This window comes from Cyrtonyx montezumae, unplaced genomic scaffold, assembly GCF_038088225.1.
Source record: "Cyrtonyx montezumae isolate F1298 unplaced genomic scaffold, pur_monq_1.0 scaffold_8, whole genome shotgun sequence".
Lineage (NCBI taxonomy): Eukaryota > Metazoa > Chordata > Aves > Galliformes > Odontophoridae > Cyrtonyx > Cyrtonyx montezumae.
In genome coordinates this window covers 20,645,226-20,887,582 of record NW_027072089.1, presented here as the reverse complement: position 1 = coordinate 20,887,582, position 242,357 = coordinate 20,645,226, and the positions used below count along the sequence as shown (strand labels likewise).

Below are 242,357 nucleotides of genomic sequence, written 5' to 3'. Positions count from 1 at the left end.
ACAGCTCTGAGCCTTGGTGTGAAAACGCAGTGTTGCAACCCTCCAGAGCATTGCTTTTCCATAACTTGTGGTTCAGGAAGCTTGATTTCGATGCCTGGTTTGTCCAAGAAAATATACAGCAAGTGTCCCTCCTCTTGTCACGTCCTCTGGCCCTGGGATCTCTGTGGCTGCAGCAGAACAGCTCTGCTTGAGAGCGGGAAGGGGGAGCGGGGCTGCCGACATGTGCATTTCATTTCCTCCTGGTGACCAGGCGCTGGGTTCAGCCGTGTGGGTGGGATGTGGAGGAGCTGTAACCCAACCCTGCCAGCGTCAAAGATTCTCTGCAGTGCTTTCTTCTCAAGTGAGTTGTATATTTTTGCTTTAAAAACAAACAACTGATAAAACTTGGGCTCAACGTGGCTCGAAATGGAAACATGGTCTCCCAACCTGACCCCTGTGAAAGAGTTTCACATGTGCATCAGATGTGCAGAATGGTCTCTGGTGTGGGTGGAAATACTGAGAAACCCTCTGTGTGTCTGCAGTGTCTGAGCTTAGTTTCTAGTGAGGGACTGGGAAGGAGGCAGGAGCCACGTGGAGCCACGGACGTTAATTTGGGGTGAACGGTAAGAAGGCAGGAAGAGAAACCATCCTGACAGCACGCGCTTTCTGCTGGAAGTTACAAGGCTTTTTGTTTTCTTGAGTTGCTGCCGTCACACTGAATTTGTTCACAGAGAATCTGTAGGCAGGAGAGTGGGCAGATGTTGGTGTCATAGCTGGAGAGGCTCTCGTTTGCACACAGCTACCCCAGCCACAGGTCCGTGCTGCCTGCTGCCGGCCTTGCCAGCCTCAGCTCCTGCTGGCTACAGGCTGCTAGCATTCACAGATCTACAGCAAAAAAAAGGGACACAGGATCTGCAGGGGTGACCCCGTGCACCTTCTGCTGTCCCCAGGAGGTTCTGTGAGGGCAATGAGAGGAAAAAGCAGGGGTGTGGGCTGCGCTTGGGATGGGCTTGGTCATCTGTACTGTGTGCAGTTTTGGTGCCACAGTATAAACAGAATCGTCAATGCCAAACTATTAGAGAGTGTCCAAAGGAGGGCGACACAGATGGGGAAGGGTCTGGAGGGGCAAGGTGTGTGAGGAGTGGCTGAGGCCTCCTCTTTGTGCAGCCCAGAGCAGCGGAGCTGAGCCTGATGGCGGCCGCAGCTCCTCACAGGGAATGGAGGGGCTCTTTATTATGCCTGGGAGATGTCAAGCTTTCACATTTGTTATCAAATGTGTTTATGGCATAGCCTGCAGAGCTGCTGAGTTTTTTAATTCACGTTGCAGCTTAAAAACTGCCCCAGTTGAGCTGGAGCTGAGACTCGCTCTCATGGCTGCAGGTCAGGTCCAATGAGCTCCTCCAGTCTGGCAGCTCAGCCCTGCCTGCAGTGAGAGGAAGTAGGAATGCTTATGAAAAACTTCCATAAAAACATTACAAAATCCGTAATAGTGTGTTTAAGATAAACAGGCCCAAAGTTCTCTGCAGGGGGTGACTTCAATTCATTTATATTTCTTCTGGGGCATTATGCAATTATTTTTTTCCCATGGATCTTTTGTTGATTTTTTGAATGCAGAGGAAGCTTCAGATATTTTCTCTTCTTTTTTTTTTTTAATTCTAAAATGAACCAAGCACTGACGTATAAGGAACAAAAATTCCACCAGGCACAGCAGTTATTTGAAGCTTATCTGGTGGTGGGAAATGAAGCTCTGTGGAGAAAAATGTTGGTGTCCCAGTTATCCACCCACCTCGTGCAGCTCTGCGTGGTCCCGGACTCACAATGGGTGTCCATTTTCTTCAAGTGCTGTGGTGGAACTGGAGCTTTCTGTAAATACTGGAGCTCTCCAGAGGATACCAAAGAGAAATGGGAATAGACTTACTTCTGATGTTTTTGTGTCATAACCCATAATACTAACACTCATCTCCCTCCTACACCCCTTTCTAAATATAGCAGCAGGGGAGAAGTCAACAACCATCATGCTAAATAGTACTGAAAGAATGTAAAACAGTCTAAAGTTCAGTTTTCATCATTCCTCCCTATAATTTTCATTACCACAGAACTAACCAAAGGAATCTCTCGTCAAAGAAAGAGAAGTGGAGCATGTGTTCCTCCTAGACCAGCCCACAGTGCCAGCTGAGTTACTGCTGACTGAGGAAAACATCTTCTTGGGAAGGCAGAGCTTTTGGGACTGTCTCAGATTGCTGATGGTACAGTTTGACTTCTGTTTAGACTAAAAATCTCAAATGAAGGGCTCTGCTTCTAGGAAAGGGGCTGCGGTATTTGTGCTGTTGATGCAAGACGAACAGCGCCAGAAAATCTGTTGTCTGAGCAGCATACATGGAGTAAAGTCTTCCCCAAGGATCACAGTCAGTTTAAATTGTTGATTATGACTAAAGCAGCAGCAAGAAACCTTGCTTTAAAACATTTTGCCTTGTTTTTGCACGTACTGCTATTTTCCTGAAGAAAATTAATTGTCATTGGCTTGTAAACAAAAAGACTTATTAGCATGTCACTACATATAATTTTGCAGTAGATTTTGCCTTTCTGCTATTTGGATGCACACAGTGTTTACATATCTAAGCTATTCCATAGATAAATTTACATTCTTATAGTCTAGTTTTTCCTTTCTTCTATGTTAAAAATGTTAAATAAACATTTAACAGCTGACTGAATGTATAGGTGCTGTTTCAACCTGCTTTTTGATGGAAGTTGATATTTTATTGATATCTCAGTTGATATTTTGAGTGACTGAAGGAGCTGGAGCTGTTTAGTCTGGGGAAGAGGAGGCTGAGGGGAGACCTTATTGCTCTCTTCAAACACCTGAAAGGTGATTGGAGCAAGAGCAGGGTTGGTCTCTTCTCACTGGTGACAGGATGAGAGGAAATGGGCTCAAGTTGTGCCAGGGGAGGTTTAGGTTAGATATAAAGAAAAAATTGTTTACAGAAAGGGTTGTTAAGCACTGGAATAGGTTTCCCAGGGAGATGGTTGAGTCACCATCCCTGAACGTGTTTAAAATCCGTTTGGATGTGGTGCTCAGGGACATGATTTAGTGGCAGGTTGTTAGAGTAGTATGGTTAGGTCGTGGTTGGACTTGATGATCTGGAAGGTCTTTTCCAACCTGAGTAATTCCATGATTCATTAAGAGCACATATATGAAATAAATCAGAAAAAAAGTTCAGCAAAAACATTTTGGCTTCCAAGTACCTGTTTTTATTCAAAGTAACTTATTTATTAGGTAAAAGCATTTTGCCAAGTGAGTTGAACTGAATAATTCCATTCATGTTTTTTTAAGACTTTAAACCAATGGGTCTCATCACAAGCTTTGATTTTTGTTTTGTGTAGGGTTGGAATCACAGAATCACAGAACTGTAGGGGTTGGAAGGGACTTCCAGAAATAGAGTCCAAACCCCTGCCAAAGCAGCTCCCTAGCCCAGGTTGCACAGGTAGGTGTCCAGGAGGGTCTGGAACGTCTCCAGATAAGGAAACCCTACAACCTTTCTGGGCAGCCTGTGCCAGTGCTCCATCACCCTCACACATCCTCATCCTCACATTTGTGTGGAACTTCCCATGCTTCAGTTTGTGGCCATTTCCCCTCGTCCTATCGCAACACACTGCTCAGAAGAGTCCGGCCTTTTCCCTTTTTCTCCTGCTCCTTACATATTTATAGACGTGGATCAGATCTCCTCTGAATCTTCTTTTGGATGAACAGACCCAGGTCTCTCAGCCTTTCCTCATGAGGGAGGTGTTCCACACCTTTTATCATCTTTGTATCCCTCTGCTGGACTCTCTCCAGGTGATCCCTGTCTTTTTTGTATGGGGGAGCCCAGGTACAGGAGAACTGGGCACAGTACTCCAGGTGAGGCCTCACCAGGGCAGAGTAGAGGGGGAGGATCACCTCCCTTGACCTGCTGGCCACGCTCTTTTTAACGCATCCCAGGATCCCATTGGCCCTCTTGGCCACCAGGGCACACTGCTGGCTCATGGCCAACCTGTCATCCACCAGGACACCCAGGTCCCTCTCCTCAGAGCTCCTCTCCAGCAGCTCACCCCCCAACCTGTACCACTGCATGCGGTTATTCCTCTCAAGGTGCAACACTCTACCCTTGCTCTTGTTAAACCTCAAGAGCACAAACATTCCTGCTTTTTTGCATTCTAAGTGGTTTAATCAAAAATGCCTGAAAATGAAAGAAAGAAAGAAAAAAAAGAGAGAATTTTATACCTTCAGAATAGCTATCAGACAGTCTATGGCTTTCTTTTATCTTCTCTAAAAGTGGCTACAGATGCTCAGCTATGTGATATCTCCCAGTTCATGGTTTGAGTTTTGTAACAGTTCTCACAGTAGAAATCATCATTTTTCTCTCCACCAGTCTGCTTTTTACAACACATTCAACCACAGAAAGCTAAGTTGATTTTTACATCAACCTTTCATGATGTGAAAAAAAACCCACACAACTCCATAGAATTGTTCTCTTCTGATTTTCTAGATTCTAAGCTGTACTCTACCAGTTCTTTAAAAAGTCATATAATCTTTTACATGAGCTCTTAGTATTTTTCTGCATGTGTATCCAGTCTTTCACACTGTGATCAGTCAGACATTTGGAAATTTATAGATATTTACCAAAGGGAACCAGAAGTGGACAAACTTTTCCATTGTACTCTGCAGATAAATGCCACAAATGTAGGTTTTTTTTTTTAATTTTTGTTTTTAATATATATATAGTGGCACATTTACTCCCTTGCAGAATCTTTGAATGTGAGTGATTAATGTTTTATTATCTCTGGTTGACTTCACTTGCCAGTTCAAAGTCTTGCAGCTAAACTTAGTATAACATGTAAGTAAAAGCTGGGACTCAGTGCCTCCTTGAACAGAGAAGGGAGTTTTATCTGATTGCATTCTTAACCCATCAAAAATAACAAAACCAAAATCCTAATGCTTTCAGGCATGTTAAGATGGTAAAACAGATTTTGGCACTCAGTTTCTGTCCATGTGTCTCCTATTTGCTACTTCAGGAATGCTCCATCTCATAGTACTATAGCTGACCTAGAGGAATTGGGTCCAGAGGAGGGCCATGAAGATGATCAGAGGGATGGAGCACCTCTCTCATAAAGAAAGGTTGAGGGAACTGGGCTTGTTTAGCTTGGAGAAGAGAAGGTCCCGAGGAGACCTCATTGTGTCCTCTCAGGACTTGAAGGGAGCTTACAGGCAGGAGGGGACCAACTTTTTACACAATCTGATAGTGATAGGAAAAAGGGGAATAGCTTTAAAATAAAAGAGGGAAGATTTAGGTTAGATGTTAGGAATAAATTCTTCACTCAAAAGGCAGTGAAGTGTTGGCACAGGCTGCTCAGAGAGACTGTAGATGCCCCATCCATGGAGGCGTTCAAGGCCAGGCTGGAAGGGGCCCTTGGCAGCCTGGTCTGGTGGGTGGCAGCTCTTCAAACAACCGAGGTTGGAGTTTGATGACCTTTAAAGTCCCTTCCAACCTAATCCATTCTATGATTCTATGAAGTCAGTCCTCTGCTAGGTCTTCCAGTTGCCTCTGTTAGATGATTATTTTATTGGTTCATCCATTATGAAGGCAATCTGTAGCAGATCTGTAGTTCAGCTCAGTTCAACCCAGTCTCAAGCCCAGGAAGGAACTGTTTTCATGCAGGGCAGTGGGGTTGCAATGGACAACCTCTGAACTTGGGCTCACTGTTACTGTTAATCACTGTTATTATTAATGTGTTAAGAATAATAGATAATTTTGGTACATGACCAGATAGAGGATTCCATATAAAGTCCATATATCCAGAAAGATGTATTTTATTTGAATTCTTAGAAAGTATATATGGTTTTAAAGTCATTTAGGATAAGTACATGTTGAAGAATTTGAACATGGATTTCATAATCATGAAAGTATTGAGATGAGGATTGATACATAGCTATAGTGGAGAGAGTTGCTGTGAAAGTGCTTATAATTAAATTCTTTCATCATAAGAAAGTTATTTAGAGCAGTATTATTTAGTGTATATTTAATGCCAATATGTGATAATTGATGTTAGTTATCTATATGCCTTTTATTTCTTGAAGACACAGGAGTGAAAAATTTGTGAATACAGGTGAAAGAGCTGCTACTTGAAGATTGGACATCCCCAGGAATGGGCAGGGCAGACTTCTTGAATCTCTGGTTTTACATCAGCTGCCCTTCCTCTGCTCCCTATCAATGGCAGCACAGGTCACACAGCTTGTGAGGAGATTCCAGTCAGAACACATTCAGGCAGTGCTTGACAAAAACCTCTCTGTGGTATGTCCAAGGTGTTGTCACTGCTATCTTCTAGTAATCTGCAGGAAAGCTTTCACTGCCAGACTATATCTGACTAGCAAGTTCTACTGCCAGAACTTTCATTAGGTCATGAGATACTGATATTTTTATGTCCCTGGAGCATGTGTGTTCATCATTGCTTTTTTGAGGTGCTGCATGCCCCCACGGCAAGAGGCTGTAAGAGCAAAAAAAAAAAAAGCTGTTGCACACTGGGTAAGAACCCAGGGCTTGGAGATGCCAACACAGCTACATTCTTGGAACAGGTACAGAGTTGCATGCTGCTCTTAGCTATACATTGCCTTGTGTTACTCAGAGATGAAATTTCACTTAAGGAAGAGAAGCTGAATTTTCTTGGCTTACATCAAATTAGTTTGAAAACACATAGAAACTCAGGGCAACTAATGCAGACTTCTGACAGTAAACGAGTACAGCACTGCAGACAAAGCAAGCATGCCCTACCAACCTACTGCTTTCAGATGTTCTGTTCTCTGCCTATGAACTTCTTGAGACATGAACAAAAACAGACTCTGACAATGTAGCAGAAAAGCCCGCAAAACTGCACAGAAAGATAGATGCCACAAGGTGCTTGCTGTCTGTCTTTCATAGTGTCTCTACCTTTTTCTCCACTATACACACTATGAGGGTGTATTAATTTGCTGCCTGGCTGCATGAATGGAAAGACACACAAGTCAAGGTCAAACCTGAACACTCTTTTCCAGGAAGGCCTGAAAAGCAGCCCTTCTTGGGAACTTCAGAATATTTCTTTTCAGCTCCTTTAACTGAAAAAGAAGAGGAAATAAAAGCTCGAGTCTACATTAATTAGCAGTCCATACTTACCCGACTATAGCAGAAAGCCATAGAGAAAAGTTGAAATGAACAAAAAACTTCCTAGTAGTACTGAAACACAGCGTGAACCCAAAGGAGACTTTCGGGGGACAAAGTTAAAATAAATAAATAAATTAATTAATTAAATAAAGAGGAAAATATTTCAGTAAAGTAAACAAATGTCACAAAATGAAAGTTGAGAGCATGCTTCTGAACAAGGGGTACTGGCATATCAGTAATTCCTTCAGGCCGATAGAATGTGTTCCCACTTCAAACATCTTTTGTGTCTGTACCTGTGCTGGCAGCCTTTCAAAGAAATCTCACACTTTTTTCCCTCCCCCTCCCGACTTTGCATAATAATTAGCATGTGAACATGCTTGTGATTTCTTCTTATTATTTTAATACAGCCGCATTGTAGAGCCTTCAGTGAAGTTCCCAATGTTACTGAAGGAGCCCTAGCTCCAGAAGGTATGTAGCATAAACAGACTGGTAAAACAAAGCACACATAGTATGATCCCTACTCCATGCAGGAAAAAGCATGGTACCAAGCAAATGTCACTTCAGAAGAGATTCAAGATCTTTTCAGCCAGTGCCCAGTGTCTAACAGCAGACTGCACCAGCTGCTTCATACACTGTGTAATAGAAGGAAAAAAATCCTGCAGTAAGAAGCATCATGTCCTCGCATTAGATTTCAACCTCGTTTTGAGAAGTTAGATACAGGTTTATTCCCTGAAGCACAGTTACAATCACATAATTCTGATTATTTTTGACATTCACACACACACACACACACACACACACATATATACAATCTCTTTCTTGAATATTAAATTAGTTCTTTGCTCTGACACAGTTTCTACAGCAGCCCTCTCAAGATACATCCACACGGGTGACTTCAAGCACCTGAATAGTCTTAATGAGTTCAAATGCATGCAAGATAGATCACACAGGTGACTTTGGGGACAGGGGCTACAGTTTTGCCCAGCATGGTTTACAAAGTCTGGGAAACTGAACATAGGTCTCTCCAGCTCCAGCCTCTCCCTGATTTAAAATTACAATCTCTAGGAGGGATGAACAGTAATCTGAAAGTCCTAAAGCTGCAAAGGAAAGGAAAACAAAATTAAGCATTTAGTGAATAATGCAAAATATGAGAAAATAATGTAAGAGATGGGCGTGATGGAAATACCTTTCCTGAGGCTAAGTGAGTATTGATGTATTTCAAACCCATAAACATATTTGTGCATGTTCCTGGATGAAAAGGAGCAGGGTGGAGTTCTAGGTTGTGTTATTACGTCTCTTTACACGTTCTTATTTATTGCTTCACAAGCAAAGACAGAAGCAGACATGAGTAGCGTGTTCCTCTTCTCCCTCTGATCTGGGATTAGTGACAGACATGTCAAGATTTCTCCATCCTTCTGACTATTTGATGATAGGGAAAAAAGATGTCTCATTATCACTCATCCGTCTAACTCCTTGGCTTTGGAAGCATTATTAAAGGGAGCTAATTCAAGAAGAAATAATTGGAAATCAGGTTTGGGAAGTAATTTAATGGGAAGAGGGGGAAATGAAGAGAGAAGGAATCAGTCACAGGGAACCAACCTAGATTCTAAATTCAAATTCAAGTGTAATTTTACTTTAGCTACTTCTTGCAGATCTGTCCTCCATCCTGGCAAGGGGGAATGACCTTAAACTGAGACAGGGGAGGTTTAGGTTAGATATTAGGAGGAAGTTTTTCATACAGAGGGTGGTGACACACTGAAACAAACAGGTTGCCCAAGGAGGTTGTGGATACCCCATCCCTTGAGGCATTCAAAACCAGGCTGGATGTGGCTCTGGGCAGCCTGGTCTAGTGACTGGCAACCCTGCACATAGCAGGGGGCTTGAAAATAGATGATTATTGTGGTCCTTTTCAACCCAGGCCATTCTATGATTAATTCTATGATTCTCATTCTCCTTGGAAGCTAAAAGGAGACTCATGCATTGGTGGTTGTTTCAGAAGTCATGGGGGCAACAGCCAACCTTTGAGAGTGAAATATTTTCTTTCAGGTTGTACAGCCACTCATAATCTACAGCCACTCACTTACAACATGTGTATGATTTCTGTACAGAGTCCCTGCCTCTGACACAGCCTACGAGGGAGGGTATGTGAAGAATATACAGAATACACGGGGAAGAGAAAGGAGGGTAGGCTGATCTCTAACAGTTTGTTAGCAGTTCCAATTCAACATTTATTTTCTTCAGTGGCACAGGGCTCTCAAGGACTGTGGCAGTTTGAGTGAAAGCAGTACTGCATCCCACTGAAGAACTCCGTGACCTGTGAAGGAGAGGACACCGCAAGAACGTGCTATCTAGATCGCCCACTGAAAGGCACAGGTGAAGAAACACAAGTGCCTCAGCTCACATCAACGGAGGGGAGAGCCGGGCCCCCAAGGGACAGCCATTATGCGGCACCGCCTCTTTCGCATCCTTCCCCAAGGTACACGCTGGTGAAGCTCATTAGCACTGCAGTCTTTTCACTTAGGGAGAATATGAATATTGGAACACCGCGTTGAATTTTAGAGGGAAATTCTTCACTGTCTTCCTGATAGAACAGCTTTTGGGGACTGCCCCAAGGGCTTTGATCCTAAAACACTTACCTGTTAGCACTAGAGCAGTCCCATTGACTTAAATGGAACTAATCAAGTGCTCAAATTCAAGTGTTTGCAGATTAAGACCTGCGTTTGTATTTTCAGATCTTATCTACAGAAGAAATTGCACCCATTTACCCGAGTGCTTTTATAAACACGCCTTTATTTAAATGAACGCGAATGGGGCCGCCATTCGCAGAGCGGCACGGAGCCCACTGACAGCTCCCAGCCGCCAGTCACTACGGTGCCAAACATCCGCTGAGGGCGGGCAGAGGAGCTACACTCGTCTCGGCGGGGCCGGGGCACGCAGCTCCGGCCGAAAGGCACGGTCGGCCCCGCGCTGCAGCCCGGCCCCCTTCCTCGCCCGCCCCGCGGCTGCTTCCCCTCCTCCTGCCCGCGGCAGTCCCACTGCAGGCGCCGCTGGGGCCGCTCGGGGAAGGTGCGTGTTTGCTCCCCTCCTTCTCTTCCTCCTCGTCGCAGGGAGCCGAGCGGGGAGGGACGGGAGGCCGAGGGAAAAGCTTTGCCCGGGCTCCTCGGCCTGGCTGGGGGAAGGAAGGCCGCCATCACGAGGCCTTGTCCGGGCGCTGCCTTGTGCCCTCCTCTAGCTGGGCTCCCCCGAAATGGCGCCCTGCATTCCCCGTGCTGGGTCAGAGCCCTGAGCCCGGCCCTTCCTTGTCGGGAGGACAGATGGCTGTGTGCTGGTGGCTCCCGCCTCCTTCCCCTCGGAGGAAATTAAGAAATGCGTCGATGTTGAGTTGTAGTTGGTCACAGCCACGTGCTTCAGGGATGTATGGTCGGTCCAAGGTGAGGCATGGCTGCTCAGGGCTGTCCTAGAAACAGCTGGGTCTGCGAGAACGCTGCTATGTTGAAAAACATCACCCTGCACAAAACTCACAGATATCAGACAGTAAATCGCATACTTGGTTATGCTTTACGTTAACGTTATGATGAAGAAATCCAAGCATGGAAAATGGCATAGTGCTTCTGAGTACTAAGTTCTAGTAGCTACTGCCATTTAGGTTTGCTTTGGCAGGGCCTCTTTCTTCAAAGACTGCTTTTTTTCCAAGTTGATGTAAAAGAGGAAAGTATGAAAGAGAAGGAGTTTTATATGCATATATAAAATTATATACATACTTCATAGAACTGCTAAATATATGAAAGAAAAATGAGATAAAAAAAAATCAACCCTGAGTTCTGCAAGCTGAAACAGGTTTTATTTAAGGAAGTATTAGATGTGGAGGAGCTTTTCAGTCTGGTGGCTGTACCTGACAAGTTACAAGTCTACTCTTGAGTAATACTGAAGAGAAAGTTCAAAATACGCGTGTTGGATTTATGTTTAATTGATGATGGCTTGCCTCTGCCTTCAAGCTACAGCATCTTGGGACCTGACTTTTCCAGGTGCTGAAAGAGTACCCAGAAGGCTGCTCAGGAAGGGCCATGCACATTCGCCAGCTGGAATCCTGATTTTGTGGTTTTGTAGTTTAAAAAAAGTTGCCTGCCTGGTTTTCATTCAGTTCAAAATTAGATTAATTTTTACTGTTTCTGGAAACTGTTGCACATCTGGTTGCCTTTTTGTATTGAAGCACGATAAGAGTGTATTAATCTGTTGATGAGAGGGGAGTGCGTGGGTGTTTTCTGCTAGAGAGCAATCCTTGCTATGACTGGAGAACAGATTCCCTGCGTGGGAATGAAAGGGCTGTTTACATCTATGTCTTTGTTTAGAATGTACCTTTTCTTGCCTGAGACAGTAAGGTTTAAGCCAGGATGACAGAGGTTAGCCTTGGTTTTGCTTTAGTTACTTTTACGCAAGGACAAAAGCTTTTGTTAAAAGTCATTTTCCTGCTTGTCTTCTGTCACTCCTTAGAACACCTTCCAGTCTTTTCTGATGTTCCTTCTGTTAGATTATTATTTTGAATAAGTTCTACAATGCATCTTTCCCCAAAGAAACCTTGCAAAGCCTACTGTATCTGTGAGAAGGTCTGAAGTCGTTTCCTTGTAAACTTTGACTCATTTCTTCAGATGCATCTGCTCTATCTTAAATAGCATGTTTGAGTTGTGCTGTACAATCAGCGTTGCTTTACTCAGCTTCAGACTTTTAGATGAAGTCTGTACAGATAAACTTGGATCAGAGCTTCTGCAGCTTTTCAGCTTCATACTAAGCCTTTGTCTTACTCGATCTTGTTTCTTGACGTTTAAAATACATATAATTCTTTTGAACAGCAGAACAATAAGATACTAAATCAGATAAGAAGAGATTGCAAATCTGGGCTGAGGAAGAACAACCTGGCATTGACCTCTGTTGGGAGACATCTGTCAGTAAAAGCTCATATAAATTCTTTTTTGTTTTATGACATGGTTTTGAAAATGCCTGCATGTCTATAACACCAGATCGGGAAAGGAAACGACTTATCGCAGCCTCTTATGGTTGATACAATTGCATAAACTCATAATGCTCATGGGATTCATTTATCTATCCCTGCTATAACGTATAAACTTTCTTGTTTTAAGATTGAAAACTTCATCTTGTCATTTATTCCTTCCTTTCCAGTTGTGGGAGGATGAAAATGAAGGATGGCAGTACATCTAAAAGATAGCAGCTGCAGGGGTGAAATATTTTGCTTTAAAAAGTACTTTGAGTGTAGAAATGTACAAAACGATTACAATCTTGAAGTTCTGCAGTTCTTTCTGTTCTGTCTGGACAGGAAATATTATCTGTCAAAAACTGCACTGTGGTAATCTTTCACGTTTTTGTTACCAAATGTCTGCAATAATCTCAAGGTACTGAAATAAATGTATATTCTTTCTTCGTTTGACCCCTCAGTCACTTACATTTTTCACTCTGATGGCAGTAGTGAATTGTTGCTCTGATTTGTAGTCTAAATGCCAATTACTTGGTTAAGTCAGAAGTTCTGACAGTCTGTGGAGAATGCTGTACTCTTTGTTGTTTTGGTTTTACAGTAGAAGACAAAACTGTATGTCAGCTTGAGAAAAATGTTAAACTCATTAGCCTGTAGTTTTAAAAATGGTATGATACTTTGGGTATTGTGTTCTTACAGGAGGAATGATTTTATTATTTTTATTTTTTGTGAGACTGAGAGAATGTAGCAGTATTGTTTGTTTTGTTTTAAATGGTGAGTATTGAGACACTCAGCTCATTTGGATTTCTTATTTCTGTTCTGATATGAAGAATAGTAATACTCTCTTAGAGTCATTTAAATCTGGTTAACATAGATCTATTTGAAGAATTTTCTTCACAGTGAGCATGAGAGAGAAAAGTGAAAATCCCTTTAGTATTGTTGCTGCCAAATAGGGATTTGGTTGAAGTATTCAGTGAGCAGGTATTTGGATGAAAAAATATCTCTTCAGAAGCTGTTTCTCTTTAGTACACGATGCTGTGGAAAAAGATCTGCAACCTTAAAACCTGACTGCAAAAGAAAAGAAAAATTGTAGTCGAATTTATCTCAATTCTTAACGTGCCAAGATGAATTCTAAATCGAGGTGCTGTATGCAATAGTGAGAAAAAGATAATCTCAGGTAACATATCGTAGACGTTTCTTATGTTATAGGGAATACAGACGAAGCAGAACTGTATTTAACTTGCTCAGCTGACCATCCTGAGGCATTTGCAACTGGTTCAGGATTTGCCCAAACCTATTTTGTGACCCCACTGATTTAGCTTTTGTGTCTTGTGAAGCCCATTTTAGTATCAGTTCAAGAAAACAGTTTTCGTTTTTAGTCTATTCGATTTGTCTTTTTATTTCTTCTTTTTATTTTAAAATTTTTCAGTTGCTGGTTACGATGTCTGATCTTTTACTCAAATGTAGCAGTAGTACGTCTCCTGCTGCAACATTATGTATGAAAGGGAATGAGATCACTCCTCCCTCATTTTTCTAGCTTTCATCTGTGACTTGTATGTTGATATCCTGTGTCTTTAATTTCTGTATTACTTTTTTTTTCAGATGAGGCACTTGACTAAATTTACATAAGACAAGTGAGTTGAAAGTAATTTGGTGTTTCAAGTAGCCCTACAAAAGGCACTTACGTAATATTGTGAGCGTGCCAATGGACATTTGAGAAAACAGTGTGCTTTTTTGAGGCTTTAAAATGAGATCTGAGGCTGTAGACTCAGTTGGGAGAGTTTGCACTTTTTTTTTTTTAATCCATAGCTGTTGAAAACTAAAGCATAAATATGATTTATCTGAAATGGTTTTCCTTTCTACTCTCCACAGGTTTTGAGGTTAGCATTGCTGATCGTGTCGATTCTTGTTGTTCTGAATGATAGGGCTTACCCTCTAGGACTCTCTGTAGTTGTGCTCTCCCATACAAAACCTGATTGTCCTTCCATGGAAGACTGCAAAAACACTTCTTGGAATTCTAGTCTGTTGAAATTCTTTGTTGCTTTGGAAGCAAAAGGTACCTAACTTGTTTCAGGTTGAGCATACAGTGCAGTGGGCTGTTAATGTTTCCTGTTACAACAACCAGCTAAGGCAGAAAAATGTATCACTAACCTCAGGTAATGTATTCAGCACTGGGAAAAATTGTAGAGAGCAGACAGTTTCTACCTTCTTGACACATTGTGAGATACCCTACAAGGAGAAGTCAACTCGATTTTAATTACTAGTTGAGTTGGGTTGTCTTGAAATAGTTGTTATGTAAAGAGTTATAGGGGGTGCTCAGAAGTAAATAAATAAGGTCTCTTGAGCAGGCAGGAAGAGTTCTGTGCATCTGCTCTGAGTTACTGCCTTGTCAAATCCAGCTGCAGCTGGATTTGAGCTTCCACCTCAGCAGCCATCCGTCCCTTTGCCCAAGGCTCTTCAATAGCAGAGGTGATGGGAGGAGCAGTTTTCAGGATGCTTTTCAGGATGTCTGTGCTGCCACAGTCCAACCTTGCTTTGAGTAGGACATCCTCATTTTCTCTTTGACAGTAACCTACTGGTGCTAATGCTAGTGATTAATTTGTGGAAACAGGAATGAATGTGTTTTTCACTGGATTGGTTCCCAGAACCAACTTGCTGCCTGACCACATGGGCAGTGTTCTGGTCTGAGTGAAAGGCAGATTGGAGGGCATAGCCACTGTAGCTATGACCTATATGGACTTAATCCATGACTGACCCAAACTTTTGTTGCGTAGTCCATTGGCTGTTAAAATACACCTGTGTTGATTTTAATACTCATTACTACCAACCTGAGATCTCTGATCCATGTTTTGTTTTGGGCTTACCTGTTACGACTAAAGGGAAAACTGACTGAAGGGTGGTGATGAACAGAAATCACTCCGTGGCCTTTTGTTTTCTGTTAGCAGCTCTCTCATTGCTCATAGGTCTAAGTTTTTGGCTCAGAATATTGCTTTTGAGTAAAGATAATCCTATTGACACAACAGCAGTGAGTTCATAAGCGAGCAAGACTTCATGCTTTCTGTAGAATGGGAATTTTGGCACAGCTGGAAATCCTGATGTATTTTTTTCTTCCACGTCATGCTCTCCTGTCTAATGTTATTTGTACTTTAACAGTCTGTGAAAATTGCATTATGGTTTAAGCTTTTAAGCTTTTAAGGTTTAAGCTGAAAAAAGTTAATGTGTGCTTTAAGCTTTATTTGAAGAGATATCTGTTACCAATGGTGATACATCCCATGTTTCTTTGATCTAAATCATATGGCAAATTTTATTTAAAGTAGGAGGATAAAAAGCAAACATACAAAGTGAGGCCTGTTTTGGTGACCCTGATCTGAAGTCAGAAGATGAACCCAACAGCTAAAATCCATTTGGGCTGTATATATGTGTCTATGAAGCATATCTGGATTTTATATGCTCATTTGTTTTTCTGAAACCAGAGCCATTTTCTGGGATTATGGTGCAGCCTTCCCAGCAGCCTTAGCACTGAGTTATACCCCACACTCTTGTCAGACTCACTGCCACGCTTTTGCAGGTCTCAAATGTTCACAATGTCAGGGAAGTTATTGTGGGGGCAGAAACAGGCATTTCATTTTCTAAATGTTGTCTATTCACACGCTGCTTTATTTCCTGTGATGTTTCCTCATTATGGTAGTGCTAGAAGATGTGGCACATCTCTTTAGCTTCTCACTGGCTGGTTGGTTTTAGAGTTAAATGTATTTAGATGTTTTCTGAAAAGCTAGAACGTGCAGCCTGGTCAGCAGTATGAAAACAGGAGTGGGAGCATGGGAAAGTTCCTCCTTTGAAGAATGTTACATAAAAATAACTATTGTGAGCTTATCACTATGTGAACTGTTTCTAAAAAAAAAAAAAAAAATATGCATACTGGATAAATAATAATAATTAGAGTATGCATCTTGTACAACCATCCAAAATTAACTAAATAAAGCATGCTGTCTAATGTCTCCTGTCCTGGCAGAGAAGTGGCGTAGAAAGGATGAAAGCTGGCTAATACTAGCCTTGCTCTTGGAAAACATTTTCAGCTATGGTGAGGGAACAGCTGGCACAGAGAGTCGCTGGAACTGTGAGTGGAGGTCTGTGTGAGCTCAGCTGCTCTTCTGAAAGCAGGAGTTAGGAGTAGGAAGAGCTTTAATCTGTGAATGAAATAGGAAAGGCCATTTAAGAAATGCAGGCTTTTTGCTGACTTTCCTACTCTCCAGATGGACCTAAGTATGCTGTGTTCAACAAGTAGAGCTGTGGTAAGCATGAAGTAAGGGTTGTAGGGTTAGTGCTGACCTGTGCAAGTGGATAACTGGGAAGTTGCTGGAGAGCAGGATTGATCCCTGCTTCATTGACCAGAGTTCTGCAGAGGCCCTGGCCTGGCTTCCGGATGGTTTAAAAGAACATTCTGAGGAGTGATCCTCATAGGAAATCATCCAAGTATGGGCAAATGTGGTGAGATGGTCCTCCTGAATGGAATGCTGCTTTATCTGAAAAGAAAAAACATGTTTTTCTTTTTTGTCCACTTCTGAGTGAAAGTTCAGTTGTAATTTTATGCAAACCCCACCTGATAATTGTCTCTGTTTGTGAGCTAATACACGTGATAAAATGTGAACCACAATATATGCAACTAATTCTTAAGTGATAACTTATATATCCTCCAGTATCAGTTTCATTTTAATTGGCACTTACATTTTACTTCATGAAGTAGTTTGCGTCATCTGTATTCGCTGAAGGAGCACCAATGTGAGTTTCCTTATTGATGCTGTGCATAAAGCCCTCAAATTTTGTATGTGTGTGACAGGGCAGGTGGGTGGTTTTGAAGACCACCGTTTTTTAAAATTCATATAATTATAGAATTATAATCATAGAATGTCCTGAGATGAGAGAATCATCAAGTCCAACTCCCTACTCCTCACAGGACCACTCAGCATTCAAACCCAGTGTTTGAGAGCAGTGTCCATGCCCACCGCCCTCTGGTGCAGACCCTGTCCCTAACCCCCACCCACCCCTCCCCAACACAGCTCCATGCCATTCCCTCGGGCCCTGTCACTGTGAGGAGCTGCAGCCGCCATCAGGCCTCCCCTCAGCTCCTCTGCTCTGGGCTGCACACACCCAGCAGCCTCAGCCACTCCTTGTATGTCTTCTGATTAATTAATCCTGATGTCCCTATGTGCTTCCTGAGCTCAGGTGCCTTTGTTTACCTGTGCCTACTGTATCAATAGCAGCAGTGGGAACTTTCTCTAAAATGACCAGTTTAAGAACTTCTTTGGAGTTTGGGAGATGACAGATGATAGTTTTGCATTGCACCATCTGACAGATGCAGCAGTATTTGAGGCTTAGGAGGAAAGCTTTAGCTGTTTTGTATCCTCCTGTTCTTTTTTGGCATTGTTGAATCTCTAAGTATTATTGGTCAGGTGTGGTATTGAAGTCATGTCAGTGCAAAGACAGAGAGATGTCTTGACATAATATTTGCAGAAGGAGTGTTGATTACATTCTGCCTTGAATAGTGTTGCAGATGCTATGAAGTGTGTGCCAGGTGCTGTAAAATGTGTGCCAAAAAATGTCATGTATGTATACCTACTCAGCTCCAGTTTGCCAAAATCAGTTTTCTCCCTAGACATGATGCTGAAGTACAGTATTAGCTTTTGTACAGTCATGTTCAAGGAGCTGAGTCAAACAGAGGGTACCACAGATAGTCAGACAGCTAGAACAAAGCACCCCTGAGTATTTTAGAGAATGGATCTCCTTTTTCTAATACCACGAAATTCAAATAACTGTGTTGAGAAAAAGCAGTTTCATGGTTCACTAAACCACTTTCCTTCTCACAAATATTTCTTGCCATTTTGGAAAGCCGTTTCTGGTGTAGCTCATAAATAAGTTTTTGCATTGGAGCTTTTTTCACTTATTCTGTAGCTGCTGTTATATTTGTGCATACATGTTCTGCAATACCTCTGCAGATGCATCTGTGCAAGATCAAGACATTTATTTTTGCTTGAAGAGTTACTCGTATTAACAACATTGTCTGAAATATATTACAATACAGCAATTCTGTGACTTTTGGTCTTCTTGTAAGAACTTTATTGATGAGAATTTGAAAAGAAAGCAAACAAGCAAAAAAATATTTCCTGTAACTGATGGTTTCGAGTCTCTTTGAAAATGCTGTTGAGGGGCAATGGCTAATGATCTTGAACTTGAAAACTATATGCATAATTTACATTTAATGTTAGAGATAATAATTATATAGTGTCTTAATAAAAAGCAGATGTGTTTTCTATTAAGTGATACTGTTAGTCTGATGCTACCATAGTCAAATATTTTAATTTAAGTGCATGAATGGTACGTCTGTGTACTGAGAAATAAATACAACCCTCTAAAAGATGCTTTAGACAATCTTAAATCCACTTTGAACATCTGCTCAGGTTTATGCTGTTACTTTTGGCTGCTTTGTATGGAAGTTTTCTCTGTTTTTGGTCTTCTGCTTAGGATGTTAATTCATTAGATGGTATTAAAGTATTAAGAAACGGGTGTTCATTCAGGTGTCAGTTGTTGTTTGCGTCCCAACACTGTGGTCCTCTCTTTCCCATCAAAAAACAGAGGACCTATGACATGCTGCAGCTAGAAGTTACAAGATGTTTGTTTGAGTATTAAATATTCAAAAATTAACTTCTTGATTTTGCATTGATGTACTTTCATGTGAAAATTTTATGCATCTAGCCTTCCCAGTCTCTATTTTTCCATCTTAAGATTTTGACTCCACAGAAAATTTTGGACACTTAAAGTAACATTTTCTAACCTGCAGCAGCTCAGTAACAGCTCAGTGTAAACTGTTTCTGCACATCACCTCCATGCGGAATCCTCTGAGTCACCGCATAAGAATTCTGGATAGAAACATGCAGCTGTGTTAGTGTGAATAAAGTAAATGGAGAACACACTTTGTGAAATACTTAACACCAGCAGACTGGATACTTTAATTGTTCAGCAAGGACAAGTGCAAGGTGCTGCATGTGGGTGGGACAGCCCCAGGTATTTATTTATACAGACTGGGGGAAGAACTCCTGGAGAGCAGCCCTGTGGAAAAGGACTTGGGGGTCCTGGTGGATGAGAAGCTGGACATGAGTCAGCAGTGTGGGCTTGCAGCCTGGAGGGACAACTAAATCCAGGGCTGCATTTAAAAAGGGGAGGCTAGCAGGGAGAGGGATATGATTGTCCCCCTCTATTCAGCTCTTGTGAGGCCCCATCTGGAGTACTGTGTCCAGCCCTGGGGCCCCCAGCACAAGAAGGACCCAGAGCTCTTCAAATGGGATCAGAGGACTGGAGCAGCGCTCCTATGAGGAAAGGTTGAGAGAACTGGGCTTGTTTAGCTTGGAGAAGAGAAGGCTTTGGGGAGAATTCATTGTGGCCTTCCAGTACTTTGAAGGGAGCATATAAACAGGAGAGGGAACAACTGTTTACATGGGTTGATAGTGATAGGACAAGGGGGAACGGTTTTAAACTAAGACAGGGGAGATTCAGGTTAGTTGTTTGGAGGAATTTTTTCACTCAGAGGGTGGTGATGCACTGGAACAGGTTGCCCAAGGAGGTTGTGGATGCCCCATCCCTGGAGGCATTCAAGGCAAGGCTGGGTGTGGCTCTGGGCAGCCTGCTCTAGTAGTTGGCAACCCTGCCCATGGCAGGGGGGGTTGAAACTACATGATCATTGAGGTCTTTTTCAACCCAGGCCATTCTATGATTCTATGAGAAAGTTTTTGCGATGCTCAATCAGAAGTCTTAAATACATCTTTAAAAAAATCAGTTTGGGAAGTAGAATTTCTTGACTCAGAAAAACAGGAATTGCCACAGTGAGACTTGCTTGTGTCGGCATTTGTCACTGTTCTCTCTCTGTGACAGGTGTATGTACTCCGTGCTATATTCTTTTTATTTTGTTTTGACTTTGATTTCCTGTTGACTCTTTGTAATATGACCGTATGCCTCACTGCAGAAAGCTTTTGATGGCTCTTCTTTGTGGGGTCAGCAGAGGGAGATTGAATGGCCTTGCAAATTGAAATGTATTTTGTGGTGTTACTGAGTTGGAGATGTCACTTTTGGTTTCCTCCCCTTCCAATTACTTATGCATTTTGTCTGTTTGTTCTCAGTTTTCAATGGTGTGCTTACCTCAGAAGTATATGTGGTGGCACTGTGGACCTGATCCAAACTGGGCCTGCTCACTGCCTCTTGAAAACATTTATAGTAATAGTTTAGTTAACTATTACTGACTTAATATATATATATATATATATATATACTTAATAGTAACTGACTTTTTTTTTTTTTTTCCTGCAGTAGCAAAATTGTTGAATTACTTCTTGACTCTTAAATGGCAGTGAAAAATAATTAAATGTTAAATCTGGAATCAGAACCTCCTCGTGCCTAGCAGCTGTACTGATAAAAGTAGGCAAATGTGTGCTGTGCTGGGGAGTAGTTCTGGCTAGGAAATGGTACTGACACTTTCCTGAGCTCTAGCTTTGCAAATGGATTTCTCAAAATTGGCTGAATTAGCTTTGTGTCAAACTCTTTGAGTAAAGAATATTCATTTTGTTTACAGTCTTTTCTTGTTTCTTTCACTTAGACATTTTAACCTTTTTTTTTTCTTTCTACACTACTTTGGCATGGTGGCCCCAGCTGTACTTCGCCATGGAGCAATAGCAATTTATTTGTGATGCTAATACATTGAAATACAGTATGATATTTGAGCGCTAGTATTATGTCCTAGTGAACATGACAAGATCATGAACAATGTACTTCATAGCATGCCTCATTTAAATTAATGTATTTTCCCACTCTTAATATGAAGAAATTAATGTATGCATCCATAGCAGGAGCAATGTTTGATGCTATGCCCTTCCATATAGTTGTATTTACAAATTCACTCTTGTTACTCTGGAAGAAGAAGGCCTGGTGGGCATATCTTGCAATAAGGAGATAGAGGACTAGGGTATCAGCTTTTTAGCAAGTCTAGCAGTGTGTTCATCATATTTGTATGCTTCACAAAACCCCTTGAATGCTGTTACTATGAGAATATGATGAAGACAATTTTTCTTGTGACTAAAGAGAGACTGTGTAAAGAACAAGGATATTCAGATAAGTTACAGTTATTTTAATCAGGAAATTTTATTTATTAATATTATTTCAGCATAATCAGCAATGCTGACCAGTAATATCTTTTGACTTAATTGGGAATTGTGATGCTAAGTGCGTCTATAAAATAGGACCGTAGGTGGATGGAGTGAAGCTGCTAAAGTGATTGAATGCTTTAGAAAACATTTATATTTCTACTCTTTCTTTAAAACATTTAATAATGTGTATAATTTATTGTCTTAAAATGAAACATTTTATTCCGATGCTTTGTATATAGAGGAAAGTTACATATAGAAAAGCTAAGAGTGCAATGTACGTGGTTACAAAACCAGAGTGATACATGATGAATGTAATTGAGATTATCAGCTGGCATAACTCTCAGCAAGGCCAGATAGGTCACTTCTTCTGAAAACTTGATCTGACACACTCTGCCAATTTTACCAGTTTTAGTTTTGGCAAAATAAAATAAAATAAAATAAAACTCACAACCAACCTAGCCCATCAAGCTTTGTTGTAGTCAGCTTTAAAACTCTGACATGTAAAGCACACTCGTGTTCGGCTGGGCTGGTGTGGTGCTGGATTGCTGCTGGGAGCAGAGGCATGTGCTCAGGTGTGCCAGCTGCGTGGCTTTTTGATGGCTTTTGGCTTCTTCAGGGCTTGGGGGCCAGCTTGCAGCAGTGACTGATAGACTTGTTGCTGTTGCAACTGGAGCCAAACAACCTTCTTTAACTTCCATCCATCAGCTTTAGCAGGTAATGCTGTCCAGTGATGTGGACCAGTCACACCTGTTTTAGGCTTTGCCCTGATGTAGGGTTAGTTGTCCTGGTATGTGTTGCATCTTTTGGTCTAATGCAATCTGCTTGAATTTTATTAAAATTCAGAAGGAAAATATTCAGTGTTAGAATTGCAGGAATAATTTAACTGTAAATAAAGGATGTGAGATGTCTTGCTAAAGGCAAAAAGTTCAATCTGAACATGTCTTTTTGTTCTAAAGGCATTCACAATCAAGAAGTGTTCTCTAAATTAATAAGAGGCCACTATGTTTTTGTCTTAGAAGGGATGTACATGAGTGTATTTTTTTTTCATCCTTCTGTGTCTGAAGACAACCTCTCTTGTTTTGTACATTACAACAGTACTTAGAGTTTGGAAGATGGTTTATGTTCCTCAAAAGTTGAGCATCAAAGTATCTCTGTTTTGTTACATTTTGATTTGTTTGTCCAGCATCATCTCTCTCCACTCCATTGTCATTCAGTGCCATCAGCTGATGTTGGCTGCATGCTTTGGCATTCAGTGTAGGTGGTATGAACAACATGGTGCATTTCTTTATTGTTGTTTTCTACCTGTCTTCCTTCAATTGTTTCTGTTCTGTTCTGTTACTTTTGTCTAAAAACCCCACTGAATCCTTGTCTTTTGCCTCTGAAATGATACTCTCTCTTTTGAGAACTGTATTTTAAATACTTGTTAAGCATCAGCTGCTGCATGACGTATAGGTGTTGTGCCTGTGTTCATGTCTTAAAAAAAATTGTCTTGGCTGCCACAGCTTCATGGGGAAGTTGCAGAATGGTTTCTGTAGCTTCACAGATAGGGAACTGCTGTGGGTTATGGTGTGGCCACAAACTGAAGTTCTGCACAAATGTGTGTGGGAACTTCTTCCCAGCGCAGTGACGGAGCAGTGGCACAGCTGCACAGAGAGGTGGTGGAGTCTCCTTCTCTGGAGATGTTCCAGACCCGCCTGGACGCCTACCTGTGCAACCTGGGCTAGGGAGCTGCTTTGGCAGGGGGTTGGACTCCATGATCTCTGGAGGTCCCTTCCAGCCCCTACAGTTCTGTGATTCTGTGTGATCCTTCAAGATTGCTATCTTCCTCTTGAACAGCATCTCCTGAGTAGGCTTATAGCAAGGTACCTGTTGCTATTCTGAGGCTTGGAGGTGTGGGGAGAGTTAAATGCAGTTCCTTTCCACTTCCTTCCTGTGTTAAGCTGTAGTAATTCCTGCACAGAGTGTAAATAGAGCATAAGTGTTTTCTTTTGCTGGATGAGGAGCTGCAGTTGTGGTATCACTAAGTGCATTTGGGCTTTCTCTGTTTTGATCTTTATCTCTCTTTTAAACTTCCTGTTGTGATGTGAAGTCAGTATCACTACCTGGTTATACATCCTTATAAACTGTGAGGTCATACTTAACTCTTCAAGGATTTTGGATATATCTTAAATTACAGGAATGACAATGGTTCTTCTGAAGCCAGTAGGTTCATAGGTTCATAAGGTTGGAAAGGACCTACAAGATCATCTAGTCCAACCATCCTCCTATCACCATCCCTACCCACTGAACTACTAAATCAAATCCCTTAGCACCTCATCTAAATGCTTCTTGAACAGCGCTAGGGATGGTGCCTCAACCACCTCCCTAGGCAGGCCATTCCAGTGCCTGACCACTCTTTCAGAGAAAAAATGTTTCCTCAAGTCTAATCTAAATCTTCCCCGGCGCAACTTCTGGCCATTCCCTCTCGTCCAGTAAAAGTAGAACAGCTCAGGATTTGATGTTTACTCTGGAGTTTTAGACTTTGAGGTCAAATATGCTAAGATTTGGTATTGTATACAAAGTCCTGTATCCATACTGTGTTTTACACTCTTCCTTTCCTTAGCTTTAGACATAAAAAGCTTATTTTAAGGACTTTGTAACACGAATGATAATTTTGACTGTGTGTTTCCAAAGCCAAGATTTTTAACTGATTTGGAATGAAGTGTTCTCTCAGATGAGGAGTCTTAACAACTCTGGAAGAGCGGTCTGAGAAATGTCTGCTTTCCTGCTTTACTCTTCAAGATTATAAAGCATTTTTGTTTTCTTTTTCCCTTATCTTTCTAAGTGTTGGAAGAACTCTGTGATTTTATTTCTAGGCAGAAATCTCCTCCTCACTTTGCAAGCCCACCTAACCTTCTAGCCATTCTACTCCACAGCTGTCACAACAAACTTTCTTTCAGATGCTCTTAACTGTATCAGACATCACTGTGCAGCATGTGAGTTTGTTACCCTGGGGCTTTTCAGTCTATTCTAATGTTATCAAACTCACTGTGTGATTTCAAGCTTTCCTACATTCCTTGGAGGAAAATCAAATGGTACATGGTTAGGAAACCGATAGATACTTTACAGATTTAGCAGACAGTTAGAAATGACGTGGCTAATATCCTTAATTTATTGTTTTTTTTTCTTCCCCTCATTTCCCATAACCATGACTCTTGTGAAGTCTTTGCATCCTTTTGTCTCTGTTTTCAACTGGGATTTTGGGAAAACTTTGCCACGCTGAAGCAGAAGCATTGCTTTCCTTCCCTCTGCCCCTCTTTCAGTCATCTGATTGTTGGAGATACAATTCTCAGCAGATACTTTTTATTTTAATCTTTTCTGCCACAATTTTTCATTTGTTACATTTAAGTAATTTGTATTGTAATGATTGTGATGGTTATAACAAAGGTTATCTGTTTACAGATCAGGTGGGCTAAGGTTGTTCTATATAATGGTACCAGAAAAGATGAAGTTCCCAATGATCTTGCCCTTTAATATCAAAGAGAATAGTTAACTGTGGACAACAGACAGTATGTTCAAGCATCTTTAAAGTAGCTGCTTAGCTACTATTAAATGTATTTATTACACTGTCTGCACAAAGAAGGTAACATGCTGTGCATTTTATTCTCTTATAGTACTCATGGGAGCTGGAAAATACTTCTTCCTGCCTTTCCTGCCTCTACCTTTTCTCCCCTATTTTTTTTTTAATACTTTCAGCTTGTGTTTATGGGTCCATTTCATTTTCTGAATAACAGATCTAGGCTGGAGGAGGTATCTTCAGCTGTTGTAGTTCAAACCCACCTGCTTACAGAGTATCAGCTGCAGCACATTGCCCAGGCCACCTGTGCTCAGTGAGATTTTGAGTATCTCCACATACAGAGACATAACAGCCCCTTTGGGCAACCTGTTCCAGTGCTTGACCATCCTCACTATATAGAAGCATTTTCTTATGTTTAGATGGAATTTCCTGCCTTTCAATTTGTACCTCTTCTGACACTGGCACCACTGGGAAGAGCCTGGCTCCATCCTCCTCGCACTTCTCAATTCAGGCATTTAGAGAGTTTGCCTTCTTTAAGATCCTGTCTGCCCATTTCTGTCTTCACTCAGAGTGGCAGCACAACTCTTTCTCACATCAGACTTCCTAAATTTGTATCACCTTGACCCTACAAAGTCAGCACACTGTCCAAGCTTCCAGATCATTAATGAAGATTTTTAAGAGTGTTGGTCCAAATACTGGCTCCTAAGGGCCTCCACTAATTACTGGCCATTAAGTAAACTTTGTACCAATAATTATATACCTCTGAGCTTGTCTCTTCTGTCCATTTTCAACCACTGCAGTGCCTGCTTATCCAGCCCGTACTTCATCAGTTCCATAAGCAGATTCTCCTCCAATGAGGGCATTTCTTCCTTGCTCCAGACTTTCCCATTGAAACATATCTCTTATTTTCTATATTGTCTAGGAGCTGGAAGTCTGTATAACCCTCTTGGCTGGAGCCTTGAGCCCTTCTGAAGTCTCTGGAAAGACCCAGTTCATCTGCCATAAACATGCAGCGTCCAGACTGTGAATGACTGTTGATTCTGCTCAAAATGTCAGGAGGAGCAGTGGTGCTTCCTACTTCTTGCTTAATTTACCAGCATTCAGGAATCCTTTTTAAGAAGGGTTTGCAGAGACTGTGACAACAAATGTACTCTTCCCTCTGAATTAGCAGAGGTGTGATTGCTGTATTGCTGTCCAAGAGAGTATGGCATTACTTTACCCAGCAAGAAATGATTTGGCTGGATTTTGCTGCACTATTCAAGGAGGGAAGGATCTTTATGGTTCTATCCTTGTGTCTTTGCTCAAGATTTGAAATTGGTTACATGCTCTGCCACCGGGCAGTGGGAGGTAGTGAAATACTACTGGCTGCATCCTCAAAGGCTGTGGACAGATCTGTTCTCAGTGTTCAGTGGGAAATTCAGGGAAGAAGTGTGGCTCTGAAATGCATATCCTCTGGAGCAGTCTCTGGAGCAAGGATGCTGCTGGTTTTGAATGAGGGAAGAAAGAGCAAAAAAAACCCCAACAACAAAACAAACATTTCTTAGTTAAGGAGAATGTGATAACTGTGGTTTCATTTCTCCACTGAAAAAAATGCATCAAGTTGGTAGCTGGGGGCTCTTTGAGGTCTTAAGTTGTAATTAAAATTTCCCGTCTTTTCCTTTCAACAACTTAAGTGCATCAGTGTTGTCTGGTAGATTTTCAAGCCCTTAAACAAACAAAAGCCCAAATCTTATGTTTTAAAATGGTCTTACTCTACTTGTCAAGAATTTGCTTTATGTCAGAAATCAGATTGCCTTCCTTGCTCCCTTGTGAATGATGAGCCTAGCAAAAATCAAGGGATGAGCATGGTCGCCCTGAGAAAATTGCTGATGTCTCTAGCAGAAGATATCTGTGAATGTGTAATTAACTAGTCCAAAGGGAAGAAGCGTGGGGAAAGTACAGAGCTTAGCAATAAAAATTCTGTGTACTATAACCACAAATAAACAGTAGCTCAGACTGTAACAGGCTTTTTAGAGTTCTCTGTCAGTATCCTGAGATAACCCCAGAGTCTTCTGCTCCTGCTTTTGTCAGACCTTTGCCTTGTGTCTTAGAGTGAGAGAGGAGATCTTTGTGGTGGATTTATTGTTCACAGATGAAATCACAGGTAATTTCTGTTCTTTCGGGTAAACGGCATTCACTGTCGGGAATGTTTTACTGCCGTGGTCTCAAGTTTAGGAGACATTTGAATAGTTAAAGAGAACAGTTTAATATTCATCCATTTCTCAAGTTGCTGTTGAACTTGCTCTTTATGAGAGACCCTCAAAGGCCTATGATAGGAGAGCTGGTGGTTTGCATTGATTAGCCTATAAGCTGGGCTTCACGACTCCAAGGAATTTGTCTTTTTGTTTTATTTTTTTCTCCTCTGGTGATTTATGAGTTCTGGAAATGTGATTTAATCCTTTCCTTCTTTCAGTGTTTTCATTCTACAAAACTGTCTTATTGCACCAGCTGGCATTTAAGATGGTGTCTTATAATGTATCCCTGGTGGGTCTTCCACCCTCCCTGGAAGCTGGTCAGACAGCTCTCAGAAAGATGCTGTGGGTAGGCTGCCTCTTCCATTGCCAATCTGTGCTTCTAAGTGTCTGTATGCTAATACATACAGTGTGGGGAATAAACTCAAGGAATTAGAGAACTGTGAGCATATGTGGGCCTCTGGTCCTGTTGAGATCACGGAGAAGACTGGAATGCTGCAGTGGATGGATATAAACTCTTCAGGTTTTTTTTCTACCAGATGGACCTCCAGAGATCCCTCCCAACCTGACCATTCTGTGATATGCACTTTCTTGACTTCCCAGAGGTTATGCTTCAAAATTTTGGGAGGATATATAGGAAGGATGAGCATTTAGCTTCCACTCTCAGCACAGCTAGGCTCTTTAGTGCAGTTGATAATGCTGTTCTCCTAGAATGCTCTGTCATGGGAAAGCTTCTTTGAAAAAGTAAGGTGAAAAAAAAAAAGACCAAACCAGAAGGGGAAATTGTGCAAACTACCAAATCTAGGTTTCAATTTCCTAGATTGTTGTTTTCCTTAACGTTTCTTGAATGAGGGAAAGTCAGAGAAATAGTTCCTGAAACTTACAATAAGCCAGAGATTTCTAGATGGAAACATAAATACACTGAAGCTAATAGAGGACAGGAGAGGAAATGAGACAAGACATCTATTAGATGTGATGTCAGCATTCATTGTATGTTGAGATACCTGCATTGTTTCAGAGGCTTCCTTATTTATTTTTAGCAAATGCTGGAAAATAATCCAGAGTGAAGGTGGTAAGAAAATGAGTTCAGCTATTTGTGTTTCATTGTAACAAGTGTAGATGGAAAAGTAATTTCTTAGCTTATCTCATTCAGAGTGAAGCCAGCAAAAGATTTCAATAAAGTTGTGTTATACACTTCCAGGGATACACAACTGCTGTAACCTCACTTCTGCTCCCTCAGGTTCTGGTTTGCTCTGTGGCTTTTGGTAGTAGGAATTAATTCAGACATTCTCTGTAATCATTGTTCTCTGGTGGTCAAAGTAGATAAATATTCTGGTCCCTTCTGACAGTTTGTTTTACAAAGTTACTTGGCTGTTGTGAAACTTGCCTCTTCCACAAAATGGTGAGAATTTGTACCCTGAAGTTAAAGGTCCTGATGTGTGCAATGCTCTAAAAATTAACCATTTTCTTTTTGTATGTGACAGTATCATACGTGGATGCACTACATGCAAATACATGTATACATACTTCTGCACTCACAGCTTTCCACCTTTGTACTGGCTCTCTGTATGCCCATAACATTATGAACCAAACCCACTAAGCAAGTGTATTACTGTAATTTGTCAGTGGTTATAAAATGAAGAGTATAACTCTTCAAGAAGTACTAAATAAATACAAATAGACATAACTTGGAAATGTAATGATAAAACCTTTGGGTTATACTTTTGCTGTACAGATCTGCTTTACCTGTATTTTATCCGTATGATCTAACTAATTAGTTATTTGTTGTTCATAGAGAACATCTTTTGTAGAATAGGTTGATGTTAGTTTTACTATATTTTGGGGGCAAATTTCACTTGTTTTGAAAAAACAGACAGGCAGTGTGTCCTTGAATGTCCGTGAGAATGGCAAGAGTGCTGGATCGAGATGTTTTTGGCCTGCTAGCAACTGTCACATCACTATTTTTTAAGTTGCTTCATAGCTGCAGGGATAGGCTGATTTAATAGCCTTGTTTTTTAATGCTCGTTTGTAGGTATTTAGTGTTGAAGACAAATATTTATCATTCATATTTCAGCCTAATTTAATTTCAAAGGAAAATGAAGCAATTCCATTTCCTTTTGCATATATCAGTGAGGACCTTCCTATTTTTCATTTGTATACTCATGCTTTCTGTTCTACAAAAGAGCTTTGCAACTACTCCAGCTGATTTCAGAGGCTTCTTTGTAAGTTCAATTAACAGTATATAGACAACACATCTTTTTTTACAGTGTCGAACATTTTAAAGAAGTCTTAAAAATGAAAACTTTTGAAGATCAAAGAGAAACACTGTGAGGTTAAAGCAGCTTACTTTTGTACTTAGCTGAGAATCAACGCCTCTGGCACTACACCTCTCTGCTGTGCTGCTCCTTAACTGATAAACCTGTTAATAAAACATTGGTTTCTCTGGTAATCGCGAGTTTATGCAGCTAAGAAGTTAATACTTTCTTTGTGGACTTGTTGGACCCGAGTTGCTCTGACGTATTTCTAGCACGAGAGAAAGTGCCTTCCTGATTATGAAGATGGAGATTAAGAAGCCGTTTTATTCATGAATGGTTTAAGAAATATTTTTGTCCAGATGTTTTGTGTGAAGACTTGAATTCAGCTCTTCTGGCAAGTCTTGCTTCTGGCAGAAAGGAGTCATGGAACTCCTATTGGATGGGAACAGCTCAGGGTTTTTGTTCAGTGAAGGATAGGATTGTTTAAAGCGATGCTGCATTCCACAAGCATTTCTGAAGACCACAACAAAGACTGTGTCCAGTTGTCTAATTATCTTTTTCATTTGCTTTCAATAATTGTGTCTTCAAGCTGATTTTACTTTCCTGACAGTTCTGATCAAAGCATTTTCATGATAAACTGATTACTTTTCATTGTGGTTTGTCTGCCAATCCAAATAACAAGAGAGACTATTGCTGATAAGTGTAATTTTGTATATTCTTTTTCTCTCTTCCAACAGGCCATCTGTGGAGAAGAAAAGAGAAAGAATGAAATACCTATTCTTAATATTTTTCATGAATTTATTGCCACAATATGCTGGCAAATCTTTGAGCAGAGATGGCAATTACCCAAAAACATTTGAAGACATTAGAAATGAGATAGCTGACTATTACGATATTGCTAAAGCTATTATTGATCTTGCTGTATATGGAAAAGCTCAGAACAGATCTTATGACAGATTAGCTGTTTTTGCTGATACCATAGGACCTAGACTAAGTGGTTCAAAAAATCTAGATGCAGCCATCAAGTATATGTACAGTGCCCTGCTGAAAGATGGGCTGGAAAATGTGCACCTGGAGCCTGTGAAAGTGCCTCACTGGGAAAGAGGAGAAGAGCTTGCGATGATGCTGGAACCGAGGAATCACAGCATTGCCGTTTTGGGACTTGGGAGCAGTGTTGCAACTCCTCCAGAAGGTAATGCTTGTTTTCTAATGCCAAACTGTATTGTACCTCCAGCAATGTTTTCTCTCAGTGGAAGAACTAAAGTTTAATTCCTGTTAGCATTGTTCTGCAAGACAAGATGCTAATTTACCAGTACTTCCATGCCTGATGTGGTTGTGGTGCAGTTTGATTTTCTTCAGTTTGATTGAATGGAGCTGTAAAATTCCAACTGATGCCTGACCCTTATACCCATATCTTTTTCTTTAACACAAGAACTTGTTGGCTAACATTCTGCTTCTCCTCTGAGGATGGTGGGTGACCTTGACCTTGTGATCTGGGCTTATCTGGCCATTCCTTTTTTGGGGGGGAGGGGAAGGATGGTGGGGGCAGAGAAAACACTTCAATGTGGGGTGCTGAGCCTTACAACTGATTGCTGCTCTTCTTTACATACTTTGCCCTGACAAGCTCTGTGCTCCACTCTGGCAAGAAAAAAAAAATGTCAGAAAGAGGAGGAGAATCTCGTGCTGAGATTGCAAAGTGTCAGCCCCTTGCTAAACAAGGCAACTGGTGTCTGTTTGCCTTCCTTCATCCCACTTCCTCCTTCTCCTTTCCACTTGCTGTCTCAGGCTTGCGTGGATGTGTTTTTGGCATGTGCTGCTGAAAGGTGTGTTGTCTTTTAGCCGATCATACATAATACGCTACTTAGGAACAAGAATGATCTTTAGGGCTCAGCAAAAAGCAGTTTTTTTCAGCCCTCAGACATTATCTTGCTTGCTAATGAACCAACTTGTAAGATTGTCTTTTAGTACATGTGAGTGTGGGTCTTTCCCAGGATTGCTGTGTAGAACCTTCTGTGGCTGTTCTGCATAAATTACAGTAGACTTATTCCTAGTCAGCTTCAAATGATATAATGCTCCTTTATAAGAAAATAAATTTAGCACATAAAAGATAGCATTATATTCATAATTTTCTTATAAATTGTCCATTTTTTTCTGATAGCAAGCTTTCTGCTTGAAATGAAACAAATTATGCATATAAGCTGTTTTGTTTAGGAAACAATGCGTAGCCCTACAAAATATGACAAAATGAAATGGGGACATTTAAGATATGTTTGGAGTAAATCTTACTCGTTCTGAGAAAGTGCTGCTGTAAGTTTTGTTGGTGAGATTTATGCCTTACCGAGGTAAATGTGCCTAAAATGCAAAACAACTGAAACCATTAATATCTGTGTATCTTATGTCTGAGGCTCAGTGTTTTTATAGAATATTTACAGCAGAGGTTAAACCTACAGCTTACTTGATATCCTCTTCATTCCTATTCCAGGCTTCCTCAAAAGCAGGCTAAAATTAAAATGGTGTTTTGGCGTTAGGCAAGTGTTACTGAACGTGTAAAGAGAACCTGCAGTTTAATCTTGGTGAACGTTTTCGCATTCTGGGAAGTCTCCTTGCTGCTGCCCTCCCTCAGCTGTGCATTCACTTGCACTTGCCTGGGTTTGCACTTTTTTTTGTTTCATTTTTTCCGTTTAGAAAGATGCAAAATCTATACATTTTAACAGTGCTATAGTGGCTAACGGGATCCTTCATTCTTTGTTTTTAAGCATCTTGTTGTTCTAATGATTGAAGGTTATGTTAATTCAGTGCGGGTTTCTACTGTCGGATGCTAGAAATACAGCATAATCTCTCTTCCTCACCTTTTTACTTTCCTTCAAGATCAGCCATGTTTCTGAAGAGATGTACATATTGGTGTGAGAAAGCTGCATGGCAGTCAACTCTCTCCCAAAGAGCAGACAACTTCTTACGTGTGGTGGAGTCCCCTGGCAGAAATTACTTATTTTTCACTTCAAATCTGCCCTATTGTTCATGGCTCTTCAGGTTTCTTCTGTCCTTGTCTCGCTGTGTGTGAGCTGTAGCAGGTTGCCATACCCACAGGATTGCCAGCCCTGGTGAGCCCTCGGCTCCTGCTCTGGGGACTGAGTGGCCACAAACTGACAGGAAGGCCAAAGGAAGCCTCTGGCCTCCATGGCTGAGAGCTGGGAGGTGTGCTGCTCAGAAGGGCCCTAAAACACACCTCATCTTAAATATGGAGTGAAGATCATGTATGTAGCTTTTTAAAACCACTGCTTCATTGCTTCTGAGGAGTTTATTGCAGGGAGGTGATCATCCCCCTGTACTCAGCTCTGGTGCGGCCGCACCTCAAGTACTGTGTTCAGTTTTGGGCCCCTCACTACAAGAAGGACATTGAGGCCCTGGAGCGTGTTCAGAGAAGGGCAACAAAACTGGTGAGGGGTCTGGAGCACAAGTCTTATGAGGAGCGGCTGAGGGAGCTGGGACTGTTTAGTCTGGAGAAGAGGAGGCTCAGAGGAGACCTTATTGCACTCTACCACTTCCTGAAGGGGGGTTGTGGTGAGGAGGGGGTGGGCCTCTTCTCCCTGATAAATAATGACAGGACGAGAGGGAATGGCCACAAGTTGCGCCGGGGAAGATTTAGATTAGACCTGAGGAAACATTTTTTCTCTGAAAGAGTGGTCAGGCACTGGAATGGCCTGCCTAGGGAGGTGGTTGAGGCACCATCCCTAGCGCTGTTCAAGAAGCGTTTAGATGAGGTGCTAAGGGATTTGATTTAGTAGTTGGGTAGGGATGGTGTTAGGAGGATGGTTGGACTAGATGATCTTGTAGGTCCTTTCCAACCTAATGAACCTATGAACCCATGAACCCCAATATCCTTCTGCTTCAACCAGCGATTGTCACTCTGCCCTGTTCTTGAGAAACAGAGATAGGCGGTTGCCATAGAGTGCATTTAAAATATTTGAACCATTTCCCTCAGTCAGGGAATATCTGATTTCTCTTGTTTTAGCCAAGAATCTGTGGGAACGTGAGTCATCTTGTAATCAAAATAGTGCAACTTGATACAAGAACTTTAGTGCTGATTCTGCTGGCATAGCACTGCTGTTGCTGCACTGAGTGAGATCATGCAGATCAGCCACATGTGGTTGTGCCAGAGGGATGCTGAGCATTGGCTGTAAGATAGCAGCTCTGTGGGTCTGGCCATTAGTGCCTGTGCTCTGTGGACAGGACAGGTAATCCCAAAGGTGTTAGGGGTTAGCTTAGTGGTGGTTGTGTGTTTAAATCCCTGTATTCCCATGGGGGTATGTTTCAAACACCTCAATTTACAAAGTGCTGTCTGTAAAGCCTTGACAGAGCCCTTCCTTGGCACTGCTTATCCCTGCTGATGTCCAGAGGACAGCACTGCTGAACTCTTGTCAGAGTCAATGTGAAGGCAAGAGGGGGTTACTCCCCTTGCTCAATGGTAGGCATGAGAGGCTGTTTCTTGCTTTTGCATCCTCTCAGGCATGTTCTGTATTCCTCGTGTTCCATTATGTGCCACCAGTCATGAGAGTTGATGAGCTAAGAAAGTAAGAAACATTGGCAGAAGGATTAAAAGCAGCTGCTCTTCATGAGTGTTGAATGTTTCATGTTGGACTCCACAGTCCCTGTGTGCCCATCAAGCTCTTCCTGGAGCTCTGCTCCCAGGGCTAGCAGTGTGAAGGGCTCTTTATTGAAATGACAGTACCGTAACAGTGGTTAGAAACCTGGATTTGGATGCTGGAAAGAGAGAGTTCATTTTCCCTTCTGTCAATGGAAATTCAAACCCATCTTTCCTAAGAGTGACCAAATAACCAGAGCACGTGCTACATTTGCTCACTTTCCATTTGAGTGTATGCTGCAAATACATGGAAAAAAATCCACAGTATTTGGGGAAAGAATCAGGAAGCCCTCAGCAGTAGTAGTATTTTAGCCTTGGACTTTGAGCCAGTGTTGACTCTGGATAAAAGGAGTGTTTTACTTCCTGCCGGTCTTCTATCTAACCCAGGCCTTTGGGACTAAAAGCCATACGGGACGTAGACAGAACTTTTCCCATTTCTTGGATTTGCCTGGATTTGTCCACTTTGGCCCAGATATGAGTTTGGCACCAAGCTGCTTGGCTCACTGGAGGCTGAGACAGTTCTGATGATGTGCAGGAGGCTTCTCGGTACCTTGTAATCTCGTAGATAAAATGCATGTATCTTCTGTATCTTCTTTTTCAGGACTGGGCATTGTGCCAAGATGTCAAATTTCCAGATTCAGACTGATTTGTACAACAAAAAGGGCAGGGCAGGAATGATTAGAATTTTTATTTAAGAGAAAACAAAACAAAACACAAAAAACACCTCTGTTCCCTTTTAATGTATCCCAAGATTTGAAGTTGTTGGGTCAAAAAGGAAGTTTTTTCCTCCTTTGATCTTGTTACAGTGAGGGAGTAACTTCTGTGCTTGTCATACAGTTGGGGAGAAGAGAAACATGAAATGCAGAGTGACCTGGATTTCTAGAAGTCAGCATAGACTGAAAATGGTTACCACCTCAGTGAAACGTATTCCTAGGTTACAAACGGGATTAAATGTTAGAAAATGCTCAGTTTAGGGGGCTGAGAAACTGGAGGTTTACCATATTTAGTCAATGTCCTTGTCTCATTTCCAGTGTTTCAGCATTGGCAAAACATGCAGATATATAGAGAGAGGTTGTGTTGATTTCTGGTAGTGCTGATTATATCCCCAGAATTTTGAGGAAAACAAATATAACTGTTGCTTTGAGGATCCCATAATTGAGGAAAAATGGTAGTTTAGCAGATGCTTGATCATAAAGTATCAAATAAATCATATTTTTTTTCATGTGTTTTGAATTGCACTTTATTTTTCCTGTTGGTTGTCTGACCCTGACATTTAATTTTAAAGAAATACTGACAAGGAGAATAAACCCCAGAATGCATCCTGCCCTAAGTGCCTCCCCTAGAAAGGAATGTCCTCTGGTTTCTCTGTACTGTTTGTAGCAGTGAAACTGAAATTATGTGAATGTAAAAATGATGTATTGGCAGACTTTTTCCTAGTTTATTTGTTGGGAGTTGTGGGATTTTTTGTTTAACTATCAACAACATTTGGTCCAGTCCTGCTCTTACAGAAAATAGTGGGAGTTTTGTCACTTACAAAATAAGAATTTAATTCCAGAATGCTATTTATAAAACAGGGATGATAATGTGTCCTGAAGCTGTTGAAGGAGTGTATAGTTGCTTTAGGCTCAGTCTTTTTAAGCCAGGGGTGCTGCTGAAAGTAGTCATCTGACCTCAGTCCTGTCTGATGTATTTTCTCCTAATGCTGACCTTCTGGTTTCAGTTCTCAGTGGTGAAATGGATTAGGAAACTCAAGTGGATTAACAGAAGGCTGGTGAAAAAGGTGTTTCTAATGTGTGGCAGAGAAATTAGGTGACCACTGATCTCCAAGGAGAAGGAATGGGCTTGAGTACCCATTCTGATCAAGGGTTTGGTGATGTGAGCAAGAGTCTGAAGCTTGAGAGAAAGGTGCAAGACGAAGCTCTCCTACCTTCTGTGGATCCCTGCTTTTCAGTGCATAGGGTGCAATTGATTCATGTTTGGAGACCATGAGACTAAGTTGTGGATGCCTGGATTGCTTTAGTCATTTCTTAGAACAAGACTGTGATAATAATGCTGCTGTTTTTCTTGGAATGTAAAAGCTTTTATTCATTAAGGACTTTTGGTTCTGTGGTGTTCAGTGGCTTGGCATCTGGGACAGAAGTTAGACTGGTGGCATTTTGAAGATTTAGAGGATGTGAGATGGAACAGGATGTGAGATTTATCTCTGTGGTTTGGGGTGAAGATGCTGTCTGGAAAGGATGTGGGTTCTAGTCCCTGGTGTAATGGATATGCACATCAACTGTACAGAATAGTAGCAGCAGAGAAATTACTCGTCAGATCATGACTCTTTACGGTGTCACTGAACTTAAGGTGCTTTCCTGGCAACTGGGAAGCTCAGGCTGAAGCTCCTACTTCACACTAATGGTGTGTGGTTTTCTGAATGCTTGGGAGATGTGTGCACAGTGAGGTGCTGCCACTTCACTCCCAAGGAGCAGCCTGCCATGACTGGCATCTCTCTTATAATGGAAGGGTTGCTCTCAGTGCTTCTTGCTGACTTGGACATGGGCATGTTCAGCAGCTGGTCTTTCTGGGTCCTGTTTTCTGATGCCTGACTCTGTAGGATGCATAGCAAGCTCATGTCCTTTTTAGGGCTGTCCTGGGAGCATCAGCTGCAGTGCTGCTGAAACAGCACTTTGTGCATCCACTGCCTTTCTCTGCTGGCTCTCAGGGCATCGTGCTGGGCATCAAATGCAGCCTTCTTGCTGCAGGATTTACTACTGCACAGTAGGCTACATGTTACTGAAACCAAGCTGCTGTGGTAAGGTCCAGTACTTGCTGGAAATTGTAGACATAGTTGTTGAAAACATAACTATTATATACTGTTTATTTTTCTCCCTGTCTTCTTAAAGGACTGAGTAATACATTTAGTCTCTGTGCTGTGCAAAAGAACTGAAGAGCCTCATCCTTTTGGATAATCTCCTATGTAATTTTAGTTTTGTGAAGTAATTCTATTTTGTGCTCCACCGAGTTGGTGAGATCACATTTTCCAAAAGCATATTCATATTTTACAAAGTAATATTTCCCGATAATACCACTCTTCTTCATTTCATAATTTTAGTTAAAATATTTGCTCTTTTCTTCGTATTATAATTGTTTTCAACACATTGGTATGTGGTGTTAGAGCAAAGATGTTGCTTGGAGTCAAAAGTATTTTAAGTTTTCAGTCAGTGCTAATAGCTTTTGAGAGAGGGAGGAATGTGATGATGTGAATCTTTCATTTACTTTAGTCAGACCCCAAACCTTAGTTTGATGAGTGGACCTAGAATTTGGGTTTGTTTTTCTGAAAATCTTGCTGAATTCTCTGGAACCTTTGGGGCAGGCTGAGCTACTTCCTGGAGCAAGCTCAAAAGCAACGTTCCTACAAAAATATATACAAATGTGATGGGTGCTAGCTCTTATTCATAGCTTACAATTTACAGAATTGCATATACTAGTTAATTTTTCATTGAAAGCTGTTCCATTGGAAAGCGTTTGGCACAGGCCCCCTTGCTAAGTGATAACTTTGTGTAATCCTTTCCTTTTCCCATGAATCCAAGAAAGTCTTCTCCTGTACATTCAATATGACGAGCTTAAGTACACTGTGCATTGAGTGACTCTGCAGAATAGTTTCACTTTTGTTTACTTTAGAAAATGCACCAAAAAAAGCAGAGGTCTTTGCCCTTCTCCTTCTGTGCCCTGGCAAATGTGCACAAAAGAGAAAAAGAGTTCTTTCTTCTCCTAAAGCACAAAACAAACTGGTCTGGAGCAGGGTCGTATTGTGGTTGATGTGGCATGAATTCAGGAAGAAAAAAGACCTCAGACCTTAAAATAAAGGTCAAACCTTGAAGAGTTAAGATGTAGTTGAGGGGAAAAATGTTTTCTGGGCTGATTTTAGAGGATGCTAACCCTTGATAGTATATCTTGGCAAGTCCCTTACCCTGTTTATTTTTAAACACTAAATTTGCCTTTTCACTCTTCTACCAAAAATCTTCTGACCCAATGATTTCCCCTCCAGCTCTGGAAGTATAACTCGAATCATCTAGTCACAAAAGCTTGAGAGTTCTACCTTATAATAGGTATAATCAGCCTGGAATTCAACATACCTTGCAGCAGGTTCCTGGTTCCTTCAGCAGTTTTGTGAGTGGATTGTAGTGGAAATGGAGAAATCTGAGAAAATTAAAAAAGAAAGTAATATCGGCATTAGTTGAGTGATCAGCAGGTGTACTACATGGTAAGAATAAACGGGATGCAAATGATGCTTCTTTCTGACTTAGCTAAATTCTTTTTTTTAATACAGCATCTGATAGTAACTAACTGGGTCAAATTTGTATACATTTAAGAACTGTAGGATGGTAATAATTTAAAACTGAGGAAGGCTGGATTCCCAAATCTCAGAAATTGGTGATGCTTGATGAGTTAAAATCTTGCCATGTCTTGCCCCGGTGTGGCCAAGAATGTCAACAGTATTCTATATGAAGTTTCCATTGAACTGTTCTGTTAGGAATTCATAAGTTCTTAAAACGTGATGATAGGGTGGATTTACCTTTTCTCTTGCTCTTCTTTGAAACCTGTTACTAACACAGACAGATGCATAACTCCAGGTACTAAAATTTCTTAACTATTTGGTGCATTTAATCTTGAAGAGAATAAGTTGCCCTTTGAACTAATCTAATTCTAGCATCATTGCTGGCAGGTAAGCAGGTGCTGGGAGATGGACTGTTCATGCCAAGAAGTGAGGCTTCTGACGTATGGCAGCAGTACAGACGGCTGAGTTATGGGTGCTTTTTTAAAATACATATTATTGGACTTTCTGTAGCTAATGAAGAGTAACTGTAATCCATCTCACCTTCCTCCTGCCTGTGAAAAGTTTCAGACCTTGCTAATGCATGCAGTGCCATTTATTTCGATTGGCAGTGTGACCAACGCTGTGGCCTAGCCAAGCGTTCAGATAGAAACATACACTTCTGTGTACAGAAGACTGTAGTACTTCAGTTCATTGCTTGTTCCTGTCATTAACATTTTTCCTGTACCTCAGTTCTCAGAAATGGCATAGTGCAGTTTACTGCTTAATACGAGAAATGAAAGCTGTAGCACTGTGCAGATTCTTCTGCTCACTGGCCAACCCAACAAATATGATCTTTCACATGGTGAGAACCAAGCTGTCAGCCAGATTTGTTGTGTTCAGAATTCTGTCTTCTAAACTTCACGCAGTTTGCTTAGCTAATTCCCAAATGTTTTTCATCTCTTGGGCTGTGCAGGTTATAGTCTCTGTATTTTGCCTAAGTAAGAAGGCAGTTCAGCTCCCTCCTTAAACAGGTTTTCTGAATGCTTCTGTTCAATACCACACAGCTAAGCTCTGCATCAGGTAAATACAGTAATAAGGAAGGAATAGAAGAGCATTAGAGATGAGGAACAGAGCTGTGGGGCACTGGAGTGGTGGGAGATGCAAGGAGAAGAGTTTGGTTGGTTTGGTTGGTTTGGTTAAAGGCTTGGTGAGGTGAGACACTTCTCTTTTTCAAAGGGACCAATTCGTTCTCCTTTAAGGGAAACTGATGGGCTTTTTGTTTCATTTCTGCCTTTTCACTGGAAGTCTTAGGGGGTTTTATGTGTGTGTTCATGTATTTATTTAAACATTGTACTTGTCGCTGAGGCTGAAATGGAATCAAATGGGGCTAAAATACAAATGAGACATTGAGTCAGAAGTTATACCAGCGAACATTTTGTTATGGAATGCTCAGTAATTGATGCTTTACATATAACGTGCAGGCATTTAAGTTAAATTTGCAGAAAGAACCTTTGTTTTATTTTGTCAAAGGATATTTAGCTGCTTTGGGAACAAGCAGCAATGCAATGTCTGTCCTCTCAGTGCAGTGCTGCATGACCCAAGTGGAACATTGGGATGAGCAGCTCAGCTGCAACAAGAGCTGGTATAAATCACAGATTGCAGCATCAACCTACTGAGGCCTTGAATTTTCTTGTGGAAAATGAGATTTTGCAGGTAGCTGGCTCTATTTCCAGTGGCAGTTCCATCTGCAGAACGATTCTGTCAGAGGGATGCCCCTTAGTAGGCACTGGGACGTCCAGTTCAGTAGAAACAGATGGTGGAGTCTGTTAGCACTCTTACCTCCTTGCCAACAACAGCGAGGTAGAATTTGAAGCTGATTCTCTGCTATGGTTTTTGGTGCCTCTTTTTGTAAAGCTAAGAATCTAAATAGTTATTTGGTTAAATTTTTTTACAGCTCTCATGCTAGGTTAGTCCTGTAGCTAAAATCCACTAGCATTTCCTGCAGCAGTTGGTGTCTCGTGCACTCTTAAGAAAGAAGACTTTTTGTGTGAGTTTCTGTAACGTTTTGAAGTATACTATAATTTGATCTTGAAGAAGCCATGAGCCTGGATATAGATACTAGGAAAGGTGATGTTCATGTATTTTTCTCTGTCCTTTTCATGTATTACAGTTCTAAATAAAAGGCTAAAAACTCTGTCAAACTTATACAAAAAAAAAATACTTTCAAGGAGAAACATTTATTTTTTCAAATCTGATAGTTCGACAAATCCTTACTAGACATTTGTGTTTAAATTTTCACTGATTTATTTTTTGGCTATTAGGTGAAATGTGCAAGACTAAAATTCCAGGCATCCATGCTATATTTGGAAGAAAAGTCTTAGCCCACCTTGCTATCTCTGTAATCAGTCAGCAAAATCAGATTTTAAACACAGTGATAATTTTAATGAATTAGTTTTTAAATGGCATGAAATAGAGCTCCCTAATTAATGTTCTGACAAGATAGAAGCATTCTCTAGCTTTGGAAAAAGCTAATTATCTATGAATTCCTTTTTTTTTTTTTAACTGAACAAGATAATGTAGCTATTTAAAATTATTACAAATATTAAAAACAAACAAGTGGGTGGGATGTAATTTAGCATGTGTTAATAGTTTTCCAGAAGTACCTGCCTGTGTTCCTGTATTACAGCTGGGAAACATGGGCTCCTGGGAAAATTCCCAGAAAACTTCAGTAGAGCTGTGGTATTCTTCTGAATTACATATGAAGTTTTTTTTTTTTAGTCATGCTGCAACATTTTTTTTAAACTGTAATGCTTTAGTTTCTTTTCATTTATGGATTTAATAATTTTGTGTTTTAGTCTATAAATATATGCTTTCATGTGTCTGATGTTAAGCTAAGTTGGTTGGCAACGTAGCAAAACAATTCTGTCTTTCTTATTAATCCCATAGGCAGCTTTTGCAAATGTTTTTATTCTGTTAAAGATTGCAATGAGGCATTAAAGCACATTTAGAGGACAGAATTCCCTCCATGTCTCCCTCATGCCCTTCAAGTGTGGTACTGTGTGTTCTTAGTTCAGGATGCTGTTAGAGCTATTTAGTACCCATCCCAGTGAAGCTTTTTACGTATTCTTCCTTTGCTAGTAAGAAATTGTGTCTGATTTCTTGTATTCTGTACAACCCATGTTTTTCTGTCTTTTAAAACTGGCTTTTGGAGAGTTGTAAGAAAACTGTAAAATCACTGTAATGCTTTCTTTCAGGAATTACAGCGGAAGTCATAGTGGTAGCCTCTTTTGATGAATTGCACAGAAGAGCTCAAGAGGCCAAGGGGAAGATTGTTGTCTACAACCAACCTTTCATCAGTTATGGGGAAACTGTGCGGTACAGATCTCTGGGAGCAGTGGAAGCTGCTAAGGTTGGAGCAGTGGCATCCCTCATTAGATCAATTGCTTCTTTTTCTATTGCTAGGTAAACATTTTTTTATTTCCTCCCCGCATCTCACGTTTCAGCTTTTACTTTGCATATATCATTTCTGGGTGGGCATTTTTGTTTTCTACAACTTAAATGTTGCCAGTTATGAGTGGGTGTTCAGTTTTGAAACTACTGGCTGCACAATATTCTTTTCCCCTGTGCTTTGTCATTCTTTCAAAATGTTTTCATTTTTTTGTTACTGATCCAAATTGTGTGATTTTTAAAGAACTTCCTGTATTCTCAAGGCTACTATGAATATTCTGAAGTAATCAGAATCAAATGTCTGTGGTGACAACATGTGAGTGATAGCTGTATATTTGACTGGAGTGTATGTGCATAGTTTTTACTGTATTGGTAATTTTCCCAGCACTAGGCTGACATGTACTAGATGAAACAGTAGTCTGCTTCAAACACCATTAATTCAGAGCACTTCAGAAGTAAGATTGGTAATTCTTACTCTGTTCTTTAAATGTTATAGGCTGAAACCATGTTTCCTTGTATTTTTAGATGTCTTAGTACGTTACCTACTTATCACATAGTTTTACTTCTGAAATAAGCCTTTTGTTTTGTTTTCTGATTGGTAAGAGAATTCCTTTTTTATCTGAAGATTTTTTCTGACTCTGGAAACTTATACTTAAAATTCTCACTTGTGCTGAAGAACACAAGTTGAGGCACAGAGATAAAATAAAGAGTCCAGCCATCAGGTACACACTGTTATTAACATAGCATTTTTAAAATGTGACACAGTTATTGGTGAGCTTAATGCCTGCAGTGGGCTTTGTTCAACAGCCTGCAGGCTGAGATGAGAGATCACATAGGCTCAGAGCTGAACTGAGGCCTGTGGATGATGCAGAAACGTCTCCCTGCCCACCCTCTGGAACTTGAGCTACAGGCTGAGCAGGAACCTGTGTGGTGGAAGGCAGCTGCGTACTTAAAGCCATGTCAGAGGGAAAGCTTAACTGTCTGGCAACAAAACCCCTTACATGAGGTGGCACTGAAGAGATGCATGGGTACTGGTGGATGACAAACTGTCCGTGAGCCAGCACTGTGGCCTTGCAGCCCAGAAAACCAACTGTATCCTGGGCTGCATCAAATGATGGTGGCCAGCAGGGTGGGAGAGGTGATTCTGCCACTCTACTCTGTGAGGTGAGGCCTCAGCTGGAGTACTGTGTCCAAATGTGGAGTCCTCGGTGCAGTATGAGACTTGGGCCTGTTGGAGCACATCGAGAGGAGGGGCACAAAAATGATCCAAGGAATGGAACATCTCTCCTATAAGGGCAGGCTGAGAGAGCTGGGGCTGATCAGCTGGAGAAGAGAAGGCTCTGGGGAGTCCTGATAGCAGCCTTCCAGTATCTAAAGGGTGGCTGGAAGAAGGAAGGGACAGACTCTTTAGCAGGGTCTGTTAGTATGGGACAAGATGAAATGATTTTGAAGTAGAAGAGGGAGTATTTAAGGAAAAAGGTTTTTATGGTAGGGATAGTGAAGCATTTTAACAGTTGCCTGGAGATGTGGATGCTCCATTCACGAAGACATTCAAACTCTGGCTGGACAGGACTCTGAGCAACCTGCTCTATCTGTAGGTGTCCCTCTTTGTTGCAGGGGAGATGGATCAGATGACTTTGAAGGGTCCCTTGCAACTCAATTCTAAGACTCTTAAAATTCTAAGGTGCTGCATTTTGTAATACTGTTATGTTTGGCCTACGTGTGTTCAGAGTACTGCAGGCTATTTGTTGCCACCAACAGCTGCCTGTTAGGTCTTTACCTGAAGATTCATCATTGTTTGTAGCTAACCTGACCCTTGAGTGTGTGCCACACTGGAGACATGTCCTGTTGGAGTAATGGCACGGTTTCTTTTTTATGTCTCTTCCTTGGTTTTGTTGCTATAAAAGTGAAGGAGAAGTTCTTCTCACTGGGAAGTGAGAAGTGGTGTAGCATTGTGTCTTTCTCGTGGCTGAGACCAGCATTTGAAAGCACTCTTGAGTCCACCATTGGAGTCATAAAGCAAGAGGTCACATCTGAGCAGTATGAGAGTTGTGCAAACCTCATCATTTGAGATGCTTCAGAAAGTTTGAAAAATGAAGTAATGCTGACTAATTGAATTGGATCATGTGCTAAGCTGTTGGTGTTGTTGCTTGATAACATTTTTATATGCTTCATATGCCCCTAAAGAAGCTGACATTACCTACTTAAATTGCTTTCTTGAAAATACAGTATTTTCAGTTCAGCTACTGTCCAAACTATATTAGTGCTCCACAAATGTCACAGTTTACAATATATTTTCTAGTACTAATAATGCTCTAATAAACCTAATACTGTTGAACAGAGAGCAGAATATATTTCAAAAGACACTTTTATGAACAAAAAGTATCTTTTGAAAATAGTCTTATTTGTTATCGTCAGAGAACATTGTAATTATGACCTGTTGATTGTCTGAAAACCAGAAGATGATCTGAGCTCTGATCTTTCCAGTCCTTTTTTCTGGCACCCTGCAGGGGTATTAATTTGAAAGCTACTTTTTGCATCTTCTGTTTGCCAAACTGTTTCAGGAAGTATATTCTAAAATGTAACGGAAATTTTAGAGATGAGAAACAGTGGCAGAGGCTCAAGGTAGTAAAGCCTGTTTATGAGATCTGAAGACTGCATTACAGTTATTTCAGAATTGAATGAGAAGATAGAAGTAGTTGCCAAATGTGAGTTTGTTTAGAAGCATTGAATACTTAATCTATGCTGTGAGCTGAGGTGTCAAAAGCAATTTCAAATTTAGATGCTGCCAATAAGCACTTTTTTCATGAAATGTACTTTCTGTCCCTTCTACACTTACCTTCTCTTAGGGATTTCTTTTAGTGAGGGAGGAGGAATTGGTTAATCTACTTTTCCCTGTAATAAGAGTGGTATTCAGGCCTGGTCTGTCACTTCTGCCACACAGTGATGCACAGATCTGTGTGCCGTGTCTGTCAGGAGGCATATTGCTGCAGGCAGTATGGATTCTCCTGCATCTCCTCCTCCTGTGTTTTCTTCTGTTCTCTATTTGTGTCCCCTTGTCAGTGTTCAGCTGTGCTGTGGACTTGGCTGGAATATGCTGCTTCTCCTCCGCCAGTGTCTGGGGCTCTGCTTGCTGGAGCTGCTTTTTGGAATGATTGACTGCAAATGCTGCATTGCTGGAGAGAACAGCAAGTTAGAAGGGTGAGAGATGAAAGGTAGAGAGCTGATGAAAGGCTTCTTAGTATTGCAAAAGAAAGTCCTGCAGTCTTCCAGTTTGTACACTACTACTCTCTTGACCAGAACCTTCTCTTTGGAGTGCCCCTTGTCCACATGAGTACCTATATATGAGTAACTGATAATGGTTTTATGGCAATTTTCCAAAGCAAGCATATTAGAAGAAAGTGTCCCCGTAATACTGTCACAGTTTCCTCAGGTCACTGAAGGGCACAACTTCACAGTTTTCCATCAGCTATATCAGTGTGCTTTTTAGTGTGTGTATTTTATTTTATTTTATTTTTACAGACTGCAACCTATCTTGAGCAGGGCCTTTTGTCACTCTATTTGCAGTAGATTAAGCTGGCTAAAACAATGAAAACCCCTTCATGGTGTGATTTCTAGGTGATCTTCCAACGTGAACAATATTGGTAGGTTAAAAACAAGTACAGTCTAGTAAATTAGCATCTTAGGCTTATTAAGGCAGGTTATTAAAGTTTACTGACAGGATGGAATTGGTAACATCCCAGAGTGAATGAAATCAGTGTTCTCTTACTTGGCAGCTCACTGACTGTTCCTTGGTCCAGAGCTGGCAAGCAGCTACCATGCTGTCAAGGGCAAAAACTGTGGATCCTGAAGGGAACCTTTGAGCAGAAGTAATGTGGGCAGCATATTTTTCTTTAAGGCATGGTACTATAGCTGTGAAGGGCATAAAACTGCTTAGAGTCTCGGGCACACTGAGTCTGAATGAGAGCAGGAAGGAATGAACTTAAACATTGCTTTGTTTCGGTTAGTGCTGCTGCCATTTCATCACTGATAGTGATTTGTTGTCAAGTTTCAAGGGCTGAATTGGGTTAGGGTTAGGACAAAATGCTAATTGACTAGGAAATAAAATCGCCTACGGCCTGTTAGGAGAGGAGGGTAGTTACATGGCTTGTGTTACCATGTTGTCCAGTTGTTCTGTCATGTTAGGAGAGATCTTGAAATTGTCAATGTTTTGTGTTAGAATTGAATGGTTCTCTTGCTGCTTCATAGGTATCATGTTACCAATGAGTTCTGATACTTAAGAGAAAGACATAGCAACAAGTGAGTAATTTTGCTTGTCCTCCTTGCAAATGTTATGTTTATGACAACCTTTTTCCCAGTAGCAAATTCCAAAGTGTTGTTAATTTGGTGGTGAAAACACTAAAATCTACATGTCAGGAGTAACAGAACCAGAACTACTTTTAATGATCCTTCTGAAATAACACATATTATTGTAACTAATCAACAGTATCCATAGTATTTGGCTTCTTGCAGAAACCAGGATGTTGACTTTTTTGTCTTTAGTAGCTTGACTGTACTGTGATTAATGGTCTTGTACAAATTACCATGTGTAATATGTACATTTGCTGTTGTGTGCAATGAACTGATGAGTGTTTCTCACTTTGTGGTGGACATTATAGCAAAAATACTCAGTTTACAAAGCAGGGTTAGAAAATGTGATTGTGATAAGGTAGCCATGACCCTACTCTTTTACTTCCTAGCTGTAAGTTTTTAGAATGCCTTATAAGCAAGGCAGTAGGTATCTGTTTGCTGTTAAAGCACTCTATTACATTTGTCCTGTGCCCAATATGCTGGTATCAATCTGAAACTGTAACAACATCTTTCTGTTCCTTGAGAGCCACAGATTAGATAATGTCATAACGCTGTAACTTTCTCTTCTTTTTCCCATTTTTTTTTACCACACTTGTTTTATCTGCTTTGGCCGTATATGGTAACATATACCATTTGTGTATATACATTGTACCCTCAAAAATGTATCTGGCATTTTCATTTCCTCTTCCGCTTTTCTTTTCGTTCTTCACTGCTTTGTAAACAATTTGTTCCCTTCTTGATCTCTCTGGCAACACCAGTGTCATTTCTTGGCTCTCATGTGCTGGCACAGTGACTTTTTACCACATCACCTCTTCCTAATGCTAATGCTTGGTCTGCTGCCCTTGGTTCCAGATGTGAAGCTTCCTTGTTTTGTGGAAGGTTTCTGCGTCTAAGGAAAGTAAGGGTTTCGTGGAGACATTCAACTTCTACTTTTTTGTCAAGTTTTCTGAAGTCTGGAATAGCACAGGAGTTTTGATAGGATTTCTTCTGCTTGTATTTGAGGGTAATTTGTTTGTTTGTTTTTTAGCAAGGAGTTGCATTTGGCCTTTGAAATGGGTGTTTTCATTCAAGTGTTATACCCTCTGATTATGATAGGTGTCCCAGAGGCTCCTTTCCCTCCTGTTCTGCACCTCCTTCCACCACGTGTGCCAGTAAATTTAATTTTGCTGCCATCTTAGGAGTCTTTCTTTACTGCTGTGTTGAAACAAAATTGAATTTCAGCTAGTAAGCACTCCAGAGAAGCAATGGGCTATAGCCTGTACATTAGCAGTTCTTTATTAATCAGGGAGTCAGCTTGACATAAGTCCATCCTATTCATGAGCTCTAGGAGAGTCCCTCAGCAACCTTCCATCTCTGTGTATGAATCTAGCTGAGCAGACCTGTATTCTCTTCTTTGTATAAGACTCTGTGACACAGTCAAGCAGGTAAGATATGTCACTGTGCCCTACAAGGCTGCCTCTCTTCTGTGTTAAATGGCCTGGGTCACCAGCTATTAGTACATTTCCAAAAGCTAACCTGCATCATAAAGTAATTTCAGCAGCTCTGCAGCTAACTACTCCTTGATTGCTACCTTTTAATTTTTCTTTTAGGTATTTAATAAAGCAATTTCTGTGAACAGATAAATCTATGTTCACACTAAGTAGGAGTTAGGTTTGCCACCACTTTCTTCAGTAACACCGTCTGTTGAAGCATGAGACTGGCCATCCTTATTTCCTTTAATTAAAAAAATAGATTTTCTTGGGCATTTGAATTTAACTAATTTTTTTTGTTGTATCTGATACCCATTGAAAGGAAAATAATGGAATTGTTTTATATATACAAAATGAAATAGGATTTTGGTATGATTTGTTCTTGTAAGTTTTTCCTTCACTTTCCAACACTCATAAACCCTTCTTTTGCCCTGAGATAGCATCCTGGTATCTGCATGATCTAGGCTGTAGAAGATATGCAGCCTCTGTGGTGTATCTGGTTGCCTTCAGGGATGGGATTTGCTGATGCCTGCAGGATGCATGACTGGAGAGCAGCTGGCATGTACATTCCCTGGCAAAGTGCATAGGCTTCGTGTACATGGAACATCAGAACCTTGGGTGCTCTTGAGGTTTGTTTTCCCTTTCTTAGTGCTGTGTATGTTCAGGAAGCTGCAGTTATTCTAGCTTTTGGCTTGTTAGCAGATATGGTATATGAGTTAATTTCCTATGGTTTTGCTCAGTCCTCTCAATTTTATTTTGGCCTTGGGCTTAAAGTCATTAAGGGATGGGATTAAACTGGCCTTGGGCTCTCAAGTCAGTAGGTGTGGGATATATTTCAATTCATCTGTATGCCTGCTTTCCTCTTAATTTGGTCAATGAAATACTCTTGTATCTTGTTCACTTGGGATTAGAAAAAGTATTTTATTTGTTGTTTGATCTTCATCCCCTTCTGATTGCTAATCAAATTTACCCTTTCCTTATTTTAAAATGATTTTTCCCCCTGACTGTTTAATAATAATAAAAAAGCACAGTTAAAGCTTTATTACTTTAGGTGCAACAACAGAGACAGAGCATGTGTTAGCAGTTGGGCCATGCAGTGTACGCTGATGGTGTGCATCTTCTGGCTTAGTTTCACTAGAATGGAATCCAGAACTTGCACTCCAGGTGGATCACTTCAAAAGCTCAGTCTCTATTTGCACTGAAAGGCTGTGGTGATGTACCTTGTGAGACCCCCAAAACAGACACGTAGTCTGCATGATATTTTAAATCGTTTGTGGAATAGCAGTCAGGCGTATCTTGTGTGATAGAAGAATCACTTCACAGGTACAAGTTGTTGCTTGTGATTGTCAAATCTAAGAGACATGAACTGAATCCATGTTTTCTGTATGTCACAGAAAATGAACTTAGGGATCATTAGGAAAGCTGGGGAGAGACTTTCTATAAGGGCTTGTAGCAGCAGTACAAGGGGGAGTGGCTTTAAACTGGAAGAGGGTTGATTTAGACTAAATATCAGGAAGCAATTCTTTACTGTGAGGGTGGTGAGACACTGGCACAGGTGTTGTAGTAGGCATGGACGAGGCACTGGGATGTGACGCGACAGGACCTCCCCTGCTCTGAAACTGATGTGCTACGTACTGCTTAGGGGGCTTAGACAATGCTGGTTATGTATATAATGAACTGTAGTGCCTCATTAAATGCCATTTTGCCATTTTCTACATCACCATACTGGTGTCTGTTTGGCTGTGGCCCTAGTGTGGGAGATCACTCGCCCCCGGCGGTCTGACCTTCAAGAACAGTGACTACACACAGGTTGCCCAGTGAGGCTGTGGATGCCCCCTCCCTAGAAGCATTGAAGGCCAGGCTGGATGTGGGGCTATGACAGCCTGCTCTAGAGGGAGGTGTCCCTGCCTATAGCAGGGGGGTGGAACTAGGTGATCTTAAGGGTCCCTTCCAGCCCAAACCGTTCTATGGTTCCATGATCATCACTGCCTGTCAGCTACGTGTGGCAGCTTGATGCTGATGAGTATATGAAATCAAACATTATTGTTGAAAACTTTTTGATGGAATGGTGGAACTGGATTTCCTTTTTGTCAAGGAAAAACACGGAGAAAGATCTGTTTTAAAGGGAGAAACTCACTGACTTAAGTTTCCAGAAGTAATGTTTTCCAAAGGATGTCTGGGACACGAGACATTTGTTTGAGTGTAAAAGCAAACTATTTCTGTAATCCTTGAGTGAAAAAAATAACCCACTAAATTTACCTTTTTTCCATTTCATTTAATGGTCCTCAGCTGGTATCTAGGATTTTTCTTGTCCACTTGCAATGCTCTGTAATTTGGCTACTGGTGATCCAATTGTGCTTCTAGGGAGCTAGCAGTTGTCAGAAAGGCTGAATATAAAGACTTTTCATGTATTATTTATGGATCTGAAGCCTTCATTTATTTTACTCTATAAACTTTCTTTGCTCATTACCATATTGTGGTAACAGAGAACCTGTTGTTACTATTGCCTCGTTCTGGTTTTCAGATGGCTTTTCTCCTCTCTAGCAGGTGAGTTTTATGCTTACAGGGGTAAAGTGGTGGCTGTGGATCATAGAATTATAGAATCTTTTGAGTTGGAAGGGACTCTTAAAGGCCATCTGGTCCAAGCCCCTGCAATGGATAGGAGCACCTACAGCTTGGCCCTTCCAGCCTGACATTGGATGTCTCCAAGGATGAGGCAGCCATTATCTCTCTTCATAACCTGTTCTAGCGCTTCACTATCCTTACTGTAAAAACTGTTTTCCTTATATTCAGTTTAAAACATTCCTCTTTTAGTTTGAGACCATTCCCTCTTGTCCCATCACAACAGACCCTACTTTGGGGGAAAGGGTTTCAAACTAAAAGAGTTATTTTCTTTCACTCGAGGGGGAGGGAATGCAGTCTTTGTCAAGGTTGTTTAGAACTGATCTCTGAGGGAACTGGAAAACTAATCAGCCTGGTTCTCCCCTGCCTGATGTTCTACACGCACTCTTTTGATGCTGTAGAACTGCTTTAAAAAGCCTTCTTGTAAGTAGGCAGCACCTTCTAGCCACTTTGTTCAGGCTTGAGGAGTGTGCAGGACATGAAGGCAGCAGGAAGCTGAGCAGTAGCTGTGGAGGTGTAGTAATTCTGCATTGTGAAGGAAGAAGCAGGAAGCAGTGCTGTCTATGAACACTTAGCACTTAACAGCAGTGCAGCTGCAAAAACTGTTCGTAGGAAACCTTACAGGGAGAGGTTGTTCTTGAACAATATCCTATGGTAAAAGGGTACAGCAATATTTTCTTTTGTTCTCCTCAGTGACCAGAAAACAAAGATAAAGTGCTCATTTGCAGTGTAGTAAGGGGAAATAAGAGCATACCATGTTTTGTAAGTCTCTACTGAGCTTGTGAAAGATTCTAGTGATGTTCATAGCACTGTGTTGTCTTGCTCCCCTTAGAGATATGAGCTGGCAGAGTACTGTGGGATTTATTTTCTTGCCCTGCACTTAGGGGCTTTCCCTACAAGATGTCTCAATATGTTGCTGACTGACAGTTCATTAATTTTTACTTTGCTTCTTGTGTTCCCTGAGGGCCAATGTGCCAGACTACATCCTGCAGTGCAAGCTTTCTGCTCGTTTTTGGGCAAACCCTGGTTGACAGCCAGATAACTTGCATATCTATAAGAGAAATGGAGCCCTTTTCTAATAGTCTACAGTCAATAAGATGTAAAAAAACCAGTTTCATTCTGCCTTTGCATTCATTGCTGGTTCATGTATATAAAGATGTTGACCTTATAAAACTGCCACGTCTTGAGTTTCTTGTACTGAACTGTAAGGAGTTACAGCTGTGCTTGCTGAGAATCAGGCACTGGGAATTTTAGCACTTTTCTGTGATTTCCTGTTAATTTAACCCTAATCACTTCTGGCATTCTTCAGTACTGTTGTCCTCTTCTGTGTCTCTGTGAATATCTGTGCCTATGAAAACCCCATTAACAAGTTCAGAACTGCCTAGCATCATCATGGTGTCTTGTTCCATCAGTTACAGATCCTGTTTTAATGCTCTTGTGTTATTTGAGTTTCCTGATTAAACTGACAAGCATCTCACGAGTATGTGAAGTCCATAAATATAGAGGACAAAGGGAAAACCTGACAACAAAACTGCAGATAAAGATTTCTGAAAGGGATCTGAGTAATACAGCACCAGCAAATTATTTTCACAAGAGGTGTGTCTATTTCTCAGCTGCTGATAAGAAGTGAGAAACTTGTAGAATGTCATTTCATTTTGCTATAATCCTCCATGTTTTTTTCCGTGGAAGTGTAGCACTGAGAATTTCATCTGGAGAGGTTATCTCCAGAGCTTGTGAGCATGTGACTCTGGACAACTGGAAGAGCAATACCAGAACGTGTCAGAATAGTGCATTATTGGTGTTTGGGGTACAAGGAGCTGTGAGTTGAACTTGGTGATTCTCATGGGTTGCTTCCAACTCAGGATATTCTGTAATTCTATGATTATAATACTCACCATTTAAAAAATAAATAATAATTAAAAAAAAGGTATTGACAGTAGGGACTGTACTCCTTGACATATACTGGCATTACTCTAGTAATTTCAAGATATACTGCAACTCAGGTTTTTTTTTTAATTAATTTTGATCTGAAACAGTTTGTATTTGTGATCTACTGTATAGATTTGCCTGCATATCCAGTTTTATTATTTTCATGTCCTGATTTTTCAGTCTGTGCTGTCCATTAAGTGTCGTTTCCATTTCCTATACTGCTCATTCTTTTTCATGATCTTTTTGGTATTGTTCTTGACATATGGGTCTTATTAAAAAAAATCACCTACAGGTTGCTGAATGGTTTTATTATGTGGGCATTAATGTTTAATGTGCGAAACATGCTGGATGTACTGTAGGACATCTGTAGTATTCTTGTCAAGGTTTACTGCTAATTTCTGGAAGTGAAAACAAGTTTGTGTAAGGACTGACTGGTTTTATTTGTTCTAAAACCTGTTTGATGTTTACAACAAAATGCTTTATTCCAGTATGTAGCTTTTTATTTATGACCTGTAACACAAACAAGCAAACAAACATAGGTGCCACTTGGTGAATACACCTAAGGTGGTATTCCACCATTAATATCCATAATCTCTCTGCTTTATGCACCAGGCACGCAGAGGATTTGGAAGCACTGTTTCCTCATTTTATATTGCCTTGTTTTCTTAAATGTGGGCAGATATATTGTTTGCTCCAACATATCATGATTTCTCTTTACAAGAATGGTTGCATTGTTTTCCAGTGGTAGGAGACCTCTGGTTTTCCTAGTCTTCTACTTCCTATAGTTGTGCTTGTAACTTTCCAGTACGGTAGGATATTTCTGTGTTATTTCATTAAATGCAATCTTCACGGTCTCACCCGGCTGCATTAGCTCTAGGATGAGGTATGTTCAGGCATTTAGGTGGGATCAGCTAGGCCTGTTTGTGTAATGCAACTAGAGATTTTTGGTGCAGAAATTTTGACTTGTGTTCTTAGGGAGTCAGTCACTAATTCCATGATTATTGCTTAGAATTATTTTCTAAATGTATCCTGATGTTGATAGCCAGCAGTAACACTGGGCTCTTCCTTGTAGGAGTAATGCTTTTTGCCTCCTATGTGTAGCCATTATGATTACTCTAATCCTTTTCTCCAGCTTTGCTTTCCTTTTCAAATCCAGTCAGTCACGTGAGCCTCTCTCATCATGTCTATCTTGCTGCATCAAATACTAATTCTTTGATCTTCCTGCAGGGTAAGGAAAAATGGTGAAGATCCTTCTCCATCTGGTTTATTAAATAAGCAGTGCTAACTCCTGTCTCTGCTCTGCCAGTGATGCCAGCTTTGATTACTTGCCTCTTGTCTTAAGGCACCTTATACTTTCCCTCATGCTGTTTCTATACTTAGGAGGATGGTGCAAACAGAAAGCTGTAACACTGCTCTCTTCCAACATTCCTTTTTAAACCTGACTTTTGGCTTGGTATTACAGATCATACCCACATGTAATTGCCTGGGTAGGTGAATAAGGTCTGTGACTTCTGCTAAACTGCTTCACCAATACCTTGCTTTTCTAGTCACTCTCAGCAGTAGTTATGCATTGGCTGAATGTTGCAAACACTCTGTGGAGCACAGAGGTATTGTCTTTGATGTGTTTCTGTTCACTGTTAAACACAGTTGAACTTCGACTACAATTTCTGTTCTTTTTTATCCTGATCACAAAAAGAGAACAGTTATTCTAAGAATAGGAAACAAAGGGATCCATGCAATTTTTGGTGTACTGTTTTTATATGGACTTCATTACATTAGTGCTCTGATGCCTACGAAGTCAAATGTATCTCAAGAAAAAAATATTGAAACCATTGTACTGTTTAGCTTTGGAAAATCCAGACTGATTCTAGACTTTTGTGCACTGCACAACAAAAGATGTGTGAGGGAGAATAATGACATGAATTGATTAAAAACAGGGATTCTGAAGTTCCATTCATCGCTCTGCCCTTGTGTTCCCCTGGGATCCTGAGTAGCTCACTGCTGTTTTTTTCTTTCCCTGTTTAAAAAGAGAAGTAATATTTTTGGGACACCAGTATAGTGTACCATGTGTGCATTGTTTGCTGAAAAGAGACAGTGTTAGAAGTTGATTCTTCTAAACTTTGATCAGGTTGATGATAATAGATTACGCTGTAATTTTCCTGTACCAAAACCAGTAGTAGCTGTATTGGGTGGCTAATTCTGATCAATAATCCACTATATAACCATTGCTTTATGTTATGTAGTAAAATGTGTGTGATTATTAACATCTGCTGGATTGAGAATCCTGGTTGCCTTAACTGAGATCTGCTGGAAGGGTCTGGCAGGAGGCAAATGACGGAGAATACATACATTATTTTGAAATATCACATTTTTAAATCTTTACATTCAAAAATCTTTGGTTGACTGTAGCACAGAGTATTTGGATTTTGAATTTAATTCAGTAGCAAGTCTCCATGAGATTCTTGATGCTTCTGGAAACAGTGTGAAGGTGCTGGAATTTCATAGAAGTACAGGGTTTTTCTTAGTAGCAGATCTTTATCATCAAGGAGAACGTTAAGGTTAGAAATTAGGTCTTGGGATTGAAATGTGATTGTGGCAGAGGTCTGGGGCTGAGAAGAAGGATGCTTACAGTAGGAATGTAAGGGAGGCTTTAATAGTTGTTCAATAACCTCTGTATTGCTTGCTCCTTTTCAGAGTGTAGACTGTGGTATTTCTTAGAGGAGGGTCTGTGTCACTCTTCCTGGAGCCTTCAAAGAACAAAACAACTCTTAGAGCTCCCAATTTCAGGCTCTGAGAAGGCTGTAATGGATCCTGGGAAGGCATGGGGGTGCCAGGAAGAGTTTGAAAGGACCAGGAGCTTGAGTATATGCTTCTTATCTCCAGAGAAGGGTGTTAGAGGGAACTAAGTTTGTGCTTGAGCAGGGATTCAGCACTGTCCAGATGTTGCCAGCACCTGGAATCTAATATCCTGATCTGCTGAGTTCAGCTGAGAGATCATCAGAGACCGAACGTAACTCCACAAAACTATTTGTTTGTCTTTTTTTCTCTTTGCTTAGTTTATAATGTTGAAAATTGAGGAAAACAGAAGTTGTATGCTGCAGTACCAGAGAGAATTCTGATATTTCAGTGTTGCCAGAAATGTGATGTGAATAGGCATACCCACGAGAAAACTTAGCAGAGCTACTTAGAATAATAAGTGCAGCTGCACTTTATGATTTTAGAAACATAAATGTTTTTCAGTACCTAAAATTAGGCTTCAATCATATAAAACTTTGTGTGGTACTTCTCAGCAACACTCAGTGATGGATTCTTTAACCCTTTCCCGTATAGAGCAGTACATTTTATTCCACTGATATTTTGGTGTTACTTACTGTTAGACTTGAGAGTTAGGAAAAAGGTAACAGAGTCCAGGCAAGTGGGAAAAGCTGACAAGTAGTTGAAGAACATCATTGCAGAGCATCAGAGATGTTCAGATAACGCTTTTCCTTAAGATTTTCTATAGAAAGGAGAATGCCATTTGTTCGTCTGAGAGTCTTCCACATAAGGGGTCTAAATTGAAGTAGCTAATTAGTCATATATTTGATATATATATTTCATATATATATATTTTTTTTTAAGACAGCAATTTGATATGTTGAGGTCAGTGTCAGCTCACTGTGTGATGTCCTTGCCTGTGTATCTGTTTAAGCAGAAGGTACAATGTAGAAGGAGGTTGCTGTTTCTTTTAGATCTGTTTATGAAATTTATGGTCTTGGTGTTAATCACTAAAGATCATTGTCATAGTTTTCCTGCATAGTGTTCTTTAGGCACCAAAAGTCACTCCTATTTGATCTTTCAGTGTCAGGAAGAAAATTCCCTGTTCTTATTCTGTCATTGTTCTGCAGTGCTGCAGAAGGTGGGCTTCTGTCTTTTTGTATCCCGAGCTTTGAGGCCATACTTGATGTGCAGTGTGTGTATGTGTGTGAGTGCAGCTGACTTGCTGAATGCTCTCCCTCTTGGAGGCTGCCTGAACAGGAGAGTAGCACCCAGAGCAGGTGGTGAGGAGGAAGCCCATGGTCCTCCTGCACAGCCCTATTCTGGAGCTGTTGGAGGGAGAGATGCTGTGCTGTCTCATTTCATTTGGTCTTGAAATCTTGTAATGTTCCTAAATCCAAATTGCTTTCTCCACCACTCTTTTGACACATATGCTTCTATCTCTTCATTAAGATCCAGAAGTGTGTATTTAAGTTTACTTAGGGGCTGTTAAATTCATGATTATTGTAGTACCTTCCAACCAAAGCCTCCAGCCTGCTACCTTTTATAAAAAAAAAGTTTTCCTCAGCAACATGGATAAACGAATAAACTGGAAAGAAAATGGCATCATTTCAGGCAGTTTTTCTTACAACAGAGACTCTGGTAGGCACTTCTAATTGGATTCTAAAACGAGCCATAAAATGTAAGAGCAGGGTGGAGTGCAATCTTTCCCTTTCAGCAGATAGTGAAGGAATCAGCATATCTCCACAATTAAACAGAAAGAGAACAAATCTTCAAATAATAAGCAAAACAGCGTGAATAAATAGAATATATTACAGAGCACAATAAACTTGGTATCCAAAACAAAATAGGAAGAGAGGAAATATTGCCAATTGACCGCTATTTCTTTTCTTTTCTTTTCTTTTTTTTTTTTTTTTGAGGAAGGAAAATGTCTTGAGTTCTTAAGACTTAACTGTTTTATTAGGAAACCCCTACGTTCGTTTCCTTGTGGCTGCCACTGTGTTCTGTGAATTTTTCCTGCACACTCCCAAGGACACCAGCAGCACAAAAGGAACCCAAAGTGTAGCAGTCATTCTCCCCAGTATGGTTTGCCCTGGAAAGATTCTGTTCAGCCCAACACTCTGTTTACCAGGCATAGCACTAATTGCAGGGAGGGGAGCTGTTCAGAGGAAATATAGACCTGCTGGGAGATTTTCTGTTTCATCTGATTTAGATTACAAAGCTCATGGGAGAATGTGCAGCAGTCAACAAATACAACTGGGGAAAGAGTGCTCGTGCTTGGCATGACATTTTGCCATGCTGCTCAATATGTAGTCCTAATTTTGTGGAGTTGTAGCATTTTAGTAAGCTTTAAAAATATGTTCTGTTGCTAAATGGAACTTTTCTGCTTAGTGGGTGCCAAATCTGAGACTGAAAAATTCAGACTGTATCTAACTCTGAAGTGAAAAGCAGATTGGTGTGTGTTTTGAAAATAAAAACATAATGTTCTATTGGAGAGTGATTTTGTCAGGTTAATGTACACTGCTAGATAATGTATCCTGAACACTCAAAAATTTGCATTTTGTTTAACATTTTGTGAATATCTTTGTATGATATGTGAACTGAATGGGCAAACATAGAGATCAGGTGATGCTGAAATATCTGCTTTCATGTGGAGTTACTGAAATCTCTTCCTGTAGGGGAAAAATAGGTGTGATATCTTTTCAGGTTCTTTTTTTTTTTTGGGGGGGGGAGGGTTTTTTTGGTTTTTTTTTTACTAATTTTTTGTTTTTCTTTTGCCCTCAGCTGTTCTTTTTTTTATTTTTTTCCACTCAAACACAGTATGTATTGGATTTTATTCCTTGTTAACAAATGTTCAGTACTCTATAGCAATGAAATCTATGGGAGTAGGAAAAGCATTAGTGTAGTGAAGATGTTTCAGAGATTCAGCTTTCTTCAGAAAATAAAAGAGGCTCAATGAGTGTCTTGTGGTAGCTTTTGGTTTCTTTTGCTTTGCTCACTGCTTGAGGCTACATCCACTCAGGTCCGTTGCTGTTTCTTCTCATATTCTTTAAACCTTTTCAATTAGTTGGTTTTTAAAGATTTATTTTTTTATTTTTTTAAATTAATTGTCATGAAAGCTCTACTGATTTTCTGTGAACGCCCATAAACAGCAAAAAAGATCACTAGATTTTTCAATTTCCTCTCTTCTGTTTCACTCCTGACCTTTAATTCCACGTGATGATAGTATTTAAGTTATCATGTCTAGTTTTGCACTGTTAAAAGTTCTCTCCTTTGTCTATCTAGATGGTTGCCTTTGGTGCTCAGATGCTCTTCTTTCTCCTGCTGTTTCAGGGCTGTTGGCCCTCTGTCATTCACATTCCTATCTTGTGTGTTTTTCTGGACTTCCCTTGCATCCCTGCTGACCCTAAAGCCTTACTTTTTAAACTGTAAAAGTGTATTTCCCTGAGGCCTTGTGTTGCAGCACCAATCTGTTGTAGAGAGAGGCTATCCTTAAATATATTTCTGTTTAAGATAGGCTTCTATTTCAGTCTTAGGGACAACAGTGCCCAGAGAGTGTACTACTCTGAAGGGTGTGAGGTGTAGAGAAGGAAGAAAGAAAAGCACCATCCACTCCTTCATTTTTGAATTTTGGATTTTCTCCTGACTCCCCTCTATTCTCCTCATCAATCACTTGATGAAAAGGAAGAATTTTCATGGTGAGTTAGACCAAGACTGGTATCCTTCCTTCCTAACCTTTTTTTTCAGTTCTCTGAAAGCTGTTGGCTGCATGCTGCCCTTTACCCACCATCCTCTCTCTGAAGGGTGAGGTGCCTGCCCTTCCCATGCCCTAACGCTTTACATTCCACGCTGGAGGAAGGTAAAGCTCCAGTGTCACTTGGTGTATATGCCTGGGAATGGGACACCATTACCTTCTCTGTTACTCACTGTCTGCAATGAGGCAGAGACTTGGACACACTGATGTGGTAATTGGTCCTTTCCTGAAAGCTGTGATGTCACTTCACGCCTGTTTGTGGATGAGCATTTTAACATGAGTATTCATTACTGACAGTAATGAACGGTGAAGAACTTATGAAGGCCAAAAAAGTATTTTGGACAGCTGGTCGACTACAGTTTGCTTATGTATTGCTGGCCATGTGAGTGCTCCTACATTCTCTGCTTTCCAAATAAAGAAAATGTGTTTTCTTTTGTGTTTGGATTTATTTACATCCTTCCTGTAGGTATAAAATACAGCATCTATTAGCAGGGAGCTTTTTTAATCTGTCCTGTTACTCACTAGATTCTGGTAATTGTGAGGTCACTGAAGATAAAATATGGATTCTGCTCAAGGCTGAGAAGCCAGGAGTTCAACAAAAAAATAAAAAGGAATCCCTGAAGCCAGAAGTCTTGCAGCTGCTGGCAATTAGGATTGTTGCTGGTGTTCCCTCCAGGAGCCCTCTGCTAGCATACCTATGGTAATGTGCAGCAGGCAGCTGTAGTCCCACAAGGCAAGGATGTTAACACAGCAGGAAAGAGGTTGGTTGTTCTTGTTGAATACAAGAAGGCCAAACAGGTGCGTGGCTTAAACGGTTCCCTCAAGGTATTGTCAGCTGCTGGAGGCTCCATCTAATGCCTGCAGGATGCAGAAAGCGTCTCACAGCAGAAGAGCAGCTGATGCAAACCTCCACTTCATACTGAAGTTCGGGGAGGCCAGTGCAAGCTGTTCCCCTTTCCCAGCAGTCTTACAGTCTGGGAATGAAACTCAGTGGATTTGCTCCATTTGATCATTTTTTCATTAACAGTTGCTTTCTGCTTCTCGTTTGACAAAGCGTATCTAATCTGTGCTATTTTTTAAAAAGTATGTGGTTGTCATAGAATTCTCTGGGTGCATGTGGTGCTGGATGTTAAAATGAAATACAAACGTACACGTTAGTTGCATTCTGTAGCCTAGCAGATATGTAATTATGTCAAAGCTATTATGCTTATTTGGTAAAGCCTAATTTTAATGAATGCCTAGCACTGATTAGATGCAGTTTTCCAAATGTTTTAAATGGAGCCCATATGGTTACAGACTGATGCTGTAGTCTTTTTCAGAAGGAGTTTTCTCTGGTAAGACCAAACATCTCTGGAGTCTCTTGCACACTTTGTTACACTTTCAGCAGATGCTACACCAATTAAAGGTTGGTACAAGTAATCTGGAAGAGACTGCATAACTAGCTTGCCTGACAGCAGGCAGCTATATTATCTTTTATAATTGTACAAGATTATATGATTACTTCATAGTTTCTCAGAACTTTCTGTGTGTATTTGTGTTTTGTTTTCAGTTTAATAGCCTCGCTATTATTTCAGCTTGCTGTAAATCAACAAATGAAATCCTACAAAGCCAACATAAAAAGTGAATAAAGCAAGAGAATCTCGGGACAAATGACGATAGAAACAAAAAATTAGGCTTAATTTATTTCCTTTATATTTTGCCAAGTGACTGTAAATGGGTAGTAGTCTCAATTTTATTTTTGAAGACCTAATTCTGAGATTATGATTACATTTGACATTTTGGTTTATTCTGTTATGAGTTAGGACATCTTGGCCTCTCTGTCCAGATAACAATGAGAATCTTGAACCAATGTACACAATGTGTGCATGTGCCCAAGAACAAGTTTTGTTTTGTAAGGACTCTGCTGCTGTGTAGGTCACCCGTGGTGCTGGAAAAATTTACTCAAGTAGATTTTCACGTTTGCTATACTGCTACTGGTGAAGAGAGGGGACCTGGACAAGCTTGAAAAGTGTGCCCACATGAACCTATTGTGAGATTCTACTATGCCCTGGTGAGGCTTCACCTAGAATGTCGTGTCCAGTTCTGAGCTCCCTGGAACAAAAAAGTCAGGGATCTCTTTGAATGAGTCCGGCGGAGGGACACAAAGATGATAAAGGGCCTCAAGCATCTCCCCTATGAGGGAAGGCTGAGTTACCTGGGTCTGTTCAGCCATAAAAAAAAAACAAACAAACAACAAGACTCAGAGGTGATAGAGGTGATCTTACTAATGTTAATAAATATCTCAAGCATGGGAGTCGAAGGGACATGGCCAACCTCTTTTCAGGGCTGTGTGGGGACAGGACAAGGGGAGACTGCCATAAACTGAGGCATAGAAAGCTCCACACCAATATGTGAATGAACTTACTTCACAGTGAGGGTGATGGAGCAGTGGCACAGCTGCACAGAGAGGTGGTGGAGTCTCCTCCTCTGGAGACGTTCCAGACCCGCCTGGACGCCTACCTGTGCAACCTGGGCTAGGGAGCTGCTTTGGCAGGGGGTTGGACTCAATGGTCTCTAGAGGTCCCTTCCAGTCCCTTCAATTCTGTGATTTAACAATCACAGAATCACAGAATTGTAGGGGTTGGAACAATACCAAGTGCAAGGTGTTGCATTTGGGTCACAGTGATCCTAGATATGTGAGAGCAGCCCAGTGGAGAAGGGCTTGTGTGTTCTCGTGGATGAAAAGCTTGATGTGAGCTAACAGTGTGTGCATACAGCCTGGAAGACCAACAGTATCTTGAGCTGCATCAAAAAGAAGTGTCCAGTCGGGAGAGGGAGGTGGTTGTCTTCTGCTCTGTCCCTGTGAGGCCTCATCTGGAGTACTGTGTACTGATGTTGGGACCCCGGCATAAGAAAGATGTGGAGCTGTTGGTGCAGCTCCAGAGAAGGTGACAAGAATGGTAAGAGGGCTGGAGCACCCCTCCTGTGAAGAAATGGTGAGAGAACTGGGTTTGTTCAGCCTAGGAGAAAAGCAGCCTCTGAGACCTCATAGCAGCTTTAATAAAATGGAAGAGAGGAAATCTAGGCTAGATACTGGGAGAAAATTCTTTACTCAGAGGGTACTGAGACACTGGCACAGGCTGCCTAAAGAGATTGTGGATGCCCCATCTCTGGAGGTGTTCAAGGGCAGGTTGTATGGGACCCTGGCCAGTCTGATGTGGTGAGTGGCAGGGCAATTGGAACTAGGTGATCTAAAGTCCCTTTCATTTTATTAATAAGTTAAGGCTATGATCTTACTATGATTAATAGTAGTTAAACTAGAAATTAATATAGTTGTAGTACAAGTCAAGAAAGTATTTTAATTTTTAAGTCAATAATAAAACAATTATTCAGTTTACATGTGGTTAGAATAATGAATGTTGCCTGGGTCCTGAAGAAAATATATTGTATGTATGTAACTGGAGATTCACAATGCGTTAGTGTAAGGGGATAAACTGAAGTTACTCAGACAACCTAGATTTTCTATTTCACAACCCAGGGTTAGGGTGAAGAATTGTGCAGTGGGATGTGTGTATAGATGTGATGGCTGAAATAGATCTTTGTAATCTTTCACACTGATTTTTTTTTCTTTTCTTCTCTTTTGGAATCGTGTTAGATTTCTTGAAAAACCATGCTTACTTGTACCTTTAGGATACTGTTAAATTTGCCTGAGGCTTCAACCTGAGATGTGTTTTCTATTAGAGCGTCCAGTTTAGCTTGGAGCACTGTTTCTTAGGTTTATTTGTCCTTGGGCATTTTAGCTTACCCTGGAGATAAGGGTTGGTAGTCAAGGAATGAAGTAATGAACCATGCAAGGTCAGCTAACACAGTAAAAATAGTTCGAACATATCTGACACCAGCAGCACATCCCTTCATCATCAGCTTTTAGTGACTCCACATTTGATTACTTTATTTGGAAGACAGACTAATTAACTAACAGCCTCTTGACTGTTTTTATCCTTCCTTTGCACTTTTCTGTAAGATGCAAAACACGTTTTTTTCATACTCGTTTCTTGACATGCGCTTTCAAGAGAGAATATTTTATTTGTTAGAGCCTCTACTGTTTTTTGTACTGTGATACTTCTTAAATTCCATTAAATCCTTATTCCAAGATGTGAAATCTTAAGTGCTTATCAGAAGGAAAACCCAAAAGCCTTAATAATCTGAGTCTTGTCAGAAGTTGAATATGAATGTCAAGACTGAATGATGATGAGTTTCTATTAACATTAATAGATTTATAAAAAATGAATCTAGCTCAATGTGTTCATAAGTAGTTGTAAAAAAATGGTTTAAATATGGATGTAAGGTAATCCTGTAGAACTAAAATCTGGAGAACAGGTGCTTTTGTTAGAAAATAATAAAGATTTGACCCACTTTCCGTTACTGAACACCAAACTGTGGTATCAGAGTATAGGCAGGTCAAATATGACACGGTATGATGACCGTTAGAGTTTTGCTGGATGAAATCATTTTCAGGAATGTGTCATTCTGAAGCACCAGAAGCTGACATCACCCCTGAGTGTGAGCAGGAAGCACTGAAGGTGCTGGTTCATTACCTCCAAGTAGAAACCTGACCTGCAGATCAAGAGAGGTGACTGTCTCTCTACTCTGCTCTCATGAGACCTCATCTGGAAAACTGCTTCCAGTTCTGTGGCCTGCAATGCAAGAAGGACATGAAACTGTTGGAGTGGGACCAGAGGAGGGTCACAAAGATGATCAGAGGTCTGGAGCACTTCCCAGTGGGAGGTGGTGGAGTCACCGACCCTGGAGGTATTTAAAGAACGCTTAGGCATTGTGTTGAGGCACACAGTTTAGAGAGAATTGTTGGTGATAGGTGAACGGTTGAACTGGATGATCTTGTAGGTCTTTTCCAACCTTGGTAATTCTATGGTTCTTTGACAGGCTGAGGGAGCTAGGGCTTTTTAGCCTAAAGAAGAGAAGGCTCTGGGGGGACCTTATAGCAGCCTTCCAGTACCTGAAGGGGACCCATAGAAAAGTTGAGCAGGAGCTTTTTTTAAAGGCATGAACTTACAGTACAAGGGAAAATAGTTTAAAGTGGAAGAGAGTAGATTTAGACTAGATATTAGGAAGAAATTCTTTACTGTAAGGGTGATGAGACACTGGCACAGGCTGCCCAGTGAGGTTGTAGATGCCCCTTCCTTGGAGGTTTCAAGGCCAGGCTGGATGGGACTGTGACAACCTGGTCTAGAAGGAGGTGTCCCTGCCTATAGCAGGGGGTGGGATCTCGATGTTCTCAAAGGTCCTTTCCAACCCAAACTATTCTGTGGTTCTATGAAGAGCAAGTGTTCCAAAGACCAGTCAGGTTGGCTTTGTGATCCCTCTTTTGAGCTGATTCTCTATGATGCTTTTCTTCCTGTTGTTTTTGAGAGTCCAAGAATGGAAGGTTCACGTCTGATTATTCAGTAAAATCCTTTTTCTTTGGAAAGAATATGCATAAAGTCATTTTTGTTCAAACACAGTAAAAGAAATCTTCCTTGTCCATAGCTACAAAACTTCCTTCTCCTGAACTGCTTTCTCTTCGCTCTCTTCTGAGCCAAACTCAGGAGGGCTTTCGTCCATCTTCATCTTTTTACATGCACAGCCTTATTCTTCTGATTTGTTTAGCTAGTTCTTGCTTAGGTCTCACCATGTGGTCAGCAGCTGCTAGGTGTTTTGATTATCTCTGCATAAAAGGGACTTACTTTACACGGCTTAGCATTTTTTAAGTATCCTCTTTGACTCCTTATTACACAATTTCTTGTGAAGATATACTGAACGCATGGTGTGTATTGCATACATGTAAACTTTAATCAGGTGTATCCCAATATTCTCAGTGTCTGCCATGGATATTTCTTAGTATCAGTCAGTGAGTTGACCTTGTAGCACCAGGAACGTGCCGTATGGTGGTGCTGCATTGAGCTTCATAGTGCTAACTCTTGATGTTCTTCCTTTTTGTCTGTCTAGTCACTTGGGCATTCATTCATTGCCTTGCAATCCTGATATCTTTTGAGCAGTGACTGACTGCCTATGGCAAAATGTCATGATTTGGGTACTTGAGTTTACCATAGTAAGCTTGGTAAAGTAGTAACTAGAGTATAAAGAAGACAAGACTACCAGGTGTCTTCTGGGTTTAATTATGGTACTGGCTAGGTAAGCACAGTACCTGTAAATGGTCGTTCATTTCAGGTGTGTTAACATGCATGCATCTTGCTGCATTGTCAGGAGCCTTATTCACAGTTAGAGTAGAGTGTTGGGACTGAGCATCCAAAAGAAATGTGATTGCTACTTACACGGGAGAAACAAATATGATTTTAGGGATCTCTTTTGTTGAGCATCTGGGAAGTAATAAGAGGAATGAAATCAATACAGGTGGTGATAAAACCTGAATTATCACTGCTCAGCAGTTCCACAGCATGTTAGTACTAAGCCATAATCTTGCCAGAAGATGCAGGTGAATGGGGCTCATTTAACTGTTTCTGCACAGCTGTAGAAGTGTAGGGTTTTTGGACAATTAATACATGAAATGATGATACTGTTGGTAGGTTTTTTTTGTTTTTGTTTGTTTGTTTGTTTCTTCAGTATATTGCTTGTTTTATGTTTTTTGGAAAGTCTCCTGCTTAGCATTCTGACTATATCCCCAAACACTCAAATGAATACTGAACATGTGCAGCAAACTCTTGTAGTTTAAAAATGGGGGTGAGGGACTGTTACATGGGAAAAGGGAAAGAACAAATCTGTAAGATCTGAACTTGTAAGCCTACATGAGTGCATCCAGCTTGGCAAGGGTTCTACAGCACAAGGATTCTCCCTGCCTGGGGTTTGTCTGGAGTATGGGGAAGCTCTGTTGTTTCAAGGGGAGCTACTGGGCACCTCACCTGCATGGCCTTTCCAGCAGGGAGCAATGACTTCTTAAATTGTTGCCGCCTAATGAATGGATCTGTCCACACTGTGAAGCAACTTCCATGGAAGCTCTGTAAATGATTTTTAGTATTTATTTTCAAATGCTTTTATATATCTAGTCTGCTGGTTGTGTGATGGACTATGATACATCCTACTGTTGTTGAGATGAGAGGGATTTACTCTAAAGAGCTGTATCTGAATAATCTCTCCATTTTGTCTAATCTATATTCCTAGGAAGTGGACCTCTCCACACATCTTCAGGAATATCTCAGATTATTTTTCCAAATTAGAAGACTTAAAAACCAGATTTTTTATTTGTTTGAAAGTGTATAAATACGTGTCTACTGCTGTAAGTGGGCTTACGGGTAAAGATTTTCATGTACAGGATGCAGCCCTGGGCAAGCACTTATGTATGTCTGCTGGAGAGAACGTGGACAAGATGATTTCAGAGTGCCAACCTCAGCTGTTCTGTGATTGACACATGTTGAAAATTTAATAGCTGTTTTGAGGAATGTCTGTAATCTGGCCTCAAAGCTTCAACTTTTGGCCACAACATCAGGCAACCCTACAGGCTTGGGGAGGAGTGGCTGGAAAGCTGTCTGATGGAAAGGGACCTTGGTGTACTGAAGGACAGTCGGTTGAATATGAGCCAGCAGTGTGCCCAGGTAGCCAAGAAGACCAGTGGCATCCTGGCTTGTATCAGGATGGTGTGGTGAGTGGGACTAAGGAAGTAATCCTCCCCCTGTACTTGGCATTGGTGAGACCTCACCTTGAGTACTGTATACATTTTTGGCCTCTCAGTACAGAAAGGACAGTGAGGTACTGGAGGAGCTGCAAGGAGGCAACAAGACTGTGAAGGGCTTGGAGAATATGCCCTATGAGGAGACACTGAAGGAGCTGGGCTGTTTAGTCTGGAGAAAAGGAGGCTGAGGGGAGACATTATTGCTCTCTTCCAATATCTGAAAGTTGCTTACAGCAGGAGTGGGATTGGTTTATTATCACTGGTGACAGGTGACAGGATGAGGGGAAATGTCCTTAAGTTGTACCAGCGTGAGTTTAGGTTGGATATCAGGAAACACTTCTTTACAGAAAGGGTTTTTAAGCACTGGAATAGGCTTCCCAGGGAAGTGGTTGAGTCACCATCTCTGTATGAGTTTAAAAATGGTTTGGATGTGGTGCTCAGGGACATGATTTAGTGGCAGGTTGTTAAGAGTTAGGTCGTATGGTTAGGTCGTGTTTGAACTTGATTATCTTTAAGGTCTTTTATATTCTAAGTGATTCTATGATTCTGACTTCAGCCCTTCTTTATAGGGTAACATGTAGGTAAAAAAAATGGTTTAGTTTTAGAGAGTTTTATTGGAAACTTCATTCATGGGCATTTCACTAATAAAGTCATTATTTAGTAACTGAGATGAATAGTATATTCATGAGTTTTGAGGAAGATTTTACATGACTGAAAATTTTATGTGTGTTGGAAATGCCTCTCTTGAGCAGTGTCTGAAGCACAAGAATTACGAAGTAGACCTAAAATGAAGGGAGATGAATCTGGTGGGAGATAAACCAGTATTATTTCAGCATAAAATCTCAGTGCAGAGGTTAGCCAGTACTGAAGAGCAGCTCATGCAGAGTTTTGCCCTAATATTTCACTGTGTAGTTCTAAGCTTACTTTGAGATTTAGGACATGTAATTGTATAACAGTCAGTTTCCTGTCAGTACTGTGATATCAAAATGTTTTTGAATGTGTCCATTGGATCTGTTCTCGTTGTAGTCTCTGAAGCAGGTGGTGTTGATACTACTTAATGAGTGGGAAATAAAGGAAATGACTGTTTTAATATCAGGAGTATTTTCAAACTTGAGCATACATCTAGTTCCCAGTTTGTCTTTTGTTTCTGCATGTAGTTTTTCTGCAGATCTGATCCAAAGATCTCAACCAAGGCATCAGAAAATAAGATAAATAATGACCTAATTAGGAAAAAAAAAAGTTGAATGAACTTGTTAAGGAACTTGTCTGTTAACTTTCAGCAATCTGTGATGCCTGATGTGGAGTCATTCACTTCAGGTTGCACAGAAGCTTCTGGAAGGGGAATATGTGCAGTGTGTAATCATGAACCATCTGCAGCTTTCTGTGAGGAAACAGAGAGCAATACTAGCAGAACTGTGGCTACCTAGTGCTGTCTTAGTGAAAGAAAATACGTAACTGTAGGATTAACAGTTTTTATGTATGTTTTTTTAAATTCATCTCTACAAAGTATAAATTTCCATAAGTGAACTGCAGCCTTTAATGGTGCATATTTTTCTTCGTTTTTGCATAATTTGGTTAAAGTTCACTTTTTTTTTTTTTGATCAACAGGTGGTAGCTGAAGTCTCAAGTGTATTGAGAATGAGTAAATGTGCACTTAGTTCATGGTTTCATTGTCTTTCTGAAGTCTCTCTTATTAATTAATTAATTAATTTATTAAAATATCATCTATCAAAATAGATGTGATTTTGACAGCCATTCTGATGTTGAAGTAGGTGAAGTAGTGAATTTTATTTTTGTTACTTGTCACAGGAAAAAAAGATGCACTTACTGACTTTTCATTGTTTTTCTTCCTGATGAAGCAGCAAAATGTGGTAGCAGAGGATTTACTATTGTAATGTCAAAGCACCTAAATTGTGCTGACACAGAATAACTTCCCAGGAATGATGACAGTCAGATATACTGATTAGTATAAAACTGCTTGAGGTATTATCTAGAAAGATTTATTCCAATATAACTAATGTATTCCTTTTGACAGTGTGCTGGGGATGGCAGTGGAAGTGTTCTTTTTAATAATTCTATAATGGTGATAATAACTTACAAGCTAAGTTGTTAATGCTGTCTTATTTTTAATTTCCTGTAGCCCACATACTGGCTGGCAGAACTATCAGTCTGGCGTACCCCAGATTCCCACTGCTTGCATCTCTGTGGAAGATGCTGAAATGATGTCACGGATGTCTTCTCGAGGCACTAAGATTGTTGTGTTCTTAAAGATGGGAGCCAGGACCTATCCAGACTCTGTTTCTTTTAACACAGTGGCAGAAATAGTTGGAAGCAAGTACCCGGAGCAGGTGAGTGAGAGTATACAAAAATAAACTTATTTTGTTCTTTAAAATGTGAAGAAAATCCCAAAGAATATCCATTAGATACCCTTCAGATAGAAGTTCCATAGCTTTGGCTTTTGATGTCTCAAATCCTCAGTATTAGCACAAATATTCAGTTTCAAAAACTTGATCACTGGGTGAGGAGAAATTGACCGTTGTGGTTGTATGATGTACATACCATTATCTGTGAGTTTAGGTTAGTAATGTGTACTGAGCTAAAGACAGTGCCTGAATTTATAAAGTAATTTAAGTACATGTCATCCAAAGAGGTAGGAACGTGCTAATAAGTTATCTTTCCTGAGTTACGTTTGGTGGATTTCAAAATCATGGCATTTCAACCTGGATTATAAAATGTCCAAATATATCCTTTGAATATGTTTTCAAACATACTCTTTGCTATCCTGCTCTGTGTCTTTAACTAAAGAAATGGACTGTGATCTCTTCTTACCCCCAAAAAGCTCAGGTTTTTGAAACACCGGATAAAGACTCATTTACAAACCCCCTGCTGATGTTAATGGGAGTGGTAGTGTACACACTTTGAAAAAGTAACCAAGAAACAGAAAAATAAAACCAGTGAATGTTTAGGTTTTTTAGTACTCAGTTCCTGGAAGCTTAATAGATGCTTCACTACGCTAATTCGACTTTGTTATCCAGAAAAATCTAACTATTCAGGCAATAAAATACATCGCAGACCCAAATTCTTGCAGTGCCTTTTATGCCAGAGTGTTTGGAAATGCATTACAAGTGCAGTGGAAGAGAAAGGTGCTGTTTCCCCTGGGCCAGAATTTCGGTTTGAGGTTTGAACTGAAACAAATGCAAATCTGGATCTCTGAACTCGGGATGAGAAATCAGCAGCGGGTGGTATAGCTGTGACAGAGGTCTGAAGCCATACATTTAAATTAGGCTGAAGCCTGTGAAATGTAACCAATCGCAGACACTGCTGCTAATTATAAGTTAAAAAGCTGGAACAGAATTGAAAATGAGGGTCACTGTGGAATACAGATGAAGTCTGGTGACACAGTTCTAGATGTAACTATGTTAGGAATGCCTGTACTTGTCTGTGTATTTACTAAAATTTAATATTCTAACTGGTTTATATGTAATAATCCTTCATAATAAATAATTCATTCTTCCTCTGAGGTTTTTTAGCATGTTTGTTAAAAGTAATCACCAAGACTGAAACCATAATTGTCTAAAAGCTCTTATCTGTTGCATGAAGTGTTGGTTATTATTTGACCATCAATCACCCTTGCAGCATGTTCAGTTCAGAGCCTCCTTTTGAAGTCATTTTTCCATGTGAGTTCACACATGTAGCAATGGAGGAGGAAAAAAAAAAGTAAAATTAGAAAATAGAGTAGTTGAAATACTTTTGGCATGTTTTCCTCCAAGTGCTTTGTTTTCTTTTTTTGCAAGGAGTGTTTGATGTCGTGATAATTGATAGAATTGTTGAACTCACAAACCTGTAGTTAGGCTCCTATGCTTAACTTTAATACATTTACATTTCTGAGTAACTTAAAGCAATACAAGAAATTTAATTTCTGCTTTATGAAGCATCAAGCTCATACACAGCCCTTCAAAAACAAGTGATGTGACTTGGGTGCAGATCTCCATACACCTAGTAACAGTTGTTTGAACAGTTAACCCAGTGTTGTTTCTTCTGTTTAGATCTGTCCTTTTGGTTGGGCCGGACAGTAGCAGTAAATGAATGCTTTGACATTAATTGCTCCAAGTGAGATAAGTGTACTTCAAAACCTCCCTTAAGTTGGAGCTTTTGCACTACTAAGTTTTTAAGTGGGGTAAGAAAGATCTGAACAGTAAAGGTAAATGTGCTTTATAATGCTGCCTGTAAAGTCCAGTGTGTCTGTTCTATTTTCTCTTACTCCTTCTAAGCCAAGGAGGTGCAGCTCTCCCTTACAGTGTCCTTGCTGATATCATAGTGGACATGGCTGTATGTTCTGAGCAGGCACATCCAGAGACATCCAGCATCATCATCACTGTCACTCCTCAGGTGCTTGCTTAGTTCCTGCTGAAGCCCAAATCCCCTTTAATTGCCCAAGGGAGGTGAGGCTGTGCCCACAAGATAATGAGTTCATGATCAAGCTTTTCTACATATAAGTAGGTAGGAAGTAGTGGGACCAAACATGCTATGACTTGATGCCCTGGCAAACATCCTGAGCTTGGAGTCATGTTCCCACAGTGCTTAGGACCGCAGTGAGTGTGGAAAACCTGTGGGCTGTGGGACTTAACGTATTTCAGCCTGTATGACTCTTGACAGTTGAACCAAAGAGTTTGTGAAATAAAATAAATATGGCATTAGAGCCTGCTGAGTTCCAGGCTATTGCAGAGTAGAGATATTTGCAGTCCATTCCTGATTTTTGTTTTGGGGAAGGGGTTTTTGAAGCACGTTATTGAACCTGGGACGATGCTGTTCACATCCTTTTGTACTGTGTTGTATACTGGTGAGTTGTTTTATATAAACTGTGTAAACTGACACTGGAGACTGACTGACTGAGAAATTCACAAGTTAACTAATGTGGTTTTCATTTGAAATTCAGGCAGAGCTGGCAGTAAAACATGTTTGTCTTTTCATTTTAATACAGATGCACTGTGATTGGTCTTAAAGTGCAGAAGCAGCCGTTCCCACCTCTGGGGAAATGCTACATATAGTGGCTGTTTCTTGCTAGTCTGGCTTCAGTGTAACTAATGTGCCAAACACAGAACTGCAAAATACTTGATTAACTGCAGAGGTATCAAAGAGGATAAGGTTATAATTCTCCTGTAATCCTGACTTCCAGTATCTTTCTGTACTGCATATTTCTTGGTGTGCAGTGCTGTTTTACTTACTTTACACTTAATAAGAGATGGGAAAACAATTTCCTAAGTGCCTTACAAAGTACATACATCTAATGATTGCTCATTATTCTGTGATCTAGCATAAATACTGTAGAGCACAAAGAGAAAGGCTTATAAGTGGCTTTTGTAGAATCCTGAATAGCTGTTCCAGGAATTCATTCTACACTGCTTTTTTGCCTCCTGTTTTTATGGAGTGCCATATCTACAAAAAATACCATTTGAAAAGTGACTCTGTTTTGAACACTGCAGGCATAAAAGACTGTTAAAGAATGTGCTGTAGCTCTGAGCCAAGTTTGGAAGGCACTTTGAAAGTAGCAGTCCTAGGACTGACCTGAGAAACAGAGATGCTAAGGTAATTGGTAAAGAACTTCACAATCTGTGGTTAATGCAACAGAATCTTTTCTATGGAGGAAAAGGCAGCTTATTCGCATTTACATTTTTCTTCCTTTCCCTATTTCAAAAATCAGCCCTCTCTTGGAATTTGTGATACTGGGCAAAACTCCAGGGAACAAGAGAGCATAAAAATGTCCAGGCTTCTGAGTCTGTTAGGCATTCATGCACATAAGGAAAGAAAGAATTTGTACATCCCCTCCTCCTCCTGAAAAAAAAAATATATCAGGGGAAAAAAGGGCTTCTCTGAAGATGTGTAATACTCAGTACAATGTTGTTTTATGGCCTGGCATCAGTTCTACATATGTTAACAAAATGTCTATCCATTAGCCCTTTGATGTGGCTTCCAGATATCCCTATGTTCAAACTAAACCGTGTATACAATGGAGTTTTGAGCAGAGATGTTTTAAGAGCCTAGTGCCATCACATTATGGTTCCATTAGCACATTTACTCCATGTGGATTGTTTTGCTATTCATTTCAAAACGTTGGAGGGTTTGTAAGTGCCTTTTGTGAGGTTGTCTTGTGTGACTAAGCTGATGCATGTATGTCACAGCTACTCTTAAAATTGAGGAGATGATTATGGAGATTAGGTTTTCCAAAGTGCCAGCCTATTGCTTCATAGTAACAGACTGATGGGAAAGAAGGGGAAAGGGAAAGATACTATTTCTTTTGGCAAAAATGGACCCCGAAATTTCAAAGAAAATATATTTGCTAACAGTGCTGGTGTTCTTTCTTTGCTACCTCTGTGGTTTCTTTTTCACCAGTGTTCTTGTGTGTGTGTGTTTTTGCTTGAATAGTAATAGGACTTTGTATTATTACTTTGAAGATTGTTTTTATGATGTGCCTTGTGGGAGTCAGGGTACTGCCATAATTTGTTCTTAAACAGAGGTTTTATCATGGTTAAAACAGTCAAATTAATATGAAACTGATATGGAAGAAAACTTGTTATTTTAACTTGACAATTCTATTGTTTTTCGTTGGTTTTTTTTTTTTTTTTTTTTTTTTCAGTCTGCGAACAGCATTTTCAGTCCAAAGTGCATGCTAAGTTTTGTGGTGTGTAAAGCTTGGCAATTCTTCTAAAACTTGAACTTCTCATTAAAAACCCAAGAGCTTACTGAAGGCATTTAATTCTTCTCGGAGAGAACTTGGCAGTAGATTTTCTTAAGATTCTGAGCGACCAGTGAGTTCTCAAGTAGGCTTTTTTTCGTGTGTGTTTTGATAAATCACAGTATGTGAATGCCACAAATGCATCTTATAGGTGATTTAGATGTATGCAGGGGGCAGCAGTCAGAAAGAACCATACTCCTTTGATGGTGTCTGAAATATCAATGGAATGAGTGCACGTTTATGGAAGAGAGATTCAAAACAGGGTTGTTTTTTTTTTGTTTGCTTGTTTTTTTAAAGTGTCTCTTCTGATAATTTTTGCTGAAAAGCATTGGTTTAGATACATTAGTATAACATGATATTTTTAGTGTTCAGAAGTTATCAAAATGACAGGACTGGATTTATAGCCAGGCAGCTCAGAATAGGCAAAGGGCTTGCTCAGCCATTTCTGCTGATCTCTGAGAGGTCTCCAGATCCTGTGTCTCAGCTTGATGATGCAAGAACAGAAGCACGGGATGAGCTCCATGTGCTGCAAGCAAGACAGCAGATCTTTAAAAGGATTCTCCTCTTGTCAACTGAAGCACAGAAGCTTTCAGTGTGTATGAGCCACTGTGGTGTGAAGTAAAAACATCAGCTTTAGTTGCCTTCCCTGCCTGGTGTCCAGTGAGAGCTGCATCTCTTTCAAGTGGGATAATTCAACCTGCTGGAAAGCAACTGATTGTGGTTTAGGTTACTGAAGTGCCAGGATAATGGTGATCGGGGATGAGGAGTATGATCTTCTTAATATTGGGTTTTACCTACTTCACTTCTTAAACTGCAACTAGTATTTGTGGCACTAGAAATGACAGTGGAGCATTTAGTTTGCTGGCAAACGTATCTAAGCACACAGTTTTGTAGTCCTTTTGATGATACCAATATAAGCAGATACACTGTAATATTTTTTCTTCCCACTCATTCCTTTGTCTCTACTCCCACACAGTAGTTTGAAGAATTACTGTGGGATTTTATTTCAGTAATAATTTACAAATACACAGAGGGTTTACAGAATGATTGCTGAAGCATTTTTTTTTCCATGTTGAAAAAGATATCTTCTAAAATTGCAGTGGATCCTTCTTGCATTCTAATGCACAAGGGTAGGGTAGTTCTTGGTTTGGCAGATACAGTAGTTGCCTGAAGCATGAAGTAGGAAACCACAATATTGAGGAAGAAGGAGGCAAGAAACAATGTTGTACTTTTATTTCTGAATAAGGAGGTGCCAGAAATGCTACTGCCAGGTATCAAAGATTAGTGTGGAAACCACCTGTTCACTACAGTAGAAGTCAAATACTGTAGTAACATGCTTCTGTTTCTGAGGAGCAGATTATGCTAGACCTTGTACAGCAGAACTACCAAGAGAGTTTGTGAGTTTGCAGTCCGAGAGGTGAATGCAGTGTTTAAAACGAACAAACAAACAAAAAGATATTTTCATGCATGTTCAATAAAAAATGGCATATCTAAGAGCATGTGGGTTGGATGTAGAGATCTGTTTGGTGCAGATTCAGAGATTCCAACAAATAGGACCAATGTGGAGAAAGATTTGATTAGTAGAGTAGAAGGGAAATTAAAAGGGGTGAGATCTAAAACATGAAGGCTGGAGCTGAGATGAAAGGGGAAAAGAACTTAGCTTGGTCAGACACTGAAATATTGAGAAAAGTGATTCAACTGTGTAGAAACTAGTCAGTAGAGGAGTTACAGCAAGAAGCTTGTGGTTGTAGCAACTGAGAAAACAGTTATTCAATTATATAGCAGTTAGTAGTTTTAATGGTCAGAATGATGGTATTCTTGAGAAACACTGAACCAGCAGCAAAAATGTGGGTAGACTCTATTTACTGTGAATTCATTTGTTATGATTTCATAGTATGCACTTGTCCTTGGAAGACAAGATGTGGAGAGAGTTAGTAAAAATGATAGGAATCACCACAGTTGCTGTGGTTTTTAAGACAGTTAGGCTCAACTCCTAGTCTTGCCTCATTCGTATATTCTTCAAAACTTTGGTTTCGTTATATCACTCATTCTCATTGCTTTATACCATTGTTACAGTTTTTATATATTTTTGCCAGCCTAAAGAGAGTCCCTAAGACTTCTTAGGCCTTAAAGGCCTTGCTGTTTTTCACTGCAACTTTATTGTAAATTGTAGTCACAATGATTCAAAAGCATTTACTGTGGTTTGGCAATGCAAAATCAATTGTGAAGCACATGATACCAGAAAGGTTTAAAAATAATTTTCAGTAAGATGTTATTCCTGATGGGATGCACCTATGAGTGCTGAGAGAACTTACAGATGTCATTGTAAGTCTGCTTTCAATAATCCTTAATTGATCATGGTAGCTGGGAGAAGTGGCTGAAAACTGGAGGAAAGCCAGTGTCACTTGTATATTCAAGGAGGGCAAGAAGGAAGACCCAGGGAACTGCAGGCTGGTCAGCCTCACCTTGATCCCTAGGAATGTGGTAGATAGAATACCCCATCCTGGAAGACAATTCCAGTCATGTGAAGGGCAAGGAAAAGATCAGGTGTAGTCAGCATAGATTCACCAAGGGAAACTCATGCTTAACCAATCTGGTAAGTTCCTGTTATTAAATGACCAACCTGATGGATGTGAAGAGAGAAGTGAATACTCATTAAAGCCTTTGGCACTTGTACCCACCTGACCTCAGTAGACAGGAGCTGTTGCTGTATGGACTGGATGGATAGTGAGATGGATTGAATAGCTGGACCCACAGTGTGTTGATGATAAGTGGACAGTGATGTAAAGTGTAATTGAAAGATCTATAACTAGATGTAGTACTTCCAGGCTCAATACTGGTTCCAGTCCTGTTTAACATCTTCATTAAAGATCTGATCGATGGGGCAGAATGCATCTTCAACATGTTTTCTGGTGATACAGAACAGGGTGAAGTGATGAGTATGCCAGTGGGCTATGCTGCCATCCAGAGGGACCTCAACAGGCTGGAGAAATGGGCTGACAGGGACCTCATGAAATTTACCAAGGAGAAGTGCAAAGCCCTGCAGCTGGGGAGAAACAGCCACAGGCACCAGCACATGCTGGAGGCACTCAACTGGGAGCAACTCTGCAGAAAAGGGCCTGGGGGTCCTTGTGAATGCCAAGTTGAACATGAGTCAGCAATGTGCCCTTGTCACGAAGAAGGCCAATGGTATTCTGGGCTGCGTTAGGCAGATCAAGGGAAGTCATCCTGCCCTTCTACTCAGCCCTGCTGAGGCTGCACCTGAAATGCTTTGTCCAGTTCTGCCCCTCCCCCCTGTATGACCTGGGTATGCTGGAAAGAGTCCAACACAAGGCCACCAAAATACAGTGGAGCCTGGAGCACCTCTCCTGTGAGTAGAGGCTGAGAGAACTTGTACTGCTTAGCCTGGAGAAGAGAGGGCTCTGGGAGGTCTCATCAGTGTCCACAAACACCTGAAGGGACGGTGCCAAGAGGATGGAGTGAGTCTCCTTTCAGTTGTGCCCAGCACCAGGACAAGAGACCATGGCCACAAACTGGAGTACAGGGTCTCCCTCTAAGCACCAGGCAGCATTGCTGTGCTGGAGTTCTGACATAGGTTGCCCAGAGGCTGTGGGGCTTCCTCCTTGGGGATGTTCAGAAGCCACATGGACCTGGGCACCATGTCCTGGGTACCACATCCTGAGTGTCCCTGCTGGAACATGGGTGGGCCAGAGGGCCCTGCCAGCCTCAGCCATTCTGTTATTCTGACTCTTTTCAGTCATGCTGTTCAAAAAAGTTAAGCACTGTGTTTAAAAGTTAAACTTTATGTGTTTAGGACTGAGCTCATGCTTGGACAGTGCGTAAACTGGAAACGGAAGTGTAAACATATAAATTAATGAAAAAACACGTAAGACAGTACAGCACTGTTTTTGCTTCTTAAATACAAACAAAATCTCCAGTTTTTGTCTCTTCCATTTCTTTCTTCTTTAAGTGGAAATATTGAAATTTATGAATAAATGAAATTTATCTGTAGCATACAAATTGTATGAGTTTCCATTCTTTATAGTATACTTTTAAATTGAAGTTGAAAAAGGCAAAGGGCCTGCTAAAAGACCTTTGACAGAAAATTTACTTTGTGCTACAGGTTCTCTGTTTGCTTCTTTAGATATGCTGAGAAGTATGTTTCTCACAATCTGCATTGCTTTCCCCATTGGGTTTTATTCTGTCATTTATTCCATAGAGTTGGTTTACAGATTTAAACAAAAGAAAAACTGAAATGGTTATTCTTCTTGTAGTTGCATAGTCCCTCGACATCTGATTTCCATTTCAATGTTGGAATTTACAACCACATTTGTGAAATATTAGTCTCAAGAACAGTGTATAATGGCCTGATATACGCTGCTTAACTCCCACCCCCTAGCCAATATCTCATTTCATCTAATCATACATAAATTGTCATATATGGGGTGGAGAATGGAACAATACCATGATGTAAGATGAAACAACATTCTGTGAACTATACTGCTTTAGAAATTGCACCAAATCAATGGCTTTTTTCTCAACTGTTGGTATGCAAGTAGAAGTAGGATTTTCCTTAGCTCAGCAGGGAGGGATGTTAATGCTGTTTCAGTACTTCTGTATTATTTAAAGTTCTAGGCTTTATTTTTTAATTGTTTGCTTGTTCTAATGATCATTGGGTTTAGTTTTTCCTTTTCTGATGTCAACTGGACAAAGATTTCTCTCATCTTTTACATGTGCCAAGTTTAATGTATTGCCTGTGGGAGAAGTTGTTTCGTGAAATAATATTCCTTCATTCTAATGGAATTTGTTGCTGTAAGCTATAAATATGAGCTACGGTTACAGAACACCTTCTTCTGTGATGTGCTGCTCAGCAGAGTAGAGTGTGTTCTACCATTCCAAATGGGAAACGTCTGTCACCCAGCTTCTTGCCAGCAGTGATAGTTGAGCTCTAAAATGTGACATCCTCACTCCTTTTTGCCCTTTTTCCCCTTTCAAATCATACAGAAGGGGACTTGAGATAATGTTACTCTTTGTGAAGGAACGGAAAAACACAATCTTGAACTGTTGACAAGTATGTTCCTCTCTGTCTTATCTTACAAGAAGATAGTACAGCTTGTGGTCTGTTTGCTTCTATGGTTTTGTTTCTTGGCATTGCAAACCTAAAGTCAGAGATTTAAATATCTTGGATCTGTGTTCTTTGCTTTTGACCAAATTCCACTGACTTCAGTTTATGTGCTAAAGTGCTGGAAGGATCTGCTCACTTAACTGGAATTAATGCTCGGCTGATACTACCTTTGACTGTCTCTTAACACATTCTGCAAGTTGTTCAGCAAGTCTTTCTGGAAGTCTGCAGCTGTTACACCGTGCATATAAATAGTCTGTAGTTAATAAGCCTATTTATAGCAAGCACAGGTCTGAAGATTATTTTTTTTTCTCATTCATTAGTTTCCAACCTTCAAATAAGTTAGACAAGATGATTGGATTGTACCCTTACTGCCAGGGGTGCATTGACTTTTTCATTGATTAATTTGGTCATTTAATTTAAAATTGCCTCCGCAAATTTAAATGCTGAATTTCAGGGAGGAGATGCAGCTAAGTGTAAAGAAATATAAATAAGCTGGCTTTGATAGAATGTCTAAATTTCAGTAAATTTGGTGTTGATAATGTTCTACATTATATTAAAATGTATAATGCTTTATGTCCTTTATATGTGGACATAGGACACTCAATTTGCAGTTAGAGAGCAGCATAACTGCTCTCCTCATTTCTGTAAAATAACATACAAGCCTTCCAGAATGGCTGAGATGATTTGTTGCAGAAGGTCAGCAATGGCTGACAGGTGTCTCTATTCACCTGTATCAGATTTTTCTGTAAATTAAGAACAAGTAAGAGGATGTTCTCATTTGCACTTCTGTGCAACCGTCCAAATCTGTTGATGTCTGGAGCAACGTGAAGGAAAGAAGAACGTGGTAGGTCACAAAGAAAGTTCTAAGTACTTTTTAGGACAGAACAGAGATTCTGAATAATCTTGACAAGTTGGTAGAGATTATGAATACTGAGAAGCAAGAAATGTGATTTACTTGCCTTTTGAAGAAGAAACTGAATGTATAGTGTACCCCTGGTAGGGTGGCTCATATGGGATTCTTGCCTTGTTTGCTGAGCACAATTGTGATGTATTTAAGATTGAGTAGATGTGGTAAAACTTGTGGTGTGAAAGTGAAGAGGTGGCATCCAGCTTTTCCTTGGAAATGTGTGTCCTGCCATGTAAACAAGCTTGTTTTAGGCAAATCCACAAATTAGGGACTTAAGGATGTTATTTGGAGGTGTTAGTACAGAAGCAATTGAAGACACCTGACAGTCTTTCATGGGTGCCAAAGGCTCGGGCTGTAGAGAAAGCATCTGATCATTTGGCATGCTGTAATTGCTGCAAAAGCTTTGTTTATCTAACTGTCTACAGAGCATATTTAAAGCTGTTTTAGTGACCTGTAAGCATAGGATTTTGCAGTGTCATAAACCATGAATGCTAGCTACTTGAGATCCAGCCAATAATCCAGATAGTAACATACAGATGTAAAAATGTGTAATTTGCATGTCTGTCAAATCATTTGCTGCTATTTTTGATTTTGTTCAAGAAATCCAGATTCCTCTTGAAAGCATAAAGGTAATAACATTTTGTTTCCCTATTAGGGAAAAATTATATTTAAAGGAAGATCAACTAGAAATCCCAACAAAACCATTCCCTGCTTAACAGAGAATCTCTTACTGCATTTAATTAAGATGATCTTCCAAAGCCACCAAGAAACTGAAGGAAGAACAGCTAATTGCAGTAATTTTAGCTGCTTTAACCCAGTGCCATTGAAATCATTCTAACTGTTGTAAATACGTGTGGGTTCTTTTTGGAGTGTTTTTGAAGAATGTTGCCTATAATTGAGTTTTCATTCTTAGAAATAGAGGAGTTTCTTCTCTCGGTGTGGTATGAGAAGATAGTAGCATATTTTCAAGAAGTTAGTTTTTCTTCTTTGAGCGCTTTAAAATCTCTTGATGAATCTTTAAAGCAAAAAAAAAAACAACAAACGGATCTTTTTTTCTTTTCATTTATCTGAAACCACAAATTTAATTGTAATGTGGATCATAATTGCTAGTATCAATTTACATCTGGGTTGTTGAACCAAGTGGAACCAGAAATTAGCTGTAGTGCCATGAGCAAAAGAAGCTTGTTGCTGTTTGGATACAACGTTGACCTGGAATACAGATGTAGTGACACTAGGTCTTTCCTATTGTGTAACTCAGAGGTAAATACATCCATCTCTTGTGGTGTAGAATAACAATTGTCCTTGCTCCTCTCTTCTTTGGTGAACAGACTGCAGTTATAAATTCCATCCAATAACTTTGTACAGAAGAATATTTGCACAATTGCTTTAAAACTGACTTAGTTTCCAAATTATTAAGTAACCTCGTTCATTTGGGGCTCTCTAGACACTGCTGTATGAAGAAATTCTCTATTTTCAGAGCTCTGTTCATTCTCTCCAGAGCTTCAGAATTAATATAAAAAAGAAGCCTATAGAAGAAAAGAAAATAATTTTCTGCTGTAATTTTAGCAAATATACATCTTTAAAGATTTTGTTCAGCAAGTGAGATTGGAATTGATTGTATGTGTGTATCAATGTGGGTTCAATACTAAAAAAAAAAAAAACAAAGTAAATCTGAAATGCTTATTACAAACTTCCTTGAATCTTGGAGAAGGGATCTGGAAGTTAGTAGCCTTTTTTAGAAGAGTTTTCTTACATTCTGTTTTAATGCTTTTTGGGAGGAATGAAAATGAAGGGAAAATACAGCACAAAAAGTAAAGTTGACTCAGATCATGAGAGAGTTCTGTGTCACTTTTTCATGTTCATAAGGGCAGAAAAATACTTAATTGTGATGAAGAAAAGAACTCTCTATGTAACCTACCTTGTTACAAATCTACAAAAGCAAGGCAAATGGGAATTCAGGGTACCACAATGTGGCCTACTGTTTCAGTCTTTGACCTGATACAACCTTCACCGTTGGAATAATACGCCCACAACAGATAATGAACTGCAGTGGGAAGTCTGCAGCAGAGGATATGCCAAATTTCTAGCTCCCATCCCCTCTCATCGTATCATAGTAAAACAACAGCCTTCTCCTGGACTTGATCCTGGTCTGCTGAATTACTGCAGTTCCCTTTTGAAGTAGGGTAGCTAGTCTTCCCTAGTTCTTCTTTCTCACATTTGTTTGAAACTGTGCAAGGATCTTTTTTTTTTAGCTGTGTGCTGCAGCAGGATTCTTGCACCATGGCCTGCAGAGTGGCAAATGATTAAAACCTTTTTGATGGTGGATGAAATGAGATGCCCTGTAGTGAAGTGCCATTTAGGGATGAGGAAGGATGTGATGTGCAGGCCTAAAGACTGTGACCTGCAGCTCTGTGGTTCAGCCGTGAATAGGCTGTCATTTTCTGTGCCAGCAGGAGCGTATTTCTGAGTGAATATACAGCATGAGGGAGTTGTGTTTAAATACTCATTCTGTGTTTGCTGTCAACACCATGTGCTGTTGTGAAGCTGTAACTGTAGTCCTGCTCTGCCATTGTCCTGTTGAATGCCCATGTGTGTCCTGAACATGGCTCCCCCAGTGCTGCTGCTTTGTGCTGGGAATTCCAACTCTGCAAGGACGAATCTGAGGGAAAAATGAAGGCAGTTGGAGGTAAGAGTTTTGCAATTGTTTGTTTCTAAAGAGGTTTTTCCTCTTCAGTGTACCACTTGATGTGGCAGTGCAAGTCATGTGAGGATCATTTGCTTCAGTTACAAATGCACAGTAATTGCTTTCAGATTTTGAAGTGACCTACAGAGGTGGCCTTTCCTACCTAGCACGGTTACCTCAGGTTCTGATTTTTGTGTTGAAAGGAAATAGGAAAGAAGTATTCAGAAAATAGTTTCTTGCTTACTTGTTTAAGTATTAAAATAAACCCAAAGAAAATGAATGTCTGCTACTTTCTTCTGAATTTCTTACTCCAAAGAATTGTAACAAACACACTATACAAAGGATACTGCAAATTCACATGATCAAATGTAATGTTTTAGAACTGGTGTTGGCTTGTTCAGGCTAGAAGATGAGCCACTTTTGTTATAGTGTTAAAGGAAAGATGATGCTCATGTCTTCATGAGGTGTCTGCTAAAATACTTCGGGTTGTTTCTAAAGCATCCTCATGAATAGTGATCAAACTCACTGTTCCCATCCCTCTTCTTAGTTTTAAAGAACTTCAAAAAGTTGTGGTTTGTGGTGTGAATTGTTAGGACAGCATGGACTCAAGTGGGGATCTCACAAAGTCTTCAAATTCTTTCTTTCTCATGGTTTTATTTGGCATTTGGGCCAAGATCCTATAGTTCTTATGCTTAGAAGGGATTACTTTATGAATGATCAGCTAGAGGAAGGTGAACTTGACAGAGGATAGTTCTGGTGGGAACAAAAATTCTGTGGATCCAGTGATTTTGTTTTCTACTGAAGATATGTACCCTGTATTGATGAAATTAGTCCAAGGTATTGATCCTTCTCTAACTGCTGTGCTCTGGTATGTGAAAATACAGGATAAAGACTGTAAACTGAGTAGGTAGGCTTCTCTAATACTATGAACTACATTCTGATGATGCCAGTGTAGGAAATATTATTTCTCAAAATTGTTCCAAGACTTACTAGATTAAATTTTCTAGAAGATAAGGACTTTCACCAGCCTTCTGTTCCTGAGAAAGGCAGCTTCCTTTGACCTCTCCTTCTCTGACATGGAATACTGCAACATATACATCTTCAAGTGTTGTTCCTCCAGCAATAAAAGCAAACAGAAGTTTCTAGAAGACATTCCAATACATATTTTTCTCTCCTTTAACAAACTAAAGGACAAACAGTATGTGACAGATAGAGAATGGTGGGAATGCCAATCAACATTCATTCACCATCATTGTTAAAGATAGCCGAAGAGTACTGTGAAAAAGTATGAATAAAGAATTTTTTATTTAACGTGCATTCTTCCTTCCACATCCTTACCTCTAAATAGAGAGAGAGAGATTTGAAGGGTGAACTATTTTCACAGCCAGAGGATTGCAGTAAATGACACTGTGTCCAGGTGGAGGCCTTTGATGATCAGTGTCTACCAGGGGTCTGTCTTGGGACCGGTAAACTTTAATGTCTTCTCAGTGACATAGATTATGGGATTAAGTGCACCCTCAGCTATTTTGCTGATGTCACCAAGCTGAGTGCTGTAGTTGATACAGCAAAAGGAAGGGATGCCATCCAGAGGGACCTTTATAAACTTGAAAGCTGGGTCCATGTGAACCTAATGAAGGTCATAGAATGGCCTGGATTGAAAAGGACCTGAGATATCATGTAGTTTCAATCCCCCCCACTGTGGGCTGGGTTGCCAACTACTAGAGCAGGCTGCCCAGAGCTGCATCCAGCCTTACCTTGAATGCCTCCAGGGAGGGAGCATCCACAACCTCTCTGGGCAACCTGTTCCAGTGTGTCGCCACCCTCTGAGTGAAAAACTTCCTCCTAACATCTAACCTAATTCTCCCCCATCTTAGTTTAAAACCATTCCCCCTTGTCCTATCACTGTCAACCCATGTAAACAGAACCTGTTAAACGAAGCAAAGTGCAAAGTTTTGCACTTGTGGTAATCCTAGCTATGTATACAGACTGGGAGAAGGGCTTCTTCAGAGTAGCTCTGTTGAGAAGGACTTAGGGGTCCTGGTAGATGAAAAACTTAACATAAGCCAGCAGTGTGTTCTTGCAGCCCAGAAGGCCTGTGGTATCCTGGGCTGCATCAGAAAAGGGCTGGCTAGCAGGGAGGGGAAAGGGGGATTGTCCCTGTCTACTCTGCCCTTTGTAAGGACCCATCTGGTGTACTGTGTCCAAGTCTTGTGCCCCAACACAGCAAAGATGTGGAGCTTCTGCACTGGAACAGGCTGCCCAAGGATGTTATGGATTTTCTTTCTACAGGGATATTCAGGGCCCTCTTGGATGCCTACCTGGTGTGTCTGCTGCAGGGACCCTGCTTTGCAGGGGGGTTGGACTCAAATGATCTCTGTAGGTCCCTTCCAACCCTTACAATTCTGTGATTCTGGAGGGGGTCAAGAGTGGGGTCACAAAGATGATATAAGGGCTGGAATTACCTCTCCTAATAGCGCTGGCTGAAGGAACTTGTCTTGTTCAGCCTGGACAAGAGAAGGCTATGGGAAGACCTCAATGCTGAAAAGGATTTTATAAACTGGAAGGAAATCATTTTTTTTTTACAAGGTTAGATAGTGATAGAATGAGGGGGAAATTGTTGTAAACTAAAGGAAAGAAGATTTAGATTAGATGATGGAGAAGTTTTTCACTGAGTGAGTTGTGAGGTGCTGGAACAGGTTGCAGCTTTCCCTTCCTGCTTGTGTATTCCTTGTCCTGGCTAAGCATGTCTCTGGGCCAGAAGGGTTAGGAGGAAGAGATTTCTATTTTTGCATTCATGAGAATGTGTTGGTACAGTGATGAAGGGGACCTTAAGAACCAAGGAAAAAGTATTCTAAGTTTATTTTCATTTAAGAAAAATAAATACATTGATGCCATATGTACTGAATCCCCTTTTTTGTTGCTGAAAGTTTTGTGTTTGACAGCCTTGGCATATCCAGCTTCTAGAAAAGTTTCTGACTAGCTGGTTATGAATCTTCTTCACTGCTGAAATAGGAATATTTAAGCTTAGTTATTCCAAGGAGGGATGGAAAAATCTGTGGGAAACTTCTGCTGTGTAAGATGCTTTGTTTCTGGGTGTGACAGAGTGCAAATAACGTATTTGTAACATACTTGGGTTTGGGGTTACATTGTTCTTGGCGATCTAATCAGGAAGATATTCAGCGGATCTCAGAGCTCACAGTGGACTAGAGCACATTTTTGAAACAGTAACTAAGAACAACCAACTTTGCCTTGAAATTCTAATCCAGCTGAATTTTTTAATAGAGGATTTTTTAAAATTACTTCTAGTAACCTAAACTATATCTGCAAACTGCACTTTGGTTAAGGCTTATGAGGGGGAATAGAGGACACTGTGCGGTGGCTGAGTCAGATTCTGTTTGGTGGGATATGTTATTTCTCCCTTACCTCTACTACTGGTATTGCATTCAGTGTATTTTCTTCCATGAACCAAATGTACAGTTTAGAGTTTTTAACTGCATAGACATCTTTTGAATACTGTAGCACTGTTTTTGGCTTTTCACATTGTCTCATGTGAACAAAAATCACTGCAACTGAGAGTAGATTTGGTTAGATTTACTGTCTTACTGTAAGCATATCTGACACTGCACTCAGGAACTATAACTCTTTTAGAGATAAAAGAAATTGTTATAATCCTTTCACTAGCTAATTTCTGCATGCTGTAAATGGATTGCTGTGTATCCAGGGATAATTGCTCAAGGGAAAAAAAGAGTTTGTGACTTTTATTTAGTGCATTTTATGCAGCAGTTAGCAGGCTAGACAGAATGATTAATAAGTTACGGGTTTAGTAGCTTGGAGGGAATCACTTTTACTGTAACTGTATTACTAAGAAAAAAAAATATAACAACAAAAGGTTTCTACAGTGAAATTAAATACTTGAAGTACTTGAAGTATTTTCCATACTTGACAAGCTAATGTACTCGTTTCTTATGGAATAAATCATTTTACTGTGGGTTAGGAGAGGCAGACTTGGCATATCATAGAGAATTGAAACATTAGTGTAGCACCAGATTTATTATGATGCCAGAAGTGATTCAGCTGAAGAAGGACATGCCCTTCTTTTTCAATGCAATTGTAGCCCTGAAATTGCCTTAGGATGCTCTCGCACACCATACTCTGACAGTGAGTCTGCAGGATCAGCTTGGTGAAGTTAAACCTGAACTCTGTGAACAGAGAGAAGTGCAGATTCCCCAAACCTCATCTGCAGTTCTGCTTCAGGGGTAGTTGTGAGCATCCCATAGCTCTGACAGCAGCTCCACGGAATGGTGGGGTTCAGGTAGGAGCTCAGGGAGCAGCAGGATGAAAACACCGTGGGGCAGGTGTGCTTCCATTGGCAGTGCTTTTAAAGGCCTTTTTGGTCCCTACTTATTCCCTCACCCTGAACCAAGGTGTTAAGTGCCTCAGATTAGCATTTATGTCAAGCATTAGGGGACTCCTAGTAAGTGCCTAATTAAGATTTGTTCTCCTATACTCAGAGCTTAACAACCAGAGGCGTTCTGCTTTTTAATATCCTGACTTTGTTTGTGTTGTTTGTTTTGATCACGTTGCCTTTAAGCTCTCAGCAATCCCAGCTAAAGCTCCTTTGTATGCACAGAATGCTCAACATTTGTCACACAGAGGTTTTTTTGTGTACTCGCTTGTTGTATAGGGTTTTTTGGAGGGGTGGGGTGTTTTTGTCAGCAGAAAGTGGACTTCATCACGAACTGTGCTTTTTTGTGATATTTTGAGCAAGCGAACACAGTTCATACAGTTTCCTTCTGTTTTCAGCAGCTCCGGAAGAGAAACCAAACAGCCGTAACTGTTTAGACTGCCTCCATTCTGCAGGGCCTTTGTAGCCCTGCCAAGGCTCTCCACATCACTGAGCCTCCCAGCTAAAAGCAGAGCCCACTTCACTTTGTTCCTGGTGCTGAAAGCCGCTCACAGTATGGGATTTGGGGACTGAAAGTCTTTCAAGAATGAATTACACTCTACCAGCTAGAGTAGGCAGAAGAGTAAATCAAAGGGATTATTTGTTTTGACTGGGGCCTGATTTGTTTTTGCCACTATTATGCTCAGTCAGAAAATTAAAAAAAGCTCCTTAATTAAGTGGGATATTTTTATAAGCAAAAGCAGGCAGAAGAGCCTGGCTTAGCTTTCACTTTGCCCCTCATGCTGGAACTTTATCATCTGAACCATGCGGGTTGCCTTCCGTTACGTGTTCTAATGAACGACAGTCATGTTTTAAAAATGGAGTGAGGATTATGGTTTGTATAATACAGCGATTAAGCAGGGGACAAAAGGTTGTACCTATGTCTAACAATCTGATCATGGGAATTGCTCCGCTTCCATAAATTGTTTATAAAGAATTAAAAACAAAATGACAGAAATGTAGATGACTGTGATAAGAAGCGGGCAAAACCAAATGATTTTAGGGAAAAGAAAGCGAGCAATCTTTTTTTGTTCTTCAGTTTTCTATACATTTGAAAGGAGCTGTGATACGATATAGCTTCAGATTTTTCCAGAATTGTTGTCAGATAATTACAGATGACTGCTGGGGGAAATGGCTGCTCATCCTGGAACTCTTTCCAGCATGCTGTGCTTGTAAAACTGTTTAGGAGACTTAAGAGAATAGGAATGAAATGTTGCTTTATTAAAATATGTCAAAAATTGTGCTGAAATAAGTCAATAAGTTATTATCTCTGCTATCATCTGTTGTTCCTGCTGAGTTTCAGAAGTCATTTGTTGATTAGGAACTTAAGAGAAGTTTAATAGAACTGTATAAATATGCTACATAATAGAAACTGAAGTCAATGAGAACTCGTTGTAGAGCCTCTGATAAAGAGATTTCAAGGAATGAAACAGGGAGGTGCTTTAGCATTTTGTCATAATACCAGGGCATCACATTGCACATGCAGTGAACTTATTAGGAAGCGTTTCTCATCAGTGTTAATGAATTAAATTCTTGCATTAGTCAGTTAAATTGCAATGTTAATAGTTGTAAGATACTCATACCTTAAATCCTGTAGGATTCAAAATGGTTTTAGATATTTAATGTATCCTTAAGAGAAAGGATAAAATATTTTTTGAGAATATGTACACTTGAAAATCAGATATTTCCCCAACAGCAGTGCATAGAGAATGATGCTGAAAGGTGGGACAAATCTGCAACTTTAAAGATGTGCTGGGTGCCACTTCTAAATCCAGGCATAAGATGTAACAGTATCTGTGTGAAGTTATCTTTTTCCACTCTTCAAAGTTGTGTCTTTTGGAAATTAATTTGGCGACCAATAATTGGTAGCTAATGCAAATTTGTATTGAAACAGAAAATGTTTTGAATAATGCTACTAGGTGAGGTTTAGAGCTGCATTATTCACCTATTTGGCATCATAAATGTATGTTGTCTGTTACTTATGGTAGTTAATTAACTACTTAGAGCTTTGTACTCGCTGCTACTTTGAAATCAAATGTAGGGAATAAAACCTCTGGGTCAAGTACTTCAGCTCTTTCCCTGGGAGAAAGTTGTTAGTGTTTTTTTTCCTGAAAGTGATCCTCTTAACTTGAGCAACTCTCTGTCTTATTAAAAACAGTGGTAAATTAGCTGTATTTTAACAAGTGTCATTAAATCTTCCACCCACTGAGCACTGGGGGTGACAGCACCTGCACACCTCTACTGCTCTTTTGTTTCTTCTGGCACACCATCTGCAGCTGTGTCACAGCACTGACTGCGGGTTTCATGTGATCTCTGCTTTCACTGTAGTTTGTGTCACTGAAAAGGTACCACCTCTCACTTTTAGAGTGGTGGATTTTCACAGACACTAAAAACTGGGTTCAGATATCCAAACCTTGCATCCCTGGTACAGTTACCCACCTCTTGCCACCCTCTGTGGGAATATCTAGTACCTGCAGTGCATGGGGTCCAGTAGTATGAAAAGGAGACTAAGTGGTGTTTTCATCTAGATCAGATGATTTGATTGCACTGCCAATTTGGCTAAACAGAGATAGCTGTGGTTGTGTTTATAGTACCCCAAACATTCGGAACATTTATGCAGAATAGCAGCGCAGTTACTCTTCCAAAGATTTTACAATCAAAGTTCAGGATGAGGTGAGTGGATGACACATAGGGAGCAATTAAAATACTGCTCTTTAAAAAGTTTAGCAGTACAGATTCTGAAATAAAAGTTCCAAAAGTTCAATGCAACTACAGAAAGTTGTTTAACAGAAGTGGGAGAAGCCGAGGGATTAAATTCACTAAGAGGATTTTGAGGCATGGAGAGTGACATGGTTGGGCAGTAGAAAGAGAAATTCTTTTACTCAGTCATGTTTAACTGAAAAATTAGGAATGCTAGAAAAATGGAGGGGAGGTAAAGGAAAAGGATGGATAAAGGTGTGATCCACACTATGTGCACAAAGAAATAAACAAAAATGACTTCAGAAGACATTGAGAGGGAGGAGATCCAAATGTTTGAAGTCTTGACACAGAAAGGGGAAGAAAAGATAGCAGATAAGAAATCTGAGAGTCCTTTTTAATTTTTCAGCTCTGCTGAAACCAGAATCTGTTCTTATGGCCAGCATTTCTTTCAGGCTCATACAGGTCTTACAGGAGTCTGCCAGCTGACCTTCTCTGCTTCTCACAAACTCCCATTTCAGCTACTTTATTCTTGTTGATCATACATGGATTTAAATTCCCTATATGTAGTGTTGTTGAACCCTTTATATGACTGCTATTTTCAAGAATGCCCTGTTAATTATCTTCTAATCGTTTTATCCTCAGCTTATCATAGAGTGGCTGCAGTGAACTTCTGAAACTGCCACACACTAATCATAGAATCACGTGAATTGGAAGGGACCCTTAAAGGTCATCTGGTCCAACTCAACTCCCCTACAAGGAACAGGGACACCTACAGCTAGATCAGGTTGCACAGAGCTCCATCCAGCTTGACCTTAAATGTCTCCAGGGACAGGGCATCCACCACCTCTATGGGCAGCTTGTTCCAGTGCCACATCACCCTTATCATAAGAAACTTCTTCTTTATATCCAACTTAAATCTCCCCTCCTTTAGTTTAAAACCCCTTCCCCTTGTCCTCTCACAACAGACCCTACTAAAGAGTCTGTCCCCTTCCTTCTTCATCCTCAGTTTAGATACCAAAAGTCCGCTCTCAGATCACCCAGAGCTTTCTTCTCCAGGCTGATCAGCCCCAGCTCTCTCAGCCTGTCCTCATAGGAGAGGGGTTCCATCCCTTGAAACATTTTTGTGCCCCTCCTCTGGATGCACTCCAGCAGGTCTATGTCTCTCCTGTACCAAAGATTCCATATCTGGATTCAGTACTCCAACTGAGATCTCACCAGCACAGAATAGAAGGGCAAGATTTTCTGACTCAACTTGCTGGCTACGCTTCTTGATGCATCCCAGGGTAGGGTTGGCTTTCTGGGCTACAAGGGCATGTTGCTGGCTAATGTCCAACTTGCCATTCACCAGTACCTCCAGCTCCTTTTCATCAGGGCTGTGCTCCACCCTTGCATTCTCCAGCAGGGGTTGCCGTGACCTAGGTGCCAGACAATGCTCTTGGATTTATTAAACCTCATGAGGTTCACGTGGGTCCTCTGCTCGAGGCTGTCTAGGTCTCTCAGATGGCATCTTGTCCCTGTCAACTGCACCACACAGCTAGGCATCATCTGCAGTCTTGGTGAGGGTGCACTTGATCCCTTGTAGTGCAGTTCCAGAGATTTCTTGCATTTTAGGTATGTTAGATGTGATTTCATCTTTAAGTCTATCTTTAGCATTCAGTTTTCAATCCTGCAAAGAAATAGTATCATTTTCAAGGAATTTTGTGGCAAAACACAGAATGTAAACACGGGATGGGGAATGGTTGATGTGAGTGACTGGTTTCATTGGGGAGGAGGATAATTTCTTCACATAGCGTGAATAATTGCTTCAGGTAAAATAAGAAGGAAAAATATAGATGAAATATTATGAAAAGCTTCCTGAGAGAGTAGTACAGGTGTCTATAAAATGGCCAGTGGGTTGGCTCTCAGTTTCACTGGTTCACATTTTGTATGTTTCAAATACTGCAAAATACTGACAGGAAGACAAGTTTGCCGTCGCTGTTTTTGTTAGTTTCACTGTATTTAAGTCCTACTTAAAAAAAAAAGCAAAATAAATCCTCTATTTGAGTAAATAGCTAGTTGAACTGACCCAATCTTTGCTCAACTGTCTTCTCGCTGGAGAGGTCTTCAGTTATGCCAGATTGAAAGAGGACAAAGGGCTGCTGGACCACAAACTATCATACCAAAACCTCCAGGCTTGGATTTGTGAATTGAGTTCAAAGCTGAATTTTCTTTTTCCCTTACCTCTAGTGATTTTGGCTTATGTTCAGTCGGTGAACATGGCAGAATCATGTGAGTTAGAAGGAGTGAGGTAGCTTTTATTTAATGCAGAATTTCTGCAACCTGGCAAATCTGGGAGGAAACCACAAAGGAAAAACAAAGGAGCTTTCAAGCATCTGTATGTGCAGCTTGCAAAAAACTGATGATCTTCATTTGATAATTCCCCATCCATGTTGTGGACAGTCTAAGGTAGTAGTGACAGAAATTACACAGCTGCTGGGAGATGACTGTTGCAGTTGTCTTAATAGCACTCCTCTGGAATTGGCTGAACTTCTGCTGGCCTTGCACTTGCAGCCTTATACATCTTTGATGCTGCTTTGGTATTCACAATGTGTAGTTAGGATGTTTTCCTCTTGCTCATCCAGTCCTTTGATCTCTTTTGTTTTGATGGAAATTGAAACTAGCCTGGACTCTTTCAGCAGCTTTCTGAATATAATGTCATCCACCTTCTGAGATAATCCATCTTTTCACAATGTTCATTTTGGTGACCTGTTTTTAAGACTCTTTCAGATACTTCATGTGTAGTGAAATGTAACTCTCAAGACAAGGAATTTTGCATTTTATGACTGTGTTAATGGTGACTTGTCCAAACTGGATTTCTTTTGCTGAGCTATGTGAAAGCAGTTCCAACTAAACTGTTTTAAAGAGAATTTGTCCAAGTTGGGGATAAACCAGGATCTAGCTGTATTTACATGTAAGCATCTCCTGGAAAAGAGAGATGAATTGACTGTCTGCTAAGAAGTATTGCTCTAGGACAGTTCATTAGCTGGATATTGGTCCTAATTGCTGGCTATTTATATGGGACATTAATGCATGGGGCATGTCGTATAAAGCAAGAGAAATAATAAATACTGTAAACATGGCGTGGTTCATATGTATGCAGCAAGACTAATAAATATATTTTAACTGTGTCACTTGCAAGTGTTTAGACAAGATTCAACAAATTGTTTTTTGGCTGATGTATCTCTACATCATCAAGGCTTATGTTCAGCTTCAAAGGCTTTCACACAGGGTCAGAGTTTCCTTATGTTTCCTTTCCATAAAAGCCATGAGAAAAAAATCTGTGCCCTTTTCTACTTTCCTGTTCTGTTGTTATGAGTGCTCATACTTGCACTGATGTCCTTAATGAATTATTCAGTAGTTGTCTTATGCATCCTTTTTCATAAAAAATAAGTGGTTCTCATCCTCCTCTAGTTGAGGGAAAAACGTTTTGTGTGGCTGTACTTCTTGTGCTAGAATTTTAGTTCAGTAATCTGATAGCTCTGTTCTTTTCCTGTGTTGTTTGTTTGTTGTTTGTTTTTAAATCTGTCAAAATTTACTTCTTTTTGGTACTTGTGTAGGAGATGTTATTTAACATGCCATCTGTTGAACAACTCAGGTATGTGGCAAGTGTTGAACTGCTCCAGATACTGTATGAGGGTAGTTCTTCCAGCATGAACTGTGAGGAGAAACTTCAGACCCAGCCACCAAGCATACACAATGGCTTCTTTGTGCATGTGGTTAACATGTTCTGACTAATAAACCTAGCTAGCACTTTCTCTTGTAAAGGGCACTCTGCCAAAGCCCTTGATGCTGAAAACTGTAATTCTACTCAGTAAATATATACAAACATTTAAAAAAAATCAGAATGTAATCAGTGAAGTGTGACCCTTGCAGACAAAAGCATCAGAAACATGTGTTCCTTGTTTACTAACCTCCTTCCTGTAGACTATTGCTTTAATTTTTCAAAGGATCGGTCACTCTGTAGGGACTCACAAGTTTCTCAGGCAAAAGTTTGTTGTGGTAGATAGCTTCATTTGAAGAGACGTGAGTGTATTGTCTGTATATGGAGGAAATAGATTTCCTGGGAATCAGTCAGGCTCCAGACTGCACCAAATCCAATCACTGTCCTTCGCAGATAGAAAATATACATCTTTTACGTTGCTTTGAATCAGAGCATAGCAGATGCAAACAGAGCTTTTCCATCAATGAGTGATTTCCCACTGTGATGGGGAGAGGGAAGGAATATACGTGGATGCTGGACACATCACTAAACAGCATGGAAGTTATTCAGATGTTGTGATGGGTTCTGGGAGACTGCGTGAGATGAAAGAATAGTTCTAGGTTGTAACTTCAATTGGAGGAAAAAAAGAAAGTAAAAAAAATGCGTGAACTCTGAATAGAGTCCAGACTGCAGATAATTTGGAGGGAAGAATTGGGAATGAAGTATTTTTAGGTCATGTATTAATTTACTGTCTGGATTTAAAAACATTTGTGTTCCTGAGGTCCTTTGTCTCTCAGGAATAATCAAAATGCAGGTATGTGCTCACTGGAATTTCAGCCACTGCTTGTATGTTCACCACTACATATTTCTGAGGTGATAGCAATATACTCAACAGTAATTTCCTTTCTATTGAGAATCCTGGCAACACAATATTCATTTCTCTGGCTGGCCAACATGAGGAAAATGCCTTTACAAATATTTAATAGTAGACTGGAGACAAGAAAAATGATTTAATACTCAATAAGTTGTGAGTTTATGAAAAATTGTGTATGAGGTCCTGGATTTGGAGGAGAACAAACACTCTGTGATAACAGAATGCAGATGCATTGAAGGCAGATTCTTTGTTTTACTTTAACACATTGTTATTACTGGCTTAGATAATCTAACCATCAGTATTTACCCTCAAGAATAAGAGAATGGCCTTCTCTGGTTTTGGTATAATTCTATGTTCCACAGTATTACATCAGAAAAAGGAACCCACTACAAATGTCATGCTAAGTGAACTTTAATCTTGTAACACTCCACTGTATTTTGTGTGTTCATGCATTTTCTCATATTGAAAAACATGTGCATCTCATTTTACATATAAACTGTTGTTGATTTAAGTCTTTGATGATCTGGGATTAGATTCTGAAAACTAAAAATTTAATAACTTCTGAGTCATTTAAGAGTACTTGAAATGAATGTTACATGTTCTGGTTAGAGTGTGTACACACATCATATCTGAAGATATATGGTTCTTTATGAAGTATGGAAGATGTATGGTGCTTTATGAAGTGTTTTCTGGTTTTCTTCTGTTTCCTCCATGGTGGTCCAACTGTCAATAAACATACTTTCATAGCTGAATTAATTGAGAGGAAATTGGGATTTAAGATTGGGGAGACAGCAGAAAAGAATGAAATTGAATGGTAAAGTAGCTTTCCAGGGCTGCGATGTCTGATTTTCACCATCTGTGGTTACTGGATGGAGGCTAGCCTCTCCTCTTTGTCCTTACTGTCAATACTTTTAGATAAGGTTTCTTATTCAGCTCAAGTCAGGCTGTCAGAGAGGAGAGGAGGGAGATGACTTGAGGAGAGAAATGCTCTCACTTCATGATTGGTAGCCACAGCTACATACTGAGGCTGGCTGACTGCTTACATTTGTAGGAGATATTCTGTCAGGTTGGGAAAGCAAGGAGGGAGCTGTTAGTTACAATTTGATAATTAAGCTCATTAAAAACACTGTGAACATGTGGATGTAATTGCTAATCATGGACAGTCTGGAGAGCGGTTGAAGGAAAGACTCCAGCTGCTGTTACATAGTGAAGTGGTGTGGGGGGATGCCAAACAGCCTTGGGATGGAAAATCATTGGCACAACTTTTGTTATTACCTAAAATGCTTTTTTAACATCCATCCTTTGCCAGTGCAGTTGTTGCTTAATCATAGAGTCGTTTGAGTTGGAGCGGACACTTAAATGTCATCTGGTCCAACTCCCTCTGCAGTGAGCAGGAACACCCACAGCTAGATCAAGTTGCTCAGAGCCCCATCCAACCTGACCTTGAACATCTCCAGGGACAGGGATCCACCACCTCTCTGGGCAACCTGTGCCAGTGCGTCACCACACTTAACTGTAAAAAAACTTCTTGCTCGTATCCAATCTAAATATTTTAGTTTGAAACCATTTCCCCTTGTTGTACCACAACAGACCCTGCTAAAAAGTCTGTCCCCTTCCTTTACATACTGAAAGGCTGCTATCAGATCTCCCCAGTGCCTTCTCTTCTCCAGCTCATCAGCCTCAGCTCTCTCAGCCTGTCCTTATACGAGAGGGTGTTCCATTCCTTGGGTCATTTTTTTGCCCCTCCTCTGGACATGCTCCAACAGGCCTAAATCTCATACTATACTAAGGACTCCATATCTGGATTAAGTACTCTAGGTGAGGTCTCACCAGCGCAGAGCAGAAAAGCAGGATCACCTCTCTCGACCTACTGGCCATGCATCTTGCAGTGTTAATGCATCTTGAGCTTTTATTGTGCTTTATCCCTGTTCCCAGTGGCAATTTAGGTCTCTTATAACTTTTTAGCAGCTTTTCCTGAAATACATTTACAGTCTGATTTCAGTCCTGTTCCAGTCTGTCAGTGTTTCTTGGGTAATTTGGAGAGATTTCTGAGTACAAGAGTCTGCTATAGCTAAGTAGACACAGATCACTGCTGAGGCAGTCTGGCATGCTTTTCATATGTATTTGTTTGCTGAACTTCTGTTGTGTCTACACTGGTGACATTATCAGAGCAAATGAAGTGTTACAACACAGCCAACTAATATATAAGTTCCCAAGATCTGTTCCCAAACAGAGATTTACATGACTTTCTTCCCCTCAAACTTACACTGATTCGATGATAACTGGCAACAACTAAGTCATAGGCAGTTCTGGTGACATACTCAGATTTGTCTGTATGCTTTCTGCAAAATCGTGGAAACATTTTTATCTGCATCTTTCTTGTTATCTCATTTGACTTTACTATCTCTTCTAACCTCTTCCCTAGTGTTCTTTTAAAAGAAAAAAACACCCTTATTTATTTGTTTGTTTGTTTGTTTGTTTGTGGGGGGGAATATATTTACTAGAGAATGTAGAATAGCACTGTATCAATTGTGGAATAGAACTTAAGAGTAAAGTTGCTTGTTAGATTGCAAAGCTGGTAGGCAAAACCTAAGAAACATTTCAGTCTCTGATACAGTTACAGTGGTGAACTTATGGTAGCACTGTAAGTATCAGATATCTTGCAGCTGTAAAGAAGTTAGTTACCAAAGTGAGACCTACAAAAATGCTGTGGGTTATGTTTATGTAGGTGGTTTCAGAAACCCAGCATTCAACATCTATACTTCGGGCATGTCTTCATCCAAGTGAGTATGTTTGACCTCTGCTATTCAAGTAAAATATTCTGCTAAGCTCAGGTGTTTCAGTGTGACATGAATAGCTGCCTACTAGAGGTGTAGTTTTGCCATTTTTGATCTTAGTAATAGAAGAAGTTAATTTGGTTTTTGTTTCATTTGTAACATACAAAATCCAAGTAAACAACTTTTCTTACTAGAAGAACAGCCTAATAAACTATTAAGTTACCTGTTTCTCCTGATATTATTTTGTGTTCAGTGTTTTTCAAAGCTGGAAATAAACTGTCCTCCAACGATGACACCTTTGAACCATCCTGTAGCTCACATTCCCTTCTATCTGTCCCTGCCAGATGAAGACAGAAGGGGAACTTGTATGCAGAAAGGCTTCAGTCTCTTGAGGAGAAAGCAGAGGAGATAAAATATGCTGTCCAGTCTTTGAGCATCTTTTCTTCTTTCAACAGGAATGAAGCATCCAAGAATGGCTTGAGAAGTCAGTAGTAAATTTTATAAGAAGTCTGTGGGAGAAGAGCTTAAAGAGAACTTTATGATTTCTATCAGTTGTTCTGATAGAACAACTGTTGTTCAGTTGTTATTAAATCCATTGAAGTGGGAATGAAAATTTCTGAATGCAATGTAGTGGTAAACATATGAACTATGATTCATAGTGCAGGTACTTTTGATAGCAAGGACTGGAGTCAGCGTGTTAGGAAAATCTTGGTCCTTCCAGCCCCTACTACTCTGTGTGCAATCTCATCAAAGGTTTATTTGAAGGCTAGCATTAGTTTCTCTGAACATTCAACCATTAAAATATTTAAACAGCCACAGTCCTGATATAATCTTAACTAAACATGCCTTTCAGACTTATTAATCTAGAATATAACATCAGTTTTGCGTACTACTGTGATAATCATTGTGTTTAATTTTGAAAATTAAAGGTTTAAAATCTAATAAAATTAGAATAGGAGCCTCTGAAAACAGTGCCTGGAGGAGCAATTAAATTAATTTCCGCACAAACAGATATGAAATGAAGTACAAATAGAACAGCAATAATAACTTTAGTGTGACACAGGATTTCATGAAAAAAATCATCTTTATTGCACTTCAGTGTGAGGGGAAGGCTGGGTGTATTTTTAATCTATATTTTAGAGACGATTGAGGACAGTTACCTGATAGTGCTCAATAGTGCTTCTCAGCTGCTTTAGCCAGTGCTGTATGGATGTCAGAATTTCTATGTGTTTACATTCCTCTATCACGTGTGACAGTGGGAGCTGCAGGGACAGTTAAGTAAATAAGTTACTTCAACTTGCAGCCATAGGAAGAGAAACTAGAGGGAGATGGTACTGGCAATGAGACACAGGACCTTTCAAATGAAGGTCAGGGTTTCAAATGAAAGGTGAAGTGACAAGGAGTATTAGTTAGCACTGACAGATTTTGAATGGCCTAAGGACATGTATTTAGCGTTAAGTGCAAGTAGATAGAAACTTATGTCGCACAAACTCGTATCTGCATAACTTGGACATACCTGGTATTTCTGATCTTTTTCATTCTAATTTCCTTTCTGCAGCTGGATATGGGGGAAAAAAAATCATGCTGTGAACATGCAGAAATGTATACTTCTGATAAAGGTCAACAGTGATACCAACCTGCACCCATTCCTAAACTACTTGGAAAGGGGCAATGAAGACAGTATCAGTATCACAGAATCACGGAAATGTAGGGGTTGGAAGGGAACTCCAGAGATCATCTCATCCAACCCCCTGCCAAAGCAGCTCCCTAGCCCAGGTTGCACAGGTAGGCGTCCAGGCGGGTCTGGAACGTCTCTAGAGAAGGAGACTCCACCACCTCTCTGTGCAGCTGTGCCACTGCTCTGTCACTGCACTGGGAAGAAGTTCCCACACACATTTGTACAGAACTCCCTATGCTTCAGATTGTGGCCATTTCCCCTTGTCCTATCCCCACACACTGCTGAGAAGAGTCCGGCCTCATCCCTTGGCCTCCTTCTCCTTAGATATTTATAGACGTGGATCACATCCCCTCTGAGTCTTCTTTTCTCTAGTCTGAACAGACCCAAGTCTCTCAGTCTTTCCTCATAAGAGTGCAGTTCCAGGCCCTTCACCATCTCTGTGGCCCTGCGCTGGACTCTTTCCAAGAGATTCCTGTCTTTTTTATACTGGGGAGCCCAGAACTGGACACGGTACTCCAGATGAGGCCTCACCAGGGCAGAGTAGAAGTGGAGGATCACCTCCCTTGACCTGCTGGCCACACTCTCCTTAATGCACACCAGGATCCCATTGGCCCTCTTGGCTACCAGGGCACCCAGGTCCCTCTCCTCAGAGCTCCTCTCTAGCAGGTCATCCCCCAACCTGTACTGATGCATGCGGTCATTCATCCCTGGGTGCAAGACTCTACTCTTGCTCTTGTTAAACCTCAGTAAAAGGTTGACCCTATCTAAAGCACGGTTTAGTTTGGTTCCAGAATGGTGCCATATGGACTCCACTCCAACCTTTGGGGTGAGTCCCTCCCAGTGGGTACTCAAGAGTTTTGTACAAGCTGGACCAGTTCCATACGAGATAATTTCTGTTCTCTGATATCGCAGCCTGTGGTATTTTCATCATGGTTTTGGAATGAGGCGGGACAAGAGGCTTGTGTACCTCCTCCCTTTCTGATACTGTGGTTGACTTGCTTTTCACCTTTCTCCTGGGTTCATTCAGAGCCCTGAGTTATCTATTTCCTGGATCTTCTGTACACGGGAAGCACTGTTTTGTGACTTTTTTGTGCATAAGATAAAACGTGGCAGCTGGCAATACCTACACAGTTCCCACATTAATTGCATTTGAACTATTTTCCAGCCTTGTCCTGTTGAAGTGTGTGTTGTCACTGTTTTCTACTTTGCTTTTATTTACTGCAGCTGTACTTCGCATGAAGTTTTCTAAGTCCTCTGCACTCCAGATGAATTCCAGAGCCATTGTATTATTGTTTCTTGTAATAAAGTGAATGTTTTTTGCTTTTCAGCAGAAAATCCACCTTGGAAATCATGCTGACAACTGTTGTCTGATCTGGTCTTTTACAAAAATTGTTTGTTTGATAGATCAACAGATTCTCCATCTGGGTGAAAACTTGTGTCAAACATACTTAAGTTTCATGATAGTATATAAATAAAGAAATTGGGGACAAATAAACATGAAGGGTGAGCTATCACTTTGTATCAAAACTCAGGGCTTTTGGAATACAGTAATGGGAATTGACCAGGGACATGAGTCAGTATTAGTTGCAAGTACTTGTCTGTGTCTCTGTGAATATGATTTTTTTTTTTTTGGAGTTGTAGATAAAAGATGTAGACTGAATTTTCATTTTTGTAAGTAGACAGCTTGATGATTTCAATAGGGGATAACAGGGATTTTTTAGTACTTTCACAGATGTACACACAGAATGATTGATGTTGGGAGACCATTTTGGGGTCCATCTCCTCCACTTAAGCAGTGGGTTGTGTCTGGATGTTTTTTAAATATTTGGGGAAGAGATTTCACAATCTCTCTGGGAAGCTTATTCCAGTGCTCTGTTACCCTTAAAGGAGAGAAGTTCTTTTGCATGTTCAGATGGAACTTTGTATGTTCCAGTTTGTGCCCATTGCCTCCTATCCTGGCACTGGGCACTACTGAAAAGAGTCTGACCTCGTCTTCTTGACACACTCTACACAGATAAAGGATTTCTCCCTCAGTTATCTCTTCTCCTGGCTGAGGTCTCTTCTCCAGGTCTCTCAGCCTTTCCTTGTAAATGAGGTGCTGTAGACCCCCTAGTCATCTTTGTAGCCCTGTGCCGGACTCTCTCCGGTCTCTCTTGTACTTGCCTGTGTCTCTCTTGTACTGGGGATCCCAGAACTAGAAGCCGTACTGCAGATGTAGTCTCTGTGGGACTGAGTAGAAGAGGAGGATTGTTATGGTTTTATGATTTTTGTTATTTTACTGATATTCCACATCATAACATCATGTAGTGTGTTGGGAGTTCAAGAGCTAATGCTCTTGGTCTAGTGGTTAGGAGCCGGTGCTCTCACCACCGCGGGCTGGGTTCGATTCCCAGTCAGGTATACCCAGAATGCAGCTAGAGCATTAACTCTTTAACTACATGATGTTATGATGTGGAATATCAATAAAATAACAAAAATCATAAAACCATAACAAGGATAACATCAGTTAACCTGCTGGCAGTGCTCTTTGTAATGTACCCTAGGATATCATTGATTTTCTTGTCCACCTGGGCAATTTGCTCTCTCATGATTAACTCATCCACCAGGAGTCCCAGAGCTGCTAATTATCCTTCAGTACTGGTGCATGAGATTATTTATTCCTGCCCTTGCCTTTGTTGAACTGTGTGAGGTCTCTCTCTGCCTAGCTCTCCTGTTCGTGTCTCTCAGAATGGAAGCATAGCCTTCTGCAGTACCAGCTACTCCTCTCAGTTTTGTACCATTGTCAAGCTTGCTTAAGGTACACTCTGTCCCTTCATCCAGGCACACCTCAATGAAATAAGTTGAACAAAGCTAAACTCAGTGGTGACCTCTGATATTAATAGCTGCAAGCCTCCAACTAGTCTGTACTGCTGGTTACACCCCTCTGAGCTCCACCAGTATGCCATTTACCTCTCAGTCCACCTCACTGTCCCGTTATTTAACCTGTGCTTCATGAGCTTACCTATGAGGTTGGTACAGGAGGCAGTTTCAAAAGCCTTGCCAAGGTCGAGGTAGACAATATTCACTGCTCTCCCCTTGTCTACCAAGCATTGTAGAAGGCTGTCATATTGCTTAAGGGATGACTTCCCCTTGGCAGATCCATACTGACTACTCTTCACCTTCTTTTCTTGCATATACTTAGAGATGACATCCAGGATGAGCTGTTTCCTAAACTTTCCAGAGATGGCATCAAGGCTGACTGACTTGTACGTTCCTAGTTCTTCTAAATCTCAGGTAGCTTTTCTGCTCTCCATGAGCTTCCAGAGGTGATGGAGAGTGGCCTAGCAATAACATCTACCAGCTCCTTAAGCATTCAAGACTACATTCCACTGGGGCCCTTGAATTTTGTGTCTCAAATTTGCCTAAATGATCTCTAGCTCAATCCTCCCTGACTTCGTCTGTCATAGAAGGAGCAACTCCACCATTTTGCCTTCTTGACTAATCTTCCCTAAAAATCACTGTCCATGTCAGCATCCTAGTCATGCAAGCTATCCCACCACCACTCTGCAATTGCAATGAGATCATGGCCATGCGATCACACATGGGTCTTGAATTCTTCCTGTTCATTCCCCTTGCTTGAATACTTACATAAAATGAGAATAAATGCTAATCTTCTACATCCTTACATAATAAATAGTTGTTTCGTCCCATTTTACTGATAAAAAAAGATCAATACAATGTAATTAACTAATTTAAATTTATAAATGAGAAACGATTTCTTAAGTCTGCATTCCACCTCAGAAGAACTGTTTTAATTTTTGGAAAATGAAAAAAAACCTAAAAGGACTGTAGATGGTGAAAGAAGAATTGTAATCCGAAAATGTTTTTGAGACTTTGAAGACATCTCTCATTCAGTATGTAAAGCAAGTCTTCCAGAGTCAGTATAAGATAAAGACTTTTTTTGATGTTGTAAACCAAATAATATTCTGTTTCTGTGGGTTCTTGCATCAGTTAACATTAGACAAAAACTGCAAATAATTCCCTGAAATGCATTACATCTCAGTTTAAATTTTTTACCACAATTCTGACAGCCCTGAGTAGAAGAAAAGTCTTTTTTTCTTGAGTCAGTAAAAGACTATTTTGAAGATTGCGGTTGTACTTCTTCTGTATGTAGGATATACTTGGATTTGGTAGAATTGATTTCTAAGTTGTGTTCGACTTTTTGGTTTCTCTAATGAAATCTTCAGAGACAGAAGAAACGTAAATTATTTATGGAGCCACAAGAAAATGTGAATTACTAGTTCTCAAATCAATGTATAATTACCAAAAAGGAAGGTCTCTGAAGGTCATTTAGATCGAAATCTCTGGAGAGCTGACCCTGTGCTCAAAGCCAGGTCAGTTAGAGCAGCTTCCTTAGGGCTTGTGTTTTTCATCTCTCCAAGTTCTTCACCTCCCTGGATAATGGTTCCAGTGTTTAAAACACTTATAGTAAAAATATTTTTTCTTATATTTAAACAGAATTAGTTCTATTTCAGTTTGTGCTTGTTGCCTCTTGTTTGGTCAATATGCATTACGCATGAGTGTATAAGCTGCTCGCTGAATGGAGGGGAAGAATCACCTCCCTTGGCCTGCTGGCTGGTACAGTTGTATATGGCCAGGTCACATTGCTGGCTCATACTTGTCTTGGGGTTCCCATGACTGATTATGTGATCAGCACTTCTTTAAGTGTGCGTAATGGTAAATGGCAATGGTGTGTTGAAGGACAATAGTGTGGTAAAAGGCAAGAATTTCTTTTTTATTGTGTTCAGCTGTTTGTGCTGAATTAAGTAAAAGCTTCTAGAGATGTAAAGTTATGAAGTAGATTTGTGAGCTGACAACTTTCAAATTCCAGTTTGGCTTTTGAATGCCACAGTGAGAGCCCAGTATGAGACGTTTAAAAAATAAGTAAGTAAATAAAAGCTCACTTTGAAATAGGTTTTAGGAAAAATATTTTACTAACAGCAAACATTGAAATAGTTTGTCCAGCGTTGTGGAATCTCTGTCTTTGGAGGTTTTCAGTTTGACTGAACAATGTGATCAGGTCTAAGCTGACCCTGCTGTGAGGAGGATGTGGTAGTAGATGAGTACCCAGAGGTCCCTTCCATGTATTCTCTAAGTGTCTAACACTGGGAGATAAACATTACATTTTAAAGCCTCCTGACTTTTAGTCCTTTGACATTATTTGACTTGCTTCCAACAGCATGGAAGTTCATAAAATGAAATGGACTTTCTGTAAGATAATTGAAAGATGGCTGCTTAGGATGGTTTTCAGGACATTCTGCGTCATCAGAATGCACAGAGGCAGTGCTGGTGGGGCACGCAGTCCTCTAATGCTCTGAAAAAAGAGAACCAAAGAACTTTTTAATGTTTTGCAGAAAAGTCTGCAATTTCTGCATTTCTGGAAAGTGATGCTTGCCAGAAGTGCATAGCATCACAGTGTTCAGATAGGGCAGTTTTGGTTAACGCTTCAGTGGAAGTAGTAGCACAAGGCTTTCATGTTTAGTATTAGCTGAAATTAATTTAAATATCCATATAAGAAATTTGAAAGCTTGAGTGTTACTTGACCTGTAGAACGTGGTGAAATCATATATTACCCTAAAGTAAAAAATATATAAATTCAAAGACTTTCTAGAATGTAAAGTAATCTTTTTCTTCGTACACAAATTTTCTACTCAAGTAAGGGAAGTCTTCTGTTGATAGATATACAAAAAGGATTGTTACTTTCATATTGGGTCAGGTGGCTTCAGCTTTGGTACAGGGGCATCTGCAGAGATTCTTTGCCAGTTTTGGAACTGTAAGCATGTCTTGTACATCATCATCTTTATCCAACTTTAAGTGCTCTTTGAGTGACAACTGCTTTTGCTTAGATGCAGTTCTTATTAGGATTTTTACTCTTAAAGCCTCCAGGGTGTTGGCTGAAATGTATAAATTAAATTCCTTATTTTTCATACAGTATTTTGAAGAACAATTATTGTTATTTCTGAAATGTTACAGCTTGGGGAACAGGAAATAAAATATTCTGGTGAACTTAAATATGGAAATGCTAAGCCTCACACTCCAGTGTTTAATATGAAAATGGTAATCATTTCAGTGCTTGGTTATCTTCTGACTGCTTACATAGTTTCTCTGTCTCTTTACTTCATTTCTCTTATCAGTAATAACTTATTTTAAGACTGATTTTCTTCTTCACCATCCTATATTTTGTAAATGCCATCAGCCTATGCTATTTAACTGCTTCAAACAGGGAGGTTTTGCTGCAATAATTTCTGAGGACACTTTACTTTCAACCACTTTTGCAAAGTATAGATTCTGCTTTAAAGGGTTTACTGTATATTATGACATACAGACTCTTAGAAGGTTAATCAGCTTTTTAGCAATAATAGGGTTTGACTCTTGTATGACTAAGTGAGTCACTTCTGTTTCATGTGCAGATCTATCATTTAATCAGAAGGCTGGAAGTTAAGACTTACTCCATTGCATATTAAGTAGAAAAGACAGTTTTTGTTTTAATCATTTTTTTTTTCTATCTGAACATCACTATGTCTTAGGACTGTAAATTAGTTCAGACAGCAAGACTGATTGTTTTAGAACCATTGCTAATGTGCATGAAATCTAATAAAAGGAGCTGTACAGTGGCGTCATATTCTTTGGACACCATAGCTAAGAATTAATTTGAAGAAATATTCTTATATATACAAAATAACACCCCCTACATGTGTGAATGTTCCTGATTTACATTTAGAGCATGCTTTAATCCAATTGCAGTTTAGCTGAAGACAGTGTTTTTTTAAAAGGCAAGTATAGAAACTCACAAATCTTTGTTTCACGACAGTACCCCAAAATAATTATGTAAGAAATGGTTGGGGTACACTTTCACAAATAGCTTTTGGCAAGTAATTGGATTTTTTTGCAACTGAACGTCTCTGATACAGCAACATATTTTAATTTATCTCTCAAATGGATGGAATTCCACATTAAGAATAGATCTCTGTTTCACTGAATATTTCTGGTATTAATGAACTATACTTTTTTAAATAAAGAAGAGTTTATACTAAAAAATATTCATATATTTCTACATCTAACTTCACATGTGAATTTAATTCTAATCCCATGAGTGCTTTGTTTCTTCTAGGCATTCAGTTTTTGCAGTTTTGTTTTTCCCAAACCTTGCAGAGTTTGAAATAATGGCAGTATTGATACCAAATGCAGTGTCCCTGTAAAAGCTAATTAAAAGGTTATTTTTATTACGCAGTACTTGACAAATTCCTTTCTAGTGGCTGTATTATCTCTGTTTTGGAAGAGCTGAGTTGGATTCCAGTCTGACAAATTTACTGCAGTCTTTTAGGATTAAAAGTGCTGATTTGTTTAGGTTTAGGAAGGCCTTTGATGGAAAAGACAACAGACTGATTTATGGAGTGTTACTGGATGGTACCAGTAAATATCATAAATATTTTAAAACTTGAGGAGTATTGGCTTGTATAAAGAAATGTGTTTTTGCCGGGACATAAGCTATTGAGTAGGAATGGTAGATAATTCTTTAATTACTCTTCTGTTTTTCTGCATGAGTTGAGGGAGTGAAGAGAGGTTTAGGATGGAGTAGGGAAGAAAATGGATCGGAGTGAAAGACTTCATTGCACACCAAAATGTTATTCCATGAAGATGAAGGAATGTTGTGTTTTATTTTCCTAAACATGCAAATAAGAACAAAGTCTGCTGACTAAGATTTACTTCAAAAGAAGAATGTGACTTTGGACAGTGCTACCCAAAGAGGTGGTGGAGTCTTCTCTGGAGACATTCAAGATCTGCCTGGATGCCTACCTGTGCAACCTGGTCTAGGGAGCTGCTTTGGCAGGGGGTTGGACTAGATCTCAAGAGGTCCCTTCCAACCCCTACAGTTCTGTGATTTGCTGTGTGGATGAGCAGTAGAAAAGCATGCTGCTTGATGTTGCCATTTTCTAGAAAGTCATTGCAAGCACTACTGCAGGTGATGCTAATATATTCTAGGCCTGACAGTCATGCCAGATTTAGTGCATTAATTTACAAATTGTTATTTGGTACACTTTGGTTAATCATATTTTTGAAAGTGAGTTAAGCATGATGGGCTTTCATTTAGTCCTGCCAGCTGATTTGTTTGTCCACTAGTTAAGTATGTGATATACTGTCTTCCCCTTTTTCTTTGCTCTCAGGCTGTTAACACAGTGAAATGAAGAAAATCTTCAGATTCTTATAAACTGAAGCTGTCTGACAGTTCATAGTTGTTATGCTGTCCAATTGGGTAGATTACTCAAAATGTACTCCCTATGTTTATGAGTAAGAGATTGTATTATATAATGGGTTCCTCTGTCTGAGAAGGTAGGATTAAGATTTTTTAAGTGGTGATTTACTTAGTGTCTGAAAATTTGTTTTGGTCTGGGGAAAATATAAAATGGTGAAGTGAGAGAGTGTTTGTGTGTGTAAAGAGTAACGAATGTCTGGGATAGGAGAGAATTTATAGGCAATTTCCGGATTGGATTGCATTAAATTTTGGATCCTAATTATTATCTAATTTCTGTCTTCTAATTTTGATCCAAACACAGATCTACCACGTGTGATGTTCATATGTATAAATTATGTACTGTACAAACACCTCATGCACTGAAAAGAGGTGATTCTTGAAGGCAGAATAGTCAAGTAGCATAAGACCCTATTGCTGTACCACGAGCTAAAGATGGACTTACTTAGAATCAAACTGAAGAAAGAACCATACAAATTTTAATAGAAATACTTTCCATAAATTTCCAGGTAATTCATCAACTGGGTTGGAACACCATGGGTCTGTGTTGCCTGGGCAAATGACTGAATGGTGGCTGTATTTGGTTAAAAATGTAGACAAGCAGTTGAAAAGAATTTGAATTACAGTGTGGAGCTCTTCACCGTTTTAGCTTGAAGTTTAGGTATACATGAAATCTTCTTCACCCATGAAAGGCAAAGATGAATGACAAGTTTCTTACTCTCCCATTTCCATCTACCACAGTGGCATGAAATAACATTGCACGCTAGTTTTCACAGCTTGGTGTAAATATTATTCTAGATTGGATTCTGGAAATGAAAATGTTTCCTAATATTTGTCATTTATCATCTCTAATGTTGCACAGAAAGAAGCCTTTGCTTCATACCTGTAGAGGTACAAATGACATTACTGAAACTAACTGTAACCATAATAGACTTTTTCTAAAACTTTCTCCAACCCAGCAGAAGGTTGTTCACCTACATTTGATGGACTTATTATGTGACAAATTGAGTAAGCGTGTGTGAATACATATGGAATAAGTGGTTATTTTTAGTGGCAAAAAAGTCATGCTTAGAAAAAAGATAGCTCTGTGGCTTATGTGAAAGTATTGATGGTTCCTCTTCCTGATCTTGTTTTAAAAATATAAAATGTAAAAATATATAGTTATATAAATATTTAAGATATACAGTAACATTCAAAATATTTTAGCATGCTTGACTGAAGTACTGGGTTTGATTTATAAGCATCCAATAGTCATCATAACCTTGTTGCAGAAGGAAATAGTATAACTCAACTTCTATTTGCAATGTTACCTGGAGTTTCACTTCAGGTATCAGGACTGAGTCTAGGGCAGTATTTTCTTAGCTGTGTCACTGCCAATTCTGAAGTTGTCATGTGACATGCAAGCTGTCTTATCCTTGTGTATTTATCCTAAATGTGTATTTAGTTGATTTGGCAAATATGTATTGCTATATTTAGGCTGTCTTGTACAAACGCTTGTGGTTTCTCTGTATATTTAAAGCAAATACTTACATCTACTTAAATTGTTTTGCAGTGATTACATTCTCTTGGCATGTGCTTACATTTCTATATGGATGTTTTGTACAAATGTAAGTCATTAGCCTGTGTGCAGTTTTGGAGGGGAGAGCCACATAATATGTTTGAAAGCAACGTGAAAAATATAATAATCATACCTCCTTGTTAGCTTTAACTGTCTTTCTTATTAGCCCACTTGTAATAGAATTACAATACAACTATAATATTATTTTAAATAATATAATGGTTTACAGTGATCAGCGTGATCACTGAAACTCATTTTAGTGGATGCTGCACAAATATAATAGTTTAAAAACAACGATTCTGCAAAAACTTCCACATAAAAGTACGTGGGTTGTATTTATGTAATTGCTGTTGGCATCCATTTAAGGGAATTCAAGTAAAAGTTCATCCATAAAATTATTTGCATTTCTCAGTCTGCTTGAACCTTGATCTGTTTTGGTATAATGTTCTGCAGTTGATAAAAATGCTTTGTGATCGGAGTCTGCTCCCAAAGGGGATTACACCACCTTCTGATTCAGAATTTCCTGCTGTTGCAATGCATGTTGTTTCACAGAAATGAGAAGTAACTCCCTGTCAGACACTCGTATTGAGGTTGTTGCCAGGGAGCAGTGTTAGTGCTGTCTTCTTTCCCAGCTGAAGTCAAGGCATTGTTTCTATTGTAAACTTGTTTCTCAATGAGTTTATGTACTTGATTTAAATAGTTCAGTTTGAAGTTGCACATCCCAGGAGAGTAAGTAGTTATCTTTCTAAAACCGATTTTTGCTCAAAATAAACAAACTGCATTGCAGCGACATTCAAGTTGGGAACACATGTTCATCCTTTTAACTGCAGTTACGTTTTCATTCAAAGTCTTTTCTACTCCTTTTTCTTTTTTTCCCTTAATTTTTTTTTTTTTTTTAGTATGTGGTGTTCTTTGAGATCTGTCCTCTGTGCATACATAGCAGAAAGGCTGCCCATGCTTCAAAAGCTCTCAAAGCATGGCTCATCCCAGTGCACATGCATGCATGTGGGTATCTGTGTGCCCTCCATCCATCCTAACAAGAAACTGAAAAGAGCGATGAGTAATTCAGTGATCACATCTGTTATGCTTTCATTTCAGAAAGATGTCTTCCTCATGGCTTTTCTTAGATTATCTGGTTTCAGCTACATTGCTATTATAGCAGAGACCAGCTACAGAGCAAGAACTTCTGCAGAGAAGTGTCTCAGAATAGTACTGTTTGCTGATTTTAACAAAGAGCCTGGGAGGACCACAATGCTACATTGCAGGAATACCTCCTGAGTAAATCTGAGGCTTCTGCTGCAGTCACAATTTGTCTTTGACCAGAAGAGGTTTTGGAAGAAGGACTGCTGCAGCCTGTCTGCCTGCTACCACTCTGGGCTGCAAAGCAAATACATGTTCAGGCTGTGTAACTGCAAAAGAGAGCTGAAACATCTGAGAAGGAAAGAGTAAGCTGCTCTTCAGATTTTGATTGCAAGAGTTTCCAGCATCTAAAGCATAACACTTCTATTTTTTTTTAATTATTATATATCTGTTTATAAACATATGATGCATTTTCTGAATGCAAAGGGTTTTGGAGCACCCTGATTGGACCCATGTCAATGTGATAAATGTGACTAGAAATATATCATGGCCCTTGCTAAATGCAAAGGGCCATACCTGAGTTTCTGTCTTGTTGGATTAAAAAATACAGTGATTTCTTTAACATGTGATGCTTTTATCTTGTAGTGCATTATTTGCTGTGCATTATTTTTGGTAACAAGTAAATACTTTTTACGATTTTCCTCTTGTAAGGAGGAAAGTAGTTAGTTCCTTGCAAGGTTAGCTGCACACACGGCACCTTGTCCTCTCACCATCCAGGAATAATAACACGAAAAACTGATCTCATTTTCTGTGCTACAGTGCTTGTCCTGCGATGAATGAAAGCTGAGGTGAAATGCCAGGTGATCCTTACTCCAAAGCTCTTTAGGGAGTGGAAGGTGGCAGAAAGAGCAAGTGTTGTTCACCAGTGAGATCTGATTGACATTAACAGACCAAGGAGCTGGAAGCATCCATTCACATGTGTCTAATTCTGGGTAGGACACAGCTGGGTGCTTCAAGGTCTCCTTCAGTTTTTTCTCTGTGCTCTTGTTTTTGTCCCATAGCATCATTTTACCACACTTCATGTGCTGTCTGCTCAGATTGAGAGTTCTTTTCCCTCCTTGACTTCCCCATTCCAGTCACAGATCCATCACCCTAGAATTCCAGGTCCAGTTAGAGAGCTGTCTAATTCCTGGTGTTGATGTGACACTGTTTGTCAATGTTTCAAATAGCTCAGATCTAAAAAGGGGTGTTTCTGGGGATGAGTATAATGCTATCATCTACTGTAGCCACAGAGCTCTCTTTTTCAAAAAAGCCATTTGGGACTTGCTGCCATGTAGTTTTTAATTTACAATAACCTTATGGCTAACAGAACTATAAAATACCTTGTCACTGTTGCAGTGCATAAGGGACTCAGTAATAAATTAGAGGTCCTCTGTGGTAGGAGCAATAGATAATAGCAATAAAACAACAACTTCTATCTGGAAATAACTTCAGTCCAAGTTCATATTTCTTACTTATGCAACCAAAAATTGGGTTCATCAAATTTCATACCTAAGGGCTTAAACAGTTCATAACTGAAATATGAAAGAATTTTTCCTCATTCTGCAGTATGGTAGCCTTGTATCTCTAGGAAATATGCACTTATGTTCAAGACAAAACCTTTCATTTAAACTTTCCTCACAGTGTATCTATTTGATTTAAGCAGTGGTTTGAAGCAGCAGAATGCATTTGGCTATCACAGATTTACGCTCTGTGACAGAGGACAACGTTTTAGTTTTATGTGAAATGTTTTTCTCCTCCTGCTTTGAACTAAGAAGTCAACTTTATGACAAAATCATTAAAATGCTTAAATGCTGAACTGACTTTTTTGATTTATCATTTTCATATAGATACATTTTCTCATAATTGCTCTTCCAGATTGTGTTGGTCAGTGGACATCTGGACAGCTGGGATGTTGGACAGGGAGCTATGGATGATGGTGGCGGAGCATTTATATCCTGGGAAGCATTATCACTCATTAAGGATCTGGGTAAATATTTAATTTTAAATATTATTAATGTATTATATGGCCAGAATGTTTTCTATGTTGTATAAACTGGATTTTCCATCTTATCCATTTCGCTGAGCAGAAATATTCATACTTAGTATAAATATTTTGCAAGTTTGTCTGTTAAATCTATTTCATCATAGGGGTCATCAAAAAGCATCAGTCAGTGATCTAGAAAGTGCTTTGCGCCTTCGTATCAGATAATGAAAGCCCAGTATAAGATACATTAATCTTCCCTATTAAAGAAGACGAAGCTTTATGAAGATGCATGAAAATCAGCTGATATTTTTCTTTGCCTTTTAAACAGCATTGACGTTGAGCACGTTCTTAAATCTTTCCCTGTCTTACACGTTGCTCTTCCTGTGGCTGTTCAGTTAATTTAATTTCCACACTCATGCCTTGTTCTTCGTAGATTCTCAAGACAAGTTAATCTATGCCTCTATCAAAAACATGCAACAATGACTGGATCCAGCAAACGGTTCTACTTTTGGTCTTTTTCTTTTCACCTGCATGTGAAGAGAGTCATCAATCCTGATCCAGAACTTCACTAAGATTTATATTTCAGTGTTCCTTTTCCTTGATTGTTCTTCCTAAATAAATTTATATCCTGCCTAGTCTTGTTCCACCAAATACCTTTAAATACAACTACGCTATCAAGATGGTGGGCTCTAAGATTTGCACTTTAGGGCTGATTTCCTGATATCTGCACTGCTTTTATTTTGCTGTGTGCTTGGGCTTTGCTTTGGGCTGTGACAACTTTCTTCCTTAGCAGAAAGTAATCCAGATCCAAGGGGGCGTGCGCTTGAGTCTCATCAATGCAAGGATATACTTCTGTCAAATTGTACTTCACCGTAGTGTCCTAGCAAATGAGTCCACAGTGGGCTCATATGTCATCAAATAACGTGACCCAGAGATCCTGCACACCATAATGTCATGCTGCAGTAGGTCTGTGTGATGCACAGTAACATTGTCTTTCCAGAGATCACTTCTTTGAACCTGCCTTGATCGTGAGCAGGGTGACAAGTTGACCAAGTTCTGGAATTTGATCTGTAGATGCTGGACGCTATTGAAGCTGAAGTTCCAGCATGCAGGCTGTCAAACAGGGACTTGCTGGTATCCCTCCTCCAAAATTTTTGCTCAACTGAAGTTGAGTGGAATAAACCACTATGCTATGAGCCTCTTCCAGTAGCACTATGGGTAAAATACCAGTGTGGAATTGCTCGGCCTACTGCCTCCTGGCTTGCATGTCCCCTCTGTGTGGGATATGAAGGTCCGAGTTGTTTTATTCATGAGTTTCTTCTAACTTATGGTAGAAGCAAGCTGCAGACAATGTGTTGTTGTAGAAGGGCATGACCTACGTGTGCCTGTGTGGGGTGTGTTGTGCAGGAGGTAGAGCGCAAGGTAAGATGAGCAAGTATGAGTGTATAAGCAAGAAATGGTTGTGCTGAGAAAATTATGTGTAATTCCTCACAGGCTGGAGGGTGAATGTGGCACAAATGCTGTAAAAGAGCTGAGGTCAGCTGTGTGACTTCAGCTCATGGTTACCATCTCCCAGACTGGGATCTACAGTCAGATACTGAAACCTGAAATGACCTAGACATTGACCTAATTGGCTGGAGTGAAAAACTCAAATTCATCTGTCTGTGTTCTCTTTACATATAGCCTCTCCCAGTTTAGCCTGGTATCCTGCTGTTCTTAGCCTGTCGTATGATTTCTGATCTCTGAAGTACAAATTCCAATCTTTTGCTTGATCTGTAGATTTTTTACTTCCATATGGGCTTTTGTCACTACACCCCTCAAAACTAGTTCAAAGCAGACTTCTTAGATTGTTGAGTTGATATCCAGGGATGCTTTTCCCCTTTTTCATCAGATGAAATCTTTTTTCCTCATAATTCCTTTTTTTCCAGAACTGTAACCTGTGGTCAATAGGAATGCTCTAAGTATTCATTAAAAAACAAAGTCAGCTGCTGTTCCTGCTCTTGGCTCTGGCAGAGTTTATATAAGAACCTAGCCTTTCCCGCTTCTAATCAGAAGAATTTGTGCACTTAAACAATCTCAGTGTTTCTTGAAGAGCTCTTTGTAGACAAGCTCAGTTATGTGATTAGCCACTCTCATGCTGTAATGATGAACATCAGACATCCTTGGGAAGGGGATTGCTGTTTATTTTACATTATTTGAACTCCTTATCTCTCCGTTTTCACAGCCTCATAATGACTGGAATATCAGTCTGTGTCTAAAAACAAAATGCATGTGTTTGAATTTTTGTTCTTTTAAAAGTGAACTAAAAAGGATTCTTCTACAGAAGAATCTAGACCTACTCTTTCATTTAGAGTTTTGTAACCTTTTTTTTTTTTTTTGATTCTTGGAAAATTGTCTATGCTTCCTCCCCCTCCAGGAAAAAAAAATTAGTTCTTGTATTTGCTGATTCTGTTCTATTCAGAACAAACTGTTTCCTGTCCCTTAAGGGCAACTTCACGGTGACATTGTATAATTCTTATTCTCTGTGTTTCCTTTCAGGCATGAATGAAATGCATCACTCACTGCTTGTTCAAATATTTGATTTCCTCTAGTAGTATAGCCTGTGTTTGCTGTACAACCTGTGGTGAAATGCTGTTTTCTCAGCAGAGAAATGTCCAAGCCTTCACTGATGCCCTCTGTTCTGGTTAGCTGTTGCACCGAGCTCTTTTACAGCAGTGTATTCCGGGAGCATACAACTGGGAAAAAACATCTGGGTCATCAAATCTAATCTGTATATTGCGATGTAGGATAGCATCTTTCATCTTCCACAGGAGGTGATGTTGTTTAGTGCAGATTTTATATCTCATAATGCCCATAAAATCTGACCAAAAAAAAGGACAGCAAAATGACAGATACGCAGGTTGTGTGAGAAGTTATTTAGTGAGTTTCATCTAAAACCAACTCCATAAACTGCATTTTCAGTATGCAGTAGTTTCAAGCATTGTATCTTGAACTGTGAAGGCTTGGTTTCATATCCTTTTGGACTCTGATAAATTTAGTTTCAGTCATTTGGCATGGGAATAAACCAACTAAACTCTCATGTCACAGTGCACATGTTGAGTTCTTCACTGTTTACTGGGAGTCTTAAAGTCATGGTGTACCGCGTAGCCATGAAAACGATGTCTGCATATTGCATAATGGATCTTACAAATATAGACACACCTTCTGAAAGCTGAAGTGAGCATTCTGAAATAACTTGTATAATGTGTAGTGAGTCTGTGTCTGCTACGGTCCATTTCTTTCCAGAGGAGTGAGATACTACTACACTATTAAATCAAGTTCTTTAGTGGTGATCTAATAGCGTTTCATCATAATATCAGGGTTACCTTTGGGGTGCCAGTGGACACAAGTTATGCTTGTTAATTAGAACTTGGTTAATTCCATGCATTACTTGGAGAATGATTGTAATTAAAACACTGTTCTGTACTTTCAAGCTAACCCCTCCCTGAACCATTCTGTAGCTTTTGGCATAGGATCAGATAAATTAGATTCATTGAAAAATCATTAAAATTGCAGTATAAATGGTTACATTTTAAATGGCATCGTTTTCATGCTCCAGTTAAAAGTATCTAATAGTTTTTACTTTATTTCTAAATATATCACGTACTTAATGTGTTAGGCTTTATATTTTCTGACTCCTCATTCTTGGCTTTTGTGTTTTCTCTTTATTTCAGCTGGCAGTTTCTCTGCTGTATTTATATATATTTTTTTCTTCCTGGTGTTTCTGTAGATTCCTTGGCACTGTAAGAATTAGCTCCAAGTTCGCTGTTAGAACAGTAACACAGTCTCAAGCAACTTCACACAGAGACTTCAACACTGGCTTTTTTGAGGGGAAAAAATGCAACACATTGGTTTTGGTGGTATTTTTTTTTTCATCTCACTTTTTAATTTCACACTGATGCTGTTTCATTGTGGGACAAAGGGAGGCAGCCTGGAGGCAGAAGACAAAGCATCTGGAGGTGAATTCTGTATCTTCCACACCCCGGTGATGAGAATGAATGCCACTGGTAGTTGCTTTTATCTCTCCTCCTTCCCCAGAGGAAAGACATAGACAGCAAATTCATAATAAATGCCTACTTGGATGGATTACAATTCAGTGAGGTGAATCTTGCTTCATGTGGCTATTCCATAGCTGCTCAGTGCAGAAACTGAACCCTGCATTTTCAGTTCTGTTTGTCTGCAGATTTACTCTAGAAAAAAAAAAGCTTTCAGCGGTGTATTGATCAATATCCTCTCTGCTCCGTACATATGCTGGTGTGTGCTCTTACCACTGCCAGCCTGTCTGAACTCACAAACATCCACCAAAAAGTGGCCATTCTGTCCAATGTTACCTGAACAGGTCTTTTCTCCAGCTAATGCAGAAGTTTAACCAAGCAAAAAGGAAAGAAAAATGCTTTTTTCCTTGCACTTCTGAAGCTCCTACGTGCCACTGGTCAGCAAGATCCCTGGTGGGCTACTTTCTGGTTAATTTGCCTAAAAAACAAAGAACTGGAGGCATTTCCACTAAAGTTGTTTACATGAAGAAAGATGAAAGTTTTGGCCAGTTTGTACTCTTTATTCCTTTTTCTTTACAGGTGCTGAGGCACCTTAGCTGAGTTGGCAAAATCCCTTTCTTTCAGTGGGCTGTGGCCATTATGGTTATCTGAGGACTTCTGATTCTTAAGAAAATGCTCTTCAATACCGTAGGCAGGGTTTGCAAGGCAGTAAGGTTGTGCTAATGTGCAGTTTGCCTGCAAGCTGTGTCATCTGCTGCCTTCCCCAGCCTCCCTCAGTCTGTAACCTTTTCATCAATTCTAACTAAATTTGATAGAGTTATAGAAATATTTACAATATGAAGTTCTGAAGCATTCTTTGCAAATGGATGAATGAGGAAAGATGGGTGAGCTCCTTTATGTTTCAACTGAGGGAAAGACAGGAAGAAGTTCTGCTTTTATCCTGTCTGTATGATAATAAATGCATGTTCAATCATCACACATCTAAGTTGGGAGTAAGCACCAGGGATACTTTCTTTTGGCTCTGTCTACAAGCTTTGTGGTGCAGTAGCAAATACTATTGTGGCAGTAGTGAGAGTACTGTTTGGGGTAATTTGGAGATAATGGGAAGGCAGTGGGGTATTCTTGGGAGGAACACCTGAAGGATTCCTGATTTTGAGCAGAAGTAATCCACAGGGTATTGCACGAGCTGTGATGCGATGTGAGGGTACTTGGAAGTTCTAGGAGAGACAGCACACAAGCAAATGTTTTCTGGAAGCTTCAAACCCATCCTATTTTCAGGCTGGACTTACGACTCTCCTATTTTACATTTGTTAGTTCATGTGCAAAAGGTGTCTTTGGAGATAGCGAATGCCATTTACCCCAGCATTTTGATGTTACAGCAGTTACTGCTCTGGTTTTGCCTAAATCATGTTTTCGTGTTCCTGTGCCACAGGAGGTTTGCAAAAGAATTTGCCCTTCCAAGTGAGGTGCAAGACTGATGGAACAACTATTTGTCAAAAGTGTCCATAAAATTACCCTTAACATTATCTTCTTGTCTTACTTTATCTTTACTTAGCCCCTGCAGGTTGGACTGGCTGCCTGTGGGACTCAGTGCTGCACTAGATCATTGCCTGTTTCTTTTTTGTGCTTCTCTCCCACCATTTAAAGCCTGCTGCCATAGTAGTCTTCCCCAGGATTAATACTTGCTGACAGTGTTTTTGAGCATGAAACAGGTAGTACGTACCCCGTGATCTTGGAGCTGTAGCATTGCATTCTCTTTGCTTCTAATCCAGCTGCATTCCTGCATCTCATGGCCTGGGTGGTTACTTCCCACCTGAGTCCACATGTGCCCTCCCAAAGGAACACATATGTGGAGCTCTGGCAAAGCCACCTTCTCCTCCAGCTCTAGAAACACAGGACTTTAATCCTTAAAGGGAGCTTGGCAAACTGAATAATGAGAATAACATTGAAAAGGCTTTAGGAGGTGATCATATGGCAGTGTCAGCTTTCCATGCATAACATTTTATGCCTTCTCACAGCAGTAGAGAGCCCACTGGAGTTAGTGATAAATTCAGTTTTGATTTATGATTTCCACTGCTTTCTTCTGAAAATATTCAGACGTGATTGTTAACTGCTATGTCTCTTTTTAATTGAAAAAGCTGGAGCCAAATTTCAGGGTTTTTTTTTCCATTTGAGAAGAGAAGCTGTTGGAGTCTTCTACTTGACATTACAACCTGGGTTATTTCCAGAGTCTCACCTCTGCTAACATAAGAAGAACGAAATAGTTGACAAGTCTTTTGTTCATGTCTCAGGTTTCTTTCAGGAACATTTATGCAGAAGCTCTTCAGAGATGGCTTTCTACCTTTGCATGGCTGTGTTTTGGTCTAACTTGTTAGTCAACTTATGGTATTCTCCCAAGTCCAGAGATGGATGTTTCCACCCTTTTCTGTCCAGCTTGTGTGTTTACCTGGTGTGTCTTCAGAAGAAAGCCACTGACTGTGCCAGATCACAAACTTACCCACTTATCCTTCCATTGTTGGGAACAGAAACATGTGACTTACTACTATCTGAGATCTTGCCTGTGTTGAAGAAGCTGGCATTGTTTTCAGGAAAGTCAGTTCCCCTCCAAAGAAAACTATGGTGATGATTGATGTTTCCTCATACAGAGTAAAAGTTTCCCCTTTCTTGCTGTTGTCACATGTGCACTGAGCTCATGTTCAGCCATGTCTACATGCCACATGAGACCACGAGTCTCCTGCTATGACAGTGCCTCCAAGTGCTTCTGGAAATCCTGGTTCTTCCATATAAAAAAAAATGTTATAAGGAGCTGCCAGAGATGTACATACTAGGAGTCAAGTAGGTGAACAGGGCACATTTTCTTCTTCCTAGAAACATAGGATAGATAGAATAGAGCAAGATGCACAATGCCATTGCTGCTGTAGCAATCTGATGAAGGAAGGGTTATTGTTGACAAAGTCTATTCCCAGCCATCACACCTTTTACATGGGTTCCTGACAATCCTAGACTGTCACCTGGGCACACATGAGAAAGGGAGAAATTTCTGGTCATAGATCCTATGCATACTTCTCCCTCTTCTTCCTTCTACCAGTGTTATGGGGAAATGGGATTTTCATGAGTCAACTTTCCTATGGGTGTATGCAGGGTTCTGGTACAACCAGATTTCTGTTTTTAGTATAAAAACACATAAAGTAAAGGAGTGTTTTTAAACTTATGCACATAAGAATTTCAGGGTGCAACCTGAATTACATTTTATGTAACTCATAAGGAATTGATTAGGCAATTTTTCCACCTTAAAACTTATTTTAAATTGAATATGTAATTCTCCTCTGAATTATATCCATAACTAATGTGACTCAGAAACCATAAGACAGATTTCTATTCTGTTCACAGTAGTCTTTGTATGAAGTTACATTTCTCAGTCCCAAATTCACTGGCTAATATATGAGAACGTAAGAGATATTTTATTAAAAAAGTATTGGAGTCATTCTTTTTCTGCTAGTTTAATTGAAGTCATATAACTGCAATTTTAACCTACTTTATAAAAATGTGGTTAAATGTGTTTCAGAATTTTCTGTAGCTGCAGTGATGTCGTTGTTACTGTCTCAGATATGTTGTGAAACATCATTAAATGACTGCTTTTATAGTAGACCTTTTTTTTTTTTATTAAATATCCCTGATAATATCTCCTTGTTCTTAGATTCTTTCCACTTTCCCAAAGCTGCATATTTTATTCTGACCTTCATATTTTGCAAATCTGCTAAATCTACTTAATATGAAATATATGTGTGTGCTGTTAATTTAAACCTTCATTGCAGTGTGGAACTGAATGCGTATTTGGCAAATACCAAAGTTTTCAACTTCAGTATTGAGCTGACATAGCTCAGTCATGGAGACTCACAAAGTTGTTAATTGAGCAGTAGACTTAGGCTTACTGCCCTCCTTAGCTGTGTTGCCCTGTGTCTTATGACTGCTGCTGCACTGCAAGCTTTAATTTACTGAGGAAATTCAAGTTAAAAAATGTGCTTTATTTATGAAAATATGGACCTGGTGACAGAAGCTATTATGATTTTTTTTCCACCGAATTTGCAACCCAGCCAGCATGGTGAAATACTGAAATCCTTTCTGGATGAAGTCAGAGGCATCTTGTCTTTGCTGTCAAGATTTTTAGGGTGTATGTTTTCCATATGGTGAAATGAGTTATGGTTGCTGCATGTTCTGAGTTGTCAGCTCTGAGGACAACATAGATGCCGTAACAGATCTGGGTTGCAGTCAGTGCAAACAGAGGGACAGCAGAAGCAGAAGGCAGAGCCACAACTTGTAAAAGGTCAGATCAAATCTAATGCTTGTAATGTCAGAGGGAGTGAGGGAGAGGGGCCTGCGTTGCCTTTTCCACTCTGCAAGAATTTTATGAGGTCTCTGAATGCCCTTCAGGAAGGAGGTTTTTCCTGAAGGAAAATAAGGTGGACTTTCAGTGAGGACTTCGTGACACCAACACTGCAAAATTGCAAGCGAAGTAGAGCATTTCCCAGGGCTCCTGTTGATGCTGTCCCTGTGCTGTGTGGGCACCTCAGCAGCACCTGCTGCAGCCCAAAGCATGGGGCCCTGCACTTTGGTTCCTTCTTCTCTTCATCTCCCCAGTTAAAAGGCTTAATGTATGTTAGTTTTAGTTACTAGACTTGCAAATCATTCACAGCTTTCCCCTCTAGTCTTGTAAGTACAGCTCCTTCCTTGACATTTCCTCTTGGATATTCCATCGCTTTCTAAAAATAAATCTACCTCAAACTTCTCATGTTTCCAATTTCCAGTCTTCTGTAAAACTTGCCTTCCTAGTCTGTCATAAGCTCATCAGCCTGTTCTCTTTTAAAAAGAAAAATTTACGTGGGTTAATCTCAGCTGTAGTCAGTGCCACTTGCCTGCCCCTCCATCCATCAAACCTCCTTCCGGATAGAACCCAGTCCTTCCTAAACCAAGACTTGCTTCCTACCTGCTTACCTCAGCCCTTTCTATTTCTATGTGCCTTTTTTCAGATGCCTGTCTAAAAATCTCCCATTCTGTGACTGAGGCTGGCGTGTCCTCTTCCCACCCAAAGCACTCCACTGGAGGAGCCCTTCTCTGGCATCAGCTGTGGTTGGGGGGCAGGCCCTCACCTATGGCACTGCTCACTTGACTTGGCTCAGTTTTCCTTTCCCAATTTCCAGCATCTGTCCTGCCCGTTTTCTGTCTTTTTCTTCTTGCAGTTCCATGTCTCTTCTCCAGCTGACCGTGTGAGACAGCCTGGCTTTCTCTGAGGCCCTGGATGACTCTTTTTTATTTATTTTTTAAAGCCATAGATCTTTCTGACTGTCTGATTAATTCACTTCTTAGTATCCTATACAACCAACACCTTGTCTTCAGCACTACAAGCAAAACCTGTGAATGGAACAAAGGAATATCAAGTAGATTACATTACATAAAACAAAGGCAGATTCTCAGTCACAAACCTGCTACTCTGCTCTTCTTTGAGGTTCTCCAGAGAATTTCAACTATATCATAGCCATGGTTTAAGTAATACTGTCATTTTTTTAAGATGTACTTTGTCTTCTCAAAGCTTTTAACTTCATTAGATCATTGTTCTTCACTCAATTTTGAAGCAATAAACATTTCTTAATGCAAGGTCTTAGGAGATAGACTCTTTTCAGCACAAACAGTAAGATTAGGTTTCTCTGAATCATAGGGGATTGTCTTTCTACTAGCAGAACAAAAGCACAAATCCTGCCATTTTACAATGAAGAGTTCTTCATCTTCAGAAGAAAAAGTATGGACATCCAAAATAAATGGCATTATTACTTTCATTTTATAAAAGCTGTAAGCTCAACGGCTGTATGATTTGCTTGTAGGTGATACCAGTGTCTTGGTTTGCAGTGAAAAAACTTTTTACATAAAGATGGAATACTTACTGTATTTTTAAGAGATGAGCAGTGTCAGAATAACATGATGACTCTAAGAATTCTGACTAGCCTCCATAAACTCTTCTTAGAAAATACTGTATCTTTGTATTTAACCCTCCCCATTAGTAAAAATGTATGTTTATAAAGTGAAAAAATCTAGTAAGTATTTACCAAAGGAAATTCAGAACTTACATTGTTGATTCTCATTTTGATAAAAAATGGCACAATTCAGAGCACCTTTTTATTTATTTATTTTTACTACCAGGATGTATGTTTCAGTTTTGCTGTATGGGAATCTATCAGTTCTGAGCAAGATATGTAGGATTTAAAATGCAGATTTTATGTAGCACCCTGTTAAGTACCCTGTCACAAGTAGGTCATCCACAGATGTAAGAACCTATGTGGATTTAATAAACACTACAATATGTGGAAAATACCTATTTTCTATTTCAAATTAATATAAAATGTGTATATATGTATGCATATATGTGTATACTTTTCCATGTTATATGCTGGGGGTTACCTGTTATGTAAATTATGAAATAAGAGCTTTTGGCATAGTACTTCATTGTAGCTGATGGTTGAAATCAGGATTAATAGTTAATACCTTTAGGACAATTACTAATCTTCTTTTTCTCAAGCATTTGATATTTTGGCTAACCTAGACTTGCTGCTGACTTCTTCAAGTCTGAGCACTTTAGGGTAATTTAAAAGAAACAGAACATCTAATCACTGACAGCTACATCAAGGTATGACTGAACTGGTCAGAGTAGTCATGAAGTACAACACTGGAGACAGCAAGAGGGCTATCAGCCACTCCAGCACCAAGAAGGTAAAGTACAGACATGTCTTGGTGTACGTATTACACATGCCCTCAGTCACTGATGGACTATGTCAGTGTTTTTGTTTCATCTTTTAATTTAGGAGACTAGGTGCCCTATAGTATTTATTTTACTTGGGATAATGCACTCAAATGCACCTTTGTGCTAAACTATGGCTATCTTTCCAGTCAAGGTTAAAGTGGATGGTAAAAAAAGATACATTTTTTTTAAGATTGAAAATGGAAAGATTTCTAAACTAATCTGTAGCTGAATGAATATCTATAGATATTTTGGCTTTGGTTTAAGGTATGTGAATTTAAAAAGAACTTTTATTTATGTACCCGCTGTCACCTTTTGAATGTTGTCTTCTTGTAAAACTCCTGCTATTCATTTTACTGGGATACTGCAGTAGGATGGAAGCTGTGGGATTTCAGTGCTTTTGAGTAGGTGCTGAGCTCTGCAACTTTCACTTGAGTTTATTTCAGATCTGAGTGACCCAGGGAGGGAACCGTAGGACCATTGCATTGATGCAGAATATAATTATAACCTGCTGCATTTTCCAAAATGATGCATGTATTTAAGTACTCTGGAACTCTCTTCTGATGTTGTTTTAGACTATGTCTCATTTCAAAAAGGAAAGAAACAGTGTTTTATGTATGAAACAGTTGTCCTTCATTTTAAAATTTGCTTCATGCCTTTCTACATGATACACTTAGCACAGGAAGTAGTTTTCTGATCCAAGTGGTATTTTATCATGTCTTTTCAGTATGCATTTGGGCTGTGAACTGGAAGACTTCTGATTTTGTGATGGTATTTTCCTGCTTAGGAACAGTAGTTTTTAAGAAGCTAGCCAAAATAGTTAGGCTTTATTAAAAACAACAACAACAACAAAAGATTGTAGCTTAAGTATAATACATCATACTTTTAATAAAGGCATGCATTCAGAATATTCTTGGTAATTTTATTTGTGAATATTGAATTTATTTGATGTACTTTGGTCAGAGTAGCTGTGTTGTTAATAAAAGGTAGCTACATACTTATCACTTTTAGATAATGAGGAAATGAAAGTTTCCTCTTTATACTTTGTATGTAAAATGAATGTGTCCAGAGGTTATGGTCTGTTTTTTTAATTTATTTTTGGTGTTGTTTTTTGTTTATTTTTTTTTTCTTTTAAGCTTGCTCATGTTGTACACAGTGAATCTCTTCACAGAGATGGCTGAGCCCTGAGGTTGGAAGAGCTATTATACTGCCACCAGGAGTAGCTCAGCAGGACTTTTTCCCCCTCACTGCTATGGAAAGGTGCAGTGACAGGCTAAGGAGAGTATGTGAGCCAAGACCTCCTCAAGGTTTAGCAGAGCACAAGCAGCCAAAATTACAGCAGCAGTGGCAGACTCAAACTGCTTTATTTTTGGACTAGCAGCTCTTGATCTTTCATGACCCATGATCTTCCTGGGAGCAGGCAGGAGATGCTGCTTTTCTGTCTCAAGCATCTCCTGCCCGAGCTGCTTTCACAGCTGTGGGGTGATGGGCTGGAGATGAGACTTGAGTATGTTGCAGTTTGTGATATGACAAACATAACCATTCACTGGCTGTGTAAGCTGTGAATGAATTACCACCTTCTGTAACCAAACCGCTGACAAGTCTGAGGTTGTTTTGTGTCTGCAAACTTTCTAACATCAACACAATTACTATTTTAGCATCTTAATTTTTCCTTATTGGCCATCTGGCTTCTTTGAAATGTGAAGTCACAGTAATGATGTAGGAGGAGAGCGGGAAATCTGCTGGGTTTTGGGGATGTGTTTTGGGGGGGGGCGGTGCGGAGGGATGTTTATAAAGTAACGAGAGCTGATGACCTTACTGTTTACAGTCAGCAGATTGACATTTAGAAAATACACTTTTTAATCCCCAAATTCCATTCTCTGTCTTTTTTTTTTTTTTTTAAATAATGAGCAATCCAAGCTGTTTCTTTTTCAGATTTTGAATGTTTCTTTTACACTCTGTCTTCAATTATTAGAATTCCTAATGTAATCGGTAGAGATAAACCTTCAGCTGATTTTCATTGGATTGAGAGAAAAAAAATAACAAAGATCAGGTCTATTTGTAAGTGTCATCCATTTCAACTAAGAAAGCACATTTTCACAGCGATACTGATATTATTTCTTCTCAACACAGATGTGTAGGAAGTCATTTACACTTTATTGTTTATTATTTCTCCTATCTGGCTTCTCTTTGGTTTTGGTTTTGTGTTTTGTTTATGTATGTCACTTTTAAACATTTTTGAGGGGGTTATTTTTGCTGAAACAGAATTAGCTTTTTACACTGTACAGAGAGCACTGCTTATTTTTGATCTTCTTGTTCTTCTGTGCTTTCGGTTTTGAGGTCTCATATGCATTCATTTATGAATACAATCAATAAATAAAAAAAGGACAGTGATGTCTGTTCAATTCTGCCATGGCAGAAACAGTTTCGAAATGTGTCTGTGAACGTCTTTCTTACTGAGCCATCACTGCAAAATACTAAATGGCCCTGTGTTTGCCTTGCTTTGCATACATTCAGCAGCCAATTGTGTTTCACATTCCAGAGTACAGATTGCTTGTCATTTGTCTGACAAAAAGCAAAATAATGTTGTAGTGCCTCTCAGTTTTAGAAAAGGGGAAACATCCAGTAACTTGTATCCAGTTAATTAACCTTGATGAAAAATGGCGGCCCTCGTGAAAATTTGATTTGGATCTGCTGAAAGCATACATACATTATTTACTGCAGACCTCCAGAAAGAATATAATATCAGAAATTTATCAACATAGTTATTTTATGTTATTTTATGTTATGTTTTGCAGAGACCCACAGTGTTTTCCACAAATGTGCTTTTTCTATGCTACTACAGGAGCAGCAGCACAACAAACTGCCCCTTTCTCTCCAGTCCTTCCTCCAAATAAGCAAAGAGTAGTCTGGTAAACAAGACTCACACTAGAAGTAGTTTGTGTTTGGTGAAGGTTGAGATAATTGAATGGAAACAGTCTTTTCTGGCATTTCACAATGGAGACTAATGCAAAACATGTTCAGATAGATGAATATGAAGATGATGAATACTAACACCAACAGTAGTAGAGATAACATTTCAGTGTACGTTCTAGGTCTTCGTCCAAAAAGAACTCTGCGTTTGGTGCTGTGGACGGGAGAAGAGCAAGGAGGAATAGGTGCTGAGCAGTACTACCAGTTACACAAGGTAAATAGTGTTTTCAGATTATCTGCTTGACAGCACTTTTCTCAATAGCTTTGTGATATACTCATTATTTTTGTCAGAATGTTCTGCTTCATATCTAACTGAGAATAGTGGTTCTAGTTCTGCCTGAAAGAATGTTTTGTCTTCTATCGTAAATGTAAACTTCATTTTGTTTTTAACATAAAGTGATGTGATCATATACAAACTTGTTCCACTTGACCTAACATACTCTATCATAAAACTGCTTTGAAGCAGATGTTCCACGAGGATATCTGCCATAGCTTCCAAACATACTAGCTTTCTGAAAATATCTGAGGATTGGTTCACACGTGTTGGGAATATAAACAATTTTTGTTTGGCTTATGTATTTCTGCTCCATGGCATTTTCTTATAATATTTTACAATGTAAAACAAGAAAAAAAATCATTTATTTTATTGGTGTCTGCTCAAGATATGCTCTGTGCCAATTATTGTGTGAACTGGAATATTGTAAATGCTTGACTTCTATTGATGCAATCTCTGTGACTTGTTGTCAGGATAAAAGTACTGTCCATTTTCACAACTGTTTCACCTGTCAACAGCTACTTTTTCAAAGTACAGCATGGGATAAATGGCAGCAGCATAAAACTATTTTGGAGATAGGTCTTCAGGATATGTTTATTGTTTTTCATTTCCCAGGAAGTTTATGCTTATCTGTATAACTAAAGTTAAGTAGATGTCTTTTATTCTTTTCTGTAACTTATTAGTATTTACTCTCAACAGTGGTTAGTATATCTGGGTTCTGCAGAGAAGGACCTAAGAGTTCTGGTAGACAGCAGGTTCACCATGAATCAACAGTGTGCCCTTGTTAACAAGAAGGCCAATCATTTATTAAGATACATCAAGAGGAGAGTGGCCGGCTGGTCAAGGAAAGTGATGCTCCCAATATACTCTTCTCTGCTGAGGCTGCATCTGGAGCACTGTGGCCAGTTCTGGTCTCCCCAGTTCAAGTAAGATGGGGATGTTCTAGAGCGAGGCCAGTGGAAGGCCACAAAAATGGTGAGTGACATGGAATATCTCCTGTATGAGGAAAGGCTGAGAGACCTGGGACTGTTCAACCTGGAGAAGAGAAGGCTGAGAGGGGATCTCATACCTCTTTATAAATATCAAAAATGTATGAATCATGTTGATGGGGGCGGAATCTTTTTGGTGATGTGCAACAGTAGAACAAGGGTCAACAGGTAGAAACTAGAACACTGGAATTTCCATAAGAACACAAGGAAGAACTTCTTTACTTTGAGGGAGAGGGAGGGAACAGGCTTTCCAGAGAGATTGTGGACTTTTCTTCTCTGGAGGTGCTCAAAGCACACCTCGATGCTTTCTTGGGAAACCTACTGTAGGGAAACCTGCTCAGCAGGGAATTTTACTTCATGATCTCTAGAGGTCCCTTCCAACCTCTCCAATTCTGTGATTCTGTAAAGACAAGAGGAATAAGAATGTGTATTGGAAGTCTCCTGCTGTACAACAGTACGCAAGCAGACTTAAAAGAAAGTAATGAATTCTTAAGAGGATGCTTTTAGTGGTAAAAAGCCTAACAGAATAAGTACATGGAAACTTCACTTTGAATCAGCTTCATTGCAATGAATAAAATTAAATCAACTTGCATCGGCAACAGAGTGGTCAGAGATAGCACTGTGATACCACCACTAAGATGTGTTTTAAACTACCCATACATAATGTAGTCCTCCTTATACCTATGCATTATAGAGGAAGCCCAGCTCTGTAGTTTGGAAGAGGAATTTAAGAGCTTGCTTTCTCAGGTTCAGAGAGGAGGCAGATTGCAGTTTAGTGTGCATTAAGGACCCTGGATTTACTCACAGATGCACTGATTTTCAGCAGGATTAAACTGGCATGAAATAATATTCTGGAATACATCCCAAGGGAAAGAGCTGCTTCTCATTTACAGAAGTGCATTTCAGAAGAGCTGGAAAGGACAGAGCAAACATTTTGTGCCTGATGCCTGCTGCTCATGGGAAGTGTATCACCTCTGAGGATTTTGGAAAGAGCAGCCATTTCCATATTGGAAAATCTGCTTTATCCTATGGTTTTAGAACTGTCACAACACATGAAATACACACTTCTCATCTTTTTTGAAAGATAGCATTTCACTATATTCTGTAGGATTTACATTCAGAAGTAATATAAAAAAGTGGGTTTAAGGATCAAATGTGAAAACATAAAGCAGATTTGGGTGTTGTTTGAAAGATAATGGATTAAACTGAAAAAGTTGTCTCAAGTTTTGCTGTGCTGATGTGATTCCATCTGGATGTTGTGCTCTGCAAAGAAAGTACAGTCTATCTTATCATGAATTTGTAATTTATATGGAGAATTTAAGCAGAAACAACATCCGTCTGTTGTTTGTTGTTCTTGTTTCCCCCCTGCCATGTGATCTGGCAGAATTATAAATTGATACAACAACAGGACATCACATTACTCATAATAACAAAATTAAGTGAATTTATACTGTACATTACATTTAGTGTGAAAAATATCTTAACCTTTTAACGATTCACTTGTGCAAATTTCTGGCAATTAGAGTAGTATGGCGCAAAACATTGATTCTTGATATTAATGAGTACAACTTAAGAGCATTATTTAAAGATGCCTTGTTAAATGAAAGATGGTCTGTATGACTCATCTGCATAGCTGGCCTTATTATGACTTCAGTTTGCTACAAACAAGTAGAAATATGAATGCTGTAATTCAGCACAGACGGACATGGATTTCCTTGACATTCTAAATTACACTCTCATGTAAGTGGAAATGTGGCAGGAGAGAAGAAATGAGGACAGTATAGTACTAGACAACTACTGATACTCTTCCTTTTATAACCTATTTGTTTTTTCTTTCAATTTAATTTCTGTTCTTTCTTCCTCATCTGTCATTGTAGGTTGTCACCCGTGTATCGGGAATAAATTAATGCAGAAATAACAGATAACAGCAACATAGTGATTTTAGTATGGTGCAGGATAATTAACTCATATTCCTACATAATGGCATTATTTGTATCACACTCAGGTATTTCTTCAGAGCCCAGTGTTGGAGTGTCTGTTTGCTAAAACTGGTCACAGGGTATATTGACTGTTCAGAGATTTATTGGAAAGTAGGAGCTGCCATACTGGGCTCACCAAAGCTCAGTCTAACCTTGTCTCCTTCTTCTGGCAGCATTCAGTAAATAGATGCTAAGGAAAAGTATATTTATCCAATACTGTTAGAGTAAGCTCAATCACACAGATTACTAACGCAACCATTTTCTCATTTTATGAAACATTTTTCTGGAGAGAATCTCACAGTCCTCATACCTTTGTATGATTTTTCCAAGATATCTCCAAGAGCAGAGAGCCAAATTCTGTCCAACAGTGTCAGAGCTTCCATTAGTGCAGGGTGCCCACTGCCCACCAGTACATCTCAGAGTAATTTGACCTTGAGGTAGAAGCCCCCCCGGGGGAATCAGCAGCATCTTTACTCCCAAAGAAAATACAGATTTGCAGTGTAAGTACGGCATACAATCTCCCAGCAGTGCAAAAACATTTTTAATTAGAATGCACAAAGATACTTGGTCAATTGTAATTTTTTTTAATAATTATTTAATAATTCCAATGGAATAATTGGAGGCATTAATGTGTTAAGATTTTGTTTCAAATAGTACTAGAGAAACCATTGCTAAAGCATTTCTGCGTGTTTTTATTGCTATCTTAACAATGTTTAGAATGCTTACCTGAATTTCTGGTGTACATGCCATACACTGCTTGAACATTTTAAGAAAGATTTGATTTTCTGGAAAGTATTAATCATCAGTGTTTTTCTATGGCTTCCTTTTTGTGTTTATTACCTAGAAGATTTGATACTTTCCCCAAACCAAATTTAAATAAAAACAGGATTTTCTGAAATGCTGATATCTTGTTGTTGATTTAAGTACTCTTTATTGATGCTCACATGAGGTTTCTGCTGTAGTTTACTAGTGAGTTACATTTTCCAAGAAGCAAATACCCCCAGAAATTCTTGTCACTTTCAGGTGAAATGATTCTTCCCCAGAAAACAGTGTCATCTCAGAACTGAAGTTTTCAGATAACACGTGTCCCAGGGTGCCAAGTACTCTGGTGAAATGTGAGAGATGGATTTATGTGTGATTGAACCAAATACATCCAGAACTTAAAGGTGGGCTTTTTTTTGTCCCTGCAAGAGACGATGACCATTTGACTATCAACTATTTTCAGGAAATATTCTCTGTAATCAAAAGTTAAAACTTCTGCTTTTTGTTTTGACCACTGCTGTCTTCTTGTTCCCTTGTTCTCTCTCTTTGACTTTCATCTCTTGTCTAGCCTTCAAAAGGCGTGTGAGGCTTTCTGGTGTAAGACTAGCATTTTATGTTGAGTTCACGCAGGAAGTAGCAGAATGGGTTCTTGGATATGCAGCCTCCTGTAGGCACCACAACACAACTTACTCATTAACACCATCCGCTCCTCGTGCAGAAGTCTGATGCCATTCTTATTTGTTTGGGTTGAAATGGGACAAACAAAAAACAAAAAAACAAACAACTTGCTGCTTTTCAGAATTTCCTGTCCAGCTTTGCTGCTGATCTTTTCTCTAGATATTTCTTTTTATGCTGAATGTGGGATGAGTTCAGCAAATTAACAATAAGCATGCTGTTTTTTTCTGTTCTGTTTGTTTAGATTTGTGCAATACAATGCATAAAAAGCAAGAAGAATTTAAAGAACAGAAACAAGAAACTGAGTAGAAAATTAATATGTTTAGTTATGGATATAGGGTTATTTCAGCAAAGGGGAAAATACAGCTCTACAGGATGCAGAAGGATAACAATGAAGAGGTAGTCTCTGAAGCTTGTGGTCACAAAACCTGCTTGCGTTTTGAGTGCTTATTTTGGCAGTTCCTTGACCTCCATGTCATTCTGTTGTCAACTTTGATTTAGGTAAATAACCTTATGTGGTGATTTCTATTTAGGAGATCAGGATGGTAGCGCTGTTTTAAAATTCTGCTGTGAACCATTAATTTGAGAAACAGAAGAAATTATTTAAAAAGGGTTTAAAACTACCAAAAGAAAATAATTGCGCTGCCTTCCCCAGAATTACATCTAACAACGAGTAGCATACTTGATTATATTCACCACAGGAAAGCTAATATAATTGATCAGTTATAATTACCACTAGTTCTAGGTCAGCAGGATTTGATAATTCTTGATATAGAATTGTCATGGTCGTGAAATCTGAAATGAAAATCAGATTTTGCTACAACACAGCAAAAGAGTTGATTCCCTTCCCTGCCAGAAGCAGGAAGGGACACACAATCAGTCATGGCAGTATGTCTCTTGGATGTCTGATCTTGGTTCCATCTGGGCAGATTTCATTTGTGTCTGATGTTAAGAGAACTTTTTTGACTTTGTATCTTTTATTGTGCTTATTTCCCTCAAATGAGTAGCAGAGCTGTCATCTGAAACTTATAAGCTGGTGGAATGTCTGCCTGTGCTGCCCAGAAGGAAACATCAGGTTCCCTGTGTAACTTCAGATACACAAAATGAACAGCAGGCCAATAGATGAAGCCTGTAGACTCTTAGTGTTTATTTATCTCCACCAGTATTGGTTCTTCTGCCTTAAAAAATGATTTTGCTCATCATAGGATAGTTTAAACCTCATGAGAACAATAACTTAGTAACGAAGTGTATGTAACAGCTATGTTTAAAGTGTTTGTACTTAGAAACAAGCATGTACATGCATGCGTGTATACGCGCATACATCCATACCTGCATACTAAAGTCTATCTTTAAACTCCAGCTGCAAAGATATCCGAAGTATGTAAGGGAATGGCCTCCAAGTACATAATGGAGGTATCCTTTCTCCTCCTCAAAGTCAACATTTTCTGATATGTTCAGTCCTTGGAAGAACCAGTTCCAGCAGTTCTGTTACTGTGCAAGACTGACTGGAGTTACTAAAAGAGACACCTGAGGATGGCTGTTCCTCTGCTTTCATGTTCTCTGCTGACAACAGCTCCTCAGTTCTTTGGGGTGTTGTACTCTAGGAAAGCTGGGACACATCTATCCCAGTTCCCTAAAGCTGTGGACAACACAGAAAGCCATCACCTCCTAGTGACTCACTGTGATGGTTTCTCCTCCAAGACCTCTCTTTTTAAAATTGCACCTCTCATCCATATCAGAACTGAAAAATATGTTGTGTGAAACAATAAAGATGTGTATGCTGTGCCAGCTTCCAGAATTGCTGATGTATTTTCATCAGTCTACTGTTGAAAGTTACAAAAGTTGTTTTTCTGCTGAAAATGCATACAAGTGTAAAAGTTGACTTTGATCTAAGTAACTACTTTTAATTGGAACATATTGCCTATTTTCTGATGAATACCTAAAACTTCTCATAAAGGGTCAGAGTCATTCAGAGTTGCAGAGAGTTTTTTACACTTTTGTATCTGAACATAGAAGGCTTTAAGTTATGCTGTTTTCTAGGAAGAGCACTTCTCTGACAAGCCTCCTTGTCAGAGGAAAAAATGTGCCAAATCATTGCAGCAGGTAATCTGATGCATACTTACAGAGAGTACTGCTGTCTGCAGAGCTGTTTCCTCTTGTGTATGATCCCTGGAAACTCACAGTGCTGACTGTGATCTGACTGCTGGGAAATGGCTGCAGAGCAAACAGCAATACTGTGCAGGGCAAGGCGTGCCAGTGGCGTGTTTGTAGTGGGGGAAATGCTCATAAGTACGTGACTGACTACCATGCTGAGCCTGCTGAAGTTACTGAGAGCTTTGTTGTTGGCTTCTCAGAATATCAGCACCCCATAAGAACGAACAATAAAATCCTTGGATGTTTTTAATGAACAGCTTTCCTACAAGGTATAGCAGGAAAATGTTTCATCTTTCAGCAGAAGCATGTCTCACTTATACCTCATCATCTATCAGCAATAGTGTAACAGTAAGTTTCTCCATTAATGATGGTGACTTCCAAATATTTCCAAATCTTTGTGTTCCTGACAGGGTCTGAGCTATATGACTGTGCTCATGGCTGTGGTTACCCCACAGTAATGCTGGCACATCTCTTCCCTAGCAGCTATTCTACTTTTTTTTTCTCTAGTTTCATTTTGCACTGTTGGCTTCATTAAATAATTTTGATCCTAATTATCAATTCAAAATTATACTACACCATGTTTATATATTGCCAGAAGATGTCTTCTTTTTTTTTTCCTCTTTTCCAGCTGTCACCTCCACATAGGTGTTGTGTTTCCCGTGTTTTCTCTTGGCTTTTCTGTAGTGTTAGTTGCCAGCCTAACAAACTTGGGTGTTAATTTAAACACACTTTTAGTAGTACAAGTGGGATGGCTGTCATTTCACCCTATGTTCTGTGACATGGTTGTTGCCTTGCTGTACTTGGATCCAAACTGCTCTGAGTCAAATCCCAGAATACCAGTGTTGGTATTTCTTAAAGTGTAAATCAATACCAGAAAGCTGAAAATGCACTGACAGTTTAACCGATGTCCCCTATTACTGGAACAAATTAACCATTAGTCAAGGGCAGCGTTTTGCCCTTAAAGACTTCAGTATTTTCCCTGCTAAGTGGTGGTTTTTCTTGGTGGAATTAAAAAGAAAACCAGTGAATGAGGCTCTGGAGAAGTAGTAACACTTAGTTTTAATAGTCCCAAATTACAGAAAGCTTTTAGGATGACTGTTCCATCCTTTGGCCTTTCAGGTATCTCACTGCTTTAGCTGGGTAAGAGGAACTGCCATTAGTGATTCAGTAGATTAGTCATGAAATGCTGGAGTCCAGCTTAGTATTTGGTAAGAAATAAAGGGATTTGGGTTAAATTAGTAGCTACCTAAATGATTGGGTTTGCCAGCATCAGCTGCCGCTGGTATGTGTTTCTTACCCTTAGAAGTACCCGTAATTGTTCACTGTGTTTATAGCAAGGTGTTTTTTGTAATTAAAATAATGTTACTGTAATTTCATGTATTCAAGTGCTTGCCTTAGAGATGAGAAACACGTATTTTGGTTTTGCTTAACAGATAAAAAAGATTCTCTTGTAGCTAAGACAGAAATTAAAGGAATGAAAATACAAAATTTAAAAATAGGATAAGCATTGGCAAGGGTGGTGCCTATTTGTATCTTCAGTGAAAATAACAAGCTGTAAACAGCCAATTTGCCCTTGCAAATTATTCTAAATTATTATGATAAAATTTTAGTTAAATGTTTAGTCTAAGAGAGAAATGTGATAATGTAAAGAGAAGTGATCTATTTTGTGATAGGAAGACAAAGGATATAAGTGTGGACAGAAGTTGAGAAAATTAAGCAGCAAGTTAAGCTACCAAGATTTCATTTTCTAGTATGGGCTAAGAGAAGTGGCAAGTATCAGGATGCAGCAAATGGAATTAATCTCTGAAAAAGAATTGTGCACTGCATTTAAAATGCTTGTTTAAATGATGCATTGAGTATGGGGAATAAAGAAGCAGCTGAGCAGTTATTTTATTTTATAAAATCTTACTGTTTTGTTCTCTTGTTCCTGGAATTAGCCAAGGGAGCACTGAACAGACTCAGCCTGCTTTGATAAGTGCTAGTTATCCCTGCACCATAAAATGCAAATGACAAAGGATGCGTATTCTGCATAGCGTATTTCTCAGTGCGTATTTCTTTCCGTGTGTAAATAGCAGTGCTAATACCCATAAGCAAAAGCAGGCATAGTGAAAGCAACCCTAAGTACTTTTGTTCTTTTTGTAAAGATTGCATTGCCCTAATTCAGACTTGACAGTGGATAGATATAAAATTAATCCTGTCTTCCAGTGGAAAAAAAATAAGGAAAAAAACTTTCTTGAGGACACATGGTACTTAAGTAGCTGTGGCCTGTTATTTTCTGTGCCCCAGTGAGACTAGTTTCTCTCCCCAGAGCATTTTGTCTTTGTGTTACTCTCGCACATTCTAAGAACTGAACAGCCTTTTTCCAGAGCAAAAATGTGGTGTAATATAGTGTGGGTGGTTTGTTTTCTCTGTTTCATATTAAAAACACATGTGGATATTTAAATGAGACCGAAAACAATTGAAGACCACAGAAATACTACTAGCGGTATATGAAGTTCTGCTGTTCAGGCTTGGTATACAAAATGGTTTATATTCAGAAATGCTCCTTATCAATGCTTATAAATATCCAAAGGGCGGGAGTCAAGTGGATGGAGCTGGACTCTTTTTGGTGGTGCCCAGCAACAGATCAAGGGGCAGTGGGCACAAACTGGAACACATGAAGCTCCATCTGAACATGAGAAAGAACTTCTTTATTGTGAGGGTGACAGAGCACTGGAACAGGCTGCTTAGAGAGGTTGTGGTGCCTCCTTCTCTGGAGGTTTTCAAAACACGCCTGGATGCTTTCCTGCTATCTGCTGCAGGGAACTGCTCTAGCAGGAGGCTGGACTGTGTGATCTCCAGAGGTCCTTTCCAACTCCTATGATTCTGAGATTCTGTGATACTTAACTAAAAAGAGAAGAGTGTAGAGAAAGTAGAGTATAAAACACAATTCTTTGGCAAATTCTTAGAACTTCTGAATACTTTCAGGGCTGTTTTGATATTTGTCCAGTATCATATTCATCAGCCACTTTGTGTTTGGTTTTATATCCTAAAAATGTGAAGGAATTCTGTACTGACTCGTAGACTTGTATAACCTGCTAATGACATGAATCTTACTCATGAATGTCACCTTTCTCTTGTAGTGATTTTCTTGAAATAACCCATGACAGCCATAAAATTCTAGAATCACATCTGAACACAGGAGTAAAACCTGCAGTCCCTTCATGTATGCGTAAATTGTCCCAGTCACACTAAGACAGTCTGAAGTATAGCTTTCTTCAGTCTGACCCGGCCTCTTTTTCTTCGCAGAAAATGTTCTGCAACTCTCAAAGAGAGGGAAAATTTCCTTTGTGTAAAGTCTCTAAGTACTTGATTCCAATTAGACTTTTGTGACTGAGTGCTCTGAGTGTGTAAGAGGCAAATAAATGGCTCTTGGGTGCTAAGTTTTATTCTTCCAGCTAAAAAGAATTTTCCATGTATAGAAAGAGCGAACATTGTTATGCTGTTTATACCTGAAATCATAACATTTTATGTTTCCTGTAAGAACTTACCTTGCAAAACATCGACTTCCCTTAAAAAAGACATTACTCCTTCAGGTCAGGCAGAACTTTGTCATTTCAATACTGTAACTGAAGTCAGAGTTGACAATGTGCTGTACTGAAAATAATGCAATTCTGAAGAGGCAACAGCTGTTTTTGTCAAGTGGGCTGTCTTTCACAGTCTGAACAAGCTTTGCACGCAGCTAATTTTAAAGCTGACCGGAGTGCATACCCTCCCCTGTGCACCAGAATTTCTGGAGTTGCAAATCTGAGTAGGAAGTGATTGCTGCAAGTGGAAACCAAAATAAGGCGGGAACAGCTTATCTAGATGGTATTTCATAAATCCCAAACGCATTTGAAGTTATGCTGTCACAGTTACTTGTAGAAACCAATATAAGCTGCCACTTACAGTAGAAATCACAAACCAGTATGTTCTTTCCTTTCACGTTTAGGAAAACATCTCTAACTTTGATATCGTCATGGAGTCTGATGAGGGCACCTTCAAGCCATCTGGGCTGGCTTTTACTGGTAATGCCAAAGCTCGTGACATCGTGAGAGAGATCATGGCTCTGCTACTCCCTATCAACATTACAGAAGTTTATGATGCTGCAGATGGAACAGACATCGATTTCTGGATGAGGGACGGAGTGCCCGGTGAGAGTACTTTGCAAATAAAATTCCTTCCATATACAGTGGCATGTCAGGGGAGAGATCCTGCAGGCTCTGGCTGCCTGATGTTTTTAAGATCATAAGGAATACTTCCCCTTGAGGAATAATATTTACTATAGATAAAATGCAGAAATGCTAAAAGGTAGCCAACAAAAATAGGACGTAATTTGTATTTGAGCTTCAGTTTAATAATGGTATAGATTATACATAGCATAACATGCCTAAAATCTTCTTTTAGGCTTAAGGATTTATAATAATTAATCCCAGACTGGTGGTTTATAAATAGTAAAGTAAGGCAGAAGGGAATTCTGCAGTGCAGAACAAATAATTTTTTCATTCTTAATATTTTGACTTTGAAATATATGGCATTTTTTTTACTGTTTTATCTTTATATGAGGAAACAATACTTTCAAGACTTGATGTTTCAAAGCATTTGGGACATTAAAGAGTGCTAAAGAGGTAAAATTCTGTGAAGTTCAATTTGGTATAGGAATTTATCTGGACTATTATATTTGTATCCCAGTGAGGAGCAGCTTGCTGGTGAAGAGGCTTGCACGCTGACACAGGTCCCCTCAGCAGCCCCCCTGGCCAGGACATCCCATCCTGCACGAGGTTTTGCAGGGAACAAGAGTCCAGTTAGAGCCAGTCTGAGAGAAGCCTTAGTGGATTTCCGTGTTAGTTTCCACTCCAGATTAATGGAGCAAAGAACAAAGTTCAGTAACGCTGATGCTTAAAAAATTGTGGTCAGTTTTAAAATTTTAACATTCTTTTTTCCTTGGTTCTTTATGGCTGAAGTAGACTGGTGCATTTCTCGTGCTCATTTTTTCCAGTATTTACTATGTGACTGGACTTTCCTAGTAGTTGATTAACTGCCTTGTGTCTTACTTGGTCCTGTGCAGTGAGTCGTGGATTATATATTCTTTTTATTTATGGGCAGAACACTTTGCTTCTGGCCCATATCAGCAGGATACAGTAATGTTGACTACCACAATAAATGCATGAAAATCTAATTTTCAAAGCAGAATAGCTCTGCTGAACAAGAAATATGGAAGAGTAGATATTGTTAAACAGCCAGAGATCTATCTTCAGTTGGTATACTGTTTTCCAGGTAAGGTGCAAGCTGTTCAATGCAGTGACACAGAGCTGTGACACTGCTGTACACTTGTGCTACCATGCTGTACTTGTGTTTCTCACATGATTATGGGGACTTTGTGCTGGGTTGAGAGACTGTAAGCTCTGCTGAGAAGCCGTAGCTTTGGTGCATATCATCCTCCAGAGCTTGTAAGCATCCGTGCAAAGATGTGTGGTCCAGAAAATGCAAGTGTATCAGAGCAGTTTCCTAGGTAAGACATTGGGGACAGCATGCTGTGGATGTTACAGATGGTAACTGGCAATTTCCAGTCAGAGAGCGATCGATCGTGGAAAAATATACTAAATAGTGGAGTTTGGTTTTGTTTGATAAGAGTTCACTCAGGAACAGAACTCAAGAAAAGAGGGAGCCTAGATCTCTCAAGATGAGGCTCTGTGGTCAGAGTCTCTGGTGCCTTCAGAAAGTATAAGCTGTAAAAAAAATCATAACCTGTAAGCTTGCCATACACCTTAGTGTAAAAAATAGATACACTACCACTGAGTCATCTATTTTAAAATAAATCTGATTTTCTTTCCTATTAAAAATTTAATTCATGTTGGGTTTTTTAATATATACTGTTTGAAGCTTTGATTCATTTAACTTCCAGTTAGGCAAATAATACAGTGTTCATATAGCATAAGTCACAGAGATTCTTTTTTCCCCGTTGAGCCCTGATGGGAAGGATTTAACTCCACTAAAAACATTTCTGCTGCTTCGGATTGTATTTTATATTATACCAGGCAGAAGTCTACGACATCTTGTAATCTTCACGCCTTGTCTGCAGTATTCTCACTGCTTGAATGAGTCCTTATGGTATATTATAACATTGGAACAAATTGAACGCTCTGTAACAGCTTTTATAATTTTGTCCAATTTAAACATGCAGTCAAGTGTTGACACTTCATCAATTTTATTTAAATATTTTCTGGAAAGTACACTTGGTGGCTTTCTTTCTGTAACAGTTCAAAAAAATATGGTCTACTTTAACAATAAGAGTAAGAACAATAAGAAAGGTTTCTCACATCCATTCTTCAGCATTTTTATCCTTTGCTCTTTTAAATAGATTCTGAAATTCTTTTTTATGTACCATTAGAAATCTGCTCCTTCTGCTCCATCTGATCCAAAAGATCCACAGAGCACTGGAGTATGTGTGTTCTTCACAGCTGTTTGTAGTTGTTTTTAGGACAGGCACAGTGACTCCAGCTCCTCTGCCATTTCCAACGTTTTTGTTTTTAAAGGACATGAAATGTCCTTGTCATTTTACTTAAATTTTTGCAAGGAAGAAGTGTTTACTTCTCTGAGGGTTCAGGTAGGAAAGGCCAAATGAGTTCAGAGTGCTTTGCCAACTGTAGAATGAAGAGTAACAAACACCCCTAAAGTACAAGCAAGGTGATCTATGCTGAACACAGCAGTTTAATGCTTTGTGTCTGCAAAGTATTAGATGTATTTCCATCAGCGGCCTTTATGTTTGATTATTTTGAGAACAGCTCAGCCCATCAATGAGGAATGTCTGGAGCCATGTTTTTCTAGTGATGGCCAGTTTTCAGCTACTGAAAATATTTGTATAGCATTTGTTTTGCTTTTTCATGAAGCATAAATCAAATTAAACTTTTGTGTGTGTGTGGTATTGTATTCATTACTCTATGCTATAGGTTTGCAGTTTGTTGTGACCATTGATCCTTAGACTGCTTCTTTATTAATTATGCAGTTACCTTCCTCACTTTTCTTTTCAAAGGTTCAATTATGCATTTGTTTTTAATCAGGCATATGTCTAAGCTGTTGTACATAAAGCTATTCTTTTCTAACACTATGACATAGTCGTGTTTGGCCAGCATTTACAGATGTAGGTGAGGAGATGTTATTGTCTTGTTCAGCATCTGAAAGAGATTAAAGAAACCATTAAGCAAGCCAGCTGGACTACCACTCCGATGGTTTTTTTTTTCAAAAAGCAACATATGATCATCACAGATCTGATTCTAAAGTGATTTAGACCATTTCTTAAGGTAATAGCACTGGGGCTTGGTCAGCCTTCCGTGCGAGCTTCTGGGAATTGAGAAGGGGAAATGAGGTGATTCTATTTGTGTTATGGTATCCAGAGAACATTAGTTCAGCTTTAGACACCAGGGGAGAAGAAAACAGGTGGTCTCCCATTCCTGCAAAGGGGAAGCTGTTATGACACCTAGTTTCCCGGAGAGTTGGTTCAGGTTGACTCCTTTCTGCTGGTCTTGTAGGGGAGGTTATCTGTTGCTACAGTGCTTCTGATGAGAAAATTTGTCTATGATGAACTGAGCTGTATTTGAGACCAAGCTGACCCAGGACATCAAACAACTCCTCCATCAACAACAGAAGGCATGTGGCAACTCCCCTATTTAAAATTCAACCAGAGACCTAAAGGTGAAACTCCTTTTTACAGTGTCACACCAAACCTTGCTAGTTGTTCATATCTCTGTCTCCACAGTGACAGTGTCTTGCTTTTCTGGTACATTGCATAGAGGAGAAATTATTCTCCCAGAAATGAATAAACCAGTAGTTCATCTAATTTTAATATTTCTTCAGAAATCAAAAACTCATTGCTAACCCAATCTATTCATCATTTTCCCAGAGCTGGCAAAACAAATACTATCATATATCATTTCTCTCATTTTTATAGAACTTCTTTATTACCTTCATCTACAATAAGATATGTTTTAGATCTTGGATGCTGGGCTTTTATATGCAGTATTTTCTTTCTTGTCACATAAGAGGTCAAATCCCCGAGTTCCACTCCTTTTCTGGACCATGCTGCCCCCTCATGCCCTGTCCCTCCCATCCATCAGAGCACCTAGCACTGTCTCATGCCTGCCTGAATGCATGAGCTGAGTCCAGTTGTGTGCTTGGGGTCAGCCAAAGGTGTGCTTGAGAAAGCAGTGTAATGGGAAAACTCCCCGACCTAGGCCTGCCAGCTGACTGTGGGGAGCGAGGTAGACTCTCTGTTCTCCAAATTATTAGTGGATAGACTCCGTTACCTCTTGGGTGTGTCACTGTTTGAAAGCAATTTTCCACTGTAATGCTTAATCCCTTAGAATATCTGTTTAATGGACTCATGTAGACTTGGGCTACTCATTGAGTAAAAAGTTGAACAAACCCCTAAACTCTCCTCACAAAATTAGCTTTATACATTGTGTCCAAGAGTTTTGAAAATTTTAGTTACTTCACAGGTGCCTCATTTCTTGCAGATTTTCCAGGTGTTGAGACACACCTACAGCACCAGGTGTCAGCCACCAGGTGCCTGGTTAGCTTCTGTATGGAAATGAGGGGTAAAGGACATCTGCTATGTGTCCATGTTATCCCTGAGTCTTGATCTCATTAAGTATGAGCTAGGTATGTCAGCAGTGTTATATGTTAATTAGCAAAATCATATTGCTTTTTCCTGGTCATTTGTTTCCTTTTGAATATTCTATCATTTCAGAGGGAATGAGTATGTCCCTCTGCAGAAGTCAAATTTTCTGCAACTTGGGAGGTATTAAAATTAAACCAGTATGCTAAGAGAACAATTTTAATTGCCTAGCACTTAAGGAACCTACTATAAGGGTTACAGCTATTAGAACCATTTAAAATCTTGATTGAAGTTTGAACAGTGTGTATTAATCTGTACAATAATTCATCTATTCGCTAATTTATCATTGTTCCATAAAAATAGGCTTTTGAAATTAGAAATAGCTCTAGAGTAATTAAAGGAATTTAATATGCTGTAAATTTTTATGAAGGTGAATACCTTAAAATGCTCATAGTTTAGCATAATGTCTCGGTTACATTAGCCTCTCATATGACCTTGTCTGCTTTTAGTAACATTAATAAAGTCTTTAAGGCTAATCATTTAATAAAAGGACTAGTCTGTAGATTATGGTATGTTTTCTTATTAGCTGTGCTATTTGGCTACCAGACAAGCTTGATCATACTTTGCATACAGTTCTTTTCACCTTTGTTCTTCTTGGACATGTTTTGTTTTTGGGGTATTGCAGTATTGAACTACTTCTACTATTACTTCTAGTAATTAGCAGAAAGCATCAGAATTGTAAAATTTTTTTTGTTTGATGTAGAATAGGCCAAAGACATGCAGATGTTCAGCAGGAGTAATACTGCTGGAGACAGGGTGAAGGTCAGTGCCTGAATGCAAATTTTGCTAGTAGTCTTAACAGGGCTCCCATAATCTGTTTCTCATTAGAGTGTGTACATTTCTAATATGAGGGCACAGAACGATTCTGTCAGATAAAAAATAATGTGTCATTTTTGGGGCACAATATTTCATGATGGCTGCAAATACTTGAAGGCTGATCATTCACATTCATTTTGCCACAAATGGAGACTACTTCTAAGTTAACTTTCTGAATTCTACTTTAACGATGAGTTCCTACTGTTCAGTTATAATTTTTTGAGTCAGAAAGTGGAGACTGGGAGAGCAATGTCCCTTCTGCTAAGCAAAGATTGGGTTTGTGACTACCTGAGGAACCTGAACTTCTACAAGTCCATGGGTCTCAATGAGACGCATTCCCAGAGTCCTTAGGGAACTGGCTGATGTAGTTGCTAAGCCAGTCTCAGTGATATTTGAAAAGTCATGGTGGTTGTGTGAAGTCCCTGGATTCTGGAAAAACAACACATGGAACTACTGATGTGTCAGCCTCACTTCAGCGTCAAGGAAGATAATGGAGCAGATCCTCATGGAAGCAACACTAAGGCATACAGAAGAGAGGGATGTGATATGGGCTTCACCAATGGCAGGACTTGCCTGGCCATCATAGTAGCCTTCTGTAATGGTGTAACTGCATCAATAGTAAAAGGAAGAGCTACTGATATAATCTGTCTGGACAACAGATAGATATGGATTTCATAGGTGGACTGTTCAATGGATGAGGGACTGGTTGTGAGAACATACCCAGAGAGTGGTGGTCAATGGATCGGTGTCTGAACAGAGACTGATGACAAATGGTACTTTTAATAGTACTGGGACTAGTGTGTGGGAACTACTGAATCACAGCCTGAACCACTGATGGATCACCTGAGGCAAGCACTGAGCCAGCTGCAGGAGCACAGGTGAAGGCAATGCACCTGTGTGACTGGAAGGGGTGGAGTCTTGCTCCACCTCTCCTAGGCCCCATTTAAGGGCTGACCACCACTGGAGAAGGTACTCTTTTTGGAGATTGCTCCTTTGGAATTTTGTATTGCAAGCCTAGTGTACAGGTGAGCTTTTTTTCCCTTTATTTTGATTGTCTCTTTTCTATCACAATAATCTGTCTAACTATACTATCTCTTAAATATCTTGGCTATAATACTATTTGGTATTATTCACTGTGTTAATCTTACACCTGTCTCTTTAGTATTTTCATCAATAGCATCAACAGTAGGATTTATTGCATCTTTTGGAATTTTGTGGATGACACCAAGCTGTGTGGTGCTATTGATACATCTGAGGGATGGGATGCCATCTAGAGAGATCTTGACAGGCTCAAGTAGTGGGCCTAGGTGAACTTCATGAGGTTCAACAAATCTAAGTGCAGTGTTTGGTATGTGAGTTCTGGCAACCCCTGCTGTTGGTACAGGCTGGGTGATGTAAGGATGGAGCACAACCCTGCCAAAAATGACCTGGGAGTACTGGTGGATGACAGGCTGTCTGTAAGCCAGCTGTGTGCCCTTGCAGTCTGGAAAGCCAACTGTCTCCTGGGCTGCATCAAAAGAAGATCCTCCAGCAAGGCAAAGGAAGTAATCTTGACCTTCTAGTCTGTGCTGGTGAGGCCTCAGCTGGAGTATCGAATCCAGATGTAGAGTCCTCAGTGCAGTATGAGATGTGGGCCTGTTGGAGCACATCCAGAGGAGGAGCATAGATGTGATCCAAGAGATGGCATACCTCTCCAATAAGGACAGGCTGAGAGAACTGAGGCTATTCAGCTTGGGGAGAGAAGGCTCTGGGGAGACCTGAGAGCAGTTTTTCAGTATCTGAAGGGTGGCTATAAGAAAAAAAGCGATAGACTCTTCAGTAGAAGGAGGACAAATAGTTTCAAACTAAGACATAAGTGATATAGATTGGCTATAAAGATGTTCCCTTTTTGTATTAAGGGCAGTGAGGCATTGGAACATCGTGCTCAGAGAAGTGGTAGATACCCCATCCCTGGAGACATACAAAGTTAGGCTGGATGGGGCTCTTAGCAACCTGATCTAGCACTAGGTGTCCCTGTTCATTGCAAGGGAGTTGGACCAGATGACCTTTGAAGGTCCCTTCCAACTCAAATGATTCTGTGATTCTAAAAGTAATTTATTTGAGACTGAGAGGAATATTCTGAAGAGAAATGTCAAGACTTGCAAGGGTGAGTGTTGCAATTACTAGCAGATGGTATTAAGTGGTTTACTCCATGCAATATTAGTGACATTTTAGTGAGAACAAGATCACAGAAGAACTTCAGAAAGATCTGAAAGTCTGGAAATTGTACCTTACCTTGCGAAGCTGGAGATATTAGAATCTTTTTCAATCAATGAAAAGATATCCCAGTTTATGGAAAGGGATACTCAAGCACAGCATACATATTAGGCTGGAAAGAGATTTTTCTAATGACAGTATGTTTTTGCCTTGTTTTATAAAATAGTTCCTTAGCAATTTGGTCTGTGAGAGCCTCAAAAATTCCAAGTAGATGAAAGCCAACACCTTCTTTCAGTACGTTTAGTCAGCTGCAAATGCAGCTTGCATTCTTGGTGAATCCTACATCATTTCGAATGTGTAAAACAAGACTTGAATGTCCTTCAAGAAGTAAAGGGTAATTCAAGCAGGAGGAATGCAGTAGTTACAAGGTGAGGTTCTGTGCCATGTGTTATTCAGAAGATCTGATTAGATGGTAATGGGTCTCGCTGGCCTTAAAAAAATCTATGAATCTGCCAGTAAATTTTACAAGCATTTTTCATCATCTAATGCCTTCTTCCCATTCTCATCTATTTCAAGCAGAGTAGATTTTTCTATATCACAAGCTCATGTCTTTAGTTTGAACAGCATTTAGGTAGTCTTAACTATGATTAAAAAGACAGAATTATTGTTAACTTGCCAATTGGAAATTCAAACTGTAAAATCAAAAATACTTGCTATGCTATATCCTATCTACAAAGCTTAAAGCTTTGTTTTTTTTATTTTCTATTTCTAGTTATTATCTTTTTTTCAGTGCCTGTGATGCATTTTATTTGATAATGTTTCTTGGTCGTCATAAGCTATGAATTGCTGCATTCTGGCTTGGCAGCTGATAATACTGTATTTATCATTCAAAAAACTGAGGCAAGGCAACTTTGAAATAATTTTATATGAATGTTGCAGTAAATCAGTTTGAAGCTCTTACGTTTTGGTTGGCTTTTATAAATCTATAAGAAGTAAATCTTTCCTCTGCATGCAACTCTTTTCATATAATAAGTAATGTCATTAATACAGTAATGGAAAGCAAAATTAAAGTGTTTCAAACAAAACCATAAATTCTAATGATTCCTGCACTTTCTGGCTCATGAGCTTCTTTTTCTTAAGGGTATTTTATCACTGTTATGTCTGTAAATATCAGAGTGGTTGATTTTACTGGGGTAAAAGACCCTATTATTATCTATCACAGGAAAAAAAATCTAATACGTTTCACAAAACATCAGTGAATTTGGGCCTGACATCCACCTTCTTTTAGTAGGAGAATATGCTCTTTTTCAGGAAAGAGGCACTGAAAAATATGTCTGAGAATCTTATTTGGATTTGGGGTGTGGTTAGTTTTGTTCTGGCTGTGCCTCTGAGGGGCATATTAATTCTCTATTGTTTACTGCTTAGAAAAGCTGAATTCTGTTTCTGTGGGTGGGAATATTCTTTTCATATGGAAGCGTTTGCCATTTGTTGATCCTAAAAAAATCGCGTGTCCTACATCAGCACACAGAGCTCAGTGTTAACATGTTAAATATGCAGCTTGGAAGTACAAGTTACAAGCCTTATTCCTAGAACTGTTCTCAATTTCACTGAAGCTCAAGGAAATAATGAAGTAAATAGGAAAAAACAAGAAGAGTTTAATTTGTGTTCTGTAAGGAAGCTGGAGATGGCAGTGTGTTTGCCAGTGAACAAGTGTGAAAATTTACCATGATTCTGTCCAATTCTTTTCCTTTTGGAATTTGATGATGAAGAGTTAGATAGGTTTGCAAGCTGGAAATGTGGGGAGTTTTCCAACTGAATTTGCAACAGTTCAGAATGGCTCAGCAGCAGTTCATTTAATTCCTGGAAAACAAACTGTAATGGCATCAATATTAAAAACTGAATAAAAAATAAACTGTTCAGTAGCTGAGAGCTCTAGCAAGACCATTTTTAAGCTACTCCTGATAGGAAGGGCACAGGTTAAAAGGATTAAGATTTGCCTTACAGCTTTCAAGTAGTTTCCTACATGAAGTCATATGATGAGTGTTTCTAATATGATTCTTCAGGGATTAGTGCTATATTAGCTATTCAGAGTTTTCATTGACAGTTTGGAATCAAGTTTAAAATCACAACGTATTTGAAAAGCATACAAAACAGAGCTGATGCAAATACCATTGGGATGATGAGAACAAACTGATCATCTGGGTATGGCTTTATTTTTAGGAGCTTTTTTCTTTTTTTTTTTTTTTTCCCCCACTAAATGAGCTCAACCTAATCCAAGGTGACCTCACTTGATGTCTACTTTAAGGAAAAGAAGAATTTCCTTCTGTGTGTGCTTCTTTCTTTACTGCTCACAGATATATCCTGGAAGACTAGTTTAGAGTAGGTACCAGATGTACAGACCACTGTTGGTGAATGAGAAGAACCTCAGCTCAAGAGAATTATCTTAGTTTTTTTGGTTGAGCTGAACTTCTGGAAGTCGCAGTATCTTACCTTCTTCTCCAAGCGTTTTTAAGGCTAGATCAGGTTGCTCAGAGCCTTGTCTGATTCTGATTTGTGAAAATACCTGAGGTACTATCCTCACCAAGCTACTTTATGCTTCCTTGGTTTCCTTAATGATAACAGTTACTTGAGAGGTGCTGAGGAGCTTCTTTTTGTCTGTAATCAGCGAAAATGAATCTACATTACCTTCCTTAATAGTTTGTCTGGTGCATCTTCTGCTGGAATCATCTTTTGTAATTAATCTAGCCCAAAAATGGCAATTGTAGTGGGAGCTTCCTTGAGATGTATTTTAGGGACACAAAAACAAATATGATAGCAAGGATTAAGTACGCACCTAAATATGAGTAGTGGTTTATTCAAATTCTCCATCCAAAGAGCCAGAAACCCTAATTAATGACTATTGTCTATGAGGGCCACTCTGTCCACAGCTCTTGGCTGTTTGAAGTGCCTGTGACAGAACTCATTCTCAATCACCATGGAGTGCTTGGAAGTCCACCAAAGAAAATCGGCACTTTTCCTGTTGTTTAGCTGGCTAAACTGAATTTTAAAACAGTTCAGTTCTATTAACTATATTAAATGTGGGCAATGACCTTCTGGGACAGCAGATTTTTTGTAGTGGTGGCTGGTCTTTTTAAAGAAAGCTTAAGTAAAGAAGTAGCTGAAAGCAAGGAGCCTCAGACTCTGGTCTCCAGACTCCTAAGGGATTGTGGATTGCTTCTGATACTTTATCTACAACAGAGAGGAAAACAAGTTTATTGTCGAGGGGCTTGATTATCCATCTGTTGTTGGTAAGGATCATCCATGTGTTAGGAAATGTGTATGTATGTTAAAATTGTAAGCAGTTGAAAGCCATTGATGTGGAATTGTGGAGGAGAATAGAAAATTAGCAGCTTGGTTTCCCAAAGGTTAGATTTTCTTCTACAAACAGAAACATGGAGGTTTGAAGCACTGGCCTTTTACAGCTATCCTGGATTCCCTCAGGATGTGTAATGTGCAAATACATCATTGACTGGAAGCTGCTGGGAGTAACCTACAGAAGTAAATTATAGATATGACACTGAAAAAATAAAACTTTATATCTGAGGGAAGAATTTATTGTGAAAAATCGTCAAGTTGAGTGCTCTGGTTGGACTAGTGATCCTGAGTTCCGCTCCACTGTGCTGGCCAAGATTGACTGTAGTCATGGGTAAAGGCAAGAGCCAGAGAAGAATCTGTGGTCTGTAGTTTTACAGCAATACATACATTTCAACCACAGGACTGGCGAGGATGTCCCAAGAGATCCTCTAATCCTTCTTTTCAACAACATTTCACCAAGGCCTATATTGTTTCTGTCACATTCTGCTATTTTTGAAGAGCTACTGTGATAGAAACTCAGTGTGGACCAACCTTGTAGCATACATTATTTTCTTTCTCTCTCATGCCATGAGAGTAATGATATATCAAACAACTCTTTTGGTTTACTCAGAGATTAACATAAAACATATGCAAAATCCAAAGTTATGGGGTCAGAAATTTAGGTCAAAGCAGGACATTGTGCATACTGATAACACAGACTAAGGGGCTGGACCATAACAGTAGCATCTTGGGATCATAGAATTGTGCATGAATGGACTATTTGGTTTTACTGTTTTATTTCCTTTTGTGAGAACAGTTTGTGGTGCCACTTATTTTCATTTGAATTGAAAGACAAAAAGACAGAATAGTGTCATTTGTTGCAAAATGAGAATCCTAGCTTTTCCCAGTTTTGTCTGTATTTGTTGTGATAATAATGCCATGAAATTGCAGTTCTTTGCCTCGCATGTAACTGCAGCAATTTAATATGGTTATAAATTATTAGCTTAATCAAAGGAATCCTTACACTGCAAAAGCTATCCCAGAATTTGAAGCAAATGTGATCATAGACCAATGAAAACACTTTATCTGTGATGCATCTGGAATTGTCTGAGACACTCTCCAGATCAGACCATCAGCATGACAATAGGGTAATGGCTGAAGGCCTTGTCAGGGGAGGGAGCCCTGTGGAAACCATGCAGCCTTGTTCTGACCAAAAAACTTTGCTTGAGCAGGAGAGATTTGCTGAGTTTTGACTGGACTTCTTGGCATGAAGCTTGTTAGTGATGAAGCTGTTGATGGTGAGCTTGTTGATGATGAACCCCATAAACCTGGCCAGGCATAGAAGGATTCCCAAAGGAAGCTTGGGAGGACATGGAGACTTCAGTACCTTAGGGATTTTGGAACTTTAGAATGTCTGGACAAATGCTCTTACAGACTGAGAGCCCTCAACCACTGGCTGGACCAGTGCCAGAGTTGGACTGGTGATCTTTCTCTGGCTGTATTTCTTTTTCCCTCCTCCCTTCCTCCATCTCTCCCTTTTTGTTTACTTTGTGAAGTTTTTAAGTTATGCAAGGTTTCAATTTCTCACAGAATCATATAGTTTAGCTGCACATCTTAAATGGATGTAGTTGTATGAGTGCCAGTACTTTTAAGATAATTGAAGTATCAAAATTCTGCTAGAATCATAGAATCACAGAATCAGCAAGGTTGGAAAAGATCCACAAGATCATCCAGTCCAACTGTCCACCTATCACCAATAGTTCTCATTAAACCATGTCCCTCAGCACAACATCTTCTTTGAACGCCTTCATGGTCAGTGACTCCATCACCTCCCTGGGCAGCCCATTCCAGTTACCTGACCACTCTTGGAGACATGGTATTTCCTAACATCCAGTCTGAATCTCCCCTGGTGCAACTTGAAGCCTCTAGTCCTATCACTAGTTACTTGTGAGAGAAGAGGCCAACCCCCAGCTCACTGCAACCTCCCTTCAGGCAGTTAGAGAGAATGATAAGGTCTCCCTTGAGTCTTCACTTCTCCAGACTGAACAACCCCAGCTCCCTCAGCTGTTCTTAATGCCTGTGCTCCAGACCAATTAGAACTGATAATTGTGTCTGGACCTTGAGTGTCAGTTTCACATTTGTAAAACCCCCTGGTTAGATTAATCTGGTCACCCTTCTCTCCCTTTACAGGTGGAATGTGACAACCAGCCTGGTTCCAGGTTTTCTGCAATTTCTGATGTATCTTAAGGCTAAATAAATAAAAACAAAAATAAAAGAGTATGAGAGATGTATATGAACAGGAAGTGTGAATATTCATCCTCTGTAATGTTGTTTTATAGGTGATGCTTCATTATATTATAAAGAGTAACTGTTCAGCTTTTCTTATGCAGTTGAAGGATCAGGATGTCAGCGCCAACTAGAGGACAGACACCAGGCAAAAGAACTTCTCTAGGTAGTGCTTATTTGAAAGGAGGATATCAACACCACAAGGTGTTTTGGAAACCAGAATCAAACGTATGTTTAAAAAGGATGGATTATTGCAAGGAAGAAAGTCTCAGCAAGGGCTGTTGAACATAGTGATAGGAATGCAGCTTCTCTTCCAATAAAGCCCTTAAGCTGGATATAGCTGGACAGGTAGGCTGAAGGAACTGGTTCTGGTTCTCCTGTTCCTTCTCACAGCGTTGGCTGCTACCAGAGGCAGGGTATCAGGCTAGATGAAACTTTGCTCTTTTCTCCAAGTCGACTCTTCTTGTGTTCTGAGTAGTGCTAACCTGCATATAGGTGAAATAGTGCTAACTAGTCTGGCTGATCATACACAGCACTCTGTATAGTCCCTGGCCTTTTAGATGCAGGGCTATGCTGGATGTTATTTAAGGTGTTAGCATGTGAGTGTGCTGCAGCTGTTCCTCTGAGCCTTGTCTCCATACAATAAAGACCTGAGACTCTCCTTCCACAGCCAGGTGTCTTCAGGCTCAAGGTGCAGCAGCTGGCCCAAGGAATAGAAGGGGAGAGGGATGATGAATTAGCTGGGGCAGTGCTGTATGGATTATTAGGCCTCAGCTTTGCAATCTGACTGCTTTCAAATGAAAGCATTTTTTTAGTTCATTCCAGGTTTAAGCCAGAGATAAACAGAAAATTAATGACACCAGTGGCCGTTATTGACTCCTTGCTTATTATTTCTGTTCTGGGCTTTAAAAATGCTAACCTAATCTGCAAGCAGATGAGATGGTGCACAGCAGACCTTCAGAATTACTGGGGCTCTGAAACAAGTTTCATGGGTTTGAAATACTAAAAAAGTTGTTAGTATCTTTTCATTTGTTTCAGTGTAGAATAAAAGCCCCCTCTACATGACACAGATGTCACCAAAAGAAGGCTGTGCAGTGTTGTTTTTCTTGCACTCAGTCCCTACCTGGTGCATCTCGCAGATTACCTTGGGCTGGATGTCACACTGGTGGCCCACCTGGAGACACCAGGCAGCCCTGCACAAGCTGCAGTTCGTACCTACCTCATTTGTACAATTTTCAGTCAAACCATGGTGCATAATCATTTTGTCAGCTGTTCTCAGACTGTACACAGCATGCTACAGAAGAACAGCAGTCACAAATTACTGAAGTCCTTGAGACTGGCAAAATGGGTTAATTCTTGGGGTGTTTTTTTCCCCTAGAAAAGGTATAGGAGGTGCCTAAGATATGGACACTGCCAGTCTTGGGAGCTAGGTGTGCACCAGTATTGCTCTCCAGCTTGTAGCAGATGTGAGCAGGAAGGAGAATGGCTTTGATGGGGCCACTCCAGCTCTCATAGTGTCCGGGCTGGTGAACACAGGCTGGATATCTCTGGGCTTTGAAGAGATTGTCACACATCATGTGTTGTGTACATATCTTATGTGTTTTCTTCCATGTAGATTCTCTCTTCTGTTCAGACAAGTTAGTTCCAGGAAATTGTCATACAATTCTGAAACATGTTTTTTGTGAACATTAACATCGTGCTTTTAAAACCTATTTCTCTCAGTACAATCAACCTAGTGTTAACTTCATGTTACTTTCCCTTGGCCCAAGGTGTGACTTCAGGTTTCTGATAGCTACAGGTGGGATGGGGCTATGTGTGGGATCTATATGTGTATCTCTGATACTCGCATCACTCTGCCAGAAATCATCAGGGTTTATGTAAGAGAAGAAACTCCTGTAATAACTTGATGGGGCTGCATGTTCCTGCTTCACCCTGTGCCTTGGGCTGATGCTGTTCTCTGGAACAATTGTGCTGTGGCTCTGCCTCCCCCAGCTTTGAGCTCTTTCCTGTCTGTGGCCTGGGCTTCTGCTCACACCTCCCTTCCCAGGCTCTCTGCATCATCTGCTTTCCTTCTGCTCTTTGTTCTGCATCAGCAAGTCATTCAAAGGAAAACCTGCATTACTGTTTTGGGGTTCTGCTTAGCTTCAATTCAGTGGAGAGAAAGTTGTTCTTCCTTTCTGAAGAAGAGAAATAGAGAAAAGGATGTTTGGCTGCTCCGTTCAGATTGCTTCTAAGGCACTCTGGGTACCTCTACTAATTCCAGTTAAGCCTTAGGACGCTTGGTACACAGCACAAGACAGAATCTAATTATTGCAATAATTATTATTGCCTTCTGTGCTACACTGTGGTATTTAAAACCCTGAGCCACATTTGGAGTCCCAGCTCTGATCCCTGCTTGAATCAGCGGGCAGTGATTGCAGTCTGTCAGCCCAGGAACAATGTGACTGCACTTAACCTGCATTGAGTTACTCATTTAAAATTTTCCTGGTATATTTTTGATCCTGAAAAGAATGTATGACAGCAGAAAGCTTTCCATTCTTCAGTCAGTGCATTGTGATTTCTGTGGCTGCTTCTCTGAGAAGATGGTATTTTTTTCCATCTCCTTTGAGGAATCCGGTACCACCTGAGGTTGAGGTAGGGCTACGCAGGTCTAATGAGACCTGCCTTTTTTTTCTATGACACTCCTCATATGAGTGGAAATATAAAGTATTCAAGCAATAATTGGTCATGATTATTGTGCAAAAATATATTGGATAGGAGTTGAAACTTTCATCCCGGTGTTACTTATGGGCAGCACCTTTCATTCTAGTTTGACTGAGTACTCATGACCATTCTTTTAGGCTGGAGCAAGAGATGTGAGGGCTGCTCTGAAAGTACTGCCTCCTATTTTGTTATGTTGGCCCGTGACATCAGAGGCAGATGGTGGTGGTATGGCAGTAGAGGCCGAACCTTTCTGCCAACGTTCTGTTACGTGTTGTCGCATGACAGATGGCTGCAGAGGGGCAGTCAACAAAGTGATCTCTGACATGGAAGTGTATATGAAGCAAAGGTGTCTTATTTGATTGCACACATTGACATTCATCAACAGTTGCCTCACGTTTATAGAGAGCAAATAGTGGATGTGAGCACAGTGAGGCAGTGGGTGGTGCATATCAACACTGATGACATGGAAAACTAGCCATGTTCCAGATGGCATTGCATAGCTGTCACACCATGAAATGAGAGTATCTTTATCAGCTCACCAGCACAGATTGGCAGATTACAACCAATGCTTCAGTGCTTTGGAAACAATGAAGGCAACATTGAAATATCACAAAGTTTGCTTCAGGTGAGTTCCACTCACACTGGAACAGAAGGAACACTGTATGCAAGACTGTCAGGACCTGTTGAACCAATATGAGGCTGAAGGTAACAGTTTCCTGGGTTGCATCATTAATGGTGATGAGGCGTGGCGTCATCCCTATGAGCTAGAGTCAAAACAGCAGTCTGTGGAGTGGCCGTGTGAACTCCCTATCAAAGAAAAGGTTCAAGACACATTTCTCAGCAGGAACTTGTTTTGTAGCAGTGTTTCGTAGCTCAGAGTGTACTCTATCAAATAGCATTATTGTGCTCTTTTTATCTGTTGTAATTTCTGTGGAAATAATTAGTTTGTCTCCTGAAAGTTTTGTGTGTGGGAAAATTATGTGTGGGTTAGTATACATATTTGCTGCTTTTAAAGATGTTTTCAATACATGTATTTGAGAGGAAACGAATTCCTTACTCCTATTTCCTCTTTTCCAATGAAACTTGAGTGTTTTGAACTTTTTGACATTCTCAACCTTTTCTTAGTGGTTAAATTAGAATACTAAACTTTTTAATTGATTAAAAAGGGGGATATTAGTACAGTAATCAAAAGGTAGAGCAAGAAGGTAAGGATAGAGATCCAAACCCATCATATCTGGGTTTAATGTCCAAGTGTCTGTCAAACTGAAATCTGGTTATGAAAAGTTGAATTTGGGGAGCCTGTCTTTCTCCTGTGAAAGGCAAGTAGAGCAATGTGGAGATTAAGATTTTTTTTGAGGGACTATACTGTAGCTTTCTCTGTTAAACTAATTACAGTCATTCAGAAATAATCTTATGTAGATCGCAGAACTTGTTCTAAGCTGCTACCAGCCCCCATCACTGGCTCTTTTTCCCTGCTGTATCAGGCTGTAGATGGTTTTTGAGTGCCACACCATAAACAGCTTTACAAGAGGGTATTTGCCCTGATTTCTTTGTCTTAAACTCAAATCCAAGCTTTTATTTATACAACTGTAAACACTGCGCTGAGGTTTAGGACAGTCACGCTATATCAGAAGGGTGGCAAGGAGTGTTTGAACTAATAAACTAAGTTTACTTAGTATTGCATAAAGTCAGTCACTTATCAAATTATCTACATTTGTTGCATCATATATAAAATGTGCCATTTGGAGCTGCTTGTGCAATTTCAGCAAAAGCTTTGCACTCAGCAACATTAGCATACAATTTAAAATGGGGCCTTGGACATTTTTACTCCCAAATGATGAAAATATGTATTGATTCTTGATTTGTGCAATAATACGATTGCATTGGAGATAATCAGATCGAATCTGGCGGAGAATTTTGAAGGCGTACTCAAAGCTGAGCACCCAGGGGCAGCAGGATACACGAGTGCCATCTTCTGCTTCTGGAAAGTTTCACCCAAACATTTTTCTGTTTTAATTCAGGCTTTCTCACATGTAGATTTTGTTTAAATGAATAAAATAAAATGAAATGGCAAATTAGTAAGAAAGAAAATGGTATAATCAGCACGTGTGGCACAGAGAAAGCAGTACACCTCTCTTTAAGGCAAATGATATTTTCATTTAGTGATGGGATTGAGGTTCTGTCATTGAAAGGAAGCAACTTTTCAACTTAAAACTAATTATCAGCATCTCTTAAGTCATCTTTCTGAGCTTTGTGACTGATTTTTTTAGTATATTTGCATTGTGACAAGTGACCCAGCATGTTTGCACTGTGGTAAAACAGCTTGTCACACTAACTCAAATGTACAGGCAGAAATAATTTTGCTAGAGAGGGACATGGCTTTATTTACTCTCTGTTTTTCTGATATTAATGGTTCTGTGTGGATTAGTCAGAATCCACATCCAGTTAGGCAATATGCTGCAGAGTCTGAGCAGGTGTCAGGAATTCCTGTCCTTCCCACATTTAAAGGACAAGCATCCTTGAATTTCACCTTTTCTGTCGGTAGCCTTGTGTCTCTTCATGAAATATGTAAGCAGAGATTCTGTAATTGCAGCCAACAGTGTTGTAGTAGCTGTCTTAATTGTACTTTAATTCCTTTTGGGGGGTTAAAATATGTACTTTCTTTGCAGCTTTGCTGAAAATATATATATATGAATGCTATTGTTTAAGAACGTAGAAACATTGGTTTAAATTGTTTTTTTTTTCCTGCTTCTTTCTGTTCACAGCCCATGGAGCACCACCATCGCCATATCATAATGGAGAGAATTACTAGAACTTTGTTTTAGAAAGGATACAAAACCACAAATCTGAACTCCCCTGAACCTTGCGATAAGATCAGATCTGAACTTTGTTTCTAGTTACCTCTCTGATTTTCTATTAATAATAAACCAGTTACATATACAGATGAAAGAGATATTTCATCATCAATATCTGAAGCATCTAACATATTAGGAAATAGCTCATAGTGGTTTAATTCCGTAGTGTGTGTTAATCAGAGTAACAGTAGATATTCTTAAGTATGTTTTGTTGTTGTCTACCAGCCCTGTTTCACAGTTCTGCATTAAAATCCACCATCCCCTTGAAATGTTTGAAGTTTCAAGAGGGTCTGACAGCAACGAGGCAGTAAAAACATTGCTTATCCTGCTGGTGTGATTGTATAAATACACAGTTGCTTGTGTTGTATAAAATCTAACTAACTCGTGGTTTGCTTAGACTGTATTTTCCTTACAGTAAGGGTGATTGTTTTTCTCCATGACTGCTTCATCACCACGGTAGTTGCTTTGGTCACCATCTGAACAGAGGAAAGCTAAGCCAGGTGCTTTGCATTTAGCATTGCTAGAGAGTTCCTGCAGGAAGTTTGTGACTAAGCATCCAGTTGTGTTTGTGTCAAGCAGAAATTAAGTCTTCAAGGGAAAGCTGGATGTTTTTCTGAGTGTGGTGCCTCCTCTGGGAAAGCAGACCTAAAGGCTTGTATTAAATTGTGCTGCAAATTTGGCTTAGGTAAAACCTCCATTATATGTAAAATACAAGGAAGCTTCTTTAAGTGAGTGAAAATATGAATACATCTGGTTACTGCAGACACACATGCTGAAATAAGCCCTGATACATGGCTCATTCCCCTGGTTGCAGCTCACCACGTCAGAGCTTTAACATATCCCAGGAAGTGCATGTCTCCTCTGAATGTCTGGGTATCTTTGAAAGATCATAGCACATAGTTTCTCTATGGAGCAAGTCTGCTGCTGGGCACTGACAGCAAGCTCCTTGGCTAGTGGAGGATGCTGAAGAAAGCACTTTAGCACTTTGAGTTCAGCACTGTGGAACAGTTATACAGTGAGTATAGAAATAGATAAAAATGCATTTGATTGGGAAAGATGGTTCACATGGGTCCCAGGGCTTCATTTAGCCCTCATGTGCAGTATTTAAAGCCTTATCAGTAAATTACGTGCTCAAACTTTTACTGCTTTACTGAGCTGAGGCATAAATAAGTGCATGAAGACAAATTCTGGAGTAGAGAAATTGTTAATTTTGCAATGACTTTCATCCATCTTAAGTAGTGTTTTAAAGAGAATGCAAAATGTGAAGAGTTTATAAATTCAAAAACCAGTTCTAAAAATACCAGCTTTGTTAAGTAGTCTCTATGTAATGTAGGTGGTCACTTAGCTCATATTAAATGAAGCACAAATGAAATAAACTGTATTTAAGTATACTAAATGTATTCCTACAATTAGTACAGGTATGTAGTATTAAATTGAAAAGCCCTGCCTAAATAAGGATCTATGAATCACTGAGCCAGAGTGGTAAAAAAAAAAAAAAAAGCCAGGAGAAGGGGAGACCTTGTAGCAGCTTTCCAGTACCTAAAGGGGGCCTATAGTAAAGCTGGAGGGAGACTCTATCAGAGAGTGTAGTGGCAGGAAAAGGAGTAATGTCTTTAAACTACAAGAGGATAGATTTAGATTAGACACTGGCAAGAAATTCTTCACTGTGAGGGCAGTGAGGCCCTGGCACAGACTGCCCAGAGAACTGTGGATACCTCATCCCTGGTGAGACTATGTTGGATGGGGCCTAGGACAGCCTGATCTGCTGGGGTTGAAACTAAATGGGCTGTAAGGTCCCTTCTAACCCAAACCATTCTATAGCTCAATGATTCTATTGGCTGCAAGGACAGAAAATGTGAAAGGAGTGGAATAATCAATGTTGCATGTGAAGAAAGAAATTATGCCTCACTGATCTGGTAATGTTTTCGTTTGGAATTTATAACCGTGTTTATAACTGAATCTCGTCAGCAAAGACTTTTAGGGAAATATACTAGTAGGAGCTAAGAGAGATTTTCATCTTGCAGAGTTCTGTCAGAACTCTCTATCAGAATACCTGATTAAAAGAAGGTAGAACTAAATTGCAGCTTTCCTAATGGAGGAATGACTTTATTAGGTGTCCTATAAACTTTATTTTTTAGGACTTTTTTAGGACTGTGTCACAGAGTGAATAGCAACTTGGCAAAATTTACTGATGACAAACTGAAAACATGACAATAATTTCTTAATAGGAAATACCTAAGTGATAAATAGCCAGTGGCATTTCAGTGCCACTAAATGCAGATTAATGTAGTTTGCAGAGTACATATGCAAGTTCTTTGCGCATACATGGCAACAGGATCCAGATTCTTTCTTTCTAGTAAGAAAGATCTGCAAATCATCAAGAACAATTGCCTGAAAGTATCAGTTCAGTTCTTGGGGACAGTGAAAAGTGGGGAGTTGTGTGCTGTGGGAGGAGAGACAAAAGAAAACATCATGGGGAGTTTTGTTGGGAGATGCTGCAGTCACACAGAATCAAAGGATATCCCGAGCTGGAAGGGACCCACAAGGGCCATTGAATCCAATTCCCGACTCCACACGGGACCACCACATTTCAAACCCTGTGTCTGAGAGCATTGTCCAGATGTGCCCTGAATGCCAGCACTTGGCTGCCCTGGGCAGCCTGTTCCATGCCCACCACCCTCTGGTGCAGACACTGTCCCTAACCCCAACCCACCTCTACCCTGACGCAGCTCCATGCCATTCCCTCAGGTCTTGGCACTGTGAGGAGCTGCAGCCGCCATCAGGCCTCCCCTCAGCTCCTCTGCAAGCACCGGCTCCCAGCCGCTACACCACAGCATTAACTCTTAACTCCCAATACACCACATGAAGTTATGATGTGGAATATCAATAATACAGCAGAAATCATAAAACCATAACAGGTCCGTATCCTGGGAGATCTTCATGGTTTCCGTGTGCGAAGGACTCTTCAGCTTGGGAAAAACTGCTGGGGCAAGGCATGATAAAAACACATGGCCATCAATGGTATGAAGAAAACAGACAGAGAAAGGCAGGGTACCAATGCCCTGAGTACCCACATGATATGATACTGCTGCCGGAAGGTGTGGGGAGCTGAGTTGTAAATAGGTACAAAGATTGGATTAGAGAGTATACAGAGGATCACTCCAGCAGTGGTGGTCAAAACACAGTGGGCCGCATGGAGATTTCTGAATTTCTGGTGTCTAGAAAGCAGCCAAGTAGCACAGAGCATGTGCCCCACATCAGTCTTGAAATTAGAAAATCAGTCTGAATACAGTCTTTAAAACAGGTTCAGTGAGTTGAGGTTCTGGCACCTTTACCTGGTGAATCTTCAACTGTGTTGGGGTTTCTTTTCCCCAGTCAAAAGCAGTTCAGGATATTGCTTTAGAACCGGTCTTCCTGTGCTCTGTGGGGTAGAACTGCTCACTTCCCAAGGCCTGTTTACGGGGTTCTACTCTGTAAGCGTAGATTGAATCTCCAGCTGCCACTGTTCCTCCACTGCAATGAGTGAAAGGTTAATGTGTTGCAAATGTAACTGTGATAATCCTGAGCTGTAATTTAGTCTGTTTAGTGTATCCAGAAGATTAATTCTCAAATGCACTGGGTAAAACAAGAAATAATGTGCACTTCGTATTGTCTCTCTTACACTGCAGATACATTTAATTAGCCACGGAAACAACCGACTGAAAGCTTTCCTTCTGCCTTGTTGTTTGAATCATGAATTTTAAAGACTTTTGAGAGAATGACTCAGGAGGTGAAACAGCAGGACTTCTGATGTTATTTATAAGCTCTGTACTGGAAACTATTTCAGTGTCTCCAGCCATGAAACTTTGGCAACTTAGCCTGTAATTTCATCATTTGAGACTAAATGACTGGAGAGAGAATGCTGTCAGTGCCCCACTAAACAGCAGTAACACTCTCCATTGTCTCTGCATACTTGAAAAATGGGTAATGAAATAATTGACATTACAACCAGCTGTCAAGTACAGGTTGTTCTATGAAAGAAGAGGTAAATATGTTCACTGAAACGTCTGCAGGAGCTATCTACAAAAATTGGGTTTTTGTAACAGAAATGGTTCTGAAGATTGCTTGTAACTGAGGGCAGCTCACAGAGCATCAGGCAGCACCAGAACAAGCAGTGAGATGCCCTTGGGGCTGCAGCACTGGGGATGTAGCCTTCCAGAAGTATAACCGTGGTGGTTTTAATGCCTGACCATTTAGAATGTGAGATGTTGCTGGGAAAACAAAAAATAGAATAAGATAAGTTACTCCTGTACAAATCTTTTATCTGTATCTTTCTTTGATAGCTCTTTGGCACATACCCTTTTGAAGAAAAATCGTGTGTCTCCCCACCTCTTCTCTGCAGTTTTGACCTTTCAAAATGTTCAGGACAGCTGTGCTCTGCTTATGAAAAGTGGGAGCCTATTGATTCTGTTACTGCACGGACATATAAGTAACCACATGCCCCCATTTCACAAGGTATGTGGGAGCACGAAAGCTGAGTTCGCTCTCTGCTGTAAGCGGGAGAATGCGTATTTTATACTTTCCTGATACACAGAAGTTTTTAGCTACGTACAAGACTATGCTGCATCCCTTTGCCTATTTTCTTCTGAGTACTTGGTGTAAAGAACAAATATGTATATGTTTTATCAGGACTTCTTTTATTGCCTAGTCATTGTATTTTTTTGTACATTCCTGAGTAGTGCCACTGATGTTAAAAAGACCGAAGATTGAAGTCCATTTCATAATCAAGGAGTTTTTGTGTTTCTTAAGGAAAAATACAGGAAAAATAGATGAAAAAAAATATAATGTTTGTTTTGTAGTCAGGAAAATTGGTGCAGAGATAAAAATAAAGTTCCAGATTAGGTATTTGTATTTACATCTCACTATCAGCGGTTCTTTTTGCAGATTTGACATTAAGATGAAGCTTGAAGATGCAGGCGCTTGGCAGATGTGATACGTAAGATGAAAGTAATCTTGCAAGGCTTTTCTTTGAGCTTTGTGTACTTTTGGAAACATTGAGCAAAGTATCCTTTGTGGGGGCATTTCTAACTTTGCTGTTAGGAGGTAGTATAGCCTGCTCAACAGGGCACTAGTCTAAGCTCAGATGTTTAGCATTTATTTCTTTCTCAGCTGCTGTGAGAAAATGGATGTGCCATTTCATCTCTGCACGCCTCTCTCACCCTGCAGTCCCTCTGGTCTATTTAGAGCGTATGCTCTTCTGAACTGGAGCCTTTTTTTTTCTTTCTTTTTTTCTTTTTGGAGAGGTAAATATACTGTGTGAAACAGTGGAGTGGCGATTCTGTCATCTCCTCTAGGGATTGCTGTAAAATGAGATGTAAAAAAGTTATGCGTCACTTATACAATGTTATTTATTAGCATATTAACTTCACTATATATGGCAATGTACATATAAGGATCATGGAGGTCAGTATCCCAGAGATCTAACTCTAGTACTGAAGACCCAACACACTCAGGAGACCTTACGCAAACAGTGGTGGAAGTTTCACTGAATTGTTGTGTTACAAAATTCAGCTGAAAGCAAAAACAGCTGGGGAGCCATAGGGTAGGGCAGTACAGCAGACATACTGACTTCACGGCTTACATTGGGCTTCCTTTGGCAATTGCATTTATTTACTATATAAAACAAAAATGAAAACAAATGTAAGGAGAAATATAATGCAGAACACTTTGCTCTGAGAAAATGCTTAGTAGATATTGTGTGCTTTCCCCTTGAAGATACCTGTTTTTTTATGGAAACCTTCTTTGCTTATAATCAGTAACTAATTTTCGAGTAGTTGCACAAATGAGAAATAATTTTAAAGCTTAAATGTCTGTCCGTAGAGTTCAATTCCAGTGATGACTAGTTACAGCAATGTATATCAAGGCAAGTAGCATGCCTGGCTGATTGACAAGAAGCAGTGGTCATAACTGACACATTCATCATTCATTCCGTGATTCATTCATCCCTCTATCTCAATAGCAGTATCTTATCTAATTAAGTTAGCAAGAAAAAAACCGTGGCAGACAGTTTATTAACGTGTGAAAAATGTCTGTTTGATGAAGGTATGTTGTAAGGCAGGTAAATATTCTGCCTGCTAGGCAATTAATATTCACAGTGTGCATTTCATGCTGAGATCAGAGCTAGAAAGAATCGACTGTTTTTCAGAATTCCTCAGTGTGTTTGTGTGGGTTTTCATCAAGGTGCTCTTACACAGCTGATTACTGAAAATACATTGTCACTATCAATTACCAGAGCGGCTGCTTTTACCTGCCTTATGCAGTGCATCTAACTGTTATAAAATAGCTGGTCATGCAGAGATTCAAGAAATGAGTCGCAGACATGAAGGTGTGAAAAGAGAACTGAAGACTTTATTGATGTATCTGTTGTAAGAGATGTCTGAATTAGCCAAGCAATTGGCACCAAGGATTTCAGAATCACACAGGGTGGGTGAGGCTGAAAGGGACCTCTTAGGATCATCTGTCCAGCCTTTGTGGATCAACTGTGTCAGTGTTTGACCACCCTCACAATTAAATTTTTTTAAAAAGTCATCTCTTGTGATGTATTTTAATGTGTGCCCATTACCTCTTCTCCTGTCAGTGGGCACTACAAAGAGATTGACTCTCCTGCCTTCAGGTATTTGTACCCACTGATGAGTTCCCTCTGAGTCTTCTCCAGGCTGAGCAGTCCTGTCTCTCTCAGCCTCTCCTCACAGATGAACTGCTTGAGGCACTTGGGCATCTTGGTGGCCCTCCACTAGACTGTCTCCAGCACAGAGCTCCGTGTGGATCGATAGATGCGGTTCCTGGAGTTGAAGCCCCAGGTCCAACAGCACAGAAAGTGGCAGCATTATTCCTGCTGCACATGGCAACCACCATCTGGCAGCAGGACGTAGTCATGACTGTAGCTAAGGCACATCCCAAACAGAACTGATGGAAAGGTGTGAGGGTTTGCAATAGTAGCAGCAGCAGGTTGTTAGTTTGATTATTGCTTCTGGAAAGGGTGACTATAATTCATGTTAATAAAATGAAAACTGCTTGGGTGCGGTTTTACATCATTGCCCTGATCTTCTCGCAACTTCGTGATGGTGAATTGATCCATGAAGATACACTTGCACTTGATGGCAAAGCTTGGAAGGTGACTAGTCTTAAAGGAAGGTGCAGCACTTGGGGAAGGGAGAAGTAGTAAACCAGATTTATGGGACTGGCTGAGCAGCGTGTAGCAGGCCTGCAACACCTGGGAATTGTATGTTTCCTAGAAGAGGGGTCTGATCACAGGACACATGCCTGCTGTGCTAAAAGGACCCCTGTGATTAATGATTTTGACAGCTCAGATGACACCAGCATCACCCTAAGTCCCTCAGTGCCATCTGTGTTTCCAGCAGACATTTGGTCACAGAAGGGCACGTGCTGGTTGTGTTTTTAAAAGAATTGCCTTTGTGGAGTAAGTTGAACGAGCTCTGCTCTATAATCCGAGGACAAAATCAGTTCCACCAGCAGTTTGCTCAGTGCTCATTAATGGGTTACATATAAGGAAATGATCTCAGGAGTTGAGAGCAGAAGAACAAAAAGGCAAACCCACCACAACAAAGAAGCCCAAAAGCCCAGACGAAGAGGTCTGAGGCATTAGCCAAGTGCTTGTGAGCATTTCCCACCAATGGCAGATGAGTGAGGTGGTGCCCTGCTGCCCCAAGGAGAGCCCAGCCAAGTGTGCTTTAGGCCCCCTAAGCAGACGTGGTCCAACCCAAGAGCAGACTGCTGGCCTCAGCAGTTACTCCAGACGTGAGGTGTTTCTTCTGTGGCTCACACCATGGTCCTGCCCAAGCACGTGGGGAGTCACAAATGGCCCTAAGTGGCAGCCTTTACATAACTGAAATGCACCACTATGATAAAGAGGGATTCCTGCCATTCTATAACGGAGTTTCGAATTATCTATGTAGTATCTTAGTGAAACTGTGATTAATTATTTTCAGGTTTTGATTTCCAGTATTTTTGATGCATTTGAATAACAAGTACAGTATTTGGCAGCTGCTTGTAACATTCTCTATTTTCACGCCATAACATTTACTACATCCAGCTAAAAGCAGTTTCTCAGTAAATTCCTTATTGGCCAGCAGTGTTCCTCATGTGATTTGCATCACTGTAAATGTGAACAGACTGAAAAAGGCCAATTAAAGAGGGTTGTTTGGCAAACATTCCCTTTTTCTTTATGGGTGTTCTTCCTCTGCAATCTGGAACAGAAGGAAAGCAGCAAAGAGCGTAAAATGTAACAGTGGAGCACTGAGCCCATCATGCATTTTTCTGCTTGTGTATCAGTTCCACCTGGAAATCAGAGTGAAATACCTGATATATACCTGTGTAACACCTCCTATATGAAGATTTTGAAGTACTTTGTTAGACCATTCAGCACTCTTGTGAGGCTGTTGCTATCCACTTTGTAGGTGGGTGATGGGGATAGGTAAATAATTTATTGTCAGATCTATGAGACGTGGCAACTTACTGTTTTACTTGACTGCTCGCTTATATAGCTTGCAGAAATAAACCTCCACTTGTTACTGTATGTATCTGTCGTTCCTCAGGGAGATGGCACCATCTAAATAATAGCAACAGAAGTCTCCAGTGAAAAACAAACAAACCCAACAGCAGCACAAAATAGTTGGCAATTGGAGTTTTAAAATTTGTATGTGTTTTTTTTTCTGATTTCTCACTACCTTTCAGACTTCTGGAAGTGACAAATTTGGCTACTGGCCAGATTTTGCTTGAGAGGAAGTTAATAATAATATAGTTTCTATGTAAGATCCACAAAGGTCAGCCAGCCAATCTACGCTGAAATCTTGCTGTACGAAGTATTGCACAGGATTCTCTTCTTTTCTCCTAAATCCTTTTCTCCTTTAGGATGGCTGTTTATATTCGAAGTTTTTTTGTTGTTGTAGTTTTCTTTTCTGTTCATGTATTAGAAGAAGGGCTGTGGGATCCCACTGACTTGATTTAGATAATCCCACGTGACTGCTGTCTGCAGAGCTTCTCAGAACTTCCCTCTTCACAGTCATCTTCACAGGTTGACCTCAGTCCAGGATGCATGTGCTGGTGAAGGGGCAATATTCAGCATCTTCCCACAGCCTGGCGACCTCTGGAAGACATAAATATCTTCTGGCAACTAGCATCAATATAGAGGAGTCTCAAGCTTGGAGGAGACGTGAAAATTGCTTACAGTCATATATGTGTCCCGGGGTGTTTCATCTCTAGGGGGTTATGCTGGGTGCTCTGCTGTATGCTTCTCTTGTTCTCAATGCCAAGAATACAGATTTTCACGTTTGTTTCCAATTACATAGGATAAAATGGCTTTCTTAGGCTCTTTTCATTAGTCCCATAAGATGTTTACAGGTCACTGACTTCAATAATAGCCTAAGACTTTAAAGAACCAACATGGCTGGATCAGGAACCCTTCAATATTTTCTCTACTCACACACTTTGTAACAAATCCTTCTCCATGAGTTTTTACACAGCAATTGCTTGGTGTCAAAGTTACATCATTATCTTATTTTTAGATCAACTTAGAGGAACAGATATTTCAGCATTTTGCGGAGTTAACTTATACTTGTTCCATTCACAGAGAAAAAACACTGCTCTCTAAATTCATAATTACTATGATTAGTGGAATGTCTACTACAAATTCCAGGCTACATTTTTTTTGCTGTAATTCCCATTAAAATGTTCTAAAATTGTAATGTAATGCCTGAGTAACTTAGCTTGTAATGCAACTGTAGGGCAGAATTCCATCAATTAAAGAATTTATCATAGCTCAATTACTTTATGATTGTATATATTCAAAAGAAATCAGAAAAAAAATTAAGAAGTGAGTATGAGCTGACATAAATTGAGCGTTACAATTAATGGACCATAATTCAGAACCTGAAACAAACCTATTGACTTCAGCAGGATTACACTGATTCAAGTCAATGGCAAATAAGTCCCTGAAGCAAGGAGAGCCTCTTAAATGAAATCACAGTACTATGTAAGAGTATGTTGCAGCCTTTGGTCTTTCTGCATGTCGTGTCTTATGAAGGGATCTTCATCTCAGATGGAATTATAAAATGCATTACCTTTTATTTTCCTTCTTTCTAAAAGAGTAGTGAAACAAGCAGTCCAGATCAGTTCCCATTACAACAGTAATTACACAGCAAGAGCTGGACTGTGTCCTGAACGACAATATGAGTGATCAAAAGATATGAATTATAGGAATGTACAGTTATGTTGTGAGAATTTTTTCTTTCATTCTCATCAAAGGCTCCCTGCATCTCAGTGAAAAAAAAATCATAAAATAAGTCTTATGAACGTATTTGAATTTATCAAAGCCCTCAGCATCTGATGCTGGTTTTCCACTGCTTGTAAATAAAGATAGGAATGATTTATTTATTTATTATTTGTAATCAAGGCATCCCGTTTTTTTCTGTACTACTTGATATAGCATTAGTAATTTCAGTCTGTGTTTCTGACTGTGGCCCGTAGCTCTTACTCTTCAACTCACATCAGGGCTTGTTTTCTCAGTTCTGTTACCATCCAAGGGACAAGGGGCTTCTGTGCTATCTGCCTCCTATACAGAGAGCTGCAGGCCTTCTATACCTGAGCATCTTGCAGAGTTAATGAATCAAAAACTAAGAAATCACGAGCAGTGAATCAATGTGGTGTTGGCAAATACCACATTTACTTATTTTCTAAGTTTTAGATAAAGTTTTCTTATGATGAGAGTGTTGCTTACGGTAAAATAAAGCAAATGGAAGCTGATAAAATGGAAAGAAGATGGAAGCTGTGTCTGGTCTTGGACTTTTCAATATGTGAGATACTGGAGAGAGTTCAGCAAAGGGCCATGAAGATGCTGCAGGACCTGGGGTCCCTCTCCTGTGAGTAGAGAGCTGAGCCTACTCAGCCTGGAGAAGAGAGGGCTCAGGGAGATCTCATTGATGTACGAATACCTGAAGGAAGGGTTCACAGAGCCAGGCTCTGTTCAGTGCTGCCCAGTGCCTAGACAAGAGGCCACGGGCACAGACTGGAGCATAGAAGGTTCCTCTGAGCATGAGGTAGTACTGCTGTGCTGTGCAGTGCCAGAGCATTGGCACAGGTTGCCCAGAGGCACTGGGGTCTTCTCCTTGGTGCCCTTCGGAAGCCTCCTGTCCACGGGCCTGGGCCCTCTGCTGTGGGTGTCCCTGATGGAGCAGGGCTGGGCCAAAGGGTCCCACCAGCCTCGGCCATCCTGGGATTCTGGGATAAACCAGAAAGAAGAGGCAGAGATTGTGAACCTAAAGTGAATTAAATGCAAGGAGGAAGGTTGTCAGAGTGAGGCAGTGGATGCTGGACAATGTGGAGGAGGGCCAGAAGGAGAGGTCATAAGCACCACACCAGTGACTCTGCTGCAGTGTCTGTTGGACAGCAGCTTCTTCTGCTTCTCTTGTTTTTATTCTTTGAGGCATTGAGCTACTCCTCACCAGCAATATTTGTGCTCCCTGAGCCCACACTGCTTGAGGAAGCTCAGACCTTTCTGTGTCCCAGAGGGAGCTGTTTGTTCCTGACTAGGAAAAGCCATGGCTTCCATCACCCAACATGTGTCTGCCCCTGGGTGACAGGGACTCTTGACAGCCACTGTGATGTAGTGTGCTGGGTTATCTCAGGTGATCTGGAAAACTGCTCTGAAACAGCACGTTATTGTGGTGAACTGAGACTCATAGGCAGGATCAAAAAGCGTTTTCTCCACACAGGTAACAGCATGAAAAGGACTTGTAACTGAACAATAACTAATCAACGGAGTAGGCATAAATATTGATATGAGGTCTCACAACTGAAGAGTTCTGTGGAATTAAGAACTGAAAGAAGTGCATGCGGGCTTATTGCATGGATTTTCCTGATTGGACTCTGGTAATCTTAGAAGGAAATGGATGCACACCGTTACAGGGGAAATGAGTCTCTCTGGGGAAGTGCAGCTTTCTCCCGGTGTGAAGTCGTGCTGCTGTCTGTAGACTCAGGTCAATCAGCATAAACTTACAAACAGCGCATGCCATGGCTCTGCACAGTTATTATAAGGAAATTTATACAATTGTATGTGTATTTAATAATAAACAGTGCAGGAATGAATTCAAGTTTTATTTTCCACTTTAAATATTTGTATTCCTATGATGGAATAATGCCTGTTTTTCTCGGTAGGTGCCAGCTTGCGTGATGATCTCAGTAAATACTTCTGGTTTCATCATTCTCAAGGGGACACGATGACAGTTCAGGATCCAAACCAGATGAATCTCTGTGCTGCTGTTTGGACTGTTGTCTCCTATATAATTGCTGACATGGAGGAGATGCTGCCAAGGTAATAAAGCATCAAGAGAGAAGATTTCTGTTCATCAGTAAAGACTGTGAGTTCCCTAATACATGTGGTCTACAGCTGGGGGAAATTCCTATTTTCACCCCAATTTAGCATGTATTTTGTCTGTTTTCCTCAAAGCATACACTCTGTTACATATTCCTGGGTTATTTTTGCTGTTTTAACATTTCCCACTTGAGATTTTCACTGCAAATTTCCTGAGTTTTCCTTCTAAAATTTCTGGTGAAAGTATAGCATCTCTTTGGTATGTGAAGGAATCATTTGTATGCAAACTGATCCTGTGCAGCAGGGAAAATACAAGAAAATAAATTTATCGCATCAGAATAATCATTGTGTTGAGTACATATTTATGGATTTATTTTCTGTCTTTCAGTCTGTGCACTCAAATGATATGCAATTAGCAAAACAACTTTTTCTTCTTGCGCTTTAAGCGCTTTTCAGGCCTGGAACAGATTTATCTTGGCTATTTAATGGTAATATATGGTAAAATGATCAAATTGGTAAAATAGTATGGCTTTTTATCGTTCACTCAGTTCCCACTGTTAAATCTTAATAATGATTGCTTCATGCAAGACTTGGGTAAGCCAGGATAGAGGATGGGAAACAGGATGTCCAGTTCTCTAGACAGCAGCAGCTCGTATGTCTTTGGTCATCTCCCCATAGAAATCTATGCCTTTTTCTCTTTTTTTCTGGTGGAAAACTCCCCACGGTGACATGCAGAGAATCTCATGTAGCAGTTTTTTCTCTGAAACGCCATGATGTTCCAGAAACAGCCATCACGGCTGTGATCTGTGACCTTTACTACCTGCCAACTGATGTCCAAACAACATGTAAAAGCAGATTTTGATTCCTGTTGCTGGAGCCATTCACAGAGCTGCCTTCTTTGCTAGGATGCCCTCCTCTGCTGGAACAGAGGCAAGAGGATGCTGGGACCTGAGCACTTTCAGGGAATAATTAATTTGAGAATTTTATTATTGCATACTTTGTTTGTTGTTGTTTCGTTTTCCTGCTGAAAGATTATGTATATGCAAACTTCCAGAGGTGTCAAGAGATGAGATATAGCTGCTGTTGGGAAACAATCTGGTGCATTGGATTTCTCATTTCTTTGTGACATCATGATTTTTTCTGCTTTTAAGTTTTGCAGCAAGCAGCCTTAGTGATGTGACTAACTGTTACAATCTAATCAACACAAAACAGCTAATGTAACAGAGTGTTAAACAGACTGGCAACCAATCTCTGGTGCTGTGTATGAGTTCTGTAGTTGAGCAACAACTTAGTGACGAGCCATTCATTTTTATGGGATTAATAACTGTTTACCACAATAACTCCCCCTAACAGTGGTTTAACATCAAAGAGTGCCTAGAGATATCCTGCTATTTCTTTTTTGAAGAAATACTATTTAAAGAAAGAAAGCAAAAATTTCCTCGCTTTCAAGGCGTGACGCGTATTTGTTTTTTTCTTATTTGTATGATGAGAGCATAGCTAGTGGTGCTTATCAGTGATGGACCCTCAGCTACCTCTGAATGCAACTTTTTGACCTTCACGGATATTACTGGATGCTTCTTCATCTTTGTTCCCTTTTTCAGGAAGGCTTTCAGTGAAATTATATTTCTTGTTACAAGTCTTCACCCATGCTTACCTCAAAACAGGGTTTATTTGTGTTTCTTTTTCTCTGTAGGTGAATTAAATGGTTAAATGCCTCAAGTCAGATCTTTTGATGTCTTTGGAGTCAGGAGTGCTCCCTGGAGAGAAGAACAGTGCTGCTGTATGTGTATTGACACCACAGCATGTCCCATGATGAGCGTGTTGGCTCATCAGTTAAATAAGATGAGTCTTAAAAACTAAGGTCATAATGCTCCTGATGAAAATTTAACCTTCACAGCAACTTTGGATCCATAGTTCAGGAGGGAAGATTTGCAAAGCGGATTTAAAAAAAAAAAAGTTCAAGAATCAAAATTGCAATCTTATTTTTATGTTAACAATAAAATTGAAACTCATACTTCTTGAATTGAAAGCCAATCGTTTTTTTTCCTACAAAAGCAGGATTTTATTGAAATAAGATGAGGTCTTTTTGATTCACCTGTTCTATTTTGTCTGACCTGTAATAGTTCTCAGACCTTAGGTTTCAGATGCTCACATTATTCTCCTGATTTTCTTGCTCATTGAGATGTACCTCAAAAATTTCCATAACGGAGACATGTTAATCAATTTCTTTTCCCTGTGGGTTTTTATACTTGCTGTGCAACAGCTCATCTTTATCCCTGCTCAGTGAAGCAATTATGCTGTTCCAATTGCTGGCAATTAAACACATATAGGATAGTCAATTTTCAGTTTATGAACACTTCTTAAGTGGTCCAGGTATAGCAACATAACTTTACTTTCCACTTCTATACCACTGCAACACCGCTGTGTTACCTTAGCTGAGAAAGTAGTAGCTGAGGACATTATTTCTATTACTGTTATTGTCAGTGTCAGCTGTCATAAACACGTGCTTTCCATAAGTATTTTGATGACATTCTAAGATGCAGAGACAACGTATATGTTTCCCTCCAATAAAATAAGATAAAATACTGTCGGCTTTGGACTAGATTGCTTTTTGTCTGCAAAGGTCTGTGAGCTTAGAGCTGAAAAAAAGAGCTGTAGTATTTAAATACGCATCAAAAAATTTCAATTTCAAATAAACATTTTCCTGAAGGTATTACAAATTCCTCTCATTCAGTAAGAAGAAGGGAGGCCCCCGGGTAGGCTTCCTTTTTCGTACAACTCAAAGCTTTCAGACACAGTTACAGAGGGATGAGCCAGATACATAATTCATTTACCCAACTAGACGATAGCACAAGTGCTGAAGAAAAGTCTTTTCAATTCTACATAATGTAACGTAGGTAATTTTGCCAGTAATAAAAGGAAGAATACGAGATCAGAAAGCAAGTTGCTGCTTTTGTTCTTCATATGTCAAAACATTATTGGAATTTCACTGCCTCTCTTTGAATGATTTGGTTTTATGCAATCCCACAAGATTTTTACTTCCCCTAAAATAATTAAAAGCAAAGAAAGCCGTTTCTTGGGACACGGAAATCATTTCTGCTGTTACACTGCAAACATCTCTGGCTGTATATTTAGTTAGTGTGCTCCCCCCATAATAATTTGAGACTCTTCCATGTGCCGTGGGTAAATATCAGACCGATCTTGATATCTATATCTGTCTCATGAAATATACATATCATCTAAATGTGCCCAAATGATTAATTTACTGCTGCGTAATGATTAGCATAAAAATCTCATCATTGCACAGGGTAGAAATGTTACCACTAATTGCTGGTTGAAGTGAACAATGTTTTCTGCATAGAGATTAATGATGCATGCATCGCAGTGCACTCTTGAATGAAAAAATTCAAGACTTTCCAGAAGAAAAGCTTCTTGATTTTATTTTTTTTTTTTGTTCTTATTTCTGCTAAATGATATGGGACCCTGATTGTATATCATAGAGTCATAGAATCATTTGAGTTGGAAGGAACCTTTAAAGGCCATCTAGTCCAACTCCTCTGCAATGAGCAGGGACTGTGCAGCTAGACCATGTTGTTCAGAGCCCTGTCCAACCTGACCTTGAACATCTCTAAGGACAGGGCATCTACTGCATGTGTTCACCACATGTGTAATGGAAAGGAGTAATATTTTGTACAGTTACTTCTGGAAGATCCAGACCATTTGCATAAAGATTTGACCAACTGTAGAGAAGTGCCTTGTAGTCACAGTTGTTTCATACATTTGTTGTGTGAGCACCTGGTAGAGGACTGCAGGCGTCTCCCTTCTTATTGATCCTCAATCCTCATTGAGAAAGGACATCCGTGACAAGTTTGCATCCTGCTCTGTCTTTGGCTTGTGGTTTGGTTTCACCTCAGAACAGACCTCCCTTAGTTTATGATATATTTTAGTTTTCCACGTTTTTTTGGTGTTTCATTCTGTCTTTCTCAGTGTTTGTATAGTGATATGGATATTAGAAAAGATTGCCTGACTTAAAAGATCTTCACGTTTTGTGCCTTGAGGTTCAGGAACTGCAAAATGCAATTGAGATGACTTTGAAGAGCACAAGGGTCAGAGTTCCAGCAAGGCCTCCACTTTCTACTGTCCTTGGCCTATGTTACTGGCAGGCAGAGCTCTGTGGTAATTGCAGTGAGTTTTCATCACCAGGGAAGATTTTCTCAAAGGTGAAGGGTAGATGTATGGAAACTAAGGAGGGCAACTCCAGAGAAGAGACCACAAAGAGCAAGGCAACACAGAGGCAAGGGCAGCAGCTTCAAGTACTGTCTTTTCGACTGCTTTGCAGGGTGAGTTGAGGAGTATTACCTGAACCTACCTCGGATTCACTAACAAACAGTGGCAGTGATGCTTATCCTACTCTTCTCATGCTTGGTGTAGCCTGATTTAACAACAGAGCATTAAAATTCATAATGCATGTAAAATGTAAGCTAATAGCAGAGCTGAGGTCCCATTGGAGGACAAGAATAAGACATAAAGGATGATTAGCCACTTGAGAATTCATCTGCAAAACATGTGCAGTTTAGTAGTTACCATTTGCATTTACATTACTTGCATTATTTGCATTTGCATTACTATCTATATTTGCTATTTATCATGACAAATAATAAGAAACATTTCTCCTCCTGATAATGCTATTTTAAAATAGAAATTGGTCATTAGGCATATCTGTTTTAAAGTAAAGCTGTTTTGCATCCAGGAAAGGTGTGGGGCATTTGCACATGGTGCTATTTATGTATTTAATTTCCCAGCTCTGCACTGTGAAATTGCAGATAAAGACTCTTTCACAAAATTCACCACAACCTACAGGTGATTTTTCAGTATTATTGTGGGAAGTCTTTTCTAATGGGCAAAGAAGGGAAGTCAAATGTTTTTCCAAAAGCCACACAGCCAGGCAGTGCTAAATCTAAGTTTGGGGTACAGAAGTTCCTGTCTTTCCCAGGCCATGTAGCCTATTGATGAGATGTGACTTTCTTTTTCCCTATGATCACTTTGAATCTGAAGTGTTGTATTTTGCACAAGAGCAACAGTTTTGAGTCTGGACTGCAAATTCAAGAGAGAGAAATGAGAAAATCACTTTTATGTTTTCCATCAGCTAACGAAGTTACTGACTTCTGAAAGGGAGATGTAAACCCTTTGTATGAAACTTAAAACATATTCAAAAATACCTACACCCATTTCCCTCTTTATGCATAGCACAAAAAAGCTTTCTTACCCTGAAGGTTATATCTTCATTTCTACGTTTTTTCAAAGTATGTACTTCACCTGTAGAATTTGCCAAAAAATATCTGGATTTACAGAGTGACAACTTTAGTCTTAGTAGGAACTGAGATAAAAGTGCTTGTGTGCATCTTGATCAAGTCCTATGTGTGCACTGAATATCTGGGAGTCTTGGAAACTGATTTCTCCGAGGTTCTCTGTGGCTTTCATTATAAGTTTTTTAATATTTTGATGTTACTTTTGTGCATTCAATATGTTACTGACCCTAAATCATCTACACCCCTGCCTTTTCTGGGGATATTACGTCTGTGATACGGCTGCAGAGAATTCATATCTTATTGTCTGTACTTAGAAGCAACTTTCCCGGTGCTTTTACAAGTCATCGTGTTTGGTTTTCTGCTTTAAATTTCTATGAAGACAGAAAATTATCACGGCTTGTAATATAATACACAATGTAGAGAAACTAGTGATTGCTCAAAAATAGACAACAAAATATCTACATTTTTCAATAAAAATGCCACGCTGTTTTTTCTGTACCTGTTACCCAGTTTTAGCTCATCAGTAAATTGAGTTTAATGAAAAGAATGACTAGAAAGTGAGTCATTGGACATTTAGGCTTGGAGAGTTTAAAAGGGATAAAATCACTGCATAGTGTCTGAATGGAAGTAAAATGTTGAGTGCTTTACCCCTCCAAATTGCTCATCACAGGAGCAGAGAAGGCTATAAATACCTGCAGGAAAGTGCATGCTTCCCTTCAGCAGCAATTCTCAATGCTGAGTTCTGCGTAGAATTTATTTTAAGCCTGTACAATGTAGCCTGAACCTTTAACATGAAATGTTGAGAAGGAAATGCACAGAGTTGTGAATTCCTATATGTCTTTTTGGAATGGTAAGCAGGATATTGCTTTGCTGGGAACTGAGCTTGCATTTAATAGTGCTCACCTTCCAAGCAGGAGTCCTTTTTACTATATGGCAAGCTTATTGGAAAGATACGTGTGAGCGGTAGAAGTAATTACTTAAAAATTTTGACTTGTTAGGTCTTTCTAAAACAATGGAAGAGCATTTTTATGTATAAATACCTTTAGCCTATTAAGGTAGTTTTGGGCATGTGTAGTTGTTGAAACCTATTTTTGTTCACCTCATAAATGGTAGTGTTTCTGTATGTATAAGATATTTCAGTAAATTCTTTAAGTGCCATATGCATTAATCAACAATCTATCAGTGTTATAAAAATGAGTCTGCTTATCAGCAGGAATGGATTTCTAATAATAATAAGGAGGATCTATTTGTCAAGTTGATAGAAGGAAGCAGACTTTGAAGAAGGAAGTCTGGAATTTTGATTAAAATCTCCCTTCAGATTTGCTGTAGTAGGCATTCACATGAACTGAAAGGACCAATTAGAGCATATATGCATGCACTTCTCTGGTGATCAAACTCCCAACAGTGTCTGTTGGTATCAGCAGGAACTGCTCTGTAGGAGGCTGTAGAGTTATGGGTTTCTCCATCCCCTGCACAGAATCACAGAATCATAGAATGGCTTGGATTGGAAGAAACCTTAGAGATCATCTAGTTCCAGCCTCTGGCCATGGGCACACTGGTTGTGCTATGTTTCCAGCTACAAGTACTATGTAAGCTTGACTTCATGGAGTGAGGGCTGGAAGTGTTAATTGAGGACAAATACTGGGCCTGACCCCATGTCTTTGCATTAGAAATGAACACTAAACAAGCTGTTGGTAGCTCAGGCACCAATGCCAGCCTGGGTGACTGACCCACGGTCCCATGAGTGATCACTCTTCATTTAGAGAAAAGAGAACTGAAAATCCTTCCATGCAGCTAATGCAGGATCACCATGGAGCTCTTTCTGCATAGTCATTGGGCACAGAGTCCCTTTGCATCCACAGTGCTGAAATGAGGGCTTTCTTGCCTGGTGGCCATGTGGAGGTGAACATGACTTTTTTTTTCCCACTCCAAGTGGTTGAAGTTCAGGAAGAGCTCAGGGGTCACAGGCTCTTTTATTTTTTTCTCCCCAATAGCCTGAATTATAGTTCAAACTGCGGTACTTGTGTGTGATTTAAACTTGGATGTGTAGTGGATTTGTAATATATAGCATTGTCATCACACTGTGAAATCACTGAAGTTGAGTACTTTTCATGTTCCATATCTCTGCGTTTCAGAACTGTGTCTAAACAAGCAGGAACAGGAATGGCTGTCAGTGGAGTGCTTGACGGTATCTTCAAAGCAGAAGAACTGAGTAAACATTTGCTGTGTGTGCTCTATGAGGTGTCAGTGAAAATTTTATCCTTCCCGTCCTCATCTGTGAAGTGATGGATGGGGAAAACCTGACTTCTGTGTTTCTGACACGGTTCATCTTAGAGTTGCTGCTACAGTACTTCTAAATCTGTTTGAGGTGTAGGATTATACAAGACATCGGGATTTGACAAACTTCAGAGAAGCTGCACATGTACCAACGTTGTTTATTGTGCAGTGTTTATGATCCTTTAAAACAGAAGTGTCTGAGCTTTGCGCTGTCTGCAGAAACGTTTACTGACCAGCTAAAGTTTTGAAAGATCTCTGTAAGCTCAGGGTTGTAAAACAGCAAAATGAAATGAATACCTATGTTTTTAACATATCGATTTTAGACCCTTCTATGGAAAAAGACCATCAGCACAGTTTAAAACAATTGCAGGAAGAGTTGCCAGTGTTCCTTCGATTTACATTGGCTTAAAATACAATGAAACGAAGATTTCAGCTTCAGATAGGCGTTGGTCACATCAGTAGGAATTATTTTAAAAACAGTTGTAAGTGTGCACAGATGGCATTGGGTGTTCACTAGCACTCTAGCAGGGAAAGCAGTTACATTGGATTCATTCTTCATCCTGAAGTTATTGTGATTTCTTCAATATCCCACCGTTGCCATTAATCCCCAACATTCTAACAAGCTCCGAATTTACTGCCATGCTGTAAAAGTTTGCTTTCTGACCACTTTTTTCCTTTAGGATCAGCTCCGTCTGGTGGTTTTCACTTAGAACAATAAACCAAAACTCCCAAGTCCTATCCTGACTCCATAGCCATCATGCTGGGTGGTCTTGGCACACCCTACAGGTACGTCTCCTGTGCAGATGTGTTTTATGAAAAGCTTAAAGATGTCTATTTCCTAGACTGGGTGCTCTCAAAAGCACGGGACACTGTTCTAATGAGGCATCTTTTATCCTTGGTCGTAACCTGAAAGCAGTTGAGGTTTGGCATTACGTGATTACGTTCCGTAGGTGAGTTAACCTTGCAACTAAATAATGCTTCAGCTTGGCTGGATTCTGAATACCATTGTGGCCCTACTTCACTGTGACTGATTCATGGTCTGGGATGGAAAACACATCAGAATTTGGTGGTTTTTTGGCCTTCAAACACATGAAACTGTGGAGTTGTGGAGTGTTTTCTGTTGGTTAAAAAATTGGATTCTTTGCATGTGAAATTGTAGACTTTACCCTTCAAAGTTCCACACAGATACTTCTAGAAAATAACATCACGAGGGAAAAATAGCAATGTTTAGTACAAAAACCATCATGCATAGTAATACCATGAGACTGTAAAGAAGTAATATATCCCAAAGTTCGTGTTGTTTTTTTTTCCCTGAGAATGATAGTTAGCACAATAAAACTGTAATTTTAATAAAATGTCTTATTTGTTCTTAACACAGTTTCTTACAGCTCCATGAAATGAGCCTTACTGAACTAAACTCAGAGAGGATTCTGTGAATGCAAATAGGTTGCACCTTTCTGCATTATCTTGAGCAGAAATCCATGCAAAGCTCACACACATACTCTGCTTCTGTTCATGGTGGTTACAGAGCCTTTAGTACAAACAATTAGGGCTCATCCCTCATAAAGCACTAACAAGTTAGTGAAATGTCAGAGGATTTCCCTCCCTGTTCAGTTTCATTACAAATTCTTCTACCTTCTATTTTCTTAGTAGATACAATTAATGACACTGAAGACTTCTCAGGGTATAAATTAAAGTGAGAATTTGAAGTAATGCCAATGGCTTAAGAGGAGTGTTTACTGATAAATCTGTTTTCAAGCTCCCAAGTACATCAATTGCTTGCTTCTTCACCTGCCAACCCCTGGCTCCAGATTTGATACATGGTAATAACTGCATCACTTTGCTGAAGGAAATTGCAGGAGAGCTTAGTTATATAAAACTGTTCTTTGAACTTTAAGGTGAAATTAGAACTCTGTCTTTAGGATGACTCACTGCCTTCAAATATTTTTTCCGAATACTTTCTTTAAAAATTGATTTTAATTTGTGTCACTAACAGTATGCATATCCACAATTCACACAGCTGGAAGAAAGCAGCACAAGGAGAATAAATTGCATACAACGGATATGAGGTACTGCTTTAAGCTGGAATAAGGCTCTGGATTTCAGAAATCACCTCAGTTTGCCAGCAGCAACCACCAAAAACAAGTTAGTGTCATATGTTCAAGGAGAGAAAATCACATTTGTGTCTTTAGTGTGGAAGAAAACTAAACATCCTTAGAGAAGTGGGATGTGCAAGGTAAAATACCGAGAGGTGAGAGTGGAAAGATAATTTCTTAATGTGCCTGTGTACACAGCACCAGGATACCTGAAGCACTCCCCTATTCTCGTGGATGGAAAAAATAAAGAAACTGTAGACCAGAATGCCTACATTCAGTACAAATGTATGAAAAAGTCAGACATTTGAATCCAGGAAATACTCCAGTTTCCTCAGATGTTGTTACAGGACCAAGACCTGAGTTGGCTGATGGCTGGCTTGGAAGTTTGAAGTAGCTTTAAGCAGACCTGTTCCAGCTGGATGGAAGAGGTGCATGACTGATGGGTTCATTATCGTTCATCACCCAAGTAGGTGAAAATGAGCTGAGCTCTGTGCACTTTTATTAGAATTTTGATTCAAGGAAAATTGGGAATAACAATCCCTGGTGCCAAAAGAACTGTTATACGAAGTTGTGGTTGGAAACTGCAGTGTAATACTGCTGTAGCAGGGCTTTTCATCTCCCTTTTTGCTTTTGCAGAGGATTGTTTCATGCAGTGAGTTCTGAGTTTTTTGTCAAGGTTTACTTTAAAGTTTGAAATTGATGGGCTTCCCACTATTTCCCCCAAGCAAGTTTTCTTTGCAATGAATCTTCTCAACAAACTTCTTTGGAGCTTGTACCTTACCAGTGGGATAACGCTGGCAGTCAGTGTGCTTGCACAATCTTCAGGCTTGAGAAATCTGCCCTTTAATTTGTCTTCTAAGAGAAAATGAAGTTTGTGTGACTGCAGATGTTGTTGATTTATTTATATTGCATGCAGTGATTCTTAATTGAAGAAAGAGAGGAAGAAAGTCCCAACTGCTTTTGTGCAACCTTAGCTGAGGTGGGGAAATGACAGGTGGAAGAACTGCTGCATGGGGCACAAATATTGCTGTGCTATTTGCCTTCAGTATGTCACTAAAAATTCAGTATCTCAGTAACACATCCAGAGAAGGCTTGTGAAATCCAAAGGGCATTTCTGCCTCACCTGTCTTTATAGAGGAGATTCTGAAATGTTCTGACTTGCCTCCCTTCTCTCCAGAGGGTTTCACGTAGGACTGTGGTTGCTATCTAATACTTGAATGTAAACCACAGGAATAAGAGTGTAGCAAAGATTGTTTTTACATTTTAATCTTAAAAAATAAAAATAAATAATTAAAAAAACCATTTGACCATGGCTGAAAAAAAAGATACAGCATAGATGAAGTGATACGTTTCCTGTCAGGAGAAAGATATGATTCTGTGAGATAAAAGGAGTGCACATGTTTTCTCGCAACTGAAATTCTCTTGAGGATGTATCTTATAAGAGATCTCCCTTTCGTATCATAAGGATCCATAAATTCAGGGCAAATTAAATAGCCAATTTGCATTTTAAAGAACAATGTGGTTAATAAATAGAGAAAAGATCAGAGAGCTATGATGTAGCAAGTCCTCTGGAAGTTTCTTAATGGCAGTTCATAAAGAGAACTTCGAAATCAATATATGACTTTCCTGGAATATGATGTGAAGTCATTAAAATGGAAGAAATAAGATGCAAGCTGGAGTGCTTGCAAGAAGAGTTCGAGCATTTGCGTCCTGGACACTTTGTATCTGGGGAAGAAGATGATCAAAACTTCTGTGAAATAGCATTACACTAATTTCTGCACTTCAAAGGTCTTCACAAGAAAGTGACAATCATTCTCTCAATATATCATCTTGGCAACATGTCAAAAAAGGTTGTGTTCTCTTCCTGACTGGCTATAAAGGGTTGGATGGAGTTCTGTTCTGTCTTGAGAAAACTCACAGCTGTCTCCCTGTGTAACATATGAAATGAGAAAGAACTGTGGCATAAAGGCCAGCCCTCCCATGAGTGCTACATATTGGTTTTCATTGTATTTCTGAATGACTTTTATTTCCCACCTCTCCCTGTCTCCTAGACCTGGCTACCAACAAGACCTCAAACCAAACATGATTATAATGCAACAACAAACCCCAGCTGTATTTCAAGGCTTGAAAATATTTTTCTTTCTTTGTTCTAACAGCTACCTCAACACCAGGCAGTCTCCATGTTCGAAGCTGTGTGTCAAGAGTCTCCTCTCTATCTCCATATTCCAGTGATGCTTTCTGGACACTTGATATTAATCATAATGTATATTGTATATATATACTGCAGCTTTGTGCTGTTCTCATAATAATGTATCATGGTTTCACTAACAACTAGCAAAGCTCTTGAAATTTCATTTTTAGAGTTTTTTGCATGTTTTTATTTCCCATGTTACTTCATTTGAATTTGAATGGTGACAGACAGCAAACAGCATTTTAATCCTGACTGTTTTTTTTGGGGAAAAAAAAATAGTAACAATAACAACAACAGAGGAGAGACTGTCTCTTTGAATTTCCCTATAGACAAGTGCTACTTGTTTGAATGGAACTAGGGCTCAGAAAGGATTGACATTACTGGTATGCCTTGCTCCTCAGACTGAGGGAGTTTCCACTAAGCTGGGCACAACTTTCTGTGCTGTATTTTCCTTTGAGTTTCAAGTTTGAAGAAACACCATACCCCTCAAAGAAAACTCAGTTATAAAATTGAGTTTTATAACTCAGAAGAGAGAGCTGTTTCTCTTGGCTTCATGGTGAAGATGAGGTGGAAAAAGTAAGTTCCTCAGCAAATTTAGGTTGTTGCTATATATAGACCTAGTTTTGTGTAAAGGCATGAGAGTCTTGGGAAACTTGATAATGAAATATATGTGAAGGCACAAAGCCAGCTACTTTCAATATGATTTCAGGTTTTATTGAGAAGACCCTATAATGTATTTTATGGAGTACTTAAACCTGACAGTGTAATAAAGCCAGGCATAGAACTTGGATGCACACAGCCAGACTAGCTCTGCTCGTGGCCAAATTCAGATGCCTGGGCGGCTGGGGCCTTCTCACCACAAGTTATTGTGCCAATGCAGTGTAACACTCATACTGAAATCTCCAGAACTAAAACTTGAATGAGTCGTATCCATTTAGTGGTATCATCTGACCCCACTGGAATTAGCTATTTCTAACTAAAATCCATATTTGACCAAGATTTTGTACTTGCTTGAAAAGCAAATTGTAGGTTGATGGTACTTGTGCATGGAGGTGTGGTGGCAGGAATGGGTCCTTCCATTAGTCCTGTGTGAATTCTGTGAGAGAGGAGCAGGTGAAGCCTTAGTGTAAAGTATTGTTTTGTGAGACATCATCCCAGTCTGTCTGCTGGCATTCTGAAAGGTGTTCCTTGGCATCATTTCTTTTCCAGCACTGGTGAAGGGAACATCAGTAGTTTCAATGTTAAGGAAGAATTCAGCAAAGGCACTTTGCAAATGCCTTGCGTTTGTAAGGTGATGTAACATGTGAGGTGTCCTGATATCTGATGTATTTAAACACAAAATACAGATTTTCTCACAGATGTATATTACAAAGATTACTGTGCTTTTGATCCTGTGATATTTGGAGACCAATCCCTGACTTAAAGTCACGGGTACATACATGAGGGTGATGTTAAGCCTGACGAAAGTCAGAACTTGCAATTCTAGAAGTTACTAATTGTACAGCTTGCTTTAATTTAAATGCATTTAAAAAAATAAACAAAACACTGCTTTCTGTAAGCACATCGGTGTAGGTCTACCCTTTTATTTATGAATAGGAAAGATTTAGTTGAAGGTAGGCAAAAGCTGCTTTGATTGAGCTCATAAACATTTTGCATGTATAAGAGGAAGCATAGAAAATATACTGAGACATTCTTGAAAGAGGAAAACTAGCAGGGCCAGGCATTGTGGGAAGAAGAATAAAAGGGGAATCAGAAGTGACTTTATTCTTATCATTCATTTAGTTCCCCAAACTGCAAACTCTTGCTTTGTGGGTAAATAGAATTAAGGTCTTCGTTCCCTCCCGTGTGAGCAGGAAGGAGCAGCACACCATGTGGAGCCTCAGCAGCAGCCGTGCACTCTGCTGGACCTAGGCCACATTTGGGTGGTTTTTCTAATACAAACGAGAGGCAGAAAATTCCCTCCTGCCTTCTGCATTACATTTTTTCTCATATCGGAGGTATTATGGACATCTAAGTGAAAACACTGTATTTAATAAAAATGAGTCCTCAATTTCATCACGGATGTCATGGAAATTGCAGGACTTCTTCCAGTTTCTTTCACAGTCCTTTGGAGAAGAAACACAGTAAGCCAGTTCTGCATCCCCTAGGGGCCCCCAGCATAGGAAATACATGGAGCTGAGAGAGCTGGGTCTGTTGAGCCTGGGAACAGAAGGTTCTGGGGAGACCTGAGCGGAGTTTATCAGTATCTCATGGGGAGCTACAGGGAAGAAGGGGATGGACTCTTTAGCAGTATCTGTGGTGATAGAACAAGGGGAAATGGTTTCAAGCCTAATGAGGGGAGATTTAGATTGGATGTAAAGAAAAAATCTTTTATAGTGAGGGTGGTGAGGCACTGGAACATGTTGCCCAGAGATTTGGTGGATACCCCGTTCCCTGGGGACTTTCAAGGCGAGGTTGATCAGGACCTGGGCAACCTGATCTAGCTGCGCATGTCCCTTGCAGGGGAGCTGGGCTGAATAATCTTTAAGGGTCCTTTCCAAATCAAAAGACCTTTAGAGTTCCCTTTCAACTTTAAGGATTCTGTGATTCTATGATTCTAATTGTCACTATCCTCCAAAGCTAGCCTTGGATTTTTCCCTTCAGAAGACATTTCATTAACTTTGGTGGAAGCACAGTCCAACCTTGCCATCAGGCCTTGGGATTTACAACTGGAACTCTATAATTAAACATACAGTTAAACATCCACTAACTGTTGGTTGGTTTTTGCTTTGTTTGTTCTTAACTATCACACAAAGAATACTGATTAGAAATCTGAAATGCTATCGATTTGAACAGTGTTTTGGAAGCTGTGAGTGGAATAAAAATTGCTATGCAAGCTTCACACTGTGTACTTCCTGGCTTGCTCACTACATGCTTATAAAGAGAAATTGCTGTAGAATATCTTTCCTGAAAAATAGCTCAATTTTCATGCATTATAGAGGTTCACCATCTGCTCTTCCTGAGTTGTGTTGCTTTTCATCCATGTGAAACCTTTCAGATACGCAATTTCAGCAGAATCTCCATGACTAGTTTTAGTTTTATTTATCATGATGCTCCTATTTATCTCCGATGGTCTCTGTGAGTGAAATATCCCAACAAGATAGTGTAAAATAACTTAATCTGATATCCTCTCATAATCTTGTATCTGAATGGCTGAGTTCAAAGTTGCATACTTTGTATGACATAAATACCTGTGAATAGATGTAAGAATATGGTTTGATTGTGTGGTACTTGAAATACTGACAACATTACAAATGGACATCGTGGAAATTTTCTGCATGAATCAACTCTCCCAAAAGAAGGACTGACATCTACGGAGAAAAATTTATTTCCTTCTAAAGTTTGGGAAGGAAGGTGAAACCTCCCTTAATCATGTAAGAATTTCCAGATTTGAGACTTACATATCCCCATATCTTTCTTCTTTGAAGGTGACATATCTTTAGCCTATGAGTTTTTTCTCTCTTTTATTGCTCTCTCACCAACTTTTCAAACAATGAGGATGCAGAAGAGAAAGATGAAAGGTAAAACTCTTTGGTTATTATCTGTTCTAAGGAGTTCAACACATTCATTTTCAATTTTTTTTATAGATTTGTAGTGCTTTCTTTTTAGATGGTATGTTTCTTTGAATTTGTCCTCTATATTCAGTTTGTCCTTTATTCAGCTCATTCTTTTGACAGTCTCTTGAAATACTGAAAAATGTATCATCATTACATTATGTTATGGTAAAATTATAATACAACAGATTAAACACCAGTGCATTTAGTGTAACAGCAAATCTCTTCAGTTTAAGCTACATTTCAATTATATTTAGACCTGTGATTTGAGTTGCTACATGATAGACTACACTCTTCCCTTTTTGTCATCTTGTTTGCAATCTGTAATTACCAGGCGCATCCCTGCCTGCCTCCCTTAGATGCCCGGAGTCTGAGCAAATTGCAAAGCAAGCCGATGACTGACTCTTAGGAACCTGGGAAGTCACCAGACCCAGAGTGCTCCAGGATCCAGTTCTGGATCTGTACACACAATCTTTCCTCCTTCATTCCTTCCATCTCCCTGTGGGCTCCCTTTCTGCTCTAGCACTCTTCTGAACCATCCTGGCACTGAACATCTGCACCCCCATGTCAGACCACACCCATGCTGACACAAAATAATGCAATTTTTCCAACATCCTGGGCCCTTCTCACACAGCACAGTGTATTTCTGTTGTGATTTATTGATTTTTGGTATAAGAGTGACCTCATTTTATAACCCATTCTGTTTAACTCAGAGAAACAGTCCACATTAAAGGCTGTGTAAATTCCTTTGAATATACCAGTGGATCAAAGGAAAAGCTGAACTGTTGATTTATCATATGGAAGACACAGGGAAGGGACACAAGGTGCTTTCCTGTCCTCTGCAGAGGGACTGGGTACAATCCCTCAGCCTTTAAAGGTCAGGTCCTGCCACCACTGCCACCAGCAGAAACAGGGACTTAGCTGCTTCAGCCAAGCTGGAGACATGATGGCCACCAGAAGCTCCTGAGAATGGAGGGACTCCATCTTCAGACCCACTGGGGTCTCCCATTTTCTTTTGGGATCTTCCAAATCAGTTTTCATGCAAAGAAATTCTTGATCAAGAGAAACACCTAAAATGCAAGATCCACATCTAAAACTCACCTTAGAGCTCATAATGTAACCATTACCTATGACTGTCTATTGTAGAGTCATAGAATCTTTTGATTTGGAAAGGACCCTTAAAGATCATGTAGCCCAACTGCTCTGCGATGAACAGGGACACCTCAGCTAGATCAGGTTGCTCAGAGCCTCATCCAGCCTGACCTTGAATGTCTCCAGGGATGGAGAGTGATTGGTCTCTCTGGGCAACCTTCTCTAGTGCCTCACCATCATTAACATAAAAGAAAAAAGAATCTTCTTTCTCACATCCTATCTAAATATCTCATGTTTTAGTTTGTAACCATTTCTCCTTGTCCTGCTAAAGTGTCTATCCATTATTTCTTACAGCACCTCTTAAGATACCGAAAGACTGCTGTCAGGTCTCCCTTCTGTTCCCAGGCTCAACAGCTCCAGCTCTCTCAGCCTGTCATTGTAGGAGAGGGGTTTCATCCCCCGTATCAATTTTGTGGTCCTCCTCTATATGCACTCCAACAGGTCTATGTCTCTCCTGTATTGAGGACTCCACATCTGGACGCAGTACTCCAGGTGATGTCTCATCAGTACAGAATAGAGGGGCAGGATCACTTCCCTCACCCTCCTGGCCATGCTTCTTTTGATGCAGCCCAGGATACGGTTGGCTTTCTGGGCTGTGGGGGCACACAAGGGCACACTGGGAGCTCGGATGGATGACCAGCAGTGTCCTGTTCTCTTCTGCTCTATCCTCTCCTGTGCGGCTGTAAGTGGTCAATTCAGCTTCCCTTATCATTTAGCTGGGGACACCCTTCAGCAGAGGGATCAGGCTCAAGTTTTACCTACTTATAATGTGAACTACTTTTATTTCATGTTTATAGGATGGCAGGAATCTTCACTGTTGCATGACTAATATTAACAGTGGCTATATTATGCTTCCTGAAAGGTGGGTCAGCTGACCGCTGGCAGCACTTGAAAGAGATTTGTATCTTGAAAGGAGTTGGCAATTAAGTAAATCATAATTTATTCTCCTCGTTCTTCTTTGGTATAATATGTAGATATGTGCTGACATTAACATATTTCTTTCAGTTAATTTTTTTGGTGCAGCAGTGGGAATGTGGCATGAAAGGGGAAGATTTAGGTTGCAGCCTAAGAGAAGACAACTCTTCTCCCTGGCACAGCCAGATACAACACGACTTTTTCTCAGCTTTTCTGGTCTTTTCTGGACCTCCTTCAGCCTTTGCCAACAGCCTTCTGCTGATGTGGGAGTTGCAGGGGAGGGCAGCTCTTTCTCCTGAGCATCCCAAAAACAGGTGGGAGAGTGGGGGACCCTCCTACTGGGTGTCACGAGTTGGAGTCCAGGGTCTGATCAGGCTGTGAAGGAGAGTTTGAGCATTGGGGCAGACTGTCAGGGTGCTGACACAGACTGTGCTGTGAGATGATCCCTGTCCTTCACACAAAAGCTTTTATTAACAATGGAACCATCAGTCTTCCTTCATAGATGAGAATAGGTGCCTGGCTGAGGCTAGGAGGCTGCAAAAATGCTTCTGAGTATCTTCAAGTTAAAAAATATTAAGGCAGTGAGTGTTCCCTGCTGGTAGCAGAACTGAGAAGGAACACAAAAGCAGGTAGACAGAAGACAACTGCACTGAGTCAGCTGAAAGTACATGAGGAGACAGTTGTGCAAGGCAGGTGCACTGGGGAGTCCAAAGCCTAAAAGTTCCTTCATTATCAACTTAAAGGCTCAAAGGAGTTGTGGCTAAAATATGAGACATCAACCTAACAAGTCTGCTTATACAGACTTCTCCAAAACAATTTTCTGTCAGGGCTTTTGCTCCTGCAAAATCTTTCTTTTCTCTTGTGTTTTGATTCCTTTCATCTTAAAGGACACTCTGCCATTTCCCAATCTGTAAATAAAACTCACTCTGATAAAGGTCACCAGCTCAGTCTCCAGGAAGAGCTGCCCTGCAATGAAAGGCAAAGTCAGTTTGGGGCTGCCTGGTACTGCCCTTTGAAGCCAAGGTCTGATGAACATCACCCAGCTCCTGTTGAACCTGCAGGATAAGCAGATCATCTTTGTGCAATTGTGCTGTGCAGCAAAAGCAAGATTTCTGGAACTTTTCTCATGGGTCAAGAGAGAGCCGTGGTGGGCAAAGCTGGAGCACAGCAGGGTACACAAGGTTTGTCTGGTCTGGTTCAACATCTCTCATGGGGTTGATGTGTCTGTATGGCAGTGTCACGATCCCTCTGCCCAAAGCCAGCTCACTGGCAATTCCCACCTAAATTCCACAGGAAGATATTTGGCAAATCTCATGCTGACATGTTTATCTTGTTGGCTGTCAGGATGAGTAAGTGTGCAAGCTGAATGCTATCATTCATCTTGAATGGAGAAATAGCTACTGCTCATGAAATGTGCCACAATAAATATATTTTCAAACACGATTTTTGTCAGATGCATGTTAATTCCCTGTTCAGCCCCTGTCATAAGTGACCCTAGATAGATCTGTACTCACTGGCAGCCCCAAATCCCTGCTTCAGGCTCGCTTGGTGACACTGCAGTCCTTGGACAACAAAGTGACACTGTTGCCTGCTTATAAACGACGGATTGAGTTAGCTCCTGCCCTCGCAGATATACATTTATATGTCTTCTAGCATCTAATTACACTGAAGCATCCAACAGAAACCTCGTATTTGGGCTTTTAATGCTAATCCAATAAAAAAGCAATGCAGCCATTTCAAGATAATTATGGCATCAGCAACCCCCTGCCTGCTTGCAGGCAGCATTCATGGGAACCCCTCCTGGGCGTTCAGGCAGTGTGAGAAAATAGCGAGCGCATTGAATCCCATTTCTGTGGCACAACCATTGCAGTGTGTTGCAGTACCTCAGAGCTAAGAAATTTCCGAAACATCAACATTTGGTTTCCTGCTTGATCTGAGCTGGCCTTGCCTGAGGCAGGCTGTGATACCATACTGCTCTGTTGTGTTCCAGAATTAAGAGCAGCGGAGCTTGTCCGATCAGCTCCCTCGCCAGCAATATCAAAGTGCCTCATTCATGCTAAAAAGCATCAGGCTTTGGCCCACTTCCCTTCTGTTACTGACATAAAGGGGAACAGGAGGAGGAAGCAAAGGATTGAAAGCTTCCCCATTCCTGGCTGCTCATCCTTGCTCCACCAGGTGAGTTTGTAAAGGAATGCCTTGCAAAGTTCAGTGCAACAGATATATGTGAATGCACATGGAGATCAAAAACCCAGACCGGACTCTTAAGGCTGCCAACGTTAATCAGGTGAGGATAGGGCTAAGCTGAAAGTCTTGCAGTAAGATGTGACCAGGAAGTCAGCAGCAGCTCTGGGAAGACAGCATGAAGTCACACAGCTCAGAAAGAAAAATGTGGCATGGAGATGTGAAATGGTGGTGGGGTGAGAGCTGGGCTTTTGCACAACCTTGCTCTACGTCAGCAGGGACAAAGACACACCAGAGAATACTTCTTTTCTCAGCACTGACCATATTTGATGTTCAGAGAACTTAAAGGGGGGAAAGCAGCACTCAACATAAGGAGCAGCCAGGGGATGGTATTGAATCCAGTGCTCCTTGCTCTGCATGTCCCATCACACCACCTGGATCCCACCTGGATCCTGCTCAAGGTAACCAATGCTGCCTGAATGAGCAGCTGCTTCATATTTGCTCTTATCCACAGAGTTCAGTGTTGAGTTGTACCATACAGTGCTGACACATACTCCTGTAGGTTCCCTTGAGAGTTGTTCCTCAGCTCATGCCGTGTACTGGAGGAGGTGGTGGGAGAACTGTCTGTCCTCGTTATATAGAGACTGTGACCTTTGGAAATGCCATTCAATGAGGATGGAAGCACTTGTACTGGGATGTTAGCTTTGCTGTGCTTCTTTGGGTTTGTACTCAGCAATGTGTAGTGGAAAGGGAAGCCTCCTTTCTGCTGTCCCAAGCAGAACATGTGCATGAAGCAGAGCAGAAGCTCAAGAGGCTTTTTACATTCATCCATCTCAGTAAACCAAAGAAAGCACTATCCCACGGGTGTGGACTTAAATAAGGATAAAGTCATGTGTGTGGTTCCTGCACTTGATGACACCACAATTGTCTCATCTTCTCTCTGTTCTCAGCAAAAACCCATGGAATTATCTGGCTCAGCCTATGAGCTGCAGGATCAAGCAATCCTTGCAATTTCATATCATCTTTTCTCTCTGTTGACACAAATGCCAGCCCCTGTGTGCTGCTGGGTGGACTGAAACAAGAGGTTGTAGTCAAGGGAGTATGTCAGTAATCTGAAGTCTGGCAGCTAGTTTGTGCTTCTGCAGAAAGTGTGGGCTGTGCTGCGACATGAGGGCAGAGCTGATGGGCAAATCCTATTTTTCAGCTGAAAGGGCACTGGTTAGCACATCTTCCTGAGCTCAGGTCACTCTGTCCACATTAAAGGTTTTATCTGGAATAAATGAGAAAGCAGTGAAGCCAATTATTTCACAAAAGACTTCTATGACTAATGTGTTGACTCTCCTGTTCTAGTAGAGTGACCTATATTTGCTTTTGATATATTTTTCGTTTGAAACAATTTCTCTTTCCATTGTTTTTTCCTTGCACTTCACCTGCAGAAAATTCTTTCTTTTAAGGTACACTTTCTCTGTTTCCTTCTTGTTCTTCTCATCATTCAGAAAGCTCAGAAAATCTTTCCAGAGCCACAGTCAGTTCACTGGTGTTTGAATCATAGAATGGCTTAGATTGGAGGGGACATAAAAGTCCGCCCATTTCTAGCCCTCTGACCTGTGCATCCAACCTGGCTTTGAACGCCTCCAGGGATGAGGCATCCATAACCTCTCTGGGCAGCCTGCACCAGCGCTTCACTGCCCTCTGAGTAAAGGATTTCCTCCTAACATCTAATCTAAATCACTCTTTTAGTTTAGAGCCATTCCTCCTTGTCCTATCACTATCAGACTGTAAAAAGTCAGTCCCCCTCTTGCTTGTAAGATCCCTTCAAGATTTACAGACAATTGGAGGCAGCCTTGGCTGTACTTTCTAACAATATCCAGATGGTTGGGTGGGTTAAACGAATTGTCTGCATGTCCATTCAGGTACACAGAAAGATCTCCATTTGAAGCTTGTAGAGCCCTTCAGGAAAATCAGTCATGCTGAGCAGAGCTGTTGGAGGTATGGCAGAAAGGTCTGATAGCTGGAGCTGCCCTGCATTGCCATTGATATCCTTGGACATCATTGGTTTCCCAGCAGCCTTCCACTTTGACCTGTTTTGCTACTGCTGCATCCACACAAGATGAACTGAGCAGCCCAGATCTAGCTGTGGAGTCCAGTGTACTTCAAGGGGAAGCTATTGTCATGCTCTGCCATGTTCATCTGTCTAGAAAGTCGATACAGTTGCCAAAAATTCTTGTAAGATATACTACAATTAAGCAATTTAACAGAGCTTACAAATGGTGCAAGGAGTGGGTGTTTTCTATCTTAAATCCCAGTGGAATATGATAGAACCCAGTAGGTTAGTTATGCATTAGTGTCTCATTCTTGCTTAGTTAGCTGAATTTGGCCAATTCTGTGCTAAATGTGCCTTTGGGTCAATCCATCAGCTGCCATTAATTTATGCAAATCGTGCAATCTGAAATATGTGGGACATTCTCTTAGAAAGTTGAAACCAAGGGAAGTGTAATCGGTTGAGTGGTTTTTTGGTACCCACCAGACTGATCAGTGTGTTCACAAGTGCCAAGACTCGTGCAAGTGCTCAGGGCACCTAGAGCAGAGACACAGAGCAGGTGAACTCTGATGAAGTCTTGGGAGCTTCCTCCCACAGCTCTTCCAAAAACATGGCTGGAAATGTGAGATTTGGGCAAACACTGGGTAACATAAGTCAAGGGCTGGTGGATGCTTCTGAAAGCCCACCTGGTCCTGCTGCCATGGACATCATCAACATAATGCAGGTAATACTTAGGGCTAAACTGCTACAATGATTCTATGGCTCATCGTGCTGCTATTTTTTATAAGGATACCTATTTTCCTTTTTGTGTCATAAAGGAAATGTTTCAAGTGTAACAGACCAAGTATGTTTTTGCTCAGTTTGTTCCCATTGCCAAAGTGTGGGGTGGTCATCAGCTGTTCCCCAGCACTGCTTTGCTAAATCTTCCTTGCATAAGGCATAAATGCCACATTAGATTTGAGGTTTGGCAATGGTGTTAGCATTTCCTGTCAGGAAAAAAAAGAAAAAGGAAATAGCACGCTGGAGCTCCCACATCTGTCATGTTTACCAGGGTGCTGGTAAGGGCTGAAAGCAGGGAAAGGTTTTGAAATGGGAGCTCACCTCTGGAAAGACAACTGCCACAACTGACGTTCAAGTGCAAACTTCACAACGTGTTAAAAAAAATGAAAAAAATGTAATTCCTTTCCAAAAGAGAAGGTAGCTGGTGCTTCACTAACTGAGGGTACTTCTGGCTTTTTGCTGCATTGGGTGCCAGGAACAAAGCTGTCATGCAAGTGGGGATATCAGCCCTCCTTCCCACTCATGTTGCAGATGGACCTTCCCAGGGCCTTCATGATGCAGGAACCAGACTGGGGGTTTGAGTTATTGTTTTGTTAGTTCTTAATGGTTTGCTGAAGTAATCTGAAGCAATGCTGTCCCACTCTCACACACAACAGACTCCAACCTTCAGGCTGGTGCCTTGCTGTTCTGTATTGTATTTTTGATTGCAGAAGCTGCAGCTCATCCCAGTTCTCAGTAACCCTGGTTTCAACCAAGTGCAGTGCCACTGTGCAATAACTCTTCTTCATTCCTGGTGTGAGAAAAGATGCTCACTGAGCTGCTGTGATGCAGTGTAACTGCACTTACTCTTCATGATATGCTGATGTGAATTACCAGTGTTTGTCTATCCCCTATCTGCCCGGTGATCTCCCTGCTGTCAAAGTGATGCTTGCTTGCCTTCAGATATGGTGGTATAAGGGACTGTTCTGCTGCAGGTGAGGAGGAGAGCTGAAGGGTAGCTCTAGTCTGGAGCTCAGATTTCCAAATCATAGCCCAGTACTGGCAGCCCTTCATAACTCTTCATCACAGTGATGCAGATGGATTTGCTAAGCTATTTCCTCTCTCCTTGTTCCCTTCTTTGAAACTGTTAAATCATTAACATGTTAATGATTTTGTAAAATTGGTAAGTACATTTTAATTGAATTTGCTCTTCAAGTGGATGTGGAGAAGGAGATCAGTGTTAGAGCAGTTAGGAATGGAAGAAGCCTATTAGATATTGCTTTTCCCTCTGGGACACTCATTAAATACAAAATTGGATTCCACTTGCCAGTAGGTTGGTGGCCATAGAAAGAAGTGGTGTTTCTGCTGCCTTCACAGGCCACTCGCTGCTTTGCAATGAAGATCTCAGACACCCACTGAACATACTGGAGGGGAGTCAGCAGCTGCCAAAACAAAATGATCTCCACAGGCAATGGTCCTGGAGGCCTCCCTTTGGGAACTGTAGGCCTTGTACCTTTTGTACCCCCAAAAGCAGTCAGTGGTGGTGTCCTCTCCTTGTCAAGGATGTTTGAGGCTGAATTACAGGACTCAGAGCATCCCAACTCTGCAGTTCAAGTCCTTGGTGGGAGGCTTGGCATGGGTTCCGGTCATATGGTTTTGCAGCATCCCTATCCCTGTGACCTCCTCATGTGACAGGCCTGAGTGACAGGCTGATGGGCAGGAGCTGACAATTTACTTTGTGATTTTCATGAGCAACTGTTAATCATTCCATTTCTCTTCATTCTGTTACTTTCAGAGACACAAAAAGAACATTAAACAAATAAGAAACTTTGTATGACTAAGGAGGATTAGTCAAATGCTCGAACAAAGGACAGCAGGGACTTAAGCAAAATTATATTTTCCATTTGTCTTTCTTCCACACCAAACCCCAGGGCAACAATCTCAGACAGCACATTTTGTAATTTTAAAGGAGACTGAGCAGTTTTATTTCATCTCAAAAAACATGGTACAAGTGAAACTTGTGAACAGGGACCCAGGCAAAGCCATTGAAGTTCAGTACAGCCATAATATCAGAATTGTCTACAAAGTGACACCCAACACCTTGCTGGGGACTCATCCTTTACAGATACTTTGTGACTTTTGGAAATGTTAATCATTCCATTCTGTGAGGATATTTATCTGTCACTCGAGATTGAGAGACATTAAAGACAAGTGGTGAGACTGCCTTTACGAAGCTCTCCCAGGGAGAGGAACAGGAGAAGTTAGGGAAACATCTTTCTGCTAGACATAAAGAAGGTATCATCCCAAACCAAAGCCTCCAGGCTGCCAACAAACTTGTTCAAACGGTGGAAAAGGCCACCCTGGGGGTTACCAAGAGAAGTGCAGATGTAGAACATGTAGGACATGGTTTACTGGGCATGGAGGTGATGGGTTGATGGTTGGACTAGATGATCTTAGTGATCTTTTCTAACCTTAATGACTCTGTGATTCTATGTTATTAAAAAAAAAAAAAGTCAATCTGTACCTTACTGTCAAAGGAACTCATCTGCTATCAGAAATGCCACATTAGCCCAGTAAGGGTGTTCCTCAATTAATACATGCTTAAGAACTGCTGGTGAATTGGTATTATATACCTGCATAGCTGAAGAGCTTTCAATTATCAAAGATGTGCCAACAGAAAGAATAAAACTGTGAATTATATATGGGAGAGTTGATGTGGGATGACAATGAGTTGACAATACGAGGAGAATATTTTGTAATAGGGATTCACAGACCTCCTTTTAGTGCTGTCAGGTCTGCCTGTTGCCAGTCCTTACCCTGTCCTTGCCTCTTTTTTCCATGTTCCTGCCTGACCAAAAGAAGTTCAAGAGCAACTGCTTAATGATACAAAAGAGAGTGAAGGAAGCGGAGAGAGGGTTTGAATAGGGCTGATCTTGTCAAAAGGATAGGCTGCATTCTGGAAACAAAAAAGTCACAGAATCACCAGCAGAAGAAAGAGAAAGAGGAGATGCTTTCTTCATCCTTTTGTCATACAGATTGTCTTAATGCTTTCCTCCCTGCCTGTGCATAATGGCATCGGAAGCCTGTAACGTATTTATTACCTTTGGAAGTGGGAGCATGGGAGATGTGTGGGACAATGGGGACACCACCGAGCTGAAGCTATGAATGCTGACACTGAGTGAGTTGCCAAAGCAAGGCATGAATAATGTAAGAATAGCTTCAGCACTTTTCCTGCCCGTGCGGGTAGGTTTGAATGAATTCAGTGCTAATGTGCTCCCTAACAGAGTACACTGCCAACTGTATTTTCATGGGGTATAGTGGGAAAACTTAAAATCAGATATCAAATCTAAACTGCTTCCCATTTCTCTGTAAGATTGTTACTGCTGAGCGTAAATATGCATACGAAAAAAAATGGTCTTCTTTTTTCTGGGGAGATTGACTGCAGGTAACTTACAATCAGTACTGGCTGCTGATAGTGCAGTGAGAACTTCCTCTGCATCTCCCCTGCTGCTATATCTCAATAGAGACAGTATTCAAACCCACTTTTGCAAACAAATGGCTCTTGCTCTGTGAGCAACACTGCTGCTGGTGCATACAGAGTGTGGTGTGACACACTCCTGTGTCTGTCAGTGCATGGAGAAGGGCCGGTGTGCCACCCTTACACTCTACTCTGTTTCGCTGGGAAGAATTTGAAAATGATGAAAATGGAGAAATCAAGTAAGATTAAGGAAGGTATCCCACATGTCATACTTGGGGACTTCATCAGAACAATGTAATCGCTGTCCCTGGAATTGGCTAATGGCTCCCAGACCAGAAAACACACATTCTGGCCATGTAGGGGACAGAATTCAGCTCGTTGCTTTTCTCAGCAACTGAACACTGATTGCAAAACCTGATTGGTTCATGCAGTTCTAAGCAAAACAAGGTTGAAGTGGTTTATTGATTTATTAAAGTCACATAATGATCTGGAAATCATTGAGCTATATTTTCAAGACTGATACCAGCAATACAGCAGATAAACACTGTACCAGTCCCTTATAAAGTGCAACAAATGCAACTACAAATTTTCAGCCCCTCTTCTGCAGCAGATCTCAACACATACCATACACATATTCAGACTTGTGTGCACCCAAGCATCATCCTAGCAAGAGGGGAATGGCACAGACACCCCATCTTCTCTGGGTGTGTAGGACCCCTACTGCAGGAGACACTCTACCACTTCCTGAAGGGGGGTTGTGGTGAGGAGAGGGTCGGCCTCTTCTCACAGATAACTAATGACAGGACGAGAGGGAATGGCCACAAGTTGCGCCGGGGAAGATGTAGATTAGATTTGAGGAAACATTTTTTCTCTGAAAGAGTGGTCAGGCACTGGAATGGCCTGCCTAGGGAGGTGGTTGAGGCACCATCCCTAGCGCTGTTCAAGAAGCGTTTAGATGAGGTGCTAAGGGATTTGATTTAGTAGTTGGGTAGGGATAGTGATAGGAGGATGGTTGGACTAGATGATCTTGTTGGTCCTTTCCAGCCTAATGTATCTATGAATCTATGAATCTATGAGCATCCAAGCTCTGTGAAGTCCTTCCCTTTCCCATCCCAGATGCAGTGAGCCAGCCCCTGGAAGGTGACTGCCCCTGAATATGGGATGCAGGCCCCTACGATGCACCCATAATTTCAGATCTGGAGGAAAAAGTTTTCATGATCCACAGAATGATGCTGCCAACACTCATTTTGCAGAGTGGACCTGTGATAGTGGAGGTAAGGTCATATTTTTGCACAGCGTCATGCACACTGATTTCCAAGTTAGCACAAGTACACTGCAACTAAGAAGACCCAGGACAACTTGAGATTCAGGCTCATAAACATTGCAACAGAAGTGGAAGAGTTTTTAAATGATCTGCCAAGGAAAACACCATGGGCTGCTTTGTGCACTTGCAAAAACTCCTCATGGCCTTGAAGGAAAAGACCCCTCCCTGCTCTCTGTGCTTTGTGGGTTTTTGTTTAGGACCTACCCTTAAAGCATTCACTCTCTCCATGTATTACACAGACATACTGTTGAAGATATCTACATCTGCCTGAAGCTCCAACCCTGTACTGCAATATGACAATGTGGAAGGAGCTTGCTCATGGAGAACAGAGTAGGGCAGTAGACAGTTGTGTGCCAGAATGTGCTGTGATTGTTCTACTGTAGTATAACAGGATTCTGGGAAGTCTTTAATGACCTGTAATAGTCTTATGAAAGCATTAGTCTTACTCTGAGGGGTGGAGAAACAGAGAGACCTGGCCTCTGCATGAAGTCGGGAACGTTGCTGGCTGAGAGACTGCAAAATGATCTGACCTATATAAATAAAATACCTGTCATCGTTCATCTGTCTTTCTGCTAATAAGTGTGTTTTCAGATGCCGGGTTACAGATTACCAGTTTTTAAGCTCTGAAACCAAGATATATTTTAACAGGTTTTAAGCAATGATATTTGATTCTTCAGGGGGCCCAAAGTCAGAAAGTCAAACAAACCAGAGCTCAGCTCCTTCTGCAAAGACCTTGGGTTGTGGTTAATGGAAACAGCAGAGTCTGCAATACATTTGTACTGCCTTGGCTAAGTTCTATGTTTTGTTTAAGTCAGTGGTGATGGGGAAAAACTATCTGATCTCTAGAAAGCTTCAGCTCTACTGTTCTTTTGGAAACACTTCCACTGTATAGTTTCAAAGTCTCTGTCTTATTACTTAAATGAAGAATAAGAGCATAGTGAATTTCAGAATGAAACTAAATTTTACACCACATGAACTCATGCTGGAATAAGAGCTTGCATAATTGTTCCTTTTCCCAAGAGTTCTGCCGGTTTGCTCTGTCATTTTTCAGAAGGGAGAAACAACAATGAACGGTGTCTACATCTATACACAGACCGCATTTTACAACAACAGGTAATTCATTAAATTTAATTTTAAGTTTGTAATTCATTAAATCCTAGTTTTGCAAGAAGGTAAGGGAGGGAAAAGTCATTTTGTTTGTCTTTCTACTTCAGCTCCTGTGGGCTAATTGCATTGGAGGGTCTGAAGTAATTCAAGCATTACTGGGAGCACGGTGGGTGAAGAGCATCATATTTCACAGCTGAGAAGGAATAAATTGACTGTAGGCCTGAGCCTTGAGGGTGGAAAACCAGGAGAAGCACACAGCAGCCAATCCACTGCAAACACCCTGGCATTTCAGTGGGGTGGTAGGTGTTACAGCTCTTGCAAATAGATACTAAAAAGGAAAATGTCTTACCTTGTGTTTATAAGAGAGTACTTGTTCTTGAATTCAAATGAACATAAAATAAACATAAAATAAGTTTCAATGAAGAGCTAAGTCAGCAATGCTATTAGACTCTTTGGATTTGCACCTAGTACTAGCCTGGGATTCTGGTGACTATTGTGGTCCAAAGGAGTTGTTAATCTGAAGTAAAAATGTATGAAAATGAAAGATTGCTTTATTTTTTAAGGAAAAGGATCTGTATTATAAAAGATCTGCTAACACTCATACTTTTCTAAAAGCATACTGATTGAGAGCAGCTGTCCAAGGAGAACCTGCAGTGTCCTGGTATTGGATGGTGCCAGATTTATAATAAAACTAAGGTGCAACAGTATAAGAAAGTTACCACCGTTTTTAAAGCATAGTGCCTGTTTTTAAAATGTTACTTGCTTTTTACTCCACATGGAGCAGCAAAGCCACATTAAACACGCCTACTGCTTGGAAGCCATTATCTCTGACAGTCCTAAAATGTAATTATAAGTGATTAGAAATTCTGTGCTTTGATTATACACCAAAATTTGATCAGAAACTATACTTAGTCAAGATTTCTAACATCTCAGCTCGTAAACAACTGTCTAATCAGAAACAGTTTAGAAAACATTTTTTGTTATATAGTTTGGATCACCTCTGGGGTCTTCCATGGAATAAATATGGACATTTCCAGGAGAAGTTAAATATCATAGAATCACAATATTGTTTGAGTTGGAAGGAACCTTTAAGAGCTGTCTAGTCAAACTTCCCTGCAGCAAACAGGGATGCCTACAGCTAGACCAGGTGCTCAGAGCCCCGTCCATCCTGGCCTTGAATGTCCCCAAGGACAAGGCACCTATGGACAACCTGTTTCAGTGCCTCACCACCCTCATTGTAAAAATTTTTTTACTTATATCCAATCTGTATATACATAATCACAACTGAGTTGACTGGGCAGGTAGTGAAAGTTTTTGAAAAGAAGTGTCTGTACTGAATACAATTTATCTCATGTCTTACAGAGTGGCGTGCCCTGACTCCAAATGTGATCTAACCATGTCTAGCATCTTTACCTGCAGGCTTAATCTTCTTGTATTCCCTTCATGGTTCTTACTAGGATAGCTAACATCTGTCTGTATTAGTTCTATACATCTTCCATAGACTGAAATGCTGTCAAGCAAGAAAAATACCTGTGTTTTATCATTTACACTTCTCTATGAGATTGATGCTTAGCTTTTGGTTCTGGTTGAGAAGGAGGGAACTCAACATACACTGATGAAGCTTATGAAGGAATATTCTTGTGCCTTCTCAGACTGCCAACTTTAGTCTTGGGCAATTTGCTGAACAGGCATCTTGATGAGTAGGCATTAAACCTGGAAATCTTGAGTCTGGTATTAGTTTCAGAATTCAAACTGGTATTTATAGCAAAAGGATTTTTAGGATGATGAATGTAAATACTTAGTCTAAAGGTACCTGGCTGATGAATTACCAACCACACTCTGGTCTTTATATTTGCAAGAAAAAATCTGCAATTGACATTCTGATTGGATAAACAGCGTCCCTATCCCTCAGCATCATGTCATCTGATCATGCAGTTGATTGAAGAAAAGAGCTCAAAATGGTTCCCATATCTCAGGGATTCAACTGCCCTAATTCTCAAGTGGTCCAAATACCTTCCTTCCTCCAAGGCTCCAGTAGTATTGGGATTTATGTGCAAACAGAATCCTAGTAATAAGCCTTACCACCAAATGTGATTTATAGTAAAGGAAATATCTGTAATAAAATGCAGAGAACTAAACAAACTGTACAAGGGAATAAATCTTCTTTCAGAAGTTAAAAACAGCTACTTTATGGTGTTCAAACATATCCAGTGATGGAAATCAATTTAATTTATTAAGATTATATGGCAATATATGGCAGAAATATAGCCTAATATGCTACAGTGATAATGATAAACAAATCTCTAATCTTTTGTTAATATTCCTGATACACATTTGTACAATTTGTATTTTTGTTAGCTACTTTTGGTGTACACTCCATGTAGAATACTGTGTGACTCAAACTTCAACCTTTCTGTTGAGTTAGCTGCTCACATATTTCTGTCAAACACAGCAACAATATAGATGGTGAAATGTTTGTTTGAATCTTGAAAATGTGTCATTCACAGCAAAGAAAAGCCTTTGTTTATGGCCTTTCCTTGTTAAAAACAAAAACAAAACCAACCAACCAAACAAAAACCATCAGAACTTGAAGTTTTATTCCTATTTGTGCTTTCCTGAGAGAAAGAACAGTTTGAAAGGGCAAGTCTGGATAGCTTGGTGATGTTCAGTGGCAGCAGCATCTCAGGGATTCCCTCAGAAAGAAGCAGTGCCCCCACTGGGATCATCCTTCTGCCAATGTCCACCGCTTTGCTGCAAAACCTGTGTGGCCCTTTCCAGGAATGGCCAATTGCATATGTCCAGAAGGAAATGGAAATCTTCCATTACACGTTCTGACTGAAGAGGTAATTTTGGTGTCTGTTCAGAGGATCCTGTGGGTTCTGCCTAGCTGAAAAGCAGCTTATGAAGCAGCAGGCTGTGGTGGCTGAGCAGAAAGACGAATAATGCTCGGTCCCGAAGGGATGTGTGCACCACGGCAACGTGCATGGAAAGCTGTAACAAGATTTTAGAAAAGTGATGTTTCTTTTGATCAAGAGCAGAATTTGAGGTTCAGAGGCTACAGAGCAACTGAATATGCATGACTTCTTCTGTTTCAGTTATCAGAAACAACTTAATCTAGCATCATGTGTAAAGCTGACGGGGATCTGACTTCTGCAGTTATAAATCTGACTCCACCTCTGAGCTGAGTAACTCAGTAGAGCGACCTTCTTTGTTAGGTCTGAGCCTTCCAGAGCATTTTTGTCCTAAATAGCAGCGAGGACAGGCAGTTCATCAACCAGATGCATCTGCAAAGCCTGAGTGAAGGCCGGGTACTGGGGGCAGAAGATGGCCGTTATTGATCCTAGGTGATTAGAGAAGTGCTGATGTGTCCCCTTATGTTACTTGATCAGGGTTTATTCTGCAGTGATATGGGCAATAAGCAGCATTACAGATGTTTTGTAGTTTTAATTTACAATAGGAGTCATGAGGACGATTTGGGGAACTACAGGTTTGTCAGCCTGCCCTTAGTGCCAGAAAAGGTTATGGAACAGATCATCTTGAGTAAGATCACGCTGTATGTGTGGGACAATCAGGGAATCAGGCCCAGTCAGCATGGGTTCACGACAGACAGGTCCTGCTTGAACAACCTGATTCCCTTCAGTGATTGAAAGACTTAACTGGTAGATGGGGATCTGATTAGGGATTTGATTTAGTAGTTGGGTAGGGATAGTGATAGGAGGATGGTTGGACTAGATGATCTTGTAGGTCCTTTCCAACCTTATGAACCTATGAACCTATGAGGGAAATGCTGTTGATGTAGTCTACCTAGACTTCAGCAAGGCCTTTGACACCATCTCCCATAGTATTCCCCTGCAGAAGCTTGCAGCACATGGCTTTGGCAGGTACCCTCTTTGCTGGGTAATACTGGCTGGATGTCTGTCCCTAGAGAGTGGTGGTGAGTTGTGTTAAAACCAGCTGGTGACCTGCCATGAGTAGTGTTCTTCAGAGGTTGGTATTAGAGCCTGTCCTGTTCAAAATCTTTATTGTTGACCTGGATTGAGTGCATCCTCAGTAAATTTGTAGATGACACCAAGTTGGAAAGAAGTGTCAATCTGCCTGGGGGTAGGAAGGCCCTTCAGATGGATCTGGACAGGCTGGGACACTGAGCTGAGGCCAGTGGGATGAAGTTCAAGAAGACCAAATGCCAGGTCCTGCTCTTTGTTCACAACCCCAGGCAAAGCTACAGGCTTGGGGCAGAGTTGCTGGAAGACTGTGGAAGAAACGGGTCTGTGGGTGTTGGTCAGTGCTCAGCTGAACATAAACCAGCAGTGTGCCCAGGTGGCCAAGAAAGCCAATGGCATCCTGGCTTGTATCAGAAATAGTGTTGCCAGCAGAAGCAGAGAGGTGATTGTTCCCCTGTGCTCAGCTCTGATGAGGCCTCACCTCGAGTACTGTGTTCAGTTAAGGGCCTCTCATACCGAGGCCATGGAGCATGTCTGGAGGAGGGCAGCAGAACTGGTGTGGAGTCTGGAGCACAAGTCTTATGGGGAGTGGCTGGAGGAACTGCAATTGCTTAGTCCATAGAAAAGGAGGTTCTGGAGAGACCTTACTGTTCTCTTCAGCTACCTGAAAGAAGTTTATGGCACGCTGGGGGTCAGCCTCTTCCGCATAACTAGCAATTGAGGGAATGGCCTCAAGCTGTGTCAGGGGAGATTCTGATTGGACATCAGGAAAAATTTCTTCTCAGAAAGATATGTCAAGTGCTGGAACAGGCTGCCCATGGAGGTGGTAGATTCACCGTCCCTGGAGGTGAACAAGAAACGTTTAGATGTTGTGGTGGTAGGTAGATGGTTGGACAAGATTATCTCAGAGGTCTTCTCCAACCTTGGTGATTCTGTGATTCTATGAGATCCTTTCCATCTTCTCACAGAAGATTTAGCAGACATGGAGTAGTTCTGTCAAGTGAACTGCAGAAATGTTGATAGAGCTGTATGGACAGTGGCAGGCAGGGGGTGGGTTTCAGGGTGCGAGGGGAAACCAGCATCCAGTTGCTAGGTAACACACATCAAGCAGGCCAAGTTTTTTGCTGAAGTTATCAATGTGTGCTTTTTTGTTTTGTTTTGTTTTGTTTCGTTTTGACGACAAATCTAGCAAATCAGAGTACATGCATATAAACACAGTGATTTCTGCTCATGGGCCTCTCCAGACTAATGAATTCATTATTTTCTTTTATAACTCAAGCTTCCTTTTTCAAACTATTCCCCAAAGTTAGTGAAATGTGTGGGTCTTGTAGCAGATAAGTTTTGCATCAACTTTGAAGATGAGTCTACAGAGTCAGTTCACTACTTCCCACTCAGCCAGATTCTGAGGAAGCATAAACTCACCTGTGCGGTTCTACCTCAAGATACAGGAATGTTCCATATTAGCAATATGACAGTAACTGAATCTTAACAGGCATTATTTCTGTTGCTGGAAACCACAGGCAACCTTCAGCACAATGTCATATACTTAATTTCATATTTGTGCTTCTACTTCCTCCACTTGCAGGTAGAACTGAACATCAGACTTGAGTTGTTTAATTTGATACCAGTAATAGGTTAAAACCTAAATCAATTCACTGGGTGGCCATTTAACTGCTGTGGCATCCTAAATTTATTCATTTATTCAAAGTAATATCTTAACTGTGGGACTTTTTAACATCAGCTTAATTCATTCAGCTATAATAATTCAAAACTTCTGATAGGAAAAGAAGATTGTGAACCAAAATAAGGCATATGCTGCACTTTCTTATCAGCATTCTAGGTTTTCTTCACATGGTCACAACACACAGAGCAGTTTATCTGTCTCTTCCCAAGGTTGTTCTCTAGGAGATAGTGTCTGTGAGAGTTGCTTTTGGCAGAAAACTCAAGATGTCTCCTGAATTCGCCTGGGAATTAACCCAGAACTGAAGCAAGCCTGGACACTTAAAGGAAAGAAGTTGTTGACTTTCATCTCTTATATGGTTATCCATACTTTCAGGCTTCCTCAGCTGTCTGGTGCTTATTACAATCTAAGATTCAATAAATAGGACTGGCTAGAAACCCATGAAGTCAGTTTAAGACTCATCCATTGGGTTTGTTCTGTGTACTGTGCCCCTGGCTCCATTAGCCAAGCAGCAGTGGTTTGGGATGCCAGGTGCATGCAGGTATACCCACCAAGGTGCTATGCAAGGTGGCATGACATCTTTCTGGCTTGGCTTATTCTGAGCTGTGTGCTCTTGAAATGCCTTTGTCTATACCAACACATTCCCCTGCTTTCCCCATTTTATCCAAATCTGTGTTTCCCTTTCTTCTCTTGTTTTTTATTCCTTAAGGAATGAGGCACAGAACCCTTTTTAAAGAGGCAGCCTGCCACAAAGTTCAGCAGATGGCTGTAACACACTTGCGTCCAGCAATTCATGTGATTTGCCTCCCAGGTCGTGCAACCAGGATTTCTGCAGAACCTCCCTGGCACCTTCTTGAGACTTAACCCAAAAGCAGTATTTGACTTTCTAAAGTACCAAATGTGATTATCTCTTCCTACTAAAAGGCAGTTTTCCCTGTGAATGTGCACTGTTTGATGCGGAAAATGTAACATGACAAAGAGCAGTAATATGTGAAGGCCTTTCCTCAGGATAGAGTACAGCTTAAAATTCCTTTTATGTTCTTTGAAAGCAAGTATGCCCCTTGATATTTCCATGATACTGAACCCAATTCTATTTCTTTGTTCTGCAGCCCATCCTTGCAAATAGCTTCCTTCTATTTCAGGTTGAGGTTTGCAACATCACTGGAACCATCCTGATAAAACTGTGGAGCACCATCCATCAGAGCTAAAAATTATTGACAGTCCTCATACTGCAGCTATGGCAAATTATGTTGTTAAAGTGATTGTTTGACAATGATATGCAAGAGTTCATGAAGCATGACCCAAATGGGATATCAGCTCAGGCAGTCAGTGGGTGCTGTGGAGCTGAAATAAGGTACTCACACAACTGTTGGAGCTCTGGGTTTTACCTGCAGAGGCAGAGACAAGTCTTCAGGAGAAAGCATAGTGAAATGCAAAGATGTCAGGAACATGAATGAAGGACAGTCCACAGGGGAGAACTATGCAGTGTCCTGGGTGTTATTGTCATTTTGAACTAAATAGGGAAGGACAAGCTAGGAACTACCATGACCCCCACATTACCATGTCTCTCCTTTTCTGTCCTGCCTGTGATACTTTCTGGCAAGTGAGGAGAAGCTGTTGTGATCACCACAGTCAGTATGTGGGAGCCACAGAGCCACCAGAACCACGTGCAAAACACCTGGTTGTCACACAGCAAGCAATGCTTGACAGCTTTGAAAACCTTGCTGCAGACACACTAATTGCTTTGTTTTAATGAACACAGGTTCTTGTTAATGTGTCCCTCCTGCAGTTCCCTCTGTGCCCCATGGCACAAAGAGTTCTTGGGATGGCAAATTGCAGCTCTGAAGGAATGCATAAGCTGGGTCCATGGCTGCAGAGGAGGGATAGGAGAGGGCTTCATCTTGGCCCAGGCACCCCCAGAAAACACCCTAGCATCCTACTTCCAGTGATGCAGATGCATGTCCTGCGTGATGCTTGATTGCCCATGCTTCAGAGGAACATCAGAGAAAACTCCTTGTAGAAAAGAAAATGTGTTAGAGGCTGAAGGGGGGCATTTTTGGAAAAGACAGATTGTTTAAATAGTGTTACCACAGAAAGCCTACAGGTCAGTTCTCTATTAATGTCGGCATCCCCTGGTGTCTGGCAGCATCTTTTCTCCCTGCAGTCCTCAGGCTCAGGCTACATCTGTTCTTCTAAACATGGCAATCTAGGGATGATTTGGTAGCCCTATGGCCATGGTGTAGAGCACTACTCAATTAGCATGAGTGAGCTTGCTCGCTTTCACCCTTAGGACAGGGAGATTTTGGCAATGGTCTTTGGTACATACTGTCCCCTGAGTCATGACTGGGCAGGGGCCAGGAAAGTGCTCATTGGCATGACCAAATTTGGTGCTGAGGAATGTGCTTGGAGTTAAATTGTATGGGCAGCAATGGGAGAGTCCAGCACAGGCCCAATTCAGCCTCTTAACCTGATTTATGTATTAACTTAGGTGTGCAGCCACACCAACAAGCTCTGTTATTCACTGCAGCTGTTACGGCTTCCAGAATTTCTGAAATTTCTTGTGGATAAGGTTTTTCTAATATCCCACATCTGCTTTTCTCACTGGCAGATGCTAATATCAGTGTAAACGTTTAGACTTTCTGCAGAAAATTTTGAACACAATAGTTTCATTTTGAACACAATAGTTTCCTTTTGCACATTTGCATTATTGGTTATTTCTAGCCCAGGAGAAAAAAAGATGACGCTCCTACAGCTGAAATATTTGTTTCTCATTTTGAATCCATTCTTAACCTTCTGAAGTAAAAGAGATGCTTCATTTGACATTTTTCACTTCACTTTTCTACTGAGAGGATCTCAGTTTTCCAAATAGCTTTGGTTTTCTTCTGAGGAATTGTCAGATATAACTTACGACTTACATTAAACTCTCATCTCCAACAGACGTGATATAAGCTCCTTTAGCTGTGAAAATGGAATTGGTTTTGCCTGAATTACATATATATTAAAAACACTTCCCTGCTGCCTGTGAATCAAGTGCTTTATTTCTTATTTAAGCAAAAAATACACTGTTCACATCACAGAGGCAGGGCTGGAATAGTAGCATGATTATTTCAAATTGAGATCACCAAATGGGATCAATTTTAAGTAGTCAATGTCAGGAGCTGATAACTCCAGCAGTTACTGAAACTACTTCTAGTAACTTGCAAAATCAGAATTTTTATTATTTTTCATGCAGAACAGTATGAGACTGTTTCAACTTGAAGTCTTCTTTCCCTGAAAATCTTTATTGTAGCAAAACCAATAAACCCTTAGTGTGAATTGTGTGTGCCTTATGTCCCTATATGCTTTTGATGAATATAACCAAATGCTGTGACTTCACTTCATGTACAGTAGAGATTCTTAGTATCCATTGCTCTCTTTCCATTGCAACTGAAGCTATAATCAGCGGTTGTAAAGGCTTCTATTAGTGTAACTCAGACTGTTACGTTGCTGGCTTATTGCTCTTTTATATATTTTTTTATTTTATAATTTTTTTGAATTTTAATATTTTTCAAAGAACTGACCATCTTTCAATTCCCTTTTCCACTAATGAGCTCAGAGCAGAAGGAAAAAAAAAGCTGTATGGAAAGTATGGAGGTCAGCTACACTCATGGGACTATCATCTCCTTGTAGATTCTCTAGGATGTGAAAGTGGCCATGTACCAATACCAGCAATGCTTTAAAATTCTACTGTGCCAGAGATGCTTTCCTGTAGTCTCTCTGCATCAGTGGAATTACTGCAGGGGTACATTATTCTTTTGGCTACAGCAAACTAGTGACCTTGAATGACAGCAGCTGAACTGAACCTAAATCAGATTAACAATTACAGTGTACTGTATTATTTGGTAACAATCTATCAATTCAGTTTCCAAAAGTGAACTGTAATAGCCAGTGTGATTTTCTAAAGAGCATGCAAAGTGATAAGCTCAGGGATAGGGCAGGGTACTTGCAGAGAACCTGCTGCCCCAGAGACTGTGTGTATAAGTTACGTGACCCTCGTCCTCTGGGTTTTTTAAGCAGGCTTCAAATTGGTGGGTCAGCTGTAGCTCAAAGGTAATAAATTCAGCCCACAATAAATATCTCTCAATATATGAAATAGCCATTAGTGAAAACTGTCATCTTAGTCCTGAATAACGGTAGTTATGCTTAATTATTTAGGTGATGAAGCCTTCAGCCTGGCTCTAACTCTTCTTACTTTGCTCCTCGAGTCTCAGGCCATGACTGGAGGACTGAGATGTGGGGGACAAGGTGGCGAGGCCAGACTCTTTTCAGCAGTGTGTGAAGACAGGACAAGGGGGAATGGACAGAAACTGCAGCACAGAGGTTCCGCACGAATGTGCACAAGAACTTCTTTACGGTGAGGGTGATGGAGCAGTGGCACAGCTGCACAGGGGGGTTGTGGAGTCTCCTTCTCTGGAGATATTCAAGACCCACCTGGATGCCTACCTGTGCAACCTGGTGTAGGGAACCTGCTTTGGCAGGGGGGTTGGACTCGATGATCTCTTGAGGTCCCTTCCAACCCCTATGATTCTACGATTCTATGGTTCTATGAGTGCCTTTCAAATGGCCAAACCAAATGGTGTCTGACCAGCTGTCTGTGCTGAGAATTGCCTGATTCTAAAGGCTTAGAGAGAGCAATTATTGTGTTTTGTTACTTGTAATGTGATGTGGTATGCTCCCATAAGCAGCGATATTTCAGCATGAAGGGAAACTTGGATAACTATTGTCCATTAACAATAAGAGGCCATGTACAGCCATCACATAAGTGATACTTGCATTTCCCATGGGAACTGAGCAGGCAGCTTGATAAACAGTCCTACAAAACATCCCAAAGCTCTCAGACAACAGGGAAATACTGTATTTAATTTGTGCAGCAATTTTGTGATCTCAGGAAGCGGTAGCCAGAGTGAATGGAGGTGCTGGGGAGCTTTAATCTCACCACTGTGTAAACAGCACAGGGTCACACTGCCAGGAGCTTTGGGAGGCACTGACACAGTGACATCAGGATACACTGGCTTGGAGGTGATGACATGACATTATGTTTCAGTTATGGGTACAGTGAGACCTCCCTCCTGCTCATGCCTCATCCACTTGGTGCCCGAGCAATGTGTAAGCCACTGGCTGCCCAAAAATGCACCTTCCAATAGGAAGACAGATACCTAAGTTTAAGTGCTTACATTACATTGATCATAAATTCTCTACTTTGTATTTATAACAGTGGAAAAATGAGACATTTGAGAGAAAGCTGCATGCACTTGAGACAGTAACTACAACTTCTCCCTTCCCTCTTCTTCACACAGCGAGGAAATGCCTTTCCTTCCTTGGAAAAAGATAAGAGGGAGGCAACCTCTCCCATACCCACTCTTCCCATCTCAATGGAGCGAATATTACCCATATGCCACCAGGGCAGTGGAAACTTTCACTCCATTCTTCATGTCTACTCAGCAGAAGCATCTGGATCTGCTTTTCTGTGTCTCATTTCTCGTGAGTAAGAATCATAGAATCATAGAATGGTTTGGGCCAGAAGGGATTTTTAAGATCACCTAGTTCCAACCCCCTGCTATAGGCAGGGACACCTCCCTCTAGAGCAGGTTGTCACAGCCCCATCCAGCCTGGCATTTAACGGTTCGACTTGAATGCTTCACTGCATTCATAACCTCGCTGGGCAACCAATTCCAGTGTATCACCACCCTGACAATAAAGAATTTCTTCCTGATATCTAGTCTATATCTGCTCTTTTCTAGTTCAAAGCCATTTTTCCTTGTCCTGTTGCTACATGCCTTTGTAGAAAGTCTCTCCCTGTCTTTCCTCTAGGCCACCATCAGGCACTGGAAGGCCGCCAAAAGGTCCCCCTGGAACCTTCTCTTCTCCAGGCTGAAGAGCCTCAGCTCTCTGAGCCTGTCCTCATAGAGGAGAGGTCTTGTAGAATTCATGATGGCTTTGCCTTTTTCCTCTGCCTTGTACTTTCTCCTCCATACCTTCCATACCTTTTGAGTGATATTAACTTTCTGATGTTTCAGTACCAAAACTGATACCCAAGTGTTTTGTAACAAGATCAGAAGATGAAAAAAATCTCATGTTATTTAAAGTTAAATTTCTAAAATTCTAAAATTCTCCAAAAATCCAATTTTTACAAAAATCCTATAAATATTTTGTATGAATTTTTTTTAATCATCTAGCAGCTCTTGACAAAACTACTGCAGTTCCTGGGAATTTTATTCCGCTGCTTGTCTTATTGCCTAAATGAGCGTTCAGTGGACAGAGAGAAGGGAATGGGCCACAAAGATGCTCAGAGGACTGGAGAACCTCTCCTAAAAAGACATACTGTGTTTGCTCATCTTGTTCAGTCTGGAGGAGAGAAAGCTCCAGGAAAACCTCATTTCAGCCTTCCAATATTTAAAAGGAAATTACAGAAAAGGAGGGAAAACAACTTTTTACACCAGTAGATAGGACTAGGGAGAAGGGTTTTAAACTGATGGATTAAATATCAGGGGGAAGTTTTTCACAGAGAGTGTGGTGAGGCGTTGGCACACATTGCCCAGAGAGTTTGTGGATGCCTCCTCCTTGGAGGTGTTCAAGGCCAGGTTGGAATATGCTCTGGGCAGCCTGATCTAGTACTTGGTCTAGCAGTTGGCTGCCTGTGGCAAGGGAGTTGGAACTCAGTGATTTTCGAGATCCCTTCAAACCAGAGCCATTCTATGACTTTATCAATAATCTCAGGAAGACAGATCTTCATGTTCAAGATGGCTATACCTTTCCTTCACTCTCATACTCTCAACACAGTGGGATGGACATGAAGGGAAGGGCAGATCTGGGAGTTATTTCTTCTTGTCATGTGGCATGAGTCACATGCTGCTTTCTACTAACAAGCAAGGAAGATCATTAGTTTAGGAAAACAGTGCAGCCAAAACACTTTCCTGCATTCATTCCTTCTGTTTCTATGAAAGACATCTTATTTCTTTTTTGTCTTTTCTGCCTTTCCTTCATTTTCAAACAAGGGACACACGTATCCTGCTAGCCATGAGATGTAAAGAGCAGGCTGCTGGCCCACACAACGTAGAGCAGCAAAGCTATGATGGTAGCAAAGAAACATCCACATTTCTGTGTGATCAAATGTGTTCATGATTAAATTCAAACAAGGTAACATTCTGCTTTCACAGAACCATTTATTTCCCCCAGGCTGCCTTTAAGAGCCTTTGGACCCTTTGGCCTTTCACACGTGATTCTGGCTGCTTTCACACGTGACACCTGCTTCAACAGCAGTATCTCTTGGGCCACCTAAAGCCTTATAGCTCAGTAAACCCAACACAATTCCAGATCCTTGGCTCGAAGGTAGCTTTAAGCTCAAGCCAAGGAGCCCCGTTGTAGCTGAGGTGCTGCAGTCGTTCTGGCTGTGTTCCTACTGCACCACAGCCTTGTAGTTTGCATTTCAAAGCATGCTCGCTTCTGCCCTCATCCTTCACACTGCAAAGCAGAACCTGTTTGCTGTTACAGCGTAACTGAGATATTTTCTCAGGCATAAAGTTCGAATGGAAAATCCTCCTCCTGGGCCCTTCCAGAGCAGGGAAAACTCAAAGGCATGCTTAAAATATCTTTTGCAGTTTATTCTAGCATCTGTGATCATTTCTGAGGGCTTTTAGAAGAAATGCGTGAGTTTCTGTCAGACCTGCAGCGTCACACTAAGGCTTGAAACAGAGCACACTGAGCTCTTCAGAGAACCCACCCCAGGAGAGGGTGTTTAGCATCTAGCCTGCTTCTGTCAGGCTTTAGTGTCTCTGGTTTAGAGAAGAGTGAAATCCCCAGCCTGCCATTGGAATGCCACTAGTCATTTGTAACCTTAGAAAGCGCAGTGCAGGAAAACATCCCTTTCATTTCCACTCTACCGCCCCCCACTCCTCCTCCCCTCCCTCCTTGGAAATGCTCTCACCACTCGCCAGCACGGTACAACTTGTTAGCTGGCTGCCGCTCCAATCCTTCACAAGTTTGCCACGTTGCAGTGACAAGACCACGTCGGGGTCCAGATGCTTCAGAGTAAATAAATAGCACATCTGGGATTTGGAAATGGGCCGGCTCCGTATTATGGAAAAAGCTGGAGTGGAAATGCATCCAAAGAATACACAGCTGGAAACAGTTAACTCTGGAAGGAAAGGGAGAAAAAAAAAAGAGGCAAAACTCAGGGATTACTACTGCTTGAGATCTTGTGCATTATAATTGCTGAGAAACAGAAACTCAGTTTACACAGCAGTAAAATTAATGGCATTCCTGAAAAATTGATAGTTTATAATAGTTGACCTCAAGTAACATAAAGGCAGCGCAGGGTGGGACACTCGACTCCTCGCTGTCTGGCTCTCCCCAGCATGTTTGGGAACATTGCTTGTATTCAGGTCGGGATGAGCTGGTGGGAGCATGCTGGTGGTGGGATGTGCTGCTGGTGGGCAATACGAGTGCCCCAGGAGCCAGGCTGCAGGGGAAAGCTTTGTCTCCTGCACTGCAGCCACAGCTGGAGCAGCAGCATCCCTATAGATGATTCACTAGGGTGAATCAGCAGCCTCTGCTCCCACCCACTCTGTGAGCCAAACCATATACTGCTTCCAACAAGGGCAAGGTAAAACCAGGACAGGAGAGGCAAGGAGGAACTCGAAATAGAATGAAACTGTATCTTTGGATTTTTTTTTTTATTTTTTTTTTTGGAAAAGGTTCCTCACATTAAGAAAAGAATAATAATAATAAAAAAATGAACAAGCCAAAGAAACAGAACTCTCAGACAGCAAAGTGACTGCTGGTGATTATTTTAAGCACTGCTCCAAGGGAGGCACACATCATGCAGAAGGGCTCATATGTCTCATATGGGCACCAGTCCTAGCACAGTGCTGTCGATGGAGCACCAGACACTGCCACAGCCCCATGCTCAGAGTGCCTCTCCTGCCAGTAACCCTTTCATAACTCTGAACTATCCTGGTTTCTGTGTTGAGATAACCACCAGCTGCAGTTCAGAGCCAGCCAGGCTATGAAACCGGGCACTCTGTCAAAAGACACCACAGCAGCCTCTGCTTTGTAGTAGGTTCATGGCACATTAGAGAGGGGAGAACATTTTTTTCACTTACATCTTTTCCTCTCTTTTCTACCAGACTCCCTTACAAGCATTAATACAGATAAAGGTAAAATGTCTAAGTGGAACAAACTCCAAATTCTGAACCAAGGCACTCACCTTTGGGCCCCTTCGGGTCTGTATCCTATGTGTACAGTAGGACTATCTGCAGTGGAGGTAAGTGATTGTATGAATGCATCATTGTAGTATTGTATGTTTAAGAATCCCTTTATTTTGCCAGGACAGCTGCCATTTCAATTTCTTCGTTCCTCACAGTGATGCCTGAGTATTTCCTAGCATTTATTTTATTTACCCTAACAACGCTCATTTTACAGTTAAGAAATAGAATATTTTGGCAAAATCCTTGAAAGTTTTTGGGCAGAGAAACTTTAAGGGCTCTCTCTAAAAGATTCTGGAGCTTCTACACAAGGAGGTGATGGAGTCACCGTCCCTGGAGGTTTTCAAGAAAAGGGTAGATGTCACATTGAGTGACAAGGGGCATGATGGTGATGGGTTGATGGTTGGACTAGATGATCTTATTGATCTTTCCAACCTTAATGAGTCTATGATTCACTCATAGGTGCAAATAGCCTCTGTCTCTTGCATGGAAAGTTGTATGTGCACAACCTGCAGGGCACAGTACTGGCCATGGCAGGCCATGGAGGCCTGGGGACGAGGCAAGGCCTTCTCTATGCTGTACCCAAGTGTGTGCTAGGGTTGCCTTCTACCTGAGGAAGTTCAGATTGATTCTTCTGACTTCTAGAAGTTCCCCTTCCCACTCTGATATTGTGCCAATTTCCACAGCAGGCCCCAGGAACACATCCCCACCTGTATTTCTGCTCTGCCCTCATATACACCGTATGTAGCCTACACCCTTATTACTTCAAAGTTAGGCTGGAGGCAAGTGCTGGGTTGTGTGCATAGAGAAGAAACCAAAAGCCTGAAGCTAGGAGTGTGATATTCTGGGAGAGCAAGAGTTAGAGCAGGCAGACTGCATTGTGTGCCCACAGCAGAGCACCAAGAAAGTTTGCTTGCCCTGCCACAGTGTGCTCTGTGTTTCATCTGTGCATTACAGTTACATTTTTACTACAGTCATTGCTTGAAGCCCCAGGGAGTATTGGACATTAGCTGCTCTACAGAATTAGTGGGTTATATATGCCAGGTTATTGGGTTCAGTTTTGTTATTAAAAATTAACTGAAAGAAATCATATGGTCTGGGCAACGCAGGAAATACATACCATAAAACAAATCTGTGGGAATTTCTGAAGCAGAGTTAATCCAAACAGAATGTAATATCCCACAGAAGGCTGGAGGCAAGTTCTGGCTCTCCAGCCACTCAGCCCCCTCTTCCCCAGAGCTGCTTCAAAAGTTACCCTGCTCACCTTCTGATAAAAAGGCCTGGGGAAAATATTCTCAGAGGTGGATGCAGGGAGAAAAGTCCGGAGTGGACAAGATTTCTTCCCGTAATACCAACTCCATTTCATCTTTCTGCAGTCATAGTTTCTGATGACTTGTCACATGGTTATTATGGTACCACTTACTTTACAACCATAGAATCACAGAAACAGTAACGCTGGAAATACCACTAGATCATCTAGTCCAACCTCCAGCTCATGCCTGTGACTGCTCTCAATCTTGTCACCCAGTGTTACATCTGGCCTTTTCTTGAACACCTACAGGAATGGTGACTCTACAATTTCCCTGGGCAGACTGTGCCAATACCTTACCACTTTTTCTGAGTAGAAATTTTTCCCATTATCCAACCTGAACCTCCCTGGCGCAACATCACGCCATTCCCTCTCATCACCACTCTCAGGAACCACTGTTACCTGAGAGAAGAGGCCAACCCACACTTCACCACAGCCTCCTTTCAGGCAGTTGTAGAGAGCAATGAAGTCTCCTCTGAGCCTCCTCATTGCCTGAGATTCACGGAAACAACATCAGGCAGTGCCATGCCCAGTCTGCAGAGCCTGGCATAACCGCAGCAGGACGATGCCTTCCATGTCATGTGTGCACAGCTTCTCACTGCTTCTACCGTCCATGGGAGGGAAGGGCTTGGTGGTCACTGGCGATTGGAATTGGCACCAGCACTACTCCACACCATCCACAGGTAACAGAAGAGGCATGACTTTGCTGTACAGCTTTAGCAACCTCATTCACCAGTTCTACCTGTCTTCACAGACTATCTCTAGAGTACCTGCATTGTCACCCAGTCCTAACTCTGAGTGTTGTGTGTATGGGTATTCAGAAAAGGTCTCAGCGGGATTCAGTGCTGTCGTCACAAAAGTCAAGAATGGTTTTGATTTGCCAAGCAACTAATTTTAGTGAGTAGAACATTCTCTTCAATCTAATCCTAAACAGTGTTGTGTAAATTACTCATAGATGTTAGTGGCCTTGATTAATTTTTCTCTGTGAATCCCTAGATAGTGATAGTAATAATAGTCTTCCTTAATATAAGTAAGTATAAATAAATGAATAAAAGAGCAGAAACAAAACTTGTGACTTTGATGGTGCCGGAATTCAGCTCAGAGACACCTAGAAATGTCAGGGTTGATTTTGCATTGGTCATGCATCTTCCAGGTGCTACCTGTTTGCAGGATAGGTCACATTGCAGGGGCTTGCATTCATCTCACAAGCTGAATTATCTCCTCCTAATGAAAGCTTAGGGTTTGGAGCACAGTTTGCAGCTGGTTAAATTATTGGATAAGAGCAAAAAGCTGAAGTCACTGAGAAATGGGCCAGTGCCTCTCTGTCTGAATGTGCTCGTGCTTATTTGAAAATATGCCTTTGGCCCATCTGGCTTTGTTTGTTTGTTTCTTTCTTTCTTTCTTGGGTTTTAATTGCTATTGCTGCGCAATTGTTGCTTTTTAAGGATGATGTGGCTTCAGAATTAGTTCATAATGGAAAACTACATGTCAAGCATTTTGTTATGCTTTCAGTTTAATCTACTAAAGATGGCTCATTTAATAAAAACTGTTTTTATTACAAAGGGAGAGGTCTCTATTCCTGATTTTCCCTAGAATTCTACTTTGTTTATTTGCAAAGTCCATTTTCATGATGCTGACTGAATAGTCTCATAAAGTATCACTGTTGGCTTTAAAAAAAAAAAACAAAAATGGCTGTGTTTTTTATTTTAAATAGCATAGATAGGATAGAACTTGGGTTGCACAAAACATGGATATCCTAATTCTGGATAATAAGCCTCAGATTTTCTTGAGACTTGTCTTCTGAAGAACTTCTGTCCTGGCAAGACTGTCAGCTCAAATTCTGCTTGTCCCTGAATCTGGCTGAAGAGGCAGCAGGCCTCCTCTGCAAAGCAATAGCTGAAGGAATGGAAACAGTTCAGTGGAGCAGGCTGCTAAGTGACACAAAGGGTTCTCCACAGCCTCCTGCAAATGCACAAGCTTGCAGAATCAGAATGCATGCACTGCGCATTTCAGGCCCACGGCTTTGGGGCAACTTTCACATGACCATTTTGACAGGTCATGTCAATCCATCTCTGGCACACTCAAACAAGGACTACTGCTGTCTCCAGAGGCTGACCAGACACACTCTTTGCCAAATAAAATGGTCATTGTTGCCAAGTTTTGAGTACATCATACAGCTGTACTACTATTCCCACCCAGGGTCCCCTATTCATAAGCATATGTCGAGCGCCAGCATTAACTGCCTTCTCATCCCATGCCTGAATGGTGGGAGAGCTCATCCCTTACTGCATGGTGGTCTGCAGCTCTTGTCTGGGTTTCTACCAGGGCTTTATTTTTGTTGCCAGAATATTAATTTCCCAGGAAGAAGCTCTTAGCTTCTTGTAAAGCCTTGTAACGTTGTGTAGGTCAGGACAGTACAAGAGTTTCCTCAGTTGAGTAATTAATTTCTGTATTCTGGATTAATCTTTTCTCTTGTTACTCTCATGTCCTTTTTCTAGTATTAGACTTCTGAAAGTGCCTTGTATCAACACAAAGACTTACTAGTTTGCATGTAATTTAACAGTGATGTACCTTCTATCAGTCTATTATATTTACTATTCACCTGGCTCTGTATAGCTTCTGCCATACATTTTTTCTCCTGTTGACCGTCTGATCCTACCACTGAAAGTCTTTCACAACAGGAATCCAGCACTTTCACAGGCATGCAGTTCTTATAGTCTGTATTCACTGTTTGTTTTTCTTCAAATTTAATGTCTTTAAAAAAATAATAAAAGTTTTCAGGAGCATTTGGCTATAGCTATGAGTATTTCTTTTTCTTCATTCTGTGTTTCAAATAAAAAAAAATACTTGACTTGAACTGAATCAAAGCAGAATGTTTGAGTGAAGGCTGGTAAACTAATGGAAGTACTTGCTTATGTCACTGAATCTTCTGATTTTGCGTAATGTTTTAACTCAGGTTAATTTCTTTTCACATTTCATAATATGAGCTGAAAGGTTTCATTAGGAAAACAGCTGTGTGAAATATTACTGCAGTTCTGAAAGCAAACAATTCACGTCAAAATATTTCTGCATTTCAACTTGATTCCTTCCTCAAGACCTCTTGGCCTAAAAACCTTTCACCAAACTCAACCCACAGTCAGAGTCGCTGTGAGTTCCACTGATACTCTATTTTCAGTACATTTCCCACTGATTAATATAGATGTATATCCCATTCCTGTTTCCACCATCTTGTATTTGGTCTCTTCCTGTGAGATTTTTTTTGTCCACATCCACTGGTATTAATTCCCCAGCAGGTGTTAGGAACCTTCTTTCCAGTGCTGAAACCTCACACCGAGCCCATGTTGTTTTCCCACTAAGCATTCAGAATAGTGCTTGTTGTGATTAGTACCGTTTATCGTGTACATTTCCCAGAGTGCTAATCAATACAAATGGAAATCCTCAACAAAAGCACGGCCACAAAGAAGAATAAAAATCAGCTCATACATTTCTTTCGCATAGGAGCAAAGTTGTGTTTTAAGAAGTAGCTAGCTGCTGGGGCAGGAAGTGGTTCTCCATCACCACCAGGGCACTGACAGGCATGTCCTGAACATCATTTTCATTCCTTCTGATGTTGCTTTTCAAAGGGAATACTTCTCTCTGGGCATTGTATTTTATTTACTGTGTCTTAGCTGTCTTCTTTTTAATGCTCATTGGTCCATGCTTACTTAACATAAAATAAAAAATTTTGTTTTGATCTTTTTTTTTTTAGTAAGGTCTGAACTAGAACGGACTGCACTATGTGGTTGCGTTTCGGTGGTTTGCTCTTTTTGTAAACTGCTGATGGGAAAGCAGTTAAGAAAATATTTCTGGAGGCTACAGAACTCCTTTCAAGAGAAGAAGATTCCATTCTTCTTTATAGGAAAAAAGGAAAAAACTAGAAAAAGCAGATAAGAAAGAAAGGATTCTCTTTCTTTCTGAGCCAAACTCATATAGACAAATATTGCAATATGCCTGACATTTTTCAAAGATTTCAGTGATTACAAAAAATAATCTTGCAAAGAGAGTTAGCAGAGTTGGTGTCCTTTCCACATGTACTGATTCCTCTGTTAGAGCTCCCTGCCTGAAGGACAAACCAGCTACATGTTGAGATGCAAGCTCAGTCACCAGCCTCTCATTTCCATATCTGACAGTGACAATACCTTATTTTACTCTCCCTGGTACATTGATAAATAGTTGTGATAAACAGAATTATATTCTGGAGAGTCATTGCCTGACAAAAAACACAGTGTTTTGCTCCCAGACCACTCCCTACTTAAATCCTTTCTCCCCTTTTAATTTATCTGTATCCTCAAGCCTTGAAAACTTAATTAAAATAGCTCAGGTGTACATGTCTACAGGAGGGGATGCAGGATATTTAAAGAAACACTGTTCTGACTTACTGACTGGAAACAGTAAATGACATAAAAATCAAGCTTTTTATTTTTGTCTGTTGCTAGTATGAGTTAACGCCTTTACCTCTGGACACTTAAGAGAAAGTTAATGTTTGACGTTAAATGAGCATCACATCTCTCTTGTCAAAGACTGACAGTTTGAGCTGGGATAGCTGTGTGTGTCTCTGTCCTTTTGGCCAAGTGCCTCAAGACTCTGGGGAGTCCTCCTTGGTATGCTGGACATAGTGGTCACTTTATGGTAGGGGAAGATGCCCACAGTGCTCACCTAGCACAAATTATTATCCATCTGATGGGAGAAAAAAAATCATACTCTTCAGAGCAGGATCCATTAAGGCTCACAAATTGATATTTGAGTCACTGAAATAGAAAAATATCACACTAAATTATAGCTTGACATTCATTTTTTCTCCCTCCCATTAATTTTCTTGTTCCTCAGCACAAGGTCTAGGTAGAATTCAGTCATTCAGTGGGTGCTAGGCAGGAGTGGTGTAGCTGGCCTCACAGTTTCCTGTGGGACTGTCTCCTTTTCAAGACATGTATTCCCTAGATAAGGCTGCCCTTCTTACACAGCACATTGAGTTCTCCTGGTTGCCAAGAAGAACCTTTAGAAAACGTTCCTATGCAGAGTGATGTGTCACACCTCACAAAGATGCTAAAACCATAGCTTTGAGTTTGGGGCATTTCCCAAACTTCATGGGACACCAGGCCAAAAACCATCTTTGAGATTGATATTCATATCTTACAGAAAGGGAAAACAGAATGAGAAGCAAAAATGAATATAATGAAAGAAATCCTGGTGTTGTCCCAAGGTGGTTGCACATTTTCATAGTTAAATCAGTAAAAGCTGTTGCTACTATACCTTGTTTTACTGAAATAGGGAAATGCAAACTCACATACACATAAATGTACAACTTCTTGTATTTTTTTTTGCAGCACTCTGAGATAACTGTAAAAAAATGTAACGAGTAGGAAACTATTCCCAAATCATTCCTTGTTACTCAGTGAGCTCCCTGCAGACTTTCAGCCAAGAAAGAAGCTACGCTTTGCTCTGCCAGCTCAAAGAGTCTAGAGCTTTTGGTGTACTGAAAGATGAGAATTGGCACATTTCTCACCCCTAAAATGCTGTTGCTGCTACTAAATTGGTTACTTGTAAGATTGAAATACAGAGTTTTGACAGGTCTACTTTCTTACATAGCTTTCTGCTTTTCTGGAGCTGGAAGCATAAGCAGACTTAATCTGCATTTGTTACAAAGGAAAGCATTTATTCTTGTCAGAAAAATCAGAGAGAAGGAGACCTGAAGAAATATTAAAGTTATAAAAAGGGTTTGATCAACTGGAATGAGATAAACTCTTCAGCATGATGAGAAATCTGGAAAAACAAGAGACTCAGTCTAAAAACTCGGAAATTAAGAGTGAAGGGGGAATTCAGGCACCGCTATTTCAATCAAAAAGTAATAAGCATGTGGAATAAATTATTGCTAGGTGAAGCTATTGAAGCAAATAACAGGAATGAATTTAAAAGACAGCTAGACATCTTTATGGAGAGAGCAGAAACTTCACATCTTTTTTACTTAAATGCCTTGGGTTCGATCCAGTAAAGAACTTAGGTGTAAAAAGAGGGACTTAGGATGACTTTAACTGCTTAAATCCAGAAATACATTAAGAGGAGGAAAAAACCCACTGGCTACTGTGGATGCTAGAAGCATGCTTGTTACTTAGCCCCCAGAAAACATTCACTGTGAGAGGGGATGCAGACTAACATTCACTGTGAGAGGGGTAGTACCAGTCTGTGCTTTGATACAGAGACTTAATAACACCCTCAGGGGAAGTTCAGGCCTTGGTACTTCTAGCTGGGGGACTGAAGTCTCCCATGTAACAAAAGGGGTGAGTCCCCTATCCTGTAGGGGGTTTATCATGCAGAAGGGCAACTCAGAAATCAGAAGGGAAAAAAAAGGTCAGAGGTTACGTGAGTACATTCTGCTGTCTGGGAAGATTGGGAAGATCCCAAGATCAGGTTGCCCTTTCTCAAGGCTGTTGCTGTAGTTTGTATCACGCTGACTTTTTATTAGTAGTGAATCTCCATGATGGCTACAAAAACATTATTGCTATTTTGAGACGCTTCTACAGTGGCTGATAAAAGACTGCCAGATTGTAGGAAATACTCATTTTTGTATTTGCTGAGCAGTTGGAGCCTTCCAGGGCAGGGAACCACAGGAGGACTGCAAGGTGGTGAGGTTCCCTATCTGGAAGGCATGAGTCAGCTGGGCAATGGGGGCCTCACATCATCAATACATGCTGGGCTCTGACTAACATTTACAAGTGCCAAAGAGAGGCTGCAGCCTCAATATCAGAAACTTCTGGGACACTTAAAGCTGTCTGCAAGATGCCCCTTTGCCTCTTCCCCACTTCCCACCCACCTAAATTACAATCATATGTTATCAGAGTGACTCTGACCCAACTACAAAGAAAAAACATATTATTTTTCCTGGAGGCTGAGTCACGCAGCACTGGGCTGCTGGGATGGATGTTCCTTGGGGTGTTGCCTGTTGGGGAGATGCTGTGTGCTGCCTGTAGGGACTGGGGGCCTGGGGGCCCTATGATGGGGAAGATGGGTTGGCCGTGGCTTAGAAGTAGGCCTGGATATGGGAAAGAAAATGTTTAGGTTGTTGAGAAACAAAGTGACTGGTCTTGCAAAGCAGGTGGGAAAGCATTTCTGCCGAACTCCAAACACTATTTAATTTTAAAGTAAGAAGAAACTTGGAATTTAGAGGAACAGAGAGAAATGATTATTTGTTATTCTCCTATATCCGCATTTCTGTTGAAGCACAGCAAGTGGTTGTTCATGTGAGGGTCATCGGTTAAGTAGAGAACCATGAGACAAAGCTGTTCCTATCTAATCCTGGCTCTCAGGATGGTTCAGCTTTGACCTTGAACACATCACTTAACCTCAAAGGGATCACTTGCAGATTCATTAGCTGGTCCTGGAGGAGTTCTTTGAAGATGAAAAGGCTTTATAAGTGGCAAATAATATTATGTGTTCTGGGACCTGGAAATATTCAATGTTTGTGTATATAATCATTTTTACAGAGGATTTTCTACATAAAAGAAACCGTAAATTTTGCTGGAAATTGCAGGATTGCAGATAAGAACTGTTTTCCAACTGAAAGAATTTTTCTTTCAAATCTTTCACTTTCTTCACATAAAGCCTTTACAACACAGTCCAGGGACAACCACTTTGCTCAGCTGCTTGTCTCTGAGTGTGTTTTAGTGGGACTGGTTACACAATATTAACAGTGGGAGAGCAAGCATGGCCCTAATGGGGACAGAGCTCCTGAGCTCCACAGCGTGACCTTGTCCCAGCCGCGGGTTGGATGGGCTGTGCTGTCCCCACTGTGTGAGGTGTGGAGATGCTGTGTAAGAGGAAGGACAATCTGCAGTCAGTAAAGATTGCTATTGACAACAGCAGCATGAAGCTTGTGCACTGATGAAAGGGAGTAACTATCCCTAAGGGACTGGCTGTTTGGGGTGTCCCAGTCCTGCAGAGAGCTGCCAGGTGTGTGGTATTGAACATCTAGCTGAGCCCACGCCACGCTAACAAAAATGATTGCAGTGCTATTGGAGGCAGAACTTCTTCATTCAGATTTTAAAGATCTGTCAGAGACAAGCCTGCTTCTTGACCATGCTGTTATTGAATTTATATTAGTGTTGATACAGCATGCATGACAGACACAGGCTGTGGATGCCCAATGGACACGAGCTTGTAGCTGACAAAGCAATCAAATTCAAGCATGTTATCCCCTTAATCTGGGAGAAATTGCCTGCCTCAAATCCTATAGTCTCCATTTAATCAAATTGCTTATTGAAATCAATGAAGATTCTCACTGAGTCACCAATGCCTTTATTGTAATGTTGCCTCTGCAGTGGTCTTCTGCATTTGTATATGTGAAACAGAGAAAGCAACAGTGTGAAGATGTACACTGCTTTGGAAATCACCAAGGTACATATAAGCAATAAATGCAACTGAGGATGTATGTTCTGAAGGTGGGGGCACTGAACATTGGTTGTTAAGACTTCCTTACTTTTTTGCTTGGCTCACAGTATTTGCTATAAGCCCCAGAGAGCTTACTTTGGGATCACATGGAAGTGCAAAGCTGTCATCAGGATAAAATAGAGATCCTTAAACTCATGAAGCAGGTCAGAATTGCCAGATTACCAAGATTTAGCAAGATACCTTTTCCTCTGGAGTATCCACAGTGACCTGAATGTCTCCTGATGGAAAACCCTGCAAGGGGGGAAACCACTGGTGTAAGACAATACCCTTCCACTTGTCCATGTGCTTGATTTCAGAACTAGACACTCCATGGCAGCAAGGAAATAGGTTTAAGCCTATATTTCAACATGAGGAAATCTCCAGCAGATCAGAATGATTGTTGAATGCTCCTGTCTGAGTCTTAAGCAAACCTAAATTGCTGGACAAAATGGAAACAACATCTGGAAACTCCTCTTCCTGAATTTCTGCTATTCTGTCACATTTTCTTACTGCTCAGCACCAGGGATAACATCCCAATGCAAAGGTGTCTTCTACTCCCAGTGCTATCTGGAAGTAAATGAGCTTGTTTCACAATAGACAAAATTACTGGCGCAGTGTAAGAATTTGGGCTCTGCATATCCTTTTACCCATTCCCACTTCCCAGATCCTGAAAGCACAGTGCTGTGGGATACTCTGAGCAGACCCCTGCATTGCATTTGCACAGCACCCACCAGTGTGGGGCTCTGACTCTGATTAAAAACACAGACATTTAAGACAGCACTGTGGTTGTCTCAGATCACCATTACACAAATGAGAATTAGTGGGAGATCATATTGTGCCCAGCAGGATCTAGGAGTAATCCAGCATCTGGCACAAGCAAGCATTAATTACCTGATCTGGTTGGAGAGAGAACCAAAGCATGGAGAACATTTAATTACCTGCGCTATCTTTAGCATGGCCTAAGTATTTTTGTACTTCCTATTACCTCTGTAGCATAGATTTCATTTTTCCATGTAGAAAGATTTCAGTTGTACAAAGCGCTCAATTAGAACTTTAATTTCCATTAACAAAAATACCACAGGCAAATCACTGAGTTGCCCTTAATTTTCCAAACAATCCTTTCAAACTTTCTGCTTGATGCTCCCAGTTCTTGTCCCATTAACAAGGTCTGTGGGGATCCTGAACATTAGACTTATGAGGGCTGCTCTCTGCAGCTTTATTTAAAGGAGAGAAACCTGGACCCTGTGCCAGGCCAGCCTTCCCTCAGCTTCTCCCTCCAATATCTGTCCTACAGACAGCCTGGAGGACAGCCAGACTACTGGTTGGAGAGGTCTGCTCTATAGGAACTGATTTTGGCAGTCGGACACTAGACATGTTGCAGTGAAGTCTGTGTTATAGCAAATCAGGTCTAAAAGGAAATCATATTGCCTCAGACACCGGACAAAGGTGGGATTGTGTGAATCTCTTCCAGCCCTGAGGCCCTCATCTCTCACAGCAGTGTAAAGGATGCTTCCCGCTGCTCCCTCTAGTCAACATCCACAGTAAAAGCCAAAAGATGACAACCCACTCCCAAGGTGATGCTGCAGTTCTCTTTTTGTCTCTGAAATTATTGTGTGAATGAGGAGAAAAAATAGAGGGCAACCATCAGTTTCCTATTCAGAAGAAAAGAAGCCCCTGTTTTTCTTTCCTTGATTTTCACAGTGGTTCCCAACCTCAGCATGGTGGAATCAGGACCATAAGTCTCCCTGTGCCATTTCTCGGGGTGGAATCAAAAGGGCTCACTGTCTCCACCCAGACCCACACAAAGGCTCTGCCTCCATGAATAGTTAGGGTGGGATGAGTGAAATTGGGTTTGGTGAAGGCAGAGAAGTGAGATGGGAAAGGACAGGTGTTGGTGAGACAGAGAACTGGGGGACAGCTGAGTGAGTTGGGGCCGGGGGACAGAGAATGGGGCAGGAAGGACCCTGGAGACTGTCAGAGATTTGAGCATGTGTGTGCATTTGGAGGTTGTGACTATAAGCTGGATGATTTGGTTAGAGGATCCAGCATCAACTGGCATATTTTTAAAATAGAAAACTGTGCCTCGACTACACAGATGTTGGCTTTTTTCAGCAGATCTGAAATTTAGATTTCACAAAGCTGTGCTCATTCTCCTAATCCTTGACATTTCCCCCCATCTTCCCTCCAGCTCTTGCACTGTAGCTAAAGTCACTCTAGAAATCTGTGGTTGTTCTGGACATACATTCAATGTCCCCTTCCCTTGGCCATTTATAGAGCTACAGCAGGAGCAGAAACCTCCTCATAACACATCACCACATTCCTGTAGAAGAGGGAGGAACCCGTCTCATGTCTGTCCACACAGCATCATGCAGCACCGTGCACAGAAACCTGGACAGCACTGAGCCATCTTGCAGAGATTCCTGAAGCAAAGATTCCCTCTGATCAATGTCTTTGCCTTGGTTTCAAGCACCCTACCTCTCTACATAGCTGGTTAGCCTAGGGAGAGGCTTATCTATAACACCAGTATCTCTGCACAGCGCAGGCATTTTATCCTGTACTGTCACTGCATACAACAGGGTGATCTCAAACTGCAGAAGCTAACAGCACTGCATTACCATAGGTGCCCATTTCCAGGTGCCAGTAAGTTCACAGCATCACTGGAGATGACGACAGAGGTTATGTGCAGCACATGAACACGTGTGATGGGCTCAGCGAGGTTGCTAAACAGGGTGAGCAGCCCCAATAGGGAAGTTTAAAGGAAGGTGGTTGAAAAAGAAAACATACCTTTGTGAATACAAGGCATGTGTGGGTCAGGTCATGGAAACATGAAAAGCAGTGAATCCTGCCTAAAGCTCTAAGGTATTATCCTGAAACCTTACATTATGCTATTGCAAGCCTCTTGGCACTGCTCAGAGAACAGTAGGCATCAATCTGCCTGGGAATGAAATTATAAATAAGCAGATAACCAGTGCATGAATAAAACAAAGTGAAAGCAATCTGCATATCACAGGAATCTGTGACAACTGACACTCTTTCCGATGGATGATTGAAAATGGGAAAAAGAAAAATGAAAGGTGAAACTGAAGTTCAAATGAATGAGTCAACTGGTGGAAAAAGAGAAGAAAAAAAGAAGCCAGAAGAAGTTTGAAATAATGAGACATCAGGCAAGCTGAAGAGCTGACTGTAGCAGGATAAAACATTTCCTTGATGCAGTATCACTGCCTATCCAGGATTTGCATCAGGGACTGCGTGGTCCTCTTATTTAATTACATGCTGATACACCATCATGAGACCTCATGGGAAATCTTGCAAGGCCTTGTGAAAAATACTAAATTAGTATTTGCCTTCACTATAAATATACTCTAAAGAAAAAACATTTCATGTGTTCAAAGAAGCCAAGTTTGAAAAGGAATGCTCCAGCATCCATAAAAACATCCATCATTGAAAAGAAGTTGCAAATGATCATATCATTTTTAGATGGAGTATGCGGTACAGAAGGGGTTATGTGCACAATTTCATATGTAGATACAACCACGACACTGCACACGGAGTCTGATTGAAATGCAGCTGCAGTTCCTCAACTATTTTAAATATGAGCTGCCATCCAGAGAAATGAGTGATGTTGTCTGGTGAGGACCAGATAGAGTCAGGACCAGCAAGACAACTGATTTCATCTCCTTCCCTACCCATGCTAGGGCTTGCACAGCCAGAGCTCATCTAGCTCAGAGGACATCTTATTCTCACATATCTTTAGAGAGGAATCAGTTCTCATAGCTGATTCTCTGTATGAGGGCAAGGCAAGGGAAGGCAAGGCAGGATGATGTGGCAGGAATCACTCAAATCTATGCAGTTTCAGAGCTGCAGGCAATCATGTTTAAGTTCAGCACTTTGTCCCAAGGAGACTACCCCAGCCTCACAAAGCCCTCACCTCAATAGAAGTAAAATAGCAAGACACAGAGGGATGTGCACACTCTGCCATGATGTTACTGGTGAAGCCCATGTCTATCACAGAAAGGACAGATGTAATTTACCATTAGATGCTTCTCTTCAATTTCTTTGTTTCTGGGGAGCTTAATATTGGACAAATCTCTGAACACTTGAACATTTATTTAACTAAATGTACGGTCCTTTCAGGCTTTGCTCATCAATGGGACTATCAAGTTCACCTATCCTCACCAGACCAAATGCATGAAACAAATAGAAATTCTGGTGAACTTCTGGCCAGTTTTTGCTAGGAAGGCAGTCAAATTTTTTCACTGGGTGATCAATGAGCCAAACCAACAATGTGTTTTTTTCTGATGTATTATATGACTTCATAAATGCATTCTTTTTCCTTTTTTTATTGGACTTGCTTGCCAACTGAGAAGGAATAAACAGGAAAAAATTAGACTGCTAAATGTCAGTGAGCGTGGAAAATAAATGATAAATATTTTTTAAGACAGAAAAGAAAGGAGCAGACACTGAACACTTTATTAAAGTTGTTTCATATTCTAGCATTGAGGCTTTTTTATCTAGCCTGCCATTTTCGTTGTACTTCACAGGCTCTTGTGTTGCTTCTTCTCATGCTGTAGTTATGAAGGATATTTAGTCAGACTTCCTGAAGACAGTGATAACAATCTCTAGTTGTTGGAGAAGCTGTACCTCATGAGGAATGAGTTCCTTATTGGCCCCCCTACACTACGTAGCCCTCGCATTGCATTCAGTAGTAATAAGTAGAGAGGTCTCCCAAGAAGAGAGCTGGGATAAAGTCTGGAAGAAAGCTGAGTGTTTCCTCTCTCTGCATTTACAGTAAAAACACATATATTTTCTCCAGGATTTAGTCATCTTCAAAATAGAGTGTTGCCCCGTATCTCACATTTTCCTATAAGTTGGAGAGGTTATATCAGAAATCTAGGATGATTGCTGTGTTTGGTAGAAGTACTGTCCTGCAGCAGCTCAGTAACTCAATGAAATGTAAATAGGGTGTTTTTATTAATAGCATGCATGCTGCCTTTGTATTACAAATCACTGCATTGAGACCGACTGTCCTGATTTGGAATTCTGCAGGCAGCAGTCTCAGCTGCAAGTCCAGAATAACTGATGGGACAGAGAAAACATCTTTCCCTTAAATCATCTTAATATCTACACACTTCTTGAGTTAATGCTGAGGCACATCTTAGAGAAAACTCAGGGCTTCTCTAAATTCCACTCAGTTTTGTATGCTCCCAGAGGTCATGCCAGGCTGAGGATCTGTGAGGCATGGGGACATTCAGGTCATGCCTCTTCTTGGTAGTGTGGGAATTAGGAAGGGCACAGTTCAGAACTCCCGAACTTCATACAGCACCTGGAAGTCACTCTGCCATGGCTTTGCTTTCAACATGCAAGTCTTGTGTCATCTTTTATAGGATGGAGGGCAGCACAAGGAAGGCAGATGGGTCCTGGCATCTGTCCTCCAAGAATTACAGTAGTTTTCTTTCTCTGTCATGAGAAGCTTGATCAGGTACATCCAGAGGTATTGACCATTGTCACATCCAGATCTCAGGACAGGGCAGTTGGACAGCAGGACACCACTGCTGGGGAAGAGATGTCTTTGTGAAGAGGACCAGGTTGATCACAGTGCGTACCACACTTCAACCCCTCCTTACATCTGCTTCCTCATGCACAAGTGTCAGCGGAGCCCTCAACATGTGACGTAGTACATCCCAGAGATACACACCTGAGATGGATGTAACACACCAAAAATGCAGACTCAACAACAAAGGAGTCAGATTAAAAGTACATTCATGTGATATCTTCTGTGGATCTCACAAGTGTTTTCTTGGCTGTGAGTGTAAGGAAACATCTGGGAGGTAAGGTGGTATTCAGGGACATTTCTCCAGCCCTGAAAAAAGATATCAGATAAAAATTTTTGTAGTCTTTTCAAATGGTCACTTGTACTTCTTTCCTGCACTTTGCCTTTGAAATGAATATTCCTGATACAGTTCTCATTGCCATGGTGTTTGTATTCACTTATGGCTTTGCCATCTGCAAACAATTTTGCCATCCAAAGCTTTCCACACCTTTTTGCCACACGTATTCTCATTATATAAGCAGTAAATTGCTGTATCCTTTTGAGGCCCTGACCTGTTATTAATAGTTTTGTTTTATAAGTGCAATTTAAAAATCAGGACATTCCTTGTGCACTTACTCACCACACAGGCTCCCAGCCCTCAGATCTTTACTCAGGAGAAACGCCAGTGTGCTTGGAAGTGTCATTCTCTTTACTGAAACATATAGACTGATCTTTCCATATTTTCCCTTTGAGAGGGATTTGCTTTGAAATCCTTGATATGTATTATGAAAGGACTGGAATCTTCTATACAGTTTTGAAGCTGTAAGTGCAAGTAGTATATTTGATAAATAGGAAAAAAAACCCAATCTATTTATTCTCAATTCAAGTGGAAAAGTAAATATAGAATATTAGAATTTTAGATCTCATTGTAAGCCTATTTTTTTAGAGAAGGAAAACTAAGAAGCTGACAAGGAAATTTCGAGGGCAGTAAGTCATTGTAAATTGTCTGTATGAGCATTAGTGCTGCTGACAGAGTGCCACGTGTATATCCTTTTTTCATGCCATGTGTCTTATCGGGACTGCACCCTCCCTGCTCTGTGCATGCTAGAGGTTAACCAGGAAAGGCAAAAATCTATTTCAGCTAATTGAAAAAGAAGCATGATGATTAATGACCAATGACATCCATTAAAAGAGAGAATACACTGCTGAATAATTAAATTAAGAGTATCCATAATGCCATTTACTATAAAAAATACTGAACAAATTCAGCACTGAAAAATTGCTTTGGCAGGTGGCTTAACTACTTTTTTACTAATACATACTGCAGAGATATTATACTCTAGAAAAATTGCTATCAAACATAGCAATACACACACAGTGTGAATTTCACTCCCACCCAGAAGACCTCCCAAAGGCCAGTGAGTCATTTAAACCTATGAGTGAAATCTTATCCCCATTGCAGTAATAGGAATTTTAACACTGACTTCAATGGAAACATGCTTTCTCCCACATATTTTGAGAGGTAATTGAGCCCAACATGATGGATAGACCATCTGTACAGTTGTGAATCTTAGCCACAGAAAACATTCAAGTCTAATAGGAGAGGAAGATGTAGGACCCCTTTGAAGCAGGCTCCAAAGGGCTGGTATTTCACTGTCACAGGTAATAAGAGAGAACTTCTGATATCTAGAAAAAAATATATATCTAAAATAAAGTTGAAAAATACTCCATTCTTCCTAGAAAGTTTCAAAACACTGCTGGAAAAGAGCTTGACTCTATCTAGTGAAGTTTTAAGACGTGTACATGTGTTTGCATAGCTCCACATGAACGACTGCAGAACTCTCACAAGTAAATCCTGTATCTGGCAAATAACTCCCATTTTTTATAATTCCAAATTAGCAGATGATTCTTTAATTAATAAAACTGATACCGCAGAATACCAAAATTAAGATATTTGTATTTTCCTTTTGTCTTGTGCATTCCTTAATTCTATCTTCTTGAATATATGCAAAGTATTTAAACATTTAATTTGAGTTATTACAGTACCCTCCTCTTGTGAGGTACTTATATTTCTATAAGTATTAATTTGGAACGGAATTTGGCTTGTTTCCATTTTAGGGAGGAACATGTAATACTGCTATATTATTCTTCAGCCATGTTAAATATTAATCCAACTAGCAGATCGTTTATGTTACCCCAAAATAGAGCTTCCTGATGGGAGCTATTACACTTTCTTCTGACAGCATGTTTTTTTCTGACTTCCTCTAGTAAGGAAGAAAATTCCATGTGATCATATTTTTTTCAAAAAATGCCCATACCCATAAACATTTCTTCTTCCTTGCCTTGCTGTAATTTGGTCCAACTGGAACAATTATTGAGCTACTGAATAATACTGTTCCTTTTTTTTTTTTTTTCTATTGATGCCCCAGTTCTGAAGACATTCAAGGATAGGCTGGATGGGGTTCTAAGAAACCTGATCTAGCTGTAGGTGTTTATTGTGTTCTAGCTGTTCATTGCAGGGTAGTTGGTCCAAGTGATCTTTAATGGCCCCTTCCAACTCAATTCTGTGATTCTATGACTCTGTGATTCTATGGTTCTATTCATGCAGACAAGCTGGTTGCAGTTAGTAGGAAAAGACAAGTCTGGTTCTCATTCACCTCAGGACCCTTGGTGCCACTGTGTTGAGATAAGGAGCTCTTGACTCTAGTCCAAGCTGCCTCTGGAGAAGGCACCTCCAGAGCAGAGCCACAGCTTTATTATCTTGCTTGGCAGTCAGAGAATATCTGCTGGGGAATGTGTCTGCAGAAGACTAAGGCTGAAAAAGTCAACAAGAGTGAATCACTAACTTCTGATATTGCATTAGGAAGTCTTATGGCATGATAGGGCAGGGACAGATGGACCCACAGGTCCCTACAAACCTCAGCCATCCTGAGATTCTGTGATATTGTGATTAAAATGTGTGTGCTTTTCTTCCTGGCTTGTGTACAGATGGCTGCTGTAACACTGGCACTGCCATGGCCAATATTAAGCATGGGGCTCAGTGTTTCCTTCATCCTCTTCTGCTACCCAATGCACCATTCAGGAAGTCACAGCTACACACAGCTCTAAACATTTCCTTCCTCACAGCTTCTGCCTTGCACATGACCTAGGAAAAACAAAATAAAATCACCATAATCTCCATCCTTCAATAATAATCTCTGCCTCCTGGCAGGGGCCAACCTATCCCACTGCAGAAGGTGGTTACAAGATGTTTAGTAGCTGTAAAGTGTATAGTATTAGACAAATATAGTACCCTGTTGTTTTGCAACCCTTTTTTTTTGTAAATTAAGTCTGAATTATGTCAATTTCAGTGTATTTTTCTGTAAATATGCCATGTTAGTATATGTAGCTAGCAATTTAGAGAGTGGAGAAAATATTTAGCAGCGCAGGGAAGCACGCACATAATTGACACCTGTTTTATATAAACCTCACGCTTTGTATATCGGCAAAGTTACAAGGGAGGCATTTGTGGGGATCTTTGTTTTTGTTACATAAATGCTCTTGACAGCAGAAAAACCTGCCTTGATAGGCTGGTTTGGAAATATTTTTAAATATCCTGCAGGCGTATAAATTTTGGAAACTCCACAGCAAATAGTAGCTTCCGTATTAAGCAGACAGGAATCGCTCTGTTTAAAATACACAAGGGTTGCAGTACAAATCAGTCTGTGTCAGGAAGGCAGAGTTAAGCTGATGGTAAATCATCCTTCTCAGCTTCAGTCACAGTTGCTCAACACAAAGCACAGCACAACCCCCCCATTACGTCAAGGACAGCGGCCCAACAATGGGTTTCTCCTCTGTGTTACTTTCTACCATTAATGTTTGTCCCACAGCTTCTAAGCTATATAAGCAGACATTTCTGTATTTATGTCTGTAGGCTTTATCCTAATATTTAAGCGGAAACAATATCTGGCAGTAATATGCGTGGAGGTATGTCCTAATAAGATGGTCTGTTTTGTTACTTCTTTCAGCAGCCAGTTCAGCCTCTTTGAATTTCTGGTAAACAGATGCTTGAGTACACCATCTAGCTGCCGTGGCTGTAATCCTACTGTAAATATTGTTTTCTCACAGGAAAATATTGCTGGGTTCTGAGTCGCTACTAAGATTTTCCTTGGCAGTAAATGCATCATCTGAATTACAATCGGATGTCATTATATCATCTGTAACATCTGTAGTCAGGATATACTTGGCATGTCAAGGTTGGGGGGAAGGAGAATGCATCTTCAGGAACCCAGCAGTGCTTTGGAGGAGGGTCACAGGGGAATGAGGTTGCCTCCCAACACAATGCTGCTTTCAAATGCTGGCTGGGCGGTGGGGACTGGCCCCTGGAAACTATTTAGAAACAACAACACAAAACATCACTGTTTTGGGGAAACTTAGGACAGTCAACTGTAATTGCAGGAGCACAAGTAACAAATAGTAAGGGTAATGCTATGAGAAAGGTAACAATGGCCTCAGGTGGGGCTTCAGAGACCACTCAGGACAGAAATGGAATCACTTCTGCAAGAGGGTGACCGTTCCAGAAGATGCTGTGCCTATATTAGATAAGTCCCAGCTGATTCATATTCTGGTCTCCTGCTTCTGCAACATCCAGGTACTCCCAGCCTATGGCTGAATCAGAGGATGTAGTGAGGAGCCTGGTCCCGCTCCTCTGGATTTATTGCTGCAGCAGGATTTCTTCCTTCTGCTGCTGGAGATAAGATTTTATTTTTGCTTCAGGCTCTTCAATCATAAGGCTGGCTTTGTGCTCATCATTCTGTGTCATTAATGACTGTTGCTTTCTCTGTTCCAATAAACAAGAGAAAGAGAGTGACTTGTAAGCCCAACCCTGTCCCTGTGACCATCCCAAGTTGGTGTCTGCCATTAAGGTATATCGAGCTTCTCTCTTCAATAGACAAAAACAATTACTGTAATGTTTCCTTCATTTTCCTGATGCCTCCAATATATATTTTATAAGGCTCACTTTGTTTCTGACCACTGTTAGAAAAACAGAATAGCAGAGCATGTGCAGAGAAGGGGAGGAGGAATTTATTGTCAAAGAGTGAAGATGAGAGACTCTCCCAGACCATTGGCTATGCTGCTGTCAAGAAAAAATCTGACGTATTGCAGATTCTTTTCAGGAATTCTTCTATAATCCTCAGGGTAGGATATCCCTGTAAGTAGCCTGAGTCACCTGATCCACTGATGGCATGCTCTCAGTTTTCCAGACATATCAGAATAAAAAACATATATCTTTTTCTTCTGAGAATTTTTTTCCTTAGCATGCTGCTTGGAAGACATGGGCTTCCAATGATCAGACAGCCCTCAAAACATATGTATAGAGGAGCAAGAGTGATACAGCATGAAGCAGGCTTTGACTTAAGGGCAGGGGAGGAATGAGGATGTTCCTTTCCATTAAACATGTTTTTCAAGGAATATTTAATGATCTTCTGCTGAGTAAGACAGCTTAATCATTTCTGATGCTTGTTAACAGCAGTGGAAGTGGATCAGTGGAGAATAATGCTTTCTCAAAGGTGCTCAGGTAAAAAGTAGGAAAAGAAACAGCGATATTACCGTGCTTTGGAAACAATTTTAGCTGCAGGAAAAAACAAAAGCAAATGTTTCATTAATGAAAAATTAACTTAGAGTCTTTTGTCACCCATTTTCTTTCAGTGAATTGAGGCTCAGTTCCACACCAGACACGAAACTCTGAGGACCTCAGCTGCTCACTTTACCTGCATACAACAGGCCCCATCTCCCATTGTGCAGATGCTCAGTGTTCTGCCCTACTTAGCAAATGAGAGCTGGAGCAAAAGTCCCAAGCAATTAAAGAATTATATGAGCGGAAGACTGTAAGCCTGGGAAGGGTTCTGAAGTGATTTCTCCCCAAACCAGAAGTACGTTTACCTATATTACAAAGCCAATAAGTTGAAAAAGAAAAAAGTTTTCACACTGGGGTCACCATATGTTTGATTGTTAAGTGTTGAGGGTGGCTTAACATCAATACAACTGTTGTTCTATAGTTGAAATATATTTTTAAGAGTAGCTAGAGTAATGTATGGGATGATCTGGTATATTTTTCTTATCATGAATTCATATAACTGAATTAAATTTGGATTTATATTTGATATGTGTATATATATTTAAAACAATTGTAATCACAAGAATCCAGTTATTTCACAACTATAATCTCTAGTAAACACAATATTTCTGGTAATAGGATTTAATTTTCTGAAATGCAGTGAACATCTTCCAGCATTCAGTTTTCACTTCTAATATGTTTTAGTTCTATAAATGATCAGCATTTCTCTCCACATGCGCAGTATTTTTAATTTTCAAATTAAATCATATGAATTGTATCTTGCTGAGCCTCTCTCCTACTAATCCAAGTACGTAAGAATTTCTGCATGAAGGTGTTTTAGGGAGCTTTCTTACTCGATATACATTCTTAGCTGAGCCTTTGAAATTCTTCTACTCTATGCAAAATGCTATATACTCTATACCAAAATGCAGATAGTACAGTTATAAATGCATAAAATATAAAGTAATTTCTTACATATATGTGGGAAACAGTGAACAGTAAAAAGTATGTTGAGCTTCACAGTTATTTTCAGCAACGTTTTTTTTTTAATTTATTATTATCACCCCATAAATCTTGCGAGCATTTGCTGATGGAGAGTGGGCAGTAAGCACACTTTTCTCTTTGTACTCTGGGGAGTTGCTGGCCAACTGGATGTTGGCAATTTTTGGAATGAGAGCCAGGCCAAGTCAGTATGGGGCAGGGGAAATTTTTCCTCATCCTCTGCCCCATATGTGTGCCAAAGTAGCCAAGGGAGGATGTACCAGTGGGACAAGCATGAGTGATGAGCCTCCAAGGACAGAAACTGCAAGTCTAGTTCTTTGCAATATATGTTTCAGATGGGCTCTTTTTTCTCTTCTGTGCATTTCACAGCCCTTGTGGGTTCCCCCAGGACAGAAAGCTCCTTCAGTAAAGATAGTGCAGAAAAGAACAAATAAGTGATAACATCAAAAGCAATAAGAATCAAGCAGCCCATGGCAACACAGGAAGCTTCACTGTAAATCTACACTCTTTGGAGCATCCTGCTCTGGCAGACATCTGCCATGGCTGCTCGGGAGGGCTAATTCCATAAAAAGCAGCACTGCTTTCTTTCCAGCCTCTCTTTCCCACTGTGTCTATGATGACTGTATTCTTTGGCATGTGGAGTATTGAATGCCTTTACCTTACTCCATAAGTGGTGGGAGCTGGAGACAGGAGGCTATATTTCCAAGGATCTGCTGACTTGGACAAGGTGGGTAATCAAGAGCTTCCAGAACCCCATATTTTATGTGTAATTTCAAATAGAAGTTAATATGATGTAGGAAAAATTCTGTAAAAAATTCCTTCCTTGAAGAAACAAGCACATGAATGACCCATGACTCGTGAAAGCCATCCATTGCCCAAGACCCATATCTCCACCCCAGGGAGGAGCTCAGCTTTCCGTCATTTCTCCTCCCACATAGTTATTTATCTCCTTTGTTTCCTTCTACCAACATGTCACTCCCTGTTAGCCTCCCTTCAGCAGATTCACAGTATTCCTTCAGGCCTCTTTCCTTAGCTTGTCACCCTCTTTCCAGGCCCTCTGAGAGCCAGAGCTGGCACCCATGGACATTGCTGCAACTGAACCTTTATTTCAAGGTGCTTGTGTACATGACTTTTCAATGTTAGCTGAGTCTGAGTGCAAAATGTGGAAATGGCACCTTGATACTGCCATGTTTTCCTGCCTGCCCTCTGAGGGAAATAAAGAGAACAGTCAGGACCCAAGCTGGCAGAGGCCAGGTGCACTGCATTCTCCAACAGCATCACCAGGAGATTTCTGGCTCCAGATGTGCTGCTTGTCCTGCTGAAGAGCAAGACAAAGCTCAGTTTTTCCAGCTGTAGGGGTGAACTAGCATTTAGCAAAGTCCTCTTCCTGATTCAGTGTAGTACTCCAAAGCTGGAGAGTACAGAAGGGGAATAAATACAAAACATCAAGTTGTTATATTTGTCAGGGACAGTTTCCTGATCACAATCACACCTAATCCCTCATGGGTGACTGTCAGCTTCACAGGATGAAGGTATTTCTCTCTCCCATACTCTCCCTTTGCCTTATGTCCCTTCCGGTGCAGATCACCGAACCATAAACCATCCTGTCTGCTGGAATTTGGATGCCTTATCCTAACGACTGATGCAGAAAATAAGATGGGCACCTTGGAGCTCACAGGCATTCAGGGTCACTACACTGCCCACTGGCTGCCTTTGGGAAGCAGAATTGCAATCACCTGGTGGGGAAGAGTGCGGGGTAATTGCGGGAAATTGACTAATTCATGCACAGCGAAGCTAATAATTTACAGTGAGCTACCCAGTCATTCTTCTGCAGTGCTGACCAATTTCTTCCAAATCATGTTTTAAGGCTAACAACCAAAGAGTGCAACTAAGTAGCTGGAACAGAAGACATGAAATGGGTGCATAGATTTCTTCTCCCTACCTCACACCTTAAACTGTGGCAAGCCTCCACTGCTCAGGCTGCCCTGTAGTGCCACTGACCATTGCTGGAAATTAAAAGCAGAAAGTCAGGGGGCAGCTCTTCTCACCAGTAGGTGGTTCAACATCTTTGTTGCCACATTTGTTCAATGGAGAGTGGCCCAGAGACCTAGCTCTAAGCAGAAACATGCCCACCCATGGATGTGAGGATGGTTGGACTAGATGATCTTGTAGGTTCTTTCCAACCTAATGAACCTCTGAACACCCAGATCACACCTGCAGTCAATAAATCTCTGTATACAGAGATTTACAATAACCTGTAACAAAGATACTGAATGAGTTCACCTGAAATCTGGGGGATGATTTAGCTTTGCTCCACAGCTTCTCAGTACTGGTTTTTCTGTTACCTTACAACTTCAGGTAAAATGCTGTAGTCACAGTTCTATGCTGGTTGCTGCTGGATGGGAAAGAAAAGTTTTGTTCCGGCTAATTCCCACTGAATGGCCAGTGTTAAGAAGAATGGTGGTGATGAGCTTGTCAAGAGAGCAGAGAACAAAACAGCACTGGGTATAGCAGGTGCTGATAGTGAATGAATGGGAGACATTGGAATATAGGAGGAAAAAGTTTTTGGACACTTACAGAGAGGAGGAATCTGGCCTCAGTGTCACATGCTACTATAAGCAGCTGAGTTTTGTGTATGCATTTGTGCATATAGGAAGCTGCAGTCACCAGGAAACAAAACAGTAACAGTGTGGGCTTTAATGGGTTTTCAGTCTTTTTCTGTGAGGAAAAACACTTCCTAAAATCAGGTTTCCCCTTTGGCCCTTAGAATTGCAATTTCTGATTCACACTAGCAGGCACCTGGCACTAACACGATGACTGTGCTGGGGGACACTGATATTTAAGCCATAAACAGGTACGACGTGACAGAGCCTTTCTGCTGGGTGCCTTGCTTATACAACCATGCAAAAACTTCCTGGAGAATAAATTACCCAGCCAATTTCCCCTGTTTTCCTGTTTGTAAATTGCTTCTGAGTAGCTCCTGTTTTCCTTGAATGTGCTTTTAGTAAATATATCAGGCTATGGACAAGCAGCTTATTGTGAACGCTCAGTTTAAGAGTCAAGTTTGTTTTGTGTATTTTAATTTTATATAAAAGCTATTTCTATTTTCTGGATGGATGAAAGTTAAGTCCCACAGAGTCTGGTTTCTGGTGTGAACACTCATTATTGGAAGTAAACATTGCATTTCATGGTTTTATTTAAAATTTTTTCTTTGACAAAATAGCTCTATCCCAGGGAGCTCAGTGAACCCAGCTGAAAGGCAGTGCAAGCTGTGGTAAGCAGGAGATGCAGCTTCCAGAGAGAGGTCAGAAATACCTGCATACAACCAAATGTGCATGTTGGTTTTTGGGGTACTTTTCTTGGTGTAGTTGCATCCAAAACCTGAATGATGCCAGGTTGGCACGGACCAGAGGCTGGGACACGAGTCACACATGAATGTGTGTGGAGAGAGGACAGGTGCAGGATGATTCAGATAGAAAAGGCTAAACCAGATCTTTTCTGGTCACAGATTATTCTGGAGAGAATAAGTTGTGAATGCTGCAACAGTGGCCTTTGCTGACATTGTTTATTCAATGCAGTACCCTTAGCATTACAGGCCATAGCTAGTTCTAGGTTCTGTACCTATTGGGTGTATGCTATCCTGTGATGCACCTTCTCTTTTTTCCTATGGAAATATCTCCTGATGGTGCTGTTTGGGGTCCAAAACTTCAAACCAATTAAATAGGGTAGAATGTGGTTTTTGATTTTTGTTTTTTTCTTGTATGGGAGTAAGAATACCTATTGCTTCTGGATTTAAACTGATCTGCAGCTTCAGGTTTTCACCAAAATTACCCATCACTACTGGTGATATTTTGACTATAAGCATCTGAAATCTTGACATCTTTGATATCTCATGAAACTGTTAGAGCAAAATAGTTTTTTTAATTCTTGGAAAAGGTATACGTTCTATTTCTGATTTAGTTATTCCCATTATTCTTACGTGCTGCAACAAATGTTCAAGAATATTTTAACAGGAGTACAAGAAGACTGTTCCTTTGAATAAAAACTGAAGACTGGCTTTATTGCTTTTCATTACACTACTCAGCTGCATTCCACAAACACTTGTGTTTACCAGAGTGCTTGTAAAAAGAAGAAATGTTGTAAACATTCAAGTGAATATAGGTTTATACAAAAACTTCTGCCCACAGAACATTAAAGTAGCTGCCTTAGAATGTCTCTTTTGATTAGGGGGAAATCTGGTGAGAGAGTAGGAATACTGTAAAACACTGATCATTAGTGGTAAAAAATCTAAATAACTCCATTGACTTTGGTGTACTTATTCTGGATTTATAGACATATGCTGAAACAGATCCATGCTTTTATTTTTTATTTTTTTAATCTAAAATGGCTTTCAGTGGTAATAATTAGAATCAAAGTCAGTTGTGTTTTTTCTGCACTTCATAAAATTGTTAAGAGTGTTCCAGTTTGTGTCTGATCATGTAATCGAAGATAACGTAACAGTAAGGCTTAGTAAAATCGGAAAAAATTATGTATATGAAAAGGATAGGAAAATGCTATTTTATTTATGGAGATACCTAATTCTCAGTGAAGTCTGCCAGAAAAACATCAGGTATAGGCTGCTGCACTGTGTGGATTTTCCTTATCTGCAGCCTTGGAGCAGGTTGCTGCACTGCTTCTGGGTGTCCTGCACCAGAGACCTTGGGGTACCCAACAGCCAATGGCTACTGGATTGTGTCACTTCTGTCAGCTGTCTGGAAACCAGGACCTGCAGAACTGCTCAGCATTGCTGGTTTACTGAAAAAATTGAGAAGTATTTTTGTGGAGTCATAGAAATATTTGAGTTGAGTTAGAAGGGACCCTTTAAAGGCTATCTAGCCCAACTCCCCTGCAACGAACAGGGATACCACAGATAGACCAGGTTGCACGGTGCTTTTTTCAGCCTTGCCTTAGAAGTCTCCAGGCACAGGGCAAAACCATAGCACTAGGTAACCTATTTCAGTGCTCACCACCCTTACTAAAAGATCTTTTCTTCATATCAAACCTAAATATGCCCCCTCTGAGCTTGAAGCCATTTGTCCTTGTTCTATCACCACAGACCCTGCTGAAGAGTTTGGATCATGTCCAGCTTGCACATCCACCAGTACACCCAGGTCCTTTTTGGCAGGACTATGCTCCATCCTTACACCTCCCAGCCTGTACTGATAGCAGAGGTTGCCATGACCCATGTGCCTGGCATTGCACTTGGATTTATTGAACCTCATGGGGTTCACCTGGGCCCACTGCTCGAGCTTGTCTAGGTCTCCTTGAATGGCAACCCATCTCTCAGGCATGTCAACCACCCCACACAGCTTGGCATCATCCAGATGATGATCTGGCACTCGATCCCACTGGTGACATCATTTATGAAGTTATTGAAGAGTATCAGTCCAGGTCGTGACCCCTGATGGACACCACTCATCAGTGATCTCCATAAATCCAAATAGATAACATTAGTGGCTCTTCTCTTGTCTGTTTACACAGTTAGGCAATCATAGAAGGCCACTAGGTTGGTTGGGCAAGATCTACCCTAGGTGAAGCCATGCTGGTTTTCTTGTATCACCTCCCTCTCTTCCACATGCCCTAACATAGCTTCCAAGCAGATCTGTTCCATGAACTTTCCCAGCACAGAGATGAAGATGACAGGTTGGTAGTTCCCTGTGTTACCCTTTCTACTTTTCTTAAAAACAGGTATGACATTGCCTTTTTTCCAGTCACCGGGGACTTCTCCTGACCTCCATGTAATTGAGAGTGGCTTGGTGACTCTGTCAGTTCATTTCCTCAGGACTCTGAAATGAATCTCACTGGGGTCATTAGGTTATGGATGTTCAGGTTCCTCAAGTAGTAGTGAACCTTGTTATCACTTAAGGTGGGAGGGACACTGCTCCCCCAGTCCTCACCTTCCAACCTACCCACTCAAGTATTATCTGAAGAGATGTTGCCAGAGAAGACTGAGGGAATAAAAAGTTGTTGAGTACCTCAGCCTTCTTCTTGACCTTCTCCGTTATTACCAGCCTGCCTGTGTTGCTCGAGAGGTATACTTTCATGGATTTTGTAGGCTCTAAGATACAAAATTGAGGAGGACAAATCTCTGCAAACCATAGCTCTTACACATAGACAAAGATCCACCCCAAGGGAGCAGGGAGCCACAGAAATTAGTGTACTTGTGTGATAGTGTGTGATATCCAGTCATCCTTGTGGCAAGAAATCAACAGTCCAAAAATCTCTGGGAAAAGAAACTCAGGCTGCCAGTGACTGACCTGGCTTTGATGGTACTGCCTCATCTTAACCAGAGTCGGGTACAGCAGAAGATTCTTGCAAATGGAAGTGCAGGACAGGAATCCTTAGGAGGAAGACATATCCTTTCTAGTTTTTTGGTTTTGTTTTTTGTTTTTTTGTTGTTTTTTTTTATCCTAGCAGAATTTTCTATTGAATGTGGGTTTCTGAATTTGAATCAAACTAATCCTTTAGGAGGACTAATCCTTAGGAGAGAAAGGACAATGTACCTTTCTCTTTTCCCCCAAATTTACTCAATCTTGTCTATAAGCACGAATAAAATGATTAATGTTATGCCACTACTCCTTCACAAATTTTGCTGTGCCTTTTTGTGACATTAGCACATCATAATAGGGAGAACGTAACATGCAGCAGATTCACAGATTCCGTCACAAGAGATTTTTAACAGGGGCTTTACATTATATTTAGCAAAGCAGCATGTGAGCCTCACTGCAGAAAGTAGATTTTGTTTGGGTAGCATACAACAGATTTCAGGATTCTCCATGAGAACAGAGAACATTTGGCCTGGAAGAGTGCAGAATTTCCACAAATGTTAAATTTATTTAATTTAATAGGAAGGATGCTTGCCCACAGGCTCAGGTGTAACAATTACCCCATATCTGCTTTGTATGTGGAAGAGAAAAAGCCTGCAAAGAGGAACCCTGGCAGGAAATCTGAACACTGGGAGCAGAAGGGTTGCTCAAACCAGTTGTCTTTTGAGGTCTGCAACATGTGCCCAAGCTGCTGCTGTTCAGCTGTTACTCTCCAGTCTGTGAAGATCCCAAGTCTGGAGCTCACCTTCTACATTTAATCTGTATGCACCAAGTGGAGATAAAGAAGGGATGGAGACTCTCATCCTGTGGACCAGTAGCTGGAGTAATTCACTGTGCTTTGTTTTCCAATTGTCCACTAGAAGATCAGTCCAGCATGAGTTGGGCCTAAATTATCTACTTCATTTCCTGCACTGCTCACTGACCTTGCTGTTGAAAAGACAGTAATTATTGAGATTCATTAACCATAGCAAGGGAAAGCTATGAATGGGACTTGGTAATAATGCCTTTCCAGAACTTAGACACTTTCAATCCCTTTTTCAAAACATTTGCAATTCTCATTTCAAAGTAATGGAAATAATAACTAATATGGAGTAAAAAAGATGATATATATTTAATCAGAAGTTAGAAAATGCATTGAATAGCCACTGGCAATGACATTTTTTATTACCTGACTGCACTAGAACAAACAATTCACAAAACAAAGTTCCCACTCCAGAGATTCTGTATTCCCAAATGAAAATTGAAGCAATAAAAATGGGTCAGTGAATATTGCATTATTTAATTACTTTCAAGACTTTTTATGTAAAATCGTTTGTCATGTGACTGTATCTATACATTATTTAGTGGCCAGAACATACAGTCAGGTGATTAAGTAAAGAAATCTACTCTTAATCTCAAACCATTAATAGCTGGTTGAGCTGAATTGTGAACTGAATTGGAGGAACTGAATTGTGAGGGCTGGTTGTGCTTCAGTGAGTTGAACACAAAACCCCCTCTGCAAATATTCACTCAGATAAGTCAGTTCATCTTGGCTGCATTTCTGTCATTTCTTCTCATTCACATATGTGCTCTATCTACGGCATTTTAGGTGCGTCTAACACTTGAAAACTTTGAACACTTCAAACTTGAAAATAAATGTGGTCATATAGACAAAAACAGTCATCCTATCTTTGTAAATGAACTGTTCTACCTGGCCACAGATTTGGTGAAAACCAATCAGCAACATGGTTTAACATGATAGGGGATCTTCAGTAAATTCTGCAGATGAGAAGTTAAATATCACTTGTTTAGCTGGAAACAGTGCTCAGCAGAACTGTCCTAACTGTACCACCACAGTATTTGTCCATGTATATCATCTCAGCAGTCACTGAGACCATGTTGAAAAGTCTGAGCAAACAGCAGAAGCAAGCAGAAAGTCTCACTGAAGCATCAGGAAATGCTACTGATGAGAGAAAATAAACGATTTTCTGTCTTGCTGGTAGTCAGCCACTCTTGACAGAAATCTTGGCAAAGCCAAAGCTTTTTTAAATTGCTTATAGAGAGGAGAAGATACTCCTCAGATTCTCTGATTGTAATCTGCATGGAAGGGATGACAGAAATTGGCATAAGACTCTTCCTATACAATAAAAACATAATCCTGAGCAGAAGTTGATATTCAAATCACTGCAATACTTTTTGCAAGCTGGATATGAGAATGCATGAGAGTAACCAGCACCACTAGGAAGAGCAGACCTTAGCAACATTCGTTTTCATGTTCTGTGTGCCAGGAAGAATACTTTAGGATCAAGAGCTATTGTTCTGCTCCTGCTCCTCCTCTGCATTCAGTGCTTTGATTTCCTAATTGAGTTAGGAAGGTCACATCTGCCAGCTAAGATGTGATTTTTTCATCTTTGAATGTCCCATCTACTCCTTTTTATTACTATCTCAAACTATTCTTGCTATCAGTGAAAAAAAAAAGTTATTTGTCAAGTTATGGAAGCAAAGCTGAGAGTTTCAGGAAAAAAAAAAAAGAACAAGGAGAATGAAAGAAAAAGGAAGGAAGAATGAAACTAAGTGTATGTATTTGTACCAGTTATTTGCATCACTCTAACCTAAAAGGAGAGAAAAATAAATGGAAGAGATGTCTGGTTTAATCTAGGCTCCCCACTTACATCATAGCAAGGTTAATCAAAAGATCTCAGTAGGGACTCCCTTCACAGTCTGCTTCTGTTACCATTTTAGGGTTACTCAGCAGGAGCTTTGCTGTGTTTTTCATCTCTTCTCAGAGGCAGAAGTTTTCTATTGCTGTATACAGTACTACTAAATAGATTGAGGATGTGAGGAATTTCCTGGCATGTAAACAGAATAATATAGTGAAGATAATAGATTTTGACTTTTAATACATTTCCACTAAACATTCTGCATCTCAGTTCTTACAGCGTTTTTATTTTACTCACAATTTACTGTCTGATAATTCCCAATGGAATTCTTATCTATTTCTTTATTATCTCCTCTATCTTTTACTTTTCTTTTGACCCTTCACTTCCCTTTGACTCTTTTGTCTTTCTCTTGTATGCCATCATTTTCTTCTGCTTCTAATACCTTTCATTTCACTCTCCTGTATTAGTTTTTGCCTTCATTTATTTCTTCATGTTGTCCTCTTCCTTGCCCTCACATCCTTCATTTTCTAGAAAATTGCCACATTGGCAAGAATTACCATGGAAAGACTGGAGATACACATCCTTTGGGGAAAGATGAATTTATCAGTGATCAGGTCTATGTACAAAAGCCAGTTTCTGTTTCAGAAGAAGCTAAAGCACAAGAAAGGAATTATTTGAAGACTGCAGTTTGAAGTCAGCTTAGGAGTCAAGGTGACAGGCTCCTCTTGCGCTATATTGTAGGCTGGCTCTGTGACCTTCAGTAAATTACCAAGCTTTCATGTGCCAGGATGAGCAATTTACCTACCTGTTAAAATTACCATAACAATATTTCTATCTTAGGAGTGCTGCAAAGTTTAATTAAGCTTGGTAAGCATTCAAACATTCTTCATTTAGTATAATTATCATCATTATGTATTAACCCGCAATTACATTTTTTGAGGTGGCAAATGCTTTAACTACTCCCTTTCAGTCTTAAACATGACAGTATCCTTCCACTACATTTAGCCAATAATTAAATTGTTTTGGAATATATATTAATTATGGCTGGAATTACAGTGATTGGCTGAAATCTTTAAAAGAACTCCCAGTGCCACAAAAGCCCTGAACAAATCAAATCCACAGCCGCTGAACTCACACAACCCATCCCAGAGCAGAGGAACTGAGGGGAGACCTGATGGTGGCTGCAGCTCTTCACAGGGAACAGAGGCTTGGCACTGATCTCTTTGGGGACAGTAACAGGGCCCGAGGGGACAGCATGGAGCTGTGTCAGGGGAAGGGTAGGTGGGGGTCAGGGACAGGTTCTGCACCAGAGGGTGGTGCAGAAAAAGCTTTGTGGAAAAAGCTGGTGTGGAAAAGGCTTCTCTCTGGCAAACTTCATAGAACACTAA

At 40.4% G+C, this 242,357-nt stretch overlaps 1 protein-coding gene across 2 annotated transcripts; it reads left to right on the top strand.

Annotated features, from left to right (window-relative positions):
• The first annotated feature begins 10,189 nt into the window (after positions 1–10,189).
• On the top strand, positions 10,190–169,366 carry CPQ (carboxypeptidase Q). Of its 2 annotated transcripts, none has more exons than XM_065751691.1 (9): positions 10,190–10,214; positions 30,100–30,554; positions 41,562–41,769; positions 68,433–68,640; positions 110,798–110,909; positions 124,823–124,914; positions 135,504–135,705; positions 166,625–166,781; positions 168,475–169,366. In XM_065751691.1, exons 2-9 carry the CDS (start codon positions 30,128–30,130, stop codon positions 168,476–168,478), a joined length of 1,410 nt encoding a protein of 469 aa, XP_065607763.1. In that variant the 5' UTR covers positions 10,190–10,214; positions 30,100–30,127; the 3' UTR covers positions 168,479–169,366. The 2 variants fall into 2 exon arrangements, with proteins under 2 accessions (XP_065607763.1, XP_065607762.1); XM_065751690.1 differs by having other exon boundaries at positions 166,625–166,827.
• The last annotated feature ends 72,991 nt before the right edge of the window (positions 169,367–242,357 follow it).

What these genes read in the sequence shown, in the direction of transcription:
- CPQ (XM_065751691.1), top strand. Translation starts at nt 30,128, where the DNA reads ATGAAATACCTATTCTTAATATTTTTCATGAATTTATTGCCACAATAT. An exon ending in GAAGCAAGTACCCGGAGCAG is followed by an intron (nt 68,641 to 110,797) that starts GTGAGTGAGAGT and finishes TTGCTCTTCCAG; the next exon opens with ATTGTGTTGGTCAGTGGACA. An exon ending in AGTACTACCAGTTACACAAG is followed by an intron (nt 124,915 to 135,503) that starts GTAAATAGTGTT and finishes TTTCACGTTTAG; the next exon opens with GAAAACATCTCTAACTTTGA.